General features: G+C 47.5%; 11 protein-coding genes, 1 long non-coding RNA gene and 3 other non-coding genes across 47 annotated transcripts in view; 6 read left to right on the top strand and 9 right to left on the bottom strand.

Annotated features, from left to right (window-relative positions):
* RSPH9 (radial spoke head component 9) overlaps positions 1–17,462 on the bottom strand; it is a 24,242-nt gene extending 6,780 nt beyond the window's left edge. The window contains exons 1-4 of the mRNA XM_032140198.2: positions 17,146–17,462; positions 12,643–12,808; positions 7,511–7,640; positions 6,479–6,625 (exon numbers count right to left, since the gene is read on the bottom strand). Of these exons, the coding sequence (XP_031996089.1) occupies positions 6,479–6,625; positions 7,511–7,640; positions 12,643–12,808; positions 17,146–17,372 (670 nt within the window). The 5' untranslated portion in view covers positions 17,373–17,462. The remainder of the gene's footprint in view (positions 1–6,478; positions 6,626–7,510; positions 7,641–12,642; positions 12,809–17,145) is intronic.
* A 4,094-nt stretch (positions 17,463–21,556) lies between these two features.
* On the bottom strand, positions 21,557–33,045 carry MAD2L1BP (MAD2L1 binding protein). Of its 2 annotated transcripts, XM_058432518.1 has the most exons (4): positions 32,933–33,045; positions 27,544–27,980; positions 26,818–27,083; positions 21,588–22,475 (listed from the first exon to the last, which is right to left on the bottom strand). In XM_058432518.1, the coding sequence occupies exons 2-4, from the start codon at positions 27,644–27,646 to the stop codon at positions 21,963–21,965; spliced, it is 882 nt and encodes a 293-aa protein (XP_058288501.1). In that variant the 5' UTR covers positions 27,647–27,980; positions 32,933–33,045; the 3' UTR covers positions 21,588–21,962. The 2 variants fall into 2 exon arrangements, with proteins under 2 accessions (XP_031996088.1, XP_058288501.1); XM_032140197.2 differs by lacking the exon at positions 32,933–33,045 and having other exon boundaries at positions 21,557–22,475; positions 27,544–28,059.
* A 393-nt stretch (positions 33,046–33,438) lies between these two features.
* On the top strand, positions 33,439–58,580 carry GTPBP2 (GTP binding protein 2). 3 transcript variants are annotated; one of them, XM_032140195.2, is made up of 12 exons: positions 33,439–33,741; positions 35,750–35,776; positions 36,294–36,478; positions 36,840–36,948; positions 37,144–37,341; positions 37,642–37,816; positions 37,973–38,192; positions 38,637–38,772; positions 38,909–38,967; positions 39,898–40,069; positions 40,529–40,693; positions 40,906–42,200. In XM_032140195.2, exons 1-12 carry the CDS (start codon positions 33,556–33,558, stop codon positions 41,080–41,082), a joined length of 1,809 nt encoding a protein of 602 aa, XP_031996086.1. In that variant the 5' UTR covers positions 33,439–33,555; the 3' UTR covers positions 41,083–42,200. The 3 variants fall into 3 exon arrangements, with proteins under 3 accessions (XP_031996086.1, XP_058288499.1, XP_058288500.1); XM_058432516.1 differs by lacking the exon at positions 40,906–42,200 and adding an exon at positions 42,361–42,837 and having other exon boundaries at positions 33,521–33,741; XM_058432517.1 differs by lacking the exon at positions 40,906–42,200 and adding an exon at positions 58,237–58,580 and having other exon boundaries at positions 33,522–33,741.
* LOC131382143 (uncharacterized) lies at positions 34,807–38,661 on the bottom strand. The gene is made up of 3 exons (XR_009211355.1): positions 38,559–38,661; positions 35,155–35,349; positions 34,807–35,070 (listed from the first exon to the last, which is right to left on the bottom strand). It is a non-coding gene; the product is annotated as an uncharacterized LOC131382143 (long non-coding RNA).
* On the bottom strand, positions 48,139–86,733 carry POLH (DNA polymerase eta). 3 transcript variants are annotated; one of them, XM_032140799.2, is made up of 11 exons: positions 86,462–86,733; positions 81,125–81,265; positions 80,446–80,580; positions 75,519–75,736; positions 66,160–66,329; positions 62,907–63,010; positions 59,380–59,499; positions 58,658–58,781; positions 58,076–58,141; positions 52,431–52,600; positions 48,139–49,327 (listed from the first exon to the last, which is right to left on the bottom strand). In XM_032140799.2, exons 2-11 carry the CDS (start codon positions 81,259–81,261, stop codon positions 48,430–48,432), a joined length of 2,142 nt encoding a protein of 713 aa, XP_031996690.1. In that variant the 5' UTR covers positions 81,262–81,265; positions 86,462–86,733; the 3' UTR covers positions 48,139–48,429. The 3 variants fall into 3 exon arrangements, with proteins under 3 accessions (XP_031996690.1, XP_058288498.1, XP_031996691.1); XM_058432515.1 differs by lacking the exon at positions 81,125–81,265; XM_032140800.1 differs by lacking the exons at positions 75,519–75,736; positions 81,125–81,265; positions 86,462–86,733 and having other exon boundaries at positions 80,446–80,563.
* A 131-nt stretch (positions 86,734–86,864) lies between these two features.
* On the top strand, positions 86,865–140,664 carry XPO5 (exportin 5). Its single transcript, XM_032140798.2, has 32 exons — positions 86,865–87,157; positions 89,365–89,486; positions 90,389–90,461; positions 92,303–92,440; positions 92,618–92,800; positions 94,635–94,661; positions 95,999–96,184; positions 97,601–97,677; positions 101,314–101,413; positions 102,627–102,710; positions 103,334–103,459; positions 105,075–105,165; positions 107,688–107,816; positions 110,117–110,247; positions 112,810–112,965; positions 114,325–114,366; positions 114,687–114,776; positions 116,014–116,213; positions 116,767–116,866; positions 117,720–117,901; positions 128,956–129,056; positions 131,362–131,458; positions 132,111–132,247; positions 134,140–134,237; positions 134,857–134,903; positions 135,330–135,427; positions 136,619–136,681; positions 137,460–137,542; positions 137,786–137,893; positions 138,029–138,166; positions 138,362–138,526; positions 138,990–140,664. The coding sequence occupies exons 1-32, from the start codon at positions 87,053–87,055 to the stop codon at positions 139,125–139,127; spliced, it is 3,615 nt and encodes a 1,204-aa protein (XP_031996689.1). The 5' UTR covers positions 86,865–87,052; the 3' UTR covers positions 139,128–140,664.
* Positions 120,509–120,635, bottom strand: LOC116460535 (small Cajal body-specific RNA 15). Its single transcript, XR_004245839.1, has one exon. It is a non-coding gene; the product is annotated as a small Cajal body-specific RNA 15 (non-coding RNA).
* Positions 122,873–122,934, top strand: LOC116460524 (U7 small nuclear RNA). Its single transcript, XR_004245829.1, has one exon. It is a non-coding gene; the product is annotated as a U7 small nuclear RNA (small nuclear RNA).
* POLR1C (RNA polymerase I and III subunit C) lies at positions 132,958–146,193 on the bottom strand. 2 transcript variants are annotated; one of them, XM_032140806.2, is made up of 9 exons: positions 146,089–146,193; positions 145,890–145,961; positions 143,535–143,642; positions 143,137–143,269; positions 142,802–142,921; positions 142,560–142,712; positions 142,213–142,362; positions 141,939–142,055; positions 132,958–133,816 (listed from the first exon to the last, which is right to left on the bottom strand). In XM_032140806.2, exons 1-9 carry the CDS (start codon positions 146,155–146,157, stop codon positions 133,710–133,712), a joined length of 1,029 nt encoding a protein of 342 aa, XP_031996697.1. In that variant the 5' UTR covers positions 146,158–146,193; the 3' UTR covers positions 132,958–133,709. The 2 variants fall into 2 exon arrangements, with proteins under 2 accessions (XP_031996697.1, XP_031996696.1); XM_032140805.2 differs by lacking the exon at positions 132,958–133,816 and adding an exon at positions 141,064–141,810.
* A 134-nt stretch (positions 146,194–146,327) lies between these two features.
* YIPF3 (Yip1 domain family member 3) lies at positions 146,328–151,454 on the top strand. 3 transcript variants are annotated; one of them, XM_032140802.2, is made up of 9 exons: positions 146,328–146,554; positions 147,186–147,392; positions 147,580–147,686; positions 149,653–149,698; positions 149,835–149,927; positions 150,086–150,217; positions 150,412–150,525; positions 150,723–150,846; positions 150,971–151,454. In XM_032140802.2, exons 1-9 carry the CDS (start codon positions 146,474–146,476, stop codon positions 151,117–151,119), a joined length of 1,053 nt encoding a protein of 350 aa, XP_031996693.1. In that variant the 5' UTR covers positions 146,328–146,473; the 3' UTR covers positions 151,120–151,454. The 3 variants fall into 3 exon arrangements, with proteins under 3 accessions (XP_031996693.1, XP_031996695.1, XP_031996694.1); XM_032140804.2 differs by having other exon boundaries at positions 146,438–146,554; positions 147,091–147,392; XM_032140803.2 differs by having other exon boundaries at positions 146,475–146,554; positions 147,094–147,392.
* Positions 151,455–152,958: 1,504 nt separating this feature from the next.
* On the top strand, positions 152,959–156,307 carry LRRC73 (leucine rich repeat containing 73). Its single transcript, XM_032140797.2, has 6 exons — positions 152,959–153,770; positions 154,368–154,528; positions 154,866–154,988; positions 155,364–155,464; positions 155,612–155,834; positions 155,967–156,307. Exons 1-6 carry the CDS (start codon positions 153,499–153,501, stop codon positions 156,035–156,037), a joined length of 951 nt encoding a protein of 316 aa, XP_031996688.1. The 5' UTR covers positions 152,959–153,498; the 3' UTR covers positions 156,038–156,307.
* Positions 156,308–156,719: 412 nt separating this feature from the next.
* On the bottom strand, positions 156,720–187,087 carry TJAP1 (tight junction associated protein 1). 15 transcript variants are annotated; one of them, XM_058432429.1, is made up of 12 exons: positions 186,399–186,866; positions 185,914–185,973; positions 173,755–173,884; positions 165,523–165,620; positions 164,104–164,229; positions 162,467–162,495; positions 161,558–161,719; positions 161,232–161,298; positions 160,968–160,997; positions 160,084–160,191; positions 159,886–159,969; positions 156,720–158,512 (listed from the first exon to the last, which is right to left on the bottom strand). In XM_058432429.1, exons 5-12 carry the CDS (start codon positions 164,200–164,202, stop codon positions 157,415–157,417), a joined length of 1,677 nt encoding a protein of 558 aa, XP_058288412.1. In that variant the 5' UTR covers positions 164,203–164,229; positions 165,523–165,620; positions 173,755–173,884; positions 185,914–185,973; positions 186,399–186,866; the 3' UTR covers positions 156,720–157,414. The 15 variants fall into 15 exon arrangements, with proteins under 15 accessions (XP_058288412.1, XP_031996685.1, XP_031996686.1 ...); XM_032140794.2 differs by lacking the exons at positions 160,968–160,997; positions 173,755–173,884 and adding an exon at positions 187,002–187,060 and having other exon boundaries at positions 186,399–186,543; XM_032140795.2 differs by lacking the exons at positions 160,968–160,997; positions 173,755–173,884 and adding an exon at positions 187,002–187,060 and having other exon boundaries at positions 164,104–164,226; positions 186,399–186,543.
* A 3,562-nt stretch (positions 187,088–190,649) lies between these two features.
* Positions 190,650–190,756, bottom strand: LOC116460578 (U6 spliceosomal RNA). The gene has a single exon (XR_004245865.1). It is a non-coding gene; the product is annotated as a U6 spliceosomal RNA (small nuclear RNA).
* Positions 190,757–205,649: 14,893 nt separating this feature from the next.
* On the top strand, positions 205,650–212,006 carry DLK2 (delta like non-canonical Notch ligand 2). Of its 3 annotated transcripts, XM_032140778.2 has the most exons (6): positions 205,650–206,344; positions 207,464–207,594; positions 207,871–207,934; positions 209,224–209,354; positions 210,275–210,419; positions 211,084–212,006. In XM_032140778.2, the coding sequence occupies exons 2-6, from the start codon at positions 207,519–207,521 to the stop codon at positions 211,817–211,819; spliced, it is 1,152 nt and encodes a 383-aa protein (XP_031996669.1). In that variant the 5' UTR covers positions 205,650–206,344; positions 207,464–207,518; the 3' UTR covers positions 211,820–212,006. The 3 variants fall into 3 exon arrangements, with proteins under 3 accessions (XP_031996669.1, XP_031996673.1, XP_031996672.1); XM_032140782.2 differs by lacking the exons at positions 205,650–206,344; positions 209,224–209,354 and having other exon boundaries at positions 207,445–207,594; XM_032140781.2 differs by lacking the exons at positions 205,650–206,344; positions 207,464–207,594; positions 207,871–207,934; positions 209,224–209,354 and adding an exon at positions 207,950–208,985.
* Positions 211,927–234,617, bottom strand: ABCC10 (ATP binding cassette subfamily C member 10). Of its 9 annotated transcripts, none has more exons than XM_032140770.2 (22): positions 234,434–234,617; positions 234,053–234,224; positions 228,887–230,105; positions 227,404–227,631; positions 226,360–226,516; positions 226,020–226,129; positions 224,243–224,322; positions 223,466–223,637; positions 220,323–220,421; positions 219,121–219,310; positions 218,270–218,347; positions 217,927–218,121; positions 217,342–217,492; positions 216,967–217,156; positions 216,341–216,684; positions 215,837–216,006; positions 214,883–215,043; positions 214,354–214,607; positions 213,263–213,408; positions 213,085–213,182; positions 212,755–212,867; positions 212,046–212,429 (listed from the first exon to the last, which is right to left on the bottom strand). In XM_032140770.2, exons 2-22 carry the CDS (start codon positions 234,211–234,213, stop codon positions 212,267–212,269), a joined length of 4,479 nt encoding a protein of 1,492 aa, XP_031996661.1. In that variant the 5' UTR covers positions 234,214–234,224; positions 234,434–234,617; the 3' UTR covers positions 212,046–212,266. The 9 variants fall into 9 exon arrangements, 8 of the variants coding, with proteins under 8 accessions (XP_031996664.1, XP_058288358.1, XP_058288355.1 ...); XM_032140771.2 differs by having other exon boundaries at positions 234,492–234,617; XM_032140773.2 differs by lacking the exon at positions 234,053–234,224 and having other exon boundaries at positions 211,927–212,429.
* Positions 234,618–262,220: the final 27,603 nt, after the last annotated feature.

Genomic DNA, 262,220 nt, shown 5'->3' with positions numbered 1-262,220 from the left:
TGGGAGCAGAGATGGAGGAGATGGGGGGAGTCTGAGAAGTGTGTCTGATGGGCGAGAAATGCCCCAACCCATATAGACCTTCTTCATATCCCCCTACTTGTCCAGGAGACCCTCCTATCTGTCACTACAGCACTGGCCCTGCTCAGAGTAGGTTGACTCAGATGTTCCTGTATGATGGAAGCCCAAATGGCCACTCCTTGGTGGCAGCTCCTACCCACTCAGAACCATTGCCTGGCCCCTGGGGCACTGCAGCAGCCCTGAAATGGCCTCATGATTCCTGGCTTGCCTTGCCCTGTCTCGCTCCACCTGTGTACCACTGCCTTATTGTCACAGACCTGCTCACAAGCCACCAGCAGCTTCTACTGCCTTGGCCTTCTAGGCCCTCCTAGGCCTACCCCAACTCATCTCTAAGTAATTTCTGCCACTAAAAAAATTAATAATAAGGCCAGGTGTGGTGGCTCACACCTGTAGTCCCAGCTCCTCAGGAGGCTAAGACATCAGAATCACTTGAACCCGGGAGGCAGAGGTTGCAGTGAGCTGAGATCGTGCCACTGCACTCCAGCCTGGGCGAGAAACTCCACCTCAAATCAATAAACTCCGTCTCAAAATCATCATCATCATCATCATCATCATCACTACCACAGGCTTACTTTGATATATTGCACTTCACAAATACTGCAGATTTTATAAATTGAAGGTTTGCATGTGTAAAGCCAGTATATCAGTGCCATTTTTCCAACAGCATGTGCTCACTTTGTATCTCTGTATCACATTTTGGTAGTTTTCACAATTTTTCAAACTATTTTTTTTTTTTTTTTTCTGAGACAGAGTCTCACTCTGTCACCCAGGCGGGAGTGCAGTGGCGTGATCTCGGCTCACTGCCACCTCTGCCTCCAAGGTTCAAGTGATTCTCGTGTCTCAGCCTCCTGAGTAGCTTGGACTACAGGTGTGCACATTACACCTCGCTAATTTTTGTATTTTTAGTATAGATGGGGTTTCACTATGTCAGCCAGACTGGTCTCGAACTCCTGGCCTCTAGTAATCTGCCTGCCTCGGCCTCCCAAAGTGCTGGAATTACAGGCATAAGCCACCGCACTCAGCCCTTTTTAATATTATTATTATTATTATATGTGTTATGGTGTTCTGTGATCAGTGGTCTTTGATGTTACTATCATATTGTTTTGGGGCACCACAAACTACATCCATTTAAGATGGCAAACTTAACTGATAAATGTGTGCCTTCTGACTTCTCCCAGCCCTCTCCCTCTCTTCAGGCTGCCCTATTCCCTGAGACACAACGATCGTGAAATTAGGCCAATTAATAACTCTACAGAGGCTGGGCGCGTTGGTTCATCCCTGTAATCCCAGTACTCTTTGGGAGGCTGAGGGAGGTGGATCACCTGAGGTCAGGAGTTTGAGACAAGCCTGGCCAACATGGTGAAACCCTGTCTCTACTAAAAATACAAAAATTAGCTGGACATGATGGCACGTGCCTATAATCCCAGCTACTCAGGAGGGTGAGGCAGAAGAATCGCTGGAACTCGGGAGGCGGAGGTTGTAGTGAGCTGAGATCGTGCCATTGCACTCCAGCCTGGGCAACAGAGTGAGACTCTGTCTCAAAAAAAAAACAAAAAACAAAATTACAATAGCCTCTAAGTGTTAAGTGAAAGGAAGAATCTTACGCCTCTCACTTTAAATCAAAAGCTAGAAATGACTAAGTTTAGTAAGGAAGGCATGTCAAAAGCTGAGATAGAGCCAGGCATGGTGGCTCATCCTTGTAATCCCAGCAATTTAGGAGGCTGAGGCAGGAGGACTGTTTGAGTGCAGGAGTTCCAAACCAGCCCTAGCAACACAGCAAGACCCCATCCCTACCAAAAAAAAAATGCCAGGTATGGTGCACACACCTATTGTGTGTGCTGTTGCACTCCTCAAGAGGTTGAGGCAGGAGGATTGCTTGAGCCCAGGAGTTCAAAGTTACAGTGAGTTATGATCATGCCACTGCACTCCAGCCTGGGTGATGAAGCAAAACCCTGTCTCTAAAACCAAAAATAAAAACAATTGAGATAGGCTAAAAGATAGGCCTCTTATACCAAACAGTTAAACTGTGAATGCAAATAAAAGTCCTTGAAGGAAATTGAAAGTACAACTCCAGTGAACATACAAATGATAAGAAAGTGAAACAGCCGGCTGGGCGTGGTGGCTCACGCCTGTAATCCCAGCACTTTGGGAGGCCCAGGCAGGCAGATCACAAGGTCAGGAGATCAAGACCATCCTGCCTAACACGGTGAAACCCCGTCTCTACTAAAAAATACAAAAAATTAGCTGGGCGTGGTGATGGGCGCCTGTAGTCCCAGCTACTCGGGAGGCTGAGGCAGAAGAATCGCTTGAACCCGGGAGGTGGAGGTTGCAGTGAGCTGAGATCATGCCACTGTACTCTAGCCTGTGTGACAGAGCGAGACTCTGTCTCAAAAAATAAACAAATTAATAAATAAATAAGAATATGCATGACTCATGGGAGGAGGTCAAAATGTCAACGTTAACAGGAGTTTGGGAGAAGTTGATTCCAACCTGGATGACATTGACAGGTTCAAGACTTCAGTGGAGGGCCAAGCACAGTGCCTCACACCTGTAGTCGGAACATTTTGGGAGGCTGAGGTGGGCAGATCACTTGAGGTCAGGAGTTCAAGACCAGCCTGGCCAATATGGGGAACTCATCTGTACTGAAAATACAAAAAATAGCCAGGCATCGTGGCGCATGCCTGTAATCCAGCTACTTAGGAGGCTGAGGCAGGAAAATCACTTGAATCCAGGAGGCGGGGGTTGCAGTGAGCTGAGATCACGCCACTGCACTCCAGCCTGGGCAAAAGAGCAAGACTCTGTCTCAAAAAAAGAAAAAAAAAAGGCCAGGTTGGGCATGGTAGCTCACGCCTGTAATCCAACACTTTGGGAGGCCAAGGTGGGCAGATCACCTGAGGTCATGAGTTTAAGAGCAGCCTGGACAACTTGGTGAAACCCTATCTCTACTAAAAATATTTTTTAAATTAGCCAGGCATGGTGGTAGGCACCTGTAATCCCAGCTACTCAGGAGGCTGAGGCAGGAGAATCGCTTGAACCCGGGAGGCGGAGGTTGCAGTGAGGTGAGATGACACCACTTGCACTCCAGCCTGGGCGATAGAGTGAGATTCCATTTCAAAATAATAATAATAATAAAAATAAAAGTAAAAAGTAGAAATACAAAAATTAGCCAAACACGGGCTGGGCGGGGTGGCTCACGCCTGTAATCCCAGCACTTTGGGAGGCCAAGGCAGGTGGATCATGAGGTCAGGAGATTGACACCATCCTGGCTAACACAGTGAAACCCCATCTCTATTAAAAATACAAAAAATTAGCCAGGCATGGTGGTAGGTGCCTGTAGTCCCAGCTACTCAGGAGGCTGAGGCAGGAGAATGGCGTGAACCCGGGAGGTGGAGCTTGCAGTGAGCCGAGATCGCGCCGCTGCACTCCAGCCTGGGTGACAGAGCGAGACTCTGTCTCAAAAAAAAAAAAAAAAAAGCCAGGCATGGTGGCCAGTGCTTGTAATCCCAGCTATTCAGTAAGCTGAGGCAGGATAATCACTTGAACCCAGAAGGCGGAGGTTGCAGTGAGCCGAGATCATGCCATTGCACTCCAGGCTGGGTTACAAGAGTGAGACTCCATCTCAAAAAAAAAAAAAAAAAGGACTTCAGTGGAGGAAGTAACTGCAAATGTGGTGGAAGAAGAAAAAGAACGAGAGTTCAGAAGTGGAGCCAAAAGATGTGACTGAACTGCTGCAACCTCATGATAAAACTTGAATGAATGAGGGGTTGCTTCTTACAGATGAGCAAAGAAAGTGGTTTCTTAAGATGGAACCCACTCCTAGTGAAGATGTTGTGAACATTGTTGAAATGAGAACAACAAAGGATTAAGAATATTACCTAAGCCAGGTTTGGTGGCTCATACCTGTAATCCCAGCACTTTGGGAGGCCAAGGCGGGCGGATCATGAGGTCAGGAGATAGAGACCATCCTGGCTAACACGGTGAAACCCCATGTCTACTAAAAATACAAAAAATTAGCTGGGGGCAGTGGCGGGTGCCTGTAGTCCCAGCTACTCGGGAGGCTGAGGCATAAGAATGGCATGAACCCGGGAGGCGGAGCTTGCAGTGAGCCGAGATAGCGCCACTGCAGTCCAGCCTGGGCGACAGAGTGAGACTCTGTCTCAAAAAAAAAAAAAAAAAGGAAGAGAAGAGTCCATTGATGTGGCAAGGTTCGTTGTTGTCTTCTTTTAGAAAATTGTCACAGCCACCCCAGCCTTCAGCAATCAGCACCCTGACCAATCAGCAACCATCAACATCCAGGCAAGACTATCCACCAGCAAAAAGATGACGATTCGCTGAAGGGTCTCAGGTGATCATTCGTATTGTTATGAAATAAAGAATTTTTAATTTTTTTAACATTTTTAGACACAATGCTATTGTATACTTAACAAACTATAGTATAGTATAAACACAACTTTTCAAAAAATGTGTGACTCACTTTATTGTGGTGTTCACTTTATTGTGGTGGTCAGGAACCAAACTTGCAATATCTCTGAGGTATGTTCGTTTTCTTTTTTTTTTTTTTGAGACGGAGTTTTGCGCTGTCGCCCCAGGCTGGAGTGCAGTGGCGCAATCTCAGCTCACTGCAACCTCTGCCTCCCAGATTCAAGCAATTCTCCCTACCTCAGCCTCCCAAGTAGCTGGGTTTACAAGCGCACGCTACCATACTCAGCTAATTTTTCTATTTTTAGTAGAGACGGGGTTTTGCCATGTTGGCCAGGCTGGTCTTGAACTCCTGACCTCCAGTGATCTGCCTACCTTGGCCTCCCAAAGTGCTGGGATTACAGGCGTGAGCCACTGCGCCCGGCTGGTGTGTTCATTTTCGTTTGAGTCCTTACTATGTGTTAGGCACTGTTATAAGCATTTTGTGCATGAGTTAACTCATTTAATTCTTGCATCCAAATACTCACCAGGCCTGACCCTGCTTAGCTTCCAAGATCAGAAGAGACTAGGCACGTTCGGGGTGGTATAGGAATAGTCCATTTAATTCTCATAACTCAATGAGGTAGAAAATATCAATTCTCCCCTTTTTAGAAATGAGGAAACTGAGGCACAGGGAAATGGAGGGATTTACATGAAGTCACGCAACTAGTAAGTGGCCAATTCAGGATTCCAACCCAGCCTGTCTGATTCCACAGCCCTTGTCGTCCCCATCCCCATCCTGAGGTACCTGGGTCTCTTGCTGCTCTTCAGAAGTGTTTCCCCCTAGAGCTGTGGGTGACTATTGTCCTGTGGTTCCTATATTGTTTACTTAACAATCCAGTTCATGCCAGAACTGTGGAGTCTAACACTTTAACACTTACTGTGTCCTTGGGTTTAACTCTCTGAGTCCCTGTTTCTTCATCTGTAAAATGGGGATAAAAATAATAGGCTGGCTGTGAAGATTAAAATGAGATAAGGCATGGCAAGAGCTGAGTACGGTGCCTGGCACGTGATAAGCAGTGTCACATTTCATGAGTTAGTGGTTATTGTTGTCATTATCATCGCCATCATCATCATTAGATCCCTCGCATTCTCAGGAACACCCAACAAGGGAAGAGAAAGAAGTGGGGCGCTGAGTCTGTGCCTCGGGCCCGGCCCCCAGTGGCCTAGAGCCTGGAACCTGAATTGGGTCATAGCATCCGAGGACACACTCTTCTCTACCGGAGATGCTCAAGGGAAGGAAATGGGGTCAGCACCACCAGCTATGTGCCAAGCATTATATCCAGTCCCCAAATCCCAGAATCCCAAAAGTAACAGTTGAGATGTAAGTATGGCTAGTATTTTCAGGGATATTTGGGAGAAGATTCCCAACCTGCCTCCGTTCAAGATTGCTACAAAAATCAAGAGATGGCCGGGCGCGGTGGCTCACGCTTGTAATCCCAGCACTTTGGAAGGCCGAGGCGGGCAGATCACGAGGTCAGGAGATCGAGACCATGGTGAAACCCCGTCTCTACTAAAAATACAAAAAATTAGCCGGGCGTGGTGGCGGGCGCCTGTAGTCCCAGCTACTCGGAGAGGCTGAGGCAGGAGAATGGCGTGAACCCGGGAGGCGGAGCTTGCAGTGAGCCGAGATTGCGCCACTGCACTCCAGCCTGGGCGACAGAGTGAGACTCCGTCTCAAAAAAAAAAAAATCAAGAGACATTGAGACACCTCCTCTCTGTGAAAGCATTTGGAAAACAATCCTACCTCTTGTAATTCAAGAACATTCATCAGTGTGTACTATAAGCTGGGCCCTGGGGAAGCCCCACCCTCAAAAACCCATGGTGAACCACCAATTCCCACTAGGCCCTTGGTTCCGGTCTCAGAGGAAAATGGCAGGTGGATGGCCCACTGCTGTGGCCTGAGGACAGATCCCATGGCCTGGAAGTAATGGACTATTACCTTTGGGAATGTCATGCTCCAAGGAGTCCATGAAATCCAGGGAGGGGTCCAGGTCAGCCTTCTCAAGCAAGGTCTTATTCTTTAGCTCAACAGGCTCCCTGAAATGGAAGTAGGAGCTGAGCTTCTTGGCTTCAGACAGGGACAGTCCTAGAAAGAGGTGGCAGGCAGGAAAAGGATGGTTAGCCCAAAACCCCCCAGCCCCCTTTCTCCCTGCACTGGGACCACATGGTAGGGCTTACAAAAGACCCTGTCAGCCACTGACAGAGAGCTGAAGGGAGGAAAAGGATTAGCATTCCCTCCGTCCAAACTCGGAACAGATCCTGCCATAAAGAGAGTCCAGCCAGGCACGATGGCTCACGCCTGTAATCCCAGCACTTTGGGAAGCTGAGGCGGGCAGATCACCTGAGGTCGGGAGTTTGAGACCAGCCTGGCCAACGTGGCAAAACCCTGTCTCTACTAAAAATACAAAAATTAGCTGGGCATGGTAGAGGGTGTCTGTAATCCCAGCTACTCAGGAGGCTGAGGCAGGAGAATTGCTTGAACCCAGGAGGCAGGGGTTGCAGTGAGCCAACATCGTGCCACTGCACTCCAGTCTGGATGACAAGAGCAAAACTTCATCAAGAAAGACACGAAGGGAGGGAGTGAGGGAGGGAAGGAGGGAAAGAAGGGAAAAAAGGGAAAGGAAGGAAGGAAGGAAGGAAGGAAGGAAGGAAGGAAGGAAGGAAGGAAGGAAGTCCAAGGAGGAAGGAGATAGGAAAAGGCAGGTATCCCAGACCCATGTAAAGCCCTGGGACCAAGGGACTATATGCTCTCCCACTCCTCAAGCTGAAGAGAGTCAGGGGCCAGGAGATGGGGAGCCCATACCAACCACTGGTGCCAGGTCACTGGGCACACCCTCCTAGGTGATAAGGTCACAGCTACTCCTTCTCTGATAAAGTGTGTAAGTCCCCTTGCTGGACTCCCAGACATATGTTCTACTGTGCTTGGGAAAAGATACCCCCCAGCCCTTGAGAAGGGCCCCAGAGAACTCACCTTCAAAGGTCCGATTGACATGGGTGGGTCCAAAAGGGGTCTTGAAGAGGGCGCCTCGGGGGATGATGGCCACAGCCTTGTCAATCTGGTCAATGACAGACACCAAGCGGGTCTCTTCCTTGATCTGGACCTGAGGACACAGGAGAGGAGCCCCCCTGCCAGGGCACTGTGCCCATCCACCCCCAGCGCAAGGTTCCTCTGCATGGCCATCGCACCTGCACCACCACAGTGTAGCGGCCACCAGAGCCACACAGATCACTCTGGGCAAGCCCTCGCCTTCCTTCCTATCAAGATTTTCTTCCTTTCTTTTTATTTATTTTTTAATTCCTAATACATACAGGTGGTATGATATTCAAAACTACAGAAAAAAAAAAATCAGTCTTTCTCTCACCCCAGTCCCTGAGACCCTAGTTGCCCTCACTGGGGGCAACCACCATTGAAGGTTTCTCATGTACTTTTCCAGAGGCATACCATCCTATCAGCATATTTAAATGTTGCTTATTTTGCCTTTTTAAAATATAAAAGTAATCATGCTCACCGTAGAATATTTGGATAATACAGGAAGACATACCGAAGAGAAAACCACTCATAATCCTACCTCCTAATCACTGATAACATATTGGTATACTTTCTTCGTGTTTTTTTGTTGTTGCTGTTGTCGTTTTGTTTTTGTTTTGAGACCGGGTCTCACTCTGTCATCCAGGCTGGAGGGCAGTGGCACAATCATGGCTCACTGCAGCCTCAACTTCCCAGGCTCAGATGATCCTCCCACCTCAGCCTCCTGAGTAGCTGGGAGTACAAGCACATGTCACCACACCTGGCTAATTTTTGTCTTTTTTTATTATTTTTATTTATTTATTTATTTATTTTTGAGACAGAGTCTTGCTCTGTCGCCCAGGCTGGAGTGCAGTGCAGTGATCTCAGCTCACTGCAATCTCTACCTCCTGGGTTCAAGAGATTCTCCTGCCTCAGCCTCCTGAGTAGCTGAGACTACAGGCGTGCACCACTGCACCCAGCTAATTTTTGTATTTTTAGTAGCAACAGTTTCACCATGTTGGCCAGGCTGGTCTTGAACTCCTGACCTCAGGTGATCCACCCACCTTGGCCTCCCAGACTGCTGGGATTACAGGCGTGAGCCACCATGCCCAGTCAATTTTTGTATTTTTGGTAGAGATGGGGTTTCTCCATGTTGCCCAGGCTGATCTCCAACTTCTGGGCTCAAGCAGTCTCCCTGCCTCTGCCTCCCAAAGTGCTAGGATTACAGGGTGAGCCACGGCGCCCAGCCCTCTATGCATATATTTAAAGTAAAATTAGAGTCACAGTTTATATTGTTGCATATCCGTCTCTTCAGTTTAACATTATTTTGCAAGCATTTCCCCATATCATACCCTTTTTACACAGATGAAATTTAGTTACAATTACTATCTAGAGCAACTCTGAACAAAAGGATTTCATAGAGATTTTGTGGAAGAGCTCAACAGAAAATGCGTGTCAACAGAGGCCCCTAGAGAGTCACGGAGCCACCTATTTGCCATGGGCGGCCTACCTGAATGGTTTACAAAAGAAAGGTAGAAATTAAGCTTTAATAAGTGCTGAGGCCAGCGTCTTTAAATATGTCACCTCATTTAATCCACACCAGCCTGCAAAGTAAATGCAATGATCTCAATTTTACAGAAAAATAATAATAAAACTGAGGCTCATGGCTGGGCGCAGTGGCTCACGCCTGTAATCCCAGCACTTTGGGAGGCCGAGGTGGGCAGATCACCTGAGGTCGGGAGTTTGAGACCAGCCTGACCAACATGGAGAAATCCTGTCTCTACTAAAAATACAAAATTAGCAGGGTGTGGTGGCGCATGCCTGTAATCCCAGTTACTCAGGAGGCTGAGGCAGGAGAATCATTTGAACCCGGGAGGCAGAGGTTGCAGTGAGCCGAGATCACGCCATTGCACTCCAGCCTGGGCAACAAAAGCAAAACTCTGTCTCAAAACAGATAAAAGAAGTTAAGTCAATCAACAGGTAGGTGGGTGAGGATGCAGCTGAGGGCTCACAGACCTAGACTCAGACTTTTGGCATCACCCAGGTTCAGGTCCAACTGTGTTGGTTTTGGATTGTATTTTTTCAAAATTAAGTCCTTATTTGTTAATTAGCAATCTATTCAGGAACTCGACTTTCAGGAATTAACACAATGATGATGTCTATGTGGTTTTTTTGTTTTTTGAAAATAAGTCTGTCTGTCACCCAGGCTGGGTAAGGCAATTTGCTCACTGCAACCTCTGCCTCCGGTTCAACCTTTCCTGCTCAACCTCCTATGCTGGGATTATAGGTTTCTGTATTTTTAGTAGAGACGGAGTTTCACTATGTTGGCCACGCTGGTCTCAAACTCCTGACCTTGTGATCTGCACGCCTTAGGCTCCCAAAGTGCTAGGATTACAGGCGTGAGCCACCGCGCCCAGCTATATGGTCATTTATTATGATACTGTTTGTTAGAACTAAAACTTGGAAAGCAGCTGGATGAAATGGCTCATGCCTGTAAATCCCAGCACTTTGGGAGGCTGAGGTGGGAGGATCGCTTGAAACTAGGAGTTAAGACCAGCCTGGGCAACATAGCAAGACCCCATCTCTACAAAAAAATACAAAAATTAGCCAGGTATGGTGGTATGCACCTGTAGTCCCAGCTACTTGAGAGGTTGAGGCTGGAGGATCACTTGAGCCCAGGGGATGGAGGCTGCAGTGAGCCAAGATCGTGCCACTGCACCCCAACCTGGGCGACAGAGCAAGACTCTGTCTCAAAAACAAATAAAATAAAACTTCGAAACCTACATTTTCATAAATAAGACACTGGGAAAATTATGGTACATTCCCACAATGGAAAAAAAAAAAAAAATGGAAGTGGGGCATGGTGGCTCACGCCTGTAATCCCAGCACTTTGAGAGGCCAAGGCGGGCGGATCACCTGAGGTTGGGAGTTCAAAACCAGCCTGGCCAATATGGTGAAACCATCTCTACTAAAAATATAAAAATTAGCCAGGCGTGGTGCCAGGTGCCTGTAATCCCAGCTACTTGGGAGACTGAGGCAGGAGAATCGCTTGAACCTGGGAGGCAGAGGTTGCCGTGAGCCAAGATCATACTACTGCACTGCAGCCTGGGTGTGACAGCGAGACTCCATCTCAAAAAAGAAAGAATGGGAAGGCTCTTTAAGACACTGATATAGAAAGATCTCCAAAATACATCATTAGGTGAAAAAAAGCAAGGTTCAGAATCATGCGTATAACATACTGCCATTTTTTTTTTTTTTTTTTTTTTTGAGACAGAGTCTCACTCTGTCGCCCAGGCTGGAGTGCAGTGGCCCGATCTCAGCTCACTGCAAGCTCTGCCTCCCGGGTTCATGCCATTCTCCTGCCTCAGCCTCCCGAGTAGCTGGGACTACAGGCACCTGCCACCACGCCTGGCTAATTTTTTATATTTTTAGTAGATATGGGGTTTCACCGTGTTAGCCAGGATGGTCTCAATCTCTTGACCTCGCGATCCACCCCCCTCAGCCTCCCAAAGTGCTGGGATTACAGGCATGAGCCACCATGCCTGGCCAATGCCCAGGGGATTTTTTAAAAGGCAGATACCTGATGCTGGGGCCCAAGATCCTCCATTTCTAACTCTTAAGACATGGTGAAGCTTCTGATCCAGACTCTACTTGGAGCAGAAAAATTTAGACACACACATACACATATGTACACACACATGCACATGCAAAATAGTTAACGTCAGACTGGGCGCAGTGGCTCACGCCTGTAATCCCAATACTTTGGGAGGCTGAGGTGGTTGGATCACCTGAGGTCAGGAGTTCAAGATCAGCCTGGCCAACATGGTAAAACCCCGTCACTACTAAAAATACAAAAATTAGCTGGGTGTGGCGTCAGGCACCTGTAATCCCAGCTACTCGGGAGGCTGAGGCAGGAGAATTGCTTGAACCCAGGAGGCGGAGGTTGCAGTGAGCCAAGATGGTGCCACTTGCCTGAGCAACAAAGCAAGACTCCGTCTGAAAAGAAAAGAAAAGAAAAGAAAATAAGAAAGAAAGAAAGAAAGAAAGAAAGAAAGAAAGAAAGAAAGAAAGAAAGAAAGAAAGAAAAGAAAGAAAGAGAGAGAGTTAATGTCCCCCTAAATGGAGGACCTGTGTGACTAGTGGACAGAGATGGGAGGAAACTTTACTATATTCCTTTTTGTACCTTTGAATTTTGAACATGCGGATTTATTATTTTGTGAAATGAAAACTGATACTAAAATATAAGAGCCTGTGCACATTCCCTGACCCCAGAGTACAGCGCAGAGCACCCCCTCTTCCCAGTCCCCACCCCAGAGCCTACCCACTGCCTTTATCCAGTTGCTTAGGAGGTAGCTGTGTGTGGCCTTGGGCACATCACTTAACCTCTCTAAACTGGTAGGAGAATGTCCTCTTCTCTACCACCTGGAAACCAACTCCATAGGGTTTTAAGGATGAAACGAGATGATACAGGCACAGTAGCATGTTGCCTAGCACACCCAGGTACTCAATAACCAATGTGTCACAAAGATAATAATAACATTAGTCGTCAGGGACGGTGGCTCATGCCTGCACTCCTAGCTACTTGGGAGGCTGAGGTGGAAGGATTATTTGAGCCCAGGAGTTTGAGACTAGCCTGGGTAACATAGTGAGATTCCTGTCTCAAAAAAAAAAAAAAAAAAAAAAGGAGATAATGATCGTACTTGTTGCCATAATTTCTTTTTTTTTTTTTTTGAGACAGAGTCTCACTCTGTCGCCCAGGCTGGAGTGCAGTGGCGCGATCCCAGCTCACTGCAAGCTCACCTCCCGGGTGCACGCCATTCTCCTGCCTCAGCCTCCCGAGTAGCTGGGACTACAGGTGCCCGCCACCACGCCCAGCTAATTTTTTGTATTTTTAGTAGAGACGGTGTTTCACTGTGTTAGCCAGGATGGTCTCAATCTCCTGACCTCATGATCCACCTGCCTCAAGCCTCTCAAAGTGCTGAGATTACAGGCGTGAGCCACCGCGCCCGGCCTGTTGCCATAATTTCTATTGGGCTGGGTTTTGGATGAGCCCAGGCTCTCTTTTAGGCCCTCCTCCTGCTCTCCTCTTCACTCACCACTATTTCTTCTTCAAAGACCTTTTCACCTTCATTCACCTTCTGCAGCTCAGTGTGTTCATATTCGTATGATGGGTCCCCCATGAAGCGGCCCTTCACCACAGACGACTGCACCACCATCTCCTCTGTGGCAGGGGGCAAGAGGCTCCACTCTGTGCAGTTCAGGCTGCCAATAATATTCACATCACCCCGGGATTCCAACTCCCCTGCTCACCCACTATTCCTATTATCTTCCCTTCTGTCTAGTGGGTTAGGCCCGGGAAAAGCTGTTGAAATGGCCACCTTTCCTCCCAATGCTGTCGTGAGACTGTTAGAAGCCCCAAGTGCTGACTGGGCACGGTGACTTACGCCTGTAATCCCAGCACTTTGGGAGGCTGAGATGAGCGGATCACTTGAGGTTAGGACTTCGAGACCAGCCTGGCCAACATGGTGAAACCCCGTCTCTACTAAAAATACAAAAATTAGCGGGGCATGGTGGCACATGCCTGTAGTCCCAGCTACTCAGGAGGCTGAGGCAGGAGAATCGCTTGAACCAGGGAGGTGCAGGTTGCAGTGAGCCAAGATTGCACCAGCCTGGGTGACAGAGCAAGACTCTGTCTAAAAGAAGCCCCAAGTGCCAATGGTGAACCCACCCCTCGTATGTGATAAGCAGATTCAATTTCATTCATTCCACGTATGCTGAAATTAAATGAGCCTCTTCCTAGATATCCAGACTATGAAATTCCAGATGAGTTTCTGGTAGCTGAACTTTCCTCAATTGTGTGGACCCATGTTTTGGTGGCCCTAAATTCATGCTCAGCCTGCCCATTGAGTCAACAGCACAACCATTTCCTCCCATTTCTCAGGAATGCCCAGCCTATGCTCAAGGACTTCTCCTTTGAGGCCTTCGGGAGCCCTCACCAGGCCCACCTGGTTCCTTCTTTCTCACTTCCTTCTGCTGGGAGAGGAAGTCCTTCCCACTCCTCTCAAATACACCCTGGGCCTAGGTCCCCAGCCTGGTCTCTGCTCATCCTCCTGCCCTCACTCGCTACCAGTTCCCCCTCAACATAAAAACGGCTCAGCTGGCCAGGTGCGGTGGCTCACGCTTGTACTCCCAGTACTTTGGGAGGCCGAGGTGGGCAGATCACACAAGACCAGCCTGGCCAACATGGTGAAACCCTGTCTCTACTAAAAATACAAAAAAATTAGCCAGGTCTGGTGGTGGGCACCTGTAATCCCAGCTACTCAGGAGGCTAAGGCAGGAGAATCGCTCAAACCTAGGAGGCAGAGGTTGCAGTGAGCCGAGATCACGCCATTGCAATCCAGCCTGGGCAACAAGAGCAAAACTCCGTCTCAAAAAAAAACAAAAACAAAACAAACAACAAAAAAAAACTGTTCAGCCTACTAAGACAGCAGCCCGCCAAATCCATGTCCTTCTAGAAAATGCTGTTCCTGTCCTTCCCTCCCTCTTTCCCAGCTTTCAACAATAATCTCAGAACAACAATTGCCCTATGGGGGCCTTTCCTCCCCTTCCTTTTCACTCTTCAGCCCACTGTGCCATGATTTCTGCCCCCACCACTTCAAGAAACTGCTTGGGAGAAGGCCATCCATGACACCTAACGGCCAAGAAATGCATCTCCAGTTCTATTTCCTCTGACATCTCCCTTCCCCCTCCTCCAGGACCTTAAGTATTTCCAAGGACCTATTCTCACCCCTCTTTTTTTTTTTTTTTTTTTTTAAGAGACAGAGTGTCGCTCTGTCGCCCAGGCTGGAGTGCAGTGGCATGATCTCAGCTCACTGCCACCTCCACTTCCCGGGTTCACTCCAATTCTCCTGCCTCAGCCTCCCGAGTAGCTGGGACTACAGGCGCACACCACCACGCCCAGCTAATTTTTTGTATTTTAGTAGAGATGGAGTTTCACCGTGTTGCCCAGGCTGGTCTCGAACTCTTGAGCTCAGGCAATCCACCCGCCTCTGCCTCCCAAAGTGCTAGGATTACAGATGTGAGCCACCGCGCCCAGCCACCCCTCTTTTCTTTTTGCAGTCTTACCCACCTGCCTTCCAGAGCCCCAGCCACTGCCTAGGCCGTATCCAGAATCCAAACATTTCCACAGCTCCCACCTTGGCCCAAGCCACCATCCCCTACGGTCTAGATATTGCCATAGACTCCTAACTAGTCTCCCTGCCTCCACATCTATTCCCCCTTTGGACTAGTCCCCACCCAACTGTTCACACCTAAGCCGTCATGTCACTTCTCTGCGGAACCTTCCAATGGCTTCCAATTAAGCCAAGTCTTACAAGGCCCCACAAGGCCCTGCATGATCGTTTCCTGCTCATCACCTCTCTGACCTTGTGTCCTACAACACTCCCCTCACTCATTCTTCTCTAGCCACACTAGTCTCCATGGGGTTCCACAAACACACTAAGCACACACTTGCCTCAGGGCATTTGCACTTGCCTAGAATTCTCTTCCCTCAGATATTTACATAGCTCACTCTCTCAGTCACTTCAGGTGTCTTCTCAAACATGACCTTATCAAAGAGGCTATCCCTGACCAAACTATTTAAAATAGTACCCCATCTTGAATTCTTTTTTTTTTTTTTTTTTTTTTTGAGATGGAGTTTCGCTCTTGTTGCCCAGGCTGGAATGCAATGGTGCAATCTCAGCTCACTGCAACCTCCACCTCCCGGGTTCAAGTGATTCTCCTGCCTCAGCCTCCCAAGTAGCTGGGATTACAGGCTTGCAACACCACGCCTGGCTAACTTTGTATTTTTAGTGGAGACGGGGTTTCTCCATGTTGGTCAGGCTGGTCTCGAACCCCCAACCTCAGGTGATCCACCTGCCTCTGCCTCCCAAAATGCTGGGATTACAGGCATGAGCCACCGCGCCCGGCCCATCCTGTATTCTCTATCCCCGTTACCTTTTAACATCATCTGACATGTAATAGATGTGTGTGTTTAGTTATTGTCTATCTTCCCTTCCCTGCCCCCTAAACACACACTACAATGTAAGCTCCATAAAAACAAGGATTTCATTTACCACTGAACTCCTGGTGCCTAAATCAATGCCTACCACATGGTAGCATATAGTAGGTGCTCAGCAAATGCTTATAGAATAAAATGAATCCCAAATCTCTATCTTCAGTTCAACTTTTTCTTCTGTATTCTACATCTGTACTTTAATATACCTTCTTAACACCTTGTAACTCAGGCACCTCACACCAAATTCACTATGTCTTCCCTAGTCCTGCCCCTGAATTCTCTCCTACTGAGTGGTGCTAGTACTTAACTTACTCAGCTGCCTAAGCTAGGAGGGGTCAGCCTTAATCTCTCCTTTATAACCATCCTTATTCAATGAGTTACATGTCCTGACAATTCTAGCACTTAAATCTTTCCAACCCATCACCTCCTCTGCATTCTGTCGGATACCTCTTCCTTTCAGGCCTCATTCATATGCACACTACAATGGACTCCTAACCACAGTGCTCACCACACTTTCAGGCCATTTTGCCCACTCTGATCTGAGCAGGCTCTTCTTGCAAGCCCCTCAGTATCTCCTCATGGCCTATGAACAAAGTTCCATATCCTTTTGCCTCTAGAACCAGTTCTACACAACATCATACTACTGTTCTCCCAAACACTCTGAGCCTTCCCCAGCCAACAAGTTTGTCTAACTGTTCCCTAAGTAAATAGGCCGTTGCTGGCCTATTTATTTTTAAAGTTTGTTTATTTATTTATTTATTTGGAGACAGGGTCTCCCTCTGTCACCCAGGCTGGAGCGCAGTAGTGATCCATAGCTAACTGCAGCTTTGAACTCTCGGGCTCAATCCTCCCACCTCAGCCTACCGAGTAGCTGGGACTACAGGTGTGCACCACCATGCCCTGCAAATTTTCCTTTTTTTTTTTTTCTTTTTCTTTTTCTTTTTTTTTTTTGAGACAGAGTCTCGCTCTGTCACCCAGGCTGGAGCGCGGTGGCATGATGTCGGCTCACTGCAACCTCCGCCTCCCGGATTCAAGCGATTCTCCTGCCTCAGCCTCCCGAGTAGCTAGGATTACAGGCGCCTGCCACCACGCCCGTCTAATTTTTCGTATTTTCAGTAGAGTTTCACCGCGTTAGCCAGGATGGTCTCAATCTCCTGACTTCGTGATCCGCCTGCCTCGGCCTCCCAAAGTGCTGGGATTAAAGGCGTGAGCCATCGCACCCTGCCTTTTTTTTTTTTTTTTTTGGAGTGATGAGGTCTTGCTATATTGCCCAGGCTGGCCGAATGGACTGCTTTATAAGGCAGTAAGCTCCCCTTTACTCAAAAAGAGGCTGGCCGGCCGTGGGGCCACCCTTTCCCTCAACCACCTCTTGACCGTCCCCAGGCCCGCCCCCCAGGCTCTTCCCCATTCCACTCATCTCCGATCCCGCCCACACCTCCCTTGGCCCCATGGGCCCCGCCCCTTTCAATTGCTACGACCCGCCCACCCCGCCCTGCCTCCAGGTAGCCACCCTCTGGGGAGCCCGCCGCGGGGGCCTCCTCACCTGTAGAGCGTCTTGCGCGGTGCGAGCTGGTCCTCACTCAGGCCCTGCGCGATGTAGTAATCGGCGACGAGGCCAAGGATGCGGCCCCAGAAGAGAACCCGATCATAGCGGTAGTCGCGCTTAACCAGCGTAAGAGACGTGAGCAGCGAGGCCCGACGGTCCGGGCTGAGGCCCTGCCCACTGCCGGACGCCAGCTCCAGAGACAGCAGGAGGCTGTCGGCATCCATCAGGCCAGCGGCTCTGCTCAACGCCCGTCGAGTTGCTAGGAGAGGCCGCCTCCATGGAGACCTGAAGCTCCGCCCTTCCGCCTAGCTGGACGCTGGGTTCCACCCACCCCAATGCCTACCGCCCAGCCCTCCTCCCCACGGAGGCCTGGGCAATCATTAGCCCTCTCCCTCATCCTTTCCAGAGTTTGGGACCGGACGTCTTCAGTTGTCACGGCCACAGCATGGCTTCCCCTACAGTTAGGCTACAGTGTGGGGTTGGAGGTCCCAACCCAGCCTTTTTCCATAGATATTTGGCCTTCCTTCCCTGAGCCCTTTCACATAGTCGACATTTAGAGTCTTCACTGTATATGCACCTGGGGTCTGGAAAGAAAACAATACAAAACCCCAACACTGACGCTAACTGTACTATTTCACCCCAGTCATGTCACTTCTTGACTTCAGAATGATCTGTGAAGAATTTGAGATTCCTCCTGGCTCTAATTAAGATTCTGTCAACCCCACTACCTCCACCTGCACCCCACCCCAAGCCAGGTCTTACAGAAAGAGGTCCATCCATTCTCTTCCATCTTCACCAGCTGTCTTCTTTATCTACCCTTTCCATAGAAATATTATAAGTGACAAATGAAAATCTAGGCAATGGGGGCAAGGTATAGGGTAACACCTTGGGAAAGGAGGATGGGGAGAGAGATACAAAAAGGGGGAGTTTTATAGACTACACTTTCTCATCAACTACCACCTTTCTCATCAACTACCAACTACCACCAACTGTTGTTTTTAGATCCAAATGGTAGCCAGAGATGAAAGACCAGAACCTCACTGCAACTGGAGCTTCACTCTCTGGGCTAGATCTCTTCTCCACATTCACTTCTTGAGTTCCCAGCCAAGGACAAACATAAACAGGTTCCTCAGCAAGCTTGTTGCCACAGGAGATGGGCTTTATTGTTAACGTTGCTAATTGATATTTTCATTTCTGGATTCCTTTGAAGAGCACTCAGGAAATCAGAATGACCTGGGCCCCAGCTGATAAATAAGTGTCTAAATTACCCAGATAATTACTTTTTTGATTGTCTGGGCATTGTTGGTTTTCGGGGGTTGAGACAGGGTCTCACTTTGTTCACCCAGGCTGGAGTGTAGTGGTGTGTGCTCTCAGCTCACTGCAGCCTCGACCTCCTGGGCTCAAGTGATCTTCCCACCTCAGCCCCCCAGGTAGCTGGGAGTACAGGTGTGTGCCACCACACCCAATATTTTTTGTATTTTTAGTAGAGACGGGGTTTTGCCATGTTGGCCAGGCTGGTGTTGAACTCCTGAGCTCAAGTGGCCTGCCCACCTCAGCCTCCCAAAGTGCTGGGATTACAGGTGTGAACCACCATGCCCAGCCTTAGGCATTGTTTAGGAAGGCATTGTTATGAGATCAGCCTGACCAACATGGTGAAACCCTGTCTTTACTAAAAATACAAAACAGCTGGGCTTGGTGGCGCACAGCTGTAATCCCAGCTACTCGGGAGGCTGGGGCAGGAGAATCGCTTGAACCCGGGAGGCAGAGATTGCAGTGAGCCAAGATTATGCTACTGCACTGCAGCCCGGGCAACGGAGCGAGCCTGTCTCAAAAAATACAACTAACTAACTAAATAAATAAAATTAGTATTTGAGGGAGTTGATTTGGTTTAATGTATTATCTCAAAACGATTTATGGCTCTCTTGTTCACAACCACCCCACTCCCTTTAGGCAGACCTCTCAGCCTTTCCTTTCCCTGAGCGGGAGATATGGCTCAATCTCTCTTCTATAATAGCATTAAACAGAAAAACAGTCAAAATTCTGGCTGGCAGGAAGGGAGGAGACCACCCCTCATATCGTCTTATGCCCAATTTCTGCCTCCAAAGAAAGAAGTAAAAACTAAAAGGCAGAAATGAAATCCACAGGCAGACAGCCTGGCACCGTGCCCTGGGCCTGGTAGTTAAAGATCAACCCCTGACCTAATCGGTTATCTATAGATTACAGACATTGTATAGAAAAGCACTGTGAAAATCCCTATCCTGTTTTGTTCCGATCTAATTACTGGTGCATGCCGCCCCCAGTCACATACCCCCTTGCTTGCTCAATCAATCCCGACCCTCTCACGCACACCCCCTTAGAGTTGTGAGCCCTTAAAAGGGACAGGAATTGCTCACTCGGAGAGCTCAGTTCTTGAGACAGGAGTCTTGCCGATACTCCTGGCCAAATAAACTGCTTCCTTCTGTAACTCGGTGTCTGAGGGGTTTTGTCTGCAGCTTGTCCTGCTACAGCAGAATATGCTTCAAGTGGTCATAGCACAGAAAAGAGCCCAGGCATTTTGCTTTCACTGATTTCATACTTAGCACCTATTGCAGGCTCCATGGCAGACACCAGAATCTGAAGCCAGAGAGGAGAATCTTACAGCTTCCTGATGCTAATATCTTTGGCAAGGCAAAATCTGGCTAAATATTTCAGAGTAAAACCACATAGGATGTGCAGTAGTGTAGGCGAATCCAAGTTTCACCACTTAGGCAAGCTGCTCAATCTCCCCTGGCCTCATCTATAAAATGGGGACAATAATTCATGCACTGCAAGGTTGTTAGGGTTAGATAATGCAAGTGCTTAAAACAGTACATATACCTTAAAAATAGTATATTTTAAGTGTACATATATGTATCTTATACTATGTACATATGTGTGAGTATGTATGTACCTTTTTTTTTTTTTTTTGAGATGGAGTCTCACTCTGTAACCCAGGCTGGAGTGCAGTGGCACAATCTCAGCTCACTGTAACCTCCGCCTCCTGGGTTCAAGTGATTCTCCTGCCTCAGCCTCCCGAGTAGCTGGGATTACAAGCGCTCACGACCACGCCTGGCTAATTGTTTTTTTCTTTTTTTTTTTTTTTGAGACAGGGTCTCACTCCGTTGCCCAGGCTGGAGTGCAGTGGTGTGATCTCGGCTCACTGCAACCCCTGCCTCCCGGGTTTAAGCAATTCTCCTGCCTCAGCCTCCCCAAGTAGCTGGATTACAGGCACTCACCACTAAGCCTGGCTAATTTTTGTATATTTAGTAGAGACAGGGTTTCACCATGTTGGTCAGGCTGGTCTTGAACTCCTGAACTTGTGATCCGCCCACCTCAGCCTCCCAAAGTGCTGGGATGCCAGGCATGAGCTACCATGCCCAGCCTTTTTTTGTGTATTTTTAGTAGAGACGGGGTTTCACCATGTTGGCCAGGCTGGTCTCCCTCCTAACCTCAGGCGATCTGCCCACCTTGGCCTCCCAAAGTGCTGGGATTACAGGCATGAGTCACCCACCTGGACTATACATACCACTTATATATTATACATACACATGCATATACCTATCCCCAACATCAGCAAGGTGTGGATTCTGTCTTCAACTTGCTTCCAAAAACTGAGGTGTTTGGCCTGGCACAGTGGCTCCTCCCCTCTCACTATTCAGCACAGCTGCTCAGAGTTTACTACAAACTAAGCACCTAGCCAGACTATTTCCCAAAATCACTGCTCTCATTCAATGGCCTGCTAAGCTAAGTTCCTTACCACAATCTTCCCACATAAAGGTGACCTCTGCTTTGGGGGATACAGAATTTAAGCATCACAAAAATCTGTAGGTGATAAGAAAAGCACGTTGGCTAAAAGATAGCTAACGATGACTCTAGTCCTAACTCTGCTATCAAACTACACATGCACTTGGCCAAGTCACTTAACTTCCTAGACTAGCCTGGGACTGAAGAGAAAAAATCATTAGTAAAAAAATCCTAAAGCCAGGCACGGTGGCCCACACCTGTAATCCCAGCACTTTGGGAGGCCAAGGCAGGTAGATCACTTGAGGGCAGGAGTTCGAGACCAGCCTGGCCAACATGGTGAAACTCCATCTCTACTAAAAATACAAAAATTAGCTGGGCGTGGTGGTGGGCACCTGCAATCTCAGCTACTCGAGAGGCTAAGGCAGGAGAATTCCTTGAACCTGGGAGGCGGAGGTTGCAGTGACCAAGATTGTGCCACTGCACTCCAGCCTGGGTGATACAGCAAGACTCCATCTCGAAAAATAAAAAAAAAACAAAAAAATAAAAATAAAAATTCAAGAAGCCCTGAAGCAGAAGAGGCCAAGGAGAAAGACAAAATAGCCTAAAACCTGACAAGTTATTTTAAGACAAAACAATTTCAGGAAAATATAATAAGAATCTATTTATTTTATATTTAAGTTTATAAGTCACATCCACATTATGTTCCTGGTAAAAATTCTGAAAGGACACAGCAAAGAGCAGAAAGGGACACCTCCATAGAGTGTCTATGGACCCATCTTTGCTTTCCAACCCCTAACAGAATCGCCTGACCCAGCACCCTCTGGGAAAATCAACCTTTGATTCAAAGAGATGTTGTTCAGCAATGATTACAGTCACAGCCACATTGCCATCAGCCTATCAGGAAATCTGAGGAGGGGAGGCAGACAACCAGAAGGAGAGTTGCTTCCTCTCTCACCAGGAAGCAACTCTAGCTCCAAACTAGATGGGTGATTCAGTGCCACGTGGAGAAAGATAATTCAGCCATTGTGTTTTTAGGATTAAGAAGCACTCATTCACTCGCGGAAGCCTTTAAGTGTCACTGGTGCCTGGAACCAAATGTAGTCTTCCCAAGCCATGGTTCGGATGGAAGGTCTGCCACATGACAGGGTCACAGTCAGTTTGTGGCCCCGGCTGGGCACTCGATAGTTGAGCTTGGGTCGAAACCAATCTTCTCCGCAGTCACGGTGTCCCAGTGCCATGACGATGGTGCCCATGAGTGGAGGAGCCTGAAGCTCGCTAAAGGCATCAGCCATGAATATGGCTCGGAAGAGACGGCGCAAACAAGCTGCTGTGCTCAGGCTCTGGTCCACGCTGTAGGGGGCCAGCAGAGACAAGTCGAGTTCATAGAACTCCTTGGGACTTAGGGCATTGCCCCCAAGGAGAATCAGCACTCGCGGTACTAGTGTCCGTGCAAAGAAGTCCTCCAGGTGGCTGAGGACACTCTCCAGTTCTGCCAGGGCTTGTTGGCATTTCCTGCTGCTCACCTCAGTGGTGGCCCGAGATTTCTTCTTCAGCATCTCCTCTGCCTGTGAGGACAAAGAATGGTGGGAGAGAAGAACAAGGCAGGGGGAAGCTAATGCTCTTTGAAAAGAACCCCGCTGGGATGTGTACATAGACTTACAGGACTTAATTTCTAGCTCAATGAACTGCCACAGCCAAAACACTGTGTTTTATCAGAGGGTATTATACTGAAAAGGAAAATATATTATTTGTACAAAACCATAATTCTCCCACATTTAGAACAGCAAACACAGTGTTCTGAAGGTGAAGGGTATCCAGATATAAGCAACTAAAATAGAGATTTGGTGACATGACAAAGTGACAACAAATTTTTGCTGTATGGGGAGTGATAGCAGGAATGAGGATTATTTGGTCTAATAAACATGACTTTGAACTTGTTCTTCCACTTAAACATAGTAAATTGAACACATGCTTATTTGCGCTTCCACCTGAAATACTACAAAATGAGAGAAAAGAAATTAAGAAACGAAGGAAAGAAGAGGAAAGACTGAGAAAGAAAACTCCCAAGAGGAAAGAACTGGAGACTACACAACACTAGCCTAATGCAAACACAGAAGTTTTGGAAGATAGAAAGAAGATGAAGAGTTGGCTGGGTGCAGTGGTTTACGCCTGTAATCCCAGCACTTTGAGAGGCCGAGGTGGGCAGATCACAAGGTCAGGAGATCAAGACCATCCTGGCTAACACGGTGAAACCCCGTCTCTACTAAAAATACAAAAACTTAGTCGGCCGGGCGCAGTGGCTCACGCCTATAATCCCAGCACTTTGGGAGGCCAAGGAGGGCGGATCACGAGGTCAGGAGACCGAGACCATCCTGGTTAACACGGTGAAACCCCGTCTCTACTAAAAATACAAAAAAATTAGCCGGGCGCAATGGCAGGCGCCTGTAGTCGCAGCTACTCGGGAGGCTGAGGCAGGAGAATGGCGTGAACCCGGGAAGCAGAGCTTGCAGTGAGCCAAGATCGCGCCACTGCACTCCAGCCTGGGCGACAGAGCAAGATTCTGTCTCAAAAAAAAAAAAAAAAAATTAGCCGAGCATGGTGGCGGATGCCTGTAGTCCCAGCTACTAGGGAGGCTGAGGCAGGAGAATAGCCTGAACCCGGGAGGCAGAGCTTGCAGTGAGCCGAGATCACGCCACTGCACTCCAGCCTGGGCGACAGAGTGAGACTCTGTCTCAAAAAAAAAAAAAAAAAAGATGAAGAGTTAAGAGTTCAAGAGAGCTGAATACCAAGTGCTGACAGAAGGGACCCCCAAGAGATGCAAACTGATCCACACAGCAGAACCCCAGAGAGGTTTAGGAAGTGGTGATATAGGCACCACAGAGGCAAGAGTGAATATAGGGGAAATGAATGAAAATCTGTGTGAAGATGCTTAGATCATCTGCCATTATACTGAAAAGGAAAATATATTATTTGTACAAAACCATAATTATAAATTATGGTTTATAATCTGCCAAATTTCTCCCCCATCCAGAGGGAAGACTTTCTAATCCCCACAAAGAGATCACCAGGTTTCCACCTAATCTCCTTATAGTGAAGTCTATCAGCTCATAAGGCCCAGGCATGCATACAGAGCTTGCAATGATTTATTCTTTTTTTTTTTTTTTTTTTTGAGATGGAGTCTCGCTGTCGCCCAGGCTGGAGTGCAGTGGCGCCATCTCGGCTCACTGCAGGCTCCGCCCCCGGGGTTCACACCATTCTCCTGCCTCAGCCTCCTGAGTAGCTGGGACTACAGGCGCCCGCTACCTCGCCCGGCTAATTTTTTGTATTTTTAGTAGAGATGGAGTTTCACCGTGTTAGCCAGGGTGGTCTCGATCTCCTGACCTCGTGATCCACCTGCCTCGGCCTCCCAAATTGCTGGGATTACAGGCGTCAGCCACCACGCCCGGCTTTTTTTTTTTTTCTTTTTTTGAGACGGAGTTTCGCTCTGTTGCCCAGGCTGGAGCACCGTGGCGCAATCTCGGCTCACTGCAACCTCCGCCTCCCGGGTTCACACCATTCTCCTGCCTCGGCCTCCCGAGTAGCTGGGACTACAGGGGCCCGCCACCACACCCAGCTAATTTTTTGTATTTTTAGTAGAGACAGGATTTCACTATGTTAGCCAGGATGGTCTCAATCTCCTGACCTCGTGATTCGCCTGCCTCAGCCTCCCAAAGTGCTGGGATTACAGGCGTGAGCCACCGCGCCCAGCCAATCTATTCTTAAATATTCACCAGACACAGAATAAAACTCTCCAACATGAAAGTCAAAGTCCAGAACAAAACAAATGGGGAATGGATTCTAGAAGAAACTGAGACGCTGCAAGGAACAAAGAAAAACTTAAAAATTCAATAATTAATATCCTCAGGCAAAAGAAGTTCATGACCTGGCGCGGTGGCTCACACCTGTAATCCCAACAACACTTTGGGAGGCTGAGGCAGGTGGATCACCTGAGGTCAGGAGTTAGAGACCAGCCTGGCCAACATGGTGAAACTCCGTCTCTACTAAAAATACAAAAATTAGCCAGGTGGGCCAGGAGCGGTGGCTCACGCCTGTAATCCCAGCACTTTGGGAGGCCAAGGCGGGCAGATCACTTGAGGTCAGGAGTTTGACAGCAGCCTAGCCAACATGGCGATACCCTGTCTCTACTAAAAATACAAAATTTAACCAGGTGTGGTGGCGCACGCCTGTAATCCCAGCTACTTGGGAGGCTGAGGCAGGAGAATCCCTTGAACCCAAGGTGGAGGTTGCAGTGAGCCAAGATCGCTCCACTGCACTCCAGCCTGGGCCACAAGAGCGAGACTCTGTCTCAAAAAAACAAACAAACAGGCGGAGCACGGTGGCTCATGCCTGTAATCCCAGCACTTTGGGAGGCTGAGGCAGGCGGATCACCTGAGGTCAGGAGTTCAAGACCAGCCTGGCCAACATGGTGAAACCCCGTCTATACTAAAAATACAAAAATTAGCTGGACATGGTGGCGCATGCCTATAATCCCAGGTACTCAGGAGGCTAAGACAGGAGAAGCGCTTGAACCTGGGAGGCAGAGGTTGCAGTGAGCCAGGATGGCACCACTGCACTCCAGCCTGGGTGACAGAGTGAAACTCCCTATCAAAAACAAACAAACAAACAAACAAAAATTAGCTGGCTATGGTGGTGCATGCCTGTAATCCCAGCTACTGGGGAGGCTGAGGCAGGAGAATCACTTGAACCTGGGAGACTGGGGTTGCAGTGAGCTGTGATCGTGCCACTGTCCTCCAGCCTGGGTGACAAGGCGAGACTCAGTCTCAAAAAAAAAACGAAGAAAAAAGAAGTCCATACAGAAATTAAACAACAGGATGCTATTAAAAAGAAACATGCGGCCGGGCGCGGTGGCTCACGCTTGTAATCCCAGCACTTTGGGAGGCCGAGGCGGGCGGATCACGAGGTCAGGAGATCGAGACCACGGTGAAACCCCGTCTCTACTAAAAATACAAAAAATTAGCCGGGCGTGGTGGCGGGCGCCTGTAGTCCCAGCTACTTGGAGAGGCTGAGGCAGGAGAATGGCGTGAACCCGGGAGGCGGAGCTTGCAGTGAGCCGAGATCGCGCCACTGCACTCCAGCCTGGGTGACAGAGCGAGACTCCGTCTCAAAAAAAAAAAAAAAGAAACATGCAGGCCGGGCATGGTAGTTCACGCCTGTAATCCCAGCACTTTGGGAGAGGCCAAGGCGGGCAGATCACTTGAGGTCAGGAGTTCGAGACTAGCCTGGCCAACATGGTGAAACCCCGTCTCTACCAAAAATACAAAAATAAGCCAGGCATGGTGGCACGTGCCTGTAATCCTAGCTACTGGGGAGGCTGAGGCATGAGAATCGCTTGAACCTGGGACGTGGAGGCTGCAGTGAGCCGAGATCACGCCATTGCATTCCAGCCTGGGCGACGAGAGAGACTCTGTCTCAAAACATAAAATAAATAAAAAAATTAAAATACAAAAATTAGCTGGGTATGGTGGCAGGAGCCTGTAATCCTAGCTACTCAGGAGGCTGAGGCAGGAGAATCGCTTGAACCCGGGAGGCAGAGGTTGCAGTGAGCCGAGATATCGCCACTGCACTCTAGCCTGGGCAACAGAGCAAGGCTCTGTCTCAAAAGAAAAAAATGCAAAGAGCCAGTTCATTAAATCCAAATGCAACACGTGAGTTTCAGAAAGAAAGAACAGTTGAAAAAGCCAGAAGGATTAGGCTACCAAAGACTAGAGTGGGGAGAAAGTGACTGAAGCCCTGGAAGCTGCTTATTCTCTCAGGCTCTGAAGATTTCTTAGACCCCCCCTTCTATCTGCCTCCCATCTAAGAGCCACAAAGTCTTCCCACCAACTTGCTCCCAAAGCCTGTGCCTACCTGGGGAGAAGGTTTTCGGTAAAAGTGCTTAAGCTGTTCATAGGGCAGAGGGAGTTGCTGGCGTTGGTACATGATATGCTTTAGAAGTTCACAAGTAAACTGACAGCAGCCTTCCTGGCTCACAGGCCCAGGAAACACCACTGGTACCATGCAGTCTCTTGGGCAAAAGGACTCCGAAGGGTTGAGAGGTTCCTGCGTAGAGCCTGTCTCAAGTAGTTCTATCTGGGAGGCGTGAGTTTCTTCGGACTTCTCATACCACTCCAAATCTGGTAGATGAAAAGAGGGACAAGAGAGAAAAATTAAAAACCTAAAAGCCAGTCAGTCTTCTCATTCCCTGTGGCCACCAAACCAGCCACCCTGAGAAAGCAGGCACTCCGACATACGCCGATATCCTGTGCAGCCTTCAGTATGGGCCGTGGCAGGGAGAGATTCCTAATCCCTGTTGCCTGAGGAGATATAATCGACTTCAAGATAGTGGAGGGGATTTCGGAGGGCTCCCCGCTCAGAAACCTGCGGGACTTCATCTGGGGAAATGAGTCAAAAGTGTAGTCAAGCAGGGTCCAGTGCGACCCGGGGCGATGGAGTCACTGCCAGAGCCGTGTAGGACACCCGGAAGACAGGGAAGACGGGCTAGGGAGAGGACCAGGGGATAAATGAATGGAGGGCTCGGCGGTAAGGAAGAAATAGGTCCCCAAGGCTTCCCAAACTCTGGGCCCCACGCCTTACCAGGGACTGCGGCTGGGGACAGAACCTCCGACTCCGGCGCCGCCATCACGACCTCCCTACGGCTACTCCTTGCGGTTAGAATAAAGGTCTCGCGGGGCATCATGGGAAGCCCGCGCCTCCGCTTCCGGCTCAGTTGGGTCGGAAAAAAGGCGCGGCGCCGCCGCAGTGTGGGGGAGGCTAAGTGGAGTTGGGATTTGAACCCTGCGTTCCTTCTTTAACACCCTGGCAAATGTACGCCTAACCCTTGCCCAGCAGGGAACCCAGGAGTTCTCAGCCACTGAGCGCTGCTTTCCAAAAGACACCAGCCCTCTTGCATCTATTCACTCCAGTATTCACTACTCACTGTGCACCTACTTCGTGCCAGGCCCTGTCCTAGGTGCTGGAGACTCGGCGGAGAACAAGCCAGGCGCGGGCCCCGTGCTCAAGGGGTTCACTGCCTATAGATACAATACAATATGATGAATTATACAGAAGAGTGTGCACGGGGTGTGGAAGTGAAAAACAAGGGTGCCTGACCCACAGAGGGTAGGGGCTGGGAAGGAGTGGTCCCAGAAGAAATGTGTGGCCGGGCGCGGTGGCTCACGCCTGTAATCCCAGCACTTTGGGAGGCCGAGACGGGCGGATCACGAGGTCAGGAGATCGACACCATCCTGGCTAACACCGTGAAACCCCGTCTCTACTAAAAATACAAAAAATTAGCCGGGCGTGTTGGCGGGCACAGGTAGTCCCAGCTATTTGGGAGGCTGAGGCAGGAGAATGGCGTGAACCCGGGATGCAGAGCTTGCAGTGAGCCGAGATTGTACCACTGCACTCCAGCCTGGGGGACAGAGCAAGGCTCCGTCTCAAAAAAAAAAAAAAAAAAAAAAAAGAAATGTGTGAAGGTGTGACCTGTAGGATAAGTCAGCAAGGTAAAGAGGAGGGCCTAGTGCTCCTGGAGACCTTGAGACAAGGGCATACTCTGTACAAGGAATGAAAAGAGTTCATATTATAAAGAGTTAAGGCTGTAGTGAACAACAGGGGCCAGATCATGGTAGGACCGTATAAGCCACGTGAGAGTTTGGACTTGATCCTGTAGGCAGATGGGGAAGCTTTGAAAGGTTTAAGTAGGAGAGTGGCATGATTAAATTTACATCTTATAAATTTAATCTCTACCCTGGCTGCAGGGTAGAGATTGGATTACAGAGAGGATAAGAGAGGAGGGATACCAGTTAGAGGTAGTGCAACTACCCGAGTACTTGATGAAAGCAACCTAACCTAGCGTAGTCACAGTAGGATGGAGATAATTGGGTAAACTCGAGATATTTAGGAGGTCCAGTGAACATAACTTGGGGATTGATTTACAAGGAGGAGGAGGAATAGAAATAGACTGACAAGAGGCTAGGCACAGTGGCTCACGCCTGTAATCCTAGCACTTTGGGAGGCCAAGGCAGGTGGATCACGAGGTCAGGAGTTTGAGACCATTCTGGCCAACATGGTGAAACCCTGTCTCTACTAAAAATACAAAAATTAGCCGGGCATGGTGGCATGCGCCTGTAATCCCAGCTACTCGGGAGGCTGAAGCAGGAGGATGGCGTGAACCCAGGAGGCGGAGCTTGCAGTGAGCCCAGATTGCACCACTGCACTCCAGCCTGGGCAACAGAGCGAGACTCTGTCTCAAAAAAAAAAAAATACAATGATTAAAATACTGGGTCTGACTGGACATGGTGGCTCTCGCCTATAATCCCAGTATTTTGGGAGGCCGAGATGGGAGAATTGCTTAAGGGCAGAGGGATTGCTTGACTCCAGAAGTTTTTGTTGTTGTTGTTGTTTGTTTGTTTTTAGATGGAGTTTTGTTCTTGTTGCCCAGGCTGGAGTGCAATGGCATGATCTTGGCTCACTGCAACCTCTGCCCCCAGAGTTCAAGCAATTCTCCTGCCTCAGCCTCCCAAGTAGCTGAGACTATAGGTGCCCACCACCACACCCGGCTAATTTTTTGTATTTTTAGTAGAGATGGGGTTTCACCATTTTGGCCAGGCTGCTCTTGAACTCCTGTCCTTAGGTGATCCACCCACCTTGGCCTCCCAAAGTGCTGGGATTACAGGAGTGAGCCACCGCACCCGGCTGAGTCCAGAAGTTTAAGACCAGTATGGGCAACATAGTGAGATCTTGTCTCTATAAAAAAAAATAATAAATAAGACAAGTGTCAGGTCATGGAGGCCAAGAAAAGGATGTGTTTCAGGAAGTAGGGACCAAAGGTCAAAACATACTACAAAAGTACAGTGATTAAAATACTGGGTCTGGCCGGGCGCGGTGGCTCACGCTTGTAATCCCAGCGCTTTGGGAGGCCGAGGCGGGCGGATCACGAGGTCAGGAGATCGAGACCACGGTGAAACCCCGTCTCTACTAAAAAATATAAAAAATTAGCCGGGCGTGGTGGCGGGCGCCTGTAGTCCCAGCTACTCGGAGAGGCTGAGGCAGGAGAATGGCGTGAACCCGGGAGGCGGAGCTTGCAGTGAGCCGAGATTGCGCCATTGCACCCCAGCCTGGGTGACAGAGCGAGACTCTGTCTCAAAAAAAAAAAAAAAAAAATACTGGGTCTGGCTGGGCATAGTGGCTCACGCCTGTAATCCCAGCATTTTTGGGGAGGCCAAGATGGGAGAACTGCTTGAGCACAGGAGTTCAAGACCGGCCTGAGCAACATGGCAAACCCCTTCTTTACAAAAAATACAAAACTTAGCCAGGCATGGTGGCATGCCCCTGTAGTCCCAGCTACCTGGGGGGCTGAAGTGGAAGAATCACTCTCTGGGGTTGGAGGTTGTAGTGAGTCAAGATTGTGCCATTGCACTCCAGCCTGGGTGACAGAAGGAGACCCTACCTCAAAAAAAAAAAAAAAAAGTCAATCAATCAATCAATCAGTCAATCATTTTCTCTCTTTCTCCTCCTTGCCACCCTTAAAAAATAAATAGGGCCGGGAGTGGTGGCTCACATCTGTAATCCCAGCACTTTGGGAGGCCGAGGCAGGCAGTCAACTGAGGTTGGGAGTTTGAGTCCAGCCTGACCAACCCGGAGAAATCCCGGTCTCTACTAAAAAACAAAAAATTAGCTGCGTGTGGTGGCACATGCCTGTAATCCCAGCTACTCAGAAGGCTGAGGCAGGAGAATCACTTGAACCTGGGAGGCGGAGGTTGCCGTGAGCTGAGATCACGCCATTGCATAGCCTGGACAACAAGAACGAAACTCCATCAAAAAACAAACAAACAACAACAACAACAAAAAAACTTCTGGACTCAAGCAATCCTGCTGCCCTTAAGCAGTTCTCCCATCTCAGCCTCCCAAAATGCTGGGATTAAATAAATAATAAATAAATAAAATAAATTAAATTAAAAATAAATAAATAAAATAAAATACTAGGTCAGGTGTGGCAGCTCATGCCTGTAATCCTAGCATTTTGGGAACCCAAGGCAAGAGGATTGCTTGAGCCCAGGAGTTCAACACCAGCCTAGGAAACATAGGGGGACCCCGTCTCTACAAACAATAAAAACAAAAATTAGCTGGGCGTGGTGGCTCGCACCTGTAGTTCCAGCTACTCCAGAGGCTGAGGTGGGAGGATTTGCTTGAGCAGGGAAGGTTGAGGCTGCAATGAGCTGTGATCACACCACTGAACTCCAGCCTGAGTGACACAGGGAGACCTTGTCTCAAAAAATAAATAAATAAAAATAAAAATAATCCATGTATATGAAGGGACACATGTTATCAGACAAGTGCAGCAGGCTCTGGTTAAGAGGGCCCAGGGCTGGTCATGGTGAGAATGTTGGGAGAATGGTCTTATCTCTTCCTTCCAATTCCCATCCTTCTTGAGATCTCTGAGTTCTCTAGTCTCTGTCTCTAAGCAGCAGTTTCCCTAGTAGGCCTGTGCCCCTGGCTGGGGTTGACCTCTACAGAATAACCTTTCCTTCAGTGGCACAGGACTAAGAAAAGTCACATGTGCTTTCAACCACTGAAGACCCACATAATTGGCCTAAGATCAGCTAGGCCCTTTTGCAGATTTTGGTCTCTCTGCTCTCACTGCTTTGGGAAATTATGCTATGTGGACAGCATGATCAGTAAACCTGCCTCCCTCCTTGTGGCCCTGGCAGGAAGCCATGGACTCTACCAAGTCTGAACCCCTGAAGGGATCACCAGAGGTAAGTCATTGTTGCTGCTTCTAGTTTTCCAAGGACAACTGCGGTCTAGAGAGAAGAGTTGCTTAATTTCTTTTTCTTTTTTTTTTTTTTCCGAGACGAAGTCTTGTTCTGTCACCCAGGCTGGAGTGCAGTGGCATGATCTCAGTTCACTATAACCTCTACCTCCTGAGTTCAAGCGATTGTCCTGCCTCAGTCTCCCGAGCAGCTGGGACCACAGATGTGCACCACCATGCTGGGCTAATTTTTTTTTTTTTTAGTTGGAGTCTCGCTCTGTCGCCCAGGCTGGAGTGCAATGGCGTGATCTCGGGTCACTGCAACCTCTGCCTCCCGGGTTCAAGCGATTCTCCTGCCTCAGCCTCACTAGCAGCTGGGATTACAGGCATGCGCCACCACGCCCAGCTAATTTTTATATTTTTAGTAGAGACAAGGTTTCACTATGTTGGCCAGGCTGGTCTCGAACACCTGACTTCAGGTGATCCGCACACCTTGGCCTCCCAAAGTGCTGTGATTTACAGGCGTGAGCCACCGCACCCGGCCGAGTTGTTTAATTTCTTGACCGTGTATGAGCACCTCGCAGTTCGAGAAGAGGGGAGAAGTGGACACACTGTGAGTAGTGTGAGTCATGAGACAGCCATGCGGCTGTGAATTGAGCCCTAGCGTCCTGACTCGCAGCTCAGCAACATAACTGCTTTTCCACCCTGCCTTTCTGGTGTTCTGTAAACTGGCTTATGTCGCTGAATGTGTGTACGCTGTAGAGTGCAACAGCACTAAAGAGCAAGAGATTGCTTCACAAGAAAGTCAAAAGCCAAAAATCCCCTGTGGCCCGAGGCCAAATTTCTATTCCCGGCCACTGCCCCGCCCTCGTGGTGGTTGGTGTAACTCGAGCCCTAGCCCCGCCCGAAGCAGGGGCCAGGCCCCTCCTACAGTCTTGGCCGTTTAAAACCAAACTCGGTTCTTCCCGATTGGTTCTGCTTCAAAACAAAGGGGAGGAGGAATGCTCGCTTTGGGTATGCTTGCAGCCTTCGGGGAGCAAGCTGGTTTGCGGGTTCGGGTCTCGTGTCGGGGCCACCGCGGTGCCTCCGGCTATTAAAACCAGCCCCTGGACGGTGCCAGCCTGGTAATAAAGCAGTGACTACTATGTAAAGGTAGCATAATCATCCCAACAATAACAGCTGTAATTTGGCTAATCACCATCCGCCTCCGCCCTGGCGTTCGCCCTGACTCACCCCAGCGGCACGCTGACCATTGGGGAAGAAACTGAGGCAGAGGCGGAGCCAGCAGGCTGGCGGGACCAGTAGCCTCAGTTCTGCAGCTCTCGAGGTCCAAAACCTGTTGTCTAGGATCCGCGCTAAAGGGCCAAATCCCGGAGCGCCCGCAAAGCTCGATTCTGATGTAAGCTCTTCGACGCTGGTGTCCTCGCGTCCCCACCCCAGGCCTCGAGGCTGTGAACTCCCACCAAGTCCTAGAAAAAGACCAGAGTGCGAGGACTGGAAGCCAGACTACAGCTCCCTTAGGCCTTTGCGCGCCAAGGCGCGCTCCTTCCCCACGCCTCCGACGACTCCCGCGGCCACTTGCGCCGCGATGCCTCCTGGGAGTTGTAGGGCGGCGGCGTGTCATTTTGAGCGAATTCCCAGGCCTGGGGACTCTATATCCCGTGGTGCCCCGCGGCTGTTTCTGACGCGACCCGGAGGTCAGGGAGGTGGGGGGCGTAGCTTGTGCAGAGCCCCACCCCACTCTGCTCAGGCCGGCCGGACACGGCAGTGGCAGTAAGGGCGGTGGCGGCGGCGGCGGCGGCGGCGGCGGCGGCGGTCGGGGGAGGGGCCGGGCGGGGGGCTGGCGGCAGCGGCGGATGGACTCGCGGGTATCGGAGCTGTTCGGCGGCTGCTGCCGGCCGGGAGGGGGTCCGGCCGTGGGCGGAACCCTCAAGGCTAGGGGGGCCGGCAGCAGCAGCGGCTGCGGGGGCCCAAAGGGGAAGAAGAAGAACGGAAGGAACAGAGGGGGCAAAGCCAACAATCCCCCGTACCTGCCGCCCGAGGTGAGCACCTGAGAACTGGTGGGGCGGGAAGAAGCCACTCTTTCCGGCCCAGGACTCTAGGGAGGAGATACCCAGAGAATTAATCCCCCCTTCCGGTGTCGAGACCCCAGGGAGGAGGGGCACGGGAGGAGAACCCCTCTTTCAGGTCCCGGGACCCCAGAGAGGAAGGGCAGAGACTGGACTCTCAGGTGTCAGGACCTCAAAGAGGAAGAGTGGAGAGGGAGGACTCCCCCTTCTCATCTAGATTACCCCAGGAGAGAAGTAGAGAAAGGGGATCCCAGGAAAAGCACCCCGACCAACTGCGTGTGCCGCCATAGGGGAAGAGAGACTGCATCCTGGGACGAGAGGCAGACACAGTAACCACCACTTCTAAACTTGTTCCACAGGGAGAAGGGGAGTACCCGGGAAAAGAGCAATATGTTCCACACAGACACACACATACAGTACTCGGGAAAAGAGCAGTATGTTCACTACACACACACACACACACACACACACACACACACAGCCTAAGCCAGTGGTTATCAAACTTTGGCATGTATCGAATCACCCGGATTGCTGGCCCCCAACGCCTGGCCAATTCCTTTTTTTTTTTTTTTTTTTTTTAGACAGATTCTCACTCTGTTGCCCAGGCTGGAGTGCTGTAGGGCTATCTCAGCTCACTGCAACCTCGGCCTCCCGGGTTCTCAAGCGATTCTGCTGCCGCAGCCTCCCGAGTAGCTGGGATTACAGGTGCCCGCCACCACGCCCAGATAATTTTTGTATTTTAATAGAGATGGGGTTTCACCTTGTTGGCCAGGCTAGTCTCAAACTCCTGACCTCAGGTGATCCACCCGCCTCGGCCTCCCAAAGTGCTGGGATTGCAGGCGTGAGCATCCGTGCCCAGCCTAGAATTTCTCATTCTTTCTTACTAGTGAGGATGGGCCTGAGAATTTGCATTTCTTACAAGTTCCCATGTGATACTAATGCTGCTGGTCCCAGGACCTCACTTTGGGAACCATTAGTCTGGGCCCTTGTATCACATTTTTTGAAGCCACCCATCCCCAGAAAAATGATTAAAAGGTTTTTATTGATGGGGAAAAAAATAATCTCCTTAACACACATGAGGTGGAGATTATGAGTGAAGACCTGTTAGGGCCTGGGAGCCAGAGAGCCTTGAAGGGATGGAATGATGACAGGAAGGGAAGAGGAAACAAAATATCCAGAGAGGGGGGTAGAAAAATGCAGACTGGCCAAACAGGCAAATCCCATATCCCTTTGTACCTGGGAGGGGAAGGCTCAGGTAACGGGGTGCTTCTGTGCTGTGCTACCCACTGGAGCTAGAAGAGACTGTGGGGTGGATTCAGGATTTTACCTCCACTGAGGTTAGGGGGCAGGAGGTAAAGGCCATAGCGAGTCTGTCCGCTTCATTACCTTTTCTGAGTTTTTCTGTTCCTCTCAGCCCCAGCTTTGGAGCTCTTCTCTCTCACCTAGATCTTCTCGGTCATTCATCAGGCTTGTAGTGACCATTGCTGAGCTCACCCTTTGGCTCTGATCCAGAACCTCTTGCAGCCTCTTACTCTAGATGACATCAGCTGAAAGGGGCAGGCAGGGAGGAAATGGTATTTCCTAGACCAGTGACAAAGAAAGGTTTTAACAGCCTGGGCACAGAGGAGACATAGACTTCTGGGAAGAGCAGGTTTGAGGCCCTGGAGGTGGGGAGGAAGGGATGATCTTGCATCTAGGAAGAACCTGCTGCCAGTGATCAAAGAATGGATTGATTCAGTGTTCTGTTCCTGGCTTAAATGGGTGACTCCTTGTGTCCTTATAGGCCTTCCCTTCATAGAGGCCATGCTGGGGCTGAATAGAGCATCTTGTCTGCCACTGACCTTTGACAGGCACTTGCTTAAGCAAGTGCCAGTGGGGCTTCCTGCTTTCTCAAGTTAGCTACCTGGACCCAGTGGGAATTGAGGGGAAGTAGGGATTGGGTCTGAACAGTGTATGGTAACTGCTCACTGTTTCTTTTCAGGCTGAAGATGGAAACATTGAATATAAAGTGAGTCCCAGCCTGGGGAAAAGCAGGGGCTGGAGTAGGTTGTCCTTGCCAGTGTGGGATAATTTATTTTTTCTTTCTTTCTTTCTTTTTTTTTTTTTGAGATGGAGTTTTGCTCTTGTTGCCCAGGCTGGAGTGCAGTGGCGCGATCTCAGATTCTCCTGCCTCAGCCTGCCAAGTAGCTGAGATTACAGGCATGTGCCACCACGCCCGGCTAATTTTGTATTTTTAGTAGAGATGAGGTTTCTCCATGTTGGTCAGGCTGGTCTCGAACTCCTGACCTCTGGTGATCCACCAGCATGGGATAAGTTCTCTGAGAGCCTTCCAACTTCATAATCTATAGCAGTTTAAGGATATGGTTCAGGTTAAGGGCTCTGTACCTCGTTCTGTTGGAGGGGGATCAGGTATGAGTTTAAGTGGAAAGGGAAAGTTCTGGTCCTTGCAGCAGGACAGGTGGGGACCATGTAGGTTTGGGAGGAACACCTCTGATTTCACCTTATGATACCCCACTTGCCCTAAGTTGAAGCTGGTGAATCCATCCCAGTACCGCTTTGAGCACCTGGTGACACAAATGAAGTGGCGGCTCCAGGAAGGACGTGGTGAGGCCGTCTACCAGATTGGGGTAGAGGACAATGGGCTGCTGGTGGGGCTGGCTGAGGAGGAAATGCGAGCTTCGCTCAAGACCCTGCACCGGATGGCAGAGAAGTATGCTTCCCCTTCCCCACCAGTTCTCCTTTACCTAACTTGGGGGGACCCACGCATTCCCAGTTACCTAGGGCCTGAGGGGCCAAGGTGGGACTTTCCTTCTCTTGACAAAGGGCTGAAGTGGGGAGGGTTAGTGTTTTGATCCCCTCCTCTCTGGACCTAGGCTGTTTTGCTCCTTGAATTAAGATACGTGTTTTTGTTTTAAAGGGAACTGTGAATGAGAAATAGATTGGAGGGTGGTAGGAAGTGCACTAAGGTATTGGGAGCTCTGTGGGAGGTGCAGGAAGTCTGTAGGTCCAGAGCGAGCCTGGAATAGGAGAAGGACAGGTGAGATATGGCAGCTGTGGCCTTGCTATGACAGGGTTGGGGCAGACATCACCGTTCTTCGAGAGCGAGAAGTGGATTATGATAGCGACATGCCCCGGAAGATCACCGAGGTGCTAGTACGAAAGGTCCCTGACAACCAACAGGTGAGCACACACCCATCCCTGTCTCTCATGTCCACACTGTGGAAGGGCCCTGTGGTGGCAGGCTGTCTCCTGGCCTGGGATCCTGGGGTCTTCCAGTTCATCACTTGCTCCCTAGGGAGCGTCACTGCCCTTGACCCAGTCTTCAGTGAGAGGGGTGAGGGATTGGAGTCCTTATCTCTGGCAATTCATCCACAGTTCCTAGACCTCCGTGTGGCCGTCCTGGGGAATGTGGACTCAGGGAAGTCGACTCTGCTTGGAGTCCTGACCCAGGGAGAGCTGGACAATGGGCGGGGCCGGGCTCGGCTCAACCTTTTCCGCCACCTGCATGAGATTCAGTCTGGCCGAACCTCCAGCATCAGCTTCGAGATCCTGGGCTTTAACAGCAAGGGAGAGGTGCATGGGATCAATGGGACCCAATGGGGCCAGACTCTGAGGATGGGATGGTAGTAGTGAAGGACGTAGGATGGGGGTAGAGTGTGGAGACTTTTTGGAATAGTATAGATGAATGCCCTGAGGGGACTGTGAACAAGCTCTGTCCCTCTTAGGAAATCAATGAGGAATCAACTAAATTAAATAAAAAATGGGGTCAGGATTAAGAGGCAGGGTCACCCACGGAATGGTTTAGGTCCTGGCAACTCTGAAGGGGTTGGAAGGGCTGGCAGGAGGCACTGAGAGCCCTGGGCCCTGGGCCAGGTGGTGAATTACAGCGACTCACGGACAGCAGAAGAGATCTGTGAGAGCAGCTCCAAGATGATCACCTTCATCGACCTGGCAGGCCACCATAAGTACCTACACACCACCATCTTTGGCCTCACATCATACTGCCCCGACTGCGCCCTGCTCCTCGTCAGTGCCAACACTGGGATTGGTACGAGGCATTAGGGCAGGGACAGGGCTGAAGGGGGGTGCTGACTCCTACCCTGGGCCTCAAATCTTGGAGACAGACCAATGCTCCTCTTCTTCCCTCTCCTCCCTTCTGCATTCTCACTCTTCTCTCCTGCTGCTTGCTGTCCTTCTGAGGCAGCTGGCACCACAAGGGAACATCTGGGGCTGGCCCTGGCCCTGAAAGTGCCCTTCTTCATCGTGGTCAGCAAGATAGACCTGTGTGCCAAGACCACAGTGGAGAGGACAGTACGCCAGCTGGAGCGGGTCCTCAAGCAGCCTGGCTGCCACAAGGTCCCCATGCTGGTCACCTCTGAGGATGATGCCGTCACTGCTGCCCAGCAGTTTGCTCAGTCACCCAAGTAAGCCCACCTTACTCTAAAGCCCTGATCCACTAGGAAGGCTGCCACAGAGCCCAGGGCCCAGGAGCATGATACCCTACTCCTCCAGGGCCAGACCAGTTCTGGCTTAGTTCTGTGGGTGTTTCAGCTTGGGATTGTGGAGGGGCATCTTGCTAAAGGGCTTGACCCTCCCCCCGAGCCAACCTGGAGCATTGCTGATGCCTGGGACCATGGAAATGAAGTGCTATACCAGGCATTTGCTGTTTCCCTTGGGCTCTGGGATGGGCTTTTTGTGTGACATTGCTCAGCTGGCTCACAGGAAGGCCCAGAGTTCCTGAGCCATTTGCAGACAGGAGAGAGGGACCCCCAGCCAAGAACAAAGCTCACCTTTCCATATATGGGGCTCTGGCCTCTGCCTCCTGTTTGGACTGTCTTCATCTGTCCATTCCATGCCTCCCTCTACAGTGTCACCCCCATCTTCACATTGTCCAGTGTGTCTGGAGAGAGTCTGGACCTCCTCAAAGTCTTTCTGAATATTCTGCCGCCACTCACCAACAGCAAAGAGCAGGAGGAACTCATGCAGCAGCTGACGGAGTTCCAGGTAGTTGACTGCCCAAACAGCTAATAGGCTGGGAAACAGGGAGGGGCTGCTTCAGACCAAACCCAGAGCCTGTTTAGAGATTTTGGACCCACCAGCCTACTTGGCAGGCCATTGATAGTGTTTTCTTTGGCTTCAGGTAGATGAAATCTACACAGTACCAGAGGTGGGGACTGTTGTTGGAGGAACACTTTCCAGGTGAATTGTCTTGCTTGCTACCCTCCCCACTCAGCCCTCACCCATGTACTCAAAGACATCCTGGCCCAAAGAAGGAGACCCTGGAATTGAACGGAACCCATTTAAAGGACATGCTTATTTGCAGATTAGGCTTTCACTATCAGAAGAGCTGGAGAACGGTAGTTTGTTGGCTTCGGAGGGGAGAAACAGTATTGCTGCCTATTGGGAATCTCCAGGCCCCTGAGAGAGAAGTGTGGGTCTTGGGCTCCAGGAAGAAAACTAGAGTGTATTCAGCTGACTTCATCTTACATAGGGAAATGAGAGACATCACTTAAGACTCTTTTCTTTCTTCCTTTTTTTTTTTTGAGACAGAGTCTTGCTCTGTCGCCCAGGCTGGAGTGCAGTGGCATGATCTTGGCTCACTGCAACCTCCGCCTCTTGGGTTACAGCAATTCGCCTGCCTCAGCCTCGAGTAGCTGGAATTACAGGTGCCTGCCACCATGCCCGGCTAATTTTTGTATTTTTAGTAAAGACGGGGTCGTTACCACGTTGGCCAGGCTGGTCTTGAATTCCTGACCTCAAGTGATCCACCTGCCTCGGCCTCCCCAAGTGCTAGGATTACAGGTGTGAGCCACCGCGCCTGGCCTACGACTGCAAAGCAGAGAATGAAACCCAAGGGGTTAACTTGCTCCTTCAGCGATTAGGTATTCAGTGTTGTTAAACCAGCAAGTGCCTCTCTGCCCACCATCACTGCTGGCCTTTTCTGAAATTAGTCTTCTGATTGTGAACTCTGGCAGTGATCCCCACTACATCCAAGTCAGAATTTAGGGTTCTTCTTCCCCACTTGAGGGACTCAACCCTAGAAGGGAAGGAATGCTCTGGGTGATCCTAATAGAGAAGTAGGTATGGGGACCTTGGCTGACACTGTGCCACCTGCCCTCTGGGCTGCAGTGGGATTTGCCGTGAGGGGGACCAGCTGGTGGTGGGCCCCACGGATGATGGCTGCTTCCTGGAGCTGAGAGTATGCAGCATCCAGCGCAACCGCTCTGCCTGTCGTGTGCTGCGAGCTGGTCAGGCTGCTACATTGGCGCTTGGGGACTTTGACCGTGCACTGCTTCGCAAGGTGAGGTGGGTGTATGGGTTGGGGAGGGAATGCTAACAGAAGTGCCTAGGAGACTGGCTACTGAATGAGCACCTATTTAAGGCGCTTCAGAGAAACTCAGAGGAAACACACTCTCTGACCCAAGAAGCTTCTGATCTAGCTACATAGACTATAAAAACAGCCTAGCGTACTCATGAGGTACAGATAACTAAATATGAATCACTATGTTACACTGTTTTTAGTGAACACTATTTTTAGTGTTCAGGACCCTAAATGCTTAACGTTAGATGGGCTAGAGGACGTAGGAGGTGGGTAAAGACTCATTCCGAGAGTTTTGATTATTGTCTTTTGAGGTCTTTGTGTTTAGAGTTGTGTAGAGGAAGAGGAAATTCAAGAGCTATAAAGGGTGTGGGGTGGCTGGGGAGGGAGAGTCTGATGTTAGAGCTGCCCTTCCTGGGCCTGGGGTCTGTTCCTCCCCAGGGCATGGTGATGGTGAGCCCGGAGATGAATCCTACCATCTGCTCGGTGTTTGAGGCAGAGATAGTCTTACTGTTCCATGCCACCACCTTCCGACGAGGATTCCAGGTGACAGTACATGTGGGCAACGTACGTCAGACGGCAGTGGTGGAAAAGATCCATGCCAAGGTGAGAGGGACCTGGCCTTCCATTTCTCCAGAGGTCAGAAAAGAGGGAGGCTTGTCCCAGACTGGCAGAGAACTCCTTGATCTCACAATGGGAATAAAACCCCACTTAGGGTGGGTAGTGGCCTGATAGGCCTCTGGAGGGTGGAGAGCCACGGCTGGCAGAGAATGGGACAGAAGGCACTGGCCAGGGGAGTGACCACTTATCTGCTGCAGGACAAACTGCGGACAGGCGAGAAGGCAGTGGTACGTTTCCGCTTCCTGAAACACCCAGAGTACCTGAAGGTGGGCGCCAAACTGCTGTTCCGGGAGGGTGTCACCAAGGGCATCGGCCATGTCACTGATGTACAAGCCATTACAGCAGGAGAAGCCCAGGCCAACATGGGCTTCTGAATCCTTCAGGCAGGGACAATTCTATTGCTGTCCCTACAATATATAAGGTGACTTCCGGCCATGCTGCCCCACCATTGGCGGCTCTGTGTGTTAATAGGCTAGGGAGAGAGGGTTGCTGTCTGCCACTTGCTCCCTGCCAACTTTCTGGAGAGGTGCCAAACTTGGTGTGGCCAGGAAAGGGCAGTCCTGAGGGAGAAGACAGGATTCAGGGCAGTGCTCAGAAGCTGTGTGCTCACCTGGTTGGCTCATCAAACCTGGCAACCCTGTGGCCTGTCTGCTGGAGCTGACTGCATCCATTCATCAATTCCTCGGCCCCACTACTAAGACTGGGCATGTTTTGCTGGTGTGGTCTCTGCACTTCAGGAATTGTCACAACAGGGGGTAGCCCTCAAAAGCACTCCTTTTTCTATACCTCTTCTCAAGGCCATGTAAGTTGCCCATCTCTACCTGGCTGTGGACAAAAGGTTATCTGCTCTTGGCCATCTGGTGGTGGTGGTGGCTCAGAGTCTGAAGAAATGGCACAAGGACAGTGAATGGTAGGGTTCCCACCCTGTGCTGAGGCCTGAGGCCTCTTCCTCAGCTTTATCTCCCTTTCCTTCACTCAAGGGCCATTTCCCCAGTCCCTATCTCCCCCACCCCCTCCTGGCTTATAGGCCCCACAGGTGCTATTTGTTGTGCTGGCCCAGGCGTGGGGCTACCAAGCAAAGGCTTGGCATATACCAAAGGCCAGCTGCATGCCCATCAGTCTGGTCTTTTTCCTCTGTGGTCATGTTGGCTTTCATGCTGGATCAAATGTTTTACTTTCCCAGACTGGTGGCATCTGAGCCCCATTGTACCACTCTCGCCCCACTTTCCTGCCCCACCTAAACCCTCTTGTTTTAGTAATTTGTAGTGACTGTTCCCTTCCCTCTGTTGCAGGGAACCAAGAGGAAAGGGAAAGATGTTGCCATATTTCCTGCTCTTTAGGCATGGACTCTCCTTTCCCTTTGTTAGTGTCCTGGGTTCCCATGGACTCAGGGATTTGTTGGCTGAGGTTTCTCTGCGCATATATATATATACATATGTATATATATTTAAATACACATATATATTGTACAGAATAAAAATGTTTTATTGAATACACTGTGCTTATGCATTAGCTACAGGCTCAGCTTCCTTCCAGGGCTAGATACCTCTCCAGGATTAGAGACAAGTGAAACCCCAACATTGCTGAGCCCTGAACGTGGAAAGAGCCCAGCTGGTATCGGGTTCACCATTGTTTTTCTCTCCTCCACATAGGTTCAGAGTTCCAGTATTGTAACCAAGTATTGTGGCCTGTTTTCCGTAGTTCAAGCGAGCAGAGTACTGAGGCTCACGAAAGCACGTGAAATAGGTAGCTACCCTGTATTTGAAGTGTTGGCCACTTGCTAGTGGTCAGAATAGTAAGGAGCCCACTTCTGTGCCCTGTCAGAGATACAGTGTCAGCTACTTTAAAGAAGAGAATTTAGAGACAAAAGGTAATCTGGTCCTATACTTTTCAAGTTTACATAGCCTAAATTACTCTTGGAACAGTGAGGGCCACTTGACCAAACCTTAGTCCCTGTTCCTGTTTCCATGTTCAGACTACTTGATTTTGACATTTTATGGGTAAACAGGGGCCAAAGTCAACTGTAAATAGAAACTGCATTTTGAGGAGACCCTGGAAAAGAAATATGTGACCCAAAGTCCTATGCGGCATTCTGCCTCTAGAGTATTAAAGTGATAGCTTCCCTACCACTCAGGCTCAGTTTTTTTTTTTTTTTTTTTTTTTTTTTTTGAGACGGAGTCTCGCTCTGTCGCCCAGGCTAGAGTGCAGTGGCGCAATCTCGGCTCACTGCAAGCTCCGCCTCCCGGGTTCACGCCATTCTCCTGCCTCAGCCTCTCCGAGTAGCTGGGACTACAGGCGCCCGCCACCACGCCCGGCTAATTTTTTGTATTTTTAGTAGAGACGGGGTTTCACCATGGTCTCGATCTCCTGACCTCGTGATCCGCCCGCCTCGGCCTCCCAAAGTGCTGGGATTACAAGCGTGAGCCACCGCGCCCGGCGGCTCAGTTTTATAAAATATAACTGGTTTAACTTGCTACTAACAAGCCTGTAGTTGAACAACTTCCTCCTGTATTAGGGGCTAAGCTGTTTACTTCCTCTCTATAGCTGCTGATAGAGATGAAATCTTTGTCCACAGTTTACTTATCTTTTGCCTGTATTGTAAAGGAAATTTTGGAAAATCACATTTCAGTACTTAATAAGACATCTCCAGGAACTAGTGAGCCTCTCTGCAACATTAATGGAACATTTAGGGGGATAAAAAGTATGTAAGGCAGACTCCCAAGGAGTTTACACATATTTATGACCCCAATTGTGGTAATCAGATCTAAAATTCTTCACTATATACATTCATCCAATGAATATCAGCGCCTATTATGTGCAAAGCACTATGAAGAATCTTTGCCTTTAAGAAGCTACATATCTAGTTAGGGGGAAAAGGCCATGTATACAGTGAATGTAGTCTTTTTTTTTTTTTTTTTTTTTGAGACAGGGTCTCAGACTGTCACCCAGGCTGGAGTGCAGTGGCACAATCATGGCTTATTGCAGCCCCGAACTCCCAGATTCAGGTGATCCTCCCACCTCAGCCTCCTGAGTAGGTAGGACTACAGGCATAAGCCACCATCTTTGTGTTTTTTGTAAAGACTGTTTTGCCATGTGGCTTAGGCCGCTTTTGAACTCCAGGGCTCCAGTAGTCCACCCACCTCAGCCTCCCAAAGTGTTAGGATTACAGGCGTCAGCCACCGTGACTGGCTAAATATTGTCTTTTATTAGATATTCAAGTATCATAAAAGCAGAAAATATTTTTGAAGAAAAAAATTTCCTGGTAGATCTAGTGGTTTTCAAATCTTCCCCACCTCTTCAAACTAAATATAGAACCCCCCCTCCCAATTTATAAATAAGATAAAAAGTAGAAGCTGGGGCCGGCCCGGTGGCTCACGCCTGTAATCCCAGCACTTTGGGAGGCCAAGGCGGGTGGATCACTTGAGATCAAGAGTTCAAGACCAGCCTGGCCAACATGGCAAAACCCTGTCTCTACTAAAAATACAAAAATGAGCCATGCATGATGGTGCATGCCTGTAATCCCAGCTACTCAGGAGGCTGATGCAGGAGAATCGCTTGAACCGGGAGGCGGAGGTTGCAGTGAGCCGAGATTGTGCCATTGCATTCCAGCCTGGGTGACAGGAGGGAAACTCCGTCACATAAAAAAATAAAAAAGAAGTTTGGGTATATGTATGGGAGGGATGTGTACACCATTCTCTGGGCCCACTTCACCCAGTGCCACCTACTTCAGTTCATCTTCTTCAGTTGGGTTCCCTGTGTAATTCAAGATTCCCCATAACAGAAAAGCCAGAAGAGCTGACTTTTCACACATAAGAATGGAGAACAAGAATACAGTACCATAGGCTGGACGTGGTGGCTCATGCCTGTAATCCCAGCACTTTGGGAGGCCGAGGCGGGTGGATCACAAGGTCGAGATCGAGACCAGCCTGGCCAACATGGTGAAACCCTGTCTCTACTAAAAATACAAAAATTAGCTGGGCGTGGTGGTGCATGCTTGTAGTCCCAGCTATTCGGGAAGCTGAGGCAGGAGAATTGCTTGAACCCTAGAGGCGGAGGCTGCAGTGAGCCGAGATTGCGCCACTGCACTCCAGCCTGGCTACACACCAAGACGCCATCTCAAAAAAAAAAAAAAAATACAGTAGTATAAACATGGACAAGCGCAAAAAGCTACATAACAAATTTTAAACCCTAAGCTAAATATTTACACTCAGTGGGAAAGATGAACAAGCCAGTAACCCTAATGGCTGAAGCACTTACCTCTTAAATTTGTACTTAAGGGTTTAAGAAAATGTTAGTATCTTTTAGATGAGCATTTCTCAAACTTCAGGATACACATTGGGAAATTTTTTTTTTTTTTGAGACAGAGTCTTGCTGTGTCGCCAGGCTGGAGTGCAGTGGCACGATCTCGGCTCACTGCAAGCTCCACCTCCCTGGTTCAAGCGATTCTTCTGCCTTAGCCTCCCAAGCAGCTGGGACTACAGGTGCGCACCACCACGCCCGGTTGTATTTTTAGTAGAGACGGGGTTTCATCATGTTGGCCAGGATGGTCTTGATCTCGTGACCTCGTGATACACCCGCCTCAGCCTCCCAAAGTGCTGGGATTACAGGCATGAGCCACTGCGCCCGGCCCACATTGGGAATTTTTTTTTTTTTAAACAGTGTCACTCTGTTGCCCAGACTGGAGTGCAGTAGCACAATCTCGGCTCACTACAACCTCTGCCTCCCAGGTTCAAGCGATTCTCCTGCCTCAGCCTCCTGAGTAGCTGGGATTACAGGCATGCGCCACCACACACAGCTAATTTTTGTTATTTTTTGTAGAGATGGGGGTTTCCCCATGTTGGCCAGCCTGGTCTCGAACCCCTAGCCTCAAGTGATCTACCCACCTTGGCCTCCCAAAGTGTGGGATTACAGGCATGAGCCACCACACCTGACCCACATTGGGAAATCTTGTTAATATCAGATTACAATTAAGTGGGAGTAGTGGTGAGGCTGAGACTATTTCTAATAAGTTCCCTGGTGATACTGAGGCTGCTGTTCCTCAAATCATACTTGGGAATAGCAATGTTCTAGAGATGATCTAGTGGGTTTTTTTGAGACAGAGTCACTCTGTCGCCCAGGTTGGAATGCAGTGGCAATCTCGGCTCACTGCAACCTCTGCCTCCCAGGTTCAAGTGATTCTCCTGCCTCAGCCTCCCAACTAGCTGGGATTACATGCACCTGCCAACATGCCCGGCTAATTTTTGTTATTTTTAGTAGATACAGGGTTTTGCCATGTTGGCCAGGCTTGTCTTGAACTCCCGACTTCACATGGTCCACCTGCCTTGGCCTCCCAAAGTGCTGGGATAACAGGCATAAACCACCTCGCCTGGCAAGATTTGATTATGACTTATCTGATCTAAACAGAGTTCCTGAACTAGTCAAGTAGCAATCTAATTCTACATTAGAACAAAATGCAAGAGATAGGCCAATGGTTAGAACTGAGGGTATAATAGGGTTTACCTGTATGAAATTCACTGTTTATTAAGTCATTTTTGTGTACAGAGAGACCTGCCCTAGTTACCATATCACTTTTAGGGTTTCAAGGCTTCACCTCACATTCTCCAGCTGACAACATGTAAATCTGGTCAAGGTATTATCTGAACTGCCAGTCACAGAGCTAGAGAGAAGTTTTTCTTTTGGTTTTTTTTTTGAGACAGTCTCTCACTCTGTCACCCTGGCCGGAGTGCAGTGGCGTGATCTCAACTCACTGCAACCTCCACCTTCCAGGTTCAAGCGATTCTCCTGCCTCAGTATCCCGAGTAGCTGGGATTACAGGCGCCTGCCACCAAGCCCAGCTAATTTTTTTTTTATTAGAGACGGGGTTTCACCACCTTGCCCAGGCTGGTCTCAAACTCCTGAGCTCCTGCAATCCACTCGCCTCAGCCTCCCTAAATGCTGGGATTATAGGCGTGAGGAACCGCACCCAGCCTAGAGTGAGTTTCTTTTTTTCTTTTTTTGAGACGGAGTCTCGCTCTGTCGCCCAGGCTAGAGTGTAGTGGCACAGTCTGGGCTCACTGCAAGCTCCGCCTCCCGGGTTCACAACCATTCTCCTGTCTCAGCCTCCCGAGTAGCTGGGACTACAGGCGCCCGCCACCGCGCCCGGCTAATTGTTTTTTTGTATTTTTTTAGTAGAGACGGGGTTTCACCGTGGTCTCGATCTCCTGACCTTGTGATCCGCCCACCTCGGCCTCCCAAAGTGCTGGGATTACAGGCGTGAGCCACCGCGCCCAGCCTAGAGAAGTTTTTCTTAAAATCCCCTTTTTTTGGGGGGCCGGGATCGGTGGCTAACATCTGTAATCCCAGCAACTTTGGGAGGTCAAGGCGGGCGGATCATGAGGTCAAGAAATCGAGACCATCCTGGCCAACATGGTGAAACCTCATCTCTATTAAAAATACAAAAATTAGCTGAGCGTGGTAGCATGCGCCTGTAGTCCCAGCTACTTGGGAGGCTGAGGCAGGAGAATTGCTTGAACCCGAGAGGCAGAGGTTGCAGTGAGCCGAGACCGCACCACTGCATTCCAGCCTGACGACAGAGGGAGACTCCATCTCAAAAAAAAAAAAAAAATCCCTTTTTTTTTTTTTTTAGACTATGCAAGTCTCATTACATTTTAAACCCTTTTTTAAACTTGGTCCCTTTTCTGTGCCAACTTTGTTTTTGTTCTTGTTTTTGTTTAAGATGGAGTCTCGCTCTGTTGACCAGGCTGGAGTGCGGTGGTGCGCTCTCAGCTCACTCCAACCTCTGCCTCCTGGGTTCAAGCGATTCTCCTGCCTCAGCCTCCTGAGTAGCTGGGATTACAGGCGTGCGCCACCACACACAGCTAATTTTTGTTATTTTTTGTAGAGATGGGGTTTCCCCATGTTGGCCAGCCTGGTCTCGAACTCCTGGCCTCAAGTGATCTGCCCACCTTGGCCTCCCAAAGTGCTGGCTTTACAGGCATGAACCACTGTGCCCGGCCCCTATTTTTTATTTTTTGAGATGAAGTCTTGCTCTGTTGCCCAGGCTGGAGTGCAGTAGCATGATCTCAGCTAAATGCAACCTCTGCCTCCAGGGTTAAAGCAATTCTTCTGCTTCAGCCTCTAAGTAGCTGGGATTACAGGTGCCCAGAACATGCCTGGCTAATTTTTCTATTTTTAGTAGAGACATGGTTTTGCCATGTTGGCCAGGCTGGTCTCGCACTCCTGACCTCAGGTGATCTGTCTGCCTCGGCCTCCCAAAGTATTGGGATTACAGGCGTGAGCCATGTACCCAGCCAAGTTACCTAATTTGAACACACTGTTATTAATCTGCAATAATCTGTAAGGTATTATCTCCATTTTACAGATGAGAAAGTGAAGAAAATGACTTGTTCAAGGCTCTCATTGCAATAAGCAGAGCTAAGTTTGCAACCAGGTCTCTTAGACTCCAAGGCCCACACACTTTTTACTTTATGACACTGCCTCCCTAGATGCTAAAGATTAAAAACTCAGTGGTAGGATGAATTTTTACATCTCAGTCAGCAGTGGGATTAGAATCCATGCCTGTGAAGAGATGGGACCGTAACTCAGCACCTAAATGGATTATTTTTTGTATTAAAAATTTCATAATTCCCCTTCTCAGGGAAATCTGTAAAGATAAAATATTAAAGATAAAGATCTGTAAAGATAAAAAATACTAAATCCTAAAGGCAAGCCTGAGGGCAGCACTAATGTGTTAATGGCTTAAAAAATGATTCCAATGTTTGCATGCCCTCAGGCCTGGAGCGTTTAATAGTGCAGGCCAAAGGGCTCTTGGGATTTCTTTTGCCTTGATGAGATAAGGCAGAAACAACCTGGGGGTTTGAAGAGTGGGGCTGCAAAAAGGATTTCTGCAACTCCAATGCAAAATGATAGTCCATGTGTTCTGGCATATCCCATACCGGTACTAGGGAGCCACACTTCTCACAGGGCACTTGGTCCTCAGCAGCTAGAAAACTTGGAGTTGGGGTTGCTTTCTGAGTCACCTCCAGTGTAGATTTGGAAGCTGAAGAGGCATGCATGCTTTGGCTGTTGTGGGCAAAATCCATGTCTGCTGGAGTTGCTTTAGAGGACTCTTCTAGCTTCAACACCCCTTCACAAACAGGGACACATCCTGGATACTCTGTTGGTAAAGAGTTTGGTAATGCTTTACTGTTGGACCATGGGTTTTGTGGGGGGAAAGAAACTGAAGAACTATTAAATTGTTTCTGCTTTAGAAGCAGACTTTTCTGCTTAAAGAAGGGCTCAGTTCCTGTACTGTGACTGGTTTGAAAAGGTAATGAGGGCTTGGATGGTGAATTGCTCATGGGAGCCTGAGTGGGAGCAGTAAGAGATGAAAGCGAAGCTTCTTTAACTTTCTGCCTTTCTGCAGCTTTTTGGAAGAATGATTCCAGAGACGTGGTTGCTTTCTTAGTGGCTGTCACCGCTGGGCCACTTCCCTGGGTCTTAGCTTCTGAGCTGGTAACTGGCACCTTTGGCAGAGAACTTGGGTCACTGCTCAAGAAGCTGGTGATGTCTGTACAAGATGAAGGGGCAGAGGCAGAAAATTTTGTAGCACAGAGGAAAAGCATTGTGAGAGGAGGAGACCTATACAGAAAGTAAAGAAATAAGATGATTAGCAATTTAGAAGATTAAAATAGTGACCTATTGCTAATTCCATGAATTGTATCTGTTTTATTTCACCATAGGACAGATTTAATCTATAGATGACTAGGATTCTGGTTCTGCCACAGAAATAATTCTTTACTGCAGTGGTTCTCAAATGTTAATGTGTATCAGAGATTAACAGACCTGGGATGACAGAGAATTTAATTTCCTAGGTGATGCTGATGTTATGTCTTGAGAACCACTAATTTAGTAACCACTCACCTCCCGAAAGCTAGAGATTATTGTTTTTTTATAAGGTACCGCTGGAAAGCTGCTGTTAATTCAGGGTTGGGGCAAGAAATTTTATTCAGGACAACAAAAAGCTTTAGAATATTTAGACTAGAAAGACTTGAAAAAATCCTCTTAGCCATTATCCCGTTTTTAAACAGGGCACTACCTAACCCTGACTGACTTACCACTCTGGAATTTCTAGAGAATGAAATTCCACAACTGCTTTTCATTACTAGTCCCAATTTCAGAAACATTTTAAGAAATTCTTGTGATAGCCAGGAGTGGTGGCTCACGCCTGTAATCCCAGCATTTTGGGAGGCCAAGGCGGGTGGGTCATGAGGTCAGGAGTATGAGACCAGCCTGACCAACATGGTGAAATCCCATCTCTACTAAAATACAAAAATTAGCTAGGCGTGGTGGCGGGTGCCTGTAACCCAGCTACTTGGGAGGCTGAGGCAGAAGAATTGCTTGAACCCGGGAGGTGGAGGCTGCAGTGAGCGGAGATGGCGCCACTGCACTCTAGCCTGGGCGACAGAGCCAGACTCCCTCTCAAAAAAAGAAAAAAAAAAAAAGAAATCAGAAATTTTTGTCATAAAATTCCTCATTGTGTCTAATCACTCAAATTTTCACATGAGCTGAATTTCAGAAGATGAAATCTGCTTTTATGTACAAATTAGTCCTTCAATGAGGTAAAGGGTAAATATCATTTTAAAGTTATTATTAAAGTATCGGCCGGGCACAGTGGCTCACGCCTGTAATCCCAGCACTTTGGGAGGCCGAGGTGGTTAACACCTGAGGTCAGGAATTTGAGACCAGCCGGGCCAACATGGAGAAACCCTGTCTCTACTAAAAGTACAAAACTTAGCCGGGCGTGGTGGCGGGCACCTGTAATCCCAGCTACTTAGGAGGCTGAGGCAAGAGAACTGCTTGAACCCGGGAGGCGGAGGTTGCAGTGAGCCGAGATTGCGCCACTGCACTCCAGCCTGGGCAACAAGAGCGAGATTCCATCTCAAAAAAAAAAAAAAAAAAAAAAAGTATCCCAATATCCTCAGGTTTCATGCTTTGGGACAGTCTTATAATCAGATAATTTTGATGCTTCCCTGTGCATCACGGAGTTTCACACGGTTGGTGAGTAGTATTTGTTATAGTTTGTCAATTTATAACTTCAAATAAGGTTTCACGTGTACATTAGTACCACGGTTATTTGGTTTTGTAAAACTTCAATATTTGAAAATAAATATATCAGGAAGTATTAAGTAAATTATCCTCAGAACAAATACTTTATTTATTTATTTATTTATTGTTGTTGTTGTTGGAGATGGAATTTCGCTCTTGTTGCCCAGGCTGGAGGGCAATGGCGCAATCTCAGCTCACTGCAACCTCCACCTCCCGGGTTCAGGCAATTCTCCTGCCTCAGCCTCCCAAGTAGCTGGGATTACAGGCACCCGTCACCATGCCTGGCTAATTTTTGTATTTTTAGTAGAGACAGGGTTTCACCATGTTGGCCGGGCTGGTCTTGAACTCCTGACCTCAGGTGATCCGCCTGCCTCGGCCTCCGAAAGTGCTGGGATTACAGCCATGAGCCACCTCGCCCGGCCCTATGAACAAAGACTAAGAGACTCTACCATATTATAGGTCTGTACATGTAATTGTACTGCCAATATATTTAGATAAGTAATAAGTGATTAACTAAACTTTGATTTTATTTTGTATAATCTTCAATATACATCTGTAAGTGAGCAACCGACTTACCTTTCTCTCTCTTTTTTTTTGAGACGGAGTCTCGCTCTGTCGCCCAGGCTGGAGTGCAGTGGCGCAATCTCAGCTCACTGCAAGCTCCGCCTCCTGGGTTCACGCCATTCTCCTGCCTCAGCCTCTCCGAGTAGCTGGGACTACAGGCGCCCGCCACCGCGCCCAGCTAATTTTTTGTATTTTTAGTAGACACGGGGTTTCACCGTGGTCTCGATCTCCTGACCTCGTGATCCGCCCGCCTCGGCCTCCCAAAGTGCTGGGATTACAAGCGTGAGCCACCGCGCCCGGCCACCTTTCTCTCATAATTATATTTCTATTGTGAATTTGGAATACTTTAAAAAAATGGAAGGGCTTTATTAAATATGTAATTAAAGGATTCCAATCCTGAAAATCATTAATATCTGGACAAAAAATGAAGATGCTCCAAAAAGAGGCTTATATTTCATGACCAACAGAAGTGAAGTTTACTAATGAATATGACATTTGGTATAATACCAGTGGAGCTTGTAACTGAGTTGGGATGTCAGATAGAGAATATCAGTGAACACAGGTCACCTTTATAATCAAGAAAGATGCTTTTAAGATAGAACAATCAATCAACTAGTTTGAAGTTCTCAAATGTATCCTTGAAATTTGAGCTCTGTTCTCCAAGTGCAACTGGTCATTTCCCTGACCAAGCCAATACAGGGTAAGGGTCTAACCTTCTCCTGGGAACTGGAATGTATCAGCTGTAGGCAAATGATCTGTGCTGAGCTGTCTTGTTTCTGAGGTTGGTACTGTATTTTCTCCCAGAGTAATAGGTACTGGTAGTCTGGGTCAGAGTCTATCCCAGATAGAAGAGCTCAGATTCCTACTACTTGTAGAACTAAGACAGAGATTCCTACTACGTGTAGAACTGAGACAGATCTCAGGTGATTCACCCACCTCGGCCTCCCAAAGTGCTGGGATTACAGGCGTGAGCCACTGCGCCCAGCCGATACTTTAAATTATGTCTTGTAGAGCTAAGACAGAGCTCAGAATCATCATCTATTCTGAGAAGATGAGCTAGAAAAGAACTCACCATTCTGTCTGGATTCCAGAAGTATTACAGTTCTTGATGACAGTAAATGCATCATGGCTCATCTTGTGAGCATCATAGCGGGTAAGGGCACAGCAGCGGCGCAGGCTGCTGAGGCGTTTGTCTCCTTGTACACGAATGCTCACAGCCAGCTGGGTGGCTACCCTGTCATTCTGTGGGTGGGAAAGGATGGAGACCAGAAATAAAGTTATGAGAAGCATCTGAATTCTAGGTACTGAACTGCAGGAAAGGAAATTAAAAGAACCAGGATGACAATGGTTTGGAAACAGTAGTTTAAAAGTCAAGAATAAAGGTAAACTGAGTTCTGCAAAGAGTAAAGATAAAATATAAAAAAGAGAAAGAGGCCAGGCATGGTGGCTTACGCCTGTAATACCAGCACCTTGGGAGGCTGAGGCAGGTGGATCACCTGAAGTCAGGAGTTCGAGACTAGCCTGGCAAACATGGCGAAATCCCATCTCTACTGAAAAATACAAAAAACTAGGCAGCCGTGGTGGCAGGCACCTGTAATCCCAGCTACTCGGGAGGCTGAGACAGGAGAACTGCTTGAACCTGGGAGGCAGAGGTTGCAGTGAGCCAAGATGGTGCCACTGCACTCCAGCCTGGACGACAGAGCAAGACTCTGTCTCAAAAAAAAAAAAAAAAAGGCTGGGCGCAGTGGCTCAAGCCTGTAATCCCAGCACTTTGGGAGGCCGAGGCGGGCGGATCACGAGGTCAGGAGATCGAGGCCATCCTGGCTAACACGGTGAAACCCCGTCTCTACTAAAAATACAAAAACTTAGCCGGGCGTGTTGGCGGGCGCCTGTAGTCCCAGCAACTGGGGAGGCTGAGGCAGGAGAATGGCGTGAACCTGGGAGGCGGAGCTTGCAGTGAGCCGAGATCACGCCACTGCACTCCAGCCTGGGGGACAGAGCGAGACTCCGTCTCAAAAAAAAAAAAAAAAAAAATCTATATGCAACTCTATATGCAACAGAATGCATTTTCTGAATAGAAATCTGATTACATGGTTCCACAAAAAAGTGTTAATGCTATTTCTGGGTGTAAAAAGTCACTGAAGAAGACACAATTTGGATTATGGAACATCAGAGTATCCTACGATGTTTTGACAGATGATGGGAACAAGACAGAACAAATGAAAATGGGACTCCCCTAAATGTTTTTCATGGTGTCTAAGCAGGACAATTATAACAAATATCTACAATACTAGATACTATTTTGTGACTGAAGGAAGGTTTCAGGTAAGTAATTGTCTGAAAGCAAAGTGGAACTAGCCTTCAAGTCATATCTTTTTTTCTGCCCTGGGGCTCTTATGGTAAACAAACATTCGCCATCAATTCCAGAAGTTTCTACCAACACCTTTTTACAGCTTATCTAGAGAAGATACCATGTAGTGAGCCTGCCTTGAGACAGCAAGATCATGACTCACTTTTCAGTGAAGTCTGAAGCATCTGAATACTGTAATCTCAGCAAACTGAGACATAATGGTCAAGAGGCAGAAATATAAGAAGGTGAAAATTCTACATAAGGGGACCCTATCAAAACATGCTAGTGAGAAGAAGTACCCCTAAGGCAAACAAGCTAAGAGCAGGAACTACTTTTTGGATAAAAAATATATTTGTACGGATTTATATATCTTGAGGGAATACAAATTGGCAATTACAAAGGGGTCCTTGTTGACTAAAATTATTCAACTATAACTGCATGCCTAGACAGTGCCTACAGATGCAGGAGAGAACAAAATAAAGTCCAGGTCCTCATGGATCCTATGTTGTAGTAGGAACTATAGATAATAAAAAATAGACATGTAACAGAAATGACCACAGAGATGAGTGCTATGAAGAAAAGAGAGTGATGGAGGCTGCTGCTGTGATAGGGTAACTAGGGAGGACCTCCTGGAGAAGGTAAAACATGCACAGAGATTTGAATAAATCAAGGAAGCAAATATTAAGAATATGTGAACAAAGAGTCTACAGGGCAAAGAAACGGGAAGTGCTAAAGTAAGTGTGTTAGATAAAGGGAAGGAGGCCAATGAAGTAGAGACTAGAATAAGTGAGGGGAAGATAAGAGATGGGGTCAGAGAAGTAGCAAGAAATTAGATTATATTTGGTTTTATAGAATTACTTTAAAAAAATTCCTTAATATGCCTTAAGTGTGAAGGGAAACCACTGGAATGTTTTAAACAGTGAAGTGCTAGGATCTGCTATGTCCTGAATTATTTTTGGCATAAAATCCTTTGAAGCTTAAAGATAGATTTTCAGGGATCCCCACTGGATACAAAGTGGGAAGAAAAGGCTAGGCACAGTGGCTCATGCCTGTACTCCCAGCACTGTGGGAGGCTAAGGCAGGAGGATTACTTGAGCCCAGGAGGTTGAGGCTATAAGGCTGCAGTGAGCTAACGTTGTGTTACTGTGCTCCAGCATGGATGACAGCCAAGACCCTGTCTCTTAGAAAAAAAAAGGGGGAAGAAAGGCCCCAGGGACTTATAGAGAGATGAGAAACAAGTGCCACCTAGTGGGCAAAAGCTGAAAAGGGCGATAATGCAACTGGATCAAATCCCTCTTTATGATGCCTACCAAAGGAACAAACATTTACCACCTATTCCAGCTAAAAAGGAGCAAACAAGCAGTTTTGGACTATTCTTGACATGTACAGTTGACTTGTAGAACACCAAGACATTTCAAAAGAAGAGGATGCATCAAACAATACCATTAGGAAAGTGAGAAGAAAACCCATAGAATGGGAGAAAATATTTGCAAATCACGTATCTGACAAGGGACATGTTAAAACTCAATAATAAAGAGAGAACCCAATTTAGAAAAGGGAAGAGGATTTTTGTTTTTTCTTTTTATTTTTGAGATGGAGCTTTGCTCTTGTCGCCCATGCTGGAGTGCAATGGCGCAATCTCGGCTCACTGCAACCTCCACCTCCAGGTTCAAGCGATTCTCCTGTCTTAGCCTCCTGCGTAGTGGGAATTACAGGTGCCCGCCACCATGCCCAGCTAATTTTTGTATTTTGGTAGAGACAGGGTTTCACCATGTTGGCCAGGCTAGCCTCGAACTCCTGACCTCAGGTGATCCGCCCACCTCGGTCTCCAAAAATTTGAGCCACCACGCCCGGCCCAGGAAGAGGATTTCAACAAACATTTCCCCAAAGATATACAAATGTCCAACAAGCACATGAAAAGATTATCAAAGAATGTAAGTCAAACCATAATGAGATACCATTTCACACCCACTAGAATGGCTAAAATTTAAAAAGTCAGTAACAAGGATGTGGAAAAATTGGAACCGTCTTACATTGATGGTAGGGATGTGAAATGGTGTAGCCAATGTGGAAAACGGTCTGGCAATTCCTCAAAATGCTAAACATAGAGTTACCATATGACCCAGAAATTACACTCCAAGGTATATGCTGAAAAGAAAACAGGTGTCTACACAAAAACTTGTAGATGAATGTTCATATCAACATTATTCATAATAGCCAAAAGTGGAAATACACTCAAATGTCCATTCACTAATAAGTAGATAAGCAAAATATGGTATATATTAATACAATAGAATATTATTCAGCCACAAAAAAGTGTCAGTCCTGGCCGGGTGCGGTGGCTCATGCCTGTAATCCCAGCACTTCGGGATGCCGAGGCAGGAGGATCACAAGGTCATGAGATCGAGACCACCCTGGCCAACATAGTGAAACCCTATCTCTACTAAAAATAGAAAAATTAGCTAGGCGTGACTATAGGCGCGTGCCTATAGTCCCAGCTACTCGGGTGGCTAAGGCAGCAGAATCACTTGAACTCGAGAGGCGGAGGTTGCAGTGAGCTGAGACTGCATTACTGCACTCCAGCCTGGTGACAGAGCGAGACTCCGTCTCAAAAAAAAAAAAAAAAAGACTATTGATACATGCTACAATATGGCTGAACCTTGAAAACATGTTAAGTGAAAGACTTCAAGCCAGTCACAAAAGACCACATATTTTCACAAAAGACCACTTTATATGAAATGTCCAGAACAGTAAGCAGTGTAGTGGTTGCCTAGGGCTGGGGGGTAGCTGGGAGAGAAATGGGGAGTGACTGGTAATGGGCACAGGATTTCTTTTGGGATGATAAAAATGCTCTAAAATTGATTGTAGAATAGTTGTAGAACTCTGCAATATACTAAAACCACTGAATTATTTTAAATGGGTGAATTTTATGGTATGTAAAGTATATGTCAATAAAGCTATTTAAAAAGGAGAGAAACTGCTGGGTGCGGTGACTCATGCCTGTAATCCCAGCACTGGGAGGCCAAGATGGGCAGATCGCCTGAGGTCAGGAGTTCGAGATCAGCCCAGCCAACATGGTGAGACCCTGTCTCTACTAAAAATAAAAAAATTAGCTGGGCGTGGTGGCGGGCACCTGTAATCCCAGTTACTCGGGAGCCTGAGTCAGGAGAATCGCTTGAACTTGGGAGACGGAGGTTGCAGTGAGCCAAGATTGCTCCACTGTACTCCAGCCTGGGCGATAGAGCGAAACTCAGTCTCAAAAAAAAAAAAAAAAAAGGAAACTAATCGTCAGATGTCTTTAACATTAGAAAGAAAAATGTACAATGCTCAGAATTTTTTTTTAAGTCAAATATACAGAGATAGAGAATAAAACAGTAGTTACCTGGGACGGGGGAGGGGAGGAGGAAATGGGGAGATGTAAGTAAAAGGATATAAAGTAGCAGACACATAGGGTGAACGAGTCTATTGAGCTAATGTACAAGTGAGGACTATACTTAATAAAATTCTATTCGAGATTTTAAGTAGATTTTAACTACTTTTTTTTTTTTACAAAAAAGTACGTGAAATGATAGATATGTTAATTTGCTACACTATAGTAACCATTTTACTATATGTATCCCATAGCATCATGTTGTAAACATCAAATATACACAATAAAATGTGCTTAAAACTGCCACTACTGGCTGGGTGTGGTGGCTTATGTCTGTAATCCCAACACTTTGGGAGGCTGAGGTGGGCGGATCACCTGAGGTGAGGCATTTAAGACCAGCCTGGCCAACATGGTAGAACCCTGTCTCTACTGAAAATACAAAAAAAAAATTAGCCAGGTGTGGTGTGTGCCTGTAATCCTAGCTACTTGGGAGGGTGAGGCAGGAGAATCACTTGAACCCAGAGGCGGAGGTTGCAGTGAGACAAGATCATGCCACTGCACTCCAGCCTGGGCAACAAGAGGGAAAACTCTATGTCTCAAAAAAAAAAAAAAAAGATTTCTTAAAATGTCCTCGGCTGGAGTTCAAGACCAGCCTGAACAACCTAGCAAGACCCTGTCTCTACAAAAAATTAAAAAATTTAGCCAGTTGTAGTGGCATGCACCTGTAGTCCCAGCTACTCAGGAGGCTGAGTTGGGAGGAGAGCTTGAGACTAGGAGGTCGAGGTTGCAGTGAGCCATGATTGTGCCAGTGTATTCAGCCTGGGAGACAGAGTGAGACCATGTCTCAAAAAAAAAAAAAGAAAAAGAAAGAAAACGGCTATTTCCTATGCTATACTTTTTTCTGTCTTTGTTGCTTTTGTTCCTGCTCTGTAAAGTGAAGAGCAGCTGATATGTAAATTGCAAAGCCCACCCCAGGAATAAAGAAAGAAAATCTTACATCATTTCGGTCTTTAGTCAGTCTCTCCTCTAGTTCCTGGGCTAATTGCAACAGCCACCATTGTACCTAAAAAAGTATTGAGACTTTAATCTTTCATTTAAACACTCGAAGTCTGTTAAGAACTAGATGGTGTTATTTGTTCTTTTTTTTCTCCCAAACAGAACTGTGCACCAAAGACTCCCCATAATCAAAGGATCACTGGATCATAGAAATGTTCCCAGTCCTTCTGTCCTGCCCTAGCTCAAGCCTTTCATTTTCTTTTCCTGCTTGTTTGCCATCAGGTGACTTTCAAGCATGTTCCAGCTCTGAGAAAAGGATAAGACCCAAACTTGAAGCATAATATCCTAGGCTTTCCAAGTCTCCATCTACTAAACAAATGAGAAATTCCATTTTATTTCAATGGAAGAAAGAGAAAAAAGTAATAATCATAAACTACTCAATTTTTAACCCAAGGAGAGAACATCTGTTTTCTTCATACTTTATAAAGGTCTCCTCTAAACCTATTAAACCTTCCACAGCTACGAAAACCTACCCACTGACCCTTTTAAAAGAGGTAATGTTCTGTCAAGAATGCCTGCTTACCTGTTCCCGAGTAGCAAGAGCTGTTTTTCCTGGGAAGTTCTTACTACAGCCAATGGTTTTGGGTAGTTGCCTGGGTTTAACTGGATCATGTTCAATCCCTCGGCACATGGCATATAGCCAAGACCTAATAAGACCAGCAAAAAACGTTAAGGTGAAATTAAATGATTATTCTTGTTAAAACAAAACCAAATAACTATATTATATTGCCCTTTTATCTTTTTCATAAAAAAGGAAAACCTTGTCCAAAATTTAGTGTACTGGAACTCTGACAAAACCCCTGCCCTTCTCAGTGAATTCCAGTGCAATATATGGACAATGAGAACACTGGTTCTGTTTTCTAAAGCCAAGTCAGCATTTGTATTTTTGGAAAAATGCCAAGCAAGCCACTAATTCATATCCCAAAGTGTGTGTGTGCTTGCTAGGGCATTAAACACAAGGATTTTAAGAGAATATAGCATCTCAGCATGCATGAATGATGTAATTAGTATATACTCAGGCATCAAAGTAACAAATCTTATCTATCAACCACCTAGGTACATGGAAAAAACTAGACTGACGGGCCATAGTGACCCAAGATTTTAAAGCAAGAAGAACCAGTGAAATTATCTCAAGAAACAAATGTTAACCTAAAGATAGGTCTAGATTTTACTAGATTATTTTGTCTATATTTGAATGTAGCATGTCCGTAAAAGTTATGATAAAAAAAAAAATGAATCACTTACCCATTCTTCTCCCCAAAATGACTCTGGAGCTGGGATTCAGTGAACTGGGTCAGTTCACCCATGTATTCTATCCCTAGGATCTCAATGACAGAGGCCCCTAGCTTTCCTCCAAGACTACGGCTGATAACAAAGGAGACAAAGAATTGATAGGTCACATCATAAATATCTAATTAGCAGCAAACATAAAGATATTCTACTTTGTAACTAACTCTCCAAAAGGTTCAGGACAAATAAGCATATATTCTGAGAATTCAGTTACTCTGGGAGTTAGAATTTGAGAAGAAGATTAACAATAACATAACCAAAAAGTTAAAGTCCTTGATTAACTATCAAGTAAAGTGCATATAAAACTTTCAATTGTACAACACCTGCTGTCCTGTTTGGGGATTAAAATCCCAAACACAAAATAAATCCCTTCCATGGCTAAAACTTTACTTAAGAATATATAATCTGGCCGGGCACAATGGCTCACACCTATAATCCCAGCACTTTGGGAGGCCAAAGCGGGAAGATTGCTTGAGTCCAGGAGTTTGAGACCAGCCTGGGCAACAAAGTAAGACCCCAACTCTACAAAAAAAATTAAGGCCGGGTGCAGTGGCTCACTCCTGTAGTCCCAGCACTTGGGAGGCCGAAGCGAGTGGATCACCTGAGCCCAGGAGTTTGAGAACAGTCTGAACAACACGGCGAAACTCTGTCTCTACAAAAAAATACAAAAAAATTAGTCAGGTGTGGCCAGGCGCGGTGGCTCACGCTTGTAATCCCAGCACTTTGGGAGGCCGAGGCGGGCGGATCACGAGGTCAGGAGATCGAGACCATGGTGAAACCCCGTCTCTACTAAAAATATAAAAAATTAGCCGGGCGTGGTGGCGGGCGCCTGTAGTCCCAGCTACTCGGAGAGGCTGAGGCAGGAGAATGGCGTGAACCCGGGAGGCGGAGCTTGCAGTGAGCCGAGATCGCGCCGCTGCACTCCAGCCTGGGCGACAGAGCGAGACTCCATCTCAAAAAAAAAAAAAAAAAAAAAATTAGTCAGGTGTGCTAGTATGCAGCTGTAGTCCCAGTTACTTGGGAGGCTGAGGTGGGAGGATCACTTGAGCCCAGGAGGCAGAGGTTACAGTGAGCCGAGATTGTGCCACTGTACTCCAGCAAATTAAGTGGGCATGGTGGCATGTGCCTGTGGTCCCAGCTACTTGGGAGGCTGAGGCAGGAGGATTGCTGGAGCCCAGGAGGTTAAGGCTGCAGTGAGCTCTTAACTGTGCCACTGCACTCCAGCCTGGGAGACAGAGCAAGACTCTGTCTCAAAAAAAAAAAAAAAAAAAGGGAATACACAACCTAAATATAAACAGTCAGCTGGGCACAGTGGTTCATGCCTGTAATCCCAGCACTTTGGGAGGCCAAGGCAGGCGGATCATTGGAGGCCAGGAGTTTGAGACCAGCCTGGCCAAAATAGTGAAACCTTGTCTCTCCTAAAAATACAAAAATTAGTCGGGCGTGGTGGCATGCAGCTGTGGTCCCAGCTACTCGGGAGGCTGAGGCAGGAGAATTGCTTGAACCCAGGAGGTGGAGGCTACAGTGAGCCAAGATCGTGCCACTGCACTCCAGCCTGGGCAACAGAGCGAGACTGTTTTTTTTTTTTTTTTTTTTTTTTTTTTTTGAGACGGAGTCTTTCTCTGTCCCCCAGGCTGGAGTGCAGTGGCGCGATCTCGGCTCACCGCAACCTCCACCTCCTGGGTTCACGCCATTCTCCTGCCTCAGCCTCCTGAGTAGCTGGGAATACAGGCGCCCGCCAACACGCCCGGCTAATTTTTTTGTGTGTTTTTAGTAGAGACGGGGTTTCACCGTGTTAGCCAGGATGGTCTCGATCTCCTGACCTCGTGATCCGCCCGCCTCAGCCTCCCAAAGTGCTGGGATTACAGGCTTGAGCCACCGCGCCCGGCTGAAAAAAGTCAAAATTCTTTAGCCCAGCCTTTGAGGCTCCCTGTAATCTGTCTTTAAACCATCTTTTCAGTCTATTTCCATTATCTTCCTCAATATGGTGCAGCTAAACTACTTTAGGTCCCAGTTCACTGAAAATATCTCATACTTTCCCCTCTTTCTGCTAAAAAGTTCTCCAAATCAGTACTGCTTTGCTGTTTTTGTCTGACTCTCCAAATTGTGCCAAATCTCAAAACAAAATCCCATGCCTTTTTATAAATCCATCTCCAAATACTCCCTTCTTTTGTGAAGTTTGTTCTACTGCACAATTCATTTATCAATTATGCAGTCTTATGACAGCACTTTTACTATTGCTTTTTACTTTGTCCTTTCTACAATATTGTAAGTCCTTGTCAAGGCCACACAACTGGTAGGCACAACCTGTTCATTTGACTTGGCTTCTTCTCTAATGCCTACTTTGAGAGCTGAAATTCAGCAGCCCTGAACACCTTGATTTGCTATTAGAGGAAAGAAAAGAAGTAAAATTCCTCTTTGTTACTTAACAACAGACTTAAATTAAAAAGTCTAGAGGGAAGTTAAACATATAGCTAAAACTTGGTTTATTATTTTTATTTTTTTATATTTTTTTAAGATGGAGTCTTGCTCTTGTCACCCAGGCTGGAGTGCAAGGGCGCCATTTTGGCTCACTGCAACCTCCGCCTCCTGGGTTCAAGTGATTCTCCTGCCTCAGCCTCCCGAGTAGCTAGGATTACAGGCACCCGCCACCACGCTCAGCTAATTTTTGTATTTTTAGCAGAGACAGAGTTTCACCATGTTGGCTAGGCTGGTCTCGAACTCTTGACTTCAGGTGATCCACCCGCCTCGGCCTCCCAAAGTGCTGGGATTACAGGCGTGAGCCACCGCACCCGGCCTATTTATTTATTTTTTATAGAGATGGGGTCTCACAATGTTGCTTAGACTGGTTTTGACCTCCTGGGCTCAAGCAATCCACCCGCCCTGGCCTACCAAAAGTGCTGGGACTATAGGTGTGAGCCACCACACCTGGCTCATTTTTTTTTAAATTCAGGATTAAGTATCTGCCACAGATAACCCAGAATTGAAGGTTCAATAAAAGTCTCAGCATGGCTGGACGCAGTGGCTCACGCCTGTAATCCCAACACTTTGGGAGGCTGAGGAGGGCAAATCACCTGAGGTCGAGTTTGAGATCTGCCTGGCCAACATGGTGAAACCCTGTCTCTACTAAAATTACAAAAATTAGCCAGGCATGGTGGTGGGCGCCTGTAATTCCAGCTACTCAGGAGCCTGAGACAGGAGAATTGCTTGAACCCGAGAGGTGGAGGTTGCAGGGAGCTGACACCGTGCCATTGCACTCTAGCTTGGGCAACAAGAGTGAAACTCTGTCTCAAAAAATAAATAAATAAATAAAAATAAAAGTCTCAGCGTGTGTTTCAAAATGTTCTGTGTTGTTTTCCTTTTAACTGCCTGGTACCTATTTCCCCTGGCTCCAGTCCTTAATTAGTAACACAAGAAACCACAACCAGAGAGTTTCCACACATGGATAGAAGTGAAATTTAACGTGCTGCCTGAATACTTACATTTTGCGAATGGGCATTTCGCTGAAGAGCTGTGGGACTGACCCATGTGAAACCAGGGTTTGGCGGTTGGGCTTGTTTAGTCCACAGGCCAGTTTTGCCAGGACCTGGAAGCATGCAAAGTATAAAAACCTCGTTACTGTCAACCCACCAAAGTTGGTGAATATAAACATACACATAACACACACACACACACACACACACACACACACACAGAGCTTAATAGCTGTAACCAATGGTTTCTACATTAAAAAAATAATAATAAAACCAGAAACTCAAGACATCTCTAAAACTTGGTATCCCACAACATCCCCAGTGGGAAACATGACGCAATATCATTATCCTCACTGTTCTTCCCACATCTCTCCCATTCTCAGTTTTCCTCTAGTCATTTTTTCCTTCCCATCTATTCCTACTTCAAGAGGTTTGAAAAGTAGAAACTGCAGGAGAAACTCAAGCAAGATGCATTTCTCAGTGTGTCTATATAAAAATGCGGAAACATACTTGTTTTACCCTATCCCATTTACATTTCTTGATTAATAGCTGGTCCGTTTTGAGTCCCCAATTTAACACAAATTATCATAATTTAGTATCTGTTATAGAGATTGGGCTCAAAACCATCCCCCAATAACAAACACCTTCTTATAAATAACACTTAAAAAATGAAAAAGCTTAAATCCTTGAGAACTCTTTTCTGTTTTTTTTTTTTTTTTTTTTTTTGAGACAGAGTCTCGCTCTGTCACCAGGCTGGAGGGCAGTGGCGTGATCTTGGCTCACTGCAACCTCCCCTGCACCAGGTTCACACGATTCTCCTGCCTCAGCCTTCCAAGTAGCTGGGACTACAGGTGTGTGCCACCATGTCCAGCTAATTTTTGTATTTTTGGTAGATACAGGGTTTCACCATGTTGGCCAGGATGGCCTCGAGATCTCTCAGCCGGCCTCAGCCTCCCAAGAGAACTCTTTTTTTTTTTTTTTGAGACAGAGTTTCACTCTTGTTGCCCAGCCTGGAGTACAATGGCACAATCTCAGCTCACTGCAACCTCCACCTCCTGGGTTCAAGTAATTCTCCTGCCTTAGCCTCCCGAGTAGCTGGGATTACAGGCATGAGCCACCATGCCCAGCTAATTTTGTATTTTTAGTAGAGATGGAGTTTCTCCATGTTGGTCAGGCTGGTCTCGAACTCCCAACCTCAGGTGTTCCACCAGCCTCGGGATCCCAAAGTGCTGGGATTACAGGCGTGAGCCACTGTGCTCAGCCAAGAGAAATCTTTTCTAAGAGTAAAAGCACTTCAATGGCATCATTTTGCAAATTATAAAAATATAATTTTTAATTTTTTTAATGTAATTTAAAAATTATATTTTTATAATTATGTTTTAAAATATAAAATTATTAAATTCATTAGAGAGATTCATTAAGAACTTCTACTAGGCAATATTTAGTCTGGCTTAAATTACATTGAAGTTATTGTTTCCTTTCCCTTCATCCAACCAGAAAAAAAAAACACCAAAAGAATTCAGATGGGTAGTTTGGCAACTTTCCTTGTATTGAAGGGAGGAGAAGGTATCAGCCAGGGATAATCAGCCACTGCCCAATTACTGAGCTTTGGTTAGAAGGGGATGAAAGTCCTGGGCTCTTGCTACCCTTTATTCATAATTAATCAGAAAACCAGTTATTCTGCTCCTGGATTGTTGAGAATTGTCTGTGTATCCTAAATTAAAATAGTGGTCTAAATTAATAAAATTGTATTATTCCTTTTATTGTTCTCATAAGAAAACAGGGAATAGGCAAAAGCATAAAATACCCAGGCAATTCCACATAACAAGATAATACAAAAATATTCAGCAAGTGGCCGGGCATGGTGGCTCACGCCTGTAATCCCAGCACTTTGGGAGGCTGAGGTGGGTGAATCACTTGAGGTCAGGAGTTCCAGACCAGCCTGGCCAATATGGTGAAACCCTGTCTCCAGTAAAAATACAAAAATTAGCCGGGCATGGTGGTGTGCACTGTAATCCCAGCTACTCGGGAGGCTGAGGCAGGAGAATCACCTGAACCCAGGAGGCGGAGGCTGCAGTGAGCTGAGATCAGGCCACTGAACTCCAGCCTGGGCAACACGGTGAGACTCCATCCCAAAAAAAAAAAAAAAAAAAATTGGGCAAGTGAAAATAAAAGAAATACATTAATGTATATAAGTTCAAAGACTAGCCTCCTTTTTTCCACAAACGGTTCAGTCATTAAGGAAATACTGTCATCTCTCAATATCTGCAGGGGATTGGTTCTAAGACCCCTAGTGGATACCAAAACCCCAAGTCCCGTATATAAAATGCTCAAGTCCCATATTATAAAATGGTGTAGTATTTGCGTATAACCTTTGTATATCCTTCTGTATACTTTAAATCATCTCTTAATTTCTTATAACACCTGTAACGTACAATGTAAATGCTATATAAATTGTTCTTATAGTGTATTGGTTTTTCTTTTTTTTTTTTTGAGATGGAGTCTTTGCTCTGTCACCCAGGCTGGAGTGCAGTGGTACAATCTTGGCTCACTGGAACCTCCACCTCCCAGGTTAAAGCAATTCTCCTGCCTCAGCCTCCCAAGTAGCTGGGACTACAGGTGCACGGCACCACATCCGGCTAATTTTATCTTTTTTCGTATTTTTAGTAGAGATGGTGTTTTACCATATTGGTCAGGCTGGTCTCGAACTCCTAACCTCAGGTGATCCATCTGCCTCGGCTTCCCAAAGTGCTGGGACTACAGGCGTGAGCCCCCATGCCCGGCCTTCAGCTTGCTTCTTAGGAAAGTACATATTTAATGTCCATTTCCATGTTAAAGAATTACTTACGCTTTGATTTGGGCCTCAACATGAATTTTAAACAGAAATCCATTCAAAGTATATGTGTAACAACTTTTTTTTTTTTTTTTTGGAGACAGTCTCACTGTTGCCCAAGCTGAAGTACAGTAGTATGATTTCGGCTCACTGCAGCTTCAACCTCCTGGACTCAGCTGATCCTCCCACCTCAGCCTCCTGAGTAGCTGGGACTGTAGGTGTACACCACTACGCCTGGCTAATTTTTTGTAGAAACTGGGTTTCAACATGTTCCCCAGGCTGCTCTTCAATTCCTGGGCTCATGCGATCCACCCACATAGGCGTGCGCAACTGCACCCAGCCTATGTGTCATTTCAATGTCCCGCTGTCCCTACTGTATTTGACTAAGGATATCAATGTTTCTCTTTGAAATCTACTATTAGTCTTCACCTTATTGTGTGAAATTCCAGCTGAACACTGAAAACCAGTCTCCCTCTCTATGGCTGCTCTCATTTCCTCCACAATCACTGCTCCCACGGTGAGCTGCAGGTCTGGAGAGGTGAGGTTATCAATCTGAAGAGAATCAAGCCATTGAAATAAGCCTTGTTTTCGCATCCCCTCTGAAATGAAGAAGTCACATTTAGACATTTAAAAAAGTATTTATTTAATTGTGCTATCTAATGTAGAAATGCTTAGATTACAGGTATTTAGACATATAAGTTTTCACAAAAAAATGGCAGCCAGTTTAGAAGACTAATTATAAGAGAGATCAATTTCTCCTTCAGAGTGTTCCCACAGCTTAGCTTCAGCATAGGCTGAATTTTACAGTGCTAATGTAAAACAAATATTTTGTATTAATATCGTCTTTCATGAGCAATGATTTTAAAACACATTTTTGGCCAGGCACGGTGGCTCACGCCTATAATCCCAGCACTTTGGGAGACCAAGGTAGGTGGATCACCTGAGGTCAGGAGTTCAAGACCAGCCTGGCCAACATGGCAAAACCCCGTCTCTACTAAAAATACAAAATTAGCTGGGGGTGGTGGTGCAGGCCTGCAACCACAGCTACTCGGGAGGCTGAGGCAGGAGATTCGCTTGAACCCAGGAGGCGGAGGTTGCAGTGAGCCGAGATTGTGCCACTGCACTCCAGCCTGGGCAACAGAGCAAGACTTCATCTCAAAAAAATAAATAAATAAATAAATAAATAATATAAATGTAATGTAAACACATTTACCTCCCCAGTTCTCTTGAATTTTCTTTCTCCTACTATATTTAACCACTTGAACATCTTTTCCAAGAATATTTTTTTCAATTAGAAAATATTCAGAATTAACTCAAGCTTCAATATAAGCTTTAACATTTACATGTTTTTAGAGGTGGATTCCAGCTGAGTAACTTAAAATCCACTCCGAGGCACTAGATTTATTCCCTTGATAAGCTGTTTTAAGTTAGATGTTGCTTGGGACTTAGGACCTTGAAAATATCTTACTCTGTGTACATACAAATCTTTATCTCTATCCCCAAATGTACACTCTAATCCCTTAGCTCTACCTCCCTACAGAAGAACTTTTCCTGACTCCCTACAGAAGAACTTTTCTTGAATTTTTAATTATAGTTTCCAACTAAACATAACTAAAATCAAACTTTGTCTTCCTTCTCAAATGTTCTGTCCCAACCAACTCCCTATTTCTATTAAGGGCTTAAAATCCACATTAATATTGGCTTATTTTCTCTCTTTCATTCCTCATTATGCAGCCATTTAGTCAACAAAGCCTATTTTAAAATATTTCACATATCCATTGCAACCCACCACCCTATTTTATTCAGGTTTTCTTTAGTCTTTTTTTTTTTTTTTTTTTTTTTGAGACGAAGTCTCACTCTGTCACTCAGGCTGGAGTGCAGTGGCACGATCTCGCCTCACTGCAAGCTCTGCCTGCCGGGTTCACACCATTCTCCTGCCTCAGTCTCTCAAGTAGCTGGGACTACAGGCGCCTGCCACCACGCCCGGCTAATTTTTTGTATTTTTAGTAGAGATGGGGTTTCACCATGTCAGCCAGAATGGTCTCGATCTCGAGCTGGGCGCGGTGGCGGGCGCCTGTAGTCCCAGCTATTCGGAGGCTGAGGCAGGAGAATGGCATGAACCCGGGAGGCGGAGCTTGCAGTGAGCCGAGATTGCGCCACTGCACTCCAGCCTGGGCGACAGAGCGAGACTCTGTCTCAAAAAAAAAAAAAAAAAAAAAAGAATGGTCTCGATCTCCTGACCTTGTGTTCTGCCCGCCTTGGCCTCCCAAAGTGCTGGGATTACAGGCCTGAGCCACTGCTCCCAGCAAGCTCTTATTCTTTAACTCTGTTCTTCTTTCCTTTGCTTAAACACATCTATACTTTAGGGCTTATGGCAAGTTTATCTATCATGAAGTCCTCTCCTTCAACTATTCTAGCTAGCTTTCTAGTACCACATTAAAGTCCTTTACCTTTTATCTATAATAGGAAGTAGACATAATTGTTTTATTTTTTGAGACAGAGTCACACTCTGTCATCCAAGCTGGAGTGCAGCGGCATGATCTTGGCTCACTAATATATACTAGTATATATCTTAAATGTAAATATTTTAACGTAAATATTTTAAATGTAAATATTTTAAATAAACTAGTATAAAGTTTTTAAATGATGGATGTTTTGATAGTATTCATTGTTCTTAATATGTGCAAGCCTTGGTGTTTCAGGAAAATAGGTAATTAAAAAAAAAAAGAAAAATACATGCAAGCCATTGTGCTGAGGAACTTTATTTTATTTATTTATTTATTTATTTTTGAGACAGAGTCTTGCTCTGTTGCCCAGGCTGGAGTGCAGTGGAGCGATCTCGGCTCACCACAAGCTTTGCCTCCTGGGTCCACGCCATTCTCCTGCCTCAGCCTCCCGAGTAGCTGGGACTACAGGCACCTGCCACCACGCCTGGCTAGCATTTTTTTCTTTTTTTAAAATTATCTGTTTTCCTGAAACACCAAGGCTTGCACATATTAAGAACAATAAATACTATTAAAACATCCATCATTTAAAACAATTTATACTAGTATATTTAGCTTTGGGAAACAAAAATATGAATAATTTACTGAATTGTATGACTTTCTGGAACTTTTTAAACAGTTAGAGCTAAATTTTCTCTGCTTTAGATTTTTTTCATCATTGCTTTCCCGGATTGGGTAATGTTGCAATCCTGTGGCAATGTAGATTTTTAAATTTAATCCTTTATCTGTATTAACTGAACAGGACCACAGAAGATAAGCGGAATTCCCTTATTTCCCTACAATGCTTTTTACCTTTTGTCTAATTGATAAGAAAAATCTATAAAATTTTTGTTTTTCTTTAATACCATGAAATGGACTACAGGAAATACTTCAGGTAGTCTGGTGTTAAATGCCCATGAAAGCTGAGAAAAAACTTTTCTTTTTTTTTTTTTTTTTTTTTTTTTTTGAGACGAGTCTCACTCTGTTGCTAGGCTGGAGTGCAGTGGCACAATCTCAGCTCACTGCAACCTCTGCCTCCCGGGTTCAAGTAATTCTCCTGCCTTACCCTCCCAAGAAGCTAGGATTATAGGCGTGTGCCACCACACCCAGGTAATTTTTGTATTTTTAGTAGAGACAGGGTCTCACCATGTTGGCCAGGATGGCCTCAATCTCCTGATTCGCCCGCCCTGGCCTCTCAAAGTGCTGGGATTACAGGCGTGAGCCACCGTGCCCAGCCAAGAGTTTTTCTTGTTGAATTATCTTGGCACCTTTGTGGAAATGAATTGCCACCACACACACCCCGGCCTGAAAAGTGGGGATCTACTTGTATACTTTCTATTCTATACCATTGATCTATGTATTTTCTCATACCAATACCAAACCTCCCTAGTTACAAATTTATAGTTAAATCTTGAAATCAGGTAGCATGTCTTCCAACTTAGTTCTTTTTCAAAGTTGTTTGGCTATTCCACATTCTTTGCATTTCCATACAAATTTTAGAATCAGTTTGTCAATTTCTGCGGAATTTTGGAAGGGATTGCAATGAATCTATACGTCAATTTGGGGAGAATCAAGCAGTAGTAAGATTTAGTCTTTTGATACATGAGGATAGTATAGTCTTTCCACTGAATTTTATAATCTTTAATAATAATTTTATGATCATTATAAGATAAAGCCAGACACAGTGGCACATGCCGATAGTTCCAGCTACTTGAAAGGCTCAAGTGGGAGGATCACTTGAGCCTATGAGTTCACGGGTAATACGGGCAACACAGTGAGACCCCATCTAAAAAATAATTATTATAAAACTGCTTTGTAAGGCCAGGTGCGGTGGCTCACGCCTATAATCCTGGCACTTTGGGACGCTGAAGTGGGAAGATTGCTTGAGGCCAGGAACTCAAGACCAGCCTGAGCAACATAGTGAGACCATGTCTCTGTTTTAAAATAATAAAGAAATGAATTAAGAGAAAACAAAGGGAAAAGAAAAGGTCCTTAGCTAACAAACCAGTTACAAAATGGCAATGATGGGAAAGTTTTCACCTTGGCAATTTCTGAGAAGTACTTTAAGTAAGTCTTACTAATTAAACTTTACACACGAATAACTACTTTAGAAAATACATGGCCAGGCGCGGTGGCTCACGCCTGTAATCCCAGCACTTTGGGAGACCAAGGCGGGCAGATCATGAGGTCAGGAGATCGAGACCATGCTGGCTAACACGGTGAAACCCCGTCTCTACTAAAAAAAAATACAAAAAAATTAGCCGGGCGTGGTGGCGGGCGCCTGTAGTCCCAGCTACTCTGGAGGCTGAGGCAGGAGAATGGCGTGAACCCAGGAGGTGGAGCTTGCAGTGAGCCAAGATTGCGCCACTGCACTCCAGCCTAGGCGACAGAGCGAGACTCCGTCTCCAAAAAAGAAAAAAAAAAAGAAAGAAAATACAAAGTTGCAAATGCAGGCGGGCTGAGCATGATTGCTAGCTCTTAATACATTAAGAGGCAAGATGGAAAAGTTGATGGAAAGCTCAGTGTCAAGGTATTACAAATACCTGGCCTCTTTTCTTAGATTTGAAATATATTGTATCCATGAAAAATGATTTCTGGAAGGTTATATCCACTTAGATCAGCTAATTTGTTATCAGGTTTTTGTGGTTGCACACATCAAAGATTCAGGAATATGATATAAAATATTTCCTAGACATTGCACTGTTCTGAACATTACATATAATAAGATGCTGGCACTGCATCTGGGAGCTTAATATTTAAGTTGGACATACTAATGCAAGAGACACAAGACATACAGAAATAGACTTCTCTATAAACATGGGCATTTTTAATAAAAAAATGTACATAGGTAAGAAAAGTAAGTACAGAAGAAAGACGAACACGTCCATCTAACATTCAACTACCAAGGAAGGTATATACCATCTTCAGCCAGAGATAATAGAATGCTTCAACAATGCTCTGCAGCAAAAACCAACATAATGTGTAAGACTATTTCTAATTCTAAGGTATGTGGATTTCAGAGGGTTTGTGAATCTCCTGAAAACTGCATGCAAAATTGTCTTATGTATAGATACAAATTTTTTGGAGGCAAGCAAGGGTCTATAGCTTTCAACAAATTTTTAAGAGTATGTAATTCTCAAAAAAATTTTAAAGAGCCACAAATTCAAAGCATTATAAAACCAATTCCAAATATTAAAAAAAAAAAAAAAAACCAGGCTGGGTGCAGTGGCTCATGCCTGTAATCCCAGCACTTTGGGAGGCCAAGGCAGATGGATCACTTGATGCCAGGAGACCAGCCTGACCAACATGGCGAAACCCCGTCTCTACTAAAAATACAAAACTTAGCCAGCATGGTGGCATATGCCTATAATCCCAGCTACTCAGGAGGTTGCGGCATGAGAATCACTTGAACCCTGGAGGCAGAGGCTGCAGTGTGCCAAAATCTCACAACTGCATTCCAGCCTGGGTGACACCAAAAAATCAGTGTTGCATGTGAAAACTAAAAAAAAAGAAAGTTACGTAATAAGATGTGGTACAGAAAGGTAAGACCAAAGAACACCTTTCTTATGATAATTAAATTTCTGACTCTGGTCCCAGAATAATTAATATATCAAATATCAAAAGCTTATGTACCATGATTTTGCTTCCTCTATAAGTGGCACATCTTTATTGTCCATTATATTTTTTCCAAAGAACTAAAGGATCTGCAGCCTTAGCATGACATACTTTGCATTATCAGGATCGGAAAATAAAATAATTCCTTAAGTCACAAGCTTCCCTGGGCAGTTTTACTACTACCCTTCTGCACAACACATTAAAGGCATATCATACAATTGTTCAGCAGCAAAAGCAAAGTTTACGTGTTACATCTTTTTTTTTTCTTTTTTTTTTTGAGACAGAGTCTTGCTCTGTCATCGCCCAGACTATAGAGTACAGTGGCGCGATCTCGGCTCACTGCACCCTCTGCCTCCTGGGCTCAAGTGATTCTCCTGTCTCAGCCTCCCAAGTAGCTGGGATTACAGGCACCTGCCACCGCGCCCAGCTAATTTTTGTATTTTCAGTAGAGATGGGGTTTCGCCACGTTGGCCAGACTGGTCTTGAACTCCTGACCTCAGGCGATTCACCCGCCTTGGCCTCCCAAAGTGCTGGGATTACAGGTGTGAGCCACCGCACCCAGCCAAAACATGAAACTTATGCAGAATTATTTGCTCTGGGGGGATACAACTGAATTCCACTTTCATAATATTCAATTAAAAAAAAGACCTCATTCTGGCAGAGGTTGCAGTGAGCTGAGATTGTGCCACTGCACTCCAGCCTGGGTGATAGAGTGGCTCCGTCTCAAAGAAAACAAAAACAAAAACAAAAACAAACAAACCCCTCATTCTTATGCAAATTCTTAGACCTGGAATCTAGGACTATCATAATCTAACATTATCACAAAATTTTTTTTTTTTTTTTTAAGATGGAATCTTGCACTATCGCTGAGGCTGGAGTGCAGTGGTACCATCTCAGCTCACTGCAACCTCCTCCTTCCGGGTTTAAGGAATTCTCTGCTTCAGCCTCCCGAATAGCTGGGATTACAGGCGCATGCCACCACACCCAGCTAGTTTTTTTGTATTTTCAGTAAAGACGAGGTTTCACCATCTTGGCCAGCCTGGTCTTGAACTCCTGACCTCATGATCGACCCGCCTCGGCCTCCCAAAGTGCTTGGATTACAGGTGTGAGCCACCGCGCCCAGCCACAAAAGCAAGTTTTTATTGTTTTAATTCTATTCAAATCTAAGAAAAAAAAATTAACTTTCAAGTACATGTTATTAAAACACTTCATACAGATTATATCACAAGTTTTTTTCAGATAAAGTAAATAAAAATGAATTTATTAAAAAAAACCCATTTATCATTTCCCAACACATCAATAACCAAGTAGAAAATGAAAAAAATATATAAAAGCCTGGGCAACATAGTGAGACACTGTCTCTACAAAAAATTTAAAAATTAGCCAGGCATGATGGCACATACCTGTAGTTCTAGCTACTCTGGAGGCTGAGGTGGGAGGATTGTTTGAGCCCAGGAGTTCAAGGCTGCAGTGAGCCATAATTACACACCTGTGAATAGCAACTGACAGCCACTGCACTCCAGCCTGGGCAACATAGTGAGACTTCCATCTCAAAAAAAAAGACAAGGAACTAATAATTAGGATAGGATATATAAGGAACTCTTGCAAATCAAAAAATAAATAATTTTACCATTTTTCCATGGAAAAATGGGCAAAGATTATAAATAAGTAAATCACAGAAGCAGAAACTCAGCTGACTTACAAGTGTATGAAGAGATCTTCAATCTCAATTAGTAATCAGAGAAATGTAAATTAAAGCAAAACAAACATTATATTGGCAAAGATTTTTAAACATTAGATGATACCAGTTGTTGTTGAGAATATGGGGGAAACAGGAACTTTTATATGTACTGCTAGGGGGAATGTAAACTTTTACAGCAGGACATTGGAAGCAACCAATGAATTCGTCACTAGGGAAAATGGTCTGTAACCATGGGGGATCCATATGATGGATTACACTGCAAGTAACAGCCATTGAAGCCATCAATTACAAATAAATACAGCCACATGGACACATCTCTAAGGTCACTACTGAAGGAAAATTAAGAAAAAGAATGAAGGCAGGGCGCGGTGGCTCATGCCTGTAATCCCAGCACTTTGGGAGGCCGAGGCAGGCAGATCACGAGGTCAGGAGATCGAGACCATCTTGGCTAACACAATGAAACCTTGTCTCTACTAAAAATACAAAAAAATTAGCCGGGCGCAGTGGCAGGCGCCTGTAATCCCAGCTACTCAGGAGGCTGAGGCAGGAGAATGGCGTAAACCCGGGAGGCGGAGCTTGCAGTGAGCCGAGATAGCGCTACTGCAGTCCGGCCTGGTCAAAAGAGCGAGACCCCATCTCAAAAAAAAAAAAGAAAAGAAAAGAAAAAGAATGAGATCTATAATAGCACTAAATCATCTTGTAATTAAAAAGCACATATACAAAGCAATACTGGGTAACTTATAAAGATATAGGCCGGGTACAGTGGCTTACGCCTGTAATCCCAGCACTTTGGGAGGCCAAGGCAGGTGGATCATTTGAGGTCAGGAGTTCGAGACCTGCCTGGCCAGCATGGTGAAACCCCATCTCTACTAAAAATACAAAAATTAGCAGCGCGTGGTAGATACATGCCTGTAATCCCAGCTACTCGGGAGGCTGGGGCAGGAGAACTGCTTGAACCCTGGAGGCGGAGGTTGCAGTGAGCTGAAATCGTGCCACTGCACTCCAGCCAAGGTGACAGAGTGAGGCTCCATCTCAAAATAAAGAAATAAAGAAATGAAATGAAAAGGAAAGAAAGAAAGACAGACAGACAGACAGACAGAAAGAAAGAAAGAGAAAGAAGGAAGAAAGGAAAGAAAGACATCTAAGATATATCAAATATATCAGTGGGTACAAGAGGGTGGGTGGGGTACCGAGGGAGTGGGAAAATCACTACAAAGGGTAAAAGTAGCAAAATACAATGAGAAGGGCTTTGTGCAGCCCATATGTAATAATGTGCTAAGAAGTGGTTAGAAATTTTGAATCACTCAACTCCTTATACCTGAGGTCCCCCTTTAAAAAGCTCACCCTTCTTATAGATGAAGAAACCAAGACACTAAGTTACAATAATATAAATTAAGCTACCAATGACATCAATAGTCAGCCTTCTATTGATTTTTTTGTTTTTTGAGATGGAGTCTCCCTCTGTAGCCTAGGCTGGAGTGCAGTGGCGAGATCTTGGCTCACCGCAACCTCCACCTCCTAGGTCCTGGTTCAAGCAATTCTCCTGCCTCAGCCTCCCAAGTAGCTGGGATTACAGGCACGTGCCACTATGCCCAGCTAATTTTTGTATTTTTAGTAGAGATGGGGTTTCACCATGCTGGCCAGGTTGGTCTTGAACTCCTGACCTCATGATCCACCCACCTCGGCCTCCCAAAGTGCTGGGATTACAAGCGTGAACCACCACGCCAGGTCTCTGCCTTCTATTGATAACACTAACCCGCCCTAGTTATATCTAAAGAGAAATTTACTTTCATACAGATTTCACAGCTTCTCAACAGCCCCATATACCTGGAAAGATAAGAAAATTTGTATATCCTTCCATGAGTCCTTGTGATTCATTCAGGCTGTAGTTTAAGTTTCCTTTCAATTATTCCAAGGAGAATCAGCATGACCAAGCAAAGCAGGTTCCAAAGGCAGGAAGCAGAAGCAATATGATGCTATGGAAGTACCTTTCTGAACAGTCTCTTCTGCCGTTGTAGGGCCTTGGGGCAACCCTTCAATGTAAGTGCTTGGCAACAAGTCTGCTGAGATAGGCTGACCTTGTAGCTTTTGTAGTCTCTCTTGTACAGCACTGGTCAGATCTACATAAGCCTCATCAATGCTGGCACGTTCAATCACAGCAAAACGAGACATTATCTCCATCACTTCAACACTGGCTTCCCGGTACCTAAGAAGTATAAGGATCATTCATGCAGGCAATAAACAGAGGCAACCTTGAGATTGTCTGCTTCACTCCCACCCTGCCATAATGAACAATAATACACATAATCAAGAGACATGTGGCTTAACAGAGACTAGACAATAGTAACTGAAAGGGTCAATGGACAGGCAGATGGTCACTAATAGAAGCATGGAAAAGGAAGAATCACGGAGGCAAACATTTTTAGCACAATGCCAGAACTACCAAGGCAGAAAGCATTCAGACTATGAACACGTCTATATGACAAGGAACTCTCTAAAAAACAAAGAAATGCCTCAAGTTTGTGTATTACTGTGATCACCTATTCCTTTCATTTTCATATATCCACCAAGAAATCTGCTTCTAATTTTGTCTTCAAAAAAAAAGGGTAATTTACAGGCAACACTGCAGTGATCAGTGAAGCAGAGTATATGGTCTTCCCCAGGATAGTATTTCTCACCATAATTTTTTTTTTTTTTTTACTTACAAGCCTTTTCCTTTTATTTTATTTTATTTTTTTATTATACTTTAGGGTTTTAGGGTACATGTGCACAATGTGCAGGTTTGTTACATATGTATCCATGTGCCATGTTGATTTCCTGCACCCATTAACTCATCATTTAGCATTAGGTGTATCTCCTAATGCTGTCCCTCCCCCCTCCCCCCACCCCACAACAGTCCCCGGAGTGTGATGTTCCCCTTCCTGTGTCCATGAGTTCTCATTGTTCAATTCCCACCTATGAGTGAGAACATGCGGTGCTTGGTTTTTTGTCCTTGCGATAGTTTACTGAGAATGATGTTTTCCAGTTTCATCCATGTCCCTACAAAGGACACGAACTCATCATTTTTTATGGCTGCATAGTATTCCATGGTGTATATGTGCCACATTTTCTTAATCCAGTCTATCGTTGTTGGACATTTGGGTTGGTTCCAACTCTTTGCTATTGTGAATAGTGCCGCAATAAACATACGTGTGCATGTGTCTTTATAGCAGCATGATTTATAGTCCTTTGGGTATATTTCTCACCATAAATTAACAAACTGGCATATGGATTTTATACTTCAGTCAACGGTGAGTTTGGTTAACATGTGAACTGGTCATCACCACATACACACACATGCCTTAACCAACCATTTATGGATATACTAATACTCAAATTATCAAGTTGAAGATAAGCACTTAGAATGTGGTGATGTGTCTGGGCAGGCAGACAACCTTCCTCAGGGTATACATACCAATCTCACCATATGTCTTCTATTCAAACTTTAATAAGCACCTCTTCCGGTTCTATACCTAGTTTTCTATGACAATATACAGATATTTTCTTTTTTTTCTTTTTTCTTTTTCGAGATGAAGTCTCGCTCTTGTCTCCCAGGCTGGAGTGCAACAGTGGCATCTCGCCTCACTGCAACCTCCACCTCCCGGGTTCAAGCGATTATCCTGCCTCAGCCTCCCGAGTAGCTGGGATTACAGGCACCTGCCACCACACCCGGTGAATTTTTTGTATTTTTAGTAGGGATGGGGTTTCACCATGTTGGCCAGGCTGATCTCGAGTTCCTGACCTCAGGTGATCCTCCTGCCTCGGCCTCCCCAAGTGCTGGGATTATAGGCGTGAGCCACCACATCCGGCCAATATACAGATATTTTCTTTGCTTTGGTTTGTACCTTCTTTGTAGTGTCCAGTTCTTTGTTCCTATTGACTTTATATTTACCATAAAAATGAAAACATTGGTACCTCTTCACCATGACACCCATAAAAACTAATATAATTATTGTTCTAAAACATTCTCAAATTAGAGAATGAAAAGAAATACTTGACTTTTTTTTTTTTTTAAATCATTATTTGAGCTAGGAAGAGGATAGGCCTCAAAGAAAATAAAGAGCAAGACCGGGCACAGCGCTTCACACCTGTAATCCCAGCACTTTGGGAGGCAAAGGTGGGTGGATCACCTGAGGTCAGGAGTTTGAGACCAGCCTGACCAACATGGAGAAACCCCATTTCTACTAAAAATACAAAATTAGCCGTCATGGTGGCACATGACTGTAATCCCAGCTACTCGGGAGGCTGAGGCAGGAGAATCACTTAAACCCAAGAGGTGGAGGTTGTGGTCAGCCGAGATTGCACCATTGCACCCTAGCCTGCACCACTGCACCCTAGCCTGGGCAACAAGAGTGAAACTCCGTCCCCCACACACACACAAAAAAAAAAAAAAAAAAAAGAATAAAAAGAAAAGAAAGAGCAATATACGCACACACACAGCCAGGAAACGATACTTGTAATATTGTGAAATATATATTGGGTCTTCATCCCAGTTTCCTGGCATACAACTCCAAAAATCCTTGGAATCACCCAAGTTTTGTCTTTTTGTATGCTAATGTTGACTAATAGCTTCAGGATAGGGCAGGTCACCAAAAAGACCAAAGCATAATTAGAGGGTTGGGACTTTTGGCCCCACCCCCTCAACTTCTGGGGAGGTGAGAGGAGGAGAGGTGCTGCAGGTCAAGTTGATCACCCATAGCCAATGGTTTAATCAGTCACAAGTACATAACGGAGCCTCCCTAAAAACCCAAGAGGACAGGGTCCAGAGAGGTTCCAAATAGCTGTAATAGTAGAGATTACTTTCATACCCAGGGAGGGCATGAAAGCTCTGCACCCTTTCTCACATGCCTTGCTCTATATATCTTTCATCATCATCTTTTTTTTGACAGGATCTCACTGTTGCCCAGGCTGGATGCAGTGGTTTGATCATAACTCTGCAACCACAATCTCCTGGGCTCAAGCGATCCTCCCACCTCAGCTTCCCGAGTAGCTGGGACTAGAGCTGCACAACACCATGTCTAGCTAATTTTGTGTGTGTGTGTGGTTTTTTTTTTTTTAATTTTGGTAGAGATGAGGTCTTACTATGTTGCCCAGGCTGGTCTCAAACTGCTGAGCTCAAGCAATCCTCCTGTCTCAGCCTCCCAAAGTGCTAGGATTACAGGCGTGAGCCACCATGCCCAACCTATCTGTATCCTTCGTAATATCCTTTATAATAAACCAATAAACATAAGTATTCTCCTGAGTTCTGAGTCGCTTCAGCAAATTAGGCAAATCCAAAGAGGGGGTTGTGGGAACCCCAACTTAAGGCCCGCTGTTCAGACGTTCTGAAGGCCTGGACTTGTGATGGAAAGGAAGGAGAGGGTATTCTTGTGGTATTGAGCCCTCAACATGTGGAATCTGATGCCATCTCCAGGTAGACAGTGTTGGAATTGACTGGGAGGACATGCAGCTGGTGTCTGCTGATTGGTGTGTGGGGAAATACTTCCACACCTTTGGTCACAGATGTCTTCTGTGTTGATTGTTCTTGTGGTGTGAGAGGAGAGGAAAACCATAGTTTGAGTTTTTCTAAAACAATACTCTATTTCAGTGCTTCCTCACAGCCTCTTGAGCAAATCACTGCAAGGTATTTTTAAGAGTATTTGGAAAACTTAATCTTCGGTCAAGTCTATCTTCTTTTCTACCAATAATTCCAATGTGGGTCTGGCTATGCCACTCTACCTTTAGACTTCTAATTCATAGAATTAGAATTAGAATTCAGAAGCATGTCAGGTCCTGAGTCAAAGCTTGATTCCTATACCACAACACATAGTATACTGTACCTTGAGAACATAGATACTAGAATCTTAAAAAACAGATGTGAATCCTCAGTCTTTCACTTAGCTGTCTGAACTTTTTTCTTTCTTGAGACGGGGTCTCACTCTGTCACTCAGACTGGAGTGCAGTGGTGTGATCTGGGCCCACTGCAACCTCTGCCTCCCAGGCTCAAGCAATCCTCTCACCTCAGTCTCGAGTAGCCGGGACTGCAAGTGTGTGCCATCATGCCTGGCTAATTTTTGTATTTCCTGTTAGAGATGGGGTTTCCCCATGTTGCCCAGGCTGGTCTCCTGGACTCAAGTGATCTGCCCGCCTCAGCCTCCCTAAATGCTAGGATTACAGGCATGAGCCATCACCCCTAGCCTAACTTAAATTATTTAACTTCTCTGAACTTGATTCCTTATCTGTGAAGGGGGAGTAATATTAGTACCTACCTTATAACAATGTCAGATTTAATAGAGATATTGCCTACAGAGAGCTTAACACTGTGCCTGGCATGTGATCATATGTTCAATACATATTAGCTGTTAGGATTAAAGGCTGGGGTTTGTGCCTAAATCTGACTTAGCTATGCTGATACATATCCCCCATTCCAAGGCAAAACTTCTAATATTTGCGGAGAGATAGCTTAATCTAAAAACAAACAAATCTCCCTTGATATTGTTCAATTATAGCAACTAATTCCTGATATTGTACTAGAATGTCAGTTTGACTCTGCCTTTCCTGGAAAAATTCTCAGTTTCACAGTCAATTTTTCAAATACTTTAGATTTTTGGACGGAGAACATAGGAATTGGTATTGTCTTAATTTAACCAATTTTGAACAATTAAGGAACTGAATAGATATCAAAGGCAGCAACTCTTATATGGTATAATGGTTTTGAACTGTCCCCAAAACACAATATTAAAATCTGTTTTTCATTTCACAGAGACAAGATGGCTAACCAAAAACAATTTTTTCAGGTGTTATTTACACGGAACAAATTCAAAACACCAGTTCCTAGCCTCATGGAGTATTATTTTCGACTCCTTTATGTCTCCTTAAATAATGTTTTTTTCTTACTTGGTGAGGTTTGCTTTCCCACGGGACTCACGAACTTGTGCCAGTAGAAGATCTGGACATAACTTCTTAGCATCATCTGCCCACATACTTCTAGTGACCCCAAATGCACGAGCTTCATAACTCACTGCAATTATTCTAAGGTTAGAAAAAAAAGGAAACAGAAAACATATTATATGATCACAAGCAAAAACAAGTAACATTTAACACAAGTAATCTATAAACATATTAGAAACTTTTTGACCACAGATGCCATCATTCAATCCAAAACGAAGCAGTTCAGAAATCTCAAAAATAGGGCTAGGGACAGTGGCTCATGCTGGCAATTCCCGTACTTTGGGAGGCCAAGGCAGAAGGACTGCTTGAGGCCAGGAGTTCAAGACCTGCCTGGGCAATATAGTGAGCCCTGCCCCCTCAACCAATCCCCATCTCTACCCACCCCCCAAAAAATAAAATCAGCTTGGCATGGTGGGGTGCTCCTGTAGTTCTAACTACTTGGGAGACTGAAGAGGGATGATCACTTGAGCCCAGGTCAAAGCTGCTGTGAGCTGATGGTGCCACTGCACTCTGGATGGGACAATAGAGAAAGGCCCTGTCACCACCACCACCACCACAACAAAGGACCTGCCACAGTGCCACTGTGTTACCACTGAATAGTTGTGACAATAACAATGATACATACCCACCACCCTTCCATGATTTGTACTGTACAACTGCACAAGGTTTATTCCTCAAATGAGGATTTTGCCGCTGCTCCACTTGAACGAAAAAACAGTCCATGTCCACGAGAGCAACCACTCGATCCTGTCCAGTAGCCATTTTTCTGTAACACAACATTTTATGGACAGTTAGAAAAACACCTAATCCAAAATGCCAGGGAAAACTGTAATTCCATTCTTTCACTGATGAGCTACCATGAGCATGGGAGCATGGAAACTAACAAGAATGAAATAGGCATTTAAATATACAGGTTGAGTATCCCTTATCTGAAATGGCTGGGATCCAAAGTGCTTGAGATTTTGCATTTTTTTCAAATTTTGCAATATTTGCATTATAATCACCAGTTAAGCATCCGTAATCCAAAAATCCTAAACCTACAAAGCTCTAATAAACATTTCCTTTGAATGCTGTGTTGGTGCAAAACAATTTTTGGATTTTGGAAGATTTCAAATTTCAGATTAGAGATATCCTGAGTGGAAAAAACAGTTTTTAAGATTCTTTCACTCAACAACAATCAACAAGGTAGACTTCTGTGACCAAATGTGTGAGGATTTCTCCCTGCCAACAAACAAGCAATCAATTCTGCAGCAGACACCAAGTGGGTATCCTCCAATTCGAGACTGACATTATCTACCTGGAGAAAGCGTCAGATCTCACAGGTTGATGGCTCAGTCCCACAAGACTGCCCCCTACTTCTGATGCCAATCACAAGCCACAGGTTGTTTTCCTGTGCTTCTAACTGACTGGATATAAATTGGGAATCTCATGAGCCCCTCTTTGGGTTCAGTTAATTTGCTAGAGTGCATCACAGAACTCAGGGAATCAAATTTACTAGTTTATTATAAAGGATATACAGATGAAGAGATACATATGGCAAGGCATGCCCCGCCTGGGAACACCATTCTCCAGGAACCTCCTTTTTTTCCTATCCAGAAGCTCTTCGAACCCTCTCCTCTTGGGCCTTTTATGGAGACTTCATTGGATAGGCATGACTGACACCTGTGTAGAAATGTGACTGGACAAAAAAGATATGATCTAATACTAATAGACTAGGGAAACCCAGCAAGGCCTGTACAGATTCTTCCTGGCCTCTCTGGCTAGCATTCCTTCCTCCAGGGTATGGGGTAGGAACTCTTCTGAAATGAAAGTCTTATGACCCATAATCAGAAAGGCAGGGGAAGATTAGAGTCCTGCTTTGGGCAGGTGAAAGGAGGGCAGGAGAAGGTCAGAGAGAGATTCTGTTTTCTGAGGCTTGCTTCAAGAGCTCCAACATTATAACGAAAGCTAGGGGAGTTATGAGCTAGGAACCGTGGACAAAAATTAACATACATATATCACAATATCACAGATACTCAACCTGTACTGCTGGCATAAGAATAAATTAGTATAATTTTATGAAGGCAATAGGTATTAAAAGCTTTAAAAATACTTATCCTTAAAAGAACTGACCACAAAATACAAACATAGCCAATTGGCACATAAAAATAGGTTCACCATCATTAGTCATGGGGAAATGGAAATTAAAATGCACATCACCAGGGGAAGAGAACCAATATTGAATCTAGTTGACAGACAAATCTCAAGTATAAATTCAGAGAAAAGAGAAGGAGAAAATAATATATAACATCATAGCATTCATGAAAAATGTCAACCTTTTACTCTGAAATACTTTGACTTACAGAAAATTGCAAAAATGGTAGAGTTCTCCTACTCCCAGTTTCCTGATGTTAACATCTTACTTAACACAATTATCAAAATTTAAAAGCGAACATTGGTATATTATTAACTACATACTTTACTCCCTCCCAATCTGTGGCATTTCCTCGGTTGTTCCTTGTTTTTCATGACCATGACGCTTTTTTTTTTTTTTTTTTTTTTTGAGACAAAGTATCGCTCTTGTCCCCCCAGGCTGGAGTGCAATGGCTTTATCTCGGCTCACTGCAACCTCTGCCTCCTGGGCTCAAGCGACTCTTCTGCCTCAGCCTCCCGAGTAGCTGGCATTACAAGCGCCTGCCACCATGCCAGCTAATTCTTGTATTTTTAGTAGAGACGGGGTTTCACTGTATTGGCGAGGCTTGTCTCGAACTCCTGACCTCAGGTGATCCGCCTGCCTCGGCCTCCCAAAGTGCTGGGATTACAGGTGTGAGCCACCGCACCCGCCGAGAAGAGTATTAGTCAGTTTTTTTTTTTTTTTTTTTTTTTTTTTTTTTTTATTTTTTTTTTTTTTTTTTTTTTTTTTTTTTGTCACCCAGGCTGGAATGCAGTGGAGCGATCTCGGCTCACTGCAAGCTTTGCCTCCCGGGTTCATGCCATTCTCCTGCCTCAGTCTCCCGAGTAGCTGGGACCACAGGCGTCCGCCACCACGCCCGGCTAATTTTTTTTTTTTTTTTTTTGTATTTTTAGTAGAGACGGGGTTTCACCATCTTAGCCAAGATGGTCTCGATCTCCTGACCTCATGATCCGCCCGCCTCGGCCTCCCAAAGTGCTGGGATTACAGACGTGAGCCACCTCACCCTGCCTGGTCAGTTATTTTGAGAATGTCTCTTAATTTGGGTTTGTCTGATGTTTTCGTATGATTAAGATTATGCATTTTGGGCAAGAATATAATGGCAGTGATGGGGGGGTGAAATACATGCTGTCAATATATCTTATTACCTATTTAACCATGATCAGTGAAACGTTTTTTGCCACATTTGTCATTATACGGTTACTATTTTTCCTTTTGTAACTTAAAAATATCAAAGATACCCTCAGACGGCAAACATCCTGTTTCTCTTCAACCTTTCAATCACTAAGCACCCATCAGTGGCTCGTGCCTATAACAATTACTTTGTAGCATTCCGTGATTTTTCTACCATTCATGTAAATTTCTTAAACACAAGAGAAAACTCAATCTAACAGATAAACATATAAAAAGGTAGCTTGGAAGAACAAACCTTACATGCTTGAGAGTGGATGCTGTCTATTATTTAACATTTTTAGTAATCTGGAAGAAGAAATATAAAGCAGTGGCTCCCAAAATTTGCTATATATTAAAATCACCTGGGAATCTGTACTTTTTTTTTTTTTTGAGACGGAGTCTTGCTCTGTCGCCCAGGCTGGAGTGCAATGGCACAATCTCGGTTCACTGCAACCTCCGCCTCCCGGGTTCACGCCATTCTCCTGCCTCAGCCTCCCGAGTAGCTGGGATTACACAGGTGCGCACCACCCCGCCCGGCTTTTTTGTATTTTTAGTAAAGATGGGGTTTTGCCATGTTGGCCAGGCTGCTTTAAATACTATTGATATTTGACTTCCACAACTATATATACTAACTTAATTGGTATTGGTATGACCTGGGCATGAGTTTTTTGTTGTTGTTGTTGTTGTTTTTGAGATAGAGTGTCGCTCTTGTTGTGCAGGCTGGAGTACAATGGCACAGTCTCGGCTCACTGCAACCTCTGCCTCCCGGGTTCAAGCAATTCTCGTGCCTCAGCCTCCCAGGTAGCTGGGACTACAGGCACACGCCACCACGCCCGGCTAATTTTTGTATTTCGAGTAGAGACGGGGTTTCACCACGTTGGCCAGGCTAGTCTCTAACTCCACCTCGGCCTTCCAAAGTGCTGGGATTACAGGCGTGAGTCACCGCGCTCAGCCTAGCATGGGGATTTTTTTTTTTTTTTCTAGACAGAGTCTCGGTCTGTCACCCAGGCTGGAGTGCAGTGGTGAGATCTCAGCTCACTGCAACCTCCACCTCCCGGATTCAAGTGATTCCTCTGCCTCAGCCTCCCCATTAGCTGGGACTACAGGCACGTGCCACCCCACCCAGCTAATTTTTTGTATTTTTAGTAGAGACGGGGTTTCATCGTGTTGGCCAGGATGGTCTCGATCTCCTGACCTCGTGTTCCGCCCGACTCGGCCTCCCAAAGTGCTGGGATTACAGGCGTGTGCCACCGCGCCGGGCCGGGGATTTTTAAAAGCTCTCCAGGTAATTCCAATATGCAGCAGTTTGGGAGCCAAGACCTAAATAAGACAATCGAAACACCAGCAATCCATGATTTAAATACGAGAAACACAGGTTATACAGTTGAGTGAGCACCAACTGTATTCTAAAAAAAGTTTTTCAAAAACTAACATTCATCTTGAAAAAAACCGTGTCTTACAACTGCAAAGCAGGAAGGTGAGTGGAAAGAAAAATAATTAAAATCAGAGCAGTCAAAGCATTAATTCCTTATAAATTCCAATCGACGCCTAAAACAGGCAGAATGTGGTATTTTAAATATTTACAAGTTAAAACCATAACATGCCAGAAATCTCTCTATTTTGAAGTGGCTTTTCAGTAGTACTGGAACAGATTGAGCCAACAAATAGTATTGTCACAGAAAAAAACACAGGCTAAGCACCATATTAGATCCAAATACCAGAAGTGGAGCAGGAATAGGAAGCAGTGATTTATGTTCAGCACACAATTTACTAAGCACACAATCACAAAAACAGACATGCAGACTTTAACTGATAATAAAGCTATTGAGGTTTTCCGTTTATGTATTTACTCGAGAAAGCAAGAGATTTATTTATTTATTTTTGAGATGGAGTTTCGCTCTGTCGCCCAGGCCGGAGTGCAAAGGCGCGATCTCGGCTCACTGAACCTCCGCCTCCCGGGTTCAAGCGATTCTCCCACCTCAGCCTCCCGAGTAGCTGAGATTACAGGCGCGCGCCGCCACGCCTGTATAAAAATACTAAAAATGCAAACATAATTTTTGTATTTTTAGTAGAGACGGGGTTTCACCGTGTTGGCGAGGCTGGTCTCGAACTCCAGACCTCAGAAGATCCACCCGCCTCGGCCTCCCAAAGTGCTGGGATTACAGGCGTGAGCCACCGCGCCCGGCCAAGAGCTTTATAAAGATGGAAAACGAAGAAGACTTTCTGCCCAAGCCATGCTTTTGGATAAGGATTACACTACTTTGAAATCTTATACATAGCACTTGGCCAATTATCAAAACTGCACAAGCCTTCACTGATTGCAATTATTCCCTTTAAACATCTCGAGTTACCCCAATCCGCACAAAACAAGTTTAGTGCCCACCAGGTAATAACACATCCAGGAAAATAATTCCAAGAGAGAGGTTTAAGAACTGCAGGAAAAACATACTTTTTTCTACAAGAAAAATCTTAGAGGACAGTACCAGGGCCTTATCCCTGTTAGCATGATTTATATTTCACGTAACGTTGGCCCAGTCACTGCTACATTATAAAACCAACAGCCAAGGCAACATAGAAAGTCTGAACACAGTGACAGCGAACGGTTCTAAATTTTCTTACCAAGGTAACAAACACCTGGCAAAACTGCCAGCAGCGGTTGCCGAAAATGCTGGGCTCGGTGCCCACTGGAAGGAAAATGGAAGGACTCTTGAATATCTTTTCGCCTTTCTGGGAGCGGTCCAGTGAGTTTCGAGCGAGATTTATTCCCCGTGACGACGGAGAAACCGAGAAGGGATCGTAAAGGATCCTGCCCGGGCAACCGTCCCCCCAGCAGGGATCAGCCGAGAGCGGCGCGCCCAGCAACGACGCCGCCCGACTGAGGTCTGACAGCGCGCCCGCTGCGAAGGGCCGTTGACGCGGCTGCGCACCGCGGCTCTTCCGCCTCCCGCCCCGCCCACCTAAGTTCAACCTTCACACGGGAGCCACCACTTCCGCGGGCGCGTGCGCAGTGGCGGGCCGGGCGCGTGCGCAGCGCCGGCTCCTTCCTAGCGCGAGCTGCGGCTCACGCTCCTCCTCCAGCTTCCCACCCCCGCCTGCCCGCCGCGGCCCGGTACCAACGGGTGGTCTCGCCGAGGGAGCTGTCGTGCCTCGTGGTCCCGGGACTGCAGTGGTGTGCGCTCTCGGCGCGTGGCGCTAGGCGTGGCGCTAGGCATGGCGATGGATCAAGTAAACGCGCTGTGCGAGCAGCTGGTGAAAGCGGTGACGGTCATGATGGACCCCAACTCCACCCAGCGCTACCGGCTGGAAGCCCTCAAGGTAGCTGGGGTCCTGGCGTCCTGGGCCGGTCCCGACACCCTCTCCCAGCCCCAGCAGCTCCGGCGCCGCCTGTAACTGGGGTAGTCTCCCGCCCACGCGGCCCCTGGACCTCCTTTCCCAACTCCCCGGGACCTTCCCCTCGCGGCCCTCCGCGCCTCTCCCAAACCCCTGCCTTCTCTACTCGCCGCTCCTGTCCTTTGCCTGGGACACTCCGGTACCTAGCTGCTTCTCATCTCGCCGCAGCTTCCCACAGCCCTCTCCTCCCCCTTTCCTCGCTTCTGTGCACTCTTGTCCGCAACACGACCCTCGTCCATTTTCATTCCCCAAGCCCGACATCCCCTCGCCTTCCCGAGGCGCACGTGTATATCCCGCCCCCAACACCAGCTTCATTCTTTACGGTCTCTCCTGCACTAAACGTTTTCCTGCTGGCCCACTCCCCTGACCCGAACTGACCGAGCTCCAGCCCCTCTGGTACCCTTATGCTTATATATCCTTTAACATCTCTCGCTAACTTTCGTTTGTGTCTTGGACATTTTCCGGGGAAATTCTCGCACCCCTACTTCTCCCATGTTTTTGAGTGTAATTTTTTTCGGCTATTTTGCGCAAAGATAACTTCTACCACTTACTTTGCATTTTAACAAGGGCACTTTGGTTTCCTGAAAGGAGTTTGCTTGAGACCCGAATGCTCTGCTCTTGGGACTGACTTATGTTGCAGTTTGGGGGTGCTAATACAATTCAAGCTTACTTGCCCATAAAACAACGTGTGTGGGCTGTGAGAAATGGCCATTTAGGAGAAAATACTTGTGCTGTACATTTTTAAAGTGATGTTAACTTCAAAAAAGAGAGTGACCACCACTTGGAGAAAATGTTACAATATGTAGATGTATGCCACAGGGTTTGGAATCAGAAACAATTGGGTTCTATTAGTTTGGTTTTTATTATTAATATTTAAAATAGACACAAAAGTGGAGAGAATACGACAGTGATTCTGCATGTTCCTGTCACCTAAATTCAGCAATTAAAGATTTTACCGCATTTACTTTTTCCACTGCCTATCCTCTCTCCCTGCCTCGAAGGTTTTTAAAAGAAACCCTAGAAATTGTTATTTCACCCCTATGTACATCAGGGGAATGTCTCTAACATAATTTCTTATTCCTTTGTGTCCATTTTTTTCCAACACTAGTAGGGCTACTGTTGGCCATAGCATGGAAGAAATCTGGAACCATCACGCTGGAAAGAATGTTTATCAGTTCTTTATTCATAATATATATATAATATATATACATAAAATAGAGTGAACACCACTTGGAAATGTTTTGTGTATATATAACATTTTACATATTTTATATTTTTATTTTTACATTAAATATATATTTTAAAAGCAACTGTGCTTGGAGATCCATATAATATTGATCTAGGTTTTGCAACTTTAAACATGTAGCTTAGGTTGGAGTTTCTTTTTGAGATAGGATCACACTCTGGTTGTCCAGGGTGGCATGCAGTGGTGAGATCTCGGCTCACTCCAGCCTTGATTTCCCGAGCTCAAGTGATTCTCCTACCACTTCAGCCTCCTGAGTAGCTGGGATTACAGGCACCTGCCACCATGCCCGGCTAATTTTAAAAAATATTTTTAGTAGGCTGGGCGCAGTGGCTCGCACCTGTAATCCCAACACTTTGGGAGGCCAAGGCAGGTGGATCACCTGAGGTCAGGAGTTCAAGACCAGCCTAGTCAACATGATGAAACCCCGTTTCTACTAAAAATAAAAAAATTAGCTGGGTGTGGTGGCTTGCACTTGTAGTCCCAGCTACTTGGGCTCGGGAGGCCGAGGCAGGAGAACTGCTTGAACCTGGGAGGCAGAGGTTGCAGTGAGCCGAGATCATGCCATTGCACTCCAGCCTGGGCGACAGAGTGAGACTCCATAAATTATATATATATACATACATATATACATATATATGTATATGTACAATATAATATATATGTATATAATAATATATACATATATATGTATGTATACATATATATTATAGAGATGGGGGTTTCTCGAACTCCTAGACTCAAGTAGTCCACCCATCTCAGCCTCCCACAGTGCTGGGACAGGTGTGAGCCACTGCACCTGGCCCTGGTTGGAGATTCTTAAGATGAAATTCTTTTAGTCCCTATTCTCTCAGCCCTTGAAAGGAAACACTAACTTTTCTTCTTTCAGTTTTGTGAAGAGTTTAAAGAAAAGTGTCCTATCTGTGTCCCCTGTGGCTTGAGGTTGGCTGAGAAAACACAAATTGCCATCGTCAGACATTTTGGCCTTCAGATCCTGGAACACGTTGTCAAGTAAGGAGCTCTTGGACATTACCACTGAAGTCTGAGAGAACAGATCTTTATATCTTATATAACCTATAGAGATGCTGTTTAAGTGAGTAGAGAAGAGCAATCTCCAAGAAGAAAGGAATGATCCCCTAGATGTTATCAGAACCTCACAGGAGCTCTCATTCAAGATTTAACCTTTCTTTTTTTCAGTTTCTTCATCCATGTAAAGTGTGTGGTACATATTACCCATTCAACAAATATTACCTGCCATTTAGCCAATACTTTACTGAGCTCTGACTATATGCCAGTAGCCCTCGAAGCCTTTTTAGAGTAATGCAATGTATAGGTCAGTGAATCTCTGATTAGGCACTGTGGCTTTCTTTTTTCTCTCTCTCTTTCTGAGTTTATGTGCCTTCTCTGGATGGTACATCCAAAGCAGGATTATATGAGAATAACTGAAAACCCATCCTAACTTGATTGTCCTACCCTCAACACCTATCAGAAGAGGTAGCCTTTAAGACTTAGCCATAGTTTTTCCGGAATTGTTTTGTAAGCCAGCACAGAAAATGAGTGATGTCAAAATTGCATTTTCTGAAAAGCAAGTACATTGTTGCAGTTGACCTAGATATATATTCACTTTTGGCCCATCAATAAAATCATGAGGAAAAGCTGACGTGTGGTACAAATCTTGTGCAGATTCCAGTTAATAGACCATTGCATATATAAAACCTTTTCCCAAGAAGTTTTCTGTTAGTATTTTGGTTAAACGTAGATCATTTTTGCCCATTCGTTGATGGGTACAGAATCAAAAGTATAATTTCTTAATGAAATCTCCAGCGTAATCAAATGTAGAAATCCATGCTATTCTCTTGTAAAGACAAGACTTCTAAAGTGGTTCTATTGACTTTATGCATTTTGGTGGCCAGGTTTCGGTGGAACGGCATGTCTCGATTGGAGAAGGTGTATCTGAAGAACAGTGTCATGGAGCTGATTGCAAATGTAAGGAATGGGTGGTTGGGAGACATGTTTCCAAGGTAGTTTAGGCAAAGCGCGACTTCTTCAATAGAGAGTTTGTGTAAAAATTCACTGGTTCTAAATAGGTCAGACAGCACAAGAAATCATAATTCAGGCCAGGCACAGTGACTCACACCTGTAATTCCAGTGCTTTGGGAAGCTGAGGTAGGAGGATCACCTGCATCTAAGAATTCGAGAGCAGCTTGGGCAATGCAGTGAGACCCCATCTCTACCAAAAATACAAAAATTAGCTGAGCGTGGTGGCGCATGTCTGTGGCCCAGCTACTCAGGAGGCTGGGGTGGGAGGAATGTCTGAGCCCAAGAGGTCCAGGCTGCAGTGAGCTGTGATGGTGCCATGGTGCTCCAGCCTGTGCAACAGAGCAAGACCCTATCTCCAAAGGAAAAAAAAAAAAAAAAACCAGAAAGCACAATTCAGCATATGTCTCTTACTAGGTTTAATTAATCACACTTATGTATTGACTTCTGTTTTTTAAATTATAAAGACAGGGCAGTGGGGATTAAATATTTTCAACAAATCAAGATTCTTAGATCTAAATTAGATTGAAACACTGTTTTATTTTCTTTTATTCCAAACAACTACTATGTGATACTAATGATGAAAAACATGCAGAATTTTAAGTATGCAGAATGAATTTGTTTCAAGTATTAGAATATGACTTTTTTTTTTTTTTTTTGAGACAGGGTCTCTGTTGCTCAGGCTGGATTGCATTAGCATGATCATAGCTCACTGCAGCCTCGAACTCCTGGGCTCAAGTGATCTTCTCACCTTAGCCTCCCAAGTAGCTGGGATTATAGGCATGTGGTACCATGCCCAGCTAATTTTGTTTTTGTTTTTAGAGAGACAGGGTCTCACTATGTTTCCCATGCTAGTCTGGTCTCAAACCCCTGGCCTCAAGCAATCCTCCCACCTTGGCTTTCCAAAATGCTGAGATTACAGGTGTGATGACTGGATGACTGTCTCTTTAAACACAAAACAGAATATGACTTTAAACATGTTCAAAATTGTAGCCTTTTTTCTTTCTTGGTTTTTTTAAATAAAAGACATGAGAGATGGGATCTTCTAATACTTCTGCGTCTTCTAGTATTAGAACTATTGGTAAAATATTCATTTGCCCCTTCATACCCTTCCATTTTACCAGCTACTCACTATACTCCTTATTTCTTTTTTTTTTTTTTTTTTTTTTTTTGAGACAGAGTCTCGCTCTGTCGCCCAGGCTGGAGTGCAGTGGCGCGATCTCGGCTCACTGCAAGCTCCGCCTCCCGGGTTCACGCCATTCTCCTGCCTCAGCCTCTCCGAGTAGCTGGGACTACAGGCACCCGCCACCACGCCCGGCTAATTTTTTTTTATTTTTTTATTTTTAGTAGAGACGGGGTTTCACCGTGGTCTCGATCTCCTGACCTCGTGATCCGCCCGCCTCGGCCTCCCAAAGTGCTGGGATTACAAGCGTGAGCCACCGCGCCCGGCCTATACTCCTTATTTCTATACCCTTCCTCCCTGACCTTCTGCAAACTGAAGCAATCAATATGAGAATCTTTTCATTTTGTAAAGAATAATGATGTCATCCTAGCTCTCTATATGACAGCCTTTTTATTAGGTGATGCAACCCTCACTTAAGCTTTAAGTGAAAGAGTGATTAGCGAGAATGCAGGACAAGTGACTCAGGCATGAAGAACAGGTTCATTTTTTCTGTTTGGTTTAAAAGTAGGCCTGCTGATAAATTTTGTACAACTCTACAGCCCAGCTTTTTTCTGGAATTCTGGAATCCAGTCTTGCCTATCTCTTAATATCTCTTGTTCTTTTTCAGGGAACATTGAACATGTTGGAAGAGGAGAACCATATTAAAGATGCTCTGTCTCGAATTGTAGTGGAAATGATCAAGCGAGAGTGGCCACAGCATTGGCCTGACATGCTAATAGAATTGGACACCCTTTCCAAACAAGGGGTATGAAACACAGCTATATCAGTTTGGTATACTTTTCCTTGGAACAAACTTCAGGGTTTGTTGTTTGATTTTGTTTGTGGTTTTTTGTTTTTTTTTTGGCAACAGAAAATAGCCTTTGGATATACATAAAATGAAAAGATATTTTAGTTTTTAACTAGCTTATTTCTATTGGTATAGGAAACACAGACAGAATTGGTGATGTTTATCCTTTTGCGACTGGCAGAGGATGTAGTGACTTTTCAGACACTTCCCCCTCAAAGAAGAAGGGACATCCAGCAAACATTAACCCAGAACATGGAAAGAATCTTCAGTTTTCTGCTTAACACACTTCAAGAAAATGTAAACAAGTATCAGCAAGTGGTAAGGGATACCCCTACTATAACATTTCTGTTTTCCAATATGAGTGTTTTTGATTAATCTTACAGTAAGGAACTAGGGTGTCTAGGTCAGCAAAATGAAAGCCTATTTTATAAGCAAAAAAAATAAAAAACTAGGAAATGACAGAAAAACTGGAGCTCATTTTCTTTATTTCTTTTTTGAGACGGAGGCTCGCTCTGTCACCTAGGCTGGAGTGCAGTGGCATGATCTCGGCTCACTGCAACCTCTGCCTCCCAGGTTCAAGCGATTCTCCTGCCTCAGCCTCCCAAGTAGCTGGGACTACAGGCGCCCGCCACCACGCCCGGCTAATTTTTTGTATTTCTAGTAGAGATGGGGTTTCACCGTGTTAGCCAGGATGGTCTCGATCTCCTGACCTCGTGATCCGCCCGCCTCCCAAAGTGCTGGGATTATAGGTGTGAGCCACCGCGCCTGGCCTTCTTTTTTTTTTTTTTTTTTTTAAAAAAGAGATAGGAATCTTGGCTTACTGCAACCTCCACCTCCTGGGATTACAGGCATGTGCCACCACACCTGGCTAATTTTTGTATTTTTAGTAGAGATGGAGTTTCACTGTGTTAGCAAGGCTAGTCTCAAACTCCTGGCCTCAGGTGGTCTACCCACCTTGCTCTCCCAAAGTGCTGAGATTATAGGTGTGAGCCACCGAGTCCAGCCCTAGGTGTTATTCTTAATTTTATTTTCAGAAGGGTTCGTTAGGAAAATACTAATTTATTTATTTATTTATTTATTTTTTTTTTGAGAGGGAGTCTCACTCTGTCACCCATGCTGGAGTGCAATGGCACAGTCTCGGCTCACTGCACCCTCTGCCTCCTGGGTTCAAGTGATTCTCCTGCCTCAGCCTCCCGGGTAGCTGAGATTACCGGTGCCTGCCACCATGCCCATCAAATTTTTGTATTTTAGTAGAGATGGTGTTTCACCGTGTTGGTCAGGCTGGTCTTAAACTCCTGAACTCAAATAATCCGCCTACCTTGGTCTCCCAGAGTGCTGGGATTGTAGGTGTGAGCCACCACACCTGGCCTAATTTTATATGCTTGTAAGTTAACATTATGTGCCTTTGTATGGATTTGAAATATAAGGATAAAAATCAACCATATTTGTGTATTCACTGAATAGCCACTATTTTGATGTATTTAATATCATATATATATGTATATACGTGTGTATATATATATGTATGTGTATATGTGTGTGTGTGTATATATATGTATGTATATTATGTGTGTATATATATATATATTTTTTTTTTGAGAGGGAGTTTCACTTTTGTTGCCCAGGCTGGAGTGCAGTAGTGCGGTCTTGGTTCACTGCAAACCTCCGCCTCCCAGGTTCGAGTGATTCTCCTGCCTCAGCTTCCCAAGTAGCTGGGATTACAGGCATGCGCCAGCACACCGGCTAATTTTTGTGATTTTAGTAGAGGTGGGGTTTCACCATGTTGGCCAGACTGGTCTCAAACCCCTGACCTCAGGTGATCCACCCGCCTTGGCCTCCCAGACTGCTGGGATTACAGGCGTGAGCCACCACGCCTGGCCAACATCCAGTATTTTTGAGTACATGGTTTTCATATAGTTATGCTATACATACATGATCATAAATTGTATTCATTTAATTATGCTTCTGACTTTACTTGTTCTCCCTAGGGGAATATCAATTATGCGTGCTTAGTAAAGTTGTGTTATTTTCCAAGATTAAAAATTGCATATATTTAAGAATCATTATTCAAGGGCATTGATGGGGGTGGGTAGAAAGTTATTATGTGGCCTTTTGCTTATTAAAAACACTGGATCTTTATACTTCCTTTCAGAAGACAGATACTTCTCAGGAGTCAAAGGTAAGAGCTCTTTATAAAGTTCGAAGGAGACCTTTGAACCTTTCAGGTGAGGGGATACGTGCCCCTAGTGGATGGTGACCTCAGCTTTGCTTGTGTTGTATTGTTTTGGAAACAGGTCTTACTGTTGCCCAGGCTGGAGTGCAGTTGTGTGGTCTCAGCTCACTGCAGCCATGACCTCCCCAGCTCAAGTGATCCTCTCACCTCAACTTCATGAGTAGCTAGGAATATAGGTGCACACCACCATGCCCAGCTAATACTTTCTATAGAAACAGGGTCTCAGTGTGTTGCCCAGGCTAGTATCAAACTCCTGGCTTCAAGTGATCCTCCAGCCTCGACCTCCCATAGTGACTGTGGGCCACTGCATGTGTCGTTTGTTGTTTTTGTTTTTGTTTTTGTTTTGAGACGGAGTCTTGCTCAGTCGCCCGGGCTGGAGTGCAGTGGCGCGATCTCGACTCACTGTAAGCTCCACCTCCTGGGTTCATGCCATTCTCCTCTCTCAGCCTCCCGAGTAGCTGGGACTACAGGCGCCCGCCACCATGCCTGGCTAATTTTTTGTATTTTTAGTAGAGACGGGGTTTCACTGTGTTAGCCAGGATAGTCTCAATCTCCTGACCTCATGATCCGCCCTTCTCAACTTCCCAAAGTGCTGGGATTACAGGTGTGAGCCACCACGCCCGGCCTGTCCTTTGTTTTATTTTTGATCACTGAGCTATGGTGGAAGGGAAGTAAAAAAAAAAAAAGAAAAACTTACTTTTTTTTTTTTTGACACAGGGTCTTACTTTGTCACCCAGGCTAGAGTACAGTGACGCAAACATGGCTCACTGCAGCTTCAACATCCAGGGTTCAAGTGAGCCTTACCTCAGCCTCATGAGTAGCTGGGACTATAGATGCATACCATCATGCCTGGCTAATTTTTGTAGTTTTTTGGTTTGGGTATTTTTTTCTTTTTCTTTTTTTTTTTTGGTAGACACTAGTTTTGCCATGTTGCCCAGGCTAGTCTTTAACTCCTGGGCTCAGCTGATCCACCCATCTTAGCCTCCCAAAGTGCTGGGATTGCAGGTGTGTGCCACTGCGCCCAGCCTTGGGATGTAAAATGATAAGATTTGGGGTTTTGTGAAAAAGATAAAATGGCCACACATGCCAGTATGGTCTTATCTATGGATGTTGAGAATGCCATTGTTTGAGAAGTGATTGTGTTCCCTACCTGTGACTGTTACGTGAGTATATTCTTAAAAAATAATTTTCTTAGAATTAGAAAATAGGAGTTCAGTTATAACCACAGGTTCCTTACCTGTTACCAAGGACTTCATGGTCCAAAGTTATTTCTTTTCTGGTAGGCGCAAGCAAACTGTCGAGTAGGAGTTGCAGCATTGAATACTCTAGCAGGCTATATTGACTGGGTGTCTATGAGTCACATCACTGCTGAAAACTGTAAACTCCTGGAGATACTGTGTTTGCTGTTGAATGAACAGGAACTTCAGTTGGGAGCCGCTGAGTGTCTTCTCATTGCAGTCAGCAGAAAAGTAAGTTACCACTTCAAACTGACTTATCCTCATAGTCTCTGAAGTAGGCCGTGTATGTGTTTCATTGCATGTTGTGGGAGAAAGTCATTTAAAGGTTTGGGTTTTTTTCCTTGGGGCCAACTTACTGCCTGCTTCCAACCCCCTTGGACAGGAGTTTGCCAATATTCAAGGGATCCTTTGGCAGAATGTGGAGATTTATCAGGCTGCATGGTTCTTGAAACAGCCATGATACTTGGCAATTTACAGTTAACAGATGAAAGTAAATGTTTAAAGCTTGCTTAATGAATGTCAAGGAATCTTGGATGGTGGCTACAGTAGGTTGTCTTTTTTTTTTTTTTTTTTCATTGACACAGTCTTGCTCTGTCACCCAGGCTGGAGCGCAGTGGCGTGATGTTGGCTCACTGCAACGTCCGCCTCCCAGGTTCAAGCAATTCTCCTGCCTCAGCTTCCCGAGTAGCTGGGACTATAGGCACATGCCACCATGCCCGACTGATTTTTGTATTTTTTAGTAGAGATGAGGTTTCGCCATGTTAGCCAGGCTCGTCTCGAACTCCTGACCTCAAGTGATCTGCCCTCCTCAGCCTCCTAAAGTGCTGGCATTACAGACGTGAGCCACTGTGCCCAGCCTATATCTGTCTTGGCTAACCAATGGAACTATGACTCTTTTCTCCATAGGAATATTATCTACAAATGAAATTTACTTTGCTGTCATATCAGCATTATTGCCCAACACACACATTTATTTATTTATTTATTTATTTTTTGAGACAGAGTCTCGTTCTGTCGTCTAGGCTGGAGTGCAGTGGTGCAATCTCAGCTCAGTGCGACCTCCATCTGCCGGGTTCAAGCAATTCTGCCTCAGCCTCCTCAGTAGCTGGGATTACAGACGTGTGCCACCACACCCAGCTAATTTTTGTATTTTTTAGTAGGGACGGGGTTTCACTATGTTGGCCAGGCTGGTCTCGAACTTTTGACCTCAAATGATCCACCTGCTTTGACCTCCCAAAGTGCTAGGATTGCAGGTGTGAGCGACGGCACCTGGCCTAATTTTTGTATTTTTAGTAGAGACAGGGTTTCACCATGTTGGCCAGGCTGATCTTGAACTGATCTCAGGTGTTGTGTCTGCCTCGTCCTCCCAAAGTGCTGGGATTACAGGCGTGAGCCACCGCACTCAGCCTGCCCAACACATTTAAAAATGTAAGTTTATGCTTTTTCACTAAACTGATAGTTTTGACAAAAAATATGTAAGTTTATCCAGATTTGGTTTTAAAGAGTTGGGCTTCTTTCTAGTGTTTCACTAAACCCTGGGGTATATAAGAAATTATAAAGTCAATATATTTGATTATATACTTACAGAAGATGTCGGTACTTTGAAGTATAGTTTATATGACTGTGTTTCCCTAAAATTGGGTCTAGGGCAAGTTGGAAGACCGGAAGCCCTTGATGGTCTTATTTGGAGATGTTGCCATGCATTATATACTCTCCGCTGCACAGTGAGTATCTTTACTTTTCAGTGTGTTTTCTAATTTCTTTGTCATTTTTCTATCTTATTTGGATTTATCTGAAGTTCTTTTTTTTTTTTTTTTTTTTGAGCTGGATCTCGCTCTCGCCCTGTCACCCAGGCTGGAGTGCAGTGGCGCGATCTTGGCTCACCACAACCTCCGTCTCCTGGAATCAAGCGATTCTCCTGCCTCAGCCTCCCAAGTAGCTGGGATTACAGGCGCACCACCATGCCTGGCTAATTTTTCTATTTTTAGTCGAGACAGGGTTTTGCCATGTTGACCACGCTGGTCTCAAATTCTTTTTTTTTTTTTTTTTTGAGACGGAGTCTCGCTCTGTCGCCGAGGCTGGAGTGCAGTGGCGCGATCTCGGCTCACTGCAAGCTCCGCCTCCCGGGTTCACGCCATTCTCCTGCCTCAGCCTCTCCAAGTAGCTGGGACTACAGGTGCCCGCCACCACGCCCGGCTAATTTTTTTGTATTTTTAGTAGAGACGGGGTTTCACCGTGGTCTCGATCTCCTGACCTCGTGATCCGCCCGCCTCGGCCTCCCAAAGTGCTGGGATTACAAGCGTGAGCCACCGCGCCCGGCCTGGTCTCAAATTCTTGACCTCAGGTGGTCTACCTGCCTCAGCCTCCCAAAGTGCTGGGATTACAGGCATGAGCCCCTGTGCCCACCTGAAGTTCTTATTTAAATGCTAGCTGTCAATCGACAGTGTTTTTGGATAAGAAAATGAGGCATTGGCCGGATGTGGTGGCTCACACCTGTAATCCCAGCACTTTGGGAGGCCAAGACAGGTGGATCACTTGAGGCCAGGAGTTTGAGACCAGCCTGGCCAACATGGTGAAACCCCATCTCTACTAAAATACAAAAATTAGCCAGACCTGGTGGCGCACACCTGTAATCCCAGCTACTGAGGAGGCTGAGGCAGGAGAATATCTTGAACCTGGGAGGCAGAGGTTGCTGTGAGCCAAGATCACGCCACTGCACTCCAGCCTGGGCAACAAAGTGAGACTCTGTCTCAAAAAAAAAAAAAAAAAAAAAATGAGGCAGTCATGGCTGAATGTGCTAGCTAACATTTGTAACCTCAGCACTTGGGGAGGCCAAGGCGGGAGGACTGATTGAGTCAGGAGTTCGAGACCAACCTGAGCAACATGGCAGGACTCCATCTCTACAAAAAAATATAGAAATTAGTCGGGTGTGGTGGTATGTGCACTTGTAGTCCCAGCTACTCAGAAGGCTGAGGTGGGAGGGTCACTACAGCCGGGAAGTTCAGGCAACCATGAACCATGATCATGCCACTGCACTCCAGCCTGGGCAACAGACTGAGACCTTGTCTCAGAAAAATAGTTTTAAAAAGTTTAAAAGTTTATAAAGTTAAGAAGTTACAGTAAGCTAAAGTTAATTCATTATTGAAGAAAGGAAGTTTTTTTTGTTTTTTTAGTTTTTTTTTTTTTGAGACGCAGTTTCACTCTTGTTGCCCAGGCTGGGGTGCAATGATGCGATCTCGGCTCACTGCAACCTCTGCCTCCCGGGTTCGAGTGATTCTCCTGCCTCAGCCTCCCAAGAAGCTGGGATTACAGGCATGCACCACCATGCCCAGCTAATTTTTTATTTTTAGTAGAAACAGGGTTTCTCTCTGTTGGTCAGGCTGGTCTTGAACTCCTGACCTCAGGTGATCCACCCACCTCAGCCTCCCAAAGTACTGGGATTATAGGCATGAACCATCGCGCCCGGCTGGAAAATTTTTAAAATAAATTTAGCGGGCCAGGTACAGTGGGTTATGCTTGTGATCACAGCACTTTAGGAGGCCAAGGCAGATGGATCACCTGAGATCAGGAGTTTGAGACCAGCCTGGCCAACGTGGTGAAACCCAATCTCTACTAAAAGTACAAAGTAGCCGGGTGTGGTGGCGCACGTGTGTATTCTTAGCTACTTGGGAGGCTGAGGCAGGAGATCGCTTGAACCTGGTAGGCGAAAGTTACAGTGAGCCAGGATTGTGCCCCTGCACTCCAGCTTAGGCAACAGAGTGAGACTCCATCTCTAAATAAATAAGTAAATTTAGTTTAGCCTAAGGGTACAGTATTTATAAAGTCTACAGTAGGGTCCAGTAATGTCCTAGGCTTCCACATTCACTCACCACTCACTGGACTCACCCAGTACAGTCTTCTGTCCTGCAGTCATTCATGGTAAGTGCCTTCTACAGGTATACCATTTTTTATCATTTATGCCATATTTTTACTGTACCTTTTCTGTATTTAGATACACAAATACTTACCATTGTGTTATAATTGCCTGCAGTATTGGCTACGGTAACATGCTATAGAGGTTTGTAGCCTAGGAGCAATAAGCTATGCTATATAGCCTGGATGTGTAATAGGCTATTCCTGTTGTGTAAGTACACTCTATGATGTTCAAATGGTGATAAAATCACTTAACGATGCATTTCTCAGTACACATCCCCAGTCGTTAAGTGATGCATGACTGTAAGGGCTTCCACGTACTTTCTTCCAATTGCTCTAGAAAATACTAAAGCAAGGCCGGGCGCAATGGCTCATGCCTGTAATCCCATATTTTGGGAGGCCAAGCCGTGAAGATTGCTTGGACCCAGAAGTTCAAGCCCAGTCTGGGCAACATGGCAAGACCTCATTCCTACAAAAATCAAAACGAAAATAAATTAGCTGGGTATGGTGGCATGCGCCTATAGTCCCAGCTACTTGGGAGGCTGCAGTGAGAGGATCCCTTGAAGCCCATTAGTTTGAGGCTACAGTGAGCCATGTTTGAGCCACTGTACTCCAGCTAGGTGTGACAGCAAGATCCTGTCTCAAAAAAAAAGAAAAGAAAGAAAATATTAAAGCATTTCTTGATAACATGTTTCTTACCAGGAAGTCAGGCAGAACTATATATTATAAGTAGTTGAATCTGTTCCAACACCATCTTTTTGATACTCTTTACCTTTAGTCCCAAGGAGAAAGGAAAAGGTATGAGGCACATGTGTTTTACATAAAATCTCTTACTACCCATTCTAATACACATTTTTCATGGCTTCCTTCCCTGTAGAGACTGCAGCACTGTTTTAAGGGATCCTGTTAATTAAATGAATAACGTTTTTTGGGTAGTTACTATTTTTAGGTCCAATTCTTAGTTCCATAGACATCATGACACTCATACTAAGTGGTGTCCCATTTCTGTTTGTGCTGTGGGTACCATACCACAACCATGGTTCATAAAGCTGTGATTCCAACCCAGGTAGTCAAACTCCAGAGATTGCACTGGACACCATAATATCGTCCTGTCCTTCAGTGTTCCTAAAGCCTAGGCCTCGTTTACCCCAAGATCCTTGCCTTTTATGTGATACTCTCCTCCTCCAGAAGACAGCTAATATGGCTGCTGTTCACACTCGTAGTTATTAATAGCTGTTTGTGTGAATAGTCCTATATCATTTCAGGTCAGGTTTTGCCACCAAATAAGTTAAAAAGATTTTTTAAAATTCTTAATTTAGCAAAACTATTGGAATTCTACTGAATTATAGACCTAACTAAATGATTTGGGGAAATGAGACACAAAGTGATGTTTTTATTATAGCCTTTTTAATTCTGTCAGTGATATAAGGAATTCTCTCATCTTACAGGACTGCTGATGGAGGAGGTTTGGTAGAAAAACACTATGTCTTTCTGAAGAGGCTCTGTCAGGTGTTGTGTGCGCTGGGCAATCAGCTGTGTGCATTGCTGGTGAGCTAGTGCTTGCTTTCTGTAGAGCTTCAAGCCCATTTGGGAAGAGCATTTAGAAACTTATGTTTCAATGAGGAGTTGCAAATGTCATTGATTTTAGCCTGATGGGGCAGTGCCCTACAAGTTATTGCATGATTCTATAGATTAAATTATCTTAATAGAATAGTGTTTGAGTGATCTAAATTTCTTTTAACAATAAAATAGTTATACCAACATCAGATATCCACATCTATTATTCCATAAAGTCAACGTTGGTTTCTTGTGAATTTTGGTACTTACAGAACCTCAATCTGCGAGTGCTTTATGCTTTTACATTCTGTTAGCCCACGAAACATGGACTTGAATAAAGAACCCTTTTCCCAATCTAAGGGATGTATTATTGGAGCACAAAAGAAAACTTGAGTCTGATTGACCTGGAAAACCTGCCATTAGAGAAATATTTAATACTCAGTCTTATAAGTTGGAAGACAGGACATTGGAACAGACATTTGCAATTGATGTTATATCTTTTTGTGGTGGTTTAAATGGTTAGAGAGGATAGTTGCGGAGATAAACCATTGAGGGGGCCAGGTGCAGTGGCTCATGCCTGTAATCCCAGCATTTTGGGAGGATGAGGTGGGCAGATCACCTGAGGTCAGGAGTTTGAGACTAGCCTGGCCGATGTGGTGAAACCCTGTCTCTACTAAAAATACAAAAATTAGCCAGGCATGGTGGTGCATGCCTGTTATCACAGCTACTCGGGAGGCTGAGGCAGGAGAATCGCTTGAACCCCAGAGGTAGAGGTTGCAGTGAGCCGAGATCGTGCCACTGCACTCCAGCCTGAGCAACAGAGTGAGACTCCATCTAAAAGAAAAAAAAAAGAAAAGAAACTATTGAAGGGGTTATGTAGTAGGTTGGGACACAGAGATGCGAATAGGTAAGGTCTGAGGAAGTAATACAGATTTTTTTTCTTCCTGTAATTTCTGAAATGAGTGTTTTTTATTTTACTGTTTGACCACAGAATGGGTTTTAATGATGATGATTGAGTAGGCAAAGTAACTTTCCTATATTTTAGCCCTTGAAGTGATGCCTTTCTTTAGCCAAAAGGAAATACAAAGTCCTTTTAAAACAAAATTTTTTGAGGGTTTAATTTATCTGTTTTTATTACTTCCCTGCTTTTTCCTCTCCTGCTTTTCTCGATCAACACCATTAATATAGTGGTCTTCTCCTACAGGGTGCAGATTCTGATGTAGAAACACCATCAAACTTTGGAAAATACCTGGAATCTTTTCTTGCTTTCACAACCCATCCAAGTCAGGTAAACTTTATACAGGTAACTTCTCAAAATTTTAGTTAGGTGAACCAATGTCAAGCACTGTGTCCTGAAATATTATTGTAGATCATGTATAAAATGTGACTCTTCAGGCCTTGGGGAATGACCGTAGTGTCATTTCATTAAGAGAATTATTGGCTCTTCTTCCTGAGCCAAACAGTGCACTTGTCTAGGTTAGCAGCTTTTCCCTTTAGGTAATATTCTGATTGTACTCAGTCACATGTGAGGTGTGTCCCAGGTGTTGTAGTACTAAAGTTATAAAGATTTTTGAAACAAAAGTCTGATTAATTGTATTATAAAATTAATTTCAGTCAGTTCAAAATTGTCCTTCTAATGTCACTCTGAGATTCCAGTATCCTTTTTTGCAAAGAAGAGAAAGTAGTAAAATTCAGCCCACATTCTAGGTAATTTCCTTGACCCACAGCCTTATCTTACTAACATGTGATCCACAGTGGGTAGTCATTACTGATAAATTGCAGTAGAGACAGCTGCAAAGTATTGTACAGATTTATTTCTATGAAAAAATGTAGTTGATAACTGCTAAGTAATAATCTGGGTTATATAGAATCCAAATCCTTAGACTGACGTTTTCTTTTTTTCCTCTTTAGTTTCTACGCTCTTCAACTCAGATGACTTGGGGAGCCCTCTTCAGGCATGAAATCCTGTCCCGTGATCCTTTGCTGTTAGCAATAATACCAAAATATCTTCGTGCTTCCATGACTAACTTGGTCAAGGTATATTATGGGAATCTAAACATGTGGAGTGTAGGTGAATACACATAATAAGACTTCGAGGCTGGGTGCAGTGGCTCATGCCTATAATCCCAGCTCTATGGAAGGCTGAGGCGGAAGGATCGCTTGAGCCCAGGAGTTGGAGACCAGCCTGTGCGACATGGCCAAACCTCGTCTCTACTAAAAATACAAAAAAATTAGCAGGGCATGGTGGTATGCACCTGTAGCCCCAGCTACTGGGGAGGCTTAAGGTGGGAGGATCACCTGAGCTTGGGAAATTGAGGCTGCATTGAGCTGAGATCGCAGCACCGCACTCCAGCCTAGGCGATGAGAGTGAGACCCTGTCTCGGGGGAAACATAAAAAAGACTTTGATTGGCATTATTAACAGCCCTTTCTTCATCACTAAGATTCCTTTACTGGACTTATTTTCTTATTCCTCAGGAAGAAATCAGTCCTTACTGGTTATTATAACTGCTCTTCCATATGAGAGTACTTATATATCGTAAGTATTGGGCTAGGTGCTAGGGCAAGAGCAGTGACCATACAATGTAATAATTGCTATTCAGGGGTTAAAAGCAGAATGCTTTGGAAGTACATAGGAGGGTTGAGTCGGGAAGATTCCAAGAGGAGGCAATATCTAAGGATTGCTTCTGGAGGCCAAGTGAGAGTTATAAAGGGAAATAAGGGGAGTGAGAGTAGAAGCAAAGATTGCTCACTACCTCAGTAGAGAGTTGCTCATGAATTCCCTGCTAAGCGCTCTTGCAGCTGACAGATTCTTAATCTTAATTTGTAACATCAGAGAATGGGGCACATTCAATTCCTTATTTTCTTAAGGAATTTGCGTAGTACATAGCACACACTTGTGTTCTGTTTTTTTTTTTTTTTTTTCTTTTTTTTTTCTTTTTTGAGACGGAGTCTCGCCCTGTCACTGAGGCTGGAGTGCAGTGGCACGATCTTGGCTCACTGCAACCTCTGCCTCCTGGGTTCAAGCAATTCTCCTGCCTCAGCCTCCCAAGTAGCTGGGACTACAGGTGCCCACCACCGCACTCGGCTAATTTTTTGTATTTTAGTAGAGACAGGGTTTTACTGTTTTTCCCAGACTGGTCTCAAACTCCTGAGCTCAGGCAGTCCATCCGCCTCAGCCTCCCAAAGTGCTGGGATTGCAGGCGTGAGCCACCGTGCCCAGCCACACTGTGTTCTTATTTTCTGCCATGGGCTTCAATTCTTTTTTGAATGAAACATACAAAGTTCTGCAAGTTCAAGTTTATTCTCAGTGTTCAGTATTTGAGGCAAGTAGCTCTCAATTCTTTCTTCCTTACTATGTACTGAATTGTCATTTTTTCTTGGGAGCCTAAAAGAATTCAAGAATTTAATTCTCCCTGAGGAACTTGGAGGATGGTATCAACTAAAAGTATTCTCTTTTCTACCACTGAGGAATACTGGAACTGGGAGCAAACTGTGGACCTGTGATAGAACTGAAGTGGATATTTACCATACAATATCTCATGCAAACCCTTAACTCTAAAATAAAATAAAAGTGCTTAAACTCCTGAAGCTTAAACACTCCTTCAGTGGGGACACTTTCATCCCCTACCCCAATTACCTTTCTCTTTCCAGATGGGCTTTCCTTCTAAAACAGACAGCCCTAGCTGTGAATATTCTCGGTTTGATTTTGATAGCGATGAGGACTTCAATGCTTTCTTCAACTGTAAGTGATGTTGGCCTTGGATTTCTCTCAACAGTCTCAGAATGGCATCTAGTATTATGAATCATGGTGCATGGTGTTTGGGGTTTTTACGAAAGATCCCCAAATCTGGATAGCAGCCTACTTATTAAGCTGTAGTTTCCCATTGCAGAAGAGTGCTGGGGCTATTCCAGGCGTAATGTTTTGTTTTATACCACAAACCCCCACAGCACTTGGACATTGATGTTTAGGGACGGTAACCATACTTAAGAGACTCTTGACTTTTTTTCATACTTAGGATTAAATACCATCTTACCTTATGGTTATTTGTTTCCCCCAAAAAGTGGAAAAATCCATTTTATTCTAATATTCTAGTTCTGTGTTTTCTGTGCCTTATTTCTTTTTTTTTTTTTTTTTTTTTGAGATGGAGTTTCACTCTTGTCGCCCAGGCTGGAGTGCAATGGCGCGATCTCGGCTCACCGCAACCTCTGCCTTCTGGGTTCAAGCGATTCTCCTGCCTCAGCTTCCCAAGTAGTTGGGATTACAGGCATGCACCACCATGCCCGGCTAATTTAGCATTTTTGGTAGAGACGGGGTTTCTCCATGTTGGTCAGGCTGGTCTCGAACTCCCGACCTCAGGTCATCTGCCTGCCTCAATCTCCCAAAGTGCTGGGATTACAGGTGCGAGCCACCGTGCCCAGCTTGCTTTTTTTTTTTTTTTACAGCTTTATTGAGACAAAATTCATTTACCATACGGTTCACCCACATATAGTATATAATTTAATGGTTTTTAGTATTTTTACAGAGTTGCGCAGCTATCACCACAATCAATTTTAGATTATATTTTCATCACCCCAAAAATAAATCCTATATCCACTAGGAGTCATCCCCCAATTCCCTCATCTCTCCCAGTCCTAGGCAACCAGTAATCTACTTTCTGTCTCTGTTTTGCCTATTCTGAACGTTTCATATAAATTGAATCATACATGGTCTTTTGTGACTGCCTTCTTTCACTTGCATAATATTTTTAAAATTCATTTAAGTACTTGATTTTTTTTTTTTTTTTTTTTTTGAGATGGAGTCTCGCTCTATTGCCCAGGCTGGAGTGCAGTGGCACAATCTCGGCTCACTGCAACCTCCACCTCCCAGATTCAAGAGATTCTCCTGCCTCAGCCTCCTGAATAGCTGGGACTACACACACGTGCCACCACACCCAGCTAATTTTTTGTGTTTTTAGTAGAGACGGGGTTTCACTGTGTTAGCCAGGATGGTCTCAATCTCCTGACCTCATGATCCACCCGCCTCGGCTTCCCAAAGTGCCAGGATTACAGGCGTAAGCCACCACACGTAGCCTTTTTTTGTCTTTGTTTTTGTTTTTGAGATGGAGTCTTGCTCTGTTGCCCAGGCTGGAGTGCAATGACACACCCTTGGCTCACTGCAGCCTCTGTCTCTGGGGTTCAAGGGATTCTCCTGCCTCACCCTCCCAAGTAACTGGGATTATAGGCATGCACCACCGTGCCCAGCTCATTGTTTTATTTTTAGTAGAGACTGGGTTTCATCATGTTGGCCAGGCTGGTCTCGAACTCCCGACCTCAGCTGATTCACCTGCCTTGGCCTCCCAAAGTGCTGGATTACAGGCGTGAGCCACCGCACCCATCCTTCATTTCTTTTTATTGCCAATATTTCATTGTATAGATATACCACATTTACTCATTTATTCATCTGTTGATGGACATTTGAGTTATTTCCATTTTTTGGCTATTACAAATAATGCTGCTATGAACATTTATATACAAGGTTTTGTTTAGACGTAAGTTTTTGTTTATCTTAGATATATAACTAGGAGTAGAATTGCTGGATAATATGGCAATTGCACGTTTAATATTTTCAGGAACTGCCAGACGATTTTCCACAGCAGCTGCACCATTTTTTATTACCACCAACCTGATTTACTTTTTAAAAAAAATTTTTTTTTTTTTTTTTGAGACATAGTCTCACTCTGTTGTCCAGGCAAGAGTGGTGCTGCGATTATGGCTTACTGCAATCTTGACCTCCCTGGGCTCAGCTGATCCTCCTACCTCACTCTCCCAAGTTACTGGGACTATAGGTGCATGCCACCATACCTGGCTACTTTTTGTATTTTTTGGTAGAGACTGGGTCTCACTGTATTGCCCAAACTGGTTTTGAACTCTTGGGCACAAGCAGTCTGCCCACCTTGGCCTCCTAAAGTGCTAGGATTTCAGGCGTGAGCTACTGCGCCCAACCCTGATTTCCTTTTAATTCCAACAGAAATGGGAGACTAAGTTTAGTTTGCCACGTACAGGATCTAGCTGGTAATACAGCTTCCAGAGATCACTTATTTTCAAAAATTTCTGGATTCATTAATAAAGTTTTATTGAGTGATTATTACATGCAAAGCACAAGTCTGCAAAACAGTTCCTTTGAATGCTTTTCTCCTAGGGTGGTAAATTAATAAACATTAACTAAGTACCTATTTTATACCAGTTATTGATTCCTGTCCTTCCCTTGGCATTTTCTCTTGGCAGCCTCCCGAGCCCAACAAGGAGAGGTGATGAGGTTGGCATGTCGTTTGGATCCCAAAACTAGCTTCCAGATGGCTGGGGAGTGGCTAAAGTATCAACTATCAACTTTTTTTGATGCTGGTTCTGTGAATTGTAAGTTTTTTTCATTACTGAATGTTAGTGAAATGTTAGGACAGTATCAAAACTATATATAGGAAATGAGCCTGAGCTACACACACATCAGAACGATATACTAATACTATTCAAAAATAGCTTTGCTCATCCTGGAGAGGGAGTGTTTTCATTGGCTCACACAAAGAAAGCAGATGACACATTTTAAATTTGTTTTAAGTTAGGGTAAAACCATGTCATTATCAGTTTTGCCATCATTTTCTAACAGAATCAACCAATTATTTATTGTTGATTTTATTTGCTTCACTTCAGGCACCAGCTTAACAAATTTCATGCCTAGACCTAACTTTAAGACTTTTCAACCAAATTCTTGCATAGCACTATTCCTGAAATCAGAAAGGATCTCCTGTTAGACATAACAGGAATAATACAGAGACTTCTCATATCACTCAGCCACCCCAAAGCTTTCGGGAAATTATACTTTACATAAATTCAAAATAATCCCCCTCTACCGAATGCCTCAACCAGTTAACTTCTCTGTACTCCATATGTTTTGTCTCTCATCTTAACGCATGCTATATGTGTGTGACGGTATTAATAAAGCAAAAAGGCTGGGTGCGGTGACTCACGCCTGTAATCCCAGCACTTTGGGAGGCCAAGGCGGGCAGATCACCTGAGGTCGAGAGTTCGACACTAGCCTGACCACCTTGGAGAAACCCTGTCTCTACTAAAAACACAAAAAATTAGCCAGCGTGGTGGCACATGCCTGTAATCCCAGCTACTTGGGAGGCTGAGGTAGGAGAATCGCTTGAACCCAGGAGGTGTAGGTTGCGGTTAGCCAAGATGGTGCCATTGTACTCCAGCCTGGGCAACGAGAGCGAAACTCCATCTCAAAAAAAAAAAAAAAAAAAAAAAAAGTGAATTAACTAGTGCACGTCACTGCTTTAGAAAAGCACCATACTACTGGCTGACATTTGAGGGATTTAACATTCAGTTTTATTTACAATTGATTTCTAAATTCTCTGATATTTGGTAACTTGAAAGGTTGAGGAAGCCCAAATGTGTTGCACTAAGATGAAACTAGTAAATAGGACTGCACTGTATGTAAGCAAGAAAAGCAATTGGTAAGTCTTAGGCCAGGCAGGGTGGCTCACGCCTGTAATCCTAGCACTTCAGGAGGCTGAGGCTGGGGATCACCTGAGGTCAGGAGTTCGAGACCAGCCTGGCCAACATGGCAAAACCCTGTCTCTACTAAAAAAATTAGCCAGGCGTGGTGGTGGGCCCCTTTAATCCTAGCTACTCAGGAGGCTGAGGCAGGAGAATCACTTGAACCCGGGAGGTGGAGGTTTCAGTGAGCCAAGATTGTGCCACTGCACTCCAGCCTGGGCAAAGAGCGGGACTCCATCTCAAAAAAGAAGGAAAAAAGGAAAAGCGGCTAGGCACAGTGGCTCATGCCTGTAATCCCAGCAGTTTGGGAGGCTGAGGTGGGTGGATCACAAGGTCAGGAGTTCAAGACCAGCCTGGCCAAGATGGTGAAACCTCGTTTCTACTAAAAAAAAAAAAAATACAAAAATTAGCCGGGCATGGTGGCAGGTGGCTATAATCCCAGCTACTTGGGAGGCTGAGGTGGAGAATTGCTTGAACCCGGGAGGCTGATGTTGCAGTGAGCTGAGATCTCGCTACTGCCCTCCAGCCTGGGTGACAGAGGAGTCTCCATCTCAAACAAACAAAAGCAATTGGCAACTCTTTTTGCTTGTGCGTTGCTATTTGAGTGGTGTGCTGTGGTAATAGTTGTAAACTTGAAGGATGGCACCCTTCTCTAGACATAGCCCTTAAGGTTGTCATGAGGCTATTGGATGTGAAGCAGCGTTTTGTATATTACATTGTTTCCTTATTGGGAAGATTCTTTAGGGTCTCAATTTTAATTATTTAGATTCTCATGGAAAAAATTACAAAGGGGGAGGAGGGGAGAAACTAATTCATGTTTATCAAGTACCTACTAATGGGCCAGGCAATGTTTTTGATGTTCACCTATGTATCCTCATTCATTACTCAAAATGGTTTTACTACAAGTCTCATAGAGGTGAATTCAGACTGCTCATTATTAGAGGAGGAGGCATGGTAGGAACCTTCACCTACCTCATTGCTTTCAGTACACATCATCTTTTCTTTGCCCCAGCTGAGAGGGGTTAGATTACCCCCTGCTCCTTCAATCATGAAATTCTCAGGTGTTCTCCAAGCCTCCATTGTCTCTCTGTGTCTTCTGTGATCTTTCAATGCTGATAATTGTGTGTGTGTGTGTGTGTGTGTGTGTTTTAAAGCTTGTTCTGCAGTTGGAACTGGAGAAGGAAGCCTCTGTTCCGTCTTCTCACCTTCATTTGTGCAGTGGGAAGCCATGACTCTTTTTTTGGAAAGTGTTATCACCCAGATGTTTCGAACACTAGATAGAGAAGTAAGTAATTATTTCCCATGCTGACTGCATGATTATTTTGACCTTTTTCTTTTCTTTTCTCTTTCTTTTTTGAGACACGATATCTCTCTGTTGCTCAGGCTGAAATGCAGTGGCACAATCACAGCTCTCTGTAACCTCCAACTCCTGGGCTCAAGCAATCCTCCTACCTCAGGCTCCTGAGGATCTAGGACTACAGTCACGTGCCACCACACCTGGCTAATTTATAATAAAAATGGAGTCTCTGTTGCCCGGGCTGATCTCAAACTCCTGGCCTCAAGTGACCCTCCTGCCTTGGCCTCTCAAGGTGCTGAGATTGCGGGCATGACCCACTACACCTGGTCAGTTTTTATCTTTTTTAAACTGGTAGTAGAATAGGAAAATCTATGGATGTACATCTTACAGAAAAGGAAACAGATTTAGAGAGGCTAAATAGCATACTCAAGTTCAAACAGCTAATAAATGGCAAAGTGGGGACCAAAACTCAGGTCTTTCTTTTTTTTTTTTTTTTTGAGACAGAGTCCTGCTCTGTAGCCCAGGCTGGAGTGCAGTGGCGCAATCTCGGCTCACTGCAAGCTCCGCCTCCCGGGTTCATGCCATTCTCCTGCCTCACCCTCTGGGGTAGCTAGGACTACAGGCGCCCGCCACCACACCCGGCTAATTTTTTTTGTATTTTTAGTAGAAACAGGGTTTCATTGTGTTAGCCAGGATGGTCTTGATCTCCTGTCCTCGTGATCCGCCCGCCTCGGCCTCCCAAAGTGCTGAGATTACAGGCGTGAGCTACCACGCCCGGCCAAAACTCAGGTCTTTCTAACTCTAAGCCCTGCCACATTTAGTATACATTTTAAGTACCACACTGCTTTAGAATACTGTAGGCCACCAGTATAGTGGCCACCTGTAGGTCTGAAAAGGAGGGTATGCACAGAGAGCCTCGACTATATCAGTAAAATCATATTTCTTAAAGTAAGCAGATGAGGATTTACTAAATTATAGAGAAATAGACAGAAGATATAATCCAACAATGTATAGAGGAGAACCAAAAGTAGCTGATAAGCCGGGCGCAGTGGCTCATGCCTATAATCCCAGCACTTTGGGAGGCCGAGGCTGGCCGATCACTTGAGTTCAGGAGTTCCAGACCAGCCTGGCCAACATGGTGAAACCTCGTCTCTACTAAAAACACAAAAATTAACTGGGCATGCTGGTGCACGTCTGTAATCTCAGCTGCTTGGGAGGCTGAGGTACGGGAATCGCTTGAACCCACGAGGCAGAGGCTGCAGTGAGCTGAGATCATGCCAGTGCACTCCAGCCTGTGTGACAGAGTGGGATTCTGTCTTAAAAAAGAAAAGGGTGGGGCACAGTGGCTCAGGCCTGTAATCCCAGCACTTGGAGGCTAAGGTGGGTGGATCACCTGAGGTCAGGAGTTCAAGACCAGCCTGGTCAATATGGCAAAACCCTGTCTCTACTAAAAATACAAAAATTAGCCGGGCATGGTGGTGGGTGCCTGTAATCCCAGCTACTCAGGAGGCTGAGGCAGGAGTATCACTTGAACCCAGGAGGTGGAGGTTGCAGTGAGCTGAGATTGTGCCATTGCACTGGGCAACCAAGAGTGATACATATATAAAGTAGCTGATAAATATGAAAAACATTCAGCCTCTTGATCAATTGAAGAAATAACAAAATTTAAGAGGTTTTAGGGAATAATATACTGCTTAGAAGATGGTAAGAAGGGCACACACAGCTGAGTACAGTGGTTCACACTTGTAATCCCAACACTTTGGGAGGCCAAGATGGGAGGAATGCTTGAACCCAGGAGTTTGAGACCAGCCTGGACAATATAGTGAGACCTCATCTCTGCTAAAAATTAAAAAAATTAACCAGGCATGGTGATGCGTGCCAGTAGTCCCACCTACTTGGGAGGCTGAGGCCATAGGATCACTTGAAACCAGGAGTTTGAGACCAGCCTGGTCAACATAACAACACTTCTACAACATCTCTACAAAAATTTTTAAAAAGTATCCAGGCAGCCGGGCGCGGTGGCTCACACCTGTAATCCCAGCACTTTGGGAGGCCGAGGCGGGTGGATCACGAGGTCAGGTGATCAAGACCATCTTGGCTAACACAGTGAAACCCCGTCTCCACTAAAAAAATACAAAAAATTAGCCGGGCGCAGTGGCAGGCGCCTGTAGTCCCAGCTACTTGGGAGGCTGAGGCAGGAGAATGGCGTCAACCTGGGAGGCGGAGCTTGCAGTGAGCCGAGATCGTGCCACTGCAGTCTGGCCTGGGCAAAAGAGCGAGACTCCGTCTCAAAAAAAAAAAAAAAAAAAAAAAGTATCCAGTCATGGTGGTGCCCACCTGTAGTCCTAGCTACTCAGGAGGCTAAGGCAGGAGGATCCCTTGAGCTCAAGAGTTTGAGGTTACAGTGAGCGATGATTGTGCCACTGCGCACTCCAGCCTAGGTGACAGAATGAGACCCTGTCTCTTTAAAAGATGAAAATAAAATGTAGCCAAAATGGTTATTTCTGAGTGGAGGCAGCCATGTCAACCTGTTTTATGTCTTTGTTACAGGAAATTCCTGTTAATGATGGAATAGAACTATTGCAGATGGTTCTGAACTTTGATACCAAGGATCCTCTCATCCTGTCCTGCGTCCTTACTAATGTCTCTGCGCTCTTTCCATTTGTCACCTACAGACCAGAGTTCCTGCCCCAGGTCTTCTCTAAGGTATAAAATCCATCTCCTTTGTAAATTTTATTTTGACGTTTCTAAGTTAATTTTTATTTATTTTATTTTTTGGAGACAGGATCTTGCTACATTGCCCAGGCTGGACTCAAATTACTAGTCTCACGGGATCCTCACACCTCACCCTTCTGAGTAGCTGAGACTACAAGCATGCACAACCATGCCTGGACTAGGCTAATTATTTTTGTAACTATTTTTTAAATTATGTGAGGCAAACTAATAAACAGCTATTTATTCATTTATTAAATATCTACTCAGTACTTATAGTGGATCAGGTACCATGCTAGTGCCTCACTCTTTAGGAACACTCTGGGAAGAAAGGCACAAAAACAGTTAATGTTACCTATATGGCATTGCAATGAAGATGTGTATAAAGGAGAGTATTCGAGTGTGCTGTCGGGCAGGGAGGGGATTTATGAGAGGAAGGAACACTTTCCAGGTTTCCAGTTCAGTTGACTAGGTGGGTGATAGAGCCACTCCTTGAGTCAGAATACCAGATTACGAAGGAGAACAGGAGTAAAGAGAAAGCGGTGAGTATTTTGGAATACTGTGAAGAATATGTAGAACATCTTTATGGAGACATCTCACAATAAATTGGCTATTCGAGGTTGAAGATCTAGACTCTAGAAAGTAACGAGATAAAATTAAAGCATCATCATCATAGAAGTCCCACGACTAAAAGTGAAGTCTTACTGAAGTGATTATGTATGTGGAGGTAGGAGACATGTGAGTCAAGCAAGGAACCTAGTGAATCACCATCATTGGAGGAGTGGAGAAAAAAATGAGAAGCCCCAACAGAAGAAAAAAGAGCCAGAGAAATGAAGAAAATGTTGTGTCACAAGACCAGTAGGACTTCAGAAAAGTGGGCTCATTTGTTGCAAATTCTTTGAGTTGGAGAATGTCCAGTGAGTTTCTTGACTACACCCTTGTCTGAGTTTAATTCCATAATAGTGGCCAAGGAAGCAGCCATATTTCACTGGAATGAGGAGTAAATGGGAAATAATGAAATGGAATCGAGGGGATAGATCATACAACTTCTGACAGAAAGAAGAGAGAGGCATTTCCATAGCCAAGTGCTTGGGTGATGGCATGAATTGTTCTGGGATCCTATTGTAGAATGTTTTGATGGTAAAATTGTGACTCCGATGACTCTTGTAGAGGTTATCTGAGAAAATGGACAATATGAATAAGCTCATGCCTATAGTCCCAGCTACTCAGAAGGCTAAAGCAGGAGAATCAGTTGAGCCCAGGAATTCAAGTCTAGTCTGGGCAACATAGCAAGATCTCATCTCTAAAACAAATAAACAAACATGAGTGACCTTTTTTCCTCCTCTCCCTTAGCTATTTTCATCTGTCACTTTTGAAACTGTTGAAGAAAGTAAGGTAAGACCATTAATTAAACCAATAGATTCTAACTTCTTGAGTACTAATGTATGAATACCTGATACTCAGTTTATATTTTTATATAAATGGGAGGGGATAGTAAAGGCGGTAGATTATCATATATGTTGTTTTGCCCTAGAGACACTATAGGGCATAGGAAACATAGATTCTTGGCGGCTATAAATGTTACTCCATTATACTCTTAGGGTTGTGAAAAATCATTGTGAACTTGCCCCTGACTGAGATATTTACATGAGTCTATGCAGCACCTGTATATTATATTAAAAGCAGCTCCGAGTTTGTTGAATGTCTCTTTTCAGGCCCCCAGAACCCGGGCAGTGAGGAACGTGAGGAGGCATGCTTGTTCCTCCATCATCAAGATGTGTCGTGACTACCCCCAGCTTGTGCTGGTAAGCTGCTGGACCCTGGCTGAAGTAGCCAAGTTTGGTTACATTTGTGTGTAAATCCAGCTTTCAGTGTACCTCACATAAAGAAAAAACTAGAAACTATAGCTTTGCATCATATAAGCATCCTTGGCCGGGCATGGTGGCTCACACCTGTAATCCCAACACTTTGGGAGACTGAGGTGGGTAGATCACCTGAGGCCAGTAGTTCGGGACCAGCCTGGCCAACATGGTGAAGTCCCATCTCTACTAAAAGTACAAAAAAATTAGCTGGGCATGGTGGTGCATGCGTGTAATCCCAGCTACATAGGAGGCTGAGGCAGGAGAATCACTTGAACTCAGGAGGCAGAGGTTGCAGTGAGCCAAGATCACGCCATTGCTCCAGCCTGGGCAACAAGCAAAACTCCGTCTCAAAAATAAATAAATAAATAAATAAATAAATAAATAAATAAATAAATAAAAAATAAATAAATAAATAAATAAATAAATAAATAAATAAATAAATAAATAAATAAACATTCTTGAATTGGTGTTTTCTTAGTATACTTAGTAGTATAGTTAGAAATGTGATGGCAAATGTAATCTCTCTTCAAAATACAAATAGTTCTCTGCCATATAGATTACTAAGTTTACCCCTATAATTCTACAGCTCTTTACTATGTGATGATCTTAATTACTACTGCCAAATGATGTGCCTGATCTTCAGAAAAGCAGATGCAAATCACAACCCTTTTCGGGGCATGGGGTTATAAGAAATTTAACATTACTCCAGATTACAAATTATCCAGAAATTTCTTCTCTGAATGCACAGCAGTTATCTCCATATATAGAGATAGATAGATAGATAGATAGATAGATAGATAGATAGATAGATAGATAGATAGATAGAGACAGACACAGATAGATAGATAGATAGATAGATAGATAGATAGATAGATAGATAGATAGATAGATAGATAGATATAGATAAATAGATACAGATATAAAACAAGCTGATCTTTTCACAGTTGTAATATGGGAAAGTGCAGTTATCCAAATACTCAAGACAACAGCTATCTTCTGCCTAAATTGTCTTGCTTATTTAGGCAAAATAAAGACATATAACAGAATTACCAAATAATAGCCTTATAGGCCTGACTTTCCTGGGACTGCTTTGGTTTTCTTCTTTCTTCCTTGAGTGAGCCACCTCTCCTTGAAAGTCAGACCTTTACCACCTCTGGCTTTTTTTCTTTTTGATCTGTAGCCCAATTTTGACATGCTTTATAACCATGTGAAGCAACTCCTCTCCAATGAGCTACTCCTGACACAGATGGAGAAGTGTGCCCTCATGGAAGCCCTGGTTCTCATTAGCAACCAATTTAAGAACTACGAGCGTCAGAAGGTGTTCCTAGAGGAGCTGATGGCACCAGTGGCCAGCATCTGGCTTTCTCAAGACATGCACAGGTAAAGGAGATCCCTTGCCCTGACTCTTACTATACTCAAGCACCCATTTTGGTTTAAGAGCTAGGCCCAGGGTGGGGTAGGGGTTAAGGATATTGAAGTGTGATGGCATTATCCATGATACCTGAAGTTTTCTAAAAGCAGTCTTTTGTAATTTAATCTCTGGTTCAATTAGATTGTGGGTGGGGAGGGCACAGAGTGAGACTCCTGTGGTGTCTGCATTGCAGCACCAGCACATTTAGAGAAACGAGAACAGCTAGGAAGGGCCATACAACCACACAGACACTTATCTGTGCTCACACAGTAGAGAAATTATTTTCTTTATATTTTGAAGATTATATTCTTGTTTAATTCTTAAATTGTTACTAATAACATTTGGGAGTGGGAAGGGAAATTTAAACCTTCAAATGACAGCTGACAATTAGTATGATTATACTCCTCTCACTATAAAAACTGCTCTTAAGAGCCAAATAATGATAGCCTGTTAACTCCTGTGGAAGAAACTGTCCTTGTTTAAAATCATGATATAACTTTTTTTTCCCCCGCCAACCTTCAGAGTGCTGTCAGATGTTGATGCTTTCATTGCGTATGTGGGTACAGATCAGAAGAGCTGTGACCCAGGCCTGGAGGATCCCTGTGGCTTAAACCGTGCACGAGTAAGACTTTCCTGGGAATGGGAAGTGGCATTGGCCATGGGTAGGAGTAGGGTGTTGTCTTTTGTCAAGTTTCTCAGAGATTTGTTTTTTCTATACTGGTGAGAAACGTGGGAGTCTCCACTTCCCTAAGCTTCTCCTTTCTTTTCTTCTTTAGTCTTGAATTCTTGAGTTAGTTCCCACAGCAGAGCAGATGGTCTTTTCTATGAAGTCATTATTTTGGCTTTAAGGATCTCTAAATAGCTCTGAAGACTGAAGGTGTAATGAGGAAGTAGGTCAGAACTTGGTCAGCAGGGTGAGTCCTCCCTGCCATTGCTCTCTGGCATGTAAAGTCTTAAGTGATGGCTTAACTTGCAAACCTGAGATTTTTCAGTGCTTTGCTATTTAAATAAGCATTGTTCCTGGCTCCATTATGGCACAAGTCCCATCAATTAACCTGGCAAGTAGTAGGCTGATTGAGAGTACCATGAGGGGGGATTAGGACACTAGCTGTTAAGGCCCAATAAGGGTCAACTCAAAGAAGATGAAATGATGGCATTTTAAACACTTTGTTTTGGATTGTATCTAAGCCACCTTCTCATCAGGGTCCTGTGGGTGGGTCACTGCAGCTCCTAGAAAGACAGCTTACTGCAAGGGAAGTTTCCAGAGCCTACCACTGGCCCTGAAAATGGCAGTGAGAGGATCCCTCTTGGACTTCACCTTAAAGGAAGGGATGGGGGATTGCCGGGGAGCAGAGTATTATTTCATTCTCTCTGGCCTCTGTGTCACTTTTGCCAGAACCTTGAATATATCTAACAGTACTTTGTCTTTTTTTTTTTCCTGTTTATATTTATCTGTCATTCTTGTTTTTCTATAGATGAGCTTTTGTGTATACAGCATTCTAGGTGTTGTGAAACGAACTTGCTGGCCCACTGACCTAGAAGAGGCCAAAGCTGGGGGATTTGTGGTGGGTTATACATCCAGTGGAAATCCAGTCTTCCGTAACCCCTGCACAGAGCAGATTCTGAAACTTCTTGACAATTTGCTTGCGCTTATACGGTGAGTCAGAATAATGGCGTTTCTCTGTTGTTTTTTACTTTACCTTAAAAATTTCAAAAGTTTAGTCTGTTTATATGTCTTCATATCTTAGTGGTATTAATGAGGGATTGATTTAAGTCTTATTTCTTTCTAGAGGGTGTCTCAGTTTAAAAAAAAATAACATCAGCTCTCACTTGCATAAATCTTAATTTCCATGTGAACCCAAGGGGATAATCCCAAAAGGGCTTTTCCCATTTTGAGCCTCCTCTTTGTTGTTCTTCCATTTCTTTATACTTCATCACTATTTTTACTTGTAAGTTTTATTTGGTCTAAATTTTTTAGTAAAGTAATTGCTCATTGGGAGCAGGGCAGTTGCCTTCTATAATGGTGCATCTCTGGGTGGTATTCATATGAGCTAATCTGAATTTATCAATACTGAGTCTGAGCTCAGATGAACCAAACAACCGCTGGCTGAACATGCTAAACAAAGGAATTATAAATTTTTCATCTGAGTTTGCTAGGTCCTTGGTTCTCAACGCTGAGTCCTAAGACCAGTAGTAGCATTAGCATCACCTGAGAGCTTATTTCAAAGGCAGAATCAAGGCCCCACCCCAGACATACTAAATCAGAATCTGCATTTTAACTAGATGCCAAGATGGTTTATATACACATTAAACATTCAGAATCACTGTTTTAGATCACATGAGTTAATATATTCAAGTGGAAGTAGGCCAGTATAGGCTTATCAGTTACTAGATAGACATTTGATGACTCAGGGATGCTCTCTAAATGAAAAGATAGGTTTTTTATATAATTCAGTTATTGGCCAAAGAGTGCTTTTTGTATCTCACAGGATTTTTTTTTTTTTTTTTTTTTTTTTTTTTTGAGACAGAGTCTCATTCTGTCACCCAGGCTGGGAGTGCAGTGGCACAATCTTGGCTCACTGCAACCTCCGCCTCCCAGACTTAAGCAATTCTCCTGCCTCAGCCACCCAAGTAGCTGGGACTACAGGTGTGCACCACCACTCCCGGCTAATTTTTGTATTTTTATTAGAGACAGGGTTTCGCCATGTTAGCCAGGCTGGTCTTGAACTCCTGGCTTCAAGTGATCAGTCCACCTCGGCCTCCCAAACTGCTGGGACTCCAGGAGTGAGCCGCCACACGTGGCCTCTCACAGGATTTTTAAAGTACATTGTTGGAGCTCTGTTTCAGTACTTTTTGGCCCCTTCTCCAGGGAGTAAAAGCAGTCTCAACTGGGCAAACCAAATTATTCGTGTCTCAGGGAAACTCTCCTGGGAATAGACACCCAAGACCTGAAGCCTAAGAACCAAAAATTTTAAGTTAATGTTGACAAATTGGAGGGCTGGAGTGTCTGATAAAGTTGTCATTGTGGACATGTTTGTGGAAATAGACAATATTTTGGCTGGGTGTGGTGGCTCACACCTGTAATCGCAGCACTTTGGGAGGCCAAGGTGGGTCGATCACTTGAGGTCAGGAGTTTGAGACCAGCCTGGCCAACATGGTGAAACCCCATCTCTACTAAAAATACAAAAATTACTATCACAAGGACAAAAAACCAAACACCGCATGTTCTCACTCATAGGTGGGAATTGAACAATGAGAACTCATGGACACAGGAAGGGGAACATCACACTCCGGGGACTGTTGTGGGGTTGGGGGAGAGGGGAGGGACAGCATTAGGAGATATACCTAATGCTAAATGACGAGTTAATGGGTGCAGGAAATCAACATGGCCCATGGATACATATGTAACAAACCTGCACATTGTGCACATGTACCCTAAAACCTAAAGTATAATAAAAAAAAGAAAATAAAAAAATAAAAATAAATAAAAATACAAAAATTAGCTGGGCATGGTGGCGCATGCCTGTAATCCCAGCTACTGGAGAGACTGAGGCAGGAGAATCGCTTGAACCCGGGAGGCAGAGATTGCAGTGAGCTAAGATCACGCCACTGCACTCCAGCCTGGGCAACAGAGTGAGACTTCCATCTCAAAATAAATAAATAAATAAATAATATTTTCTTTTTATTTCAAAAGGAGGAAAGAAGTCTCTGAAAAGAAGTAGGGCTTGTACTGAGAGGGTTAAACATTCAGTCAAGGAAAGGCTTATTTCCATCGTGATGTTTTTATTAATAGAGATGGGGTTTTGCCATGTTGCCCAGGCTGGTCTCAGACAGCTGAGCCTGCCTCAGTCTCCCAAAATGCTAGGATTACAAGTGTGAGCCACCACACCCAGCCCCATAGTGATGTTTTTTTAAAACCACAAGGTTCTTCTGCAGCTAGAGAAATGTGAAAGTGATGGAAATCACAGGGCAAGAAGCTAATCAACTAGACCTTTTTAGGCCTGTGGCCAGAATCTATGTGGCCAACCCAGACGTGGAAACAGGGTTCATTTCTGGTTGGGTCTAGAGGCCACAACAGTATGGTTATCATTTTTTATATAATTTTCTTTTTTAAAAAAAGTATAACCTCTCTTCAGTTTCTAGTCACCTTCCTATCAATCAGTAGAGCAAGATTCTCATGTGTTCACTACGTCTTTCTCCAGTTTTTTCCTCTATAAATTTACTACTCCTATTTTCTATAGAAAGACAATGGAAAGTGTATAATTGCTGTCGGTAGATAAGTAGGTCTTGAATTTATTTTGCAAACAAGACCTGTTCTGTCTATCTTTTCATTTAGGAGGCTAACAGCAGAGTCAGCTTGACTTTAAGGACTCTATTTTCTTAGTCTTGAAATGGTTTATCATTTTGATATTTTTCTAAGAGTTCAGTGCTTTTAGAAAATTCCAAAAATCAATCAAAAGGCATTTTGAAAAATGCCTAGCATGTAATGATTGAGTAGATTGCTTGAATAGTGTGTAGCTGGAGCTATTAGAGTTTTGCTTTTTTAGTAAATTTTATTGGCTGGGCACGGTGGCTCACGCCTGTAATCCCAGCACTGTAGGAGGCCAAGGCGCATGGATCACTTAAAGTCAGGAGTTCGAGACTAGCCCAATAAACATGGTGAAACCCCACCTCTACTAAAAATACAAAAATTAGCCGGGCATGGTGGCAGGCGCCTGTAATCCCAGCTACTCGGGAGGCTGAGGCAGGAGAATTGCTTGAACCCGGGAGGCGGAGGTTGCAGTGAGCCAAGATCACAGGGAAAAGTCTTCCCTGTCCCTGGGCAACAGGGAAGACTCCGTCTCAAAAAAGAAAAAAAAAATTAAATAAATTTTATCTTGAAGTGTAACATTTATGTAGAAAAGGGCATAACTTGTGTGTGTAGATGAATTTTCACAAAGTGGACAGATTCATGTAATCAGCACTCAGATCAAGAAGCAACTTTACCCAATACCTCTTCTTAGTAATTACCTGCCCCTCAAAGATAACTACTATTCTGATTTGTATTTATTTATTTACTTACTTACTTTTGAGGCAGGGTCTTATTCTGTCGCCTAGGTTGGGGTGCAGTGTTGCGATCACGGCTCACTGCAGCCTCAACCTCATGGGCTCAAGCAGTCCTCCCACCTCAGCCTCCTGAGTAGCTAGGACTACAGCCGTGAGCAGCCATGCCCAGCTAATTTTTAACTTTTTGGTAGAGACAGGCTCTCTCTTTGTTGCCGAGGCTAGTCTTGAACTCATGGGCTCAAGAGATCCTCCCATCTCAGCCTCCCAAAGTGCTGGGATAACAGATGTGAGCCACCTCACCCGGCCCACTATTCTGACTTTTAACATTTTGCCCAGGTTTTTGAACTTTATGAAAATGAAATCAGAAGTATGCACCTTTTGGTGTCTGCCTTCCTTTTGCTCAATATTTTGTTTCTGAGGTTCATCCATGTTACTGCATGCATGTACTTGTGTTTTTTTTGTTCTCCTTGCTTGTATGATATTTCATTGTGTGAATATGCTGTAACTATTCCGCCTTGATGGACTTTTGGGTGATATTTTAATATTACAAATCATGCTGCTGTTGACATTCTTATGTCAAATACGTTTTTATGAACATATATACATAATTTTTGTTGGATACACACACAGGAGTAGAATTCCTAGCTTATAAGAAATGTGTATTTTCTTTTTTTATAGATGCAGCCTGTTTTTTAAAGTGGTTATACTAATTTGTATTCCCATCAGTTATATGCTGGAGTTGGGAGTTTTAAATTACTATTTTTTGGCTGGGCACAGTGGCTCACACCTGTAATCCAAGCACTTTGGGAGGTCAAAGCAGATGAATCACTTGAGGTCATGAGTTTGAGACCAGCCTGGCCAACATGGTGAAACCCTGTCTCTACTCAAAATACCAACAACAACAACAAAAAAATTAACTGGGCATTGTGGCAGGTGCCTGTAATCCCAGCTACTCAGGAGGCTGAGGTAGGAGAATCGCTTGAACTTGGGAGGCGGAGGTTGCAGTGAGCCGAGATCATGCTACCATACTCCAGCCTGGGCAACAGGGTAAGACTCCATCTCAAAAAAAAAATTGAAAAATAAATAAATTACTATTTTTTTAGTAGAGAAGTTTGCTTTTCTTAAGAATGTGGCAGGCCGGGCGCGGTGGCTCACGCTTGTAATCCCAGCACTTTGGGAGGCCGAGGCGGGCGGATCACGAGGTCAGGAGATCGAGACCACAGTGAAACCCCGTCTCTACTAAAAATACAAAAAAATTAGCCGGGCGTGGTGGCGGGCGCCTGTAGTCCCAGCTACTCGGAGAGGCTGAGGCAGGAGAATGGCGTGAACCCGGGAGGCAGAGCTTGCAGTGAGCTGAGATTGCGCCACTGCACTCCAGCCTGGGTGACAGAGCGAGACTCCGTCTCAAAAAAAAAAAAAAAAAAAAAAAAAAAAAAAAAAAAAAAAAAAAAAGAATGTGGCAAGGTATTCATAGCACGTCCTGCGTCAAATAATCTGATAATAGAAGGTGTTGAAGCTGTGCTGTCCAGCATGGAAGCCACTAGCCACATGAAACTATTGAGCACTTGAAGTATTACTAGTCAAGTGTTACAGTACTTTCAGAATTGGTCTGGTAGGCTTTCCAGTTTTTGCCGGAAAGCTCCTTAGAGGAAATAAAACAAAAATTAAAAAATAAAAATGACTAGCCTGAATTGAGATGAACTGTAAGTATAAAATACACCCTAGATTTCTAAAATCGGCCGGGTGCGGTGGCTCATGCCTGTAATCCTAGCACTTTGGGAGGCTAAGGCCTTAGGCAGATCACTTGAGGTCAAGAGTTCAAGACCAGTGTGGCCAACATGGTGAAACTCCATCTCTACTAAAAATACAAAAATTAGCCAGGCGTGGTGGTGTGCATGCTTGTAATCCCAGCTACTCAAAAGGTTGACGCAGGAGAATCACTTGAACCCAGGAGATGGAGGTTGCAGTGAGCTAAGATTGCACCACTGCACTCCAGCCTGGGAGAAAGAATGAGACTGTATCTCAAAAAAGAAAAAAAGAAGTATTGGATTACCTCAGTACTTACAGAATGAAGTACTGATAATTACTACACTATGGATAAACCTTCAAAACATTATGCTAAGTGAAAGAAACCAGACACAAAAGGCCATATACTATATGATTTCATTTTTATGAAATATCTAGAGTAGTAAATCCATAGAGACAGAAAGTACATTGGCGATTGCCTCAGGTTGGAGAGGAGAAGAAAGTGTAGATCAACTGCTACTGCTTAATGGGCCTGGCAGTTATTTTGGGGGCAAGGGAAATGTTTTGGAACCACGTAGAGGTTATTTATGCAACCCTTTGAAAGTATTAAATACCACTGAATTGTGAACTTTAAAATGGTTAGGTTTTGGTAGGGATGTTTTTTGTTAGTTTTTTAAAGTTTTGTGGGTACACAGTACATACATATATTTATGGGGCACATAAGATGTTTTGACACAGGCATGTAATGCATAATAATCACATCATGTAAAATGGGGTATCCATCCCCTCAAGCATTTATCCTTTGTGTTACAAACAATCCAGTTATAGCCAACTGCAGTTATACTTTCTAAATGTACAATCAAAATTATTATTGACTATAGTCACCCTATCATGCTAGGAAATACTACATCTTATTCATTCTTTCTGGGTTTTTTGTACCCATTAACCATCCCTGCCTTACCCCTAACCCACCACTACCCTCCCCAGCCCCTCTGCTAACCATCCTTACACTCTCTATGTCCATGAGTTGAATTGTTGTAATTTTTAGATTCCACAAAGAGTGAGAACATGTGATGTGTCTTTCTGTGCCTGGCTTATTTCACTTAGCATAATCATCTCCAGTGCCATCCATATTGTAGCAAATGACAAGATCTCTCTCTTTTTTTATGGCTGAATAGTACTCCTAAAGTGGTTAGTTTTATGTTATGTGAATTATGCCTCAATTTTTTAAAATTTTAATAAAAATAAAGCTGGTTCTTTGAAAATACCAGTGATAACATCAGTAAATTCAAAAGCTTAAGAAAAATGGGGCTGGGCATGTTGGCTCATGCCTGTAATCTCAGCACTTTGGGAGGCCACAGCAGGAACACTGCTGGAGACCAGCCTAGGCAACATAGCAAGACCCCATCTCGATTTTTTAATTTATTTTTTTTGAAACAGTGTCACTCTTGTTGCCCAGGCTGGCATGCAAAGGCATGATCTCGGCTCACTTCAACCTCTACCTCCCAGGTTCAAGCGCTTCTCTTGTCTCAGCCTCCTGAGTAGCTGGGATTACTGGCATGCGCCACCATGCCTGGCGAATTTTGTTTATTTATTTATTTATTTTGAGATGGAGTCTTGCTCTGTTGCCCAGGCTGGAGTGCAGTGGCGCCATCTCGGCTCGCTGCAAGCTCCGCCTCCCGGGTTGACACCATTCTCCTGCCTCAGCCTCCCAAGTAGCTGGGACTACAGGCGCCTGCCACCTCGCCCGGCTAATTGTTTATAATTTTAGTAGAGATGGGGTTTCACCGTATTAGCCAGGATGGTCCCAATCTCCTGACCTCGTGATCCGCCCGCCCGGCCTGGCTAATTTTGTATCTTCACTAGAGACAGGGTTTCACCATGTTTGCCAGCCTGGTCTTGAACTCCTGACCTCAGGTGATCCCCTCTCCTTGGCCTCTCAAAGTACTGGGGCTACAGGCGTGCACCACCATGCCCAGCTAATTTTGTATCTTCAGTAGAGACAGGGTTTCATCATGTTGGCCAGGCTGGTTCTCAAACTCCTGATCTCAGGTGATCTGCCCGCCTTGGCCTCCCAAAGTGTTGGGATTATAGGTGTGAGCCACCGTGCCCAGCCCTGTCTTCTATTTTTAAAAATAAAATATTTAAAAATGGATAATTTCCAGGGAAAATGTAACTTATTCTAACTCAACAAGATAGAAAACCTAAAGAGATATAAACTTCATATTAATTATATTGGTAGTAGTTAAATTAGACCAAAAAACTCCAAGCCTAAATGATTTTACATGGGAGTTCTCCCAGACCTTCAAGGATCAGATAATTTATCTCTTAGACAGACTATTCCCAGGAATAGAAAAATGTAGTGCTCCATAACTCATTTTATGAGGTTATTTATTTTGATACCAAAACCAGACATTAACAGTACCAAAGAGGAAAATTATAGGCCTAAATCACTTGTAAACATAGAGACAAAAATCCCAAATCAAAAGCAATATGGAGCTAGTAATAGGTCTTTTAATATAACCACATTTCCATTGTTATATCTCAAAATACTACCAGTAATTCAATATCCAGTATACAATCAGTATTCAAATATCACCAAATGTTTTCTTTTTTTCTGTTTATCTACACAACGTTTATATATATTTAAGATATCTCTTAGTCACTAAATTAGGCTTAGCGTGGTGCCTCACGTTTGTGATCTCAGCAATTTGGGAGGCCGAGGCAGGCAGATCCTTGAGGCTAAGAGTTTGAGACCAACCTGGCCAACATGACAAAACCCCATCTCTACTAAAAATTTAAAAAGTAACCAGGTGTAGTGGTGCGCACCTATAGTCTCAGCTACTTGGGAGGCTGAGGCACAAGAATCACTTGAACCCAGCAGGCAGAGGTTGCAGTGAGCTGAGATCACGCCATTGTACTCCAGCCTGAGCGACAGAGCAAATCTGTTTCCAAAAAAAAAAAAAAGATGTCTCTTAGGCTCTAAATTTATAAGTTATTTGCCCTTTTTTTTTTTTTTTTTTTTTTTTGAGATATTCTTGCTCTATCGCCCATGCTGGAGTGTGCTGGTGCTATCTCAGCTCACTGCACCCTCCGCCTCCCGGGATCAAGCGATTCTCCTTCCTCAGCTTCTCGAGTAGCTGGGATTACAGGTGTGCGCCACCACGCCTGGCTAATTTTTTGTATTTTTAGTAGATACAGGGTTTTGCCATGTTACCCAGGCTGGTCTCAAACTCCTGAGCTCAACTGATCCACCTGCCACAGCCTCCCAAAGTGCTGGGATAACAGCCATGAGCCACCATGCCTGGCCCTCTTTTTCTTTTCAATTTATTTATTGAAAAAGGTGGACTTGTATTTCCAGAGTTTCCCCTGGTGAAATTTTGATGATTGCATCTCTGGAGTATTGTTTGATCTAGTCTACTTTCCTTTATTTTTGTTATTTTGTTATATATGAATATGTCTAGAGGACATATGGCACTCTGCAGCCTGAGGACCAAATGCAAGTCTCCACATGTTTGTAAGTAAACTTTTTTTGGAACACACCTTGACCATTCATTTACCTACTGTTTATGGCTGCTATTGCGCTTCAATGCAGAGTTGAGTTGTCGAGGACAGACACCATATTGCTGGCCAAGCTTAAAACATGTACTAATATGACCTCTGGTCTAGAAAACTGACCTCATACCAGTTCAGTTTTTTAGCAGATAATCCTTTGTAGATGATGATGGGTTCAACACAATAGGAAAGGTGCCTTTAAAAGACTCCCAGGTATGTATTACAGGTTGATTTATGACAGAAGTAATGAAAGTTAGTGAGAAAAAGATGGCTGGGAATAGTGGCTCATGCCTATAATTTCGGCACTTTAGGAGGCCAGGGCAGGAGGATCTCTTGGGGCCAGGAGTTTGAGACCAGCCTGGGCAACACAGAGAGACCCTTTCTCTACAAAAAAAAGTTTTAATTATTCACGTGTGGTGGTGCACACTTATAGTCCCAGCTACTTGGGAGCCTGAGGTGGAAGGGCCACTTGAGCCCAGGAGTTTGAGGCTGCAGTGAGCTATGATCACACCACTGCAATGCAGCCTGGGCAGTAGAGTGAGACCCTGTCTCTTTAAAAAACAAAAAACAAAACAAAAATCAATTATTCAATGCTGGGACAGTTGGCTTTCTGTGCAGAGTTGAGTTGTCGAGGACAGACACCATATTGTCTGTTTCACCGTGTTAGAAAAAACAATTAGATTCCTACCAGCCACCACACACAGAAAAAAATTTCAGGTGTTTTAAAACCCAAAAAGTAAAGCTGCTGCTTTTTTTTTTTTTTTTTTTCTTGAGATAGTCTCACTCTGTCATCCACGGTGGAGTGCAGTGGCACGACCTTGGCTCACTGCAACCTCTGCCTCCTGGGTTCAAGCGATTCTCCTGCCTCAGCCTCCTGAGTAGCTGGGATTTACAGGCGTGTGCCACCATGCCTGGCTAATTTCTGTATTTTTAGTAGAGACGGGGTTTCACCATGTTGGCCAGGGACTGGTCTTGAACTCCTGACCTTGTGATCCACCCACTTCGGCTTCCCAAAGTGCTGGGATTACAAGCGTGAGCCACTGGGCCCAGCCATAGAATGACTTCTGTTTTTTGGTTTGTTTTTTTTTTGAGACGGAGTCTTGCTGTGCCACCCAGGCTGGAGTGCAGTGGTGCATCTTGGCTCACTGCAAGCTCCGCCTCCCAGGTTCACACCATTCTCCTGCCTCAGCCTCCCGAGTAGCTGGGACCACAGGCACCCACCACCATGCCCAGCTAATTTTTTGTATTTTTAGTAGGGACAGGGTTTCACCATGTTAGCCAGGATAGTCTCGATCTCATGACCTCGTGATCCGCCCACCTCAGCCTCCCAAAGTCCTGGGAGTACAGGCGTGAGCCACCGCGCCTGGCCTTTGGGGGTCTTTTTTGAGATGGAGTCTCACTCTGTTGCCTAGGCTGGAGTGCAGTGCTATGATCTCAGCTCACCGCAACCTCTGCCTCCCGGGTTCAAGCAAGTCTCCTGCCTCAGCCTCCCAAGTAACTGAGATTACACGCATGCACCACCACACCCGTCTAATTTTTATATTTTTAGTAGAGACGGGGGTTTCACCATGTTGGACAGGCTGGTCTTGAACTCCTAGCCTTAGGCAATTCGCCGGCCTCGGCCTCCCAAAGTGCTGGGATTACCGGCATGAGCCACTGAGCCCAGCCTAGAATGACTTCTTAAGCAAGAACAAAAAGAACAAACTATGGAGGCTTAAACATGGTCTAAAAGATGTTTTCAGTTTGCATCTTAAACATGTAGCCATCAGTTTGTTCAGTGGGGTCATTTCTGTAAGAGTGCTGTGGACAGCAGGTGTATCAAGTTCACAGTCCTTGCTCTTTACTCAAAGCCCATAATTGCTCAGGTAGGTCATTTTGGTGGGGGACAGCATGTATTGGGAATTGTGTTCCTCTCTCAGGTCCAAACAGCTGTTGCAAGGTCCATGCTCTTGGAATTAAGACAAAACATTGAAAAATGGGGCAAATTACCACCTTCTCTGTGTTCCTACCTGTAAATCCACAGTGTTGCACACATTTCATTCCATATCACTGGTGGTCAAAAAACTCCTGGGAACACCTCAGATTTAAAATAATTTTGCTTTCTAGCTTTGGACTCTGATACTGTCCTGTTGTCTTGGGGTTTACTTCTCATGTTATCTTAGGTATTGTATACTAATTATTATACAAGTCTGTTCCCTCCTCCAGCGAGCATTCAGATATTTATACCTTCTTTTCTTTCTCCTGCCAGGAGTTGATGGGCAGATCTGTCTGTGTGGAACTGTAGTATCACTGGATTACAAGCAAAACCCACTCTTTCCTTCTGCATCAGATGGAAAAGCTCAATAGCATTCTTGTTTCTTTCAGAACCCACAATACATTATATGCACCAGAAATGCTAGCCAAAATGGCAGAGCCTTTCACCAAGGCTCTGGATATGCTTGATGCGGAAAAATCTGCTATATTAGGTAAGAAATGTAACCTTTTTTCTCCTAGGTTCATCTTATCCCTAATGGATGTCCCCTTTTTTTGTTGTTGTTGTTTCAGAGTCGTAGTCTTTGTCACCCAGGCTAGAGTGCACTGGTGCAACCATAGCTCACTGTAGGCTCAAACGCTTGGGCTCAAGCAGTCTTCCTGCCTCAGCCTCCTGAGTAGTTGGACTACAGGCAGATCACAACACCAGACGTACTTTAAAATTTTTTTGTAGAGACAGAGTCTTGCTATGTTGCCCAGGCTGGTCTTGAACTCTTATCCTCAAGCAGTCCTCCCACCATGGCCTTTCAAAGCACTAGGATTACAGGCGTTCTTACGTGTTCGTTGAGCAGCTTCAGCCTATCTTGTGCTTCTTCCGTCTTGTCTTGCACTACCTTGACCATCTATTTGTTCAGAAATGCATTTGTGGAGTTCCTATAAGCTCTATATGAACAAGTGTATTTACTTACCTTAGCATACACAGAAGATCGGAGGCAATGTATTTTTTTTCCCTGTTAACCCCTTCTTCAATTTAGCCAGTAGGTTGTGGTGGGTGTTACAGCCATTCGATTAAATAAATCATGGCCTTTAACCTGAAGGATATTTGTGTACTTTTCCTGCCGTGGTGTGTGTGTGTGTGTGTGTGTGTGTGTGTGTGTGTGTGTGTAGATATCAAAGTTTTTAAAGGAATAGATTTTAAGCCATTTCCCAATTGTTACCTTTTTTGTTTTGTTTTGTATTTTTGAGAGAGTCTCACTCTGTCACCCAGGCTGGTGCACAGTGGTGCAATCTCAGCTCACTGCAACCTCTGCCTCCCGGGTTCAAGTGATTCTCCCACCTCAGCCTGCTGGGACTACAGGCATGCACCACCACACCCGCCTAATTTTTTGTATTTTTAGTAGAGACAGGGTTTCACCATGTTGGCCAGGCTGGTCTCGAACTCATGACCTCAAGTGATCTGCCTGCCTTGGCCTCCCAAAGTGCAGGGATTATAGGCATGAGCCACCACGCCTAGCCTTCCAATTGTGACCTTGTTAGGATACTGCTTTAACTCATTTTCCCATTGAAAATAAGCATGAAAATAACTGTGCAGGCATCATTGTGGTATTTGCTGTGAAGGAAAGTGGCAGGGCTCTGAGTGTTCATCGGGAGACCTAACCTAGTCTTGGAGGGAAGTCAGAAGGCTGACTCCCAATGGGGACTTGAAGGATGAGTAGGAACTAGCTAGGTTAGGGGCATGAGGAAATGCTGGGCATTCTGGACAAACAGAATGGCAGGTATAAGATCTGAGGCAAGAGGGAAAGGCCTTTGGTATGTCCAGAACGTAGAGATGGTTGAATCATGTGGCTGGAGCACAGGGAGCAAGTCTGGGAATGTGGGATGAAGTTAGGGCTAGAGGCATCAGTTGTCTAAACCTTGTTCCCATCTCAGAAGCTTCAGGCTGGCTCACCATCACAGCCCCCATAGTTTGTCTTTATCATCAGCTATAACCTGTGTCTGAGCCCAGCTGTAGTCAAGCAATCCAATGGCATTCCTCAGCTGTGAAGTTAGCCAAAGGAAGGATGTTAATTTGCCTTTCCAGAGCTCATGTCTGTCTGTTTCGGCCTAGATAGTCCTGAATCTTTTCCTTTGACACCATTCTATTTAAGGGTTATGTTGCAGACACCAGTAAAAATATAACTTCCAAGAAATGTATAGCTATTAATATTAAAAGTAAGTGTTGCTTACCACATACCCCCATGCCATTATTCAAGTTAAGTCAGGAACTCCTGCTGTAGAAATAAGTGGCCAACCAGAAATACTAGAATGGACAAACAGTTCCCGCAGATAGCTTCTGACTATAAGACTCGAAATGTAAAACCTCTGATTACACTTAAAAGTATAGATCTTTTAAGGCAGTTTTTAATATTAAGGTAAGTGGGTTTCATTTTGAGCTGCTACACATCTTAGTGTTTTGTGTAACATTTTGCTTAAAAAAGGGGTTTCATAACTTAATTGTGGAAGCATCCCCAGAGCTTTATGGAAAAATACTTCTGAGTTGTCACTTTTTTTGGTACAAGTTCCATCTGGGGAAAAAAAGCAGATAAAAGAGTACCCGGGTTTAAAGTCCTGGGTCCTTAAGTAGCTTTCACCTTCTCCTACCAAAAGAGTGCAGCAAATCACATAGCCAACTGCTTTGCAGTGCAGCACCAGACATGCACACATCTTCACCCCTGAACAACATCTGCCTGCTGTAGAGTGTTGGCCAGTTGAGACTCCTGACAGTGGAGCATCATGTTCTTGACCCGTATTTCCCTGTAGGATTACCTCAACCTCTCTTGGAACTCAATGACTCTCCTGTCTTCAAAACCGTCTTGGAAAGAATGCAGCGTTTCTTCTCCACCCTCTATGAAAACTGGTAAGGAACCAATGCTGCCTCTCCATATTTTCTTCCTCTATGTATTGTATAGGAATGTCCATGGGTTGGACTTTTCATCTAGTGTACAGGTAAGGTGAGGCAAGAATTTGACAGGAAACTAATGATTCTAGTGTTAAATAGAAATGAATAGCCTGCTTTCCTGCATTTGCTTTTTTTAATTGTCATATGAGCCTCACAGTCCTAGCCTGCTTCATGCCCAACTTGTGTTTCTAGTGTATAAAATGATGAAACCCAAGTAGAAGCTAAAAGTGGTGGGGATTGCTTAGACCCTACACTGCTTGCAGCCTACTTCTCATAGGAGTGGGGTGGCTGGATACTGGTTGTGGGTTGGGGAGGTAACTGGCCCTCATGGGCTTTGGCCTCACTAACCCACTACACTAATCAGCCAAGCTAATGAGATCCTCCATTGTAAGTCCACATTAAATAGTAATGAAAGCTACTGCTGATCTCCGCCGCCAACATCTGTCTTTAAAAAGATGCTGTATCTATAAGTTCTCTTAAGTAAATACAACTGCTTTTCCGGCTGAAAAATCTTACTGTAGGCTAGAAATGAAATTCATGGGACAGTCAGGGCTGGCAGTAACAGATGTTGGATTTGTCATTTTCAATGCTTTTTTTTTCCCCTTTACAGTTTTCATATCCTAGGGAAGGCAGGCCCTTCCATGCAGCAAGACTTCTATACTGTGGAGGACCTTGCTACCCAGCTTCTCAGCTCAGCCTTTGTCAACTTGAACAATATTCCTGACTACCGACTCAGACCCATGCTTCATATCCTTTCAAAAGTCTCTACATAACCCAAAAGGTCAGAAAATTAGAGAGAGAAACAGATCACAGGAACCAGAGGGAGGAGGCAGAACTGGAAGGAAGAGATGAGATTATGTATCTAAGTGCATCATGTCATTAAAAACACTGGCGGATTGCAGGGAAAACATGAAGACAGTCCAGATGGCCATAAACTTTTCCTTAGGGGTAAATTTTTACCTTCCCCTTTCTTGGAAGTATTAAAGATAAAACTTTTTTTTTTTTTTTTTGAGACAGAGTCTTGCTCACTGTGTTGTGCAGGCTGGAGTGCAGTGGTGTGATCTCAGCTCACGGCTTCTGCCTCTCAGGTTCAAGCAATTCTTGTGCCTCAGCCTCCCAACTAGCTGTGATTACAGGTGTGTACCATCATGCCCAGCTGATTTTTATTTCTATTTTTTGAGACAGAGTTTTGCTCTATTGCCCAGGCTGGAGTGCAGTGGCACGATCTTGTTACTGCAACTTCTACCTCCTGGGTTCAAGTGATTCTTGTGCCTCAGCCTCCCAAGTAGCTGGGATTACAGGCACATGCTACTATGCCCAGCTAATTTTTTTTGTATTTTTAGTAGAGACAGGTTTTCGCCATGTTGGCCAGGCTGGTCTCAAACTCCTGACCTCAAGTGATCCGCCCGCCTCAGCCTCCCAAAGCTGGGGTTACAGGTGTGAGCCACCACGCCCGACCTAATTTTTGTATTTTTAGTAGAGACAGCGTTTCGCCATGTTGGCCAGGCTGGTCTCAAACTCCTGATCTCAAGTGATCCGCCTGCCTCGGCCTCCCAAAGTGCTGGGATTACAGGCATGAGCCACTGTGCCCAGCTGTGAAAGATAAAACTTTTATCCCTTTTCTGTATTTTTAGAAGCACTTGTTTTTTGGTTTTTTTGTTTTTTGAGACAGGGTCTCAGTGTTACCCAGGCAGGAGTGCAGTGGTGCTATCAAAGCTCACTGCAGGCTCAAGTGATCCTCCCATCTCAGCTTCCTGAAGAGCCTGGACTGGACCACAGATGTGCACCACCACACCCAGCTATTTTTTATTATTATTTGTAGAGATGGGGTCTGCATTATGTTCCCCAGGGTGGTCTCAAACTCCTGGCTCAAGTAATCCTCCTGCCTCAGCCTCCAAAGTGCTAGACTTACAGGCCCGAGCCACCACACCCAGCCAGAAAAAGCACTTTAACACTTCATTCTCATTCACACCCTTATTAATAGTTGAATCTCTGTCTTTTTCTTTTCTTTTCGAGATGGAGTCTTGCTCTGTTGCCCAGGCTGGAGTGCAGTGGCGTGATCTCGGTTCACTGCAAGCTTCGCCTCCCAGGTTCACACCATTCTCCTGCCTCAGCTTCCCGAGTAGCTGGGACTACAGGCGCTCGCCACCATGCCCGACTAATTTTTTTTTTTTTTTGTATTTTTTAGTAGAGACGCGTTTTCACCATGTTAGCCAGGATGGTCTCGCTCTCCTGACCTTGTGATCCACCTGCCTTGGCCTCCCAAAGTGCTGGGATTACAGGTGTGAGCCACCGCAGCCGGCAAATCTTTCTTACCTGAAATTATAAGGAGAATGGTGAAGGAGAATTTGTTACAAGGATGTCCTCCTTCCTATTTTTTTATTCCTACTTTTCGGGCCAGTGACCATAATGTGCAGCCTGACGGAAATGCAGCTAAACTAAGAGTATAATGGAATTCAATATCGATGCCATTTAGGATTTTAGGAAAAGAACTTTAAGACTTTTTCACTGTTAACACAGGATATTTTTGACATCTGGCAAATCCTTTAGGGATTGATTCTGCCCAGGGGTGCAACCCACCACCTGGCAGGTGAGAGATGTGTGCCTATGCACTAAAATTTCTTAACTTGTTGCAGCACGGGTCTTTGTAAAGCCTCTGGTGCTCTTCTGTCCCCCAGAGCACTATGAAGCCCTGGTATCCCCCATCCTCGGACCTCTTTTCACCTACCTCCATATGGTAAGAGAAAAGTCAGGAACAGGAAGCAAAGAGTACTATTAAGGCCTCTGGCCATTTTTGAGCTTTGCAAGTCAGGAGCTCCTAGAAGTGTTGTCTACTAGCCCTGCCAGACTGGCTGGGCAGAGCTTCTACCCCAGCAGACTATCCTTGCTGTAGGATCGAGCAGCCCCCAAAGAACTAAACTGATTTAATTGCCACAAGACAGCTTCAGTTGCAGATTCTGCTCCTAACCTCCTGTTCACTGAGGAGAGGTAAAAAGAGGAATGCTTGCTCACAGACCCTTGCCAGGAATGCTGGGTCTGTTATCCTGACTCTAGAATTAAGCAGGGGGACCAGCTGGGTGGAGAACAGGTATGTCTAGAGACCCAGGGATTCTAAAAATGTTAATTCTTTCCAAGCAAAGAGGTGTTTGAGATACCACCCTCATCAGAGATGTGGGATAGGTTACAGAAACCATAGATGTTTTTTTTAACCTTGTGGTGTGGAGTCTACAGAGGTTGTCACTGATGCCTAGAATCATCCTTGGCTAATTTTAATCATGAAGTGGACTTGACTTTAGATATTATGTGTTCCAATCCTTTCCCCGATTCTAGCATTTATTTCCTTTGTGTTTTCCCAGAGGCTTTCTCAGAAATGGCAAGTTATCAACCAAAGGAGCCTGCTGTGGTAAGGGATACCTACCCACTCTTCTTGGTGGATGAGCTGGCAGCCAGGTTTGGGGTGGGGAAAGGAAGTGGGCAGGGATTCTGCTGTCCCAGGGTAGAAGAGCAGTAGGTTGTAGCCATTCTCAGCCTAGGTGATACATGGCTTGTCTGGACAGGCTGTGACCAGCAGGCAGACTCTGAGAGTAGCCTTCATAGGAGCTACTCTTACCTTACTCCCTTATTTTGATGCTGTAATGTCTATCCAACTGGACAGAGTCACTAGGAATAATGTCCTTCAGTGGATCGCTGCTGTCCATTCCCAACTTTTGCATAAAACGAAGACCCAAAGGAGAAGAAAGTGATCACAGAGAGTCTGATTAGGGTCGCTGCTTTCCTTGTCCTTCCTTTTCTGCACTCCTGTGGAACTTGGCCCCCTGGTTTTTTGCAGTGGAGAAGATGAGACTGCAGATGAAAACCCAGAGTCTCAAGAGATGCTGGAGGAGCAACTGGTGAGGATGTTAACCCGAGAAGTCATGGACCTAATCAGTAAGTGGCATGTCGAAACTGGGGCCATAGAGAATTTTCCTGGAAGAAGAGCTGGTCGCTCAGCCAACTCCATGAAGGCCTGACTAATGGAAAGGATTCATGTTTGCGGCGGGGCATGGTGGATTGCGAGGTCAAAAGATGGAGACCATCCTGGCCAACATGGTGAAAACCCTGTCTCTACTAAAAATACAAAAATTAGCTGGGCGTAGTGGCACGCGCCCGTAGTCCCAGCTACTCAGGAGGCTGAGGTAGGAGAATCGCTTGAACCCGGGAGGCGGAGGCTGCAGTGAGCCAAAATCACGCCACTGCACTCCAGCCTGGCAAAAGAGTAAAACTCCGTCTCAAAAAAAAAAAAAGTTCATGTTTGCAGCAACACTGACAGATCCAAAAGAAATAACTAGATAGAAGCAAGGCAGTCCTTAAGTCAACCTAAGGATACTTTATGAATTGCAAGCTGAATATGGGGAAACAATCTAAAATAGCAGGAGGAATTTGGATTCATTAGGAATAACTTGGCCGGGCGCGGTGGCTCACGCTTGTAATCCCAGCACTTTGGGAGGCCGAGGCAGGCGGATCACGAGGTCAGGAGATCGAGACCACGGTGAAACCCCGTCTCTACTAAAAATACAAAAAAATTAGCCGGGCGTAGTGGCGGGCGCCTCTGGTCCCAGCTACTCGGAGAGGCTGAGGCAGGAGAATGGCGTGAACCCGGGAGGCGGAGCTTGCAGTGAGCCGAGATTGCGCCACTGCACTCCAGCCTGGGCAACAGAGTGAGACTCCGTCACAAAAAAAAAAAAAAAGAAAAAAAGAGGAATAACTTCCTAGTTTTGTCAAAATAGGGAAATGTTTTAAATTCTTGGACATGGAGGCTGTTAATTTTCTTTTTATTTTTACTGTGTCATTTTGTTTGAGATTCAAAGTAGACCAGGGATGTATCAAGCATCCTCTCCTAGTCTACTCACTCTCAGAGAATTCTGTAATTTTCTCTCAGCTAGTTGAAGGACCAAAACAGTTCGGTCATCAGAATGCCTCTATTTCTACTGGTGAAGCTAATTCTTGTGCCTTGGACGGTACCCCCATCTTCCTTCCTCCTCACCTGGCCACAGACAGGTTGGGATCAGTGGGCCTGAGGTGGCTGTTGTGGTAGTATATACCCACCCTTCACCTAGTAACCCTGCTTTCTTGCTTTAGCGGTTTGCTGTGTTTCAAAGAAGGGTGCTGACCACAGTAGTGCTCCCCCAGCAGATGGAGACGGTAAGTGAGCCTGTGAGACCTTGGAGGTCTGCTCTTAGCCTCCTAAATACTGTTCCTTCTGAACCAGGTCAGTTTCCTTGCAGTCTGGTGAGGAGGAGGCACCCTACATCTAGTTATCATCTCTGGACCAGCCCTCTTGCTGTGTGCCTCCATCATACTCCCACCTCCAAGCCTTTGCACTTGCTGTTTCCTCTGTCTCAGATGATTTTCTCCCAACCATATATGTGATCTTTTCCCTTGCTTCATTCTAATGTCACCTCTTCCAAGAGATCATCCATGACCAACCTATCAAAAATGGCAACCCCAGCTACTCTGTATTCCTCTGCTTTATTCTTCTTCATAGCAGTTGTCACTACCCAACATTATGTTTTTATTTATGTATTCGTTTCTTACCTATCTCCCATGTTAGAATGTAAACTCCCATCAGGGAAGGGACCTATTGTCCTATACCTTTTATCCCCAGTAACTAAATCAGTGCCTGGTAGAAAGGATGCTCAAATATTTGTCCAACAACAAAGTAACTTCAGTATTTGCAGCATTTTGTGTTCCTGCCTAGAAGCTCCCCCGTTTCCCTCATGTACAGCTTGGGTGCATCTCTAGAAGATCAGCCATGGGCATGGGCCATTATTATGTGGAGGTGGGAGGGCTCCTAATACTACTTGGCCACCACTTAGCCTAGAACACTAAGCTTTGCTTTGTTTTTTGCACTTCTGTCAGAACAAGGTATTTTTCTCTGTTCTGAAAGGATGGAGCTTAACATTCTACTCTCTGATAACAGATGAAGAAATGATGGCCACAGAGGTCACCCCCTCAGCTATGGCAGAGCTTACAGACCTGGGCAAATGTCTGATGAAGCATGAGGTGGGTAGAAGGAGCAGGTGATACCTTTACTCCTTGCCCAGATGGGGAGTCACCTTTTACTTTTCTTGCTCTATGGTGCTATCAAGAGTTTTTTGTAATACTCCTTTGTTACATAAGTTCCTGGTTCCAAAGGCCCCAGAAGAAAACGAGGGAAAAGGTGCAATGCCATGGTGTCTCCCATACCAGCATAGGCAGGAGCTCTCAGGAAAACACGTTGTAACTCTTCATCTTTTTTCTGTTCAGGATGTTTGTACAGCGCTATTAATTACAGCCTTCAATTCCCTGGCCTGGAAAGATACTCTGTCCTGCCAGAGGACGACCTCACAGCTCTGCTGGCCTCTCCTCAAACAAGTATGGTTATTCACCCCTTTTCCGTGCCCCTCATGGAAGGTTTGGGTCATGCAGATTGACTAAATCATTCAGAAGAACTGGGGTGCTGAGGCCTTGAGAGAGGCCCCCTGTGCCCTAAAGCAGTTGTCTCCTCAGGTGCTGTCAGGGACACTGCTCGCAGATGCAGTTACGTGGCTTTTCACCAGTGTGCTGAAAGGCTTACAGATGCACGGGCAGCACGACGGATGCATGGCTTCCCTGGTCCATCTGGCCTTCCAGATATACGAGGCGCTGGTGAGTGGGGAAAGCATGGGGGCAGGATGGCTGCAGCTTCATCACTCAGTCTGCTCCTAGTCTCTTGGGCCTTATCCTAAATCCAGGCACCTGCCAAATTGCTGGTGCAATCTCTGAGAAATGGGTGTGGCAGGAAATGGGGAGGGTGGCAATATCCAAACCTACATCCAGTAAGTTTATCCCTGCTGATATCAGCGCCCCAGGTACCTGGAGATAAGAGCTGTAATGGAGCAAATCCCTGAAATACAGAAGGACTCACTGGACCAGTTTGACTGCAAGCTTTTAAACCCCTCCCTGCAGAAAGTGGCTGACAAGCGCCGAAAGGACCAATTCAAACGCCTCATTGCTGGTTGCATTGGGGTAGGTCACGCACCTTCATTAGCGCACCCAACCCCCTTCTTAAATCGTGTATGGGCAAACCATAAACCAGCTGTAGTTATTGACCGTTACGGTGAGATAATTTTTTTTTTTTTTTTGAGATGGAGTTTCACTCTTGTTGCCCAGGCTGGAGTGCAGTGGTGCAATCTCGGCTCACCACAACCTCCGCCTCCCAGGTTCAAACGATTCTCCTGCCTCAGCCTCCCAAGTAGCCGGGATTACAGGCATGCACCGCCACGTCTGGCTAATTTTTTGTATTTTTAGTAGAGACGGGGTTTCTCCATGTTGGTCAGGCTGGTCTCAAACTCCTGACCTCAGGTGATCCACCTGCCTTGGCCTCCCAAAAGTGTTGGGATTACAGGCGCAAGCCACTGTGCCAGGCCAAGAGAATCTTTAACTACTACTTAGGGCCCAGCATTAATTCTTTCTCATTTGTTTTCCACAGAAACCCTTGGGAGAGCAATTCCGAAAAGAAGTTCACATTAAGAATCTTCCCTCACTTTTCAAAAAAACAAAGCCAATGCTGGAGACGGAGGTGCTAGACAATGATGGGGGTGGCCTGGCCACCATCTTTGAACCCTGAATCAAGCTTTTGGGCATCCTTCCTCGGCCTTTCTTGTCATCTCTTCTTTCCCTTTGTAGCTAATCTCTAGGCCCTTCTTGCACTGCCGCCTCACTTTCCACCATTGTCAGCCTGGAGAGAGATCCAGGTCTGGAGCTGGAGAGAACAGGCCCTGTGCAGCACCATAAGTAATTATACTAAAGTATCAAGAAAGGGAGTTAGGGCTTAAACTATTCTGTCTAGATGTTCCAGATAGTTCCCATTCTACTTGGAGATTTGGCTTTTCCAAGAAAAGCTGGAGCAGAGCAGTCCTTCTCCCACAAGCCCTCCCACCCCTGTGCAGCCACATAACCTGTACAGAATGGTAACTAAGGGTGCCGTGCCCAACACTGCAACTAGCAAGGCTCGCAGCAAGAGCACAGCCCTCAACTACTTGTGCCAGAGTTTTTCTTGGACCACTCCAACTCCCACTGAGCCCTTTTGCTGCTGGGCTGGCAGGAAACTTTCCCCACTCCCTGAGGGGCATGTCTGGGTTAGGTGCTAAGTGCTGAAGAGAACTTGGCCAGTTCTCTCAACTTTGCTTTGGGCAAGAATCTGGTCACCTGATGGGACCCATGGTACAGGCTACTGCTAAACTTGGCACAGTATCAAGTATAGTACCACCAAGGACCAGGGCTGGGCAATCTTTAGTGCTAACACCCCCTTTAGAGTTCACACATCTTGCCCTTCCATGAATGACCCCTCAGTCTGGCCTCCCCAGCCTCAAGGTCCACTCAGGCACAAGAGCCACAGTACCCTAGATAGTGTCACATGACACCATTGTCATCCAAGGATAATACAGACCAACTAGGCTACATCTGTGATAAGCAGCTAGCAAAGCCGCTGGTCTTCTCCTAGGACTAAGTCCAGGTGCCTTCCACAATCTCATGGTCTTTCAGGTCCCTGGTTACTTTTCTCAAAGGCCATTTCCAAAAGAAAAGAATACATGCCTTCGCATCACAACCTGTACTGTGAGTCCATTCTAGAGGTCACTGAAAGGCCCTGTAAACAGGACATGGATACAGGACCTGGCCCTGAGGTTATCACTGGCCATAAGGCAGACTTAATCCATACAGAAATCAGTGTGTCCATTTGCTCTGCACAAAAACAGACCTGCTGTCCATCCAGTCCACTGACAAGAGGGTTTCCACAAGAGCCGAAGTGGACTGAAGCTACAGTTTTTAGCTGGTGCGGGCCACAGGCAGGGTCAGACTGAGAAGAGGCAAAGCTGGGGAAGCAGAAGGTGGAGTCTTGTGTTGCTCCCTCTTCCTGTGTGGTGCTCTGGGTTTCTGTGGATTGTGAAGGCGATCTCAAGAGTGTTTCCCTCCAAACCTGATAGCTGCCTATTCCTGTCTGGTTGGGGCTGTGGAGGGTGTAGTTGTATTTATTGCGTTGTAATATTTTTAACATCCTGTGACTTCATGCTAGAAATTTTCTATTGTTTATAGAAACTTTTTGTAGAAACATTAACTCTAAAGCACATCTGCATGTCAGTAAAAATCTCAGTTTCGTACAGAAAGGGAGCCATCTGCCTTTTTCAACCTAGTCTTAAAACCAGTGACATACTCCAGGGTTACTTCATGAGCACCCAGGACTGAACAAGAAGAAATGTGACTGATGAACTTGGTCTTTCAAGCTTTCTGAAATGGTGTGCCAGTCAGAAAAGGATTTCTATTCCTGACATACCCAGACTACGTAGCCCATACCATTCTCACAGTGTCTTTCGTGTGTGGCTGCTGGGCCCACAGGAATTGCTACTGTTCTTTGTTGGAGCTGTCAATAGCAACATGAACTTCCCTGGTAATCCGGGAGACAGGTGAAGTGGCACATTCACTCTAACTTGAATGTTTTTCTAGGGTTTGGCCGTGCTCCCAGAAACCACCTTCATTTGCCAATTCTCAGGAGGTGTTCTTTTTGTTGTTTTTGAGACAGGGTCTCGCTGTTACCCAGGCTGGAGTGCACATCTGATGTTCCTAATTGCTAAATGCCAAACCAGTTCTGAAGTGAGGCCCCCTGTTTTTCGCGGTGGCTCACATCTATAATCCCAACACTTTGGGAGGCCCCAAGGCAGGCACACTTGAGGTCAGGAGTTTGACACCAGTCTGACCAACATGGTGAAACCCTGTCTCTACTAAAAATACAAAAAATTAGACATAACCAGGTGTGGTGGTGCACGCCTATATTATCAGCTACTCAGGAGGCTGAGGCAAAAGAAGGGCTGCTTGAACCCAGGAGGAGGTTGCAGTGAGCTGAGATTGCACCATTGCACTCCAGCCTGGGCAACAGAGTGAGACTCTGTCTCAAAAAACATAAACTCAAAAGTAGTCTCAAAAAGTTTTTTTGTTTTGGTGAGTGAGTTTATTTACATCTAAGGCCTTATAAAGGCCTAAAAAGTCTCATTTTGTGGCACATTTAACAAAATGTATTAAAGCTGGAATTGTCCCAGAAAACTCAGGATCCCTAGTCACACTGGGCTCTGTACAGCAGTCCTGTAGGGTGGGTCAGTCAGAACCCAAAGCTTCAGCTTGCCTCAGGAGCATCCAAGCTCAGTCCATCTGAACCGCATCTAGTTCATCCAAGAAGCGCCGGCACTTCCCCATCAGTACTTTGATGGCTTCACTCACCAGCACATCTGGTGGCAACACCCCCGTTGACTCAACAGAGACTGGGGACCAAAGAGACACTTTAGGCAGGGCTTGCCTGTAAAACTTACTCATAAACTGCACATCTAGACTGGAAGGAAGCTGCAGCACCAAAGAGCACTGCCCACTCATCTCACTACTTCATACTCACAGATATAATGATCTCGAACCCGGGCAAGCCTCACAACCTTCTTTAGCTTCTCATTCCGGAAGATTTCTCTGCTGAAGGTATCCAGCCGAGGGTTGGCAACTCTGGCCACCTTTTTACCTAATGAGAACAAACCATGTTTTTTTATTCTTTTTTCTAATTTGCCACTTGGTAGCAAACCATGTTATACTTTTAGGAGCCCAGGGTTTTTATTTCTGTCACCTTCAAAGAAAATATAATTTAGGTCCTAACGTGAACAGCGTCCCAAATACCATACCTTGGACTTCCTGCACCTCAATAACACCAGGTGAGAAGCACCTGCTCAACTCCTCAGCTGCCTCCCCTTCCACGGGCTCAAGCAGGGTGATGTCTGGCAGGAGCCTGTAACTGGCTGTTGCCACTGGTGAAAACTTGGCATGATCTTTGCCTGGAGAGGAAGAGGGAACATGCCTATAGGAAACCCTTCTAGGCTTAGGAAGAATACTCCTCCTAAGCTACTAACAGCAAAAGCACAACCCTCTTGGCTTTCTGCCTGCCGGGAACATCTCAGCTGAGTTCCCTAGTCAGCTTGCCCCACTGCAACCGAACTACCCCCCTTCCCAGGAAGGCACACAGGGTTCTCACCAATGCCCTTGACACAGTGCATGAGCAGGTCAATTTCTTGGCCAGGCCGCAGCTGAGCAATGAGGATATCATCGTGCACTGGTCGGATAGTGCCCTCTGGAAAGAGATCAGCCTGGTTCCCCAGGGGGATCCATGTCATATGCCTGGTATACACTGGAGGAAAAACATGTCAGAAGATCTCAGTCCCTAAAACTAGCAGCTACCCACAGACGGGGCCTCTTCCTCACCCTACCACTACTTACCTTTGTGGTTCACGTACAGTTCGTTGGGGTCAGAGGAATCTTTAGCAGCATGGGGGTTCCTAGTGCATCTGACTTGGAGACGAAACTGTAGAGTATCTATCTCTGTGCCTTCTTCATCTCCTGCACAAATGGAGGGAGCTCCTAAGAACTAGTAAACGTCTGAGTGATGCTTTACATATGTTTCCCATTTAATTATGGCAAACTTGGGAAGACAAGGCAAGTGCTCTCACAGATGAAAAACACTGATGTACGAAGATAAGTAGCTTACCCAACATCACAGTCAACCAGGATTTGAACCCAGATAGTCCACTTCTCCCAAAATTTCATTTTCTCACCTTGGTTCCGATACTCAAAAAGACGGGGATCAGCATGAATGGGAATGAGCCCCAGACGGTGAGCAAGGATCTCATCCTGAACAATGGATGTATTATTGTACACCAGGACCTTCTCCACAGCCATAGTTGGCACCTGCCCAAGGAAAAATAACCACTTATCTGCAAAAACCCAGCAGACCCCCTACCTATCCCCGTAACCCCAACCTCCAGAGGTAGAGAGATATCTCTCTTCCTAGAATGTTTAATGAGAAATTTACAAAGAATGAGAAGGTAAAATGCTCGGCAAAATTCAAGGAAAAATAAGAAGGGAAGGACAGCTTGAGACACTTAATTCTCCAAGTGAGGTGTCAGTGCAGTTCCCAAAGCAACTCCAGCCTTGTCACCATGTCTGCCAATACCTCAGCTAACAGAATTCGTCGAAAAGCATTGGCAATGGCTGCGTCAATTCCCACCATGTCAAACTCCAGTGAGTTTTCATCCATGTGTACTACATCCACACGGAAATTCTAGAGGGACAGGAAAAACATTTAAGTGAAACCTGCTCTCTGTGTAATATCTCTTCATACCTCCCCCTTAGATAATTCCCTCAAGTATTACCCTCTCGTCCAAAAACCTCCCTTTGCCCAGATGTCCCTTATTAAATATTCTTTCTCGCCCAGTGTTTTAAGTTTCATGAAAAGTCTCCATTTTTGTCATCCATTCATTAAAACCCTATGCAATATGGCTTCCAACCAAACCATCCACACAGAAGCTATTCTACTAAAGAACAGAAACTACCATAGTGCTTAGTCTTGTTGACACTACTCAGTCCTCTTACTAGACTTCTGCTATGCTTGACATTGATTAAAAAACCCCCTCCTGGCCCGGCGGGGTCACTCACACTTGTAATCTCAGCACTTTGGGAGGCTGAGACGGGCAGATCACAAGGTCAGGAGTTTGAGACCAGCCTGGCCAGCATGGTGAAACCCCGTCTCTACTAAAAATACAAAAAATTAGCTAGGCCGGGTGCAGTGGCTCACGCTTGTAATCCCAGCACTTTGGGAGGCTGAGGCGGGCGGATCACGAGGTCAGGAGATCAAGACCACGGTGAAACCCCGTCTCTACTAAAAATACAAAAAAAATTAGCCGGGCATGGTGGCGGGCGCCTGTAGTCCCAGCTACTTGGAGAGGCTGAGGCAGGAGAATGGCGTGAACCTGGGAGGCGGGGCTTGCAGTGAGCCGAGATTGCGCCACTGCACTCCAGCCTGGGCAACAGAGCGAGACTCCGTCTCAAAAAAAAAAAAAATTAGCTGGGCATGGTGGCACATGACTGTAGTCCCAGCTACTCGGGAGGCTGAGGCAGGAGAACTGCTTGAACCCGGGAGGCGGAGGTTGCAGTGAGCCAAGATCGCGCCATTGCACTCCAGCCTGGGAGATAAGAGCGTCTCATGAAAAGAAAAGAAAGAAATCCCCTCCTTATTTGAACTATTCTCCTGGTTTCTGAGCTCTGAGCTCTACTCTTCTTCCTTCTCTGATGATCAACTTCCACCCATCTCTAAATTTGCCAGGTTCTTGTCTCTCTCCCAGGTCACCTTAACTGTACTAACGGTTTTAGCAACTATCTGTTCTGACAACTCCCAAAATGTTATCTCACTTCTGATCTCATTTCAAGCATGCAGTCTTCTAGCCTGCTAGATTTCTCCACATGCAGAAAACAATGCATCATCATTCCCGTTCCCCAGACCCATTTCTCCTCTCAGTAAATGATACCACAATGCATCAAAGCAGTTCCCAAGCCAAAAAGTCATTTTATGCTACCCCCACAGCCTTTACCAAAGCAATCATAAATTTACCTTCTATTCTACCTTTGCTCTATTTCTACCATCAGTCTTAGTTCATGTCTTCAACCTCAGCTTCCCTTACAACAGATCTGCCTGCTCCATATGATCCTCCTCAAACTCATTCCCTCCCAGCCATCAAGGCTGCAAATCTGATCATGTCTGCTTAAGAACTAGCCAAGCCCCCTATCATCAACAGTGCCCAAGACACACTTCAGCCTTGCCTACCACTCATGCCAGAGCTACTTGGACATTTCCGGAGCACACTTCACACAAGCCATAATTTTTTTTCAAGCATTAACCTTTTTCATTGTTCATACTTTATTCCTTGTATCAACAGGTTAAAAAAAAGTTTCCCAAGCACTGATTTACAGATCATGTTTATAAGCTGCACGCAAAGATCAGTTGCATAAACGGTAACACTCGGTAATCTATTTAAATGCAATTTTAACCCTTATTTTAAGCTAAGTGAAACAATAATACAAAAGACTAAATACACAACCTGTATATCCTGAACTTCACTCACTTGAAACAAACCCTTCATAATTTAACTCCTGTTCTTTTTACTTACCATTCAAGGCTCAATTCACATGTCCCCTCCTCTTGAAATGTTAAGTACCTCTTGGCCCCTCTTCCTGGTCTCAGCGGAATGCTGCCCACCCCAACCCTGCCGTCTTCATCGCTATCAACCACCTTCACCATATTACACTAGATTCACCTGTTCATACGCACCATTCCTCAACAAGACTGAACATCTTTGCAGAACTGGGTAGAAACCGTGTCTAACTTGGCCTGTAAACGGAGCGTCTAGCACATTGCTCAACAAACTTACAAACGGAGCGACCCCCAACAGCAGCTTCTGAGACAGACACAGGCTGCTCAGACCACAGGCTCTGGCCTTCATAACCCTCCCCAGACAACTCCGGCCCCACTTACCTTCTCGAAGCGGTCCTGGTCCCAGGCATCATCATAACCGGAATAGTTACCGGGAAAGTCAGTGGTATGGACCTAGAGCAAAGGGACGAATTTGTCCACGAAGGGACAGTGAGCCCACGGCTATCCCCACGCCAATCCCAAGACCCATCCCTGTTCCGCTCTCATTCCTCCCGCCCAAGCTCAAGGCCACAAGGCTTACATTGCGAACCCCAAACTCCCCTAGAACCACGCGGCTCCGCATTTCCTCCACCGCCTGAGAAGCCGCCATCTTCAATCTCTACACGAGACTAGAGGCTCTATCTCGCGCGTGCGTCCTAGTAGCCCTGTTCCGTCTCCGTGGCAACGCACCGCCTCTTGGAATCTTAAATATCGCGAGACTTTGCCCCGCGGCCCCCCCCTCCCCGTCCACGTCCCCAGCTTCCGGAAGTTGGTTTTGTCCAAACATCCGGGCTTCTCCTTTTTGTGTTCCGGCCGATCCCACCTCTTCTCTACCCTGGACGTCTACCTCCCTGAGACCCACATCTTGCCCACTCCTCTGCGCGCGGGGCTAGCGCGGGCTTCAGCGACGGGAGCCCTCAAGGGACATGGCAACTACAGCGGCGCCGGCGGGCGGCGCCCGAAATGGAGCTGGCCCGGAATGGGGAGGGTTCGAAGAAAACATCCAGGTAATGGCCCCAAGGCACCAGCTGCCAGCAACCGGAGGGCCGGCGGTGTCCAGAAGTGTCTTGGGGATTCTCCCTCTGGGCCTGGAAGTCCGCTCCATTTACAAATCTCTCTTCTTTGGGTCTTCGTGCACACTAAAGTCAGTGGGATTAACATTGACCTGAAAGGGCCAGACTAGTACTCCAGCCTGAGGATCTCGGGTTTCTGGGCCCGCCCGAGGCATTAGGAAGAAGGTATTCTTGGAACAAGTTAGGAGGTTGGTCGGGGTCAGGCATGGAGTGGGGTTGGGTGGGATTCACTGGCATTCGCTGAAAACATACTATGTGTATAGTTTTGTTTGGGGCTTAGGAAAGAAGGAAATGGGCACTTTTTCAGCCTTTTAGTCTTTGATAGGTAACGTAGGAGAAAGACACGAATGGAACACTAGTAGGTTTCCCAGGCTAGAAAAGATAGCCAAAGCTAGAAACCAGGCGTTCTGAGAGCATATGAGGGGGAATGGAGTGGCATGATCTGTAGTGATTCCAAGCCGTATCCTCAGCAGTGGAAGAACAAAGCCCTAAACCCTGGGATGAGCAGAGGACTTAATGGATGGAACAGAAAAGTCCTGCACTCTAGGAGCCATTGTCTTCACAGGGGGGAGGCTCAGCTGTGATTGACATGGAGAACATGGATGATACCTCAGGCTCTAGCTTCGAGGATATGGGTGAGCTGCATCAGCGCCTGCGCGAGGAAGAAGTAGACGCTGATGCAGCTGATGCAGCTGCTGCTGAAGAAGAGGATGGAGAGTTCCTGGGCATGAAGGGCTTTAAGGGACAGCTGAGCCGGCAGGTGGCAGATCAGGTAAGCAAGATTGAATCCTCTGCAGGTAGAAAAGTATACCTAGGTATGTCCCGTGTTCTGGAGTTGGTGTTGGTGGTGTTCGCCCCAGGTTGTCCAGTTAGAACCATGTAGAAATCAAACAGAAAATAGGCAACAGGGTCTAGAACCAACAGTACCACAGTACCTATGCCCATCTTCCTTACTTCAGATGTGGCAGGCTGGGAAGAGACAAGCCTCCAGGGCCTTCAGCTTGTACGCCAACATCGACATCCTCAGACCCTACTTTGATGTGGAGCCTGCTCAGGTGCGAAGCAGGTGAGGAGCCTTCTCTTGAAGAAGCTTCCCTCGTAACACCTAGTCCTTCATGCACACTACAATCAGATTTCAAGCCCTCGGCGCTGGTGGGCTCCCTGTCTTCATGACCCCATCACCTCTCATGACTGCACCTGTCACTGAAACAAATAATAATAGCACACCATCTTCCTCCTCTTTTCCATCTAGCTGACTACTCATCTTCCCTCAAAACCTACCTCAGATGTCACTTCCTCTGTTCCACATTCCTCAATCCCATCCCCAGTTTGTTCTCTCCTGGTGTTCCTACAGAACTCTGTGCTTGCCAGCCGGGCATGGTGGCTCACGCCTGTAATCCCAGCACTTTGGGAGGCCGAGGCGGGCGGATCACGAGGTCAGGAGATCGAGACCATCCTGGCTAACACGGTGAAACCCTGTCTCTACTAAAAATGCAAAAACAATTAGCCGGGCATGGTGGCGGGCGCCTGTAGTCCCAGCTACTCGGGAGGCTGAGGCAGGAGAATGGCGTGAACCCGGGAGGCAGAGGCGGAGCTCGCAGTGAGCTGAGATCGTGCCACTGCACTTCAGCTTGGGTAATAGAGCAAGACTCCATCTCAAAAAAAAAAAGAACTCTGCTGCGCTTGCCTCTAATAGACAGCACTTCACCACTGCGATCCTTTCTTATTCCTGGAATCTTCCTCCCAGAGACCAACAGCATCTCAAAAGCAGGCTCTGTCTTGTTTATCTTTTTATTCCCAGCACCAGAACAGTCTCAGAATCAAACTATCAGGCATAGTTTTTGAGTGACTTTTCAAGAACTAGATTTAATCCTGGCTTGGTTTTTTTGTTCATCTTTTAATCAATGCTAATCAAATACCCAGGACCACTCAACAAGTATTTATTAAGCATTTGCTCTGTGCCAGACCCTAAACTAATTGTATCTGGTTCAGTGGTGAAGATAGATGGGAGCCTTGCTCTTGAGTGCAGTTACAGTACAGTACTCATTCTATGATGGGGCAAACGGGAGGGATATGTGAGCTAAAGCAGGTTGGCGGGTGGGACAGGACAAGTTTCCCAGAGGAAGTAAAATCTAACTAAAATCCAAGGTATGATTAGGAGCTAGCCACTTGAGAGAAGGGGGAAGTGACTAAATTTTCATACCACTTCACATATATTTTTCAAGAAAATGCTCGACAGTGCCTGGAGGCACAGATAAGCAGGAAGAGGAGGCGTTTTTACTACGTCCTCAGTAACACCTTTCATTCTAAGCTTTCCATCTAGCCGGCTAGACTTGTCCCAGGGCTTCCTTATTACAGCCCTGAATTCTGGGTACTCTCTGCTGAGGTCTGCCTGTCTTGTCCTGTCTTTGTTTTGTTTTGTTTTGAGATGGAGTCGCACTCTGTCACCCAGGCTGGAGTGCAGTGGCGCGATCTCAGTTCACTGCAACCTCCACCTCCCGGGTTCAAGCGATTCTCCTGCCTCAGCCTCCTGAGTAGCTGCGACTACAGGCGCCCGCCACCATGCCCAGCTAATTTTTTGTATTTTTCATAGAGACAGGGTTTCACCATATTGGCCAGGCTGGCCTCAAACTCCTGACCTTGTGATCTGCCCGCCTCGGCCTCCCAAAGTGCTGGGATTCCAGGCGTGAGCCACCGCGCCCAGCCTGCCTGTCTTTTCAAGGGGAGGGGGCAGATGGATACGTGGTCAGGCCCTCCTTCAAGGCCCAGTAGGGCTGAGTTCTCCATATAGCTGCTGTTTCAGTCAGCTGAGTTTCAGAGGGTTGTCCTTCCTGGAAGTAATTTTAGGGGCAAGGAAATGATTTCCTCATTCCCTGTCTGTCTTTACTACCCTATTCTACCGTGTCATCCAACATGTCTTCTAGGCCAGGCCCCATTCCCTGGAGTTAGAGATGAATAAAATTCAGGCCTTGCCCTCTAGAACCTCATGGCCTCGTGCTGCCTCTGCTTTAATCTCTCCTCTCCTCTCCCAGGCTCCTGGAGTCCATGATCCCTATCAAGATGGTCAACTTCCCCCAGGTGAATAGAGGGTGGCATGTCTGGAGAGCCGGGGGAAGCACCAGGGCAGAGGGTGGGACCACCAGGCAAATCCTGGGAAGCCATAAACAGATGAGCTGTTGTACCCTCCAGCCTGAATGAGTTGGTATATTGACAGAAAATTGCAGGTGAACTCTATGGACCTCTCATGCTGGTCTTCACTCTGGTTGCCATCCTACTGCATGGGATGAAGACGTCTGACACTATTATCGTAAGCAGGACAGACAACTTTGGGGGGGTGGCTACACTAGGTTGAAAGCTGCCTGAGGATAGGATGGTGGAGTGAGACAGGAACAGCCCCTGCGGAAGGCCCTAGGTGAGGCTGAGATCAGAGGCCTCCTAGGACTAAGTAGAGCCTTCACCCCACAGCGGGAGGGCACCCTGATGGGCACAGCCATTGGCACCTGCTTCGGCTACTGGCTGGGAGTCTCATCCTTCATTTACTTCCTTGCCTACCTGTGCAACACCCAGATCACCATGCTGCAGATGTTGGCACTGCTGGTAAGGAGCCAGGTGTGGTGGGCAAGAGTGATGTTAAAAAGAGTATCCAGGCTTTGGTCGGCATCTGTCCGGGGGCCCCAAAGCCTGGAATGGGAGGAGGAGGCCAATGGACCATGTGTTTCCCAGGGTCCCCATGAGGGGCCAGAAACCAGCCCAACCTGAGTGATTTGCCTCTCCACCATCCTCCTTCCCAGGGCTATGGGCTCTTTGGGCACTGCATTGTCCTGTTCATCACCTATAATATCCACCTCCACGCCCTCTTCTACCTCTTCTGGCTGTTGGTGGGTGGACTGTCCACACTGCGCATGGTAAGCTGGGCAAGAGGCTTCCAGGGGTGGGCTGTCCTCCCGGGGAGCTGGGGAAGACAGCCTGGACCTGTCCCTCTCACAAAGAGCCCTAAATGGGAGGGAAGGGCCCAAAGATGGTTCTGCCCTGGGTGGGGGTGTCTTGTCCCCACTCCTCACTTTGGAGCCAGGCCCTTTGAGCTGTATTCTCATGGCCCTAGGTAGCAGTGTTGGTGTCTCGGACCGTGGGCCCCACACAGCGGCTGCTCCTCTGTGGCACCCTGGCTGCCCTACACATGCTCTTCCTGCTCTATCTGCATTTTGCCTACCACAAAGTGGTAGAGGGTAAGTGGCAGGAAGGTCTGGGTGGGGGAGAATGGGAAAGCAGCTGCCTGGAGCAAGAAGCTGGATATGATGGCCGGTGGGCTGGGCCCATCTGACCCTCGCTCACCTTCCGTCTTCCTTCCAGGGATCCTGGACACACTGGAGGGCCCCAACATCCCGCCCATCCAGAGGGTCCCCAGAGACATCCCTGCCGTGCTCCCTGCTGCTCGGCTTCCCACCACCGTTCTCAACACCACAGCCAAAGCTGTTGCGGTGACCCTGCAGTCACACTGACCCCACCTGAAATTCTTGGCCAGTCCTCTTTCCCGCAGCTGCAGAGAGGAGGAAGACTATTAAAGGACAGTCCTGATGACATGTTTCTTAGATGGGGTCTGCAGCTGCCACTGAGCTGTAGCTGCGTAAGTACCTCCTTGATGCCTGTCGGCACTTCTGGAGGGCGCAAGGCCAAGAACTCCTGGCCAGGACTGCAAGGCTCTGCAGCCAGTGCAGAAAATGGGTCAGCTCCTTTGAGAACCCCTCACCACCTACCCCTTCCTTCCTCTTTATCTCTCCCACATTGTCTTGCTAAATATAGACTTGGTAATTAAAATGTTGATTGAAGTCTGGAACTGCAGCGGCTGATCCAGTGGTCCTCCCTGTCATCCCACTTCCTATATACTTTACTGCTCAGTCAACAATGGTAATGTCATATGTTCCCTTCATCATATCCTCACCCAGGCAGGATAAAGGTGGGACAGGCCAGACTACATAGAAGGCAGTGATTGAATATGGAACCTACCCCTGAGGGCAGGGGACACCTGACCCGTGAAGCGGCAGGGAGGCCTCAAGCACAAAAGCCATAAGCCTGATGGAACATTGCAGCCAGCTTGAGTCTGGGCTCAGCTGCACTCGGGAAGCCAAGGAAGCAGTGACAATTGGACAAAACATCCCGACTTAAACCCCGTGTCAAAACAAGGATCTCCTGCACCTGGGCATTGTGGAGATAATTTTCCTGTGGAGCTCAAAATTGAAGCCAAATTTGGCTTTGCCCTGGTGGTACTGGGGCCAGCTCCTTTTAGTTTTTCTGTCTTTCCTCTTAAAACCAACCACCACTCCTAACATAGCACCATCCACCCCCACCACCACCACCTCTTTAATCTGCTCCACTTAATAAGTTAAAATTCAGGTGGCTAAGAGAGGGAATAGGGCCTTTGACCTCCCTTCACTATACTGAATATTATATTTTATGTAAAATAATCATCTTACACTAGTAAATATGGGTCAGCAGCATCTATTCCTTCTAACAATGGGACTAACAGAGGTGCCCTTCATTTGTCTTGCGTTACCCAACTGAGTCCCCCACCACCCTGGCCAGTGGACAAAGTTGTGACAGCACCGCCTGCACCGTGCGGTGTGGCTCAGCCGCCTTCACGTCCTCACCAGTGCCCCAGGGCCCTGGCACCTCCTTTGTATTGGCTGCCCCAGTCTCGCAACACGGACACACCCTCAGATGTCAACTGCCCTGCGTACCTGAGAAGGCGTGGCACCAGGACCTTGCATCTATCAGGCTCCCCTGCCCTAGGGACCCTCTGGGGTACCCTTCTCCCCAGCAGCTCAGGCTGGCTCTGCCCAGCCATGGTTCCTGGGGCCTCCCTGGTGAGGCCGCCATCTTGGCGAGGAGCAAGCGGGGAAGTCCCCCACGGGCCGGGATCCCCACGCACGCTGCGCCTCGAGTCACGGGGGCGGGGGCGAGGCGCGGCGCGGATGAAAGGGCCCTGGGGCCTTCCAAGTAGGAGGGAACAGTGCCCTGGATTCCGGCGAGGGTCTGGACCTTAGGAACGGGGAAGGATGGAAGAATGGGCAGAAGCAGCAGTAACCGTGCCCAACGCCATCTCCACGTGGCGTGCCTCCATTCCGCTCCCCGTCAGCCCTACCCACTCAGCCCTGCCGCCTTCCTTCTGCCAGCTGGCTGACCCCACTCCCAAGGGAAGAGCGGCCTATCGCTCCCAGCTTCTTGCCCTGAACCACCCCGTGTGCGCGAACCTCGCGGACCGGCGTGGCCCTGGCCGGGCAGGGGGCGGGGCGAGCGGCGGTGACGCGGCCGTTGCCATGGGAACTCGCCGCCCGCTCGCTTTCTGGAGCTGGAGCCGGAGCTGCCGCCAGCCGCCCGCCTCAGGCTCTCTCTGCCGGCCGTGCGGCCAGGCCCGCGGGGTGGTCGGGGGGAGCCGGGCGGCAGAGAAGGAGGGAGTGGGTACGGCCTCCTAGCCGGGACTGGTAAGCCGAAGCCCTTGAGCCGCTCGCTGCAGCTGCCGCCGCGACCGCGAGGGACAAGGACAAGCGCGGAGCAGCGCCTGCCCAACCCCCGGAACGCGCACCCGGCCCAAAGGCCAGACACGGACCGTGCGGGCCGCCCCCGCCCCAGCGCCGCCCCACCTCAGCCCGGCCTGCGCCCTGGACGCTTCCGCACCTCGGGCCGGCTCCGGCTCAGTCCCGGTAGCTCTTCTCCGCCTCTGCCGCAGCCGCAGCCTCCGCCACAGCCGCCGCCTCCGCCCCCGGCCCCACTTCGCACGCGACCCCTGCCGGGGCCCCGACCCCAGCCCTATCCCCGGCCCCGCCCGCGGCCCCACCAACCTCCGCTCCGGCCCCGTATCCGGAGGTCCAGCCGTGGGCACGATGCTGCCCAGCTCCATCCAGATTTCGGGGGAGCCGCTGTCCGGCGCCGAGGTGCGGGACATCTGCCGCGGCCTTCGCGACAACGCCGTGCGCCTGCTCTCACTGCGCGGCTGCCGCCTCTGCGACCGTGACTTCGGCCGCATCTGCCGGGCCCTGGCCGGGGCCACGTCCCTGGCGCAGCTCAACCTTAACCTGGGCGTCGTGTCCAGCCCCAGCCGCATCAAGCAGCTGGCTGAGGCTCTGCGGACCAACCGCTCCATCCAGTCCCTCTTGTGAGTGCGCCCCCTCGCAAGGGGGTCCCGGGCACTGCACCCCTCCATACACTCCCCTGGCACCTCCTGTTCCTCCACACTTCTTCCAGTACCATGCCACCTTCACATGCCTTATGCACGTAACACCGTGCCTCGGCCCATGCCTTCACAGCACCCTCCAAGCACACGCTTGGACTTTGCACGCGCGACCCTACCCGTGTTCGGATACCCACCACTTCCTGACAGGAGGTGGGGGCCGTACCTCCCCACCTAATCATCTGCATTTACTTCACTGGGGCAGCTCCTCGGTTCCCAAGGGGGAATATCCCCGTGGGGACGAGAGCCCTGCCCACTGCAGAGTTCCAGTCCACCACCCACCCACCCCTTTTCTGCCCCTCCCTGGCAATGTCCTGGATCCCTGCCCCAGAAAACAAACCGAATTCTCCCTCTACCTGTATTCCCTGAGAATCTAGAACTTTCCTTCTCCTTTTCCAGGACTCTCAAGTGCGGTGACTGAGTGCCCTCCCCATACCTAGGGCTGACAGAAGTGAAAGTGCCCCTTTCCCATGTAGATAGGGCCTAGGACTGCAGTAACCCTGCTCTCTCACTCTCCTCCAGCCTGCATGGGAGCCCCCTGACAGATGCGGGGCTGGCCTTGCTGAACCCAGCCCTGGCCCTCCACCCTGCCCTCGTGGCTCTGGACCTGGGGGACTGCATGCTGGGTGATGAAGCCATCAACCTCATCTGTGGCCTCCTGCCCCCAGACGGGGCCAAATCTGGTGAGCAGGACCCTGTTGAGGGTTTGGGCTAGTGTGGCAGTGATGAAAATTGAAATGCAGAGGGAAGGGGGTGTGGCCCCAGAGCTCTGATGATGTGGGTGAGAACGTCTTTCTACTCTCAGGAAGGGGCAGGATGGGGGGGCAGCATGGAGACTCAGGAATCCAGGCTGGGGCAGGCAGAGGAAGCATGGGCTTCCTTAATGGCTCTTGACCTCTATGGTGGGGGTAAGGTGGTGCCCAGCCAGTAGGGACACCCCAGAGACACAGGGACGGTGGGGAAGGGCTCGAGGAGGGCTTAACCCTCCCTATTCTGGTTTCTTGCTATGATGCTGTCCAGGCTTGAAGGAGCTAACGCTGAGTGCCAACCCTGGCATCACCCCTAAGGGCTGGAGCCGCCTCGCCATTGCTGTGGCCCACAGCTCCCAGGTCCGCGTCCTCAATCTGGATTACAACCCCCTGGGTGAGGCTCAAGAATACCCCCTTGGGCTCTGACTGCCTCATGCCCTATCCAAGAGCCTGGGACCATCAGTTGACATGGTAACCCGTACACTGGGAGAGGGAAGAGAAAGGAGAGCCCCCAGGGGTCAAGGAGATAGCTTTGTGGAGGACCAGGTGACCAACAAATAGATCAAAGCATCAGTCACCACCCGTGGGCCTAACTTGCCTCATGCCTTCACTCACCAATCACAATGATCCATCCCTTCCTGACCACCACCAATTGTCCATGTTTCCTTGGCCAGGGGTTAGTATCTAAAGTTGTTAAGGCAATGGGGAAGCTATCTGTAAGGATTAGCAGGCATGTGTATGAATGTGTGCACGTGTGTTGTCTCCCTAGGTGACCATGTGGCAGGAATGCTGGCTGTAGCTGTGGCCTCTAGTCGTACCCTAGAGGTCCTAGACTTGGAGGGCACAGGGCTCACCAACCAGTCAGCTCAGGTGGGAAGTCGTCATGTTTGGGAACGGCCAGGGGATGGGGTGGAGGTTAGCTTATGTGTCTGGTGACATACCTAAGGGGTGGCAGGTTGGGGTCTGAGGACCTGCCTTAACTGTGTTCATCCTTTTCCATATTCTTCCCCATTTCAGACCCTGCTGGACATGGTAGAAAATTACCCCACAGCTTTGCGGAGCCTGGTGTTGGCTGAGAACAGCATTAGCCCAGAGCTGCAGCAACAGATCTGTGACCTCCTCTCTGAGGGAGAGGAGGAGGAGGAAGTGGCAGGAGGGGCTGGCGACACCCAGGAATGGGAGAGAGGGCGGGAGCCTGCTGCCCACCAGAGGGGCAGCAGCTCCTGGATGTGCCCCAGCGGTAAGAACCCAGAGGGTTGATCAGAGGCTGGGGACAAGGGAGAGTGGGTATGCAGAACCTAGGCTCTCACCTATCTGTGGTCCCCACTGGAGGAAGGAATGGTAGTCTGAACACTCCTCTGCCCTTCCACAGATCCCAGCTCTCAGATGGTGCTAATGACGTCAGGACTAGGGGACAGTCTGTTGGCTGAGACCGAGATGTGACTCTCTACTGGGCCTCTGCACACCATTTCACTTGTCTATGTCCCAAGCACCTTGCCCCAGGTATCGGGGTCAGGCCCTGGGACTTGGGAGGGAACTGGGGTCAGGGGCTGCGTGGGGGCTCTGGCAGCTCCTAGCAGTGTGGTGGGAAGGAAGCTCTGGAAGCTGTGACTGAGCAACAGCCTTGGGAGGCACTTGAACCCACGGCAATGCCTTTGAACTTGGCAGCTCTGGCTGCAACCCGCTGGCTCGGAAAAGATTTTATGAACTCCACAACCTGTCGTGTGGCTGTAGTCACTGGGGGCCGGCAGTAGGGGAGGAATTGGAACTACCAGTAAGCACCACTAGGGGGCAGTAGCATCGCACAGCCCAAGCTCTAAACTGCGTGAACTGGTCCCGAATCCCAAAATAGGCCTGGCCAGGCCTCGACCCGGGCTTCTGGGGCAACACCTTACACTAGCCCCATAAACATCTGGTCCCTGCCTCCGAGGGAGGACTCAGGGACCCTGCTAAGGTTATTTAAGGTGCCCCCTCTCCCACTCCCTGATGCTCTGTGCCTAGGGAAACCCTAGGCAGAGTGGGACGAGGGGGAGTCACTAGTCAACTAGGATGAGACTAGGACTGGGAATACTTACAAATAGGGAGAAGAGTGGGAGAGGGAAGGTCATTAAGACAAGTTAGGCCATACCAGTAAAATAGTTTTATTTGATTTTAAAATAGTCATCAATGTGAAAATTTCCCAAAGCTTAGAGTAACAGTCTAGAGCCAAGGTTGGGAGTGGGGGCCAGGCCTCACCCAGAGCCCAGCTTGAGGCCCCTGAGCCCCACCCTCCTTTCCAGAGGGAGGGAAGAGACAGCTGAGGGGGCCCTGAGTCAGTCCCCTCCCTCGTCCCCAAGGCCAGCTGTGCCGGGCCCCTGGAGGGCAACAGCTCACGTGGAGGACTAGGGGGGAAAGCAAACAGGTAGGAAACAGAAATGAGGTTAACAATTATACCATCACCCCCCCCCCAAAAAAAAAATAACAAAACTTGTGACTATGAAAGGAGGATGGAAGATGAATACTGATAAACTCCTCAGCTCCCCAGAACAGCCCAGTCTGGGCTGGGTTGGGCTGACTGGAGGAAAAGTCTTGAGACCCAACTGCATGTTACCTCTGAAGAATATTCTAAGAAAAGGGGAAAACCATGAGGCAAGCTGCTGCAGTCAGTCAATGCAGCTGACAGGCCTGGCATGGCCCACCTGACCCCACCCACACAGGGAACAGCTGTGTGGGTCTGGATAGAGGAGAGGTCAAGGGCTTGGACTGGGGACCCTGAGCTGCCAAGGTGTGGGGCCTCCTTGCAGTCCCGGTGCAGCAATGGCAGGAAGGCCAGCAGGGGCCCTAGTTGAGCAGGTTGCCCTGCTCCTGGGCCTGGGTCAGGCTGTCCTTGCGGTGCAGGTGGTGAACCCCCATCCTCTTGGGGCTGCGCTGGGGGCGACTGGAGCTGGGGAGTGGCCAGGCCCTGCCCTCAGTGTGGGAAGTGCCTGGCCCCTCCTCTGTGCCACTGTTAATGGGCAGCAGGCTCTGGCGCTCTTCCTCAGGACTGATGGGCAGGTTCAGCTCTTCTTCTTCCTCCCTGGGAAAGCCAGAGTCAGGTTCGGTGGGTAGCAAAAGCTCACTCTCTTCGGGTCGGGGAGCAGGTGCCTGGACCACCTCATCTCTGTCAGCGGGGCTATGGGCAAAATGGCGCTGCAGCTCAGGGAGGGCGTCATGTCCAAAGGCTGTGCGCTGGGCCACAGCGGCAGGTGGCGGAGTACGGTCCACAAATGCCCGCTGCCAGCTGACCAGCAGGTCCTCTTCAGAGCTGGCAGAGCTAGCTGGGGCACTGAGTGTTAGGGGCGCTGGGCTGGGTTGGTGGTGGGGTGAGGCCTGGGCCGAGGCAGGGGTGCTGGGCACTGGGCTGGGGCGGGCCCGCTCACTCCCCTCCTCTACCAGGCTCAGGGAAATGGCCTGGCGGGTAGCGTAAGTGCAGTTGGGCAGGGGGCTGTTGCGGGGGATCCGAACCTTATCCTCAGAGAACTCTATTACCCTGCGGCCAGGATACAGTGGGTGTGGTGGAGACGGGGTTGGGTAGGGGCTCAGCTTCTCAAAGGCTGGCAGGGGCAACTCTTCCTCCGGGGAGCCCCTGGCAGTACCCAGAGAGTGGCACTCCCCATTGGGTTGTGGGGTGGGGCTGCCAGGGGCCGGGGGACTGGCTGGATCACCTGGGACACCCTCGCTCATGTCCACATGCACAAAGACATCCTCAGCCAAGGGGCGCCCGGCGCTGCCTGACTGGGCTGAATTGAGCAGTAGAGACTCCGGCTTCTCTAACACTCGGGCAATGACCGAGGTAGGCACCACAGCCCCTGGGGCTAGACTGGGAGCAGGACCTGGGCTGGCAGCTTCTTGACCACTGTGCAGATGTTTCCGAACCATGTCTTGTAGCTCACAGGGCAGCTGAGGTAAAAGAGCAGGAAAGAGAGACATCAATGATCGCAGCCAAAGACAACTTGACTCATGGCGAAAGTAATGGCTCCCACATTTAAGTACCTCTGTGTACTCAGCACTCCACTATCTCCTGTTCTTACAGCATGCCAGTGTGTATACCCTCACTTCACAGACACATAGGCCTGGAGAGGGGACGACAACTCGAAGCTTTGGTTAACTTGGCCAGGATTTAAACCCAGATCTGCTGCTGCAGCCGGCATGTTCTCAAACTTCTATCTCCTGGCTTCTGCCCAAACCATACTTAAGTTTGGAGAATCTGGCCGGGCGCGGTGGCTCACGCTTGTAATCCCAGCACTTTGGGAGGCTGAGGCGGGCGGATCACGAGGTCAGGAGATCGAGACCACGGTGAAACCCCATCTCTACTAAAAATACAAAAAATTAGCCGGGCGTGGTGGCGGGCGCCTGTAGTCCCAGCTATTCGGAGAGGCTGAGGCAGGAGAATGGCGTGAACCCGGGAGGCGGAGCTTGCAGTGAGCTGAGATTGCGCCACTGCACTCCAGCCTGGGCGACACAGCGAGACTCCGCCTCAAAAAAAAAAAAAAAAAAAAAAAAAAAAAAAAAAAAAAAGTTTGGAGAATCTGTATAGACCAGTAGCCTTAGAAATACCTCTACTTCTGGGCCGGGCACAGTGGCTCACGCCTGTAATCCCAGCACTTTGGGAGGCCGAGGTGGGGGGATCACAAGGTCAGAAGATCGAGACCATCCTGGCTAACACAATGAAACCCCATCTCTACTAAAAAGACAAAAAAATTAGCCAGGCGTGGTGGCGGGCGCCTATAATTCCAGCTACTTGGGAGGCTGAAGCAGGAGAATTGCTTGAAGGCGGGAGGCGGAGGTTGCAGTGAGCCGAGATTGTGCCACTGCACTCCAGCCTGGGCGACAGAGCAAGACTCCATCTCAAAAAAAAAAAAAAAAAAGAAATACCTCTACTTCTTCTACTTCTGCAGGCCACATCAACCTTGGGCCTGAAGCTGTGGGGTCTAGAGTTTACCCCTTGGGGTAACATGATCAGATGGGCCTAATCCTGTCTTAGTACTCTTTGGGCAGATAGCTCTGACTACCCTCTCCTTCCTGCCTGGGATCTTCTCTCTCTGTCTCTGTTACAGAAACCAACAGGTCTGGCCCCCCAGAACTAGTGATTGGCCCTAGACAGTACATGGGACACCAACCAGTGGCAGAGTTGACTGGCTTGAGAGGTGACATGGAGGCAAGAGGAGGGCAAAGTGGGAAGGGGAGGACAGAGAGGTGCAGAAACTGGTTAGAGGAGTCCTATAGTGGCCGGAATGGTCTGTGTGGGCAGGGTGGGGGTGAGTTCTACTCACATCGGCAAACTTGTGGTTTCGGAAGTGGGACTTGTTACACTTGAGGAGCTGTACAGCCAGGTTGCAGTCCAGCCGGTACCGCTCCTACAGACACAGACCTATTTCAGAGCCCGGCCCAGCCCTCTCCAAGGAAGCAGGGCTGAGCCAGGACAAAGCTAGCCCCAGGTGAGGAAGGCCCAAGTAGTGAAGCGCACATACGTTGAGCTCTTCCAGCTTGTTGATGGTGTTCTTGGCATCCAGCAGCTTGTTGGTCAGCTCCACAATCTCCCAGTCCAGCGTCTTCCTATCCATTTCAGCCTTCTTGATCTGAGGCAAAGACTTGAGGTTAACCCAGCCCACACCCTAGCCAGCCCTTCCTCTCCCTCCACCTCCTCCCATCCTGGAGACACAAGAGGCCACAGGTGCTAGGGCAGCCAAGGCGGACAGAGCAGAGACAAATGACGGACAGAAGGAGACTGGGCATCTCTCCCGCTCTCTGGACTGGCTGTGGGGTGGGGGCTTTCTTAGCATGACCTCCTGCCACCTGGGCCCAGGACACAGGCAGTATAAGAGCTGTCCATCCCCTGAGGTTCCAGGGGCTCTGGGCACCAGGCAAGGCAGCTGGCACCTCAAAGGCAGTAACTGCAAACCAGGGGGCTGAAGCCTCCTATGTGTGCAGCTGTTTCCAGCATCAGGCTAGGAGAGGGAAGGGAAGCAGGGCTCGGTGGCAGCCAGGGCGCCTTGTTGAGCAGGGAGCAAGCTGCAGGCTCAAAAGTAGCCTTCTGATCTCCACTTCAGGGACTGGATCTGCAGCCTCCCCTCCCCGCCCACAGCCTGGGCTTGCTGCCACTGCAGCCAAGAAGCTTTGGGTGTTCAGTGGAGACATCAATCAGTACCTCTACCAGAGCCAAGGGCAGAGCAGGCTAGGCTCCCCAGCTCTCTCCTGGGAGGGAGGCATTGACTGTTAAACGGGCCTCATACAGGGAAGAGAAAGGAGCGGGTGTACTCAAGGGGCACAGGGTAATAGCCAGGGCCCACAATCCCAGATCTCAGCTGAGGAGAAGGCCAGGGCAAGGGAGAAGACACACAAACTCAGACGCAACTGCAAAAATCCAGCTGTGGCTAAGAGAGGCCTGAGAGGAGAGTGCAGCAGCAACGGTGGCAGCATGAGGGGGAGACGAGGAAAGAAGAGAAACGGTGTGAGCATTAAGACAGTCTTGACTTGCAGAGCACACTGCAGTACCCCCACCACTGCCCCATCCCCCCTTCTCCCCCAAGCCCCAGGGCAGAGTGGCATTCCCCTGGCAAATCCTGGCCCCCTGCTATGCTATGAGCACAATGTCCGCCAAGCTGCCCTCCCAGATTACCAGTGTGTGCAGCTTGTCCTCCAACTCCTGGTTGGTCCGCTGGGAAGCCGTGTAGCTGTTCTGCAGCCTGAAAAGGGATAATACAAGGCACATCCCTGGGTCAAGATCCTGTTCTTCAGGCTCTGTTCAGCCTCCCCGATAGGGGATCTTGAATATGTCATTCTCCCTCAAGAACTTCAGTTTTCTAATAGGAATCAGATGATCTCTGAGGCATCTTCCAGCTAACCTCCTATGAAAGGAGAATGTGTGTATGTGCGTGCGTTTGTGTGTGTGTGTGTGTGTGTGTGTGTGTGTGTGTGTGTATGTCTGGCCCCTCATTCCCACACCTGCGGAACTTATCCTTAAATTTGTCCAGTTCCTCGCGGCTCTGGCCCAGCTCCAGCTCCAGGCAGTCCTGCCCGATTTCCAGCTCACGTTCCAGGGCCTCAGTGCGTCTGGTGGCGGAGGCCAGGCGCCGGCGAAGCTCTTCATTCTCCTGCTGCAAGAGCCTGGCAGGGTGTTGTGGGATCAAGGGCAGAGGGGTATGAGAGATAGAAGGGCACGCCTTGGAGCTCCAGAGTGGGCTCAGGAAGGAAGGGATGACATGAGGACAGGCAACCAGGGCAGGGAAACTCCTAGAGTCTCAGTCTGAGCTAAGGCAGCATATTTCATACGCCTGCTGGCCCTGGGAACACAGCCTGGGTTGGAGGGCAGGGGAGGAAAAGGGGATGGTAGGGGACAGTCCAGCCTCCCTTCACTATTGGAAAATGGAAATAAAGAATTGGGGGTAGGGATATGGCTCCCAGCCTGTCTCTGGTTACAGCCCATGTCAGCCAGCCACCAAGCCCCCAGCTCCAGTTTCCCCACTGCACAATCAGGCTTCTCCATTATTCATCTCTTGGAAATCCAGTCCAGCACTACCCTCCTCTCCAGAGGCCTCATGTGGCTAAGAAAGAGCTGTAAGGGTGGCAGCTGGTACAGGAGCTGGGGAAGGGCTCCTTAGCAAGAAGAGCAGGGCCCTCAGAGCCATTCACCTCCTGATTCTACGTTCTCTTGAAGCCCATGGAACAATAAAATCCCATTTTCCAGAAAAAATATCCACAACATCAAAACTCCTCCCAGAGTCCCTAAAACAACCCATCCCAACCTTTACTTCTACCTTATCCAAGGGAAAGTCCAACTGTACCAACAGTCTAGCCTGGAGCTAAGAGGGACAGAGTTGAGGCAGGGCAGTATCTCAGGCAGCAGATACTCACTTCATCCTTTCTGCGTCAGTCAGGGGTTCCTAGGCAAAAAAGAGAGGCTTGAGGCTCAGCTCTGGACCACTGGCCCCCTGGTTGGCTCACCCTCCAAATAGCCACAAGGCGGCTCAGGTGTGAAGCCCAAAGACTCTTATAGCAGAAGAGGGCTATAGGGCTCTCTACAGATGGAAGCAATTCAGTAATGCTGGGACAAGCCTCAATTACCCTCTCCCATGCCAACCAGAAGATTCAAGAACCTCTTCCAACCTTCACCCTTAATCCTAAAGCCATTTTCAAATAAGTCCTGGCACCCAAGCTACCTCTCCCCAGGGGCAGAGACAGCCTCTCAGCTGTTCACTCGGCTCCTGGTGGGTCCTGTCTCCACACAGGTATGGCAGAGACCTTCCAGAAAAGTCAGGCTGAACTATACACAAGAGTTCTGAGCTCTGACAAAGCCCTCAGTCTTGGGATGAAGACAAAGGCTCAGGAAGAACAAGTGCATGGGAGAAGAGGACTAATCCTAAGGGGAGGAAGTGCCTTGTCTGTCTTTTAACCTCCTGCCCCATCTTCCCCAAACCCCCATGGCGGTCATGGCTCAAGAGTCAAGTTCAGCCAACCACAAAGCAGAGCAGGCCCCTGCTATCGCGAGAGGGAAACATCAAGGGGCCTATTCTACGTGGAACTGACTGCTTCAGAAGTGCAGCCTCTGGCAGAAAATGGAGGTAGGTGGCTTCCTTTGCCCATTGACTCTTGACAACTGGATTTGACCCTATTCTACTGCATACTGATTATACAGCCTTCACCTCACCGAGCCTTAGTTCCCTCTTTTATAAAACCGAGGTAATGCTCACTGGGTAGCACCTAGCATAATAGCTGGCATCTTAATTTAATGTTCCCTGAACTGAAATGAGCAAGTCATGGCTTTTCTACCTTGAATCTGACCAAAGCAGGCTACAGTATGCCTGATGCTCAGCATATGCTGCGTCTCAAGTTCTTTAAATGTGCTCCACGCACTGTGACCAGGTGGAGATATGGCTGCAAGGGCAGTAAACCACTGTGGCCCTTGTTTCTGCCTGTGAGTGAAGTTAATGGGGAGGACAGCCAATGTTTTGCAGCTGACTATAGGCCCCGAAGAGCAGAGTCCGGACCTAACAGTTCCTGGCAGGGAGTACGTATTCAACAAATGTTAGCCAAACAAAGCAAAGCTGGAGGAAGGGCCGGACTTCCTGGGGACAATGAAGAGCAGCTGTGCTGCTGGGAAGTGGCTGTAGCACTGCCTCCTGATATGGCCCAAAGGGTCCACAGGTTGAATGGCTTTACGCCACTATGGAGGACCAGAGTCCCAACCACCAGCAGATTAGGACCCCTCAGGCTACTGGGCTGCCTCTTGCAGGGAGAATATCATATGGGATCATTTCTGCTAAGCTACAAAGACTCAGGGGTTCCCTAACACGTGGACATATACTCACAGACAGTCCCCCTTGAGCCTACATTGCCCCCACCTGCACTGCTGCAGCTAGGAGACCTCAGGCCTGCAACAGCAAGGCCCACTCTCACCCCAACTCAGGACCAGAAGCCCAGGCAGGAGAAGTGAGCCAGACACTCAGGGGCCTTGCCTCTGCCGGTCAGGCTGGGGTACCAGTCTTGCTGACCTCCTGCTCAAGCCGGGATCCAGGAATTTCCAATCGCAGCTCCCGATGCTCTGGTGGTGCCTTACGGTAGGGTTTCTTAGCAGGGGCGGCACTGGTCATTCTGGGAGGTGACGGCTCCTCCGCCTACTGAGAAGCAAGAAGGAGGCAAGCTCAGAGATGTTGCCAGAAGGACTCTGGACTGAGAAAAAACAAAGATGGTGAAAGGGGACATATGTTGAGGCCACCACATAGGCTGACAGGCCTGAGCCATTACTGGAGTCACTAGAAGGGCAGGACTTAGGTATGTCAGGCCCCATAGGTCAAAGGAGTGCCAGAGGGTGGGGCATGGGTCCAACGGGGAACAGATGGGTGGGAGAGGCAGGGCCTAGGGCCTGAACACCTAGGTTCTAAGAGTGGGGCAGGGAGCTTCAAAGCAGCCCACCACCCTCCTTACCACTCTTTGTGGGCTTTGAAGACCTCAGAAGGTAAAACTGCTCTCTATGCATTAGTTTTCTCAACTCTAAATTAGCGATAAAACAGCATCAATTTTTTTCTTTTTTTCTTTTTTTTTTTTTTTTTTTGAGACGGAGTCTCGCTCTGTCGCCCAGGCTGGAGTGCAGTGGCGCAATCTCGGCTCACTGCAAGCTCCGCCTCCCGGGTTCACGCCATTCTCCTGCCTCAGCCTCTCCGAGTAGCTGGGACTACAGGCGCCCGCCACCACGCCCGGCTAATTTTTTGTATTTTTTAGTAGAGACGGGGTTTCACCGTGGTCTCGATCTCCTGACCTCGTGATCCGCCCGCCTCGGCCTCCCAAAGTGCTGGGATTACAAGCGTGAGCCACCGTCTTTTTTTCTTTTCTTTTTTGAGACAGAGTCTTGCTCTGTTGCCCAGGCTGGAGTGCAGTGGCGCAATCTTGGCTCACTGCAGCCTCGACCTCCTGGGCTCAAGTAATCCTCCTGCCTCAGCCTTCTGTGTAGCTCGGACCACAAGCATGTGCCACTGCACCTGGCTATTTTTTGTACACAGCGTCTCACTTTGTTGCCCAGGCTCAAACTCTCAAGCTCAAGCAATCCTTCTGTCTTGGCCTTCCAAAGTGCTGGGATTGTAGGTGTGAGCTACTGATCCCAGTTAAGAATAGCACCAAATTCACAGGGTTGTTGGGAAGATGATGTAAAGCACTTGGGAAATATTGAATAAATGTTAGTTTAAAAAAAAAAATCATAACCAAAAATGTGAGTTTGGGGATCCAATCCAGGATTCCCAGTGGGAGTCTCAAGGCCCAAGAAAGCTCTCTGGCCTCCACCACTGATGACCAAACCCCTGTGGCCTCCACCACTCTTTTCACCAGCCCCCACCGAGAGAGAACACTTGGCTGCCCCCTCACCTGCCGCTCCCCAGAAGAGAGCCAGGCTGAGGGCACAGGCCTCATCAGGGACATACCGTCTGTTTGTCGGCAGCTCTCTCTGTTCCGCTGTCCGGGAGTTAGCCCTCGGCTCTCCGCATCCCACGGCCCCTTCACTTCCTTTAGCCAACAGCTCCTGAAACCAGAGAAGGGAAGAAAGTGGAAACCAGGTGTCAGCCGCCTGTCTGTCAGTGCTACAGGCCTGCTGCCCAGTCTGGGACCTGGAAGGCCCCCCAGGGAGAACCACGGCAGGAAGGCCATGAAACGGGGCCTGAGGGGAAAGCAGCTGGAGGCAGATGACTAGAAGCACTGGGTTCCTTTCTCCATGTCAGTACTGTCACAGGCCCAGATGAGATACGTGTGTGTGTGTGTGTGTGTGTGTGTGTGTGTGTGTGTGTGTGTGTGTGTTCATGGTCTCAGCACATTGCCCAATTCTGGAATAGGTCCGGTTCCGTCCTATCCCTACTCCACATCTGTCCTCATCTCCCAAGCCTCTCAGAGTTTGGAAACAACTAAGAGATTTGGGGAACATGGGTTACAAATGAGAATACCAGGAAAAAGCCTCACAGAGATCCAAGAAGATAGAGAAAATGATGGAAAGAGAGCGCCTAGCATTTCCAGAAGGAGGCCCAAGGCTATTTGGTGTATAATGATGGTCACCGGCCTTTGCAATGAGGAGGCATAGGGCTAGGAGAAGAAATCTGAAAAGGGAGCAACACAGAGCAGTAGCTCTCAACCAGGCAATTCTGTCCACCCTCCTTCCCCAGGGACGTCTGGCAAGTGTCTGGAGACATTTTTGGTTGTCAAAACCTGGAGGGAAGGAGTGCCACTGGCACCTAGTGGGTAGAAGCCGGGGATGCTTTGGTCATCCCACAACCATAGGACAACTCCCACCACAAATAATTCACAACAGAAAATACCCAGAGTGCCAAGGCTGAGGAACATTCACGAAGAAAACCCCAGTCGGGGGAGTTGAAGACACCTGGGCTGCAGGCTCAGCACTGACACTGTGGGGCCCTGTGTAATGCCCTTCCTCACTGGATAACTCAGTTCCTTATCTACACAGAGGTGGCTGGACTGAGTGACCTGTGAGAGCCCCTCCAGCCTCCTGATGTTCAGAGATGGGCCCACACCCCTCCCTGGCCCCCACCTGTAATTAGCTGGGTTGCAGCATGGGGGCAGCAGCCACCAGTGATCAGGCAGTAACCTCAGGTGGCTTTCTGGGCAGAAAAAACAATCTCCTCCCACCCCCATCAACCTAAACAGAGCTGGAGGCTGAGGGAAGCCTTGCGGGCTAAAGCATGCGTTCCCACTGTCGGGACATGCCCTGGCCATGACTCCTGTCACATTCCAACAGGGCCCGGGGCAGGAAGAATGGTGAGAGGGTAGGGAGGGTGGGGAAGCAGGACTGGTCTCCCTCCTCTGTCTGGACAGCCTGGGCCCTGGTTTGGGGTTCGGCGGGGAGCTGGGGTGCGGCAGCACAGGCAAGGCCGCCAGCCTCCTCCCCCTGACAGGAGGCAGAACGTGTCCCCACAGGGCACATGCAACATGCTGTGTTGGCTGACTCCCTGCACAGGAATCCGGGTGGGCGGGCCTGAAAGGACAGCACATTCCCGGGGTGTGGGGAGCAAACAAGTTACCCCAACAGGTTCCTTGGGGCTGCCCCTCCAGAGGGGCCCGGGGTGGGTGCTCCTATGGCCTGAGGGAGAGGCCTAGAAAGCCCCAAACCCACCTGGGTATGTGGGTTCTGATACTCAGAGGGTAAATGTGTGGGGTGCATGAGTTGGGAAACAGGGTAGAGCCAGAGATGGCAGAGTGAGGGATGCGAGCAGTCAAGAGCTTCTACAAAGCAAAGGAGCAGCTCAGAGAGTTGGTCTCTGCCTTTCCCCTTCTCTACAGAGGGTCCAGGTTCCGGCTCCCTTCCACCATGTGCTCCCCAGTCATCTGAGGAAGCCCTTTCTCTCTGCAGGCCCCTTTGTGTGCCCCTCCTTTATTCCTCTGTACTCCCTTGTCCCTATTCCTGGCAAGGCCCGTGCTGTCCTCTTGGTACTGAGACACCTGCATGAACGGCAGGCAGACAGGGAGGACACGAACACACTTGGGTGTCCAGCAATCCTGTAGGGAGGGCTGCTTCACTCCACGCCCTGCAGCCCTGGCTCTAGCTGCCACACATCCTCTAGCTCCTCTTGCCTCACCCTGACCTCAAGCCCCACTCCCTGGCCCTACAGCACGTATTTATCCCCAGGGCTTCCATGGCCAGAGGTGATCTGGCTTGCTAGGCAAGGAGTACCCTGAGAAGGTGGCTGGCAGTGGGACGGGCAGTAAATGCAGACACAGACTCTCTGGGGATGGGGGTGGTGGTGATGGGAGGTTATTCTCTCCACCAGAGCCTATTCTTTCCATGCACATCAGAGTTACAGGTATGGGAAACCACTCCCAACTAAGGAAGCAGAAGGCAATGTCCACTGGGAAGACAATCCACCAGGGGGCCCATGGTGTTCCTCAACACCAGGCTGCAAGGGAGATGTGTACCAACCACTTCCTGCCCTGTGTCCATAAACACAGGGTGTGCCCAACACCCAGGCCCTAGCTCCAACTTCTGAAATCTGCTGAGTGCCCCAGATCCAGCCCATGAGGGCCCCACAGTTCCAGCAATGAACAGGAATACAATGGGCCTGGCAGCCCACAGTCCTTGACTAGAGGCAAGGAAGGTGTGCAGGGAAAGTCCGGACAGACCCGAGGAGGACAGTGATGCGTGGTGCAGTGGACAACAAAGACAGAAGCATCGGGACACTTGGCCTGCAAGCTGGGAGAAGGTAAAGGGGTGAGGCAGATGGCATCAGAGTGGTCCCTCCAGGAAGACTCAGCTACCAGGTGCAGCCTCCCCTGGCCACATCTCCTTCACCCAAAGGTTTCCCAAGTTGCCTTGGAGTGTTTCAGCCCAAGGAGGACTCCCAATCCCATGTGGGGAAGAAAGGGTCCCAAAGGAGAGCAGCTGGACAACTCAGAATGGGCCATGGCCCATGATGAGTGAGCGGCAGCCAAGGACAGCCTCTGGGGCCTCCTGGCCTCTGGATGCTGAGCTGGCTCCAGGGCACCTCCCAGAAAATGGTCTTCTGGAGGAAGATCAGGAAATCAACAGGGCTGGCCGGACATGGTGGCTCACACCTGTAATCCCAGCACTTTGGGAGGCCAAGGCAGGCGGATCACTTGAGGTCAGGAGTTCGAGAGCTGCCTGGCCAACATGGTGAAACCCTGTCTCTACAAAAATTGAACCCAGGAGGTGGAGATTGCAGTGACCCCAGATCGCACCACTACACTCCAGCCTGGGAGACAGAGACTCCATCTCAAAAAAAAAAAAAAAAAAAGGAAATCAACAAGGAAGAATCCCACGCCCACCCCCACCCCAAACTAAACCTAAGCCTTGAGGAACTGAGGGCAGATGACTCAGGATGTTGGACTACCAGATAACGTGCTGGGTCTGTTCTATAAGAACAGCTACGCCCTGCGAGAAAGGTTGAGGCCTAGGTTAAAACCTCTCGCTGACCTAGCGTGGCCTGGGGCTCCTTGGGCTGGACCTGCAAGCAGTGTTGAGGGAGACACCCAGAGTAGCAGCAACCCTTCCCCATCCCATGAAGGTGAAGTGAGAAGGAAAAGGGACTCTCCTCAACCCTCCCTGCCCCTGCCGCATCCTACCCCATCCAACCCCAGCTTCTGCCATGCTCTGCATAGCATTCATTCTTCGCTTACTCAAAAATCAGTTCAAAGGAAAGACTCTACTTCATATCTGCTGGGGTGGAGAGAGGGGTGATAGCTTCCTAATTGCCATGTTGCAATTTGCCAGTCGGTGCAGGCCGCCTGTTGCCGCCTGCCCTGTATTAAATACCTTCTCCCTGATTACAGCCCATGGGGCACGATTAGCTGCCTTCAGAGAACAAATTCTACTTTCATTAGAAATGGGACTCGGCACGCACAGCAGAGCTGCACTGTGAACCCTCTGAACAGCTGAGCAGAGTGTAGACAGAGATAGGTGTAAGGCATGATCTGTACCAGAAGCTGACTGAGCAGTGTCCTTTAATAAAAGGACAAAAAATTTGCCAAGCATCACTCTTTAACCAGGAGGTGGGACTTATACCTGCTTCCTTTTGTGGGTACGCATATTTGATCAGGGGCTTCCACCGTGGTGGAAGATTGCTGTTGCTAGAGACAGAGTGGCATTAGAGAGAAATCTCTTCAGAATCCTGCTGCTCCCCAATATACTATCTTACTGTTCCCAGCAAGCACCCATAGGAGCAACGGCAAAAAGTTTCCAGCCCAAGAGCCAAAGATGCCGTCCCACTTCCCTTCTGCCATCCTTTCCGGGGTTCTGCCTAAAGCTCAGGCAAAGTCAGAGATGCAGAAGAGGAAAGGAGGTTCAAGCATCCATCCTTCTCCCAGCTGAAGCTGAGGCCATTCCCTCAACACCAGCCCAGAAGAGGGAGACAGGAATCCAGAGTGGATATGGTTCTTTGGCTTTTCCAACTTCAGGCTTCCCCACCAAACATCTCCTCCAGCTCCCCACGTTCTGCACTACTACCCCACTCCACAACTCTCCTGATCCTGGAGCAGCTAGCTTGCCCTAGAGAGCAACTACCTCCCTACTCTCCACATCACCAATACCTACTTTAGGTAATTGTGGCCCTATCAGTTTATCTGGGTTCAGATAATTTCTGAACCTACTACGAAGCCTTTCTGCTCTCAGCTGTCAATGAATCAAGCAAGTGAGAGACCTTAAGGAGTCAATGAACACAACCTTCTGAATCAGGAAGGGCCCACACATTACCATGAAAATCATCAAGCTCTTCTTCATAATTCAACCGAGCAAAGTCAAACGGAAGTTAGTAATCACTACTGCTTTTAAAATTAAAAGAACACCCAGTCCTGTTTCAGAATACACCAGCTGTGTTGTATGCCACCTTAATTCCCTTGGAACCCAGCAGGGTATAAATAAATAATAATAAATACAAGCCCTTCCTAAAGCCCCTCATCAACCACTAAAACACAAATGTCTGATCACACAGGGACTGGGGCCTCCCCCTCAGGAACTGTCCTGAGCTGTAAGTGCTAGATGTGGAGTCTCTAAACTCTGCAAGCCTGTGGGAAGCTGTGCGCCAGTGGGGGTCAGCTACACTCCCGCCACACAAGTCTGGCCGCTTCTCAAGCCTCTGAAATCCAGTCTCTGCCCCCAACTGATGTCCAAGGAACACAAATGGTCACGCTCCAAGGGTAAGCCCTGGAACCAGGTGACCTGGCCTTGGTCCTGGGGATTGCTCATGAAGATCCCCACCCCCTGCACCAATAATACAGCCCCTCTCCCACTGACTCCACATGAATAGCAGTCCCCCAGAGCAGTGGGCTGATCCCACCAAAGCTGGGTTCGGCCTCTCCCACATCATCTCCGGGGTACCCCTCCTGCTTGCCACCAGCCCCCAGTTTCCGGCATGCAGCTGTTCCTGAGATACATGAGTAAAGCCTTCGGCAATCCCGGGCGCGTGGCAGGCAGGCAGCCAACAGCTCATAGGGTGGGGACTGGGCAGAGGTTCTGCTCTGGGCTGAAGACAAGAAGATGTCAGTCTGTGCCCAGACCAGCCCTGCTGCCCCTCCAACAGCTATGCCCGCCACCCCTCTGGGCAAGTACAACCTCACCCTCTTGGGACAAGTTGCCTGCAGCCCTGACCTGGCCCCCTGCCTACTCTAAACCAAACAGATTGACAGGGTTTTGAAAGCCAAAAAGAGTGGGAATTATTCTGCCCCAAAGCAATCCTGAGGACTCAGAACAGTGCTGGTGACCTGTGAGAGCTCACCTGGCTCCCACCTGAGCAAATGCTTCCAAGTCTATCTACCCGGCCTCACATCCAGACAAACACTTCACAGGAACAAGGGGCTAAAGAGCCAGGCAAGCCAACCCCTCCCTGCGAAAAAAGAGGGCAAGAAATCCCCAAGGTCATAGCCTGCATTTGACATTAGACCCCATGCCCTCTCCTAAGAAAGGCCAAAGTGAAGGACCGGCCCTCAACCAGGCCTCAACTCCAGGCCCTTTTGCTTTCCTGGTCAGAGCCAAGTCAAGAAAGCCTCCAGCTTGTCAACTCCCCATTTGAGGTCCCTAAACATCTCTGCATTACTGCTAGTCCCCATGAATGATATATAGTACTATAAATGTTTATTTGTACATAGTACACTCATATATAATACATTATAAGCTCAATCCACATGCATATAAGCAGGCATTGTTTATTCCTTAATCAACTATCATGCATTCACTATTATTAATCATACAATAAAATTCATTTCCACATGGATATTGATCAGTACTATAAATCCTTAATATTGCATAGTACCTATATTCATTTATCGGACATAGTGCATTTTCATCAAGATATTTCTCATCGGGCCAGGCACAGTGGCTCACGCCTGTAATCCCAACACTTTGGGAGGGCAAGGCGGGCGGATTACCTGAGGTCGGGAGTTCGAGACCAGCCTGACCAACATGGAGAAACCCCGTCTCTATTAAAAATTCAAAATGAGCGGGGCGTGGTGGTGCATGCCTGTAATCCCAGCTACTTGGGAGGCTGAGGTAAGAGAATCGCTTAAACCTGGGAGGTGGAGGTTGTAGTGAGCCGAGATCGCGCCATTGCACTCCAGCCTGGGCAACAAGAGCGAAACTCTGTCTCAAAAAAAAAAAAAAAAATCGGCCGGGCGCGGTGGCTCACGCTTGTAATCCCAGCACTTTGGGAGGCCGAGGCGGGCGGATCACGAGGTCAGGAGATCGAGACCACGGTGAAACCCCGTCTCTACTAAAAATACAAAAAATTAGCCGGGCGTGGTGGCGGGCGCCTGTAGTCCCAGCTACTCGGAGAGGCTGAGGCAGGAGAATGGCGTGAACCCGGGAGGCGGAGCTTGCAGCGAGCCGAGATTGCGCCACTGCGCTCCAGCCTGGGCGACAGAGCGAGACTCCGTCTCAAAAAAAAAAATCAAAAAGATATTTCTCGTCAACATGGATATCCCCTACCAACTTAGGTCTCTTAATCTATCAACCTCCGAGAAATCATCATCCCGCTTGGGAGTGCTACCCTCCTCGCTCCAGGCCCGTAACACACCCTCTCCCATTTACAAGCTCCCACCCAATGCTGGTAGGCTGCTGTCTTCTCTCGCCCAGCCCAAGGGGAACAGAATCCACTTAGGCGGCCTTCTGGTCTCAAGCTCCCCCTGTCCAGCCTCCCCAGCACCGCACTGCCTCCGGAAGCCGGAGCCACAGTCTATCTAGAGTGACCTGTGTGGAACACCAGGAAACAACAGGCAATCAACTTTCTCATGATCTCCAGACCCGCCTCTCCTTCCCAAGCCTGAAGGGAGAAGGGACTGCGTGGGAGCTTCTCCAAACCAGCCTGCACTCACCCATCTCCCAATCTGAGGCCAGGACCATTTCTGAGCCCAGTGTGGAATCCGAAGCCAGGTCCTGCCCCCACTCTACTGAGGCGCCCTTCCCAGCTTTTCATGGCTAAAGTCCACCTGAAACTCCAGACGTGAAAAGAGGTGGGGGGGACAAACTCCACCTCCCAGAGCAACGGTCACCAATGGGAGTGACATCTCACATGGGTCCCTGGTTTGGGGCCCCAGCATTCAGTTTAAGTAGCTTCACTCTTCTGCCCAGGGAATTCCCCAGAACCAGGCCAAGGTTTTCCTTTACCTCCCCAATCCTAAAGAGAACCTTGCAGCTGATCCTAACTTCTTATCCTAGGGTGAGAGTAACAGGGACACTATCCAACCTTCCCTTCTTGATAAAGGGAGGAAATGATCTGGTCTAGGAGAAAAGTCCCTTCCCATCCTAGTTCATCTGTCTCTGAGGCATGAGAAGCAGCAGCAGCATGGTAATTGAGGGATCTTCTCAAACTGTGCTAAAAGCACAGATTCAACAGAAACTCGAACCAATTCTGTTTGAAGGGAGAAGTGAAGAGCATGCTGCTGACTCGGGGGAGGGTGACGGTGGGGGGTGGTCAGTGGAGCCCAGCAGCAGACTGGTGATGGGCAGGTGGCCGTGAAGGGGGCACATCCCCACCCACAGCAAAGGGAAACTGGGAAAATAGAGGGACCCGGTAGTAAGAACAAGAGAGCAGAGGAGATGGCGCGATGTAAGCTAAGGAGGGAGGCAGCCAGGCTGCGGGGAGGGATGGAGGACAGAGGCCCTGCTGGTGGCACCCCAGGGCAGGTTAGCTGGCCAAGGTCAGACTCACAGGGTTAGTGTCTTCTCCCCAACCAGCCAGCTCTCCTGGTTACTGCGGTTAGCGACAGACTCATGGCAGACGCCCTCCAGGCACTCCATATAAACAGACAGCTTGGTTTGTGAGCAGCCCAACTCCGGAGCTGCAGAAAGAAAGCAGAGGAATGGCAAGCTGCAGGATGCCCAAGGGGACACATTGCACACTGCACCCTCCTGACGGGAAGCACCGCAGACTTACCACCAGACCCTCAGGGGCTTTCTCCCATCCGGAAACCATGCCAGATGGAAGCCAAGCACTCCCCCTGCCAACCAGGGAGGCCAGCTTGCTGACCTCAGGCAAAAAGCCTCTCTGGTTGGTCAACAGAAAGAGAGGACGGCTGTTGGAGAAGGGGCTCAGCTCCTCTATCTCGCCTGTTCCCCAAACACTGCTGCCAGGCTGCGCCAGGACTCTGAAAGCTAGGCTGTAAGAACAAAGCCACCCACAGCTGCAGCTGCAAGCCATCCGCACCGGTGCCAGCAGAGTCCATCCCATCACCTCCCATAGGCTCTGTGGGGCTGGGAGAGAAGCAGCCGAAGGATTAGAGGCTATGACAAGGGCTGCGTTGGAAAGCGCAGTACAATGGGGCAGTGTGTGCCTGGCCTACAGCTGGGCCAGTCAACAGCACGGGCTGCACACTGCCACCTGGCCAGGGGTGGCACTTCCCAAGTAGCCAGCCCCAGAGGAGCAACAGGGACTATTCTCCCCTCTCAGAACAAGCAACACCAGCAACAGAGCAAGAAGCTCTCCCGTCAAGGGCAGAAACAACTCTTCATGAAGCCTCCAGACCACCCTGGGGGAAGTGACACCTCTAGCTCACAGACTGCAAGGCAAATGAGGGAAAAGCAGTGACATTCCAGAGACCCTACAAGATGTGTCCCCTGGGGCGGGAGGACAGGACTACAATACATATATCCACACCCTCTGATGCTTAGCAGAGAGTAAGATGTTGGCAGGGAAAAGACAAGAGAGGGGTCCTCTCTCCTGTTCTAGGAAGCCCTGCAGGCTCTCTGATGACTCGGGGCAAAGAGGGAAGAGTCACGACCCTGGCCGCAGAGGTGGGCCTGGCCTTTTCCCAAGCCTAGGATCAAGATTCACGCAGAGAGGAAACACTTCCAATAATTGCCTACACACTGGGCTCCCCATGTTGCTCTGATTACAGCCCAAGAGCTCAAATAGGCCAAGGCCTGACTATGAAGATGAGACAACTGTCTCGAAAAAAAAGACAACTCTTCCGACAGGCCCTGACCCCTGCCCTAGACTGAGCACAGCCACTGACAGGTGACCTTCAGAATTCTCACCCACAGGAACAAAAACACCAACTGGGTCTGGTGTGCTTTTAAAAGAGCAGCAAGTGACATGGCTAATTCAAGTTTTCAGAAATCAAGGACTCTCACTGCACTAAAATAGGATTTGAGAAATCAGATAATTTTTCTCTTTTCCCAGGCAAAAATGAAATGAGTGAAGGAGAGAGACACAGGTGAGATGGGAGTGCCAATGCCCACATCACTGTTACATCCATCCTGATTCCCACTCAAGGACACTCCTGCCAATTTCATCTCAGAATAAAAAAATGTCCCTCAGAGACAGCCAGGGTGCCTGCTGTGGCGAGACCCTCTAGTAAAATTTCTCCATCCCTCCCAGGGAGCCAGCCCCAGAGGAATTCACTCGGCTGGGAAGGAGGCTGTAACCAGGCTCCTCAGCCACTCCAACAGGCACTATTCCACTCCTTGGTCACTTGTTAAGTGAACAGAGAAAGCTGAAGAGTATGTATTAGTATTGAGTTTTGGTGAGGAATGTCTAGACGTATAAAAAAACTATTACAGGCCAGGTGCAGTGGCTCATGCCTGTAATCCCAGCACTTTGGGAAGCCGAGGCAGATCACCTGAGGTCAGGAGTTCAAGGCCAGCCTGGCCAACATGGTGAAACCCCCGTCTCTACTAAAAATACAAAAAACTAGCTGGGCGTGTTGGCGGGCGCCTGTAATCCCAGCTACTCAGGAGGCTGAGGCAGGAGAATCTCTTGAACCCAGGAAGTAGAGGTTGCAGTGAGCCGAGATCGCACCACTGCACTCCAGCCTGGGCAACAAGAGTGAAGCTGCATTTCAAAAAAAAAAAAAACTATTAGAAGGGTACAAGATAAATGGTGAACAGTGGTTCCCTATCTTTGGGGAAACAAGTTAGGCAGGAACAATGGGAGAAGAAAGGGAGTATCTTCTTACTTTTTATTTTGTATACTTTTCTGTATGGTTAGTATTTTATACAAGGGACATAGGTTTATGGTGAAACCAACAGTTCCTAGGCAAACAGACAAAAACCCTGCATCTACACTGTGCTTTACCATTCCAGAAGCTCTTTCCATTCCATGATATTTCCTTTGATGCTTATGGTCCAGTGAGGCACAAAGAATAGGGAGCTCTCCCATTGTGAGGGTCAGAAAGGACAAGTGATTTGCCCAAGACCACAAGCAGAAGTGGGACAGAACCCAGTTCCCCTGTCTCCAATACCAGTGCAAAGCCTGGAAAGCTCTTTTCCAGGAAGCCACAGGAAAACCAGGACAATTTTGCCCTAATCTCAAGACCCTCAAAGACTTCTGAGATTCAATTCCCTACTTGGGCTACCTGTGAAGGTATAAAGAGGCCAACCACCGCTTGGTACCCAAAATGATAAGCAGAGTTTTATCCTATTGGTTAGCTGAGTAGAAGTCCAGGGTTTTGGGGTCTAGGATGGCTTCTCCGTAGGTGGACCCTCCTCTCAAGGGATGGGTGTTGAGTTCCCCACCACAGCACAGAAGCTTCTCACAAAGAGGGGCCATGTCCTTTATAAATTCTAAATGTCACCTAGCACACAATTGGCACAAGACAGTAACTAACAAAGAAGAGGCCCCACCCTTCTACTCAGGACCAGTCAGGGAGACTTAGTCCCCTTGAAGCCTAAGATATCCAACACAATCCAGTCTGGCTGGCTCACTCAACCCCCTCTGCTTAACATAAAATGCAGTTTATTACTTCCCGCAAGTTGCCATCTGCAAAGATATGCCACAATGCAATGCACATTCTCACACCCAGGGACAAGGGAGAGAACCCAGGGAAAACTCCTTCAGTCCATTTTTAGCTATTGGTTTCATCCTTTTGATTTATCTGGGCATTAACAAGGTTGTATTAAGCTCTGGCTGTGAGCACTGAGCACGCCTAGATGGGACTAGAGATAGGACCAGAAAAGCAAGCAGGGCAATAGAAAGGGCAGCATAAAGAATTACAAAGGAGCAGCCAGCAGCCAAAGACCTTTCTAGAGATGCTAATTAGGCGAAAAAAAAAAAAAAAAAAAGCTACTGGAGCCGGGCGTGGTGGCTAACACCTGTAATCTCAGCACTTTGGGAGGCTGAGGCTGGTGGATCACCTGAGGTCAGGAGTTTGAGACCAGCCTGACCAACAAAGTGGAACCCCATCTCTTTTTTTTTTTTTTTTTTTAAAGGATATGTTTTATTTTTATTTTATTTATTTATTTATTTTTTTTTTGAGACACTCCAAGTAGCTGAGACTACAGGCGCCCGCCACCACGCCTGGCTAATTTTTTTGTATTTTTAGTAGAGACGGGGTTTCACCATGGTCTCGATCTCCGGACCTCGTGATCCGCCCGCCTCGGCCTCCCAAAGTGCTGGGATTACAAGTGTGAGCCACCGCGCCCGGCCATGAAACCCCATCTCTATTAAAAATACAAAAATTAACCGGGCATGGTGGCAGGCACCTGTAGTCCCAGCTACTCGGGAGGCTGGGACAGGAGAATTGCTTAAACCCAGGAGGCAGAGATTGCAGTGAGCCGGGATTGTGCCACTGCACTCCCAACTGGGCGACAAGAGAAAAACTCCATCTCAAAAAAAAAAAAAAAAAAAAGCTACAGGAAAGCTACTGGTATGTACTCACCTCCTCCTTTAACCCCCTTTCTGATTGCTTAGGGATGTGTTATTAGAACATAAACCGGCTGGCCGAGCATGGTGGTTCATGCCTGTAATCCCTGCACTTTGGGAGGCTGAGGTGGGCGGATCACCTGAGGTCAGGAGTTCCAGACTAGCCTGGCCAAAATGGCGAAACCCCATCTCTACTAAAGCTACAAAAGTTAGCTGGGCGTGGTGGCACATGCCTGTAGTCCCAGCTACCCGGGAGGCTGAGCATTGCTTGAACCCAGGAGGCGGAGGTTGCAGTAAGCCAAGATTGCGCCACTGCACTCCACCCTGGGCGACAGAGCAAGACTGTCTCAAAAAAAGAAAAAAAAAACAAACATAAAAAGGCTAAAAGAGAGACAGCTGAAGCCAAGCACCGGAAGATGATTTAAGCACATGAATGCAATCCTGGAAAATAATTCGTAATGCTAGTGTTAACACTATCACCTTTTGTCTATGCAGGACCTTCCTTCCTAAGAGTGCAAAGGGTTTTGCCAGATGGATTCCATCTTCTTGAATCCCACCGAGGAAGGACTGAGTTGGGTCACACAGTAACCAACATTGCTCAGCACTTACTCTATAGTGCCTAAATGCCTGGCCTTCAGTAAAAAAGCTTGCCCCTAAGAAGCTTCAGAGACAGAAGATCTTACTCCTAGTGGGGGAGAGACAGGTTAACAGTCACTTCCAGTACAGTGTGGTTGAGTGCTTTGAGAGCACAGAGGAGAGGCACCCAGCTGGGACAAGGGTTTAAGGACCAGACAAGGCTGCCATCCAGAGAACTCAGACATATCTTCCTCATCCGATTGTAAACTCGCACTGGAGTATCACCTGACATTATACACTTAATTCTGGAAAGAAATTCATTTGATGTTCGTTAGGAATTGGGGCCCTAAGGACTACCCCCAACAACTACACTAGAAACAAAAAAGCAAAGAATGGATCATGATGCAGCTATCAGCCCCATTTGTGGGAAGCATCCAAGTGAAGCCTGTTCTGTAGCACAGGAAGACCATTAAAGCCCTAAGAAAAGTGGGGCCAAGAAGTCTGGCTTCCTCAATGCCTGGATGTGTTCCATCAGTTTCACCCATTTTTCAGTCCATAAAATATGGGGAAACATGGATATTGAAACTCTCCATGCAGTCATCCACTGTGAACAGCTTTCTGTCTATCCCCAGCCTTAATTACATTACGAATCCACCACCACCAACCTCACCAGAACTGGAGAAGGCCAGCATATCACGATCATCAAAGGAGTCATCACAAAACAAGAGATAGGGAGGCCGGGCGTGGTGGCTCACGCCTGTAATCCCGGCACTTTGGGAGGCCCAGACGGGTGGATCACCTGAGGCCAGGAGTTTAAGACCAGCCTGGCCAACATGGTAAAACCCCGCCTCCACTAAAAATACGAAAAAATTACCCAGGCACAGTGGCAGGCACCTGTAATCCCAGCTACTCAGGAGGCCGAGGCAGGGGAATTGCTTGAACCCGGGAGGTGGAGGTTGCAGTGAGCTGAGATCGTGCCACTGCACTCCAGCCTGGATGACAGAGCAAGACTCCGTCTCAGGAAAAACAAACAAACAAGAGATGGGGAGAAACACCAACAATCTCTGCACAGGCTGCTCATTGATGATGCTCCTAATCTCATCTTTTTTACTGCTTCATCACAAGAAAGGAGACTCAGTTGTACTCCCACCTCAAAATGCTCCTGGCTACCAGGCAGAAATCAAAAGGCTTATTTTAGATTTAATAGAACAAAGCCTTTTCCTATTTGCAGAGCTCCAAAATGGGAAATTTATTCATTCAACAAATATTTACCAAGTGTCCTTTATTTATTTATATATTTTTTTGAGATGAAGTCTCGCTCTTGTGCCCCAGGCTGGAGTGCAGTGGCACGATCTCAGCTCACTGTAACCTCCACCTCCCGGGTTCAAGCGATTCTCCTGCCTCAGCCTCCTGAGTAGCTGGGATTAAAGGCGCCTGCCACCATGCCCGGCTAATTTTTGTATTTTTAGTAGAGACAGGGCTTCACCATGTTGGCCAGGCTGGTCTCGAACTCCTGACCTCAGGTGATCCACCCGCCTCAGCCTCCCAAAGTGCTGGGATTGACAGGCGTGAGCCACCACGCCCAGCCCCAAGTGTCTTTTATATGCCAGGCACCATGCTATAAGCTATGAACTCACTACTCCTGCAAAAACGATGTCATCCATATTTTATTTTTTTGTTTTTAATTTTTTTAGAGATTGGGTCTGGCTCTGTCACCCATTCTGGAGTGCAGTGGTGCAATCATAGCTCACTGCAGCCTCAAACTCCTGGGTTCAAGTGATCCTCCCACCTCAGCCTCCTCCTGAGGGGTAGGACCACAGGCACAAGCCATCATACCCAGCTAAGTTTTGTATGTTTTTTGTAGAGACAAAGTCTCATTATGTTGCCCAGTCAGTCTGGCTTCAAACTCTTGGCCTCAAGTGATCCTCCTGCCTCAGCCTTCCAAAGTGCTGGGATTTCAGGAGTGAGCTACTACACCCAGCCAACCTCATTTTAGAGACCAAGATGAGACCAAGAATCCTACTGGTTAAGGAACTTGCCCAAAGTTGCACAGGCAGTGAGTGGCAGAATTAGGATTTAAACCAGGTCTGCCTAGCTCCACAATCGGATTCTTTCACACTATTCATTACCATTCCCACCAACTCCTCTCCACCACATGCTCTGCAAAGTCCCTTGTCTACAGGAGATCAGCCCAGAGAAAGAACAGATAAGTAAACAGAGCCCTCACCAAACATCATCGTAAGTGCCAAAACAGAGGTTCAAAGAAAGTGCTGCAGGGGACCAAGAGGAGGAAAGAAAAGCAGGGGAGGCTTCTCACTGGAGGTGACAAAGGAGCTGGGTCTTAGGGGATGGGCAGTTTCAGAGGCAGAGGTGAGCATTATGAACTGAGTGAAGTACACGGGCAAAGAAGATGAAACTAAATGGATGCCCATGATAGGTTTGGGAGCAGTGAGAAATTTGGGAGCAATGAAACACAGGACAGGTAAGGTGGAGTAGCAGCAACTCAGGCTAATGGTCTGGGTCTGGACCCCAGTATAAGGAGCCTTTTGGCATGCCAAGCCAGACAGTGTGGGCTTTAACTTAAGTAAGGAAGAACCCATGGCATTTCTAAGGGAAGACTTTTTTTTTTTTTTTGAGATGGAGTCTTGCTCTGTCGCCCAGGCTGGAGTGCAATGGCGCGATCTTGGTTCACTGCAACCTCCACCTCCCGGGTTCAAGTGATTCTCCTGCCTCAACCTCCTGAGTAGCTGGGATTGCAGGTGTGCACCACCACGCCTGGCTAATTTTTGTATTTTTAGTAGAGACAGGGTTTCACCATGTTCATCAGGCTGGTCTCGAACTCCTGACCTCATGATCCGCCTACCTCAGCCTCCCAAAGTGCTGGGATTACAGGCGTGAGCCACTACGCCCCGCCAGGAAGACTATTTTATAGCCAAATAATTTTGACAGCACCGTGGAAGATAGACTGGCGTGAGAAGAGACTGCTCACCACATTTTATTCATTCTACATGCACCACAGCATCATGAAGCACCTATTACGGCCCAGCACCGTCCTAAATGCTACAAATACAGTAGTGAATAAGACATAGTCTCTGTTCTCAGGGCACTTAGTCTTATGAGAATCAGACAAGTAAACAGGCAATTATGACACAGCATAAGTATCGGACAGAAGCACAGAAGAAGGGCACTCAAGGGGGCAGGGGTGAGATCCTAAAGGAAGTGACATTTAAACTGAGACCTGAAGGACAAAAAGGTAGGCAAAGGAGTAGCACCAGTGTATGCAAAGATCTAGAGGCTAGAATGAGGTCAGTTCGGAGAGCTATTTAAGAGCCTGAATCCAGGTGAGAAATGAAGGTTCCTTCACCCAGAGGTCCTTGGCATTCAAAATATGGTGGTGAGAAGGCAGTGAGGGGATTGGCTTCATAAACATCTGAATAAGGGGCACCCTGAGAATTGATTTACACAACAAAGAAAACAATAAAGGGAAAGAATCAGCTCAAAATCCATCATCCTTCACCTTGCAACTCCATAGTTTACTAAAATGTGACCCGAATCCAGAAAATTTGAGGACTTCTACCAAAGTACAAAGGTATACTCTTTAGAGATAACACGTTTCAGCACGCAATGCAAGATAAAGTACACTATCCTAAGATACGTGGCTCCTGAGTTCATGGAGTGGGGAGCAATACGTCTGACAGATACTGTCTGCTTCTCAAAATCACAAGTGCCAAACAAACAGGAAAGGTCATCAGAGGGCCAGCGCAGAGTTCCCAGGGAAAGCCCAAAGTCCTGAGCCCCCAATTCCCCTGAAATCTAATTAGATGACAGACACGTGCCTATTTCAGTGGCAGGGTAGAGTCATTTGTTGAAGAAAAAGAAGGGCCCTGAGGGTGTGTTAAATAGACAGGACATGACTCAGAAGGAGGAGGAGAGTGAGTCTTAAATACAGGGCAAAGGAAAGCCAGTCAATCAAACCTTGGGCACACCTCTGCCTCAAGGCTACACTGGGCCTCGCCTGGCTGAACGGAGAGACTGAGCACCGCTGCCAGGGCCTTCTTCAAACAACACAGGCTTCAGCAGCACATTTGTTTTCCATTTTCCCCTTCAGCTGAGGGGAGGGAGCTATTTAAAATGCCACTTTTTTTTTTTTTCCTGTGTAGTTTGCTACTTCCTATTTTTATTATTTATTGTTTCAAATTTTATTAATTTTACTCAGGAAAGACATTGTTAAGTTTTTTTTGGGGGGGGGTGATGTCTTGCTATTTTTAAAAAATTATATCCAGACTATGAATTTAATATTTACTATGGCTAACCAACTGCTCATGTCAGTAATCAAAGTCAGAAATGAGCCTTATACGTACATCTACATTAATAAACACACACACCCCTTTAAGGTGTGCTCAGTGTAGATTCTAATGTCAGTCTGCCCATTCAACCCAGGCCCAAGGTTGCATCACATCACCAAGTTGAATCATAAAGACAGCCCAGATTTGGCTGACATGGCACAGGAGGCTCCCTCACCACAGCCCATGCACCAGTTACTATTTCTGAGAGGAAGGAGAGGGTTGTGATGAAAAACTCTGCCACTAAACATTTTTTTAAACAATCAAAAAAATTTCTACTACAATATGGATATACATTTAACCATCTTGACAAACAAACATGAACCAGGATATAGTCAAACTAATGAAAGATACAAATTGCCACTAGGCATATTTAAGTTAACTTGATACCAACCTAAAGAAAAAAAAGCTCAACTGCTGAAGCTAGATTGCCTAGGTTCAAATCCCAGCTCTGTCACTTACTAGCTGAGTGATCTTAAGCAAATTACTTAACCACTCTGCCTCCATTTTCTCATCTGTAAGACAGGGATAATAAGTTATCTACTTCATATGATTATGAAAATTAAATTAATTGGCCGGGCACGGTGGCTCATGCCTGTAATCCTAGCACTTTGGGAGGCAGAAGCAGGCAGATCGCCTGAGGTCAGGAGTTCAACACCAGCATGACCAATGTGGTGAAACCCCCGTTTCTACTAAAAATACAAAAATTAGCCAGGCATGGTTGTGGGCACCTGTAATCCCAACTACCTGGGAGGCTGAGGCAGGAGAATCACTTCAACCTGGGAGGCGGCAGTTGCAGTGAGGAGAGCACCATTGCACTCCGGCCTGGGCGACAAGAACGAGACTTTGTCTCAAAAAAAAAAGTCAAAAATTATATTAGTTAATACATGAAAAGCCCTTACAGCAGTCCCAGGCACAGAATGTGCTCAATAAGCACCATTATTATTATTATCATCATTACTCAACTGCAAAGATAACTGTATAGCCTCACAGCTTCCAACAGGAAATCACTGGCATTTTAACATTGCCTTAAATAGCCTAATGAGGATATTCTCACGACAAAAAAATCTGTATTATCCAAAAGCTCTGCTTCATCTCTTTAACATCAGGCTAGCAGCCCAAACCAATGCAGATGCTATCTATATAAAGAGACAGCCGGGCGCGGTGGCTCACGCCTGTAATCCCAGCACTTTGGGAGGCCGAGGTGGGCGGATCACGAGGTCAGGAGATCGAGACCATCCTGGCCAACATGGTGAAACCCCGTCTCTACTAAAAATACAAAAAATTAGCCGGGCGTGGTAGCGGGCGCCTGTAGTCCCAGCTACTCGGGAGGCCGAGGCAGGAGAATGGCGTGAACCCGGGAGGTGGAGCTTGCAGTGAGCCGAGATCGCGCCACTGCACTCCAGCCTGGGCGACAGAGCGAGACTCCGTCTCAAAAAAAAAAAATAAATAAATAAATAAAAAAAAATAAAGAGACAGCAGGCTCAACCATGAAACAGAAATTAGTGCTGAGATCTGACTAGTATAACTAAAACTTACTGTCAGGCACTGAGCAAGCATATTAATGTATTAACTAATTTACCTTCACAACAACCCTGTGCGATAGATACTCTTACTACCCACATTTGATTGATAAGAAAACTGAGGCATACAAAGCTATGCAATTAATAAAGGTCACAGAGCTACAAATGGCAAAGTCAAACAAACTTTTTTTTTTGGAGATGCTTTTTTTTTTTTTTTTTTTTGAGATGGAGTCTCGCTTTGTCACCTGGCTGGAGTACAGTGGTGCAATCTCAGCTCACTGCAACCTCTACCACCCGGGTTCAAACGATTCTCCTGCCTCAGCCTCCTGAGTAGCTGGGACTACAGGTGCGTGCCACCACGCCCAGCCGATTTTTGTATTTTTAGTAGAGATGGGGTTTCACCTTGTTGGCCAGGATGGTCTCGATCTCTTGACCTCGTGATCCGCCTGCCTCGGCCTCCCAAAATGCTAGAACTACAGGAGTGAGCCACTGTACCCAGCTAGTGCTTTCTTTTTTTGTTGTTTCTTGGAGACTGCATCTCCTACGTTGCCCAGGCTGGAGTACAATGGCTATTCACAGATGCCATCATAGTGCACTGCAGTCTCAAACTCCTGGCCTCAAGTGCTTCTCCCATCTCAGTATCCCAAGTAGCTGGGACTACAGGTATGTGCCACTAGGCCGGGCTCAGAGTCACTGCTATTAACTGTTATGTGTTCACCACACTACCCTTGGGTGATTACAACTACAATTTGAAAGGGGGCACAAATTGTCCTCAGAAAAAGGAGGTTCTCAACCTTCAGAAATGGAGTCACAGCAACATATCATCAGTTCTTCAGATACCTAAAGGTACTGAAGCTGACCTAGTAACAGTGACTTGGGTTGTTCTGTTTGGAGTAAGCCTTTGGTTGGCGGGGGACAGGTAGACAGCAGACAGTTAATGAGTTCTAGATCAAACCATCCTAGTGCACCAGGAAGCGATGCTGATCCTGAAGCAGGCTTCAATAAGAAGGCTACTCCCAACTCTGGCTAGGGCAAAACACTTACCAAAGGAAGTGAAGGCCACATTCACTGTGTTCTCTGGCTCCAGTCCCTTTCCTTTCTCTCCAACACCAAATCCACTACCTCTCAGGCCATGCTTAGTTTGGCTAGTGAAACTGATATTTTTCTTTTTCTTTTTCGAGACGGAGTCTCGCTCTGTCACCCAGGCTGGAGTGCAGTGGCGCAATCTCGGCTCACTGCAAGCTCCGCCTCCCGGGTTCACGCCATTCTCCTGCCTCAGCCTCCCGAGTAGCTGGGACTACAGGCACCCGCCACTACACCTGGCTAATTTTTTGTAGTTTTAGTAGAGACGGGGTTTCACCATGTTAGCCAGGATGGTCTCGATCTCCTGACCTCGTGATCCGCCCGCCTCAGCCTCCCAAAGTGCTGGGATTACAGGCGTGAGCCACCGCGCCTGGCCCTGTGAAACTGATATTTTTCAAAAGTGGTTTGATGGGAAGATTACAAAGGAGAGAAAAAAAACTACCAGAAAAGAAAAGAGCAAGTTCCACGATCCTTTCTTTCCATCACCACACTTGTCCAACTGTAAAGTAGCTCTCAAATATTAGGGGTCTCAAGGATAGGGAGTGCGGTGCTAAACATTCCCAGAGCTTTACATCAGTCCACTTGATCTCTTACCAGAAACTGATCTACATTTTTTCTCCCTAATCCCAACCTGCCTTTCCCTTACCTCTGATACTCCCACCAAAATCCACATCCCCAGAGGAACACTAATGAGCCCTTCTTACCAAAAGAGCAAAAGTAGACACGCAGCGAGAATGAATTCAGGAGTCGGTGACAGCACGTACCTAAATGGTCAGTGAACACGATCAGAATTTGTTTTCTCTTGACTCCCCACCATCTGTCACCCACAAATCTCCACTTCCAGGCAGGACGCCAAAGTGAAGATGTGATGGGGATATTGAAGCAGAAACAATGAGCATGTAGGAAACTGCTGTGACAGGGATGTGTTAAAATCCTTCAGCCTGGTCTCTAGGCCTCTGTCCAGGTTTATTTGCATAGGTGAAGGCACACAAGGCTTAATTCTACACCAACTCTCAAAAGTCAGCCTGCAATCTACGCCAAACACTAACTTAAGGACCTCAGGCAAAGGACAAACTCTATAAAAGTGAGCCCTTCTCAGACCAAATGTTTCTTGGCATCACTCTAAGCCCATGCATCCTCCTCCCAGGGAGCATGCCAGCCAGAAACCTGTCACTGGAAGCCACCTTACCCGCTCTGGGGTTGGACTGGGGCAAGTCGCTATCTCTTCTTCTTTCCAAGTAGGCACTGTAATTTCTTCCAGTCCCTGGGGCACCTGAATCTTCAGCTGAAATTGGGGCAGATGCTGCTACAGCTGTGGAAAGGCTGATCTAAGCCTAGAAGAGGGTCATTTGACTGGCTTTAGTTCCCTCCTTAGCAGATCTGCCCGGTATCCTCCAGATCTCTCTTCCTCACTATCCCACTGTTACTAGAAAGATCCCTTTCCCCTCTGGCCGGCCAAATACAGTAGGGCCTCTATCCCACGCTCCAGGCTTCTTTATTCGCGGCTAAGAAATTTTCCTCCAACTTGTGACTCTGCTTCTCCAGGGCCTGCGCAACACCTACTTCTGGCTGCCCCGCCCCAAATCCCCCTCCCCTAAGGCTGCCACTGGACCCCAGGGCCCCGGTCCGCCCCAGCTCCTTTTTTTCCTCTCCGCCTCGGACCTTACTCCATTCCATCTCCTCTTTTCAACCCTGGAGCCAGTACCCCCTTCGCCCCTACTACAGGCTAAGGCCCCCGCAATCCCCCCCAACTCTGGCTTCCCCGCCCGACTACTCCAACCCCACAACAAACTTTCCGCCGCTGCCAGCTGCGTTCAGACCGCCATCTTGCCGCGGGGCAGGCCGGGTAGTGGCCAGGGCCGCGGGAATCCCCACGCACTTGGCGTGTCGCGTCATCTGAGGCGGGGCCATGGGGGCGGGGCCTCGGGTTGGGGAAGTGGGACGCTAGGTAGGTGATGGCGAAAAATGGGGCTCACCTGAAAGCAGGGATTGGAGGACTGGCCACAGAAGGAAGGAGGTGTCAGGAACAGGGCAATAGCGGGAAGCGGGGAAAGACTCCAGTACTGAAAGAAAAAAAAAAGAAGAATAGGGGAACACATCTTAAAGATACAGTGGGAGAGAGAATCGTGCTACTGGTTCCCTGTCATCCAAAGAATAAAACCAGCTTTTCAGTTTGGCATTCAAAGATCTGCATGATCCAGCCTCTTCCACCTTCATCAGCCTCATTTTTTGCCTCTCCTGGGGACTTCAGGTTCCCAAATTGTCCTTTGTTTTCAGGACCTCGGGCCTTAAGATGTCTAATCTCTCTCCTCCTCCCTTGCATCATCAATTCCTTCTATTCCTTCAAACCATCAGCTAAAATGTCACCTCCTCCAGAAAGACTTCCCTTTAGTGCTCCTTTTGCTGGGCATCACTAGCAACTTGTACATAGCTTTATTGTAGCTGTCCCGTGCAGTGTAATTATTTATTTACATGTTATATCACTTTTGCCCTGCTGCTTCTTCACGGAAAAACTATGTTTGATTGCATCTTCATACTCCCTAGCAGGTGCTTGGCACACAATAATTGCCTAATGAATAAATGGCATGTTTTCCTCCAATGCATTAGGCATATTTCTGCCTCAGGGTCCCTAAATTTGCTATTCCTCATACCTGGAATGTTCTTCCTCCAAATATTGACTCTCATTTGTGTCTTTGCTCAAGTGTCATCACTTTAGAGAAGACTTCCTTGGCCACTCAATCTAAATCAGCATCCCTATTCTCCTTTACCCTGCTTTAATGTTTTCATTCATAGTACTTATCATTATCTGACATTATATCAAATATTTATTGTTTATTGATCATCTCCCCACTACTAAGCAAACTCCAGAGGTCTGGGATGTTTTCTTGCTCATCACAGCATCCCCAGTGTCTAAAACAATGCCTGGCATAGTAGGTATTCAATAGATTTTTTTAATTCTGTTTGTTTAATTAATTAATTAATTTTTGAGACAGGGTCTCACTCTGTTGCCCAGGCTGGAGCGTAGTGGTGCGATCTCGGCTCACTGCAACCTCCGCCTCCCAGGTTCAAGTGATTCTCCCACCTCAGTTTCCTGTGTAGCTAGGATTACAGGCGCATGCCACCACACCCAGCTAATTTTTTGTGTTTTTAGTAGAGATGGGAGTTCCACCATGTTGGCCAGGCTGGTCTCGAACTCCTGACCTCAAGTGATCCACCTGCCTCGGCCTCCCAAAGTGCTGAGATTACAGGTGTGAGCCACTGCACCAGCCAATAAATATTTATTGAATGAATAAATGGTATGGAGGTGAGTGATTGACAGATTTTGGAATATAGTGGTGGAGAAGAAGGGTTGAAAATACTATAAAATGGCCGGGTGCGGTGGCTCACGCTTGTAATCCCAGCACTTTGGGAGGCCGAGGCGGGCGGATCACGAGGTCAAGAGATCGAGACCACGGTGAAACCCCATCTCTACTAAAAATACAAAAAAATTAGCCGGGCGCCGTGGCGGGCGCCTGTAGTCCCAGCTACTCGGGAGGCTGAGGCAGGAGAATGGCGTGAACCCGGGAGGCGGAGCTTGCGGTGAGCCGAGATCGCGCCACTGCACTCCAGCCTGGGTGACAGAGCGAGACTCCCTCTCAAAAAAAAAAAAAAAAAGAAAAGAAAATACTATGAAATAAGAAAATGCATAGATGGAAGTTACATGACCTCAAGGCCCCACTTAGCCCTATCAGGAATAGTAGCAAAGACAAGCCCCAGACTCAGCAAAGGAGAGAGTGAGATGAGGATCAGGTGGAATTCTGGAGCTGGGTCCTCAGGGAGCACAGCCATCCTAGGAAAGCCCCAGGGCAGCGAGCAGGCCAGGTAGAGGAAATGAGGCAGGCTGGAGGCCAGGAGTCTCCTCAGACCTAAAGACATCATCCACCCCGAGCCCAGGCCTCTCTTGGCCAGATGGTTCCGGAGAAGCATCTGTCCCTCTATAAATTATCCAGGGCCCCCTCCAGCCTATCCTCTCTGGTGACAGCCGGAACAATTGTCCAGGAATTCCATCTGCTCCCCTGTCCCTCTCCCCTCCACAGCTCATCAACATTTCAGAGCAGCAAGGTATCCCATTTCCCTGGGCCTAGGGATGGAGCTGGGTCTGCCTCTTGGTGAAGCTGATCTCAAGTACCCACCCCCATCAGCGCACACACACAAAAACCTCAGCAGAGGCTCCCAGATCCCCAGAGGGAGAGGTCAGCTATTTTTATTTCCCGTCTCATCTATGCCTTTCTATCCTATACATCTTTTTTTAAATTAATTTAATAAAATTACTAAATAAACCAGCCTGGCCAACATAGTGAAACCCCCTCTCTACTAAAAATACAAAAATTAGTTGGGCATGGTGGCATGCACCTGTAGTCCCAGCTACTCAGGAGGCTGAGGCAAGAGAATTACTCAAACCCAGAAGGCGGAGGTTGTGGTGAGCCAAGATTGTGCCTCTGTGCTCCAGCCTGGGTGACAGAGCAAGACTCCATCTCAAAAAAAAAAGAAATATGACTTTTGCTGTTTACCAAAAGGTATCTGGCTGAAGGAAGAAATTTAGAAAGCTGGTTTGCTTTTCTAAATAGGTATAATTCCTAGTTATCATTTCAACCTTTCCAGAAATTGTTTTGGGGTTCACAAGGGGAGAAAGGCTGTTGTAGTTTCAACTATAGATTTGAAAAGCAATTCAAGTTTATATTTTGAAACAAAGGAAGTATCAGTAAACATACACATACCTTTGAAAAGAATGGGAATCACAGTCCTCGAGTTTTTAATTATTATTATTATTATTTATTATTATTATTTTTTAAGATGGAGTTTCACTCTTGTTGCCCAGGCTGGAGTGCAATGGCATGATCTCGACTCATTGCAACCTCCACCTCCTGGGTTCAAGCGATTCTCCTGCCTCAGCCTCCCAAGTAGCTGAGATTACAGGTGCCCACCACCACGCCCAGATAATTTTTGTATTTTAGTAGAGATGGGTTTTCACCATGTTGGTCAGGCTGGTCTGAAACTCCTGACCTCAGGTGATCCACCTGCCTCGGCCTCCCAAAGTGCTGGGATTACAGGCATGAGCCACTGTGCCCGGCTTATTATTATTATTATTATTATTATTATTATTATTATTTTGAGACAGAGTCTCACTCTGTCGTCCAGGCTGGAGTGCAGTGGCGCAATCTTGGCTCATTGCAACCTCCGCCTCGTGGGTTCAAGCAATTCTCTGCTTCAGCCTCCCGAGTAGCTGAGATTACAGGTGCCCGCTACCACGCCCAGCTAATTTTTGTATTTTTAGTAGAAATGGGGTTTCACCATGTTGGCTAGGCTGGTCTTGAACTCCTGACCTTGTGATCCACCTGCCTTGGTCTTCCAAAGTGCTGGGATTACAGGCATAAGCCACTGCACCCAGCCTATTATTATTTTTAATATGGAAGGCTTTATGAATTCATGTATCATCCTTGCACAGGGGCCATGCTAATCTTCCCTGAATCATTCTAGTTTTAGTATATGTGCTGCTGAAGCAAGCACAAGTTTTTAACTTTTAACATATGGAAGATAAAGTTATTTTCATTGTAGCGAGGCTGGTTCACTTCATCATTCCTCCCTCTGTGGATGGACAAACCCACTTGTGTACCTAAATATTTATTAGTTCACAATAACATAGTTGTTCACTATCTCTGGGAGAGAACCATGAGGAAAGTGGTAAAAATTAGGGGTCCCTTCTAGTTTTCAGGGTCTTAAGAAATAGCTGCGCCGGGCGCGGTGGCTCACGCTTGTAATCCCAGCACTTTGGGAGGCCGAGGCGGGCGGATCACGAGGTCAGGAGATAGAGACCACGGTGAAACCCCGTCTCTACTAAAAATACAAAAAATTAGCCGGGCGTGGTGGCGGGCGCCTGTAGTCCCAGCTACTCAGAGAGGCTGAGGCAGGAGAATGGCGTGAACCCAGGAGGCGGAGCTTGCAGTGAGCCGAGATCGCGCCACTGCACTCCAGCCTGGGTGACAGAGCGAGACTCCGTCTCGAAAAAGAAAAAGAAAAACAAAAAACAAACAAACAAAAAAAAGAAATAGCTGCAAGTTGCAGAAGAGTCAGGCTCACTTCATTTTGATGACAATTTTCATATGGTTGGCATCTATAGGGCTGTAGGGCCCACCTGCACAAACATGGTCAAGCATTTCTCAAGGCATAATCCACCTAGGTCCAAGGCAGTCCTTTCTGATGATTTAATTTATGTGGACTAGTCACCCTGCTGGGACAGATGTGCTTGGTGTGGAGTCCAAGTTTGGCATGACACACTCTACATAGGCATGACACACTCTACATAGGCAAAAGGGGTCTTGGAATAGAAGCAGTGGACAAAGATAGCAATTTGAGCTTCAGGTATTGAAGGAAATTGCTGGGAAAGAGGAGTCGAAACCATACTGGACTCAGCCCCACAGTCGTGTGACCTGTTCATTATGACAGCTAGAAGGGCCTTAGGCCATATGCAGCCTTTTTGGTTGCCAGCGACATCATCTACTAGCAATGTGAAGCCATGAGGCTATGTTCCTATTTGTGACTCTGATTTTGTGATGCTGAACCATGTATACATGGTTGTTATAACAATGAGTTCAAAACTTCAAGAGGTGATAACTTAATCTACTTCCCTAGATTTAAGTTATACACATTTCCTAATTCTTCAGTCTATTAATAGAAGTCCACAGCTGCCAACTTGGTGGAGAAGCTTTTATTAGATGTAATGACTTTTTCCTAACTTGGGATGTTGAATTTTATGGAAGTGTAAGAAATGTAATTTTAAAGACCTTGAAACTTGGTGGGAACTTGCATTCTTCATATTATTAAAACCATTTGGCCGGGCATGATGGTTCATGCCTGTAATCCCAACACTTTAGGAGGCCGAGGCGGGCGGATCACCTGAGGTCGGGAGTTTGAGACCAGCCTGACCAAAATGGAGAAACCCTGTCTCTACTAAAAATACAAAAAATTAGCCGGGTGTGGTGGTGCATGCCTGTAATCCCAGCTACTCAGGAGGCTGAGGCAGGACAATCACTTGAATGAGGGAGGCAGAGGTTGCAGTGAGCCAAGGTCAGGCCATTGCACACCAGCCTGGGCAACAAGAGCAAAACTCCGTCTAAAAAAAAAATTTTTATCTCTCAAAAGATAGTTAATTAAAGTAGGAACTCAAATAAATATTTGTACACCTGTGTTCATAGCAACATTATTTTACAATAGCCAAAAGGTAGAAACAACACAAATGTTCATTGATGGATTAATGGATAAACAAAATGTAGCAAATACATACAATGGAATATTATTCAGCCTTGAAAAGGAAGGAATTCTGACACAGGCTACAACATGGATAAACCTTGAGGATACCACACAAAGTGAAATAAGCCAGTCACAAAAAGACAAATACTGAATGATTCCACTTATTTTAGGTACCTAGAGCAGTCAAATTCATAGAGATAGAAAATAGAATGGTCGGCCGGGCGCTGTGGCTCATGCCTGTAATCCCAGCACTTTGGGAGGCCAAGGCAGGCAGATCACAAGGTCAGGAGTTCAAGACCAGCCTGGCCAACATGGTGAAACCCTGTCTCTACTAAAAATTCAAAAATTAGCCGAGCATGGTGGCAGATGCCTGTAATCCCAGCTACTTGGGAGGCTGAGGCAGAGAATTGTTTGAACCTGGGAGGCAGAGGTTGCAGTGAGCCAAGACCACGCCACTGCCCTCCAGCCTGGGTGACAGAGTGAGACTCCGTCTCAAAAAAAAAAAGAAGAAAGAAAATAGAATGGTCATTTCCAGGGGCTGTAAAAAAATTAGGAGTTAGTGTTGTGTTCTTATTTTGTTTTTGTTTTTGTTTTTAATTTATTTTAGAGGCAGAGTCTCGCTCTGTTGCCCAGGCTTTAGTGCAGTGGCATGATCATAGCTTACTGCAGCCTCAAACTCCTGGGCTCAAGCAATCCTCTAGACTTAGCTTCCCAAGTGCTAGGACTCTAGGCACACCTGCCTACTTTTTTAATTTTTTGGAGGGCATCTATGTTCACCACTGTACCACCAATGCTTTTTAAATTTTTTACAGAAACAGAGTCACACTTTGTTGTCCAGGCTGGTCTTGAACTCCTGGACTCAATAGATCCTCCTTCCTCAGCCTCCCGAAGTGCTGGGATTACGGGCATAAGCCACCACGCCTGGCCATCCATACATCTTTATATGATACCAAGTCTTGCTTTCTGGCTTCTGGTGAGATCTCACTTTCCCAACTCTAAAGCAGGAACTGCCTGAGAGCAGAGCTTGTTTCCCCCACCTCAGACTTTGTGCACCCTGAGGCTAGAGTCTGTGCCTTCCCTCTCAGATTGTGATTTGAATCCTGGGAAAGCTCAGAACGTGCAGGAGTGGTTTACCTCTTTTCTGGACTGCACTGGGACCTGTTTGTCCAGCTCTGCTTCACTCTGACCCAGTAGGAGCTGGGTAGTTCTCCAGTCCCTCATCTCTTTGCTGAATCAGGAAGTCCTCTCTCCATCCCAGGTCAACACCTGAAAGTTGGCCTTGAAAGTTTAACCGGGCAGCTTAACTTCAAAACGCATTTTCAAACCTTTCTTTTCCTTTCTCTCAGGTCTCAAGATGTAACCTTGAAGCTTACTGTGGAAACTCTTTTTTCCCCCTTCTCCTTATTCTTAAAATATAGCCTTGAAATGTACTTTCTTTCAGGCCAGGCGCAGTGGCTCATGCCCGTAATCCTAGCACTTTGGGAGGCCGAGGTGGGTGGATTGCCTGAGTTCAGGAGTTCAAGACCAGCCTGGGCAACACGGTGAAACCCCGTCTCTACTAAAATACAAAAAATTAGCTGGGCGTGGCGGTGTGAGCCGGTAATCCCAGCTATTTGGGAGGCTGAGACAGGAGAATCTCTTGAACCTGGGAGGCGGAGGTTGCAGTGAGCCAAGATGGCGCCATTGCACTCCAGCCTGGGAGACCGAGCGAGACTCCGTCTCAAAAAAAGAGAGAGAGAGAGAGAGAAAGAGGGGGAGAGAGAGAGAGAGAGAGAGAGAGAGAAATGTACTTTCTTTCTTTCTTCTTTCTTCTTTTTGTTCTGAAACAGTCTTGCCATGTCTCCCAGGCTAGAGTACAGCAGCATGATCTCGGCTCATCACAACCTCCACCTCCCAGCTTCAAGCGACTCTCTTGCCTCAGCCTCCCAAGTAGCTGGGATTACAGGCACATGCCACCAAGCCCAGCTAATTTTTGTATTTTTAGTAGAGGTGGGGTTTCACCATGTTGGCCAGGCTGATCTCAAACTCCTGACCTCAGGTGATCCACCCGCCTTGGCCTCCCAAAGTGCTGGGATTATAGGCGTGAGCCACCACACCCAGCAACCTCGTTCTTTTTAATTGGACTCTGTAAGTGGTGACTCACTCTGTCGCCCGGTCTGGAATGCAGTAGTGTGATCTTGGCTCACTGCAACCTCTGCCTCCCGAGTTCAAGCGATTCAGCCTCCTGAGTAGCTGGGACTACAGGTGTGCACCACCACACCCGGCTAATTTTTGTATTTTTAGTAGAGGCAGGGTTTCACCATGTTGGCCAGGCTGGTCTCAAACTCCTGACCTCAAATGATCTGCCCGCCTCGGTCTCCCAAAGTGCTGTAGTTACAGGCGTTAGCCACGACACCTGGCCCAAAAACTTCAAGTAAATCTCCAGGGATGACTCTTTTAGCAGCTACTGGAAGGGCTGGACCATGACCCATCTGTGATGTTTGTGCCTCCCCCACCACCCCATCAGCCCTGGGTAGTTCCAGAGTGGAAGGGGCTCCACAAGTACATGAATGAGTGGTACCACGGTGCTTCACATGCATGGTTCTGGCTATGAGTGACCCTCTTGTCCTTCCAAGTCTGTGTACATGCATCTGCACACCCTTGTGGTTTCAATGGGTGTGTTACTTTGCTTGACTTTTTTTTTTTTTTTTTTTTTTTTTGAGACAGAGTTTCACTCTTGTTGCCCAGGCTGGAGTGCAATGGCATGATCTCGGCTCACTGCAACCTCCATCTCCCGGGTTCACGCAATTCTCCTGCCTCAGCCTCCCCAGTAGCTGGGATTACAGGCATCCACTACCACACCTGGCTAATTTTTTAGTAGAGACAGCATTTCACCATGTTGGCCAGGCTGGTCTCAAACTCCTGACTTCAGGTGATCCACCTGCCTTGGCGTCCCAAAGTGCTGGGATTACAGGTGTGAGCCACTACACCCTGCCTGCTTCACATTTTGGATAGGAGCTGCATGACTGCACACTCATCCTATCAGAGGGCAAAGCCTCCTATCACTTTTCAACTCACCCTAAAGCCCACCGTCAGTATCCTCCCTGGCCCAGCTCCCTCTTTCCCTGAGCAGATATTTTCAGCTATCCTAAGCATGGTACGCAGGGCCTGCGCTTTGGTACAACAGCCCTGGAGGCACACGATAAGTGTGCCAACACACACATGCACAATCAAACAGCCAAAAGATGGGGAACAATGGCTGGGTTTGGATTTCAGCCCTGGGGCCGCTGGCTCCACCTCCTGTGGTGAGGTAGGGGTAGGATGGGGGAAGGAAACAATCAGAGGAAGAGAATGTTGTTTCAGGACCCAAAGGTCCCTGCGCTGGCAGAAGGCCTCACAAAGGGTGGGCTACTTGGATGTGCCTGACTCCTTCCCAGCACAGACTCTGTCTCCGCCCTGGGGCCCCCACTTGTTGGGCTGACCAGCACTGTCTTGGAGAGGCAGTGACAGGCCAGAACAAGCAGGGGCAGGATTATCCCTTACCTGGTGAGGACAAGGGCCAGCTCTGCATGCCCCTGGGTCTCCATGAAGTCTAGGGCCCACAGATGCCTCTGCACCCCGTTTATTGGCGGCATGTGGGGTGAGTGAATATGTCTGCCCTGCTAGGCGGTAAGTTGCTTGAGGTCAGGGCCTAGCACTTTTTTTCATTTGTATTAATTCAGTCACTCATTCAACTCACATTAATTGAATGTTTGGCACTGAGTTGGGGTCCCCTCCCTGCTCCTGCCCACAATCTGTGGGTGGGTCAATGGATGTGTGAATGAAGAGTGACAGCCCTTGTTCCCTGTTCTCTGGTCTCTGCATTCTCATTTGGTAATACACAAAACTCTCTGTGTGAAAAGGAGGCTAAGGAGAGAAGAGGAAAACTTGAGAATCCACTCTCCAGGTGAAGGGTAGGGAGGCCAAGAGCGATAAATTCTTATAAGTGGGGGCCTGGAGGAGGGGTTTATTGATAAGTCCTCAGAAAAATGCTCAGGAAAGTAGGGAATCCTGAGGGTTGGGTACTGGGGTGTTCTGGAGCAGTATAGTTACCATTCAAGTCTGGAGTGAAAGCCAGAAATCAGCCTCATGTGTTGAGTGACCACCCAAAAAAGGAAGCCACTATTAAGACAGGCTTAGGAGGATCCTAAAGTCATGAGGCTGCGAGCCCAACCTGTTCCAAAATCCTCCAAGGAACAGCCACCAGGTTGTACGCTGGGAAGCAGAAATTAGAGCCAAGAGGTGAAGAGCATCAGCCAGGGGCCCTCACCAGCTGTATCAGTCACTTTTCTCAAGGGTAGGACAGCGATAAGAGTAGGGTCCCTGGAGCAGACTGCCTGGCTTAATCGCCCAGCTGTCACCTAACTAACTGCATGAACACGGGCAGATGACTGGAGCTGTCTGTGCCTCTGTCTTCCCATGTGTAAATGAGGGTTAAGCAGAGCACCTACCTCACAGAGTTGTCGTGAGGGTCAAAAGAGTTCATGTGCATGAGTGCTTAGACCAGTGCCTGGTACATAGAATGTCCGTCTATTTTACCAGTGAGGGTTTGGAGGCTCAGAGAGGTTAGCTGTCTCCTGAAGGCCACCCAGCTGCAGACAATAGAGCCAGAATTTGAAGTGACTTCTAGTACTCTTGCCTTCACATCACACAGCCTGAAGAATCATAGGAGTGATCCCAGGCTGCTGACCTGAGGAGTGAGGTGATAACAATGACATGGTAGGATGTTTAGCCTCTAGGCATACTGCAAAATGGGTGCATGAGGGAAACTGGTAGGCCTGACGGCCGCGAGACCAAGTAGAAAATGTTTGTCATGAGCCTGGCATGGGGAGGAGGGTGCTGACAAGGGCTGAAGCAGTGGGACAGAATGGACACAGGGCCATGGGAGAAGGAGGACTGGACAACATTTGGTGGCCAGCTGGAAAAAAATAGAGGAGTTAGAGGAGGCTTTAAGGTTTTAAGCTCTAGTTACCCAAAGAATGGTGGGATTTCTGCCAAAAACAAGTATTGGGTGGGGGATTGTATTAGTCCATTTTCACGCTGCTGATAAAGACGTACCTGAGACTGGGTAATTAGAAAGGAAAGAGGTTTAATGGACTCACAGTTCCACGTGGCTGGGGAGGCCTCACAATCATGGCAGAAGGCAAGGAGGAGCAAATCACATCCTACATGGTGGCAGGGAAGAGGGAGAATAAGGACCAAGCGAAAGGGGTTTCCCCTTATAAAACCATCAGATCTCGTGAGACTTATTCACTAACACGAGAATGGTATGGGAGAAACCACCCCCATGATTCAATTATCTCCCACCAGGTCCCTCCCACAACACGTGGGAATTATGGGAGCTACAATTCAAGATGGAATTTGGGTGGGGATGCAGCCAAACCGTATCAGGGATATTCTTGGAAATCCAAGCAGTGAGACAAGCCCTCTTTACTGGGTGATTTTTAAATGGGCGAAGGGGGTGTGCTAGAAAAATTTCACAGAAACAGAAACCTGGACTAAAGGATGCCTTTTATGTAAAGGGGCTAATAGTGGCTAGATTCCTGAAGACACTGGGACAGAAACAATTGCTCAAAGGCAAGCCCCAGCATAGCCCAGCTCAGCCTCCCGTCATTGCTTCTGTTGCCAACCCCCTCTCCTGCTCCAGGGTAGGAAACTGACTTTACCAGGGATCCCCCAATGCCTCCACAACCACTCACCTCAGCCCCCACTCTCTAACCTCCTGTACACATACCTGACTTTTACACACACTCTCTCATTCTACCCTCACAGGGACCCTGTTAGAGAGCAGGGCTGGTGCTATTCTCCCCATTTCACAAGTGGGGAAACTGAGGCCTGAGACGTTTATGAGACTTTCTCAGGATCACACAACCAATGCCAATCAGTGACCAGATTCCAAATCCTGTGCACTTTACTTCATTACACCACACCTGCACTTACAGCGATCTCAAGCAGATTGGAGCCAGAGGCACGCACCTCCCTCTCCTCAGCAGATCCATAGACATCCCTTGATGTCCGAGGGCATTCATTTTCTCTCTGGGAGTAATGGAATGATCGCGTAATGGAGTAATGGAATAATAATGGAATGGAATGGAATGGAGGCAGTGAAAATGGGCAGAGAGGGATGTGGCAACATTATGGATAAGCACCAAACATCAGGGCTGAAAACATCCTTAGAAACCGTTGAGTGAACTCCCTCTGTTTGCAAGGGAAACTTAGGCACAGAAAGAAGGGACTTGCCCCACAGGGTACTGTGAAGGTTATCCCACTCCCTTTATTCTAGTTATCTATCACTGCACAGAACAAATCACCTCAAAGCCTAGTGGCTTGAGACATTTTACTTTCTGTCTGATTTCTGTGGGTCAGGGACTCACAGAACCACCCGGACTCAGCTGAGACAGGGCAAGACTCTATCTCAAAAAAAAAAAAACAAAAAAGAAAAAATTAAAGTAGTGTAAGGGAATATCCTGGGGCAGAGGTGGGGTTATTATTTAATATATAGGATGATCAGCGAGGGCTTCTTTACTAACATGAGATTTGAGCAGAGAGCTGAATGAACTCAGGGAGTGAGCTATGAAAATATCTGGGTTATAGCATTCCAGGCAGAGAACAGCTAGTGCAAAGATCCTGAGGCAGGGAACATGCTTATATGTTCAAGGATCAACTCAGGGCCGGGCACGCTGGCTCACCCCTGTAATCCCAGCACTTTGGGAGGCTGAGGTGGGCGGATCACGAGGTCAGGAGATCGACACCATCCTGGCTAACATAGTGAAACCCCGTCTCTACTAAAAATACAAAAAAAAAAAAAAAAAAATTAGCCGGGCCTGGTGGCAGGTGCCTGTAGTCCCAGCTACTCGGGAGGCTGAGGCAGGAGAATGGCGTGAACCCGGGAGGCGGAGCTTGCAGTGAGCCGAGATCGCACCACTGCACTCCAGCCTGGGCGACAGAGCGAGACTCCATCTCAAAAAAAAAAAAAAAAGGATCAACTCAGAGGCCAGTTTGGATGGGGCAGAGTGAGGTAGGAGTGTGCAGGGAATAAGATCAGATGGGAAAAAAAAAGATCAGGAGGGAGCCACTGGAGGGTTTGGAACAAAGATATGACAAAATCTGACTGCCATTTTTTAAATAAAATTTTAATTTTTGAATAATTTTAGATTTATAGAAAAGTTCCAAAGATTGTATAGAGATTTCCCAAATATGACTCACGCAATTTCCCTTAGTGTTAACATTATACCTTATCACGGTACATTTGTGCAAACTAAGAAGCCAACGTTAGTACCCTGGTATAAGCTAAATTCTAGACTTCATTCAGACTTTGCCAGTTTTACCACTATTGATGTTTTTCTGTTTCAGAATCCAGTTTGGGATAATACATCACACTTAGCTGGCTTCCGTTTTCTTTCCATCAGGATCACCCTGGCTGCTGCATAATAGAAGACCAATTAAGAAGCAATTGCAGCCCAACACTTTGGGAGGCTGAGGTGGGTGGATCACCTGAGGTCAGGAGTTCGAGACCACCCTGACCAACATGGAGAAACCCCGTCTCTACTAAAAATCCAAAATTAACCAGGCATGGTGGCGCATGCCTGTAATCCCAGCTACTCGGGAGGCTGAGGCAGGAGAATTGCTTGAACCCGGGAGGCAGTGGTTGCTGTGAGACCAGATTGCACCATTGCACGCCAGCCTGGGCAACAAGAGCAAAACTCCATCTCAAAAACAATAACAACAACAACAATAACAAAACCAAAGAGGCCATTGCAGTAGTCCAGGCAAAAGATAATGGGGGCTTGAACTAGGGTGTTAGAGGTCACACTGTGAAAAGCGGTCAGATTCTGGATGAATCTGAAGGCAGAGGCAACGGAATTTGCAGGATGTGAATTATAGGAGAAAGAGGAGAATCAAGCATGACCCCAAGATTTGGGGCTAAACAACTAGACAGATGGACTAGCCATTGACTGGAATGGGTACAGCTGACAAAGGAAGACTATTTGGGCTGGAGATCAGGAGTTTGCAGCAGTCAGACACACAAGTCTGGTACTACCAAGTTTATTTATTTATTTATTTACTTTTTTTTTTTTTTTTTTGGAGACGGAGTCTTGCTCTGTCACCCAGGCTGGAATGCAGTGGCACGATCTCAGCTCACTGCAACCTCCATCTCCCGGGTTCAAGTGAGTCTCCTGCCTCAGCCTCAGCCTCCTGAGTAGTTGGGATTATAGGCGCGTGACACCATGTCCAGCTAATTTTTTGTATTTTTAGTAGAGATGGGGTTTCACCATGTTGGCCTGGGGGACAGAGTGAGGCTCTGCCTCAAAAAAAAAAAAAAGAAAAGAAAAAGAAAAAGAAAGACAAGGCTGACTTATTCACAGCAGGCACAGTGCCTAAGTTCTATAATACTTTTAAGGGCCCACAAAATGTTTTTATTTTGAATTTATTTTAAAATCAGAAGAAAAAATGAATACAATAAAAATAAGTGTATAATAATGAATTCAGGCCAGGCACGGTGGCTCACGCCTGTAATCCCAGCACTTTGGGAGGCCAAGGCAGCCGGATCACCTGAGGTCAGGAGTTTGAGACCAGCCTCACCAACATGGAGAAAACCCGTCTCTACTAAAAATACAAAATTAGCCAGGCATGGTGGCACATGCCTGTAATCCCAGCTACTTGAGAGGCTGAGGCAGTAGAATCGCTTGAACTTGGGAGGCGGAGGTTGCGGTGAGGCAAGATCGTGCCATTGCACTCCAGCCTCGGCAACAAGAGCGAAACTCCATCTCAAAAAAAAAAAAAGCAAATGAATTCAGCCTGGATTATAGTAGTCCTTATACTGATGTAGTTATATAATTTTTATTTTTATTTTATTTTATTTTATTTTATTTTTTTTTTGAGACAGAGTCTCGCTGTCGCCCAGGCTGGAGTGCAGTGGCGCGATCTTGGCTCACTGCAGGCTCCGCCCCCCGGGGTTCACGCCATTCTCCTGCCTCAGCCTCTCTGAGTAGCTGGGACTACAGGCGCCCGCCATCTCGCCTGGCTAATTTTTTGTATTTTTAGTAGAGACGGGGTTTCACTGTGTTAGCCAGGATGGTCTCGATCTCCTGACCTTGTGATCTGCCCACCTCGGCCTCCCAAAGTGCTGGGATTACAGGCGTGAGCCACCGCGCCCGGCCAGTTATATAATTTTTAATATTCTTTTATGGAGGAAGGGGCCCACTAAGGTGAAATGGCTAAGGCCCATGAAAGCCATAATTTGGCTTTTATGAGAGATCGCAGTGGGTTAGTAGAATTGTTTGAGCCAAGGTGCTAGAGGTCATGGTCTGGAAAGATAGGAGTTGGTAATAGGAAAGTGTGATACTTAAAATAGAGTTGATGGAGTGTGTGAAGCTATTGGTAGCAACAAAGTTTAGGGTGGGATCATCTTTCTCACTGGAGAGGAAAAAATCAAGGAAATGAGAAGCTGGTTTTATCAGGTATCTATTGCTATATTAACAAACCATTCCAAAATTTAGTGGCTTAAAACAACCGCAATTTATCTGCTTATAGCTTGGCAATATGGGCTGGGCTCTGCTGAGCAGTTCTTCTGTTTGTCTTGCCTAGGTTCACTCATGTGGCTGCAGTCATCTGGAAGCTTAACTGGGGCCAGGTAATCCAATATGACTGCACGTCTGGTGGTTGTTGGCCAGGGTACCTCAGCTCTCCTCCACGGGGCTTTTCATCTTCCAGTAGGCTAGATGGACTTCTTGACATGATGTTGGAAGCATTCTAAGAGGCAAAGCAGCAAGCTGCAAGTCTCTTGAGACCTAGACCCTAGGAACTCACACAATATCATTTCTACCGCATTCTATCAGCTAAAGCAAGTCATAAGGCCAGCCCAGATTCAAGCAAGAGGTTGAGAAATAGACTCCACCTCTTGCTGGGAAAAGCAGCAAAATAATTGCAAAGCGTCTTGTAGAACAGGAGGAAGAAAAGTGGCCATCTTTGCAATCTATCACACTTGTTGGAAGAACTGTCTATGTCATATTGAATCATCAAGAATCACCAAGAATTTGACAGAAGTGAGAGTGAAGAGATTGACAAGCCAGGTGCTAAAATCTTCAAAGCACGAGGGGGCACTAAGTGATATCCTCTAATGCCATCAACTACCTTTATTATTTCATGAGTGAATTTCACTACATTTCATCAGTTAAAAGGAATTTATTTTTCATGACTTCTTTGACTCAGTCACTCATTAATTCAGACTTGATCATAAGGAAGGAGCCTAAAACATGGGGAAAAAACCTACCTTCATAAAAATGTGTGGCACTAATAAATATTATCTGGGAGCTGTATCCTCAGTGGCTCTGGTATCTAATGGTAATATATGACTACTCAATATTTGTTGAATGAATTTATAATGACAAAAAAAGTAAACAACCTAAGCAGCCAATAACCAGGGCTAAGTTAAGTAAATACAGTATATCTATTTAATGGAATATCACATAGCCATAAAAAATATGCTTTTGAGAACTATCAATATATGACATGGAGTAAAAAAAAGCAGGATACAATACTGTAGATACATTATGATTATACCTCTGTAAAAATATCTGGATGGAAAAAGGAATCAAAACAACAATAATTGTGGTTTTCTCAAGCTAGTAGGATCGTGGGTGGTTTTTTTCCTTTCCTTTTCTTTTCTTTTCTTTGAGATGGAGTCTTGCTCTTGTTGCCCAGGCCAGAGTGTAGTGGCGCGATCTAGGCTCACTGCAACCTCTGCCTCCCGGGTGCAAGCAATTCTCCTGCCTCAGCCTCCCCAGTAGCTGAGATTACAGGCAGGTGCCACCACGCCCGGCTAATTTTGTATTTTTAGTAGAGACAGGTTTTCTCCATGTTGGTGAGGCTGCTCTCGAACTCCCGACCTCAGGTGATCCACCTGCCTTGGCCTCCCAAAGTGCTGGATTTACAGGCGTGAGCCACCGTGTCCGCCGGTTTCTTTTCTTTTTTTTTTTTTTTTTTTTGAGATGGAGTCTCACTCTGTCGCCCAGGTTGGAGTGCAGTGGCGCGATCTCAGCTCACTGCAAGCTCCGCCTCCTGGGTTCACGCCATTCTCCTGCCTCAGCCTCCCGAGTAGCTGGGACTACAGGCACCCGCCACCACGCCCAGCTAATTTTTTGTATTTTTAGTAGAGACGGGGTTTCACCGTGTTAGCCAGTATGGTCTTGATCTCCTGACCTCATGATCCACCCGCCTCGGCCTCCCAAAGTGCTGGGATTACAGGCGTGAGCCACTGCGCCCGGCCTTTTTCATTTTATTCTAAAAAAATATCAGGCTGGGCATGGTGACTCATGCCTGTAACCTCAGCACTTTGGGAGGCCGAGGCGGGTGGATCACTTGAGGTCACTTCGAGACTAGCCTGGCCAACATGGCGAAACCCCGTCTCTACTAAAAATGCAAAAATTAACTGGGCAGGCCGAGTGCAGTGGCTCACGCCTGTAATCCCAGCACTTTGGGAGGCCAAATGGGCAGATCACCTGAGGTCAGGAGTTCGAAACCAGCCTGGCCAACATGGCGAAACCCTGTCTCTACTACAAATACAAAAATTAGCCTGGCTTGGTGGGGGCGCGCCTGTAATCCCAGCTACTCGGGAGGCTGAGGCAGAAAAATTGCTTGAACCCAGGAGGCGGAGGTTGCAGTGAGCCGAGATGGAGCCATTGCACTCCAGCCTGGGCGACAGAGCGAGACCCTGCCTCAAAAAAAAAAAAATTAATTAAACAAACAGAATTTTTAAAAAATTTACTGAATACCTACTATGCCAGGCATTGTTTTAGACACTGGGGATGCTGTGATGAGCAAGAAAACATCCCAGACCTCTGGAGTTTGCTTAGTAGTGGGGAGATGGTCAATAAACAATAAATATTTAATATAATGTCAGATAATGATATCTGACAGAGAAAAGCACTGAAAGTCTCAAAAAAAAAAAAAAAAATTAGCTGGGCGTGGTGGCGCTGTGCCTGCAATTCCAGCTATACTGGAGGCTGAGACGAGGTTGTACCGAGCCGAGGTTGCACTACTGCACTCCAGCCTGGGCGACAGAGTGATAATCTCAAGGAAAAACAAACAAACAAACAACAACAACAAAAAACAAGTTATAGATGTTCATTGTTTAAAAAAAAAAAAACCAAAAGGCCGGGCGCAGTGGCTCACCCCTGTAATCCCAGCACTTTGGGAGGTCGAGGCGGGCGGATCACGAGGTCAGGAAATCAAGACCATTCTGGCTAACATGGTGAAACCCCGTCTCTACTAAAAATACAAAAAAAATTAGCCGGGCGGGGTGGTGGGCGCCTGTAGTCCCAGCTACTTGGGACGTTGAGGCAGGAGAATGGCCTGAACCCGGGAGGCGGAGCTTGCAGTGAGCCGAGATCGCGCCACTGCACTCCAGCCTGGGCCACAAAGCGAGACTTCGACTCAAAAAAAAAAAAAAAAAAAAGTGTTAATGCTGAAAAGTATCAATAAGAAAAAAAAAAAACCTCTATAATTCGATCATCCAGAGGAAAGCACTGGCAATGTTGAAGTACATTCTTCTTTGTTTCCGGCTTCCCCCCACCCCACTTTACGTATTCTTAGCTTTTTTGGACATCTTTAGACGTCAAAAAAAAAAAAGTATTTTTAACAGTCACGTAGTGTTGATGTGCCATAATTTATTTGCCTACAGTAATGTTTGAATTATAGGTTGTTTGCAATTTTTCACCAAAAAAAAAGTGTTTAAACAAAATGAATGGTACAGCCATGTCATTACTCAAATTCAGAGAGCTCTTCAGGGAAGAGGCGATAACAGTTGAGAGGAGGCCAGCTAGGGAGCTGGGTGGGTGTAAGTGTTATATTCAATGGAGACTGCAGGAAAAATGAGCCCAGGGGCTCTGTGCCTGTGGAGGTGGCTGTGTGAAGGTGGGAAGCTGCTCTGCACCGACTAGCGACTGCTCCTTCCGATGTTTTGAATTTAAAGATGGTGAAATCTCAACCTGAAGGACTAGAGGTGGGCGCTAGCGTTCCCGACCTCTGCCCTTTTGTCCTGCACAAACTAGAAATTATGTTTTGGGTCCTCGTTTTTTTTTTGGGGGGGGGGTGGTGGGGTCGGAGTTTTGCTCTGTTCCCCGAGCTGGAGTGCAGTGGTGCGATCTCGGCTCACTGCAACCTCTGCCTCCCGGGTTCTCAAGCGATTCTCCTGCCTCAGCCTTCCGAGTAGCTGGGATTACAGGCGCGCACCACCACACCTGGCTAATTTCTGTATTTTTAAGAGAGACGGGTTTCACCATGTTGGCCAGGCTGATCTCGAACTCCTGACCTCAGGTGATCCGCCCGCCTCAGCCTCCCAAAGTGCTGGAATTACAGGCGTGAGCCCACCGAGTTTGGCTGGGTCCTTGTCTTGAAATGTGTCTCTGAGCCATTAGCCAGAAGGGGCAAAGAGGCCTGGAGGACAGCTTTCCCCCACTCCCCCTCCGTTACTCTCCCAATCTGAGCTCCAGGTTTGGGCAGTTGAGGTTTAGCCTGAGGCCAAGGACGAACGTGATAGGGTACCGGAGAAGGAACTCGGCGGTGTAGGGGGTTTTGTGCGCACATTTACAGAGTCAGGGGCATTCCCAGTCCAGAAAGGATTCTCAGAGGTAGTCACAAAAAGGAATGGGTTGCAAGGGCTGAGACTTGAGGGAGGGAAGGGTGGTGGGGGGTAGGGCCGGGGTGTGGGTGGGTCGATCAGGTTGATATTTATATAGGGATAGGTTGATCTTGGAAGGCTGGAGACGGCGACGTGGACAGGAAGAAGCGGAGGGCGAGGAGGAGCAGAGGAGCACACTGATGAAGCAGGTGATGAACGCTTTACAAGCGGGGAGGCGTGGGCTGGTGACAGGCGGAGGGCGGGGAGCGATTGCCTGCGTGTCCATGGATCTATATGAGAAGCGTGATGAGCGGCGGACAAGCGAAGGCAAGGCTGGGGCGTGGGCCGCGGAGCGCTGGTCGGGAAAGTGGGCATGGGAGATGAGAGAATAACGGGGTCGCGTGCCTTTGGCTTAATAGTTTGCTCCCATTGAGACTCCTAAGATTTCCTCCTCTCGTGGAAGGAAGCTGGGTTCGGGGCGTTGGGTAGCCGCGGAGGGCCGGGGCCCCGGGGCGCGCCGGGTGCTAGGTGTGCGCCGTGCGTCGCGGGGGGGCGATGGGGGTGGGGGCGGGCTCCGCCCCTGGCAGGGGGCCTGAGCGCGCGCGAGGAGCCGCCGCCGCCGCCGCTGCCGCTCGGGGTCGCCTGGAGCCCCAGATTCCCAAGCGCTCGGCTCGCATGGCAGCCGCTTCGGCGCCCGGCCCCGCGGCCAGCTAGGGGCGGCCCCGCGCTCCCTCGCGGCCCCTCGGCCGCGCCCGTCGGATCCGGCCTCTCTCTGCGCCCCGGGGTGCGCCACCTCCCCGCCGAAGGTGAGGACTGCGGGGACAGGGCGCGCAGGGCTACGGGCGCGGTGGGGATTCCAGGCCCCGCGCCGCCGCCGAGCCCAGCGCGGCGGAGATAGGAAGGGGACGTGGGAGAGAGTGTTGGGGGGGCTGTCGGAGCTGTGGGGCGGAGACTGCTCGCTGCCGGGAACCGTCCCTCCCTCCGGCCCCCGCGTCCCCTCCACGCTCGAGGCCGCCTCTCGGCGCTGTCCCCATCCCGCGGACCCCTCCGTCCTGACTGCGATCCCAGCCCCAGCCATTCCCGCGCCTGGCCTCGCTCCGCGCTGCCCATCTTTCGCCTCCTTCTTGTAGACCCCGCTCCCGGTTCCTGTTTTCGCTCTCCTTGCTCTCCTCGCCTGCTCAACCCTTCCCTGCCCCCATCCTCCCGCTACTCCCATCCCCTTCTTCTGTCCCGGCGCCCCTCTCCCCCGTCGGCTCCTGTCACTTGGAACCCGTATCCGTGCCGCTATCTCCGCGTCCGGCCGCCTCCCAACTGGTGCCGTCCCACAGGTGTCCACGCGTCCGGCCGTCCATCCGTCCGTCCCTCCTGGGGCCGGCGCTGACCATGCCCAGCGGCTGCCGCTGCCTGCATCTCGTGTGCCTGTTGTGCATTCTGGGGGCTCCCGGTCAGCCTGTCCGAGGTGAGCGCGCCCGCCGGGCTCCAGTCGCGGCCCTGTCCAGCCTTCCTCGCTTGCACGTTGACCTCTACCGGCCGGAGACGGCACTACAATCGCTCCGACTCGCGGGGCAAGCAAGACCGAGGTTGCCTTTTTGGAATGGGATGAGTTTCTGTGTTAATGTCCTGCCCTAGGGCTGAGTCCGCTCAGTTACTGGAACCCCAATCCTCTCCTGAGTCCCGCATCCCAGCGAGCTGTGCCCTGACTCAGACTCACCCCTCCCGCATCAATCTCTTGCAGCCGATGACTGCAGCTCCCACTGTGACCTGGCCCACGGCTGCTGTGCACCTGACGGCTCCTGCAGGTACCTGTCCTGAGCACGTGCCCCCAAACCCTTTGGTACCCATTTCTAAGCCCTTCACATGCACAACAGTGTCTACGGGCTTCAGACTCTACTCTTCATGCCTCGTCACTCCTATGGCTGACTGGCCAGCCCCCCTTTCCCCTTTACCTCACCTCTCTTGCTGCTTCTAGTTTTTATCTCCCCACTTCTTTAATCTCCCAAGTCTGATCCAGGGATTGTCTGAACCATTGCTCCTCAAGATACAAGGAGAGAGACCTAAAGCTTGAGAGAGCTTGGGGATTGGGTGCCATGAGGAAATGGAAAGATAAAGGAAAAGGGGAAAGAGAAATGGTTTAGCCTGGAAAAGAAATGCTGCAGGGAGAGTTGCTGGGGAGAAACACTTAACAATGAAAGAGGATCTTTCTTGATGAGTTTGAGCAGTTGACTCACTGGGGTGGAGGGTTGAGATTGAGCAAATTCTGTAGCAGGAGGAAAGTGGACATAAGGAAATGAGCTGATGGGGCAGGTAGTTCAATTGTCTGGGGGTCTTTGAGACTCTTCACCCCTGGAGGGCTTTTAAAATATAGGTCAAGTATTTGCCCTGGAATCATGGTGGGAGGATAGTCCTGATGACCTTTTTTATTTTTTTTTGTTTTTGAGACGGAGTCTCACTTTGTTGCCCAGGCTGGAGTGCAGTGGCACGATCTCAGCTCACCGCAGCCTCTGCCTCTTGTGTTCAAGTTCCCCTGCCTCAGCCTCTTCAATAATGGATTACAGATGCACACCACCATGCCCGGGTAATTTTTTGTATTTTTTGTAGAGACGGGGTTTCACCCAGTTGGCCAGGCTGGTCTTGAACTCCTGACCTCAAGTGATCCACCTGCCTCGACCTCCCAAAGTGCTGGGATTACAGGTGTGAGCAACCACGCCCCAGCCCTGATGGCCTTTCAAGGTCATTCTTCTTTAAATGTTTGTGAGCACCTCAGACATGCCAGGAGGGGTACTGGAGGCATTTACAGACATCTTATTTCTTCCTCTACTCAACCCTGCAAGGTGTATCCCCAATTTACAGGTGAGAAAACTGAGGCTCAGATTAGAGTACAGAACCAGGGTTTGAGTGCTGGTGTCTGATGGTCTGATTCCGTATATGTGTCCTGTGACCCTGCACAGTCCTACACCTACCTGGGACAGGTCTGCTTTCCCTTAGGGGCTGTCATATGTCCTCTTGGTTTCTAGAAGCTCTGGTTCTGTCTCCTCCATTTCTTCACATCCACGACCCAGAGCCCTGACCCTGTGCTTCTCCCCGTCAGGTGTGACCCGGGCTGGGAGGGGCTGCACTGTGAGCGCTGTGTGAGGATGCCTGGCTGCCAGCACGGCACCTGCCACCAGCCATGGCAGTGCATCTGCCACAGTGGCTGGGCAGGCAAGTTCTGTGACAAAGGTAGGGGGGAGGAAGGGTAGCTGTTGGTTGGGAACCCCATGTTCTTAGGGGAACAGCCATCAGTATTTATTGAGTGCCTATTGTGTCCTTGTCAAACCCCCAAATACATGGTGTTTTATCATTTTTTTAATCTTAGACTTTTTATACATTGTCTGAATTGATCCTCAACATAACCCCATGGGGTAGGAAACACAGCTGCTAAAAATTGTACTCATTTTACAGATGAGGAAACTAAGGCCCACAGAAGAGCTATAACCTGCTCAAAGTCAGGTTTGTTTGTTTTGTTTTGTTTTGAGATGGAGTCTCACTCTGTCACCCAGGCTGGAGTGCAGTGGTGCAATCTCGGCTCACTGTAACCTCCACCTCCTGGGTTCAAGTGATTCTCGTGCCTCAGCCTCCCAAGTAGCTGGAATTACAGGCACCCGCCACTTCAGCTAATTTTTGTATTTTTAGTAGAGATAGGATTTCACCATGTTGGCCAGGCTGGTCTTGAACTCTTGCCCTCAACTGATCCACCAGCCTCGGTCTCCCAAAGTGCTGGAATTATAGGCATGAGCCACTGCACCGGCCTAATGTTTGTATTTTCAGTAGAGATGGGGTTTTGCCATGTTGGCCAGGCTGGTCTCGAACTCCTGACCTCAAGTCATCTGCCCACCTTGGTCTTCCAAAGTGCTGGAATTAGAGGCATGAGCCACCGCACCCAAACCAAGGTCAGTTTGAGACAGACTGAAAGCCAGGGCCAGGAGCCTCCTGACTCCAAATTCAGTGTTGTTGTCTCTCCCTAGTATACCACACCAGCCTGGGCTGGGTTTGTAGTATAGCCACACCTACAGAACCTGGGGCCTGGAAGGCGTGGACAAGTCTGGTCTGGGGACCAGATGGGAGGGGTTATCCCAGAGCCTTTCCTGTCCCTTCTCCAGATGAACATATCTGTACCACGCAGTCCCCCTGCCAGAATGGAGGCCAGTGCATGTATGACGGGAGCGGTGAGTACCATTGTGTGTGCTTACCAGGCTTCCATGGGCGTGACTGCGAGCGCAAGGCTGGACCCTGTGAACAGGCAGGGTGAGTGCTGGGCCCTCAGCGTGAGTGGAAGGTTAGACCAGAACCTGGTGATGGGATGAGAAAAGAGGCAGGACTGTTGGGAGGGTGGGGGACTGAGGGTCAGACCCACACAGGGACACTCAGATAAAACCCCTGCATGCCAAAGTGTTCCTAGTTCAGGGTTTCTCAACTTTTTTTTTGTACCTTCTGAGCCATTTCTTCAACAATCTATAGGAGCTAGAGGGGTAACAAACTTGTGACTGTTCTGGTTGGGGTGGGTGGGTGTGGGGAGATTGAGGGGCCTGGGTCTCTCCTCATCCTCTCCTGAATGCTGGCTTGCACCCTTCTGCGTCACAGTAGGGATGAGGAAACAGCCTGCAGGGCTGGACTTGTCCTCATTTCCGCATCAGGCCCAGGAGCCTGCGAGGATAATAATAGCACACTTATCCTGAGCCCTGCCTTCTGGCTGGGCCCTGTGCTAACGGCTTGACATTGATTATTTCACTTAACCCTCACAATTAGGGAAGCTGGGTACTATTTTTATTCTCACTTTTAAAATGAGGTATTTGAGGCTTGGAGAGTGCAGCCCAAGGTGACATGGGGGGCAGTGGTCAGGATACTGACCTGGGCTGCCCTACAGGTGTTGGTAAGTTGGTTATCATGTCCTCTCTCACCCCTACCACAGCTCCCCATGCCGCAATGGCGGGCAGTGCCAGGACGACCAGGGCTTTGCCCTCAACTTCACGTGCCGCTGCTTGGTGGGCTTTGTGGGTGCCCGCTGTGAGGTAAATGTGGATGACTGCCTGATGCGGCCTTGTGCTAACGGTGCCACCTGCCTTGACGGCATAAACCGCTTCTCCTGCCTCTGTCCTGAGGGCTTTGCTGGACGCTTCTGCACCATCAACCTGGATGACTGTGCCAGCCGCCCATGCCAGAGAGGGGCCCGCTGTCGGGACCGTGTCCATGACTTTGACTGTGTCTGCCCCAGTGGCTATGGTGGCAAGACTTGTGAGCTTGTCTTACCTGTCCCAGACCCCCCAACCACAGTGGACACCCCTCTAGGGCCCACCTCAGCTGTAATGGTACCTGCCACAGGGCCAGCCCCCCACAGCGCAGGGGCTGGTCTGCTGCGGATCTCAGTGAAGGAGGTGGTGCGGAGGCAAGAGGCTGGGCTAGGTGAGCCTAGCTTGGTGGCCCTGGTGGTGTTTGGGGCCCTCACTGCTGCCCTGGTTCTGGCTACTGTGTTGCTGACCCTGAGGGCCTGGCGCCGGGGTGTCTGCCCCCCTGGACCCTGTTGCTACCCTGCCCCACACTATGCTCCAGCGTGCCAGGACCAGGAGTGTCAGGTTAGCATGCTGCCGGCAGGGCTCCCCCTGCCAGCTGACTTGCCCCCTGAGCCTGGAAAGACCACAGCACTGTGATGGAGGTGGGGGCTTTCTGGCCCCCTTCCTCACCTCTTCCACCCCTCAGACTGGAGTGGTCCTTTCTCACCACCTTTCAGCTTGGGTACACACATAGAGGAGACCTCAGCCTCACACCAGAAATATTATTTTTTTAATACACAGAATGTAAGATGGAATTTTATCAAATAAAACTATGAAAATGCAAGTGGGCTCCTATGCCAAAAAAACCCACCTGGCGTTCCAGATGCAAGAGGGCCAGAGCAGAGGCCTGGTTCTGGGGAAGCCTCAGGATGCTGCCCACCAAGGAGTGATTTCCAAAGAGTAACCCAGGGTGCCCTTTTCCCTTCTGGGGAAGTGTGGAGAGGTAGAGCCCCAGAGGAGAATGTAAACAAGCAGCCAGCACCTCTGTACAGGCCCGGCCTGGATCAGAGAGAGGGGAGAACTCTGCAGGGTGTGGGATTGGGCTCAGGGATCTCCGAGTGAGGCGGGGACTCCCTGCTGGCTGCTCTGCAACAGCTGCTGGAACAGCGAGTGGGGCTGGTTGCGCAGGGTGGCCGGGGAGTCCAGCTCTACCACTCTCCCCGCTTGTAGCACCAGCACCCGGTCTGAGTTCAGGATCGTGTTGAGCCTGTGAGGGGGAAGATGGTCAGTGTAGGGGATGAGGGGCAATGCCCTAAGTGAGAACATGACCTGCTTTCCCTCCTCTCGCCTCGGGACACCACAGGTCTGTCCCCACAGGCTTTAGCCCCTGGCTTGGTGCTGGCGAAGGGACTGCAGAGTCCCTCAGATAATGTGCTATAAAGGGCCCTAGGCAGTACCTGGAGAAGGAGGAGCTGAGATTTGGGGGGGCAGGATCTCTAAGGCCCTGACCACTGGGGTCCCTGAAAGCAATGGAGGCTCTGGGTGCATGCTACCACAGTCCCTGATTAGGCTGTTACCAGGCGTTCACATACCTATGGGCAATGGTCAGCACTGTCTTGTTGGCAAAGCGTTTGCAGATGGTCTGCTGGAGCAGCTGGTCTGTCTTCTGGTCCACGCTTGCTGTGGCCTCATCGAGACACAGGATCTGGAATATGGGAATGGGGTAGGGGACAACAAGGAAGGAGAGGCTGTAGGGTGGGCTGGGCCTGGCCCAAGCAACAGCCCCTACCACAGCTCCCCACTTCCAGCTCTAAAAGGAAAATGAACTTGGTCCCCTAAAACCTCTCCCCAATCTACCTCCCCACCTCCCGGCCCCCCGCCTTCTTCCTGGCCCTCTCTAATGTCTCTTTCTCTCACCTTACCTTGGCATCTGTGAGGAGAGCCCTGGCCAAACACAACAGCTGCCTTTGCCCGAGAGATAAGCTCCGGCCCCCCTCACCCAGCTCACCATCCAGACCACCTGCAAGGAAAGCATCTTCATTGCAGGGCCCAGGCCCTCCCTGCTCCCTTCTTGCTCTAGGGTCAGGGTCCAGCACTCACCCATGGATGTAATCACCTCACTCAGGTGGCACTGCTCCAGGGCCTGCCACAAGGCCCTGTCCTCATGTAGGCCCCGGGGGTCCAGGTTTTCCCGAACAGTCCCACTGAACAAAAAGGGCTCCTGGGGGATGATAGCCAGCTGGGATCTGGGGAACAATGACATGGAGTCTAGCGGTTGGAGATGTAGCCACTTCTGCTCCCAGCTCAGTTTCTGACTACAGGACTAGCACCTCCACGAAAGCCTGGGGATGAGACCTGAACATAACCCCACTCTGCTCCCCACCTCATCCCCACCAAATGATCTGTTAGTAGCTGGGTACCCAGAACTGTGCCAGTGCTATGAGCAATACCAAAGAAACCAAAGGCTGGACTCTGTCCTCAAGGAGCCTACATTTCACGGAGGTGCACACACACAAACCAGAGAAAACAAATGGGCTAAACTGTGCGGCACTGATTCCAGGGGTGGCAGTGGCTACGCAGGGAATGACCAGAGCGACTGAAAGGGCAGGTGACACTTCAAGGTTGGAGTGGGCCTAGAATTGGGTCCTGAAAACATGATGGAGCTATAAGGCAGGGCCACCACAGCTTAGAAGAGAAGGCAGAAGAGGCAGGCCTAGGGCTTTAGGATACAACTTCCCTACCTTTTCCATGTCACCGTACTCAGAGAAAATGATACTAGGTTGACCTGGGGGTAGGGAAGGGGTGTATATCCTCCAGTGAGGCCACCTGAAGCCAAGGGCAACCGGTTCAGGTCTCAAGCTGTCTGAAGCACTGCCTGCTGAGCCTTAGGACTCAGGGGATCAGTATCTTGGGGCACAAGAGTGGAGGGTGTATGGTGGGAAGTACAAGAAAGATGAAGCTGGAAAGGTGGCCTGGGTCAGGGCGAGGAAGACCTTGAGATCACCAGCCATGAATCTGGACCTGGGCACTAGGAGTTCACTGTCCTCGCCTGCTCATCCTGTCTTCCATTTCAGCCCCCTGATCAGCCCTGGCTGCCCTGAGTTTATATAAAGCCTTCCTAGCTGTGCCCTCCTCTTAAGTGCCAGTAGTTCTGGTTCCCCCTTCCCCTCCCAAGTCCATCTCCCCCAGACCTGAGCTGGGCCAGCTCCAGCTGGCTGGTGTCCATGCCGTCCAGCAGCACTCGCCCTGAACTGGGCTCTAGCAGCCGGAAGAGCACCAACAACAGGGAAGACTTGCCGGAGCCCGTGCGGCCCACGATGCCCAACTTCTCTCCAGGCTGCACGCAGAAGGTCACTCCATCCAGGGCATTCGGCAGCCCTGGCCGGTACGCCAACACCACGTCCTGGAACTCCACACCCCCCTGGGTCAGCCAGCCGGTGCCCAACTGGTGGGGTCCATGGGTGGGAGATAGAGGGGGAGAGGGAGATAGGGGAGATGAGGAGCGATGGTGAGGAGGGGAGAATAATGAGAAATGGACAGTATGAGAGGAATGAGAGAATGAGAGATGGGGAAGAAGGGACATGGTGAAGAATTGTGGTCATCATGAAGAGAGGTTATGGGAGCTGAGAAAGATGGGTGGGCAAAAAGAAAGGAATTGTGGGGGAGACTGGGGCCTTCAGGGTTCCAGAGCTTTGGCCTGGGGTGAGGGTACAGGCCCACCTGCAGTGGCTGGCCCTGGGCTTCCTGGGGCAGGTCACAGGAGTACTCTTCCAGCCGCTCGACGCTCACCAGCATGGCCTCTGTCTGTGTGAAGCTGCTCACCAGGCCCGAGAGCAGGCCCGTCAGGGACAGGGCGTAAGACAGCGACAGGCCCACCAGCCCTGGGGGAGAGGAGTACCAGCTGCTGGGAGAGCTTGGACACCGGGATGTGTGTGCGAGACTCCCCAAGCTGTGGACTGCTGGCATTTAAAGGAAGCAACAGAGGCTGGGCACAGTGGCTCAGGCCTGTAATTCCAGCACTTTGGGAGGCCAAGACGGGTGGATCACAAGGTCAGGAGTTTGAGACCAGCCTGGCTAACATGATGAAACCCCCATCTCTACTAAAAATACAAAAATTAGCTGGGCGTGGTGGCCCATGCCTGTAATCCCAGCTACTTGGGAGGCTGAGACAGGAGAATCGCTTGAATCCGGGAGGCAGAAGGGGCAGTGAGCCGAGATCGTGCCACTGCACTCCAGCCTAGGCAACAGAGCCAGACTCCATCTCAAAAAAAAGAGGAGGCAACAGGGAAGCAGGAGGGTGACGGGACCTAGCCGGGAGCACAGGAGGCTGGATGCAGGGCACGGGGTGGGCCTGGAGAAGCTGGGAGGGATGGCATGTGGGAGACTGAAGTGGGCTGGGGCAGTGCGGTGGGGACGGGGTGGAAGCAGGGAAGGGACTCAGACCAGCAGCTCAGAAGACTCATTCTAGTCCCCGAGCCACCACCGCCTGGGCAAGTCCCTCCTGGGGACTGTCTCCTCAACTCCAAACGGGGGTGATGATGATAATCATGATACACCCTCACAGGGAACCCTGGGTGGGAGGTGAAAATGTTGGGGGGATGGTGCAGGGAGAGATCTGGGAGAGGGGTGGACTAACTTGCGGGTGAGGTAGGGGTGAGGGGTCCTGGGTGGCACCTGGGTTAGCAAGGCCCTGCTGGTGCTGCACCAGGGCGATGCCTGCGATAGCGCTGACCACTGCCGCCCCCATGAGCTGTAGCCGAATGTCCAGCCACTGCATTGTGGCACTGGTGGCAAACCGGCACCTCTGGTTTAGCTCAAGGAGTCGCAGGTTCTCCTCCTCAAACCTAGGGAAGGCCAGAGGGATATGAGGCCACTCCACTGTTGCCCTGAGCCACCCAGCCTCAGGGCCACAACAGGGAAGGCCCTTACTGAGCAGCTCCTTCTTGGGAGCTGATCTATATACCCACAGGCTCCCTCAGGGCTGCAGATGCCAGTGTGCTCTTTCCAAGTGGGGGTCTGCTCTGCCTCCCTATCTCCTTCTTCTGTTGCTTTCCTCCTTCCCCATCCCTTGTCCCCAGGAGGGCTGAACCAACCATACCCTGCATATTCCTCTTCTCGGGGGGTCTCTCTTTTCCTCTCCCCCCAACACCTCATCCCCCTGGGCTCTGGTTCACACACCTGTAGGTGGCCCCTGTGGCCCGGAGCACAGAGAGGCCAGCCAAGGTATCGGCCAGATGGGTATAGAGTGGAGACAGGGTGAGGCTGCCCAGGCGCCGCAGCTCCCGTGAGGAGGCCCTGTAGCGGCGCTGCACGTGATAGTAGATGATGCTCAAAGGTGGCAGCAGCAGCAGCAGCCAGGGCAGACCAGAACCCAGCACGGCCAGGAGCCCCAGCAGGCCTGCCGCATTGGCCAGGAGGATGTTGAGGATGAAGGGCAGGCTGTCATCCGCACAGGCCACGTCAGAGGAGAAGCGGTTTAGGATCCGGCCCGTGGGTGTGGCATTGAAGAAAGTCACCGGTGCCTGGGAGAAGGACGCTGATTGGGCCAGGGCAGAGTCTGGCAGAAAAGGGGTTGGCGGGCAGCCCTGGGGGAGGTGGGGTGGAGGGGAAGGCCCAAGACAGAGAATAGGGAAGGACTAAAATATCCCCAGAATTTGGGGCAGAGAAAAGAGATTGGCAGAGCTTGAGGAAGAATATCCCAGGGCAGGAAAGACTCTCCCATCCCCAGTGGAGCCCAAGTATTGGGAGGACACTCCACAGGGCTAGGACTGCACTCCCCTACCCTCGAGGTCCCAGCCCCTCACCATAAGGACTCGATGCAGCAGGCGGCGATGCAGAGTGGCAGCTGCTTGAAGGGTACCTGCCGCAAAGAGCACTGCCCGGAGAAGGGTGCAGAGGGAGTTGACACCAGCAATGGTCGCATATACGGTGAGGTAGAAACGGATGTCTGAGGAGCCATTGGGGGCAGCTTTGGGCAGTGGGAACACTGGGGTGCTGGGTGGTGAGGAAGGGGCTGTGGGTAACCAAAAGTAGAGCCACTCGGGGGTCCTTTCTCCTCCCCCATGCCATCTCTCCCACCCTCCAGAAGCCACAGCATCTGAATACCGGCCACAACCCTCACTCTCTGCCTGGCAACCACTCTGAGAGCACCAGGCCTACCCCCAGCCCCAGCCACTCACTAGAGGTTTCCAGGGGAAAAGAGGAGCAGCTGCAGAGAGAAGAGCCCCATAGAAGCTGGGCTGGTGGAGGCTTGCGCCTCCCGGGAGCTATTCTCAGCCTTCAGCTGAGAGATCCAGTGGGAGAGCCACCAGTCAGCAGCGTTCCGCGTGGCTGGGTGGGGACAGGAAGGAAAAAGCTGTAAGAGGCTCCTCTCCCTCATTCATTCTATTCCAATGCCCCCTTTCTCCACCCTTGCCTCTGGTTCCTGCCCATCTCCATCCACCTGGCCTGGCCTCCTCATCCTGCCACTACCCCATATCCTCCCTAGTGTGGGCTTCTCTCATAGGCCCGTCACCCTTCAGCTCTGGGGAGAACAGGATCTCAGATTTGCAGAATGGGAGCTAACCTAGGGGGCAGAACAGAAGCCAGCTATGGAGCACATGCCTCTGGCCCCTGGGCATCTCTCAGAATTAGGAGTATGGCTTTTGTCCCAGCTGTGACCCATGCTTGGTGAGTCTCTGGGCTTTGTAATGATTAGTGCAAGGTAATGGGCACCTAGACAGCACAGCCGTTATGATGTAAGAGACTCCCAGGCACACTCTCACCTTGCATGAGGAGCAGAGAGAAGAGGATGGCTAAGGCCAAGCCCTGGCCCACGGCCTTCCAGTAAGCTTGGTACACGTACAAGGCCACGGCGCCCTCCTTCTTGCTTTCTTCCTGCAGCAGGCGACCAGATGTGCTCTGCTCCTCCTCCAGCCCCTCCTTTGTTTTCTCTGGGTTCTGTACTGACTGGGCTGTGGCTGTGAGAATCAAGGGTCATGGAAGAATGAAGCTTGCAGGGTGCCAGCTGAAAACTCAGTATTTCAGAGGAGCGGGCAGCCTTTGTAGAAAAAGCTCTACAGTGTGGCAGTGAAAAGCAAGCCCTTTTCTCCCACTGGGGAGCCATACCTGAGTCAGACTCTTGTCCATTCTCAGCCCAGGCTTTGGGGACAGCTTGTACCAGTGGCAGAATCTCAGAGGGAGGTCCTGGAGGGTAGAAGGGGAGATTGGGAGGGGACTGTTCTGAGTCTATACTATGCCTTTCTCAGTGCGTGTGCAGATCCCACCTCTCATCCTCTTAGGCCTCCCTCTCTAACCCACCCTAGCAGGATACCCCTAGACCTCGAGCAGGACTCTTAGGCCTCCCTCTCTAACCCACCCTGCTCTGGATACCCCTAGACCTCGAGCAGGACTCAAGTCCATCCTTGTAAACCTCGATTCCGACCAGCAGAGAGGGACGAATGTCCATCCCCAAGAGGACAGCCAGAGCTACGCCTGCCACTCTGTCCAGGGTTACTTCTCATTACTGCAGAGCTTTTTCTCATGCTTCACTCAATTCCTAATATCTGGTTGGAGCTTCATTTCCTCCTGTTTCTCTGCCAGTGAACTTGCAGGTGGTCACATCCCTCGGCATAAAAATCTTCCAGGGTTTAAAAATTTTTGTTTTTACAAAAAGACCATTCTAAACCTGACTCCTTTCTCTTCTCTGAAGATACGAGAATGTTTTCAGAGACCCTGGGCCTTTAAGTTCCCAAGAGCACCCAGTCACAAAGCCCATGAGTCCCAAATACACTGGCGTTTCACCAACGTGCTCCTTTTTCCTCCTGTTCTCCCAGTTCCTCACACCAGTTCTGTGAAGGCAGGAGGCAGCAATGACTGGCTCAGGGCACACATGCAGCAGGTGGCAGAGTCTGTACTTCACAATCCCCTGCCAGACCTGGGCAGATACCTCCCTCACACGGGGCTCCTGCCCCCATTACCAGCCCGGATGAGGCGCCCGGCCTCCATCAGCAGCACCGCGTCAGCCCTCTCCAGGTACTCAGTGCGGTGGGTGCAGAGCAGCCGTGTGGTGTGGCTCAGCACGCCCAGGATGCATCTGTGCAGCAGGTGGTTGGCCACATCTGCATCCACAGCGGCCAGAGGGTCATCCAGGAGATAGAGTTCCTTTTCCTATGGAGACGTGAGGGTACCGTGGGCACCAGGACCCAAAGGCTCTCCTGGGAAGATCTCAAAGTGGTCAGAGAAGACAGTTGAGAGAAACTCTGGGGGCTACCCCTACACTAGCAGAGAAGGAGGTGAGACCTGAGGGTGGATATCCCTTCAGGCAAGAAAGAACAGCACCCCAGGGCCAGCACTCAGCTTTCCTAGGTCCCAGGCCCTCAGCCCATATAACACTTTTTTTTTTTTTTTTTTTGAGACATGGTCTCACTCTGTTGCCCAGGCTGGAGTGCAGTGGAGTGAACACCACTCACTGCAGCCTCAACTTCCCAGGCTCAAGTGATCCTTCCCACCTCAGCCTCCTGAGTAGCTGGGACTACAGGTGCATGCTATCAAGCCCAGCTAAATTTTTTTGGAGACAGTTTCATTCTCGTCACCCAGGCTGGAGTGCAATGGTGTGATCTTGGCTCACTGCAACCTCTGCCTCTCGGGTTCAAGCGATTCTCCTGCCTCAGCCTCCCGAGTAGCTGGAATTACAGGCATGTGCCACTAGGCCCAGCTAATTTTTGTATGTTTTTCAGTAGAGATGGGGTTTCACCATGTTGGCCAGGCTGGTCTCCAACTCCTGACCTCAAGTGATCCACCCTCCTCAGCCTCTCAAAGTGCTAGGATTACACCAACTAACTTTTTAAAATTATTTTTTGTAGAGACAGGGTTTTGCCACATTGCCCAGGCTGATCTCGAACTCCTGGGCTCAAGCAATCCTCCTGCCTTGGCCTCCCAAAGTGCTGGGATTACAGACCTAAGCCACCATGCCCAGCCTACAAATACTTTTTAAAGGCCTTGAACTCTGCCTTAAATCTGCAAAAGGGGATGGGATGGCCAATACCTCAGGAACATGCAAGGGAGGAGGGAAGGAACCAGATGCTAAGGAAAATATTCCTATCCTCCTAACTCAGCTAAGCTCCCAAGGCTCTGGACTCCCCCTACCTCCCTGCCACTGCAACCTCCATCTTTAACTGACCTGGTAGACAGCACGAGCAAGGGCAATCCGGGCACGCTGTCCTCCGCTAAGGGTCACACCCTTCTCCCCCACCTCTGTCTGGTCTCCAGCAGGCAGGATCTGATGGAACAGGTACCCCAGTGGGTCAGGGAGCTCCTATTACCTTCTGGCCCACTTCTTATCCCTTTGCAGGAGATAGTCGGAGTCAAGAGAAGTAGGGAGCTTGAGGAGAGTAGACTTAAATTTGGGGTGAGCTAGTCAGAGGAGACAAGACATAATTCCAATAACATCAAGCATTTATCAAACGCTAACTATGTGCCTAGCACTTTACAGGCATTCTCTCATTCAAGCCCCAATGTAATCTTATGAAGATGGTATCATTTCCTTTTCTCAGGTGCAATCAAAGCTCAGACAGATTAACTAGCTGGCCCACAGCTAGTAAGGGGCAGGACACGAGTTCAGATTCAGATTCTTACCTACTTTGTTACATTTACTACCTGTTTTTTTTTTTTTTTTTTTGAGACGGAGTCTTGCTCTGTCACCAGGCTGGAGTGCAGTGGCACAATATCAGCTCACTGAAACCTCCGCTTCCTGGGTTCAAGCGATTTTCCTGCCTCAGCCTCTTGAGTAGCTGGGACTACGGGCATGTGCCACCATGCCCAGCTAATTTTTGCATTTTTAGTAGAGACGGGGTTTCACCATGTTGGCCAGGATGGTCTCCATCTCCTGACCTCGTGATCTGCCCACCTTGGCCTCCCAAAGTGCTGGGATTACAGGCGTGAGCCACCGCGCCTGGCCTACTAACCTGTCTTTTTAACAGGCAAGGTAGTAAGATATCTTGGGCAGATTTGATGTAAAAGCTTTTATAGGTTTTTACTTTTTTGTGTGTGTGAGGCAGAGTCTTGCTCTGTCACCCAGGCTGGAGTGCAGTGGCACGATCTCGGCTCACTGCAACCTCTGCTTCTCAGGTTCATGCGATTCTCCTGCCTCAGCCTCCAGAGTAGCTAGGACTACAGGTGTGAGCCACCACACCCAGCTAATTTTTGTATTATTATTATTTTTTTTTGGTAGAGAAGAGATTTTACCGTATTGCCCTGGGTGGTCTCTCTTTTTTTTGAGATGGAGTCTCACTCTGTTGCACAGGCTGGAGTACAATGGCGTGATCTTGGCTCACTGCAACCTCCGCCTCCTGGGTTCAAGCTAGATTCTCCTGCCTCAGCCTCCCGAGTAGCTGGGATTACAGGCGCCCACCAACACACTCAGCTATTTTTTGTATTTTTAGTAGAGATGGGGTTTCACCATGTTGGCCAGGCTGGTCTTGAGCTCCTGACCTCGTGATCTGCCCACCTTGGACTTCCAAAGTGCTGGGATTACAGGTGTGACCCACCACTGTAAGCCTGGCTGCCCTGGGTGGTCTTGAACTCCTGACCTCAAGCGATCCACCCACCTTGGCCTCCAAAAATGCTACGATTACAGGCATGAGCCACCACACCTGGCCAATCATTCATTGCTTTCCCAAGTCTGCTAGGTTGAAGGTACTGTTGTAGGCACTAAGGAAAGAGATGAACAACAAAGCTTTTAGCTCAGGGGACTCACCATCTAGTGGATCACAGGTGCTTCCTCTGCGTGAGGAAGGGAATCCCTTTGCTTAGTAGACCATTCCTGAGGCCACAAGAAGGCTTGGAGGTAGTACATTCCTTCTCTAAAAACCTACGAAAGCTGGGCTGGGCACAGTGGCTCACACCTGTAATCCCAGCACTTTGGGAGGCCAAGGCAGGCGGATTACTTGAGCCCAAGAGTTCGAGACCAGCCTGGGCAACATGGTGAAACCCCATCTCTACTAAAAATACAAAAATTAGGCAGGCGTGGCAGCTTACACCTGTAGTCCCAGCTACTCGGGAGGCTGAGGCAGGAGAATCACCGAGAGGCAGAGGTTGCAGTGAGCCGAGATCATTCCACTGCACTCCAGCCTGAGCGACAGAGCAGGACTCTGTCTCACACACACACAAAAGTAAAAACCTATGAAAGCTTTTACATCAAATCTCCCAAGATACCTTACTACCTTGCCTGTTAAAAAGACAGGGTAGTAGGCCAGGCGCGGTGGCTCACGCCTGTAATCCCAGCACTTTGGGAGGCCGAGGTGGGCGGATCACAAGGTCAGGAGATGGAGACCATCCTGGCCAACATGGTGAAACCCCGTCTCTACTAGAAATACAAAAATTAGCTGGGTGTGGTGGCACGCAGCTGTAGTCCCAGCTACTCGAGAGGCTGAGACAGGAGAATCGCTTGAATCCAGGAGGTGGAGGTTTCAGTGAGCTGATATTGTGCCACTGCACTCCAGCCTGGCGACACAGCAAGACTCCATCTCAAAAACACAAAACAAAACAAAACTTAGCTGGGTGTGGTGGCTCACTACTGTAGTCCTTCCACTTGAGGGGCTGAGGTGGGAGGATCATTTGAGCCCAGGAGGCAGAGGCTGCAGTGAGCCAAGATGGCGCCACTGCATTCCAGCCTGGGGGACAGAAAAAAGACCCAGTCTCAAAAAAAAAAAATTAATTAATTTAAAAAAAGGAATAAAAGAAGAATGACAGCTGGAAACAGGATGCCCCATGGTCAAGGTTAAAGGTGCTCCTTTTCAGGGACATTCCACATTTACCTGGGTAGGGTAGTGGTGGTGACATTTCTGAAGGGGACAGCGGGGTTGGGTGGGAAGTCAAGGGAGAAATCTGGAATCTCTTCTCCTATAAATGTAGTACTCTGGATTGGGGGCAAGGGGAAATCTAATAGCTTGGCAGGTTTCCCTAGGGTAACCTGCAACCAAATGAAACTTTGACTCTTCCAAGCCTTGCCGGTGGGAAGTGGGTATGGAGAAGGGGACAAGGAGCCAGGCTGTGCAGAGCTAAGCCTCACAGGTGGAACCCTCCCTAGCTCCAGAGGCCTTAGGGCTCTTCCCACTGCTGTGCAGAACACACAGTCACCATCCTACTGGGCCCTATCGGAAGGGGCAGCTGGACACTCTGGGAGGACCACAGTCCGATGGCCATTCCTAGATAAGTGATGCCCGAGTAGAAGCAACCCCTTTCCAGAAAAGCAAAGCTCTGGTTTGAGGTGTCAGGGACACTGGAGAAGCAGGCAGCTAAGAGGTTTCAAGGCCAGGCACTCACACTGAGGTCATCACTGAGGGCGCAGGCTTCTAGCACCTCCTTGTACAGCTGTGCATCAAATGTCTTCCCAAAGAGGATATTGTCTCGGATGGTGGCAAACTGGATCCAAGGTTCCTGGGTGGCCAGGCCAAAGCCCTTGGACAGCCCCCGCACAGCCAAATGCCCACGCAGCCTGCAGAGAGCCAGGCCAGCAATATGAGGACCAGCTCTCCTCTGGGTCCCTCCATGCCCAGCCCTTGACTCCTAGAAGCCTCTCCAGGCTGCTGTCTTCTACACAGGGTCCCCCTTCATGTCACATGACTGAGCTGGCAGCTCCTGAGGTCAAGGGATCCTAACAAAGCCCATTCTGGTTGAAGAAGGGAAGAAATAACTCTTTGGCTATGGCCAAGCAGCTGTTGTATTTACATCTGTTCAGGAGCTCAGTGGAGAGTATGGCCACCACATTGTACTTGTTCCCATCTGAAAACAAGGTCCTCATCAAACCTGTGCTCCTCTCTGGATCCCTTCCCTGCACAGCCACATTTCTGAAAGAATAGGTGAGACTGGATGTTTCCATTCCTTTGCTATTATAGCATTTAAAATACTCTGGTGTAATGATTACAATGATTCGCTTTCTTGCCCACCTCCTTCTTTCCAGATTGAAAACTCTCCCAATAAAGGGACAATGCGTTGCTCTTCTTAGTACCCTTGACCCCCAAAAGGTGTTCAACACATAACAGGGGCTCAGTGTTTGCTAAAGGACAAAGTAAGGACAGGGGTGCATAGGAGGTTGGTTACCTGTGGAGCTCTCCAGCGATGGCAGCCAGCAGGGAGCTCTTCCCACAGCCGACCTTCCCCACGATGCCCACCAGCATACCCTGCAAGGAAGCCACACAAGCATCTACTATTGGTAGGGGACAGGACAGAGGTGGCAGTGGTCTCCCTCTTGACACTCTGGGCTGCCAATCCTCCCACTGAGGCTTCTCTTCTTTCTTTAGTGTGTAGGGAAAGAATTCTCCACTTCACAGGCTGATCTGTTGGCTCTAGAAAAGTAGGGTGCTTTTTTCTCCACTCAGAGTGGCTGTCAGTTTCACTGTCTCAGTTTCACTGTCTATGTGAAGGGCCTCTGAAGGGGAGCAGCATGCCAGAGAGAATGGGAGGAAACCACTCAAGAACTTCTAAGGTAAACTCTGAGACAGGCACCCCAGAATGGGAGAGGGAAGGGTAGAATTCCAGGCTTTAGGGCCTGGATGATGGGTTGGCTAAGTCGACCTGTGGCTAGACTTCCCATATCTCAGGGGAAAAAGCAGTGCTTTGCATAGATCCCTATTTCTGTGGCTTATAGTTGAAATTTTTCTGTTTACCTTTTTTTTTTTTTTTTTTTTGGTCATAACATATGTTCATGGAACTATCTCCCTCCTCAAAAAAATTTAAAAAAAAATGTCCTAGTTCCTTCTCTAGAAGGGACTGGGCTCTCAGAAGCTCTATCTGCCTGTGATGCCCCAACCCTGCCAGCCAGGGTTGACCCAGCTACAAGTGGGCACCACTTCTGAGACCTTTCCATGGGAATTTGGGATCAGGTCCCAGAGGCAGTTTCTCCTTGTTGGTTGTAACTTGTAAACTCGAGCATTCTCTGTAGTCACATCTTCTGCTCAATGGAGGGTGTGTCCACAGAGAGAAGAGAACCAGGCAAATACAGGGAGAGAGGCACACAGAAGCAGAGAGCTCTGCGAGTTGAGGCCTGGTTCTGGGCTGTTTCTAAGATCCAGCTGCGTTCCTGCCTTTGGATTCTGCAATGTATCTCTATATCCTTATTATACATTCTTGTTTGCTTAAGCTAGCTCCAGTGCGTTTCTGTAACTTATATCCAAAAAAAGCCCCAACTAACACGTTAGCAAAATTCCTTTGTACAAATCCAGCCTTGTCTTGCCTGAACTAAGAGGAAAAACAAAACATACAGCCCAAGCCAGAAACATGAGCCAAATGTGGTGGAGGCAATTCAGCCACCACCAGAGAATGCCGGGTTGAGCTGTGGGGCACAGGGTTGGACAAAGGTCAGGAGAGAGTGAAAACTCAGGACAGGAGGTGAACAGGAGTTGGCTTATGGCCAGGAATGCCCCATTTTAAGTTCTTTGTATGCTGTAGCATGAGTCACAGGGTGTGATTGCTTTTCACCAGCCTAAACAGAGGATCCCCATTTGCAAAATATTTCTTGGAAGCACTTGCTGGGCCTCTCCCCCAGATCCCCAATCTGGGAGAGACGCTACATAGCCCCAGGGCCTGTTCTGAATGCTGCAGCTTCTGAGGGACATGGAGAGACAAGCACACCCATTGGTTTGGACTGGATGGATACAAGCTGCCTAAAGACCAGAGAGAGGTGCAACTATTCTGAGATTCAGATGTGAGGTGTCATCTCCTCATGGATTAGAACCTGCTCACCAAATGCCTATCCCTCCTGCAGCAATTAGAGCTGCAGAGCCATCAGCTATGATTGGCTCGGTCACTGCTTCTCTGACATGAGTTCCCATCTCTCTCGTTAGTCTGAGGACTCTCCCAGGGTGTCTGTCCAACAAACCTTTTTCACTTCGAGATGACTGATGAAGGTCTCCTGGCTGGTTCCAACTGGGTCCCAGGAGAACAAGGCTCCATGCAGCTCCAATACTGTAGATGGCTCTGCGGGGGGATCTGAACAGAGAAGCCACCTGATTTGGGCTCCTAATCTACCACAATCTGCTTGGGGAGGGTAAATCATGTAATTGACTTGCCGGCCCCATATCTACCTGCCCAGAGCTAATTGAGTCTGTTTTGGCTTCCGCTCTCTCTAAGCCCTCTTGGTGACATCTATGCGCAGCACCCAAGTGGCTCCACTTCCCTCCTCATCCTGTGCCAGGTTCTGCCCACTAGCTTCCAATTACCTGGGCTGTAGTAGGCCTGGGGGTTGTGGTTTGGAAGGTCAAGGAAAAGCTGGATCCGGTCCAAGGACACTTTGGCCTCCAGGAGGCCATTGATCACCCAAGGGAAGTTGTTGAGAGGAAGAATGAGCATTCGCACCAGTGCCAGGGCCGTGAACACCTGAGTGAGGTGGGAGCAGGGTTATCTAAGGGCCTGTTTCTATGGGAAGCCCTGTGGACAGGTCTGTGGAGGGAAGAACTGGGCAATGACAGAACTGAAGGGTTGGCTGGCCAATCCTGGGATCAGATGTGGCAGAGATGATCACTTAAAGAATCCTAGAAATTCCAGTATTCCTCAAGGGAATCAGGTTGCATTTTTTTTTTTTTCTTGACAAGTCTTGCTCTGTCACCTAAGCTGGAGTGCAGTGGCATAATCTTGGCTCACTGCAACTTCCACCTCCAGGGTTCAAGTGATTCTCCTGCCCTAGCCTCCTGAGTAGCTGGGATCACAGGGATGCATCACCACACCTGGTTAATTTTTATATTTTTAGTAGAGACAAGGTTTCACCATGTTGGTCAGGCTGGTCTCGAACTCCTGACCTCAGGTGATCCGCCCGCCTTGGCCTCCCAAAGTGCTGGAATTACAGGTGTGAGCCACCGTGCCCGGGCCAAGGTTGCATCTTTTTAACTAGGCAGGCCTAGCTCATTTTGAGTTTTTTAGAATTTCCAAGTAGCAACATCACCTGGCCTTGGCTAGACCCAGGACTGGATCATAGAATTTTTTCCTAAGGCCATTAAAATGAGGATAAAGAGACCTAACCCCAAGCCTGGAACTGACTAAAAGTTGGAGTGAAAGGTACAGGAGAGGAAAGAAAGGAACTCCTTCACAGAGGGGAGGGTTATATATCCAAGGCCCCCACAAAAAGATTCCTTCAGTTTTCCCTTGGTTGAGAGATGACACAGTCAGGGATCCCTCCCTCCTTCTCAGCCAGCACCGAGGGCCTGAGCCTCCGTCTTCACTTCACCAAAGTCTCCTCGATGCTGCTCCCCTTCCCTCCTGGTCCTCACCTTGGTGGCAGTGAGCTGGTGCCCCATGAGGACATAGGTGATGAAGATGACGATGGAGATGACAACCGGTAGGGCAGCCCACAGGTATACACAGGCCGCATCCAGGTATTTGATGACCCGGAGTTGCCCCAGCTCTCGAGCCCGGCAGGCCTCTACTCGGGCTCCCAATGCCCGCTCCCACCCGCAGAACTTGATGACCCGAATGCCACTCAGCAGCTCTGTCACAAGCTAGGGGAAGAAGACAAGGGAGTGGTGTGAAGTTGAGGCACTGCTCATGTGTCTTCTCTGCCAAGTCTTCCCCAGGCTGCTGGCAGAATGTCCAGTACTCTAAGCTCCCACTCTGCACTGCCCTAGTCTTGGTTTTCTTCCTCACCTCAGTACTTTCTGGAAATCCTGCCCTTCAAATCCTTTTCAGCCCTGGGTTGCTTCCCCTCCCAGTCTCTCTTTTACTTCTCCATTTGCTCCAGCTGGGGACAGCTTGGAGTGGGAATTCCCCACCTTCCTAGGAGAAGTGGTGGAAGGTGGAGCCAGGTCACCACAGTGGAGTAAAAGCACTCCTCCCATTAGATGAGAGACAAAGCGCTATCTCCCAAAACCAAAAGATGTGGGCTTCCGGGGCTGGCCTCCCAGTTCCGGCCCCTGGCTGGAGTGGCACGGAAACTATTCCTGTAGAAGTACACAGGCATAAGAGGCCACACCACAGCCCAGGGTCAAACAGGCTAATGGGCCCAGGGAAGATGAGCAAGGGCCAAAACTCGTCTGTAGCTGTCACAGGTAGGGGAAAAGGCCTCATGCCATAACCATCCATCAACCTCCCTTCTCTCCAGGAGCACTCTGAGCTGTTCCACTAAGCGTCGACAACTATGCTGTATGAACCCCCAGGACTGCCATCCCCTTTGTGAAGGTACCCACAATCACTGCAGAACCCAGAGCTGATTCAGCCAAACCCTAAACACCTAGAGTTGGCCCAGGCAGGAAGTGACCTATTCCCTTCCCCTCAGCCTATCCAAAGAGGCAGCTGAGGTTCTCCTAGGTCTCTACATGCAGCCATGGGGCGGTCTGTGCCCTAGATATGGAGGTTGGAGACTTGGGTCCCAGCTCTGGCTCTAAAGACCTGTTTGGTGCCAGGGAGATGACTTCCTACCTCCCAGGGTGGGCACATGTATTCAGAGCTTGCTTTGTGACTGGCACTACACTAAGCATTATCTCATGAGATCCTTACAACAACTCTACAAGGTGAGCTACTATTATTCTCATTTTACAGATGAGGAAGGGGAAGCCCAAATAGGTTAAGTGACTTGTCTGAAGTGATTGAACTAGTCAAGTGTGGAGCCAGGATTTGAACCCAGGTCTACCTTTCTCCAGTCTCAGCTCTTAACTTTGAGGTCACTCTCACTCCCTCAGGTAGTGTGCATGGGAAGACCTGGGGCCCTGGGCTGGGTGGGGTCTCCAGATAGCTGAGGGACCCCAAGTACCCCCTCACCTTAACCCGCGCATCCTTGTGCCGTAGCATTTCCTGGTTGCTGGCCATGATGCGGGTGGCAATCACTTTGTTGACAGGTACCAGTAGCAGTGCCAAGATGAGACCACCCATGAAGGCCACGCCTACCTGCTGGTACAGCAGGTAGAGGGTGATGGCCAGCTGCAGGGGCAGGCCCCAGGCTTCATGGAAGCTCCCAGCAAAGTTAAGCAGCCGTTCAGAGTCAGTGCCTAGTAGGTTGAGGGCCTCCCCAGTAGGAGGGCGGCTGGGCCCCAGCTGTAAAACCTTGCGGTACAGGATGTTCAGCACGGACCCCCGTGCCTGAAGTGTTACCTTATATACCTCATACCCATACTGATTCTGCAGCACAGCACCCAGCACAGCCCCACCAGCTAGCCCCAGAGCATAAAGCAGGCCGTGGCTTAGTGGCTCCTGCCCCTCTTCCAGGAAGCCCACCAGTAGGGAGAGCAACAGGGGCCCTGAGAATCCCAACATGGTCCCCACCAGCTTCAGCAGTCCAAGTGCCAGATAGCACCGTCCAAAGGCCCCATACAAGGCCCTCCACAGCCGTGCCCCCTCCTGCCAGTGTGCCTGGAAGACACGAGCCAGGTAGGTTGGATGCAGTCTGTGGGGGAGGCGGCAAATGTCCTGAGGCTGCCGGAGCTCTCCACAGGCCCCACGGGCCAGTAAGGGTGCCAGCCAGGCATACGAAAAGCGTGACAGCCAACTCTCCCCATCTTCAGCCACCTCAGGTTCTTGATCCTCAGGCAGGAGGGGCTCCTGAGCCCAGCGTTCTCGTGGTCCCCCAGGAGCTGCCCATCCCAGTGCGTAGGCCAAGAGTGCAGCCAGCTGCAGGATGAGCAGGCATAGGCGGGCCACGGGCCCTGGGAGAAGTGGGGGCAGAAGTGTGCCTCGCTGGCAATGCCACAACACAGTCAGCACTAGGGCTGGAGCTGGCAGCAAGGCTACCAGGGCCAAGGCCAAGGGACCCCGGGAGTGGCCATGAGGGGAATGTGCCAACAACCACAGGGCCAGGCTGTGGCTGATCCAGGCCACAGCTGCCACGCACCCTGCCAACACCTCTAGTCCTATGGGTCCTGGGCCTGCCCCTGGTGGCAAAGCAACTGGAAGGAGGTCTAGCAGCGGGAAGACGGAAAGCAGGAAGGAAGCTGCAAGTCGGAGGCGCCATCCAGGACTGCAGAGTAGGATGTAATCTGGACTCCTGGGGACAAGGGGGAAGACAAGGAGGCACATCGTGGCTGACTCAGGACCCAGACATACCCCTCACCTCCAATAATTCACTTACCTAAGGAATCAACTCCCTTCCTGCCTTGCACATCTCATCCCTACTCCACTTTACCTCGGAACCCAGGGTCTTTTCTCCCAGGAAGTCTTCCCAGATGAACCTAACTCATTTTCTGACTAACTGAGCTAACTGGCCACCTGAACCTAACTCATTTTCTAAACTACCCACACCATTTCTGATTCATTTTTTTTTTTTAAACCACAGACATTAACAATTTTGAGGTAAGATTGTACTTAACATGAAGACTAACTAGGAAAAAAAAATCCTGGGTACTATGTTTGCTACTTTGGTGATGGGATCATTAGAAGCCCAAACTTCAGCATCACACAATATATCCATGTACAATAACAAACAAGCACATATGCCTCATGAATCTAAAACTAAAAAAAAATCCAGGCCGGGCACCGTGGCTCACGCCTGTAATCCTAGTGCTTTGGGAGGCTGAGACGGGAGGATCGCCTGAGGTTAGGAGTTCGAGACCAGCCTGGCCAACATGGTGAAACCCCATCTCTACCAAAAACACAAAAATTAGCCAGGCATGGTGGCAGACACCTGAAATCCCAGCTACTCAGGAGGCTGAGGCAGCAGAATTGCTTGAATCCAGGAGATGGAGGTTGCAGTGAGCTGAGATCACGCCAATGCACTCCAGCCTGGGTGACAGAAGGAGACTCTGTCTCAGGAAAAAAAAAAAAAAAAAAAGTTTTCATGCAGATAACTGCTAAAGGATACATATTCATTTTTACAAAAGGATCCACCTAAGAGTACCCTTAAATTCACCTGAAGCACTATTAGATGAATAAAAATCGGACTTACATACAGCTTTTATATTCTAATATGGTAGCCTAAACTTTATAAAGGCTTGGAATATTCTACTCTCTTTCCACTGATTGTAGAAGGTGGTGTGGATTGCTTTTGTGACTCCTTTAGCTGAAGAAAAATATCTCTTTTTGCTTGTGTTTACATCTTCTTGGCATACAAAAAAATATTTTTAATAAACAAAAGGTGATCTGTCTGCATTAAGAATCAAATACAGGGGCTGGTCACAGTGGCTTATGCCTGTAATCCCAGCACTTTGGGAGGCTGAAGCAGGCAGATCACTTGAGATCAGGAGTTTGAGACCAGTCTGGCCGACATGGTAAAACCTCGTCTCTAATAAAAATACAAAAATTAGCAGGGAATGGTGGCACACACCTGTAATCCCAGCTACTTTGGGACACTGAAGAATCGCTTGAACCTGGGAGGCGGAGGTTGCAGTAAGCTGAGATCATGCCACTGCACTCCAGCCTGGGTGACAAAGAGAGACTCCATCAAAAAAAAAAAAAAAAAAAAAGAATCAAATACAGGAAAAAACATATCTGCAGCAGTGAGTGTCAGGATGTCTTGAAAGTTCATATAAAAAGAGGACTGAGTCTGTTACCCCCTTTGTTGGCAGGGCTAGGTTACTAAAAATGTTTACTTGTAAACTAAAATGCAGAGTCTTGCTCTGTTGCCAGGCTGGAGTGCAGTGGCGCGATCTCAGCTCGCTGCAACCTCCGCCTCCCAGGTTCAAGCGATTCCCCTGCCTCAGCCTCCCGAGTAGCTGGGGGTTTTCTTAAAAGTCCACCTGATGACAGTTATTTGTAGGGATTTAGATGGGAATAAAAAATCAGCCTTTAAGAATTCTATTTCTGGGCTGGGCATGGTGGCTCAAGCCTGTAATCCCAGCACTTTGGAAGGCCGAGGCAGGTGGATCGCTTGAGGCCAGGAGTTCAAGACCAGCCCACGTAACACAGCGAAACTCCATCTCTAGCAAAAATACAAAAATTGGCTGGGCATGGTGGCACACACCTGTAGTCTCAGCTACTCCGGAGGCTGAGGCAGGAGAATCGCTTGAACCCAAGAGGTGGATGTTGCAGTGGGCCGAGACTGCGCCACTGCTCTCCAGCCTGGGTGACAGAGTAAGACCCTGTCTCAAAAAAAAAAAAAAATTTATATTTCTGGCTGGGCATGTTGGCTCACATCTGTAAACCCAGAACTTTAGGAGGCTGAGGCAGAAGGACTGCTTGAGCCCGAGTTCAAGACCAGCCTGGACAACAAAGCAAGGCCTTGTCTCTACTAACAATAATTTTTTCTTTTTGAGACAGAATCTCGCTTTGTCGTCCAGGCTGGAGTGCAGTGGTGCAATCTTGGCTCACTGCAACCTCCGCCTCCTGGGTTCAAGCGATTCAAGATGGGGTTTCACCATGTTGACCAGGCTGGTTTCAAACTCTTGACCTCCAGTGATCCGCCTGTCTCAGCCTCCCAAAGTGCTGGGATTACAGGCGTGAGCCACTGGGCCCGGCCAATCTTTTGTATTTTTAGTAGAGATGGCATTCTGCCACGTCGGCAGGCTGGTCTCGAACTCCTGGCCTCCTACAGTGCTGGCATTACGGGCTTGAGCCACTGCACCCGGCCTATTAAAAATAATTTTTAAAAAAATTAGCCAGGTGTGGTGGCATGCACTTGTGGCCTCAGCAAACTAAAAGGCTGAGGTGGGAGGTTGCTGGAGCCCAGGAGGTTGAGGCTGCAGTGAACTGTGATTGCACCACTGTACTTCAGCCTGGGCAACAGAGGGAGACCCTGTCTCAAAAAACAAAACAATAGTAACAACCCCCCCACCCCGCCACACACACACACACAGAAAAAAGGAAAAGAAAAAAATATATACATTTCCTAAGATGTGGGGACCCAAGAAAGAACACTGAGCCCTTGGAGGCATAAACTGGCCCCAAGCTGGCCATCAACCAGCCTCATCACCCCTTCAAGTCTCTTTTCCTCTCTGAATCTCACTTTCCTCACCAGCACGGTGAGCAGTGAGTTTCAAATTAAAGCCTTCTGAGGCCCTTTCCTGTCTTAGATTCTCAATCTCTCTAACCCTCCTCAGCAACACACACAAGGCTGATAAGTGAAGTGAGGCACAATTTCTATTGATCACACGATGGTCTTTCTTGCTTTCTCAGGGGTCGGATGAATCCCTTCCTTGGATAGAAGCTGTGGAACTGCTTGGTCTGGGAGGAATCCTGATTTGTTTCTTACACAGAGACAAAAGTCTAGAAGGGTTTAATCACCTAGCATAGACAGCCTTCTCAGAAGAGCAGCTATTAAAAACTGGCAGTCTTTTGGGAACTCAGTCTAATGAGAAAGCAAGAAAGACCTCTTGGATAGGGACACTTTCCCCCATCAGACTAGGAACTCCCAAAGGCAGAGACCACACCGTCCTCCTGTCTTCTCGGCAGCCAGAATGAGACTAATTTTAGTCATCTCTAGCCATACAAGAACTAAACACAAAATCAAGTTGAGTTTAGCATCCACATCTTATAGCCCTTAATTGGGGAAGGCTTAATGTTTGATTTTGCTCTTCTTGTCTATCTACTGCTTCCTCTTCAGCTGAGCCTACGTATGCTTTTCTTAATCTGGAAACAGTAAGGTTTCATGGGTTGAAGTGGTGAGAAACTGAGCCTACAACTTAAACACATCATCGCTTCTGGCTAAAAACATTGTTCCCCCAATTCTGCCTCCAATTCATGACAGCTGAGTCTGGGTAGCTGAAAATGGACAATTCTGATGATTTCTGACACTCATTGGACCTTTAAAAACATGCCAGGCACTGCACTATATTCTTAAATTCATTCTCTCATTTAAACCTCCCATCAATGAGACTCAGAGAAGGCAGGTACTTGCCCAAGAACAGCCACATTGGTGCTAAGTAGTAATGCTTAGATTTTATTCTACTTCTGCCCTACTCCAGAGACCTCGCTATTCTGGTGACACTGCCGGAAGATATAGGTTGCGGGTGAGATCTGCAGGCACACACGGACAGATGCCTTGCGCCTGTCTCTACCCACCTCGGGGTGCCCAAGTAACAGGCACTGAGCACGGCGAGGAGCGCGTGGGGCAGGGCGCTGAGCACCAGCTGGGTGAAGCAGTGGCCTGTGGTGTCCCCCTCCCACAGCGGGAGCGGCCACGCTGCGCTGCTGCCGCACAGCTGGGCCAGAAGTCGTTCCATGGACGCCTCACCTGAAGGGAAAGTTGAGGGGGAAGGCGGTGCAGGGCAACAGCCGCCTTTGCCTGCACTTCTCAGCCGGGTCTCCCCGCCTCCAGCCCCGCCCTGGAACCGGGACCGCCCGTCGCTTCCGCCCCGAAGCCAGACCCCGCCCATTCTCGCGGTACCAAGGGTAGAAAGGGAGGAGGTTTCCCCGGTGGATTTCTGGACGCTGGTCACCCACCTTGCCATCTGTTTTTCCCCTCCCGTTTTTCCGCCCCCAGGCATCCGGAACCTCAAACCTGAAGAAGCTGCTGTGCACCGGATTCGGATATCCTGAGTACTGGTGTATGCAAAAAAAAAGTACTGCCCGGCCTGGGTGCTGGGCCAGCCCCGGCTGGCGCCCCACCTAGAGGCTGGAAGACCTGGCCGGCCCTATTCGCCACGCCCATATGCGGGTAGCTGCACGCATGCGCACTGCTCTCTGCTTCGGCTAGCCTTTGCACGCAGGCGCGCTGGTGCAGTCGCACAGTTGCGTTTCGGTACGCTTTTGTGGCCTGGTTTGCGCTAAGGATCCATCCCTCCCTTAGCGCAACGTCTTTTATAACCTCTCACGTGGAGTATTCGCTCCCAACTGTGTAAGCTTACTAGTTGGCACAAGCATTACAATCTCCATTTCTTGAAGAGGTGGGGAGCTGGGCACGGTAGCGCGCGTCGGTAGTCCCTACGCGCGTATGTAGTCTCTGCGCGCAGGTAGATCCCAGGAGGATGCCCTGAGCCCAGGAGTTCGAGAACAGTCCGAGCAGCATAGCAAGACCCCAGTCTCGGATAGATGGATAGATGGAAATTCAAACATACCTGCCCCACGGACAAATAATGCCATTTTGGGACACACCGTTTTCCCTCATTATTCTAGGGCTGCATGACCTTGGACAAGTTACCTTTTTTGAGCCTCAACTTAATCTCAGTAAGAAGCCCCATATCCCTCAATGTCAATAATTAATTTTCCTATTTTTAAAAACTAAGAGATGTAGATTTGCATTTCACAATCTTTAGTAATTAATTAACGGAGTCTTGCTACCTGGCCCAGGCTGGTCTTGAACTCCTGGCCTCAGGTGATGCTCTTGCCTTGGCCTCCCAAAGTGCTGGGATTACAGGTGTGAGCCACTGCACCTGGTCAGGCTCCACTTCTAATTGTAATTCACTTGCTGTTTCCATCACATCTGCAGTTACTTCCTCCACTGATGTCTTGAAGGTCCATCCATGAGGATTGGAATCAGCTTCTTCCAAACTTCTGTTAATGTTGATATACATTGTCCTCCTCCCATGAATCCCATGAATCACAATTTTTTTTTTTTTAATAGAGGCAGGGTCTCACTATGTTGCTTAAGCTGGTCTCAAACTCCTGGCCTCAAGCCATCCTCCTGCCTCAGCCTCCCAAAGTGCTAGAATTGCAGACATGAGCCAACATGCCTGGCTCACAGATATTCTTAATGGCATCTAGTGTGGTGAATATTTTCCAGATGGTTTTAAATTTACTTTGTCCAGATCCATCAGAGGAATCACTGTCTATGACAGCTATAGCCTTATGGAATGTATTTCCTAAATAATACTTGGGCCAAGCACAGTGGCTCACATTTCTAATGCTAGCACTTTGGGAGGCCAAGGTGAGAGGATTGCTTGAGGCCAGGAGTTTGAGACCAGCCTGGGCAACATAGCAAGACCTCATCTCTACAAAAATAAAAATAAAATATTAGCTGGGCATGGCGGTGCCCACCTGTAGTCACTGCTACTCAGGAGGCTGAGGTGGGAGGACGGGTTGAGCCTAAGAGTTTAAGGTTGCAGTGAGCTATGATTGGGCCACTGCACTGTCGCCTGGGCAACAGAGTGAGACCCTATCTCTAAAATAATACTTGAGGCCAGGCGCAGTGGCTCACGCCTGTAATCCTAGCACTTTGGGAGGCCGAGGCAGGCAGATCACCTGAGGTCAGGAGTTCAAGACCAGCCTTGCCAATATGGGGAAAACCCAGCTCTACTAAAACTACAAAACTTAGCCGGGCATGATGGTGTGTACCTTTAATCCTAGCTACTTGGGAGGCTGAGGCAGGAGAATTGCTTGAACCTGGGAAGCAGAGGTTTCAGGGAGCTGAGACCACGCCACTGCACTCCAGCCTGGGTGACAGAGCAAGACTCCCATCTCAAAAAATAAAAAATAAAATAAAATAAAATACTCGAAAGTTGAAATTACTCCTTGATCCATGGATTGCAGAATGGATGTTGTAGTTTTTTTCGTTTCTTTTTTTGTTTTTGTTTTTGAGATGGTGTCTCATTCTGCTGCCCAGGCTGGAGTGCAGTGGCGCAATCTTGGCTCACTGCAACCTCCGCCTCCCAGGTTCAAGTGATTCTCCTGCCTCAGCCTCCCAAGTAGCTGGGATTACAGGCGTGGGCCCCTACACCTGGCTAATTTTTGTATTTTTAGTAGTGACGGGTTTCACCATGTTGGCCAGGCTGGTCTAGAATTCTTGACCTCAAGTGATCTGCCGCCTTGGCTTCTCAAAGTGCTGGGATTACAGGCGTGAGCCACCGTGCCCGGTCTGGATGGTGTGTTAACAGGCATAAAAACAACAATCATCTCCTTATATATTTCCATCAGAGCTCCTGAATGACTGGGTGCATTGTCAATAAACAGTAATATTTTGAAAGGAATCTTTTTTTCTGAGAAGTAGTCCTCCAAAGTGGGTTTAAAATATTCAATAGACCATGTTATAAACAGATGTGCTGTCATCTAGGCTTTGTTATTCCATTTATAGGGCACAGATAAAGTAGATTTGGCTGGGTGTGGTGGCTCACGCCTGAAATCCCACCACTTCGGGAGGCCGAGGCAGGCAGATCACTTGAGGTCAGGAGTTTGAGACCAGCCTGGCCAACATGGTGAAACCCTGTCTCTACTAAAAATACAAAAATTAGCTGAGTGTGGTGGTGCATGCCTGTAATCCCAGCTACTCGGGAGGCTGAGGCAGGAGAATTGCTTGAACCCAGGAGGTGGAGGTTGCAGTGAGCCAAGATTGTGCTACTGCACTCCAGCCTGAGTGACAGAGCAAGACTCCATCTCCAAAAATAAAAATAAATAAATAAAATAGCTTTAACATAATCCTTAAGAGCCTCAGGATTTTCAGAACAGTAAATGAGCATTAATTTCAACTTAAAGTCACTAATTGCATTAACACCTAACAAGAGAGTCAGCCTGTCCTTTGAAGCTTTGAAGCTAGGCATTGACTTTTCCTCTCTAGCTATGAAAGTCTTAGATGGCATCTTCTTCTGATAGAAAACTGTTTCATCTACATTCAAAATCTGTTGTTTCAGCCAGGTGTGGTGGCTCACGCCTGTAATCCCAGCACTTTGGGAGGTCAAGAAGAGTGGATCACAAGATCAGGAGTTCGAGACCAGTTTGTCCAACATTGTGAAACCCTGTCTCTACTAAAAATATAAGAATCAGCTGGGCGTGGTGGCGTGTGTCTGTAATCCCAGTTACTCCGGAGGCTGAGGCAGGAGAATTGCTTGAACCCGGGAGGCTGAGGTCGCAGTGTTCCAAGATCACACCACTGCACTCCAGCCTAGTGACAGAGTGAGAAATCTGTTGTTTCATGTAGCCACCTTCATCATTGATCTTAGGTAGATCTTCTGGTTAACTGGCAACAGCTTCTGCATCAGCACTTGTTGCTTCACTAGCACTTTTATATTATAGAGATGGCTTCTTTCCTTAAACGTCATGAATCAACCTCTGATAGCGTCAAACTTTTCCTATGCAGCTTCCTCACCTCTCTCAGCCTTCACAGAATTGAAGAGTTAGGGCATTACTCTGGATTAGACTTTGGCTTAAGGGGATGTTGTAGTTTGTTGGGTCCTTATCCACACCACTAAAATGTTCTCCATATCAGCAATAAGGCTGTTTTGCTTTCTTATCATTTGTGTGTTCAGTGGAATAGCACTTCTAATTTCCTTCAATAAATCTTCCTTTGCATTCACAACTTGCTGTTTGGCCAGGAGGCTTAGTTTCTGACCCATGTTGGCTTTCAGCATGCCTTCTTCACTAAGCTTAATCATTTCTAGCTTTTTTTTTTCTCACATTCTCCATCCTAGAAGCTTTTTTTTTTTTTTTTTAAGTGAGAAATGTGCAACTCTTTCTTTCACTTGAAAACTTAGAGGCCATTGTAGAGTTATTTATTTATTTATTTATTTATTTATTTATTTATTTATTTATTTATTTATTTTTGAGATAGAGTCTTGCTCTGTCACCCAGGCTGAAGTGCAGTGGCACAATCTCAGCTCACTGCAACCTCTGCCTCCCGGGTTCAAGTGATTCTCTTGCCTCAGCCTCTCAAGGAGCTGGGACTACAGCAGCATGCCACCACACTCGGCTATTTTTTGTATTTTTAGTAGAGACAGGGTCTCACCACCTTGTCCAGGCTGATCTTGAACTCCTGGCCTCAAGTGATCCACCTGCCTCAGCCTCCTAAATTGCTGAGATTACAGGTGTGAGCCACCCACCCAGCCTCATTTTAGGGTATTAATGGACTTAATTTTAATACTGTGTGTGTCAGGGAATAAGGAGGCTCAAGAAGAGGGGATAGGGGAATGGCTGGTAGGTGGTGCAGTCAGAGAACACATATTTATTAAATTCTCTGTCTTACATAGGTGTGGTTTGTGGCAACCCAAAACAATTACAATAGTAACATCAAAGATCACAGATCACTATAACAAGAGTGATAATGAAAAGTTTGAAATACCGTGAAAATTACCAGAATGTGATACAGAAACACGAAGTGAGCACATGCTGTTGGAAAAATGATGCTGACAGACTTGCCCAACACCAGGTTGCCACAAACCTTCTATTTGTAAAAACATAATCTGCAAAGTGCAATAAAGCGAGATGCAGGTGAATGAGTTATGCCTGCATACATTTGAAATTTTTTCACAATAAAGTTTTTTAAAATGGAGATTTGCAGAATATGGAATAGTGTGTTTCAAAGAGTGGTCTGTATAGCATTTGCTTTGGAGTCACCTGAGCTGCTTATTAAAATGCAGATTCCAAGGTCCACTCTAGACCTGCCGAATGAGACTCTCTAGGAGAGGATCGTACAATCTGCAATTGGGTGATTCTTGCACTCAGGTTTAAGCCCCACAGATGTCAAGAGCCTTGCCCAGGATTATAGAACTAGTACACATCACAGCACATGTTCTAGATCAGGATCTGCAATACCCAATCCATACCCTTAACCCAAGGCATCATGGTCTAAATTGAATCAGGAACCTCCCTCAAGACTTTTTATTTGAACTACTGTAAAGTACTAAAATATATTATTTTACATTAATAACCTTTTGATTATAATTGCAATACCCTCAGCACTTCTTGCCTGCCACCTTGTAAGATGTGCCTTTGCTCCTCCTTCACCTTCCACCATGATTGTGAGGCCTCCCCAGCCATGTGGAATTGTGAGTCCATTAAACCTCTTTTCCTTTATAAATTATCCAGTCTCAGGTATGTCTTGAAAATGTGGAAATAAAGAAAAGTATGAAGAAAAATTTAAACTCCTTAGAGACACAGTTAGCTAACTGCTAAATTTCAAGCAAGAGCCAGCTAGGCGGGGAGAAATTATTCAGGGGTACCCCTAACAACCCATCACTTTCTGACTGCTTTCACCATCTACCCCTGCAGTGAATCCTGTGCCTACCATTCCTCTTGGCACTGAGAGCAAGGCAGATGGATCCAAAATCATTATTCTTCTCATTAAATCTTTGGATGTGTCTTCTCACTCACAGACACCCTCTTGGCCACAGAATTGCACACACATCAAATGCAGATATGCACATGTGTCCCTGATGTAACTCACAAAATCTAACATTCATACTTACATATTTTTTAGTCCAGCACAGATGCTAACCGCTTTTTATTTCTTTCCGTGCCAAGTTCTATCTTTTCCTTCTTCCACCTAATTTTCCAGGCTTCAGAGCATGTTGGGGCTTTCAGGTCCCCAGTAAGACTTGTAAGTTATATAATCACTCCTGGTCTGGAAAGCCAATAGGCAGGCAGGTTAATTTAAGAGCTCTAGTTTAACCCAAGAAAATAAGAAAGTTAGAAAAAATAAACTTTTTTTTTCTTTTTTGAGATGGAGTCTCACTCTGTTGCCCAGGCTGGAGTACAATGGCACAATCTCAACTCACTGCAACTTCCGCCTCCTGGGTTCAAGTGATTCTCCTGCCTCAGCCTCCCGAGTAGCTGGGATTACAGGCGCACGCCACCACGGTCTGCCCTAAAGTGTATGTGTGGGTTTTTGTTGTTGTTGTTGTTGTTTTGTTTGGTTTTGGTTTTGGTTTGAGACAGGGTCTTTCTCTGTGCATCAAGGCTGGAATGTAGTGCCATGATCATGGCTCACTGTAGCCTCCACCTCCTGTGCTCAAGCGATCCTCCTGCCTCAGCCTCCCAAGTATCTGGGACAGTTAAAGTGTGTTTCACTGCACGTATACAGCTGGATGAGGTAAAGTTAAGTCAGAGGACAAGAGGACTCTTTAGAGAGTCCACTTCTGAAAGGAGGGTTAAAGGGACAGATAATGCTTCTGTTAAGGATTCCTCTTCCTCCCTTTCACCCTAAGCTGGTGCTCAGGTGGGGAGGACCCTAGTCTTACCAGCCCTCTGAAGTAGGTGGGAGAGGATGTGGTCCCCTCATTTTATTTTTTTCTTTCTTTCTGTCTTTTTTTTTGAAGGGAAAGAGGGAGTGGGATGCCAGAAGCCTATAGCCCACCCAAATACTAACCAGGCACAACCCTGCTTAGCTTCCAAGATCAGACAAGATTGGGTGTTTTCAGGGTGGTATGGCCACAGACCTCTCATTTTCATAACGTTCCAGAGTCCTTATTTTTGATAAGAAGTTTGGCAAAGGAGTCATGCCATCAGTAGGATCCTTTCTGATGGTTACAAATAACCAACTAATTTATATTTGCCCAGGACATAAAGGAGGAAAGATAATTTAAAACAAATAATTCCTCAACATCATATGGCATTGCATCTACATGTTTTCCAGGTTAAAAAATAAAAATAAATGAAAACAATATCATATGGCCCCTTAGTTTCACCCAGTTTCCCAGAGACCTTTACACCATAGTTTCTGAAAAATGAGTCAAATGTACAAGTTTGTCTCCTTCCTTCCACTTTGGGGAATTGGGGAATTGTTGGTAAGTGAAGTAACACCTAGGTGGGAAGAAGAGGAAATCATTGGTCACAAGATAATTCACAGTCCATAAAGTGGAAGGATGACCAAATTCTCCAAAACCTGGGTGGCCAAAGAAAGATTCTATTGATACAACTTTGAAAACTGACTTCAAACTCATTACGCCCAGATTTGATGTGAATTGAGCATGGATGCCCAGATGCTTGGAGTAGAGGTGGGCAGAGATGGCAGGAGTGGAGGTGGGCAGGTTCAGTGGAGTGCCTAGGAGGGAATGGGAGGTAAGGGAGGGAAGCGGAGGTACCTTGAGGAATGATGAAGAGTCCTCACAGCACGATGGCTTTCCAAGGCAGTAGGTCCTGTCTTCCAGCTCCCCTCTTGGCTTACTTTCTCCTTTCTGCCCGTACTTTTCTCTATAGTTCTCAGCAAGCTGATTATCTGGAAGGCAAGGGGACAAGTGTAGCTAGGGCTGGGGCTGGGCAAGTCCACTGCCACTCTGCCAGGTCACCATTTTTTGAACATCTTTATTGAGATATAATTCACAAACCATAGAATTTACCCCTTTAAAGTGTACAATTCAGTGATTTTTTAGTACATTCGGAGTTATGCAACCATCATCATCTATATATTTTTTTAAGATAGAGTCTTATTGTTGCCCAGTCTGGAGTGCAGTGGTGTGATCTTGGCTCACTGCAGCCGCCACCTCCCGGGTTCAAGTGATTCTCCTGACTCAGCCTCCTGAGTAGCTGGGACTACAGGCGCACACCACCATGCCCAGCTAATTTTTTTTTTTTTTTTTTTGTAGAGATGGTGTTTCACCATGTTGGCCAGACTGGTCTCGAAGTCTTTTTTTTTTTTTTTTTTTTGAGATGGAATCTCGCTCTGTTGCCCAGGCTGGAGTGCAGCGGCACGATCTCGGCTCACTGCAAGCTCCGCCTCCCAGCTTCACGCCTTTCTCCTGCCTCAGCCTCCCGAGTAGCTGGGACTACAGGTGCCTGCCACCACGTCCGGCTAATTTTTTGTATTTTTAGTAGAGACGGGGTTTCACCGTGTTAGCCAGGATAGTCTCGATCTCCTGACCTCGTGATCGGCCTGCCTCAGCCTCCCAAAGTGCTGGGATTACCGGTGTGAGCCACCGCCCCCGGCCCTGACAGGGACTGCTTTAAACCTGATCAGTATGGGGAGTATTGCCATCACAACAGTGTTACGTCTTCTAATCCATGGACATGGTATATTCTCCCTTTATTTAGATCTTTACTTTCTTTTGACAATGTTTTTGTAGTTTTCAGAGTTTTGCATTTCTTTTGTTAAATTTATTCTGAAGTATTTTATTCTATTCAATGTTATTATGAATTGAATTGTTTACTTACTTTCAAAAAGTATCTAACCCCTGGCAACTCTTAATTTGTTTCCATCTCTGTAATTTGGTTATTTTGAAAATGTTTTATAAATAGAATCATGTGACATTTTGAAGTTGGCTTTTTTTTTTTTCTTTTTGAGACAGGGTCTTGCTCTGTTACCCAAGCTGGAGTACAGTGGCTCTGTTACCCAGGCTGGAGTACAGTGGCTCAATCTCAGCTCACTGCAACCTCTGCCCTCCAGGTTCAAGCGATTCTCCTGCCTCAGCCTCCTGAGTAGCTGGGATTACAGGCACATGCCACCATGCCTGGCTAACTTTTGTATTTTTAGTAGTGACAGGGTTTCACCATGTTGCCCAGGCTGGTCTCAAATTCCTGACCTCAAGTGATCCGCCTGCCTTGGCCTCCCAAAGTGCTGAGATTACAGGTGTGAGCCACCGCACCCGGCCTGAAGTTGGCTTTTTTAAACTCAGAATAATGACTCTGAGATCCATCTAAGTTGTTGTGTATACCAATAGTTTTTTCCTTTTTATTGCTGAGTTATACATGATATGGATGTACCAGTTTGTTTTACTGTCCACCTATTGAGAGACTTCTTGATTGTTTTCAGTTTTTGGCTAGCACAAATTAAGCTGCTATGAGCATTCATATGTTTGTTTTTGGGTGGATGCAAATTTTCATTTTTCTGGGATAAATATCCAGGAGTGCAACTGCTGTGTTGTATGGTAAATGTCTACTTTTTTCAAAAAAGAAACTAACTGTCTTGCAAAGTGGCTGTTCTATTTTACTTTCCCACCAGCAATGTATGAGAGATACTGTTTCTCCACATCATCACTGGCATTTGGTATTATCACAGCTTTTTTATTATAGCTGTTCTACTAGGTGTGGAGTGCTGTCTCATGGTAATCTTCATTTGCATTTCCCTGTGACTATGATATTGAACATCTTTTCTTCTTTCTTTTTTTGAGATAGTCTTGCTCTGTCACCGAGGCTGGAGTACAATGGTGCGACCTCTGCTCACTGCAGCCTCTGCCTCCTAGGTTCAAGCGATTCTCCTGCGTCAGCCTCTTTACTAGCTGGGATTACAGGCAGGCATGACGGGGTTTCACTACATTGGCCAGGATGGTCTCGATCTCCTGACTTCATGATCTGCCTGCCTCGGGCTCCCAAAGTGCTGGGATTACAGGCATGAGCCACCACGCCTGGTGCTTGTGTGCCATCTACATATTTTTTTTGATGAAATGTCTCTTCACAGTTTTTGCCCATTTTCTAATGGAGATGTTTGGTATTTTTTATTGTTGAGTTTTATTTTTGTTTTGAGATGGAGTCTTGCTCTGTCACCCAGGTTGGAGTTCAGTGGCGTGATCTCACCTCACTGCAACTTCTGCCTCCCAAGTTCAAGTGATCCTCCTGCTTCAGCCACCCGAGTGGCTGGGACCACAGGCATGTGCCACCAAGCCCGGCTAATTTTTATATTTTTATTAGAGATAGGGTTTCACCATGTTGGCCAGGCTAGTCTCAAACTCCTGGCCTCAGGTGATCCATCCACCTCGGCCTTCTAATGTGCTGGGATTATAGGAATGAGCCACCACGCCTGGCCAAGAGTTCTTTATATATTCTACATAACAGTCTTTGATCTGATATGTGGATATCAGGTATTTTCTCGCAAATATTTTCTTTTAGTTTGTAGCTTGTATTTTTTTCTTTGTTATTATTATTATTATTATTATTTGAGACAGGGTCTCGCTCTGTCACCCAAACTGTAGTGCAGTGGTGCAATCACGGCTCACTTGCAGCCTTGACCTCCTGGGCTCAGAGTGATCCTCCTACCTCAGTCTCCTAAGTAGCTAGGACCACAGGTGTATGCCATCATGCCTGGCTAAATTTTTTTTTTTTTTTTCTGTAGAGATGGCATCTCCCTATGTTTCCCAGGCTGGTCTTGAACCTCTATGCTCAGGTGATCCTCCCAGCCTCTCAAAGTGCTGGGATCACAGGGATGAGCCACCACACCCAGTTAATTTTTGTATTTTTGTAGAGACGGGGTTTCACCCTGTTGCCCAGGTTTGTCTTGAATTCCTGGACTCAAGTGATCTGCCTGCCTTGGCTTCCCAAAGTGCCGAGTTTACAGGTGTGAGCCACCGTGCCCCGCACTGAAGGATCTATTTCTAAGGTGGCTCAGTCATGTGCTGGGTAAGTGAGTATTGGTTGTTAGTGGAAAGTCTTAGTTCTCCTCCATATGAACCTCTCCATAAGGGCTGCTTGAGTGTCTTTATGACATGGTGGTTAGGTTTCTCAATAGTAAGCAATCCAAGACAGCAAGGTGAGGGCTGAAATGCCCTTTATGTTCTAGCCTGAGAAGTCACACATTAATGACACAGACTAGCTGTGATTCAGTGAGGTAGGGGACAACTCAAAGGTGTGAATATCCAGAGGCAAGGACATTGGAAACCATCGTGGAGACTGGCTACCACAGCTGGTCAGTAGCAGAACTGAATAGATGCAATTCGAGACAGTCTGGCTCCAGAGTTAGGAAGCATAAACACCCTCTTATACTGGCTTAGTATGGTAAGATTTCGGCTGGCTGGGAAATGTGACTTCTGTAAAGTAGAAGAAGAGCAACTGAGGAAGGCATTTCTATTTTAGGAAAACAGAACAATTTTGAGAAAGGAGCATATGGAAACTTAATATTTGGTTACTTATTTTCTTAAAAATATCCAGGCTGGGCCGGGCGCCGTGACTCACGCCTGTAATCCCAGCACTTTGGGAGGCCAAGGTGGGTGGATCACAAGGTCAGGAGTTCAAGACCAGCCTGGCCAACATGGTGAAGCCCCATCTTTACTAAAAAAATACAAAAATTAGCCAGGCATGGTGGCGCACACCTGTAGTCCCAGCTACTTGGGAGGCTGAGGCAGGAGAATTACTTGAACCTGGGAGGTGGAGGTCGCGGTGAGCCAAGATCATGCCACTGCACTCCAGCCTGGGCAACAAAGCAAGATTCCGTCTGAAAAAAAAAAAAAAATCCAGGCTGTAAACTTCTTGGAAAGTTGCCTTATGCCTCAGCTTGCTGTCCTGAATGACTGTTCCACATCTTCTCCAACCTCCTACACCTTCTGCCCTTCTCCTTCTCTACTGATGACATGGCTTCCTAACCTTCAGAGAAGATTCAGGCACATCTACCCACTGATAGTATCTATGCTTACACACTCTCCCTGCCCTCCTTGAACAGTCTCTGCTCTCAAGGTCAACTCTTCGACTTGGCTACTAGATCTCTTCTCTCAACTACTCAAGGACATTAGGCTTGGCAGCCATTCATCCCTTTATCTGAAATTTGTCTCTGTCTCTCAGCTCATTCCCATCAGCATATATGTCAGGCTATACTATCTTCCATCTTTTTTTTTTTTTTTTTTTTGAGACAGGGTCTTACTTTGTCACCCAGGCTGGAGTGCAGTGGCATGATCTCGGCTCACAGCAGCCTCAACCTCCCAAGTTCAAGCGATCCTCCCAATTCAGCCTCCTGAGTAGCCGGGACTACAGGTACACACCACCAAGCCTGGCTAACTTTTGTATTTTTTTGTACTCCATGCCCAGGCTGGTCTTGAACTCCTGGGCTCAAGGGATCCGCCTGCCTTGGCCTCCCAAAGTGCTAGGATTATAGGTGTGAGCCACCGCACCTGACCTTATCTTCCATTTTAAAAGTAAAACAAAAGCAAAAAACTTTCTCAACGCCCTTCCCCCTTCAGCTACTGTCCCAAGTCTCTGCTTCTCTTTAGAGCAAAAAAAAATTTTTTTTTTGAGACAGAGTCGCTCTGTTGCCCAGGCTGGAGTGCAGTGGTGCAATCTTGGCTCACTGCAACTTCTGCCTCTTGGGTTCAAGCGATTCTCCTGCCTCAGTCTCCTGAGTAGCTGGGATTACAGGCATGCACCACCATGCCTGGCTAATTTTTGTATTTTTAGTAGAGACGGGGTTTCACCATGTTGACCAGGCTGGTCTCGAATTCCTGACCTCAGGTGATCTGCCCGCCTCGGCCTCCCAAAGTGCTGGGATTACAGGCATGAGCCACGGCGCCCAGCCTACAGCAAAACTTACCGAAAGAATGGTCGGTTATCTGTCTCCACTTTCTCTTCTCTCATTATCTGTGAGCACAGTTTAATTAGGCTTTTGCCCACATTGCTCTGCTGAAACTGCTCTTTTCAAAGTAGTCAGTGACTTTCATATTAAGTTAAACGGTCATTTCTCAGGCCTTACTCTTCACTTATTGTATTGGTTATCTGTTGCTACGTAATAATTACCCTCAAATTTAGTGACTCGAAACAAGAAGCAATTATCTCATAGTTTCTATGGGTCAGAAATCCAGGAATAGCTTAGCTATGTGATGCTGGATTAGGTTCTCTTATGAAGTTGCATTCAAGGTGTTGGCAGTGGTTGTAGTCATGTCAAGTCTTAGAAGGTTGGAGGATCCACTTCCAATATACTCGCTCACATGTCTGGCAAATTAGTGTTTGTTTTTGGTGGTAGGCCTTAGTTCTTCACCACGTAGACCTCTTCATAAGGTTGCTTGAGCATCCTCACAATATGGCAACTGGCTTCTTCTCTGGGAGAAGGGATTTCAAAGAGAACAAAGCAGAAGTTGAAATATCTTTTATGATCTGGTCTCATAAGTTGCACTCCATTATTTTCAGAATATCTTACTGGTTACACAAGTTAGTCTGATTCAAAGTAGAAAGAGATTACACAGGGACATGTGTACCATGAAGCAAGAGTCATTGGGGGGCCATCTTGGAGGCTGGCTAACAGAGTGATATATGACTCAGTTGATTGTTCCCTTCCCCTTCTCTTTCTTCAATGCTCCATCATTCTTGATATAATTTTATTTCTTGACTTTCTGGATACCACATGTTCTTGGTCCTCTTCCTACCTCATTGGTTGCTTCTCAGTTTTCTTTCTCTTTATCCTCTCAACCTCAAAGTGTTAGAGCCTCTTAGGGTTCATTTCCCATCCGTAATGGATGCTGTTGTCCTACTTAGATCTCCTTTACAGGGCTAGTTGCACCCATTCCTCAGCTCCTGTGAGTGTTGGCTACTAATGGCTCATCACTTCCTTCTCCTCTGGAGAATTGATCCCCACAAAGTGGATCTGCCTTGCCTGAGAGATAACTACTGCTCTCCACTGCCCTGTAGACCTGTCATTGACTAATGACTAATAACTAAACGAGGTCAAGTAAAAAAGGCCAATTCTTTGCCTTGGTAGAACCAGCTTTGTGGAATAATTCATGCTCCAGAGTTCTCACAGGATCAAACTGAAGACCATATCTTTGCCTAGCTCTTTCTCCTGTCCTATTCTGTTTCCCTCACTCGTTTTCTCCTGACAGCACTCCCTCAAAGATGACATACACTCGAATCCCTATCTCAGTTCTGCTTCTAGGGATTCTGATCTAAGACGCCAACCCACCTTTTTTCTGTTTATACTCATTCCCTAGGCTTCCACTGCTCTTCAAACATACCAAAGATCTGCGCCACCTCAGAATCTTTCTCTCTGCCTGTCACCCACATCCCCAGATATCTGCATGGTTCAATTCCTCACTTCCTTCAGGTCTCTGCCCAAACCTCACTTTATCAGAGAGGTCTTCCCTGTCCACCTTATATAAATAGATGTATATCTGCATCTATCACTCTCTAACCCCTTGCCAAATTAATTTTTTCAAAATGCATATTACCATTTGAGACATCATCTATCTACTTTTTATTTGTTTATTGTCTGTCCCCTCCTCCTCTAGGCTATAAGTTCCATGAGAGCAGGGATTTTATTATTTTTGCTCATTGTCATTTTCCTAGTGCATAGAACAGTGCTTGACGCATGGTAATTACTCAATAAATTATTTGTTGAATGAATGAATAAATGGACTCATTAATAGGGGAAACTGGGCCAACCTATAAAAAGCTTCCTTGTTCCCACCTATTCTCCCAACAGCCCTGTAGTGGGAAACTGGGCAAGCTCAAAGCAGCAGCTAGAAATATCACTTTTGAAAAATAACAACAATATCTGTACCTAACTGAGTGCCTATTATGTGTCTAATACTGTTCTTGTCACTTTCACATATTAGCTCTAATCTTTAGAACTACCCTGCAAACTGGGTATAGAGCATGGTGGTTAACCAACCAAACTTTGGAGACAAGGATTAAAATCTTGCCTCTGCTACTGTGTAACTATGTGATCTTGGGGAAGTTTTTGAGCTTGAAGAGTCCTAGATGTGGTTAATAATAGATCCCACCTCCAAGTGGCCAGCTCCTGGTACTATCACAATGTGTCCATGTTTGTCTCCTCCACCAGAGCAAAGTTCCTGAAAGTAATAATAGAGTCTCTTTCACAGAGTGGGTAGGAAGATTAAATGAGATAAGGTATGCAAAAGATCTAGCAAACTGCCTGGAATATATTAGTTGCTTAATAGCTCTTACTATTATTATTATACCATTTTTCAGATGAAAAAACACCAGTGATGTGGCTGGACTCCAGGGTGAATGGCCATGTCAGACCCCAGAGATGCTGCATCCTTAACCTTATTCTCCCAGCCTCAAAGATTCCCTAGGCATGGAAGGCTATGAAGCAGAGCCACGAATCAAGGTGATGAGGGCTGGGGCATTAAGTGGTAACCTGGATGGACAGTAGACTAGGAGGCTCCTCTAATGCCATATCACTGCAGGAGTCGCAGAACGTTGGCACAATTCAGGGAAGTCCCCCTAAGTTGAACTGACAGCCATTTTGGTGGGATAGAGACTAAAGGTTGAAGTTAATTTGATTTCTAGAATATGAAGAAATTAGGTATTTTGGGCATGTATAAGTTTATGCACTGAGATTCAAACTCACACTATCAATAGTACCAAGCAGTGTATAATAAAGCCAAGCAATCAGCACAAAGGCTTTTCCTGGAATTCAGAAGAGAGAGATCATCGAGAGCAATCAAGAAAGGTTTCCTGGAGGATGGGACCTGGAACAATAATAGTACTACTAATAGCTATTTATGGAGGGCTTGATTCTTTATATATTATTGATATGGTTTGGCTGTATCCCACCCAAATCTCATCTTATAGTTTCCATAATCCCCACGTATTGTGGGAGGGACCCAGTGGGAGGTAATTGAATCATGGGGGTGGTTACCTCCATGCTGTTCTCATGATAGTGAGTTCTCACGAGATCTGATGGTTTTACAAGGGGCTTTTCCCCTTTCACTCATTCTTCTTCTCCTTGCTGCCCTGTGAAGAAGGACATGTTTGCTTCCCCTTCTGCCATGATTGTAAGTTTCCTGAGGCCTCCCCAGCCATGCTGAATTGAGTCAATTAAACCTCTTTCCTTTATAAATTACCCAGTCTTGTGTATGTATTCACAGCAGCAAAAAATGGACTAATACAATTATTGTCTTTTAAAATATTCACAATAAACCAGCAATATATGTAAATGTTATCATCTCCATTTCACAGATAAGGAAACTGAAGCTCAGAGAGTGTAAGTAACTTTCTCATTATCATAAAGCTAATAAGTAGTTTGAGTCAGGATTTGAACCTAGGTCTATCTCTGGTCCTATGGAAACATGCCCATGGCCCATGCCCTTTCCACACTTGAGTGCCTGTCTTGAAGGATCAAGCTGAAACTCAGCTCCCTCCCCTTGACAGTGACATACCTAGCAATCCCCAGTGGATTCCCACAGCACTTTGATACCACCTCCAAGTAGCCACTCCTGGAACTATCACAATGTGTCCATGTTTGTCTCCTCCACCAGAGCGAAGTTCCTGAAAAATCAGAGACATGTCTTATTCATCTCTCTCCTCATCAATTTTGCAGTACTTGGCACTCAGTAGACATCAAAATATTGAAAAAATTGATGAAGGAAAAAATAAATATTAAATACTGTGATACCAAAAAGCATCTTTTTGGGGTTTTTTAAAAGTATGCCTTGAGTTTCTCATGATTTTAAACATATATTTGATATGATATTTTTCTTTTTTGAGACAGAGTTGCCCTCTGTTGCCCAGGCTGGAGTGCAGTGGCACTATCTCGGCTCACTGCAACCTCTGCCTCCTGGGTTCAAGTGATTCTTCTGCCTCAGCCTCCCAAGCAGCTGGAATTACAGGTGCCCGCCACCAGGCCCAGCTCATTTTTTGTATTTTTAGTAGAGACAGGGTTTCACCATGTTGTCCAGGGTGGTCTCGAACTTCTGACCTCAAGTGATCTGCCCGCCTTGGCCTCCCAAAATGCTGGTATTTCAGGCGTGAGCCACCGCACCCAGCCCGATATGACATTTTAATTTCTTTCATGATTCATGGTATTGTTGGAGAGACATCATTTACAGATATAACAGAGACTATAAATAAACATATGAAAATGAAAAAGTATGAGATAGTAAATGATAATGCACTAACTTGCATGGATTCTTTAACAGTGCAATAGAAGTTTAGAAAATATAGAGATTGGTGTGATTTTAGTTGGTATAAGGGAGGAGAACTGAGGACAGCTTTCTGAAATGCTGTATTTGCCAGTTCTCAATTGCAAGCAAAGGAAATAGATTCTGAATAATTTAAGCTACTGAGCAGTTCACAGAAACACTGGGAAACCTGGAGAACCAGGCTCAGAGCTTAAACAGATATAACCATAGCCAAAACCACTCCAAAAGACAGTGTTTGGTGAAGATTCTGCTGTCCACTATATGCCACGTCTCATATCACTGACACCATCAGGCCAGGGACCTGAGCTTGGCACTGCTGCTACAGCTGCATGAAAATTGGAAGTTGCTGTCACCAGGAACGCCCTTCCCTTAAGTCTGCTTATTTTCATCAGTAACTCCAGAGTCAAAGGCTAGGATAGCTGCTTCTGATTGGCCCAGCCTAGGACAGTGCCAGCTCTGGCCGCAAAGGAGGCTGGGAAAGCACAGATCTGGTGTTTTCAGCATCTCTAGTGATAAGTAGGATCTGCTTCATATAAGAATCTTGGAGTCTTTTTTATTTGTTTGTGTTTTTGAGACAGAGTCTCAATCTGTCACCCAGGCTGGAGTGCAGTGGTGTGATCTTGGCTCATTGCCAACTCTGCCTCCTGGGTTCAAGTGACTTTCATGTCTCAGCCTCAGCCTCCTAAATAGTTGGGATTACAGGCGCGTGTTACCCCACCTGGCTAATTTTTTGTATTTTTAGTAGAGATGGGGTTTCACCACGTTGGCCCATCTGTTCTTGAACTCCTGGCCTTAAGTGATCCACCCACCTTGGTCTCCCAAAGTGCTGGGATTACAGGCGTGAGCCACCGTGCCTGGCGTATATAAGATTCTTTTTGTTTTTTTCTTTTCTTTTTTTTTTTGAGACAGAGTTTCACTCTTGTTGCCCAGGCTGGAGTGCAATGGCGCAATCTCGGCTCACTGCAACCTCCGCCTCCCGGGTTCAAGTGATTCTCCTGCCTCAGCCTCCTGGAAGTAGCTGGGATTACAGGCACCCGCCACTATGAGCAGCTAATGTTTTTATATATTTAGTAGAGACGGGGGCCAGGCTGGTCTCAAACTCTTGACCTCAGGTGATCCACACTCCTCGGTCTCCTAAAGTGCTGGGATTACAGGCGTGAGCCACCACGCCCAGCCTATAAGATTCTTAAAGTGGGAAATTCTCATGGCCTGAGCAGCCTCCGCCCCCAGCTCCCAAAAAAGAAATGTCTACTGCAGTTGGCCAAAGCTAGAGGGCAGGAAAAGGAAGAGGGATGGTTAGACAAGAGATCAAGGAGTGGCCCAGGGCAGTGGAAAGAGACTTGAGGAAGCCTGGGAGGAGTTTTTGAGGAGGGAAAGGTAAGGTGCTAAGTGCTTTGGAGAGTTCTAGGGAGAGTAGAAGTATTTGGATAGAAAGGGGTGTTCTGTGACCTCACCAAGAGCAATTTTAGTCAAGTGTGGAGATAGAAGCCAATCATAGGAAATTACGGAGAAAACCAAAGTAAAGACATAGAGGAATCTCTCAAAAATATTGGGGACATTTGCCCCTATTAATCATCACGAAGACACAATCCAATGTCATCAATTCATCACTCATTCCATGACATGATTTGGCTGTGTTTCCACATATGTAGGGAAGGGAAGTAGAAAGTTGCCAGAATAGGTCAGGTGCAGTGGTGCATGCCTATAATCTCAGCACTTTAGGAGGCTGAGGTGGGAGGACTGCTTGAGTCCAGGAGGTTGAGGCTGCAGTGAGCCATGATCATACCACTGCACTCTGGCCTGGGCAATAGAAAGAAAGAAGAAAGGAAGAAGTGTGAGAAACAAACTCACCCATCCAAACCCAAAGAATGGACTCAGAGACCCAGAGAACAGTGAAAGTGAGACTTTTGATGACAGTCTTGCAAGATTGGGTGTCTGATAGGCAGGTACACCCAGCACAGTTTCAACGAGCAATTTATCCCCTCATGCACAGGTCCCTCTCCCAGTTCCTCATAGGCTGAGTACTATGGGGTCACAGTCTTCCTGGATGTTGCCTATTGATTGTTGGGTAGCGGCTTTAGGTGTTTTTTTTTTTTTTAGGGTTGTCTCGCTGCATTTTATTGCAGCCCACAATGCATTGCAATCCTAGTTAGCTCAAGGGCTCTTTAAGTGTTTGACTTATGACCTAAGTAGCCGGACAGACAGATAAAAACAGACAAAGTAAGCTATTTTGCAGACTAGTAAATTTTTATCTTAGACTAAACTTCTTTGGTTCAGGTGAAGGCAACTAAGGCGGGTGGGGAGGCCGACAAGCAGGCATTGGCTATCCAAGCAGGGGCCTAGTATATCCTGTATCTTCTGTAGTTTGCTGACCTAAGCCAATTCAAGGCACTTTGTCTTGGAAATGGACCAGTGTATGCATTATTTCTTTCAATTCCCTCCTCTTTTTCTTTTTACTCCTATTGGTCCCATTTTCACATTTATTTTTGTGTCCTTTGGTTTTTAAATTTATTAGGCACTCCTCTAGGGACTCCTATTGAGTTAATATAAGTGCTGGGATTAAAATAATTTGTTAGACCTCTCCAACTTCAGTGGCCACGTGGATTCTCGGGAATCTTACGGAATGCCAGGGTGAAGGGAATGGCCACTTGAACTAAAGCACAAGTTCTAGTCCAATTGGACGATAACAGGTTAGGGAGGTTTCTCTTCCCATAGTACCACCAGACATCAGCCTGGGGTATATGAAATGCTGAGTAGTTGCCTTTATTTGACTCACCAATAACGTTTAGGATGTGGGTACAAGCTGAGAGTTTTCTCACGGGCTTACTGAACTCTGCCCCCTGCCTAGAGAGGCAAGAGGAGTGGTTCATATTCCCTTTGGAGAACGAGGGGATTGCTCCAGGGTCTGATCTCTGCAAGGCGGGAAAGAGCAATGATAGACTTTTGTAAGTCTTATTTCCCCATGCATTCGTGTCCTGGTATAAAGCCAACATGCAACACATTCCGTCGGGATTGGTATCCCATCCTAGGGAAATGGAACCACCTGTGCCTGAGGCTGCCCAGCAGAGCATGCGTAACAGTTGGTCTTATTAAGAGCTAGTACTGGCCGGGTGTGGTGCCTCACGCCTGTAATCTTAGCACTTTGGGAGGCTGAGGCAGGTGGATTGCCTGATTCAGGAGTTTGAGACCAGCCTGGGCAACATGGTGAAACCCCATCTCTACTAAAAAAAAAAAAAAAAAAAAATTAACCGGGTGTGGCGGCGTGCGAGTAGCTGAGTAGTCCCAGCTACTCGGGAGGCTGAGGCAGGAGAACTGCTTGAACCCAGGAGGTGGAGGTTGCAGTGAGCCGAGATCGTGCCACTGCACTCCAGCCTGGCAACAGAGCAAGACTCCATCTCAAAAAGAAAAAAAAAAAGAGCTAGTACCAAAAATTTGACCCATTCAACAGGCATTTACATCCCCATATTCAGTCTCAATTTCTAAAGTCTGCCTCAAGTCAGTTACCTTAATTATTTTTATTCTCTTAGAGTTATTGTCTGGTGGATTAAAGGAGGTAGTGGGAGGCCGGGTGCGGTGGCTCACGACTGTAATCCCAGCCCTTTGGAGGCCGAGGTGGGCGGATCGCGAGGTCAGGACATCAATCATCCTGGCTAACACTGTGAAACCCCATCTCTACTAAAAATACAAAAAAAAAAAAAAAAAAAATTAGCCAGGTGTGGTGGCGGGCACCTGTAGTCCCAGCTACTCGGGAGGCTGAGGCAGGAGAATGGTGTGAACCCGGGAGGCGGAGCTTGCAGTGAGCCAAGATTGCGCCACTGCACTCCAGCCTGGGGGACAGAGGGAGACTCCGTCTCAAAAAAAAAAAAAAAAAGGAGGTAGTGGGACCAGGAGTTATAGTAATCCTGAGTGGGCTCGGGGTGGAGTTGGTGACTAGCCTAAGAGCAAACTGTTCCACAGGATTGCTTCCTGAGATATCTGTTCATAATACCTACCTCCAAGGTTCCTGGTCTAGAGTAACTGGGTTATGGTAATTAATATAGGATTGCATTCTAAATTTCTACAGTTAGGTGGCGTAGGGCCCTTATACAAATGTATTTTATTCTATAAGGGTTTGTTTTTGGAAGAACGACTCACCCAGCTTTGATATTGAGTCCACCAGACCTGATTCCAGCTCGCACAGGGCTTTTCTGAGAGGGCCCAATAACGGTCTGTTTTAGGACATAGATCTTTGTCTGCTTGTGACAACTGTCTGTGGCTCCCTAAATTCCCACAAGGTAAGACTTGGCAGGTATTAAATTTTATAGTTTGGGGCAGGGTGGAGGTCTTGGTTATGTTGACTATTAGTTTGGATATTCCCTACTTTCCACCCTTAGTACTGGGCCCTATTCTATACTTAGGTCTTCTTTCATCCCTTGTGTTAGGATTTATCCTAACCATATCCACCCCAATGACAGAGCCTGCTTATAGCTTCCTTTTAGGTTTTCCTTAGAGTTAGCTTTAAGGGTTCCTTAGGTGATCTATACACTTCCCATTCACCTTTTTCCCTTCTGGGATTTCTTTTACCAGTCTCTTGACCCGAGTGTGAGTGTCCACCCCTGTTCAGCTGTTCCTACAGCTGTCTTAGTGATCAGGAACACTTGATAGAACCTTCCCAGCTTGGGTAGAGATTGTCTTCTTTCCAAGTCTTTTTTTTTTTTTTTTTTTGGAGACGGAGTCTTGCTCTTTCACCCAGGCTGGAGTGCAGTGGTGCGATCTCGGCTCACTGCAGGCTCCGCCCCCCGGGGTTCACGCCATTCTCCTTCCTCAGCCTCCTGCGTAGCTGGGACTACAGGCGCCCGCCACCTCGCCTGGCTAATTTTTTTTATATTTTTAGTAGAGACGGGGTTTCACCGTGTTAGCCAGGATGGTCTCGATCTCCTGACCTCGTGATCCGCCCGCCTCGGCCTCCCAAAGTGCTGGGATTACAGGCGTGAGCCACCACGCCCGGCCTTCTTTCCAAGTCTTAATTAGCACCAAGTCACCAGGCTGGAAGTGGTGACCTGTGAATTCAAGAGGCAGGGTTTCAGTTAGAAGTCTTTTTAACCTAAGGGATGACAGGGTGGAGGGTATGGTCAGTATATAATTTCTTTTCTTTTTTTAAGACAGAGTCTCGCTCTGTCGCCCAGGCTGGAGTGCAGTGCAGTGATCTCGGCTCACTGCAAGCTCTGCCTCCTGGATTCACGCCATTCTCCTGCCTCAGCCTCCCGAGTAGCTGGGACTACAGGCACCTGCCACCATGCCCGGCTAATTTTTTATTTTATTTTTAGTAGACATGGAGTTTCACCGTGTTAGCCAGGATGGTCTTGATCTCCTGACCTCATGATCTGCCCGCCTCAGCCTCCCAAAGTGCTGGGATTACAGGCTATAATCTTAAAAATTGGTCTTTGGTTTCCGTAGTAGGAAGGTCAGTAGTTCTGCCTAAATAGAGGAATGCTTTGTAATGGCCTTAATCCAGGAGGTCTTCCTCCAGTACTCTGTTTTCTAACTACCTTTTTGTTTATTTTTTGGCAGGTTACACAACCCCCACACACTTGTTTAGCAAGGGTATAAATCCCTATACATCGGTAATTTTTGAGTATTGCATCACACATGACCGGGGGACCCCAGTGACTTCCCTTATGCAGTATGGACATTAGTTGTCTCATAAGGGGTTTGTTTATCATTTCTCTCCCATCAGGGAGCACCCACCTTCCATCCTCAGTATGAGTGGCTCCTATCCTGCCCAGTTCTTCCTCCTCCTCTTTAGAAAATTGGGGTCTTAATACGACCTTAGGGATATCTGGGATTGGGCTAAACAGTCTAACTTCTTCCTCCAGGGAGGCTTGATTAGCAGCTTCATCCACAAGCCCGTTCCCTACAGCTTCTATAGTGTTTCCTTCCTGATGGCCACTTACATCAACTATGGCTATCTCTGCTGGAAGCAGGAGGCTTTTTAAAACTTGTTTGACCAGTTCCCCATGTACCAGTTCCTTCCCCCCGCCCCGTGCTATTTATTAGGCCCTGCTTTGTCCAGATTTTTTTTAAAAGTGTGTATTACTCCATAGGCATATTTGAAATTAGTATATAGTGCCTTCTTGGCCTTCTAGGAGCTTTAGGGCCTGGTTAAGAGCATGTAATTCACAGGTTTGGGTTGACCAGTTATTGGGTAATCTACCTTTTTCTCATAGGGTTGTTTGTTTCCATTAATGACAGCATAGCCGTCGTGTCTTTTACCATCTATCACTCGGGATGACCCATCCACAAACAGCCTTATTCCATCATGTAGTGGAGTTTCTTTAAGGTCTGATCTAACTGTAGTTTGATATTCTATGATAGCTAAACAGTTATAGTCTGATGGCTTCTTATTCTCCTCTCCTTTCCATGAAAAACTGGCTGGAGTTAGGTTAGGCACCTCCCCAAGGCACATTGACCCCAGGAGGAACTTGGGGAGGCAAAGGCCTGACCAGCTGGCCTCCCAGGGTGCCTTTGGCCAGGCCCTGCTAGGTCTGGCTCTGGGCCAAGAGCTGCTTGTTTGAAGAGCTGCCAGCCTGTGGCGCCTTCCCTGACGGGCACTCTCATTGGCAAAGGCATCCCTGGCTCTGGCCTCCCTTCCTCTTTCTTTGCTTCGAAGGCACCATCCATCTCCCTGGCAGGCAGAGAGCTGCACTGTTTTTATTTGATGCCACCCCTGCTGATGACCCAGCAACTGCAAAGGGTCTCTGGTTTGTCCCGCTCTGGGAGTAGGCTTTTTCTCCTCCTCAGCTGCAGGGATCCTCCCCTGGTCCAGCCTGGCTCTGGGAAACAGAACTTTCCTTCTTTCTTTTTCTTTCTTTCTTTCTTCTTTCTTTCTTCCTTTCTTTCTTTCTTTCTTTCTTTCTTTCTTTCTTTCTTTCTTTCTTTCTTTCTTTCTTTCTTTCTTTCTTCCTTTCTTCCTTTCTTCCTTTCTTCTTTCTTTCTTTCTTTCTTTCTTTCTTTCTTTCTTTCTTTCTTTCTTTTTCTTTTTCTTTTTTTTTTTTTTTTTTGAGACGGAGTCTAGCTTTGTTGCCAGGCTGGAGTGCAGTGGCGCGATCTCGACTCACTGCAACCTCCGCCTCCTGGGTTCAAGCGATTCTCCTGCCTCAGCCTCCCGAGTAGCTGGGATTACAGGCACGTGCCGCCCCGTCCAGCTAATTTTTGTATTTTTAGTAGAGACGGGGTTTCACCATGTTGGCCAGGCTGGTCTCCTGACCTCAAGTGATTCGCCCACCTCGGCCTCCCAAAGTGCTGGGATTACAGGCGTGAGCCACCACGCTCAGCTGGAAACAGAACTTCCATACATCCTACCTCAAAGCATCTTGGCGGATTTCTCCCCAGCACGAGCTCTCTCTACTTCAGGGATTGCAAACTGGCATCCTTTCTCGCCTGTATTGGGTTTTTAAGTTTTTTGAACTGATCCCCAGCATTTAAAAATCATATTTCACGTTAAAAGTCAGAATTCTGGCCTCTGAGAAAGCAGACAATTTGGCAACACAGGGCCAGCACTGTAAGAACAGCCAAGCACTGCGGCCCCTTTAATACGGTGTGCCCTCTTCAGTTAGCCACAGTCCCCACCCAGCCCTGCAGCCCTCCTTCTTATCTTTTGCTGGGCCTGTAGTCCTTTGAGTTTACAACCCTAGTTCTGATCTTCCTTATGTAGCCCGCCAGCCCTTCTGCAGACTTACTGACAGCTGCCCCTGGTGGACTTACAGCCTCTCAGTTAAAACAACAACAAAACCTTAATGGTCATCTCATCCATTTACCCTTCCATAACCTGAATCCTCTCTACCACCTCCTGACAAACAGCCATCTGTTTTTTTCTTTTTTTTTTTTTTTTTTCATGGAGGCTTGCTTTGTCACCAGGCTGGAGTGGAGTGCAGTGGTGACATCTCGGCTCACTGCAATCTCCGCCTCCCGGGTTCAAGCGATTCTCCTGCCTCAGCCTCCCAAGTAGCTGAGACTACAGGCACGTGCCACCACGCCCAGCTAATTTTTGTATTTGTAGTAGAGATGAGGTTTCACCACGTTGGCCAAGATGGTCTCGGTCTCTTGATCTTGTGATCTGCTGGCCTCGGCCTCCCAAAGTGCTTGGATTACAGGCGTGAGTCACCATGCCTGGCCTGCCATCTGGTCTTTGTTGTAGGCAACCCATTACTCCTCAAGCAGCCTGATGCTAAGCTCTCCTTCACATCCCTTTCTCACTTGCACTGCTCAATTCCTGGGCTCTGTCCCTCCTTAGTGGCCGCACTGTGCCCTTTCCCTGCACCTCCTTGTTGCTTGAGCCTCTAGAACCTTCCCCCAGCCCAGCCAACTTCTCAGCATCCTCTCACTTCTTCTTGTACTCTTTCTTCCTTTTACATTATTTTTCTCCCCAGTCTCACCTTCCGTGTCTCTCTTTGATCTCTGTCTTTTCCAGTCTTTCTCTCTCTTACTCATTTTTCTTTTTTCTTTCTTTTTTTTTTTTTTAGATGGAGTCTCACTGTGTCACCCAGGCTGGAGTGCAGTGGCGCGATCTCAGCTCACTGCAAGCTCTGCCTCCTGGGTTCACACCATTCTCCTGCCTCAGCCTCAGGAGTAGCTGGGACAACAGGTGCCCGCCACCGTGCCTGGCTAATTTTTTTGTATTTTTGGTAGAGACGGGGTTTCACCGTGTTAGCCAGGATGGTCTCGATCTCCTGACCTAGTGATCTGCCCGTCTCAGCCTCCCAAAGTGTTGGGATTACAGGCGTGAGCCACCGCACCCAGCCCCTTACTCATTTTTCTTCTTCTATCTCTCTCTCTGTCATCCCGTTTCCTTTCTCCCTCATACTCAGTTTCTTCCTCTTTCTCTCTCTGGGCACGAGCTGAGCCGTGCTGTGCCCTGGCTCCCCACTTTCTGTCTGCAAAGATGAACAGCTCTGACTCTCTCCTTTTTCTCTGGGCACCAGTGCACTTGCACAGTGTCTTACACTGTCCACCCTATCTCAGATGCTTAGTCCAGTGGCTCCCACACACACAGCTGCATGGCCAGCTCTCCCTTGCCTTCAGGGTCAGCAGCTTAACTCTCTCTCTCTCTCTCTGGCCCTCCATATTTGCCAGTTGCTCCCCTTTCTCTTCCTGATTTTCTTTCTTACTTTTTCTCTTTCTCTGTAGCAGGACGAGCCACAGACAAAACTCCTCAGACACCAAGTTAAAGAAGGAAGGAGTTTATTCAGCTGGGAGCATCAGCAAGACTCCTGTCTCAAGAGCCAAGCTCCCTGAGTGAACAATTCCTGTCCCTTTTAAGGACTCACAACTCTAAGGGAATCTGCGTGAGAGGGTCGTGATCGATTGAGCAAGCAGGGGGTACGTGACTGGGGGCCGCATGCACCGGTAATCAGAACGAAACAGAACAGGACAGGGATTTTTACAATGCTCTTCCATACAATGTCTGGAATCTATAGGTAACATAACCAGTTAGGTCAGGGGTCGATCTTTAACTACCAGGCCCAGGGCGTGGCGCTGGGCTGTCTGCCTGTGGCTTTCATTTTTGCCTTTTAGTTTTTACTTCTTTCTTTGGAGGCAGAAATTGGGCATAAGACAATATGAGGGGTGGTCTCCTCCCTTATTTCCCTTTCTTCTTACAAAAACCTTCTGAGCTTCCCTCAGTCATTCCTTAATCGGTTTTTCATTCCATCCATCAATCTTTTGCAGTTTCTTAGGAATATCAGGCCAGCTTTTAGTCACAAAATTAACCTTTAAAAGGCCTTGCCCTACTGGATCCTCTGGATCTAATCTTGAATATTTTCTCCTATGATCTCTGAGCCTCTGCAGAAACGCAGAGGGAGTCTCTTCTTTTTCTTGTTGGATCTTGAATGCTTTCAAGACATTTTGTGTTCTATGAGTGGACTTTTTAATCCCTCTATTCATTCCCTTAGGTCCTGCATTTGGGCCCCATCTCTGGGGTTATTGTTATCCTATCTGGGATTTGCTTTTGGGAATTTCTACTCAGCTAGCAGGACTCCTTGCCTGGGAGGATGCTGTCTCTCCCAAATGGTCACGGCTGCCCTTCTAATCATTCCCCTCTCTTCCCCAGTAAACAGAATATATTCATGATTGACATCATCTCAGCTGAAGTATAAAAATTGGGTCCTAAAAATTGATCTAGCTGCTCTGCTACACTGAGAGGATCTTCCAAGAGTGGCCTCATTTCCTTTTTAAAATTCGTAACCTCAGTACTTGTTAGAGGCACACTCACAAATCCAACTTCTCCCTGTCCCACAAGGAATTCTCTAAGACGGTACACACTAGACATCTACTGTTTAGAAGAAATGGGGAAATTCTCAATGTCCATCTTACATTGTTCTAATTCTTTCCTTAAGTTTGGATAAGGATTTAAGGGAGCACTGGGTTTAGCTCCTTCATGACCCCCAGATTCCTCTTCCTCCAGCCTTCCTGTTGCCCCTGATCTCCCTGTCCTCTACTTTGTGAGATGTATGGGGCTGAGGGCAAGCGTGTTAGGGGACCCCAGGGCTTTTCATTGGGTGAGGGCTCTTTACTATGCTCTTTTTTTTCTCTTTAAGGGGGAACATGGGGTTATTCACTAATCCAACAAAGAGCATAACCCATCTCCTCTTGTGAGGATGGGGTTTCATCATTTACATACAGAATTAAAGCTTGGCACACCCAATCCGCACCTCAGCCAAACTTAGGCCAAAAGACCCAAGGCTGACGAATGGGCTCTTTGGGCCAGATAAAACAGCAATACTTTATCATCTTTTGCTTTTTCTTGTCCCTGGTTTGAGGATTGGCCTTTCAAACCTGCCACATTCTCCCCAAAGGACTAGGAGAATGTCAGAGGGGGTGTTTCTAGTTCCCTCTTTCCTTTGTTCCCTAGGCCTAGAATTCCTGTTTCCCATTTGCAGTTAGTCTCTGTGTCTGAGCTTTTCCTGTGTACTCAGCCCCCCTTACTGGAGGTTTCTTGCACACCCCGAGACCTCTGAAAATGCCCCAACACCAAGACA

This window comes from Hylobates moloch, unplaced genomic scaffold, assembly GCF_009828535.3.
Source record: "Hylobates moloch isolate HMO894 unplaced genomic scaffold, HMol_V3 SCAFFOLD_20, whole genome shotgun sequence".
In the NCBI taxonomy this organism is placed as follows: Eukaryota; Metazoa; Chordata; class Mammalia; order Primates; family Hylobatidae; genus Hylobates; species Hylobates moloch.
The sequence above is the reverse complement of the archived record's forward strand: the minus strand, read 5'-3'. Positions and strand labels throughout refer to the sequence as shown.

Coding starts and splice junctions, on each gene's coding strand:
- MAD2L1BP (XM_058432518.1), bottom strand. CDS start 27,646: ATGATGCCCCGCGAGACCTTTATTCTAACCGCAAGGAGTAGCCGTAGG. Junction 27,084..27,543: donor GTCCCCAGCCGCAGTCCCTG/GTAAGGCGTGGG, acceptor TTCATCTACCAG/ATTTGGAGTGGTATGAGAAG. Junction 22,476..26,817: donor ACCGAAAACCTTCTCCCCAG/GTAGGCACAGGC, acceptor TTGTCCTCACAG/GCAGAGGAGATGCTGAAGAA.
- GTPBP2 (XM_032140195.2), top strand. CDS start 33,556: ATGGACTCGCGGGTATCGGAGCTGTTCGGCGGCTGCTGCCGGCCGGGA. Junction 38,968..39,897: donor GTTGGAGGAACACTTTCCAG/GTGAATTGTCTT, acceptor TCTGGGCTGCAG/TGGGATTTGCCGTGAGGGGG. Junction 40,694..40,905: donor TGGAAAAGATCCATGCCAAG/GTGAGAGGGACC, acceptor TATCTGCTGCAG/GACAAACTGCGGACAGGCGA.
- POLH (XM_032140799.2), bottom strand. CDS start 81,261: ATGGCTACTGGACAGGATCGAGTGGTTGCTCTCGTGGACATGGACTGT. Junction 59,500..62,906: donor GAAATGCCCATTCGCAAAAT/GTAAGTATTCAG, acceptor CTTTGTTATCAG/CCGTAGTCTTGGAGGAAAGC. Junction 49,328..52,430: donor TCTGGAATCCAGACAGAATG/GTGAGTTCTTTT, acceptor CTTTCTGTATAG/GTCTCCTCCTCTCACAATGC.
- XPO5 (XM_032140798.2), top strand. CDS start 87,053: ATGGCGATGGATCAAGTAAACGCGCTGTGCGAGCAGCTGGTGAAAGCG. Junction 94,662..95,998: donor ATACTTCTCAGGAGTCAAAG/GTAAGAGCTCTT, acceptor CTTTTCTGGTAG/GCGCAAGCAAACTGTCGAGT. Junction 136,682..137,459: donor TCCCCCAGCAGATGGAGACG/GTAAGTGAGCCT, acceptor CTCTGATAACAG/ATGAAGAAATGATGGCCACA.
- POLR1C (XM_032140805.2), bottom strand. CDS start 146,157: ATGGCGGCTTCTCAGGCGGTGGAGGAAATGCGGAGCCGCGTGGTTCTA. Junction 145,962..146,088: donor GGGAGTTTGGGGTTCGCAAT/GTAAGCCTTGTG, acceptor CCTTTGCTCTAG/GTCCATACCACTGACTTTCC. Junction 142,363..142,559: donor GCACTGTGTCAAGGGCATTG/GTGAGAACCCTG, acceptor CTTCCTCTCCAG/GCAAAGATCATGCCAAGTTT.
- YIPF3 (XM_032140802.2), top strand. CDS start 146,474: ATGGCAACTACAGCGGCGCCGGCGGGCGGCGCCCGAAATGGAGCTGGC. Junction 147,393..147,579: donor GCCGGCAGGTGGCAGATCAG/GTAAGCAAGATT, acceptor TCCTTACTTCAG/ATGTGGCAGGCTGGGAAGAG. Junction 149,928..150,085: donor AGACGTCTGACACTATTATC/GTAAGCAGGACA, acceptor TTCACCCCACAG/CGGGAGGGCACCCTGATGGG.
- LRRC73 (XM_032140797.2), top strand. CDS start 153,499: ATGCTGCCCAGCTCCATCCAGATTTCGGGGGAGCCGCTGTCCGGCGCC. Junction 154,989..155,363: donor TCTGGATTACAACCCCCTGG/GTGAGGCTCAAG, acceptor TTGTCTCCCTAG/GTGACCATGTGGCAGGAATG. Junction 155,835..155,966: donor CTCCTGGATGTGCCCCAGCG/GTAAGAACCCAG, acceptor GCCCTTCCACAG/ATCCCAGCTCTCAGATGGTG.
- TJAP1 (XM_032140788.2), bottom strand. CDS start 164,202: ATGACCAGTGCCGCCCCTGCTAAGAAACCCTACCGTAAGGCACCACCA. Junction 162,496..164,103: donor GATCCCGGCTTGAGCAGGAG/GTCAGCAAGACT, acceptor TTTTTTGCCTAG/GAACCCCTGACTGACGCAGA. Junction 160,192..160,967: donor GCCACAGCTGGATTTTTGCA/GTTGCGTCTGAG, acceptor TCTTTGCCTCAG/ATCAAGAAGGCTGAAATGGA.
- DLK2 (XM_032140778.2), top strand. CDS start 207,519: ATGCCCAGCGGCTGCCGCTGCCTGCATCTCGTGTGCCTGTTGTGCATT. Junction 207,935..209,223: donor GCACCTGACGGCTCCTGCAG/GTACCTGTCCTG, acceptor TCTCCCCGTCAG/GTGTGACCCGGGCTGGGAGG. Junction 210,420..211,083: donor GGACCCTGTGAACAGGCAGG/GTGAGTGCTGGG, acceptor CCCCTACCACAG/CTCCCCATGCCGCAATGGCG.
- ABCC10 (XM_058432370.1), bottom strand. CDS start 234,477: ATGCCTGGGGGCGGAAAAACGGGAGGGGAAAAACAGATGGCAAGGTGG. Junction 219,311..220,322: donor TTGCTCGTGCTGTCTACCAG/GTCAGTTAAAGA, acceptor ACGTCTCCATAG/GAAAAGGAACTCTATCTCCT. Junction 217,493..217,926: donor CTCTCTGCTCCTCATGCAAG/GTGAGAGTGTGC, acceptor GTCCCCACCCAG/CCACGCGGAACGCTGCTGAC.